This window comes from Barbatula barbatula (genome assembly GCF_947034865.1).
Source record: "Barbatula barbatula genome assembly, chromosome: 25".
In the NCBI taxonomy this organism is placed as follows: domain Eukaryota; kingdom Metazoa; phylum Chordata; class Actinopteri; order Cypriniformes; family Nemacheilidae; genus Barbatula; species Barbatula barbatula.
Genome location: NC_136788.1, coordinates 3,169,787 through 3,397,895, shown reverse-complemented (window position 1 = coordinate 3,397,895; position 228,109 = coordinate 3,169,787). Strand labels below are relative to the sequence as shown.

General features: G+C 40.8%; 14 protein-coding genes across 29 annotated transcripts; 3 read left to right on the top strand and 11 right to left on the bottom strand.

Annotated features, from left to right (window-relative positions):
- Window positions 1–900: 900 nt before the first annotated feature.
- Window positions 901–8,755, bottom strand: amfra (autocrine motility factor receptor a). Of its 3 annotated transcripts, none has more exons than XM_079449845.1 (14): window positions 8,689–8,755; window positions 7,856–8,243; window positions 7,681–7,773; window positions 5,961–6,125; window positions 5,558–5,710; window positions 5,404–5,444; window positions 5,188–5,320; window positions 4,753–4,886; window positions 4,466–4,576; window positions 4,147–4,337; window positions 3,896–3,999; window positions 3,670–3,804; window positions 3,247–3,434; window positions 901–3,167 (listed from the first exon to the last, which is right to left on the bottom strand). In XM_079449845.1, the coding sequence occupies exons 2-14, from the start codon at window positions 8,096–8,098 to the stop codon at window positions 2,996–2,998; spliced, it is 1,863 nt and encodes a 620-aa protein (XP_079305971.1). In that variant the 5' UTR covers window positions 8,099–8,243; window positions 8,689–8,755; the 3' UTR covers window positions 901–2,995. The 3 variants fall into 3 exon arrangements, with proteins under 3 accessions (XP_079305971.1, XP_079305973.1, XP_079305972.1); XM_079449847.1 differs by having other exon boundaries at window positions 8,477–8,697; XM_079449846.1 differs by having other exon boundaries at window positions 8,402–8,696.
- A 351-nt stretch (window positions 8,756–9,106) lies between these two features.
- nfatc3b (nuclear factor of activated T cells 3b) lies at window positions 9,107–23,185 on the bottom strand. Of its 4 annotated transcripts, none has more exons than XM_079450043.1 (11): window positions 22,838–23,172; window positions 19,949–21,065; window positions 19,667–19,829; window positions 17,922–18,121; window positions 17,252–17,424; window positions 15,591–15,731; window positions 15,425–15,480; window positions 15,169–15,295; window positions 13,405–14,208; window positions 10,870–10,936; window positions 9,107–9,694 (listed from the first exon to the last, which is right to left on the bottom strand). In XM_079450043.1, exons 1-11 carry the CDS (start codon window positions 22,920–22,922, stop codon window positions 9,688–9,690), a joined length of 2,940 nt encoding a protein of 979 aa, XP_079306169.1. In that variant the 5' UTR covers window positions 22,923–23,172; the 3' UTR covers window positions 9,107–9,687. The 4 variants fall into 4 exon arrangements, with proteins under 4 accessions (XP_079306169.1, XP_079306170.1, XP_079306172.1 ...); XM_079450044.1 differs by having other exon boundaries at window positions 13,405–14,205; XM_079450046.1 differs by lacking the exon at window positions 10,870–10,936 and having other exon boundaries at window positions 13,405–14,205; window positions 22,838–23,185.
- dus2 (dihydrouridine synthase 2) lies at window positions 23,183–38,271 on the bottom strand. Of its 4 annotated transcripts, none has more exons than XM_079450048.1 (16): window positions 37,951–38,271; window positions 37,611–37,741; window positions 37,366–37,411; window positions 37,185–37,276; window positions 36,744–36,787; window positions 36,577–36,637; window positions 36,400–36,447; window positions 36,192–36,257; window positions 35,770–35,840; window positions 35,601–35,687; window positions 32,504–32,672; window positions 32,251–32,372; window positions 30,710–30,853; window positions 30,522–30,609; window positions 24,086–24,159; window positions 23,183–23,993 (listed from the first exon to the last, which is right to left on the bottom strand). In XM_079450048.1, the coding sequence occupies exons 2-16, from the start codon at window positions 37,737–37,739 to the stop codon at window positions 23,732–23,734; spliced, it is 1,503 nt and encodes a 500-aa protein (XP_079306174.1). In that variant the 5' UTR covers window positions 37,740–37,741; window positions 37,951–38,271; the 3' UTR covers window positions 23,183–23,731. The 4 variants fall into 4 exon arrangements, with proteins under 4 accessions (XP_079306174.1, XP_079306176.1, XP_079306175.1 ...); XM_079450050.1 differs by having other exon boundaries at window positions 37,611–37,744; window positions 37,951–38,030; XM_079450049.1 differs by having other exon boundaries at window positions 23,306–23,993; window positions 37,980–38,228.
- LOC306890373 (carotenoid-cleaving dioxygenase, mitochondrial-like) lies at window positions 33,860–34,897 on the top strand. Its single transcript, XM_079450051.1, has one exon. It carries the CDS (start codon window positions 33,998–34,000, stop codon window positions 34,871–34,873), a length of 876 nt encoding a protein of 291 aa, XP_079306177.1. The 5' UTR covers window positions 33,860–33,997; the 3' UTR covers window positions 34,874–34,897.
- A 3,322-nt stretch (window positions 38,272–41,593) lies between the features above and the next one.
- slc7a10b (solute carrier family 7 member 10b) lies at window positions 41,594–52,575 on the bottom strand (the record flags this gene model as incomplete). Its single annotated transcript, XM_079450024.1, has 11 exons — window positions 41,594–41,795; window positions 42,735–42,912; window positions 43,778–43,927; window positions 44,053–44,149; window positions 44,270–44,373; window positions 44,458–44,581; window positions 45,043–45,196; window positions 46,133–46,258; window positions 51,018–51,169; window positions 51,257–51,461; window positions 52,434–52,575. The coding sequence occupies 11 exons, from the start codon at window positions 52,573–52,575 to the stop codon at window positions 41,671–41,673; spliced, it is 1,557 nt and encodes a 518-aa protein (XP_079306150.1). The 3' UTR covers window positions 41,594–41,670.
- faap24 (FA core complex associated protein 24) lies at window positions 52,063–57,112 on the bottom strand. 2 transcript variants are annotated; one of them, XM_079450022.1, is made up of 4 exons: window positions 56,782–57,112; window positions 54,849–54,988; window positions 54,555–54,710; window positions 52,063–54,398 (listed from the first exon to the last, which is right to left on the bottom strand). In XM_079450022.1, the coding sequence occupies exons 1-4, from the start codon at window positions 56,888–56,890 to the stop codon at window positions 54,156–54,158; spliced, it is 648 nt and encodes a 215-aa protein (XP_079306148.1). In that variant the 5' UTR covers window positions 56,891–57,112; the 3' UTR covers window positions 52,063–54,155. The 2 variants fall into 2 exon arrangements, with proteins under 2 accessions (XP_079306148.1, XP_079306149.1); XM_079450023.1 differs by having other exon boundaries at window positions 52,954–54,398; window positions 54,951–54,988; window positions 56,782–57,066.
- bmb (brambleberry) lies at window positions 57,095–63,563 on the top strand. Its single transcript, XM_079450021.1, has 13 exons — window positions 57,095–57,255; window positions 58,185–58,429; window positions 58,791–58,919; window positions 59,078–59,263; window positions 59,402–59,624; window positions 60,782–60,898; window positions 61,115–61,294; window positions 61,677–61,883; window positions 61,968–62,127; window positions 62,208–62,251; window positions 62,341–62,459; window positions 62,540–62,631; window positions 62,768–63,563. Exons 2-13 carry the CDS (start codon window positions 58,199–58,201, stop codon window positions 62,895–62,897), a joined length of 1,818 nt encoding a protein of 605 aa, XP_079306147.1. The 5' UTR covers window positions 57,095–57,255; window positions 58,185–58,198; the 3' UTR covers window positions 62,898–63,563.
- On the bottom strand, window positions 63,326–78,278 carry kif15 (kinesin family member 15). Its single transcript, XM_079450020.1, has 35 exons — window positions 78,134–78,278; window positions 77,875–77,902; window positions 77,173–77,356; window positions 77,016–77,092; window positions 76,896–76,933; window positions 76,495–76,592; window positions 75,934–76,113; window positions 75,525–75,734; window positions 74,804–74,929; window positions 74,602–74,724; window positions 74,338–74,470; window positions 74,171–74,253; window positions 73,899–74,096; window positions 73,594–73,780; window positions 73,219–73,360; window positions 72,410–72,551; window positions 71,953–72,129; window positions 71,633–71,761; window positions 71,446–71,551; window positions 71,209–71,374; window positions 70,491–70,641; window positions 70,278–70,363; window positions 69,676–69,754; window positions 69,505–69,591; window positions 68,218–68,322; window positions 68,011–68,133; window positions 67,782–67,928; window positions 66,464–66,559; window positions 66,212–66,376; window positions 65,767–65,870; window positions 65,617–65,680; window positions 65,507–65,544; window positions 65,059–65,191; window positions 64,368–64,499; window positions 63,326–64,281 (listed from the first exon to the last, which is right to left on the bottom strand). Exons 1-35 carry the CDS (start codon window positions 78,150–78,152, stop codon window positions 64,213–64,215), a joined length of 4,125 nt encoding a protein of 1,374 aa, XP_079306146.1. The 5' UTR covers window positions 78,153–78,278; the 3' UTR covers window positions 63,326–64,212.
- An 11,688-nt stretch (window positions 78,279–89,966) lies between these two features.
- On the bottom strand, window positions 89,967–108,764 carry flnca (filamin C, gamma a (actin binding protein 280); the record flags this gene model as incomplete). The annotated part of the gene is made up of 47 exons (XM_079449693.1): window positions 89,967–90,891; window positions 90,996–91,208; window positions 91,757–91,975; window positions 92,223–92,399; window positions 92,541–92,673; window positions 93,397–93,512; window positions 93,609–93,746; window positions 93,877–94,146; window positions 94,235–94,471; window positions 94,558–94,680; window positions 94,832–94,984; window positions 95,074–95,277; window positions 95,367–95,528; window positions 95,622–95,795; window positions 95,880–96,008; window positions 96,113–96,253; window positions 96,353–96,452; window positions 96,582–96,826; window positions 96,907–96,930; window positions 97,052–97,241; window positions 97,314–97,470; window positions 97,753–97,876; window positions 98,025–98,192; window positions 98,303–98,463; window positions 98,588–98,750; window positions 99,315–99,488; window positions 99,688–100,285; window positions 100,373–100,635; window positions 100,729–100,846; window positions 100,949–101,118; window positions 101,208–101,298; window positions 101,449–101,609; window positions 101,691–101,814; window positions 101,950–102,093; window positions 102,254–102,367; window positions 102,466–102,659; window positions 102,733–102,869; window positions 102,962–103,088; window positions 103,173–103,306; window positions 104,078–104,282; window positions 104,509–104,671; window positions 104,755–104,832; window positions 104,937–105,055; window positions 105,194–105,344; window positions 106,220–106,317; window positions 106,996–107,244; window positions 108,473–108,764. 47 exons carry the CDS (start codon window positions 108,762–108,764, stop codon window positions 90,704–90,706), a joined length of 8,013 nt encoding a protein of 2,670 aa, XP_079305819.1. The 3' UTR covers window positions 89,967–90,703.
- A 4,219-nt stretch (window positions 108,765–112,983) lies between these two features.
- ccdc136a (coiled-coil domain containing 136a) lies at window positions 112,984–128,474 on the bottom strand. Its single transcript, XM_079449742.1, has 10 exons — window positions 128,381–128,474; window positions 127,280–127,525; window positions 122,886–122,960; window positions 122,248–122,550; window positions 116,177–116,288; window positions 115,407–115,686; window positions 115,187–115,318; window positions 115,033–115,093; window positions 114,333–114,360; window positions 112,984–114,104 (listed from the first exon to the last, which is right to left on the bottom strand). The coding sequence occupies exons 2-10, from the start codon at window positions 127,494–127,496 to the stop codon at window positions 113,978–113,980; spliced, it is 1,335 nt and encodes a 444-aa protein (XP_079305868.1). The 5' UTR covers window positions 127,497–127,525; window positions 128,381–128,474; the 3' UTR covers window positions 112,984–113,977.
- Window positions 128,475–130,197: 1,723 nt separating this feature from the next.
- On the top strand, window positions 130,198–139,384 carry cdk10 (cyclin dependent kinase 10). 4 transcript variants are annotated; one of them, XM_079450402.1, is made up of 14 exons: window positions 130,227–130,386; window positions 131,085–131,323; window positions 132,632–132,704; window positions 133,529–133,600; window positions 134,678–134,780; window positions 134,858–134,939; window positions 135,056–135,123; window positions 135,341–135,393; window positions 135,569–135,638; window positions 135,732–135,791; window positions 135,936–136,059; window positions 136,215–136,354; window positions 138,239–138,291; window positions 138,369–139,383. In XM_079450402.1, exons 3-14 carry the CDS (start codon window positions 132,668–132,670, stop codon window positions 138,461–138,463), a joined length of 957 nt encoding a protein of 318 aa, XP_079306528.1. In that variant the 5' UTR covers window positions 130,227–130,386; window positions 131,085–131,323; window positions 132,632–132,667; the 3' UTR covers window positions 138,464–139,383. The 4 variants fall into 4 exon arrangements, with proteins under 4 accessions (XP_079306530.1, XP_079306528.1, XP_079306529.1 ...); XM_079450403.1 differs by lacking the exon at window positions 131,085–131,323 and having other exon boundaries at window positions 130,254–130,386; window positions 138,369–139,382; XM_079450401.1 differs by lacking the exons at window positions 130,227–130,386; window positions 131,085–131,323 and adding an exon at window positions 131,977–132,222.
- Window positions 139,385–146,378: 6,994 nt separating this feature from the next.
- On the bottom strand, window positions 146,379–156,081 carry vps4a (vacuolar protein sorting 4 homolog A). Its single transcript, XM_079449971.1, has 11 exons — window positions 155,864–156,081; window positions 154,726–154,837; window positions 153,054–153,198; window positions 152,887–152,948; window positions 152,670–152,789; window positions 152,423–152,579; window positions 152,199–152,347; window positions 151,986–152,067; window positions 148,682–148,901; window positions 148,399–148,539; window positions 146,379–147,405 (listed from the first exon to the last, which is right to left on the bottom strand). Exons 1-11 carry the CDS (start codon window positions 155,882–155,884, stop codon window positions 147,304–147,306), a joined length of 1,311 nt encoding a protein of 436 aa, XP_079306097.1. The 5' UTR covers window positions 155,885–156,081; the 3' UTR covers window positions 146,379–147,303.
- Window positions 156,082–157,118: 1,037 nt separating this feature from the next.
- sntb2 (syntrophin, beta 2) lies at window positions 157,119–163,947 on the bottom strand. 4 transcript variants are annotated; one of them, XR_013786291.1, is made up of 8 exons: window positions 163,305–163,947; window positions 161,489–161,690; window positions 161,188–161,389; window positions 160,925–161,064; window positions 160,567–160,763; window positions 160,284–160,462; window positions 158,804–159,007; window positions 157,119–157,956 (listed from the first exon to the last, which is right to left on the bottom strand). XR_013786291.1 is itself a non-coding variant. In XM_079450549.1 (7 exons), the coding sequence occupies exons 1-7, from the start codon at window positions 163,870–163,872 to the stop codon at window positions 158,915–158,917; spliced, it is 1,581 nt and encodes a 526-aa protein (XP_079306675.1). In that variant the 5' UTR covers window positions 163,873–163,941; the 3' UTR covers window positions 157,119–158,914. The 4 variants fall into 4 exon arrangements, 2 of the variants coding, with proteins under 2 accessions (XP_079306675.1, XP_079306674.1); XR_013786292.1 differs by having other exon boundaries at window positions 161,164–161,389; window positions 163,305–163,939; XM_079450549.1 differs by having other exon boundaries at window positions 157,119–159,007; window positions 163,305–163,941.
- A 3,633-nt stretch (window positions 163,948–167,580) lies between these two features.
- On the bottom strand, window positions 167,581–222,209 carry spire2 (spire-type actin nucleation factor 2). Its single transcript, XM_079449973.1, has 15 exons — window positions 221,672–222,209; window positions 218,013–218,047; window positions 217,550–217,927; window positions 211,089–211,169; window positions 210,160–210,324; window positions 209,854–209,940; window positions 199,615–199,735; window positions 199,370–199,536; window positions 191,521–191,734; window positions 176,106–176,224; window positions 171,788–171,925; window positions 171,636–171,703; window positions 171,526–171,553; window positions 171,336–171,427; window positions 167,581–168,306 (listed from the first exon to the last, which is right to left on the bottom strand). Exons 1-15 carry the CDS (start codon window positions 221,943–221,945, stop codon window positions 168,099–168,101), a joined length of 2,175 nt encoding a protein of 724 aa, XP_079306099.1. The 5' UTR covers window positions 221,946–222,209; the 3' UTR covers window positions 167,581–168,098.
- Window positions 222,210–228,109: the final 5,900 nt, after the last annotated feature.

Below are 228,109 nucleotides of genomic sequence, written 5' to 3'. Positions count from 1 at the left end.
TACAGGTATGTTGGCTTCACCAATCAAGAAAATAGCCATCAAAATATACAAAATTATAAATAATAATACATATTTTAATACGGCAGTTAATTATAAATAACTATTTGAAAAATGCAGTTTGGACCAAAGAATTTATTTTATGAGTGTCACTTGGGATCCTTTATTATAAGAAGCCACTGAAGCACTCTGCAAACGGGATGTTGAGTCTAAGGTCAAGTCAAGTCAAGTCAAGTCAGCTTTATTTATATAGCGCTTTTTACAATTTTCATTGTTACAAAGCAGCTGTACAAGAAAACATTGACTATAAGTAAAACATAAAAGGTTATGGAAGTCAAAACACAGTTCAAATATCAGACACACAATAAATTACTAATGCAGAGTTAATTAAATAAGACTATCGAATTCTAAGGGTCATAGATGAATCTATAGCGCCCTCTAGTGCAAATACACAAATACAACTTTTTCATTTATTTCTATACATAATAATTATTTTAATGGTAGAATTATGCATTTTTATTGATAAGAAAACTTCAATTTAAAAATAAGTCATTAATGTTTTTTTTCGTAACCAATATTTTTTGCAAGCACATTTTACTGAATTCCAGGCTACACTAGTACTAATAAATGATAATAATTTTGTATATAATCATTTATAAGTGAAATGTAATTGTTAACAAAGACTGGAAGTGCTTCATAAGAAGGCAGAACTCAAAGTCTAAACATTATACAGTATATCACTAATAAATGTATATATACAATATTCATAGTAGTTATTAGGAATTATGTGCTTTGGATTTGGTCAAATGTGCTCCGAAAAAAATATGATCAGATTATTATACCTGCATAATAATTTTGCACGTACTGTGAACAATTGCTTAATTCTAGAAAAAGTTCATTCACACCAAAAATAAAACAATCTGACAAATATGCTTAAAAGCCTCTAAAGCAGCTGTGACTTTTATTTTGTACAAGGTCATTTCACATGTATTATACAGTCTTAATTACAAAATTATTTACATCAATTAAACTTGTATTAAATCCACTGTTAGGCACAAATAATGAATTGTGTACAAAAAGCAATCCGATACTTCAACAAACAGTGAACATCAATCGACTGTATAATCATCTGAATAAATCCAGGAAGTATTTAATTTGTTATGTTTAGAAATACTGTTAAAGGTGCATCTGTGCAACCAAAACAAACAAGTTCTACATTGGCCAGCAGTCAACTTGACATGTTCCACAATGTCCACGTTTCGTGAAGAAAATGAACCAGAAAGATAAAGCTTTTTGGGAATAATTGATAGAAATGGGTTATAGACATAATCAACAGTCAATGAATCAATAATATAAGAAGTAATCCACATAAAATGGCATAAAATATTATATTCACAGTGTAAAACTAGAGACTAGAGACATTTCAAAGATTTTTTCTGAAATCCACAATAGGGCTACATAGTCATTCTCAATTAAATAAAGTTGACTGGCTAGTGATTCTGTTCCAACTTTATTTAACAAAAGGCTTTTTTAAGCAAGTCATTAAATGAACCTTTTAAAAAAAGCTCACATTTGTAAATTTCTGCAACACCAAATTATTCTGTTGCTTATTTGAGACAAGTTCTTCTGAATGTCAAGGGCCAGTATAGAAACAATCATTTATAGGCATTAGTACATTAGTACGGTGAATAATACATGTCTTCAAAACCATTTAAATAGAAGTGAACTGAATTGCTGACAAGAAAATGCTACAAAACTGACCTATTAACCATTTTTATGTATACACAGTCCAGAACATGCTTCTGAGTTCACATAGGGTCTTCTACATAAAACACGAGGTGAACCAATCGGTCATAAACCTGATAATTCATTCAATTAAACCCAATGTCAAACTACTTTTAAATGATTTAAACCAGGCAAGGAAACTTTTTCTAAACCGTGGTTTTTCTCTAAAAATATCCACAAAAAAAAACACATTTTCCACTTCAAACTACATACGGTAGGCAAAACTGTATGATACTAAAATGTGTATACATAAATAATTTGGATCTTAAATAAAATTCTACCACACTGGCAAATTGTGAGGAAAAATGTAATTTGCAATAAAGGATTATGAGTGCAAAAATGTATTCTGCTCGTGTTTTATGAATGACGCCAATGCACAAAATAAAGAACAACACATTGAGTTGACAGTTCAAAGACCACGCTGTCATCATACGACTATGGACACATCATGTGATTCGTCAATGCCAACATAAACCAGCTACCATGATCTACGCCAATTCTCTTTTTAACTATCATCAGGCTCTTAAAGCCATGATAGCATTATAGGAGCTCAATCTCTCAAAATCGTGTCCATAGTTTTGCAAGTCAACTACAGGCTGATCCAAACAATAACCAGCAACCAAATATAATGGCTCTTTCTTGGCCAAAGCAACAAAAACAAAACTCTCACACACAGCTCACTTTTCAACGCCTAATCTCTAATCCGAGCCAGGTCCAAAATTGAGTAGACACAATACTCAAAATTGTTGATTTTGCACAAATTTCTTCATTCTAAAATTAAACATCTGAACTAAACAGGTCAAAAGAAATGCAGAAAAGAAAATAATTCTAATTTATCTCACAAATGTTAATGCTGTCCAAAATACGTCAGCAGCTGTCAAACAATTGCTTTTAATTGTACGACTCAGATATCTAGCCTGTCATCTTCATTGTAAGTCAGCACTGTGAGACAACACCTAGTTATTTTTATGATGGAAAAAATATTGCAAATCATGGAGGCATAATTATCTCACAAATGGGCCAAAATTCTGTCTAGTTCTTTTTTTATTTTGGTAATCAGGCACGGCTGTATCACAGCACAGGCGCATCATGCATGTTTTTGCTTGGCTTCAGATGGGTGGGATAAGCAAGGCTACTTCCTATTCAATGATTTATCCCTGGGCAGGATTAGAGATGGCCGTTGCTGGATACATGCAGATGGGTGGAGCTCGTCTCACAGAGGTGGGTCTGTTTGCCTCTGCATGCGTCTCTCGGCTGCGGCCGCCAGCCTCCTGCGCCTCAGGATCATCGAGTCCGAGTCTTCATCCTCTACAAAAGCTTGTACCTCCTCGTGTTCGACAGCAGACGAGATATCTTCTTCATCAGGCTTCTTGTTTAAATAACGCCTGACGGAAAGAACTGAGTTTAGAGTAAATCAATTCATGCTGGTCAGCTCAGAGTGGGAGTGAAGATGAGAAATCTCACCTGCGAGCTCTCAGGAGTAACTCCTCCTTTCTCTGCAGCAGAATCTTTTGCCTCTCATCTGCAGATTTGGAAAAGCGGCTGCCCCGCACCTCGAAGCCTTGAGCCGCAGCAGTGACCTCTGAACTGCTGCTGGGACCCTCTAGCTCTTCTGGTGCAGGGTTTACTTGTATGAGTGAGCGCTCCACAGGCTGCAAGAGATTTCATGTAATGCAAGCTTTTAAACAGAAGCTTTTTTAACATAGACTTACCTTTCCTCAATTTGAGAACGTACATTTGTTATTAAAATGATTAAATCCAATGACAACATTTATATACTCTCATAGAATGTTAGCTATTCTTAAATACTGTCTTCTATGCTTGTTTAAAATACACATAAATACTTTGAAATGCCAGGTTATGTTGTTTTGCAGTTTTGTTGCTCACCTGTGTTTGAAAAGGCACCTGTATCCTTCCCTCCAGAATGTTATCGGTGGTGACTTCCACAGAGCGTGTAAGCTGTAAATCCTGCAGGATTAAATGATAAGGTACCTGTGGAAACATCTCCTGGATCTGATGGGCCTGTGAAAGCCACAAAAAAACAGACATAAGTTTTGTGAAGATCAGACCACACTTATTATACACCTGTCCAGTGTGACCTGTCAAGACTCACCATGGCGTTGAGCTGCGAGTTGTTAGCGTGCACGATCCCCAGGATGTTAGTGGTGTGCATGACCTCCACAGAGAAACTGGGCAGCCAGCTGGCAATACGGGACCCTAAGGGTGAAGGGGCAAAGCATACCAAATGTAACTGGGTCAGAGCACAACGGCACATTTCTACATGGCAACCAGCTCATGATATTATAAGCTCGGTTTAAATAAATGATCTGGGTGTTCTCGCGCATATATGTAAACAGATCTCACCATCAAAGTGGAAGAAGTGATTGTGTTGGTTGAGATGCTGTCGGGCATCCACTCCCGGCCCAGCGGCCATGTTCTCGTCCATCGTCTCTCGCTCACCCTCCCCCCTCTCCCTTGTGCCTTCATTGATGTTCAGTGACATACGGCATGTGGGACAGGAAGTGTCTTGCTCGAGCCAAGATCGCAGACAGGAACTGGATGTAAATAATTAAAAAATTTGATTCTTTGGATGCATATTTTGTAGTACGACTAAAAATGTAATCGGTGTAACTTCAGGATTTAAGATAACTTCAGTACTGACTGCGGCTGTATTTTTGCTCACTTGTGAAACAGGTGCCCACAGGGAAGCTTGCGTGCTGTAGTCATTGAATCCCAGCAGATGGCACAGTCATCATTATTGGCCACCAGCTCATCTGGCGTCGCCACGGCAAACCTGCGAATAAAGTGTGCATTTCACTGAATGTTCACATCACCCAAAAAGGAATATAATTCCCATGTAGAAAAACATTGTTTGTTTTTATAAATTCATCAAATTAATTCTGTACACAACCTACCTTTATGTATCAATTCTTAAATGTAAAAAAACAACAAATGCAATTGACTCCTCACCTGGACTCCATATTGTCAATAACACGCAAGTAATTCTTATGGCGGCGAATTCTCCTCTGGAACTCATGGAAGAGATAACGCAGCTGCATGAAGATCACCAGACTGGCCATGGACAACCAGATGTTGCCAAAGAGCTAAAAAGAGAGCGCGAGAGACAAGAATACATTAAATTATTCTTGATATTACTTCTGAGAAAGGCATTTCTGTCACTAGATCCTCCTAAATATCAAACAGAGCACCTTTAAGAACAGCAAGTATTCAAGTAAAAGGGCACAAATGCAATGTTTCCAGCAGTATGTAGTTTCTGTGATTTACACTTCAATGTTGAGCTGGATCAGATAAAAAAACATGTATCTTGATACCAATCCTTACACTTAAAAGCAAAACCTTTATTTTCCCTTTATGCGAGGACAAGATTTGTTTTAATTCTCTCACCAGCATGTGGATGTGATGCATCAGATCCAGACAGAGAATGGCCAACTCCATGATAAAGTCAGTGTAATAGATATATGAGCTCTTGTTCTCCCAGGTGCCCTCGTGGTTCAGGTCCCACAGGTGAATGGAGTACCTGTCAAACAGATCGACACCTTTAGATTTACATGTCTCACGACGTGCGCTGAGCAAAGACGACAAAACTGAAACCCAACAGACCTTATGATAACGTGGCCTGTGCGTACCGTCACCAGCAAACACTGAACAGCAGAAAACAAGTTTTGGGTTCAAGAATGTAGCTTTACTGGTGTGCTCTGGTATTTTCTCATTTCACACAAACACCACAGAAGGATTGGAAAAGAGACGAGTTTACCTCAGCTGCCATAAAAGCCACTGTGTGCATGCCGTTAAGATGCCCGACAAGCCCGCAGATCACTGCTAGAGAACCACAGCACGTGAGAATGGACACCAGCAGAGACAAGACACGTATGTGACTGCCCATCGGTGTGGTGGGGGAAAACGACAGCTGACAGAAATAATACAGATTTACAACTATGCATTGGACAGACACTTTTTATCTAAAGTGACGTACAGTGCATTCAAGCTTTACATCTTTATAGTAATACCTTGATATCAAGGTCTGTGTATTGAATGATTTCATGGGAATTGTAAATCACAACGTAAACGGACTTTAAAAACATTTCCAGTTGTCATAAAACATAATGCCATAAAGATTCTATCCCGTTGTTTAAGTGGTGAATATTAAGTTTGCTTACATATTCAAAGCGGTCTTTACAGAGCTGCACCATCAGATGGAGGAAGATGAGCAAGGAGAACCACAGACACCAGAGCACCACTTCCTCCACCCGCTGCACATTCAGCACACCAAAGATGAAGATGAACTTGTAGAAGATGAAGTTCCAGAACTTGTCTTTCAGATGCTGCTCAAGCATATGACAAAACATCACAGGGTAATGAAAAACAGATCGGGCCTTTGTATGTACATATCATTTTCTAATATACAACATACAGCCGAGGAAAAATTGAGAGACCACTCCAAATATTCATTTCATTAAGCATTTTTAGACGTATTGTTGTATTTCAGCTAAATCAATCCTGCCAGGAGTGACACAAAGTCATCCAACAGCAATTTGAAAGACTGACAGCTTGACAAAATCAAGGTTATCACATAGAAAATCTTTTTTGGACTTTTCCTAAAGAGAGAAATATTACTGTTTATTATCTAAAGGTGAATATGAACTTGTGTTCTTCGCAGTATTTGAGTTTCTGAATGTAGTGAAAGTCATAAATTGCAGGGTAGCCTATAACTTGCAACTTAAATGTAGATAAAAATGGGCACTTGATTGTATACTATGCATTTCTGCAGCATCCTGACACATTTGCATAGTATTTGCAAATGTACACACCCTTCTAAAGTAAAGTGTATCTAGTCTACATAAAGTATCAGATGGTGCTGTTCTGTAGATATAGGATTAGAAAAAGCTGGTAAAAACCCCAACAAAATGTCTGTCAAGCACACACATAGTTACTAATACTAAACCACTGAGCTTTTCGGGATGGTACATTTTTTTTTTTACAAATGATGCTGGACAAAAAGAAACTAAGACGTGTGCTCTTGTAAGATCACAGAAAACTGGTTACAACTAGCCCCCTAAATTATCATATCAGATTTCCTTGCTAGCTAACTGCTGGAATATACACAAGATTTTTATATATAAATATATTTATCCTAGTAACACACTGGATGCAGTCCTTGATCTGTGCATGTTATGGAGGAAAGCGCAGTGCATGCGGGGGTATTCAATAGAGGAATGCACTGTTAAACTGAATTTGTATTAAATCTGGTTGTTTTAACCAAGATTATTCTGCAAGACCTTCTTTTATTGGCTGACCTGCAATTTTCAGGTTCCCATATATTCCTAATCATTTCCATTTCTATAGAAATTTTTTATTCCAGGACATTTACAACCCTAAGCCTTTTCTGTACAAAAACTTTATTCAAGCTATTTCCATCTTTTTTGTTAAATCCGTTTCTTCGTTCAATCAACCTTGCATAACATCAAGTAAATATATATTACACAAAATGTGTTTTGTAGGCACAGTAGCAAAAAAATGAGTAATTTGGAATAGGGGTGTACACATATTTACATTGGAATAGGGGTGTACATATAACTCCTCGGCGAATACCTAACAGACAAATGAGAAAAGAATAAAAACGTACACTAACCCTCTTCTCTCAACAGGTAGTGGTCTAGCTTTTGTTGAAATTAGTAACTTTGTATTAGCACCTATTGTACTATTGCACTTTGTATGACATATCGCTTATTGCTCCCCGAACTCTTTGTAAGTCGCTTTGGATAAAAGTGTCTGCTAAATGACTAAATGTAAATATTTAGCAGAGGCGTCTATCCAAAACCATTAACAAATGACGAAGCATTTCACGTTTTCATCTGTGACATCTCAAAAGAATCTCACCTGTTTCTCGCTGACTCTCAATGGTCCAAACACAATACACTGGATCACTTTAGCTATCAACATGAGGATGCAGCATGCGGTGTTCACCATCACCTGTGCGACAATTGACATGACATACAATCAATTTACAATCAAACCCCAACAAATCTGTTCATTTACAGGTTTGTTCACGTACCCAGACAAACAGACTGTCTGTGATGAGATATAGCAGCACATTTGTGGCCAGGTTTCCAGTGGCCAGCTCGATCTCCTCATGATGGGATGGGCTTTGCGTGACCTCGCTCAGGGCAGTGTTGGACTGAGAGTCTCTGACTGTGGTGTAGGCACTTAAGATGGTCCCAGCCAGCAGGACTGAGCTCAAAGCTGTGTATGTCTTTAAACTGGGCCAAGGGAAGCGCTCCAGAAACAGCAGAGGCATCCTGGCTGCTTCTGAGGTTGTATGTCCGAATGAAAACAGGCCAATCCTTTTCTAATCCACCAGCTTCTTATGACTCCAAATAAAAGCGGATGTCCTTTACAGATGGCATTAACGAACTCCTCCTAACTCTGAATTCATCACAGGACTAAGACCAAGAGAAGGAAATGAGATATAATGTTCACAAAAAGATCAATGTCAGAAGATACTCAATACAGTCATTGCTATGTTGTGTTTACGTGTCCCATCTGTCAACATGCACAGTAGCATAACATGCGACCAAAGAATGCTTTAAAACGGTATTACCTGTTAAATGTGATTATCGCAAATGTTATATGTTTGTCATGCAAAAAATAAACCTTTTATTTTTCCGGAACCTACGTTTGTGTCACAATATTAGCAAACAAGCTAATCTGCTTCAGCAACGGTATAAAAACACGACATGCAGAGATAGATTAACTAAACTGTTGAGATCATAAAAATCCGCTGACACTCGACGGTCGCTGTGACACGTGCAACCTGTAAATAAAACAGGTTTATAACACGAATAGCGCGGTATCTAGCGCTGTTCTGGCAAATTCGATCTCTCATACCTGTTTCCGGCGCTTCTGACGTCACCCGCCGCAAATATCCGGTGTTATTACGCAACGTGAAAGGCGTGTCTTCTTGCACAAACGAGAACCTTATATAAATACGTGAAATGTAAATCCTTACAAAAACTATTTAAATGTGAATGTGAATGAAAATATAGTTATTTAGCATGACAATTTATCAATTAATGAAAACATTGCCTATTGTAAACAGAGAGGCGCCGGAAACAGTCCAATGTTTTAGAAACTCATCACGATTTAAAATGTGAATTGTATGTAGGCTACAATAAATGCAAAACATACATTTTAACACTTGTTATAGTTACATTTAGAATAAAATCAACAGTTGCAATTAAGTTGAAAATTAAATTTCTTAAAGTCCTTAAATATTTTTACTTCAAAGGAAAATCTCACACAAAATGTCATAAAATCTATTTTATGTTTATTAAAAATTCATAAATACAGTCATCAACCACCAAAAGGTATGAGGAAACAATGTATTGAGATGTATCACAGGTATCAAAATGCAATTAGGTGAAATTCAGCGGACTGAAACGTTGTGGGAGTGTGCCTCATATGCTACATGCACATATAGATTCTCTTTATAATTTATTCAGAATTTCTTTATCATGAATTGCAACTACAAATTTAAATGTGCTACTACATTTATACATTTCTGATTAAGAAAAGAGAAGAAAAGAAATATATTTCAACTGGATGAATGAAAGGTTAAGGCACTGAATCATAAACTGACTGGTCAAGATTTTACATTCACATTTGATATGACAAGTTTAAAATCTGTTCTAAACTAGAAAAATATACATGGCATTGCTCATAGAAAACAAGTTCTGTTTATCAGTTCACTGCTGTCCTGAAGACATACGGAAGGCGCATCATTTCCGGATCTCAAACAGAAAGACCCTTCATTCATGAGAGCGGAGCTACGGCATGCTGCTGGTGTTCTCTGAATCTGGAGTCTCGAACAAATCTCTGACAATAATCTCACTTACTGCCAAAAGAACACAAACATAAGAACATCAAAAACACGTCTGGGTCATAACAAATTCCCCAAAATCTCATTTCCAATAAACACACAAACAAACAAAACAATTGCATTTATAAAAGCATTGCGGAATTTGCTTTACTTTTGAATTATGTTTACTTACGTTTATATTCGCCTACATTTTTAAATGACTAAGAGAATATCCTTGCAATTCAATTATAATTTTTTTGCATAGTATGTAACAAAAACAAGCCCAAAATGTGATACACATTGACAGATGATTTAGGTTATATCTTAAACACTAATCGTATATACTAAAACATCAGCAACATTTCATTTTATGTGTATTACATCCATCCAAGGGCAGCACTGTACATCTCACAATCTTTTGAGCGCTTGAATTTAAAGCATGTTTAAAGGGATACTCCACTCAAAAATGAAAATCCTGTCATGAATTGCTCACCATCTAGCTATGTATATACATTTCTTTGTTCGGTTGAAAACAATGAGAGATATTTTGGAAAAATGTTAGCAACCAATAGTTCTGAAGCCCCATTGACTGCCATAGTAGGAAAAAAATCCAAAGAATGGTTCTGTTGAACACAAAAATATTTTGAGGAATGTAGGAAAACAATCAGTTCTGGGGCACTTTGGACAACCATTTACATTTTCCTACTATGGCAGTCAATGGTGCTTCAGAACTGTTGGCTGCTAACATTATTCCAAGATATCTCTCTTTGTGTTCAACCCAATAAAGAAATTTATAGATGTCTGGAACAACTAGAGGGTAAGTAATACATGACTGAACTTTCATTTTTGGGTGGAGTAAGTTTTTGCACAGAATCTTGTACACTTCACGGCATGCATGGCTGGTGTTAAACCACAAAGGCTGAAACTGGCTTAATACTTGTAGCCTGCTGTACTGCTTTCAATGTTCGAATTTAAACTAGTTCCTCAAATTTCTCTTTGACAAAGGCAAAAATAATGTAAAAAGCGACAAGCTATATAAAATAACCTGCATCACTGATATGAAACGTGCAAGAGCGTATATAGTGTGGGCTACAAATAACTAGAAAAGGTGGCTGTGTGCATTTGGAAAAGACTCTGTTTGAGTGTAGATGAAAGAAAACACACATATATTCTGGCAATGAATGTGCACGATAGCGGACAACAGCACTCACTCAACAGGGGTCTGCACCTGCCCTCTCCAACACGTACAAGTGCTGTTGAGACACAGTGACGGCGGGCCTGGAAAAACAGAGTCGTGGAGACAAAAATACACATATTCTGTCTTTGGGTTTATTTAATTATTATTTTTAAAAGTTATGTTTTTAGTGGTTTATTTAGTATAATATATTGCATGTTACACAGGCATACAAAGGGCTGACAACTTTTTGGGGGGAATTGTTGGGTGGTGGTGTTTGCATGGAGGTGGTAGAGGATTTGCGGTTGTAGAAACACAAAAACCTTGCATTAGAAGTGTATTGCACATGTCAAATCATATAATAACATAACTCACGCCTTCTTTAATTTGATTGGCCAGCTCACATCTTTTTGCATCGAGGAGTGCTGTTGTGTTGTGAAATGAATGCAGCCCCAAAGACCAATTACTTTTAGTTTGAATGAAGAGTGAATTTTAGTTTTAGTAACTTTTAGTTTTGAATGAGAAGCATATTTCAATAAAACCAGTGTAAAAGCTTTCGTTCTCCCAACATTTGCCATCCTTAAATGTAAAAATGATTGCATGATAAACTGATAAAAAATGATAAACTGCTTTGCATATATGACAAAAGAGCGCCAGTGTTTTGGGAGGAACAAAATGGAGACAAGAAAAAAAACAATAATATATAAATATTCAATTAATAATTTGTTAATTGTCCATAACCAATCATTTTTCAAGGATTTGCGTGTTAGTGACAAAAAACTTAAAGGAAATCATTTTCAGTTCACAAATAGTGATTTGTACACTGTCCCCAAAGTGTTACTTGAATTTTTTTTAGTTGGCCCAAACTGAACTCAAATATTAAAAATTATGGTTGCTCAACTAGTTTTTTAATTCATACAACTAAAGTTTTTTAATTAGTTTAATATTTAATAAATATTGTATCTGTACGCACTATGAAAAGGTATTTACCAAGAAAAATTGGCTAAAAAATGTATGCTAATTCTGACTTAATATATATTTAGTATATTCCATTTCAATTTAATTATTTTATTTAAATGACTTTTTATTGTTGAACTATATTTTTTCATTAAATTAGATGTATTATTTAAAACAAACTACATACTATTTACACTAATGATCTCATATTCTGCTATGAAAGTGGTTTTAATAGCTAATGTTTTTCTAGGAAACAAAAAGGAATAGACAGCTTTATGTAAAGGTCAAGGCCATATGCTAGAGGTTTTCTTCATAATACAGCTGCGTAACACTAGCGTAGGATTAGCCTCCATGGTATATTTAGCTCTTTCTGCGACTCAATGCAATGCCAGTACCCTGTTTCCCAATGCACTGCGGGACTGTACACTATAATTAAACACACACGGGGAGGCAGCTGCTAGCTTTACTCAAGAGTAAACAAAAAAGTCTGGCTAGCATATGGCACAAGCTAGCAAATATTTTGGTAATGCGGCTTGGGGTAAATTATTAACCCAGCATGAGATGCAAACAAAAATGTGTAATGTTACCTGAAAACAAATAATATCATAATAAACTAGTAGGGTCATTGTATTGAGTGGAAATCTGAATATCTGTGCTTGGGTTCACTAGCAGAGGACTTCGCCCCTAAACAATTTTAGAAATTTAAAGGTTCAATCTGTAACCTTTTATTGTTAAAAAATTATGTTTTTTTCTAACCTCAATCCACAATGCAAAACTTATAATACTGATTTATTATAACTTGAGCTGTCAGGAAATAGTTTTATGTAATTTGACCTTAACTGTAAAGTAACTTGTGATTATATGTTTCAAACAGAGATACTGATCGAGAGACAAAAAGTTACAAAATGACTGCACTTAATATGTTCTAGGTTAAAAAACGAATACATTTACACACTGTCACATACACAGACAAATCATTTTTGTCCTTTGGACTGTCTTTACAAATGTGTTCTAGAGAGTGTTATTTTGAGTAAAACTGTCTTATTCTTCATCACGATTTAAAATGTGAATTGTATGTACAATGTCTTATTCTTTCTATTACATGGGACTAGATGTTTACGTGGATGGGGTTTTGGCTTAAACGACAGCTGAAAGTGAATCTTTGTGACTACACAGTCCCTTGTGCAAAATAATAATTTTGCCACACCTGCAAATGGTATGTGAATTGATTAAATTAACCTGCCATAAAAAATCCCTACTGGCAATGAAACTGTATTTAGCAGACTATTGGTCTTCAGTGTAACATAATTTTACTCTTAAAATTGCAGTAAAATTGGAGTTTTATACAATCACAAAAGCCCAATGCCATTGCAAGTGGTAGTATTGTGGTAGTATTGCACGTCTCAAGCGTAAATTATCACACTCACTTGGTCATAACAGGAGTTGATAAATATGATCATATTCCATATAACGTTGTACTAGCACTATATGACCTGTAAATGCAAAACTATCCAAAATTCTAGGATAGTGGGGGATATCTACAGATTCCCAAAAAGTAGACTTAAGTAATTTTGAATCCATAACATCCTCTAAACAATTCACTTTAGAGCCTTACCATCATCAAGAGTGATGTCCTGTAGTCCAATAGTCTGAAAGGTTAGCTCGTTCTCTTCCTCTGGTTCTGGTTTAATGCTTTGGTTCACTTCATCATGTGAAGATCTGAAATTGGATGTGGCCACAATTTTGCCGGCTATCTTTGGTGATGTAAATTTATGGGGATCATGGTCCATCAAGCGTTCCTCAATAGACGATGAGTTAGAAGGCACTTTATTGAGATTATGCTGAGGAGACATCTCAGAAGAGGTGGACTCTGGAAATTGTACAGGGACTGCAGTGTGGAGACCAGACCTATGGACATTTGAGCTAGTTATCAGAGACTGGCTGCATGCTGAGGAGGGACCGAGGATTTGGAGATTATGACTGTGTTCTGAAGGCATGCCTTGGTGTCCTTTGCCTAGTTGAGGCCTTGGTTGCTCTGCAAACATTTGGGATGAACCATCTTCGATAGGAAGAAAAGGCTGTCCTTTGGAAGACAGGTTAGGTTGAGGTGAGTCGTATGAAGTTTTTGTAAAGTCCAATGTTGGGTTGTGAAACATGGAGTGGACGTCTGCATCAGCGCTAAGACTGTTGTTCGCCTGATGAGAATGGTTCAGATACAATGGATCCTGAGATGAGTAACTGAGATGAGCTGAAGAACAGACGGATTCTTTAGACAGCAGCCATTGCTCAAGGGGCTGAACCTGGTCAGATGGTATTTGGTCTTCACTTGTGATGAGTCCAGCTGGGGTGGTAAGATTGCATTCAAGATTATTGGTGACAAGGTGTGGCTCCACGCTAAACTCCTGCTTTATCTGCACTGCTTGAAGGAAGATGTTCAACACATTACTTAAGAAGCTTTCATTAAATTGAGGTCTCAGTTGGTAAAGATAATACAAGTATTAAGAAATGTTCAGACCAGTTCAACACTAGCAGGGTCATTCTCACGAAACCACAAAAAAATCATGGCAGTAAAGATTTTGATATTACTCGGTAACACAAACAATTATCATAATAAATATAACTGTGTTGGACAAGGAATTCCTTTAACATAGGAATGAATTATTGATGTATTTATTGCTTTTTCTGCTGAAATTCTCATGACCGTAACACGTCCTAATTTGTCTATGTGAATGGTAGCTGTAATTTAAACAGAGCAAAATGTATATATTCTGAATATAACAATAGTATGTTCTACCAGATGTTCTCCAATGACAAAAAAATGACAAAAAAATAATTGACAGAATATAAAAAAACATGTGTTCATGACTGTTTCAACAGATTTTAACATTAAGTTTGATTTTATGTGAAGAAACACACTAACCAGTACCTTTCAAATGGCTACTAGGTTAACAGATTACTTCATATTTTTCTAGTTAATATTAATATTAGCTTTCCTGTAGCTCAGTGGTAAGAGCATTGCATTAACAACGCAAGGTTTTGGGTTCGATTGCAGATACCTATGTATAACTGTATAGGATAATGCAATGTAAGTCGCTTTGGATGAAAGCGTCTGCCAAATGCCTAAATGTAATATTAATAACTTCTTTCATGCTTATTTACTGATACATTTAAAAAAAATTACATGTAGACATTTTTATTCAATTATATGTCTTGAATGTCTTATTAGGTTTGATTAATAAAAGCTTGTTTAGGCATCATGGCTTCTGTTTTATTAAACATGCATTGGGCTTGACAGTTTAAATGGTTACCGTAATGAGAATTTTAAGCTTGATTTTGTTAAACTGTCAGTAAAAGCTCTACTACACAGAATGAAATATACCTGGGAGATAAGTGAAGAAATGTGAGGCACTTCTCTTTCTCTTTCCATTGCTGACGTAAAACTGCACCTGGGTGGAAGAAGCTGTGGTTCTCTTGTAATATGGAGGAATCTTCACCACTATGCTTGTCTAATCAGGTACAGAGACACAGAAAAACCTCAGACATGTTGCACCTCTATGGGGAATGCTCTTAGCAAAACCATTGTATTTGTTGTTCAAATGAAACTTAGCCCAAAATTTAGAAACATAGTTACTTACATTATTGCTCTTTTCTTGTATAGCTTTCACATCCACCTCCCATTGTATTTTACCCTCTGCAATGGAAATGGCATGTTTGTAATTATATATCAAAACACCCATAGTGTATGATAGGACAACAGTTTTAAATATCTTGAGATCCTCAACATTTATGTGATTCACTTACCAGATCCCTTCTCTAGAAAGATGACTGTTGACTCGGGGTTGATGTTTGGGCCGGTGATGATCATTTCCTCTCCTCCATTAACAGAATCACAGGTGGGAGTAAAGCTGTCCAAGTGGGGAAGTTCCTGAGCTAAGCGTTGAGCTAATGAATTGAGAGAAACAATAAACAATGTATCAATATATTCCTCTTTGTATTGGCTACCCAGCATTACGAAAGTCAATGTGGTTGTCTCACAGTACTGCAAGTGATACCCATGAGCTGCATTACTGAAATGATTATGATGGCTGTGTAATGACGAACATACATAGTCACATTACTTAAAGGGATAGTTCACGCAAAAATTATAATTCTGTTTACTCACCCCATGTTGTTATAATACAATATCCACACAGATCTCATCCCCCTTTGACTCCTATAGTATTTATTTACCCTACCATGGCAGTGAATGGGGGATGAGATCGGTTTGGTTACTGACATTCTTTTAAATATCTACCTTTGTGTTCAGCAGAACAAAGAAATGTATACAGGTTTAGAACGATCTTTGGGTGAATAAATGATGACAGAATTTTCATTTTTGGTGAACTTCACATTTAAATAGTCGGCATACTATTTATAATTGACAATAACAGCTACTTTTGTTTTGCAGATCTAGTCTGTTTAATTGGACAGCTAACTTCCGTCTCTGTTTGTTTATCGGTCTGGCTGGTCATTATTAAATTTAACTACTTATATTTCAATCAATTTAGGTTAATATACAAGTGTATTGTTATTTTAATGTACAGAATTGTATTTTATAAACGATTTGTTGTTTTTTGTTTTATGTATGGTATGTATGGAAACTGTATGGTACATTAACATCTAGCGGTTGAGCTTGTGGTCGCAGTCTAAATTCAAAATATTGCAGAGACAAGTTAAGCCCAAGTAACATTTCTTCTCGGTTTCTTTTGCTTGTTATCGGAAATAAACTACAGAAACTCTATTGTTTGCGAATGTGTACCGGAAGTACTCCGGAAAAGTCTTCTTCTTGGACGAGAGCATTAAGACGCATGCGTATTAGGTTTGTGCGCCAAATGCCACATGGGGCTTGCCCCTATTGAACATGCGTTCTGACTCACAACACAGAAGCACAACTAAGAAGAAGACAAAGAAGAAGTGGTCTTGTGAACGTGCGCCCTACACTGACAAGACAGAAGAGAATATATCGATTAAAGTCTGTATTTTGGTTTGGTTTGGTTCGCACATAAAGCATTCTCGTTGCTTCAAAAAAATTCAACTGAGCCACTATGCGGAAATGGACCAATTTAATGATGTCTTTAGTACTTTGGCAAAAACTGATACCATGATGTCTATGAGGAGGCCTGGAAATCTCTTGGATGTCACCAAAATATCTTTATTTGTGCTCCGAAGACGCCGGAAGTTCTCTAAACATATTTAACGTCATGTGGGTGAGTAAAAAATCACACAGAGTTGATTTTGGGGTGAACTTCCCCTTTAAGGGCAGTCCACGAACATGGGCATGCGCAGTAACACTTGTTTATGTTGTTGCTTTAAAAAAAACATCTATACAAAATAATTATATTGAAATGCCTTCTAGAAAGATAATGTCTAAAACAAAGAAAAAGAAATGCGTTAAAAATGTATGAATGTCTAAATGGACTTACAGCACTCGATGGGTACAGATGCCACCTGCAGTGAGAGCACTTTTCCATTTTGCTGTGGGATGTGAACACGGAAGACTGCACGCACACGTGTGTTTTTACGTCCAATGTCCGTTTCTCCCTTCCGCAACTCGATGTCTGAGTTACGCAGCTTCAAGATTCCACCACAGTCAATGCTTTAAAAGGAAAAATGTATTTCATTAGACAAAAGAATTGTTAAATTACAATACACTGTAACACACACAAAGGCTCTAGACAGCGATGCCACAGAAGAACCATTTTGGGTTCCACAATGCACCGTTCAGTCAAAGGTTCTTTAAAGAACCATCTCTTTCTTACCTTTTAATAATCTGAATAACCTTTTTGTCACCTTTTGTGAAACAGAAACATTCTTTGGCTGTAAAAGGTTCTTTACAGAACCATTCAGACAAAAAGGTTCTTCTATGGCATCGTGAAGCACCTTTGCTTTTAAGAGTGACTTCTGTGAAAACTGCAGTTGGCAAAGGCTTAAAGATGAAGATATTCTTTTCATTTACTGCGGTGCATTCAGCCAGCCATCTTATTTAAGGCAAAACAGTAGGCCTGGTCAATACATCATTTATGCAAAAACACATTATCTCTCTGATTGGTTCAGGGCAGGTAAATGTAAATGAGTGGTGACTCAGACAGGTACCTGGCACACATGTTGTTTTCAGGCAGGACAGGTATTTCCAGAACTCTGGTGCCGGCAATCACTGTCTCCTGACTCGGTGTGGCAACAGCTTTTCCTGTAATCCTGTGCACCTGATAAAAGGCGTGTGGTCGTACATAACGCTCGTCTGCTGTCCCAATGAACATCTGCAGGCTGACTGCTTTCTCATTGTAGCCGATGAGCTGAAAACGAATGATACGAACATACCAAATGTGTCCATCCCAAACCTTTAATAGCGTTTAGCTTTCGAAGAACCTAAAGTTATTTTTCCATGTTCTTTAAGCCAGTGTGTCTTTCGTTCTCTAGTTTTGCATGTGATTGCTTTTGAAGCCTCAGCTCACCTGTTTCTCTGATGGCAGAGAATGGTTTGCCCATTTGTGTTGTGGGTAACTAGGGTAAACAAACTGCCCAACACTTGTAACATAAGCTTTTACCACAGAACCATGTTAAAAATACCACAGGCTGTCTGCATCCATCGCTCTGGACCAATGAAAATACTATAGAAATACATAACAATCACATTTGGGTCTTATTTCAAAGGTATATTAAACAAACGATAAACTCATATTAAAGCAATTACAATTTATCTCACACAATAATCTGGTCCAACTACGTACCAGAGCAGATGCGAGATGAGAAAAACTACCTGAGGTGTTCAATTTATCCGAACAATGAAAACAACGCCTGCGCGACCATTCAGTGAACAAACCCCTATGTGCACAATGCAGCCTGACAAACAAAAACAACACTAAAGAATCGCTAAAAATAGATGTTATGATTCAATAACGAACTATAATCAATAAATTACATTTAAATAATGTCTAATACTTTCATTACCTAGCAACGACGAGTTATTTCAATATACAAACCTTTATCACTTTTAATCACGTTTCAAATCTTTTACGGTTTCCATCTAAAATAGTCTAAAATGTTTAGCAAGACAATAACAAAGATTTAGGCTTTGCAAACTTGATTTCCAACAATGCTGAACATTTAGAGGCAAACGTTACGAACCGCATCTGTCTTTTACATTGTTTTCTTAAATTTGAAACTACTGTCATAGTGGAGAAATGCTTAGAGCAGAATCTTGCAGAGCAAGTTCATGTTACACTGTCAACATGTTTATAGCTGCCTGTATAATAACACGTCCAATTTAACTGCACAGACATACAAACTTATAGGGATACTTCAGCCAAGAAAAACACTTTCCCAATGTTTTACTCACCCTCAAGCTATCCTGACTGATTTCACAGGTTCACACGCAGCCGATGGATAACAGAAGTTATACATTATAGTCAATACACTCTCAATATGGATAATTCTCTTAAACAAACGCATGGATTTGCGTCAAAAGAGCATTATTAAGACCACAGAGCCGTGTCGAGCAGTTCAATCCCATTCTACTGATTTTGTTCCCTTTAATGCCACAGCACCAAAACGACAATGTTTAATTTCTTAGTCACTAGCGTCACCAAATGGAAAAGTCAAACACAATGACTTTCAAAAAGGGTCTCCCAAATATACCCCCATCACCCACTGTTTGGCAAACAATTGTCCTGTTCACAGAACCACATTGTTGACACTTATCAGGACATCACCCTATGAATGACGTACTTAACATAAACATTACAGTAGGAGGATAGGGTAAAGTACTGTAGTATTGGAAAAATATGCACTTATCGCCAAAGAACATTTATGGAAGGTGAATCTTAGGACTAAAGCCTGACCTTTACAACAGGGTGTCTTCCACATTCAGATTTAATGGCCCCTCGACTGCCTTCCGTCTCATAATGGGCTCTATGGCGAGGTTTAGGTTGGATCTCCATCTTTAGTTCACACTGACCAAACTGACTGGGCAGTGGACAATCCAATGAAGGTAAAGATGTGGACCTGAGTAGATAAGACAGACCAGCAGAAGCTGTAAGAAACGTGTTTTTTTACTGGAAAATGAAATAGAACGCATGCAACCTATTGTTCTAACATGGTTCAAATGTTTACCTTTACAGTACCTGTATAAAGGAGTGTTAACTTGCTTGGGTTTGGCCCAAGAGAATTGCCTTGGAACAGATAAGAAATGTTCCATTATCTCCTCTTTTCGTAAAGGGGGAAGGGACAGTGATAGACCTTGGTCTTGAAGACCAGAGTCCTGTTGTCCAAGCAGCAGAGACGCCTGATCCTGGTTGTGGTTGGTCAGATAAGTTCTTCTAGTTTTTAATGGGATGTCTACATCCAACGGAAGTGTCTGTTGAGCGCCTCCCAACCACGTGTCCTCAGTCACACTCCCCCGTGGAGAATGAGAGGGCGTGGCATTTGGCGAAAGGTGAGGAGACGGCAGACTGGGAATGACCTCTGAGCTGGAATGACGCCTTTTTCCACATGGTGAGTTTGGCCGAGAGGAAGGCCGTGAGGATGAGGACTGGGGATGGTTACTCAGCCACGTTTCCTCAGTGACGCTGGTGCGAGGTGACTGATAGGGCGACAGTGACTGGGCGTATTGAAATTGAAAAGACTGTTGTTGTTGTTGTTGGTAACGGTACCATGGGTCGTCTCCATATGCGCCCAAATAGCTGGGTGAACCGTAGGGGGAAACAAGTGGGGACACTTGAGGAGACGCTAGGGGAGAGGTGAGGGGGGATGGCAGCGGAGACGCCTGAGGTGACATTAGAGGAGAAGCTAGACGAACTCTAGAAGCTGCCTCATTCAACTCTGCCTCTACATCGTCATAGATGTGCGAGAACGATTCACAGGACGAGGCGTCGGACAACCAGCTGCGGGAGGACAAGCTGCTGCAGGGGCTGGGACACAGTGTGGACGTGTCCCGGTAGGACGGATCTAGGGGAAGGAAGAGCTGGTCCCTTGATAGAGAAGCAGCAGCGTCCTCACCACAAGCACCTGCTGACTGGTCCAACTGGTGGACACCTAGGTCCTGGTGGCAGCTGGCTGGGATAGAAGTGATCTGGATGCTTGGACAGTCAAAGACCCGGCTGGGAGACTCCATTGGTTGAATATAAGCAGGATGAGGTGTGGCATAAGGCTGGGTTGTACAGCTGTCCTGCTGTCCCGTGGGATAGCCGGGGTCACTGGCAAAAAGAGGGTAGCAGTTGGCGTCATCATCCAATTTGGATTCTAGGGTAACACACAAACAAGAAGGAGGTTTTAAAATTAGAGCACTGAAGATACTATAGCCTCGATAACAGTCGTGAAACAGACTTAACAACTCATTTTATAACATAACATTACGCATTCCAAAGTAAATAAGACTGACGTTAGGTGCAAAATGATTGTATTCATTAAAAGCTGATTGTGAAAAGTGGGCATTTAATAACAGAATGGAGCCAGATGTGAATTCACAGTTGCAGTACACTGAGGAAGAACCTATCCAGCACCAAGTCTCTACAAAGAATAGCCATGGCTTTATTTGACTATATGTGCAGTAATCATGTTTTTTTGGAAGATTGAATATTTGTTAACCCCCAATTTTACTACAAATACCATAGTTAACTAAGGTAAACTGTAGCATAGCAACATGATACAACTTGCTATTATTCCCATTACTGCTGGAAAGGCTATGTTACAAAAAATAATGAAATCAGAATAATAAATCAGACAAAACATGGTTACTATGTGTATAAATAAAATGGTGCTCATAAATATATATATATATTTTCCAAACAGTGAATATGCAGGCTAAATGATCATACAGGTTGATACCTAAATGTTTTACGTCAACTGGGAAATCGACACTGGGAAATCGATAAGCAGAATAGAAATTGGAATCGATCAAATTCACACGATTCCCAACTCTAATTGAACAATATAGCAATAATTATCATTCAGGCTTCCCCATGCTTTAGAGGTGGAAGAAATAAAATTTAAAGAAATTGTAAAATTGGTTAAAATAATGTAAGTTTGTTAGACATTAAATTAAATGTCTTATAAATTAGTTTAATCAGAATCAACTGGTACGGTCTTGGAAATAAGATGTGCAGAATCCTGTGTTTTGTAACTGTTCTTAACTGCCAAGTGGGTTATCTATATTTTGCCATAATCAACTACATTTTAAAGATGCTGCTCATTCAGACAAGCGAGCAAGCCGACAGCTGTCAAAAGTGCAACAGTAGCTGACCACAAATATCACACACACTGATCCACCAGCTACAGATGCTACCAAGCTGATAACACTCTACCTTCAGCAGACAGCTCACAATCCTTCAGACAATTATTATTTTTACATGTCTAGTACCACTAATGTACATCTTATGGACGTATATGTTTCCTTTACATCTTTCCTGTCTGTTTTAAATTTATTTTCTGTCCAGCTTATTTGTAACTATGCAGAGTGTTAAAAGTGCTATCGTAATCAAATGAATTTAAAATATCCAACAATAACGAATGTGACTTCCTGAATTAGTTATCAGCAAGAAATAAACGCAAAAGCAACCTACAGATAACTAAACGAATGACTGTATGAGTGTACAGTGTAGTTACAGTGTAACAACTACAACAGCTCGTATAGGAAGTATTAGTGTAGTGCAAGTGCGGTACCAGTGTTTTGTTTACAAAGAAATAAACAACAAGACATGTGAAAAACTGAAGGTATTGTTTGCCTAGTGTTTGAGGGAGCAAAAATGTTAAAGTGCGGTAAATGAAGCCATCGATGTTATTTTTAAGTTGTTTCGCACGGTTGAGTTTTGACCTTCCCTTGCGCGTCCACTGCACAAACTGACACATTGGATGCCGAAAGATAAGGAAGTAAAAACACCGTTCGTTTGCATATAATAACGCACAGATCCGAATGCGAACACTTCTTGAAAACATTCCAACCCATCCTCGACAGAACCACAACGCTTCCATTGCCATCGCGCATTTTGTTCGCGTCGCGCAATTACTGTACAAACCTGTAAGGGCCAGCGAGGGTTGATAGTGACTGGTCTCCCCAAAAATGAGTCTGAAGTCCAGTTCGTCACTGTAGTTAGAAGACATTTCCCCAGAGAGCTCTTGTTAAACTCCAAAACTACAGAACGCGTCCATGCGTGCGCTAGACGTGATCGTGCGATCCAACTTTCTAGGATCTGAAAAAACAGGAACACGCTTAAAAATATGGTTATTGTCCTCTGAAGTTGGTTAGATCGAGCCTTTGATGTCGTTTCGTTGGGTTAATGACGTTTTTTGTCGTGTTTTGTGCTCATCTAGAGTCCCGCGCGTACGTTGAAAGCTACAGTCAAGTTACATTGACACTCCGGCCTGACGTCACGACATCTGACAGACTACAAACACCCGAAAAGGAAACACTGACTTCATGCGCGCGCTGCGCAAACCGGTTGGCGTTTGACTTCCAGGTATCGCGATACGACACAACCGCTTTCGAATCGTTCTCTGTATGACTTCAATATAATAATAAAAAACATTATTTATAATTGTTAGCGAACAACTAAACATTTTATTCCAAATAATATTCATCAGGCTGGAAAACTTAAAATATTATGAAATAAAATAAGTTTATAACGCCATTGTATCTGTTTTTACTCTTCACATCAGCCGCTTCTAGTAAAGAGCTGAAAACCATTATACCATTTAAAAAAAGACAATACTTCTTTCCCCCACATAAAACAGTGGCATACAACAAATGACAATAAGATATTCAAGGCAACATTAATGTGCAGGGCAACAATGGGACCTTCCAATTGAAGCAGACAAAATGTGCTGTTACAATGCTTCCAAAATACTCCACTGTGCATTGATGGCATAAGAAGTAATTGTAGTGAGTTCATATAGTCAATGTCTAGCGAAGGTTAATGTGTGGTCTGACCGCAAAGACCATTCACAACTTTGGTCCTGCATATCATTTCCTCTTCGTCTTGTAGCGGTGGTTCACTAATGTGTCTCTTTCGGACGGCTGACTCATTGTCATCCAGTGCTGCACACTGTTGGTTGTCCCTCTTGCGTTTGCTCACCAGCCCGCTGTTTTCCTCTCCTACTCGACCCTCTGGAAGCCCCAGTGTGCGCAAGCAGACAATAGCCGCTGCTTGCTCTGCAGATTTCTTTGACTTTTCCCTAAAACAAGAATAAGAGAGATATATATATACATATATATAAATGACATGACACATGCAATGTACATGTGCGTGTTTGCACAGAAAACTCACCAGAGTGTAGACCGGTACTTCTTATCGGCCACAATAACCATGGATTGAAACGCTCTATCTTGAGTTCGCTGCTTCTATGAAGTTAAAAGTAACATATTACTTGTTTTTACCCAAACTTGCCTCAACAGCAACTGGCAAATCATGGTTCACCGCTGTAGAAAAGGAAGTTGTGCCTTCCTGTTTTAATAGATGTCAACACAGGCATTACTTGACTTGGTTTGATGCGCAACATATAGGACTTTCCACTTGTGATTGCCCTGGTCTATTTCATGAAAGGTTTTTTATCGAGTAAAAAGTAACATCTGATTATTATGGTTGTTACATTGTGACGCGTTGACCCAAACACTGCTTACCACTAATCAGATAATCTGCGATATCATTATCATCTAGGTTTCTTAAACGTCTCGGTTACGTATGTAACCTCTGTTCCCTGATGGAGGGAACAAGACGTTGTGTCGAAGCCGACAGATGGGGTTCGCCCTTGAGAACCAATCATCTCTGACTATTTTGAAAAGGCCAATGAAATTGGCGAATGAAATTTGCATGCCGGGCTCCGCCCCCGGATATCCGGGTATAAAAGGGGAGCCGGCGTGCTCATTCATTCACCTTTTGTGCTGAGGAGCCTGAGAGCATCTCGTGACTGCTGCAGCGGACGGCTATTGTCGTGGCAAGAAGGACACAACGTCTTGTTCCCTCCATCAGGGAACAGAGGTTACATACGTAACCGAGACGTTCCCTTTCTGTCGGTCTCTCGACGTTGTGTCGAAGCCGACAGATGGGGTTCCTATGGAAAACGCCACGGCACTAGCCGCGTCACAATCTCTAGCGAAGCGACGTTGACCGGCCTGGGCGAGCCACACGTGAGCGCTATCGCGAAATTTGTAACCTTCCAGTGGGCAGGCAGGGGCTCCCAGAGCTTTTGGCAAAGATGAGTAGCCCCTGCCCTCTGCCAACTCAGACGGCCCCATTGGCGAGGGCCATCCAGTCGTAGGGCTACTGGGTAAGCGCTGTTCCTTCAATGAGGACGTGCGCTACGGAGACCACTTCCCACCCTAGGGGGGAATACAGTGGAGACACCAACATGGTCTCACCAAATAGGGGAGAACTCATGGGAGGTATGTGCGGAATGCCGCAAGGTGGATGTCCACCTGGGGAGGTCATGGGTTGCCAAGCGGGGAACCATCTCATGACGACATCTCAGACGGAACCACCCTAGTGGGGGGTTACTACGTGTGGGGCACTAGGTCCGGTTAGAGCTATATGTAATAACTCAGCTTGATACCCGGCCATAGGCGGCAGGGCTGCTCCGCCGAGCCCGCCGCCCTGAGTGCTATTGATGGATGGACGGACTGCCTATTCTTCACCCTTGGGGAAAGAAGGGAGGCAGCCCATAGCGCACTGGTCCACCTCAGAAGGGGAATGGCGCTATGCGCAGGCGTACGCCCCACGACTGCTGGTCTCACCTGCTGGCAAGACTCGAGCTGCCGACTCCCCACGGAGGTTGCAAGCCTCTGCGAGGTATAGCGTAGCCCAACCCGCAGCTCTACAGATGTCTGCCAGAGAGGCGCACTAAGCCGATGCCCACGAGGAGGTCACACCCCGAGCGGAGTGTACCGTCACTCAATGGGCACGGGCTAGGATCGGCACGCCGTAGTGACGGCGTGTGCGACCCAGCGCTACAACTCTCCTCGGATACAGCACTCCCTTTGCTGACCTCCATAACAGACAAGAGCTGCTCAGGGCCTTGAAGCCCTCAGTGTGGTTCGAGTAGAGGCGCAATGCGCTTACTGGACACCCCACGTACAGGTTGGGTCTTTCTCCCGGTGTGGGAGCGCCTGCAAGTTCACCACCTAGTCCCAAAGGGGGGCGGCGGAACTTTGGGCACGTAAGTCGGCCGGGGTCTCAGGATCACGTGAGAGTCACCGGGCCTGAAATTTGGCAATCGGTGGACACGGAATGCTTGCAGGTGCCTCACCCTCTGGATGGACTCGAGCCCCAGCAGGAGAGCCAACCCCCCTCGCAGAACGAGGAAGGGGCTCTCGGCAGGGCCCGAAAAAAGGGGACCCACAGGTCCACCTTAAGGTCCCAAGAGGGTACGGGGCGCGGACGAGGCGTTAGCCCCTCGCGCCCTAGAGGAACCTAATAATCAGGTCATGCCGCCCCAGAGGCTCACCAGCAACTGGTACGTGATAGCCGCGACAGCGGGTACCCACGTTCCAATGTGGAAGGGGAGATTACTCCCCAGCCTCTCCTGCAATAGGACAGCACGTTCCTGAGCGAGCAATTCCGCGGGTCTTCTCCTCGAGAAGAGCACCAGGACGAGAAGGGGCGCCACTTAAAGGCATCCAGCCTTGTGGGCATGGCCCTTGCCTGAGTGACAGTCTCCACCACTGAGGGGGGTAGGTCATCCAGGAACTCCTCGTCCCATCCAGGAGCCAGACCCAGAGGTCCGGCTCGAACGCCACAACGTGTCCATCCCCTGCGAGTAGGCCCTTCGCCAGGGGATTTGGCCAGGGGGAGTTGTCGTCAGGAGTATTAGCTCCGAGGACCAAGTGTAGTTGGGCCCGTAAGGCGCAACTAGCAGCACTTGATACTCCCTTCCCAGACCTTGCACAGGACCTGCGCAATGAAGCTCACTGGGGGGAAGCGTAGTTCCGCTTGTCCCGCGGCCAGCTGCGCGCTAGGGCCTCCGTGTCGAGGGGGGAGCCTCGACCAGGGAGTGCCCAGCGGCACTGGGGGATGTTCAGGGAGGCAACAGGTCCACCTGTGCCCGCCCAAACCACACCCAAGCCGGCCGCAGTGGTGGAGTCGTCACTTCGCACGAGGTGTCAACTGATGAGAGCGCGCTTGGCTGTCTGGTTCAGGACACCCGGTGGTTATGTGACCTGCAGGGGCTTTGCCACCTGCTGTCTCCACTGGAGGCTGCGCGCTAGGGCCTCCGTGTCGAGGGGGTCCTCGTCCAAGGAATGCCCAGCGGTACTGGGTGGTGTTCAGGGAGGCGACAGGTCCCCCTGTGCCCGCCCAAACCACACCCAGGCCAGCCCGCAGGGGTGGAGTCATCACTTCCCACGGGGTGTCAACTGACGAGAGAGCGCTTGGCTGTCTGGTTCAGGACACCCGGTGGGCCTGTGATCTGCAGGGGCTTTGCCACCTGCTGTCTCCACGGGAGGAGGCGTTTTGGGCGAGTTGCGATGACTGCAGCGAGCGAGTGCCACCCTGAGGTTTAGTACGCTACGCCGGTCGTGCTGTCCGGGCCAGTATGCTGGCTCTGCACGAGAGGCCGGAGCCTCATCAGTGCAAGCAGGACAGCTAGCAACTTGAAGGCAGTGATCTGCCGACGCAGGCGGGGGCCCGTCCAGCGACCCGACACTGCGCGCCCATTGCACACCGCACCCGCACCCCGTAGGGAGGCGTCTGTCGTTCCACGACCGGCCTCAAGACCTGCTCGGGGTTAGGATGCGACGGCAGCAGGCGTAATGACGATACGCCTACTGCCAGTGCGCCACGCTCTCCAGGGAACTCATCTCTGTAGTCAGTGCTGTCGCGGTCCCATGTGCGTCAACCCGAGGGGGACAGGCCACCCCCGAGGACACCATGCCCAGGAGCCTCTGAAACTGATTTCAGGGGACCGCTGGCTGCTGCCTGAAAGTTCAAGCAGCTCAGCACTGACTGTGCGTGCTCGTGAGCGAGCACACCGTCATGGAGACAGTGTTGAGTTCTCTACCAGGAAAAGGGGGAGCTCCGCGCCAGGGAGAGCTGCTCTCTTTTTCCCGGCTGACCCGTTACTGACATGCCAGCCCCTCGACAGTGCCGAGGGAAACTGTACATGAGAGTATGCGGTCAGTTGTCATGAACCACTCCTGGCGTCTGACAGACACCAGGACGCGCTTCTGCGCCTCCCGAACGGCACCCTTGCAAGGTGCTGCTCAAGGTATGCAGCGACCCCTGGTTTTGGGGATGATGAAGTGCGGCTGTCGAAGCCACTGGACATCTCGGCCGAGGGGACGGTTCGATCGCCTTCGCCAGAGGGGTGGCAGCCCCGGCCTGGAGCACAGGAACATCCCTGCCTCTGCTGAGGTAAGAGGATGCCTGAAGTCCGGCGGAGGTCTGGCGAGCTGGATCGAATGCCGAGACGGACCACACTCCCAGCCACCGTGATGGTTTGAAATGCTAACCAAGCACCCAGAGACCTCACAGGGGGGGCTGCGATCTACTTCATCAACCCGCGGGGGTTGGTTCAATGACTAGCAGTGCTGTTCTCCCCGGGGGGAACGGCTCCGCTAAATCACCTGCCAGGCGATGGCGCAGCTCGACGCACCGTCGAAGCGAGAGTGCTGAGGGCTGCTTTATACTCGTCATTGCGTGCCGCCACGACGCAACGTCGAGTTGCCGAACACCATCTTTCAGAGGGTGAGAGCGGCTGCAAGTGGGACCCAGAGAGAGACCTCTCCTTGTGAGAAGGCGGGCACTAGGCCCCCGAAGGGGCCCAGAAGGTGTTTGGGACGCGGCAGGGACCGCCCCAGTCCGACCATCCAGCAACCCAGGCTGGGTCGGGCCCGATGGTGCAATCTCTCTAGGTGGTCCTCCTCTCAACGTCTTCCTCCGGGGGGCCACCTGCGGGGGCACCAGAACCGGAGTCGACGCTGGAGAAGGCCAGGGCTGCTGGGGGCAGACCACGTGCGAGACCTCGACGGCCGAAAGGCGGCCGGGTCACAGCAGGCCGGTCTGTTTCTACACTGTCAAAAGGCTGCTGGAGCAGTCCTTGACAGCGCCACCAATCAGCCGACCTTGCGAGAGGGGAGTCGGGAAAGTGGCCTTTCTCGACATCGCCCCCCTGCGCAAGATTGGGTCCGAGGCATCTTTCCGGGCCACTGATGTGGACATCGTCCGACCCAGCCTGCGCTGCCACCGCGGTCCCCGGAGGGCCAGTCGGCGGCGGCACTACTTGGGTCGGTCTTACCCCGTGGGGCTCTCTTTAGCGCCCTGGCCTGCAGGAAGGCCATGCGTAAGAGTGGAGGCAGCTTGGTCCACGGCACTGCCAGCCTCAACACCAGAGATGTTGAGACCTTACATGCCCTGGACGGTGAGTCTAGGTCAAGCCCCCCAGGTGGCCGCCGTCTGCGGATACCCGCGACTGCATGCTCCACCCAGGGTGCATTGACATAGTCCCTAGCTGCCTCCCCGCCCCGAGGGAAGAGAGGGCGATAGAGTCAGCTAGACGGAAGCGCGCCGAAAGGGACGCTCCAGGTCTTACTGAACTCCTTATGCAGCTCGGTAAAACTTGGCACTTGAGCCGGGCCCAATGTGCGAGTACCCAGCCGCGAGCACCAGGGCTGCACCGCAACCCGACGCTCACGGCGGTCCGAGCGAGCATGGCTGACATCTTGACGTCTGCTCTCACCTGTGCTCGACCTCCCGAGGGAGGGAGCTTCAGGGAATCGCCAGAGTCTGATGCCAGCAGGTCGCGCTCCGATGTTGCAAGAGACACCTCATCTCCACGGCTCGTGTCCGAGCGCGTGGCTGAGGAATAAGATGGCTTAGGACCATCCTTGGGGACCTGCTAAACAAGCGAGACGGGGCGCGAGCGGTCCGCGAGCCGACCGGCTGACGGATTAACGCTCACGATAATCCCCACATCACCCTCGCTGCTCGCCGCCGCTGACGGCAGGGCCGTAGCCGCTGCGGTCACAGAACGGGAAGCAAACGAGGTGGTGGCTTGCTCTTGACAGAACGTAGCCAACGTGACGCAACGTCTGAATAGCCGTCCGCCCGCAGTGACGCAACGTCTGACTAGCCATCCGCGCGCAGTGACGCAACGTCTGAATAGCCATCCGCGCGCCGTGCGGGCAGGACGAATCCACGAGGCTGCCACAGCGATCGGACCCCCGAACACTTGCGGCAACCACCGTGTCCGTCCCCGTCCTCGATGAGTGTACTGCACCCAAGAGATCAGCGGGCAATGCCACGCTGAGGAAATTGCTCTTTTAGAAAAATACCTCAGGAACTGCCAGGACGCCCAGGGGAATCTCCGCTGCACCGCGTCGTAGAAACCGGCAATTCGAAGAATGTCATCAGATGCGAAGGCTCCGAAGCACAAAAGGTGAATGAATGAGCACGCCGGCTCCCCTTTTATACCCGGATATCCGGGGGCGGAGCCCGGCATGCAAATTTCATTCGCCAATTTCATTGGCCTTTTCAAAATAGTCAGAGATGATTGGTTCTCAAGGGCGAACCCCATCTGTCGGCTTCGACACAACGTCGAGAGACCGACAGAAAGGGAACTGCGTCTACACTGGATGCGTGCAGTGCAATGCGACAACAGAACATCCAGTGCGGTCGCTGATTATAATGGCTTCTACTATCTCACTTCCTCTATCGACAGAGTGTTATACTCCTGAATCTTGATGAAATCAGTGTGATCTCTAGTAAAACTTACCGTCTCATAAACAGGCTGATCGAGCTTCTCCCTTCGACTCCATTCCAACAGGTACATCTTTGGAGTGATCTGAGGTGGGTAATCTCGCCTACACACACACACACACACACACAGACACACACACAAATGTCAATGCATATACGCTTGGGTCATTTTACTCGGATAAACTGTGCCACAATGAATTAAACCTCTCAAAGCGGATGGCCAATGTGATGACGTCGTCCTCTAGTGTAGGGTTAAATGGTTGATCAATGTTGACCTGTAGGGAAGATCTTCTAGCCCCCAGTTCAGCTGTGGTCTTAGTATAGTATTCAGTCATGCCAAACACCTCACTGAACAACACAAATACATTCCTAAGAATCTACAAGACAAGTGCATTATAATATTATATAATCAGTGATGATAAGATCGTAAATGTTGGGCCTTTTCTTATTTGAATATCAAACATTACATTAAAAACATTGCGATTAAATATTTTACAGTCTGTATATGGAGTACCTCAGAGATGACGTATTTATGTAGGCTAATGCTGCGTTCTGATTATGAGTGACTTAATCGCTTCAAGTCGCAAGTGGGTGTTCTCAACTAGAGGTTGCCTGAGTGACGACATCCATTGATCACGTTAGCTCTACCATCGTCCTATTGGCTATCACTTCTGAAAGTCGCTCTTCCTTTGCATGAAGTTGAAGATTTCTCAACTTTGTCGCATCGCTAGACATGCCCATCTGGTTGCCAACGTTTGCGACTGGTCATGTCGGCGGAGGTCACCAGATCTCCATTGAAATTACTGGGATCATGTCGCTTGTAATATGAACGAAGGCTATCCCGCCGTAAGCACCGCACTGATTCCCTCGGCCGAAAGCCTATGCATTTTTCCCATAGACTTTTGGAAGTCACATTATGAGCAACAAAGCGGCATGATCACATTCATTTCAATGGCGAGCAGGTGACTTCCCACGACACCAGCAGTCGCAGCCATTGGCGACTGGATGGGGAGTGTCCAGCGACGCGATCTTCAACTTCATGCAAATGAAGAGCGACTTTCGGAAGCGACAGCCAATAGGAAGATGGTAGAGCTGATGTGATCCTCTTCAGCTCTTGTATTTGTGACGTAAAGATGGAGAAGAGACTGGTCCTTGCTGTTAGCAATTTTCCACTAGTGACCTGAACCGCCACCCCTGCAACATGCAGCGACAAACTCGCTTATATTCTGAATACCGCTTCAGGAAGTAGTCGCTTTTAGCAACGGCAAACGTCATTTTAAAGACCCAGACACAAAAATCACAAGCGGGTTATAACTGGTGTGATTTATGTCATAGATTAAAACGTGAAAATATTTAGAGGTTTTTTATAGCCACAGACTTTATTTCAGGTGATTTAACGAAACCCCACTAAAAAAAAAACATAGACTTCGGGCGATGGAACCGGAAGTGTTAAAATGCTAACTCGCTTCTTGCGTTTCAAACAAAAATACGTCATCTCTGCGAACTCTATTGGGGTTCAAAATTAACGCATCAGGTACTAAATGAGAGTACAAAATAACACAAAAAAAGTATATTTCTCACAAATTTGCAAGGAAAGTGAAATTAATTCCATTCTCACAGAGACAAACACCAACCTTGAATACGAATAGTTATTTTACGATTGGTAAGAAATATTTATGGGTAATACAATGTACTGGCAGGGTGGCAAAAAGTTCATCCCTGTCATCAGACTGAAGATGAATTACCATATTTCGGCAATTGTTTGAGCTGCATGTAACTGTTTTCCAAACGGAGACTCAACTCTGTCTCGGAGCATCTGGCATAAGCAGTATTTGGTGTTAAATGGGTTATTGTCATAGCGAACGGCCTGTAAACCCACAGAAACAAATTCATGACTTCCATATGAAGTTCCAAAAAAAACAAATGAAGACATGAAGAAACTGTTTTTCACTGTTAATGACTGTAGGAATTTAACTATGCAACTTTTGTACCACTCACATATTTCATATATTCGTCCATTACAGTTTCTACAGACAGCGCACCCTGCTGTCGGAAGATTGATGGATTCCACATGGCCGCCCGAGCAAGCATTACAGATGATGCCCCTGTAGCAACCCGAAACTTCTCGATGTCATTGAATGTCTTCACTGAATCCAAAGAGCCACCACTACAGAGAAACAGAAACAAGACAATTTCAACTGCAATGTACAGTACGAAGGTCTCTACAGATTAACAGTGAGGAAAAAAAAGATTTGATCCCCTGCTGATTGTGTAAATTTGCCTACTTACAAAGAATTGAAGTTTATTTTAACTGATAGAAACAGAATTAAACCACAAAATCCAGAAAAACAAATGATATAAAAGTTATGATTGATTTGCATTTCATTGAGAAAAATAATTATTTGATTCCTGAGCAAAACATTACTTTGTACTTGGTGGAGAAACCCTTTTTGGCAAGCACACACTTCCGAGATTTTACGGTACATGGGCCCGTCCCTCAGCCCTATGCTGTGAAGTCATCCTGTACCCGTGGCAGAGAAAAAGCCCCAAAGCATAATGTTTCCAACACTGTGCTTGACTGTAGAGATATTGTTCTTGGGGTCAAAGTCACGATTTCTCCCCCTCCAAACATGGAGAGGCAATTTTGGTCCCATCCGACCACAGTACTTTCTCTAATGCCTTTTCTGAATCCTTTTGATGTTCATTGGCAAACTTCCTATCGCGTATCGGTTGGCCCATGAGTGGCTATACCTTTCGCCTTGCCGTGCTTCTCCGGGAGAATTGACCAATAAAAGGAATAGGATTCCTGATACGAAACAGCGTTCCAGACGTATAAAAAACCTTCTGAAACAAGTTGGAGTGCTAGGGGAGTGTATCAAGAAATATCACAGTGTATCACAGAAATACTACATCATACGTCCTACTTGTTTTTAACAAGTTGAACAGGCTAAGCATGAGAAGCCAGCACGCATAACCTTGTAAATAAGTCAGAATGCAGGAAAGGTCGTTAAATCACTGTGGTGAGGAAGGCGGGACGAGAGCCGTGACGCGGGGCCGGTGGCGTGAGTGCTAAGTGCAAGCAGCTGTGCGCGCACCGGTCCCGCATCTTATCACGGAGGAGATTGGGAGCTTAAAAGGATGTTCGGCAGGACTGTTGACGAGAGAGGACCGGGCCCGAAACTGTGTTTAGTTTGTGTATGTTTTATGGCCGGCAGTCTACCGTGAGGTGGCTGTCGGTTTGTTCAGTGTTTATTGTTTATTTAATTAAAGTTTTAAAGTTCAAATGTTCGCCGGTTCCCGCCTCCTTCCTTCCCTTCTTACGAACTTTATTACATAGGAAACTCATATGGTCGAAGAGGCTGTTACTACCATATCATCAGAGTTCCCCCAGGTGAGGAACGGAATGATGAAGCTGATCTGTCTGGTTCTGAGATCCTCTGCTCTATTCCTGCATCTGACCCCAGGAAACCATCTTACTACCACAGTTTTGCCATGTCTGAAAATTATATAGTCTTCATTGAACAGCCAATCAAACTGGAACTGCTCAAATTCATGCTGTATAGAGTTGCTGGAAAGAGTTTTCATAAAATCATGTCCTGGAACCCAGAACTAGAGACCATCTTCCATGTGGCAAACAGACACACCGGCCAGCTCCTCAAGACAAAATACTACACCAGCGCCATGTTCACAATGCACCAGATTAATGCATATGAAGATAATGGCTTCTTGATTTTGGACATGTGCTGTGGAGATGATGGCAGCGTGATTGGTGACTTCACAATGGAGAACATTAGTCAAGCATCTGGGGAGAAACTTGATAAGTTTTTCAATTCTATGTGTACCAACTTACCACGCCGCTACGTGCTGCCTCTGGAAGTAAAGGAAAATGACCCTAATGACCAGAACCTCATCAATTTACAGAACACTACTGCAACTGCTGTTAAGACTGAAACTGGGGTGTTCCTCACTCATGAGGACCTCTACAATGATGACCTGTTGGAGTATGGCGGTCTCGAATTCCCACAGATAAACTTCGGCCAATACAACGCTCGTCCGTATCGGTACTTCTACGCCTGTGGCTTTGGACATGTTTTTGGAGACTCTCTACTTAAAATGGATCTAGAAGGAAAGAAGCTAAAGGCGTGGCGCCATCCTGGCTTTTTCCCATCAGAACCAGTGTTTGTTCCAGCACCTGATGCTAAGGATGAGGATGATGGTGTGGTTATGTCTGTGATCATTACACCAAGAGAGAAAAATAGCAGTTTCCTCCTTGTCCTTGATGCTAAGACCTTCACAGAGCTCGGACGAGCAGAAGTTCCAGTGGACATTCCATATGGCACACATGGAGTCTACAATGAGATGCGCTAAACTAAACACAGTTTCGGGCCCGGTCCTCTCTCGTCAACAGTCCTGCCGAACATCCTTTTAAGCTCCCAATCTCCTCCGTGATAAGATGCGGGACCGGTGCGCGCACAGCTGCTTGCACTTAGCACTCACGCCACCGGCCCCGCGTCACGGCTCTCGTCCCGCCTTCCTCACCACAATCACCCTTTGAAAATTTTGTTCCAGATTTTCTTGTTGATATTCTGTTACAATAAACCTACCATTAAAATGATAGACTGATAATTTATTTGTCAGTGGGCAAACTTACGAAAGCAGCAGGGGATCAAATAATCTTTAACTATTCGAGAGGCTCATTGTGTAGAAATACTTGAAGGACTAGAAAACAACAGAAAAAACGTACTGGCATGAACATAATCAAATCCACGATCCAAGTCAATACTTCTTGGGATTCTATTTCACAAACATTTTAAAATAAAGAGTAACCAAGATAAGGACATTTAGTCTGTAAAATAACAACTTGGCACTCTTTTTGGATGAACTACCCCTCTTAGTATTTAAATGTGCATTGTGTACATTTGCAATGCCAATTTTTTAGATACCTATATATATATATATATATATATATATATATATATATAACCTATAAAAGAAATAACAAAATATCACAGCACTCAGCATCTGTATGCAAATGATCCTTCAGCTTTTCAGTACAGTCTGCATGAGACACAAGTGAAATAAACTGAGGACTGACTTGGCAATGACGGGAATAGACACACTTTCAGCTACAGCCTGGATATAGTCGCAGTGAACTGGATGCCGTTGTCTCTCCTCTTTCATCCTAAGAGCAAAACAACACAAGAAAAGAAAGATGATTTGTAATAAGAATATGTTCACAAATACAACTAAAGCAAACATCTTACCTGCCATGCACCGCTATGGCTGCCACTCCTGTTCTTTCGATTCTTTTCACTAAATTCACTGTGTCTTCAAGCTGAAAGGGGAGAAAATTTAAACAATTCGAAGATCTGAACACAGGGATCTAAATGTCAAATCCACAACCAAAAGTCTATCAGTTAACTTTATTTCTCCTATGGCTAAAGCAATCCTAATATAGACCGAATTTTGATGACATGATTTTATTCTTTTACAGATTAGGAAAATAGCTCCCAAACAGAATGACAGAAATATTTGTTTTTACACACAATCTATGTATTGTGATATCTGTAATGAGGGGTTCCCATGTCCTTTCACATTTGAACTTGTATTGTACAGTATTTTTACAGTAATCCTTTATTTTCCTTCCAAAGGCAGTGATAGTTCCCCAGATGGGGAAAAGGCGTACTGTTGGGAGAATCCTGATTTTGCACGTCACTGGTATTGAAATTCCATTCACAAGAGTGCTCAAGATCTGTTAAAGACAAGTGGTTAAAGAAAAATTTAATAAATTACTCAGCTTTACTGTCAAAAACTGTCAAGAACCAAAGTGTGTTGTGTTCAAGCAATACAGACAGAGCCTGGCTATGACTGAACCAAAATCTATTAAAACTTACAGCTTCTATTTTCTCTGGATCAGAAAGAAGTGCAGAACCCATTCCTCCCTACGAGAATGTATAATAATGAATTCTATTAGGACAGCACAAATGTTTACTCTAAAACTGTAAATAAAACTTTCAAAACATTATTTGAAATAAGCATTGGTATTTGCCAGACACAAAGGCAGAAATTACCTTAGTAGAGTATTCCTTTGGACAGCCCATATTCACATCAACAGCTGCCACATCATTTTCTCTATTCAGAATAGAAGTTTTAAAGTGTTATACTTCAGAGCAACAGCTTTGATCAACATTAGCTATAAATCTGGATCCAAGTGAAACAATGATATATAGCCATTTACATTAGTTTGGCCACAGCAAGAGCTCTGTCTGGATCAGCTGTTCCCTGCAACAGAGAAATAATTAAACTCATTTTCTATTACATTAGGCTAAAACACAATTCATTGGGTGGTAAAAAGGTATGCAAAACTATGAAAGCCAGTCCCTGCTTTATTTTGAAAAGATTTCCCACATAAAAGTAAAATAAAATGTGATACTAAGTAATGGTTATGAGAGCGTTTTAAGCAACTGTGGTGGAGACTGACTTGCATATAAAACACTAAATACAAAAAGAGTATTACTTCTCGGCGCATTAAATAAACGTGTGATTTCGACCCAAGAGTCAAGGCCAAAACACCCATTACAAAGACAGTGAAATATGCACCAGTCATGTACAAAATGTAAAGAAATGGGTGTTCTGGAAGGGCAAAAAAAGAAAGGTTTGAGGAATCTAAAGTACCAACCATTTGAAAGACAACACGGTCCTTCTCTTTACAGCAGGTGCGAAACATCACACGCTCATCTGGAGCAATGAAATCAACCGTCTCCAAAACATCTGAAGAAAAACAGAAGGCGTAACAACATGTAAGCTAGGCCAATACTCATATATATATATATACGATGACCAGCAGAAAACAGACCTACCGTTTACCACTCGCTTACATTGGGCCATTTTAATATCAATCAGCTCCTGAAATAACAAAGAGACAAATGTTTACATTCGGATTGCACAAAAACAACATTGCTTCAAGGTAATTCATTCATTTATTTTTATAACCTATTAAGAATATAGATCACATTGTTGTTGTTTACAGTGAACAAAGGAATAATGCAATAGGGCCTCAAAACTGAACAGATATGTCAGTGAGTGAATTTAAGTACAACTTCACCTCACAGTACACAATATCTGCTCCATAGTCCAGTGCCAGGAGTCTCATGGGAAGGGTGCCCACCCGCACCATGGGAGCCAGAATACACTTCTGACCAAAACACAACCTTCCAACACTGCTGGCCATCATCACTGCTGAGACACGATCACATCAAGTGAGCTTCAACACTGACATTATACAATATGTAACTATCACATTCAAGACAATAACATAGCATTAACTTTAGACTCGTTGCGTTCACAGCATCATATTAATGCCATGGCGAATATTTAAATACATTTGACGTTATTAAGGAGACTAATTAAGACATACAGAAACTGTAAGAAAATATCAAACTAACGTTAAACAGAAAATCTGTGGCGAACGCACAAGCATGAAGAGAAACTTCTGCGCACGACAACGTGCTTCCGGTCTGATGTCATAACTCTGCGCCTGTCAGCATACAGAAGTCAGCGAAATCTTTTCCACTTTGATTTTCTTGATTTGAAGTCTGAATTACACTACGGTTTAAGCGCCGGTATTTAAAGCGGTGTGACCAAACGACTATTATGTATGTATTATTATGTAATGTATTTTATTTAAGAATTGTTTTTTCCCGCCCGTGCGTACCGGCGCCGTGGCTTAGATGGTTAAAGCGCCTGTCTAGTAAACAGGAGATCCTGGGTTCGAATCCCAGCGGTGCCTTTTCTATCGTCTTAGTCAAGTTATCATTCTCAAAAGTACTCAACTATTTTACCTTTTATAAATTATATTTTTTTACAACAAAAATTGGACTAGTTCACATCTCGTTGCACTCGAGTATGTTGATTATATGCTATACATAATTACATGATATCTTTATGTCACCCCCCATGCGTACTTTATGGTGCATGCACCCTTTTAAAACAGTGATATGGTACATGTTAATTATCCTTATGAGCATATGGTTTATTTTATATAAAGATCTAATACTTCAGGGTTTTTAGGCTGATGCACAAGACACTGGGCGTTTTTCCGGACAGGGATTATCTTAAAACATAAAAAAGACAATCTCCTGAACTCCAAAGCATTTGTGAAGCCAAAACACGCACAACCTTGAGGCGGATGGGCTACAACAGCAGAAGACCCCACCGGGTACCACTCATCTCCACTACAAATAGGAAAAAGAGGCTACAATTTGCACGAGCTCACCAAAATTGGACGGTTGAAGACTGGAAAAATGTTGCCTGGTCTGATGAGTCTCGATTTCTGTTGAGACATTCAGATGGTAGAGTCAGAATTTGGCATAAACAGAATGAGAACATGGATCCATCATGCCTTGTTACCACTGTGCAGGCAGGTGGTGGTGTAATGGTGTGGGGGATGTTTTCTTGGCACACTTTAGGCCCCTTAGTGCCAATTGGGCATCGTTTAAATGCCACGGCCTACCTGAGCATTGTTTCTGACCATGTCCATCCCTTTATGACCACCATGTACCCATCCTCTGATGGCTATTACAGCAGGATAATGCACCATGTCACAAAGTTCGAATCATTTCAAATTGGTTTCTTGAACATGACAATGAATTCACTTTACTAAAATAGCCCCCACAGTCACCAGATCTCATAGAGCGTCTTTGGGATGTGGTGGAACGGGAGCTACGTGCCCTGGATGTGCATCCCACAAATCTCCATCAACTGCAAGAAGCTATCCTATCAATATGGGCCAACATTTCTAAAGAATGCTTTCAGCACCTTGTTGAATCAATGCCACGTAGAATTAAGGCAGGTCTGAAGGCGAAAGGGGGTCAAACACAGTATTAGTATGGTGTTCCTAATAATCCTTTTGTTGAGTTTTGTCATTAATATATTAATTGTTAAAATCTTCAGATAAATTGGTGTCCCTGAGATGAATCTCCCCCCGTAACTCTAACGTAATCCATCTGACCACGCCCCCTGGTTGCCCCTCTTGTCACATACAGTCATTCTCTGGAAATAGCATGCAGTTTGAGGTAAATCATTTACAAGAAGTGTCACTATTTGATCTGCTTTTCTTCAACATTTCAGTTCACTGATGAGGTACGTATCCTCTCTGTTATGCTTATTTATAGAGGAATCAATCATTTTGTTATCTTGAGAAATATTGTTAAGAGACATGTTAAAGTTTAGCATAAAATGTCACTCCTGTTATTGTCCAAGCTGTTACATGTGTCCACCCAGTTTCTCATATGTCCACCGAGTAGTTTTTATATTCATTAAATAAAATGTATTTATGTGACCCTCTCTCTCGCTCAACAGGTTTTGTTCTGGCATTTGTTGAAACTAGTAACTTGGTATTAGCACCTATTGTATTATTGCTCCTGTATGACAATATATCTTTTTTGCTCCCTGAACTCTAAGTCGCTTTCGATAAACGCATCTGCTAAATGTAAATAAAATGAACATGTCTTTCTGGTTACTTGCAGGGAATAAATTGGCAAAATGAAGTCACTAAAAGATTTGACTTTTTTAAGTCTCTTTTTATAGTACAGTACATGAAATGCATTACAATTACAATGTGTCATAAACATAACATGGCTTTTTTAGATAATACTTGTTTAGTAAATACTTTATTGAAATACAGTTACAGAGTAAAGTGAGGAAAATATTTGCCCTCACAAAATGAAAATATTACATTTACTATTAATAATAGTTTAAAAAGAGATGAGAATGTCTTGTAACAGAGAGGACATTTGGCTTGGTAAAAATGACTACACCATCAGTCATCCTGAGCTGGACCGGTATATTTTTCTTAAATGCCTACAAGTAGTTTAATAAGCTCTCCTTCAAAGACGATAAAATCATTACAATATTTTTATGGAGTTACTATTCTGAGGTGTCACAGAATAGAAGGAATGGCCCTTTAAGATTCCCAGGGAACCTTGAATCCGTATGTTGCATTGGATAAAGGTGTCTGCCGAATGCATGAATGTAAATGTATAATGTAAATTCCTATAGGAAACACCTTTTAAAAGAATACAAAACTCCCTATGAAGTGAAACTGAATAAAGAGGTCGTCCCAAAATCATGAACTCATGAGCATTCTGCCATACTCATCCTCATATAAGCCCAAAACTTTATGACTTTGCTGCTTCTGTGGGAAACAAAAACCAAAAGAATGGAGAATGTTTACGCTGCTCTTTTACAGAGACTAGTGCCTGTAAAAAAACAAACCAAAAAAGTATCAAAAATGTATTTCGTACAACTCGCGTGAACACTCTAAGTCTCTTAAGTCATATCATATCTACTAAAAATCTTGCCCTAAAACTCTTGATAGCTTTGGTCACCTCCATTGTATAAAAACAACTTGGAGAACCTGCTAAACGACTCATTTTGGAGGAAAACACACCAGGGAGGAAGGAAAGTCATTTTTAAAGACACAGTAGAAGTCTAATATAAATTACGACAGATTTATTTTCAAGTCAACTATTCCTTTAAATCTATATTATTCAGAGATCGAAAGGTGGTGTATTTAGTCCATATAATTTTCCTTGGTCCTCAGAAACGTACTAAATATATTTTATTTCTCATATTCATACCCAGCTCTTTAACTTGAAATAAAAGAAAAAACATTATCCTAATTCACTTGTCATCCCCATTTTGGGCAATGAATTTAGAAACCTCTTAATCTGTAAGAATATAAAACAAGAATTTATCGAGGTATAACAGCAGTATAATACCTCGATGTGACATTAAGCTCCAGACCAAAATTGTGAATAGTGAAAAGATTGTTAAAACATTTCACAAGTATTTACATTTGTGAGGTATGGTAAGTTCTTGACAAGACCTCATAGGTAAAGTATTATACAAAGGGGATATTGTACAGGTATCAGCATACACATCAAAAATTGCACAGGACCCATGTTCTGGTCCTAAAAGAAACCTATAAAAATGAAGCCATGTAAAGATACAACCCACAATAACGGAAACTGCACTAGGTCTACATAAACCTCCAAAAATTCACACTGAAATCACTGAGTCTGTTTTCATTTGAATTCATTTTTTACTATGCAGCTACAATGCCATATTAAGTGAACATACAGGCAAATTAAAATAACACAATTTCAAAAAGGTCCTGAAGTCTTGCTTGTGACGGAAGCTTTGTCAGTCCATTCTGGTGTGACTTCAATGGGATCGAATTGTGGAAAAACAACAAAAAATACTCTTTGACCCAGGTAAGTAGCCCATTCTGTAACACAAATGACATGTGTGATGATTTAGTTTGATAAACTGAATAAATAAAACTTTATACATTTCAACAATATGTTTATGATATATTAAAAACAATAGTTTCATCTTGCCCTCGTGTGGACATTTACTGTAGTGCTTGCAACTCTCCAATTAAATATATAATGTTCAAAAAATAATGTAGCTTGAGTTGTGCGGTCTATTATTAACATTAAAAGCTTTCTTTAAGATCCAAGTTTGGCACACTTGTGTCCTATGCTGCAATCCGTAACCTTTCCTCTCTGTTGCCATCTCTGTTTGAAACAAAATCGCAGATTACTTTAAAATCTTTAAAATTCCATCCAAATGATATTTGCCTAATGCATGTAAGTATGTATGTAGATTGGTGTAGTTTTCTTGCAATTATGTGCAAACAGTTTTTTCTATACATTTACTATCTATAGCCGCCTTTACATTTTCAAAACAAAGACCAAATTTAAAACTGCACTGTAAACGTGGCTGTAGTTGGCTGTAGTTATGCAGCTGGTTGCCAGTAATTTACTGTAGATTTATATGTATCTAATATATTGGCAGCAGTTTGTTCAAAGATACATGAATATATAACATTAACAAGTCTTTATCTTTACAGAAAAAAACGATAAAATAACAGCCTCATGCAAAGTATTCTGGGAACCAGAAATCCACATAAACCTTTTTCTGATTTTATTCTAATTTTGGTTCCCAGAATGCTTTGCATGAGGCTGTTATTTTATTGTTTCTTTCTGTAAGGATAAAGACTTACATAATAAATTACATAAATGTAAATCTACAGTAAGTGACTTTCAAACTGCTGCAGTAATACTGTCATTTCTACAGAACTTTTTACAGTGTGCCCAAATGCCACTTGCAAGCACTGGCATTTCAATCTAAGTGAATATAATTTTAATGGATAATCACTTACCAATGAAGTCATATATGCATTTTGGTTTGTCTTTCCAGTAAACCCCCAGGAAATAGACAGGGACTCCAGTAAGCATAATGACCAGCCCGACTCCACACACCAGCGGCTCCGAGTGTAGACTAAAGCCCAGCAACAGAGCCCAGAAGAGCAGGTAACACAGTGGAACTATCACACTCACCTGAAACAGCGAAACTTTACTGATCCCATATTAATGCTTTCCATGAAAGAAGGTATTTCATCCTCATACAAAGCTGTTTCTTTTGACAGACATATGAAAAAAAAAAAAAAATAAACCGTACACTAACCCTCTTCTCTCAACAGTTAGTGGTCTAGTAACTAGTAACTTTGTATTAGGACCTATTGTACTATTGCTCTCTGTATGACATATCGCTTATTGCTCCCCAAACTCTTTGTAAGTTGCTTTGGATAAAAGCATTTGCTAAATGACTAAATGTACATGTTTCTCTCAATGACAACAGGACATTTACAATTAGCTACTTACAACAGAGGTCAACAAATGAAGCAATCCATGCAATCAAAAGACAACAATACATAAGTGGGCTAACTAAGACTAGCTTCACAGATTGGTTTCAGTCGTTTATGACAAGGCTTGATCACTTTTCCAGCTTTCCATGTTTTCACTGTTGTACAGTAGGGGATGCTGTCGTATCTTTTAAAGGAGTATTCACAGATTCTATTTGACACCATGCATGGGTCCAAAAAAGCAAACTTCAAATCTGTTTCAATGATCATCATTTTGGATCCTAATTGGACAAAATCCGTTACGAATCTCTGCGTTTTGTTCAGAATGTAAGATTTTTGAAGAAACTTGCCAGAATTTGGAAAGACATAAAACATAACAAATGCAGATAAAATATGTTGGTTTGTTTGATCTCTGTAGTAATTGGTTCCAGTAGCTTAACTGGTAGAGCGTTGCGTTAGCTGTGCCAAGATCACATGTAGGATTCCAGAGAAAGGTATACCTTAAATCTGCCATGGTTAATCGTATTTGAAAGCCATAAGCAAATGGCATCATATAATACCTTGATGGGCCTGTATAGGTTTGGCTTCTTCCATCTGTAGTAGAGCAGGCCAGCAATAGTGACTCCATAAGAGAGGTAGTTGATGAAAGACACATAGTTTATAAGGTTGTGCGTTTCTCCAATGCACAAGATCACGATTGTGGCAGTGCACTGTAAGGTAAAGAGAAAGAGAGAGAGAGAGTACAGAACAATAGAGAGAGATGTGTGTTACTTTAGGAGAAACTCTCTGTTCTTATGATATGATGTGAAACCCTGTGCAAGTACATGTGACATACACAGACTAGAAGAGCAGGGATCGGTGTGCAGTGCTTAAAGTGGATCATAGCCAGAAGACTGGGTAAATGTCCTTCCCTTGCTCCAGAAAAACATAACCTGTACGTAGCCATGAAAAAAAAAACATTTTTAAAATGCATTACATTTCATCACAAGGTGCTGTCTTAGTCTGGTTTATAAAAGTAAATGATCACACACAAAAGCAGGTAATGTGCACACCTGGAGGAGGTGAAGAGGTAACCATTGATGCCCCCAAAAGTTGAGAGTGCCACAGAGATAGGCATGAGAGTTGAAAACACCCCAAGAAGTTTCTCACCGAAGGTCTGTGGCAAGCATCAACAGACTATGACATTACAGTAACATAAAATGACATGGAGACCCGATAAGACAAAGGCCCGTATACTCACAACAGCCACTGCATTGGAGGAGAGGAGCTCATCGGGAGACATAGACGAGAAGTATGCAATATTTGTGAGAGTGTACACAACGGTCACCAGCGGGATGGAGATGTATATGGCTCGTGGCAGATTCCTGATAAAAACATTTTGTGCAATAGCATGAATGGGGGGCTGCTAACAACATTCTTCAAAATATCGTCCTTTGTGTTTTGCAGAAGAAAGAAAGTCATACAGGTTTGAAATGACAAGAGGGCGTGTAAATGATGACAGAACTTTCACTCCGAAGGTGATTTACTCCTTTAATATATTATTTGTTTACATTTTTTAAGGAAAAAGTTATGGACTGCATTTTAAAGGCGGTCTCCACGGAGTGACTGGCCAATTATCGTCTAAAATGGACTTTGTTCTGTTGAACACAAAGAAAGATATTTGGAAAAATGTTAGCAACTTTTTTACCAGCAAAATACCAAAGACATTTATATCTGAAACAACTTGGGGGTACTATGAGCACAAGTGGCGTATCCTGACCGTAACCCAGTAATGTTGTTTCAGCTAAATGAGTTGACTTTTCTTGAATAGTGAAATGAAACTAACCTTCTTGGATCCACCAGTTCTTCTGTAACATAGTTTAGGAAGTTCCAGCCACTGAAGGCAAAAGAGGCGTGTAGAAAAGCCAGAGCGATCTGTCCTATAGACGGAGGTTTATCAAACTTAAAGGCTACCTGTGGAGTCAGGCTCTCATAGTTGCCTAAGCACATAGAAACAGGTTCCTCAATTGGACAGAGTAAAAAGAAAATGATTGTCAATGCAGAGGAGATGCGAAACACTCGACACGCACAATATACACACTAATTAACACACATAGACACACACTAAAAAATGCGCACACAGTGGGAAACAAAGACACACGTGCACACACAGACATGGACGCACACATAGCACACACACACACGCAGGGCAAAACAGGAGGAACCCAAAACTCAGAAGGATATATTAACTCGACTGATGATTTAACCACATTTGGCTGTTTTAAGATGACCAGCATCAGTCAGTGCCTGCTTAGTTAGGCCTAAACCGTACGTCAAAATCAAGATCAATCCACAGCTTTGTCAATTCTAATATAATTATTCTACTGTCCAAAATATTTCTTTAATGTGGTAAATGTAATATTATTTGAATGTTTATTTAGTTTGAGCAATTTTGTGAAGCCTATTTTTAAGGTTTGTTGTAATGCAATTGCAAAACTATTTTTTTCTGTATTGGATAATAACTGTACAAATTGTTGCAAATAAAAAAAGATTAAGGCTTAAGACTAGTCCCAGGCTTAAATGAATGTTTGAGCTGTTTTAACTGAATAATACTTGCCCTGACATTTCTTAAAATATGTCTATGCCATTGTTTTATCTCAAGATGCACACCGGTAATGTTTTTTTCAAAGGTGACTTAAATATCCTAATTGAACTTAGGCTAAGTGAAACTAGTCCAAGGAAATGCATATACATGTAATGCTTAAATATTGACCTATTACCGTGGCCTTGAGATATTGAGAACACCACCTTCCCACCCCAAAAAATAAGTGTTTAAATGTAATATATCTACAGTATATCAGTCCAGTGCAATTAGAAAACTCTAGACCATATTACATTCGTGGAGAATCAATGAATTCGTTTTCTGATGTTCTCACCTCCATAGATCTGCTTCAGACCAACAGTAATGATGAGACCGAGAGCCAGAAGCTTTCCAACAGTAAACACATCCTGTATGCGAGTAGCCAAACGCACGCTGTAGCAGTTCACCCAGGTCAAAAACACTACAAACATACACAGAGAGAAACTATGAAAATTGCTTCAGGTGTTCAGCAGTTTGATTTTATTTTTCAAATGATACTGTACATTTTTCAACTTTTATCATCTATCAGCTGAGCTACAGGAACACTGTCAAAAAACTTTGATTCTCTTACCATTTGAAGTTCAAATAATATTTTTTTAAGAGTGTGGATAATGTACATGGACACACGTAAAAAATAAGACTTGTTGCCATACCAAAAGGATTTACAATACAAAGCACTTGATGGAAATGTGGGAATGTTAATGGAAAAACAGGGTGCTTGTAATTCTTCTGGCTAATCCATCAATGTCACCGGCACTTTCTCTCTTTCTTTACACACTCTTTCATATTCACTTTGCTTCTCTACCAAAGAAAAATGTTGCCGGTGTTTATGCCCAATTGAACAAATAGCTTTCATTGAGACAAAGAGCAAAGGGCAGGTCTGTGAAGAGATGGAGCGCCTTGCGTTTTTCAAGAGCTCATTGTTGTTGGTGTTTTGGTTTGTGTGAATAACTCCTCAGGTTTCACAGGCTTGAATAATGAAAGCTAATGCGGTAATCACATGCTATTGCCTCTGCCGCCTCCATCACTGAGCAGTCAAGTGCTATTGGCACAATCTCAAGTGCGTCTCATTCATTCGGGTAAAATCATATACACTTGTATAGATATTATTATTCATTCATTTATTTGATCACAGAGTCATTAAGATGGTGATTTTGTAAAGTTGACAGTGAAGTGTCTCATTTCTGTGCCATTAGCGAATATTATTGTTCCCTCTCTGTCGGTCTCTCGACGTCCTGTCGAGACTGACAGAATGGGGTTTGACTTGAAAACCTCTCATCTCCGATTATACTTTTAAAAAAGCCAATGAACTTGGCGAATGGGACGGCATGCCCATTCATTCACCTTTTTGTTCTTCGGAACCTGCAAAGCTTATGCTGAGCGATCTTCGATTCTTCCTACTGGGTCTACGACGCAGAGCAGCGGAACACGTCCTGCCGTTTCAGTAGTTGGTCAGAGGTGTCTTCAGAGAGCATATTTCTAAAAGAGCAAATTCTCCTACACATGTCGCCAGGCATGTCTCGGCGCTGTAGTCTTCATCCTCGAGCTAGACAGGCATGATACCTGCATCACATGTCTGGGTCCCCAGCATGCGGAAGTAGCGTTCGTGGATACGACATGCCCACACATGTCGATCACGGTATTGCCGTCACAACATCGTCTGCTTCCTGCTCGACAGCGGAAGATTCATTCTAGGGGAACGGGCACAGCCTGAAATTCCAAGACCAGACCTCTGGAACCTCCACGTCTGGCCCCTGGATGAGGAGATCCTGAGTGACCTGTCTTCCACAGTCGTAAGCACAGTCACTCAGGCAAGAGCTTCCACAAGGCGACCTAAAGCTTGCGGACAACCATCATCGGGGTTAGACTCCAGCCTGGCTATGTGCCCGAAGCCTACTCCCTTCAGGGACCAGGTGGGGAACTTGCAGGTGCTACCCTCTAGGGAGGAAGCGTATCTAACCCTCACATATCCAGCACGCGCCTTGCACCTCTGTGGACCGGACGCTCTGAGTGGCTCTTTGACTGTGTTGAAGGACAGCGGGAAGGCGTTTTCAATACATCATTCTGTCAGTCTCGACACAATGTCGAGAGACAGACAAAAAGGGAACGTCTTGGTAACAGATGTAACCTCGGTTCCCTGATGGAGGGAACAAGACATTGTGTCCCACATGCCACAGGTGCGAACGAGAGTGCCTCCCAGTTTTCTCTGCCTAAACAGGTGAAGGAATGGGCATGAATTGCCGTCCCATTCGCCAAGTTCATTTTCAAAAGTATAATCGGAGATGATAGGTTCTCAAGCCAAACCCCATTCTGTCGGTTCCGACACACCAAAACGTTTCCAAACAATACAATAACTCGGAATCAATGTTGTAACGCTAAAAACAGGTATGTTGCAAGCAATTACCAGCAGGCAAAATTGCTTCGAAATATACAAAGAAAGCAGCTTGACATTTAACTAGATAAAGATTTGTAAACAGATAGAGTTGTCTGATCTGACAGACCACTGCATTCATAGTGTTATTAAGCAAGTGTGAGTCTATAGACCGTTTGAAGCAAACATAAACATTACTGCGCATGCATTCTTTTGTGTCCCGACTTAAAGGCGGGGTATCTGATTTCTCTTAGCAATTGTTGATGTTCAAATCACCAAACACAAACACCCCTGCCCCCATCTTTCACTTTCGTCAGGGTTCGGCTCGACTCATGTCCGTCCTGTTCACTGAGTACCTTACTGCTGATTGGCTACAATTTTATTTTGGTAATCGGCCCGACTTTGTCTAAACAAGTGTAATTCAGAAATCGGACACCTCGCCCTTAACTTCCGTTACACTTCCGCAAAGAATAAAGTAGTCCCTGTAGATTATTTCTGATAACATGCAAAAGAAACTAGTAAATTACATTAGCTAGCAAGTTAAAGTATGTCTAGCCAGGATTATTTTGGGTTACCAGTAGAAGAACTGTTACTTGGATATAAACCTAAATATAATAAAGAGATATAATAAAGCGACACGGAGTAAGCTTTCACTGTTATGCTGATGATACGCAACTTTATATTTCCTCGAAGCCTCATGAAACACAGCAATTCCATCGAATAGTGGAATGCATAGTCGATATAAAAAAGTGGATGAGTAGCAATTTTTTATTACTGAACTCGGACAAAACTGAAGTGTTACTTATCGGACCGAAAACCGCCCAACGTAACAACCAAGAATACTGCTTAACTATTGATGGATCTTCCATAAAACCCTCATCTTCAGCCGAGAATCTTGGCTTTATATTCGATAGTACTCTGTCATTTGAGAACCAGGTCGCCAACACCTGTAAAATTGCGTTTTTCCATCTTAAAAATATATCTAAACTACGTCATATGCTGTCACCATCAGATGCAGAGAAGCTTATACATGCCTTTATGACATCAAGACTAGATTACTGTAATGCGCTATTACAAAAACTCCAACTGGTCCAAAATGCGGCAGCTCGAGTTCTTACGCGTACAAAAAAGTATGAGCATATTAGCCCGGTTCTGTCAACCTTGCACTGGTTACCTGTAAAGCATCGCATTAACTTTAAAATCTTGCTTATTACCTATAAAGCCTTGCATGGTTTAGCTCCTCACTACTTGAGAGAACTTCTAACGTATTATAGTCCATCACGTGCACTACGCTCTCAGGTGTCAGGTCACTTGGTAATACCTAGAATTTCAAAATCAAGTGCAGGCGGCAGATCCTTTTCCTATCTAGTGCCTAAACTTTGGAATAGTCTTCCATGCACTGTCCGGGAGGCAGACACACTCTGTCAGTTTAAATCTAGACTAAAGACGCATCTTTTTACTCTTGCATACACTAGACTATCATAATATATATATTTCAAAGATCTAGGCTGCACTAGTTAGATCAACCGGAACCAGGGACACTTCCAATAACAACTGATGCATTTGTTGCATCAAAGAGTGCAGAACAGTACTCTACTCTCAGCCAGTCTTGTCTCATTGTTCCAAGGTTACCAGAGCGGGCAGGACGCAGTCCAAGGTTACCGGAGCGGGCAGGGCGCAATCCATTCCCAGACCTGACAAATGCTGGACGAAGGACGTGGCGACTCTACAAAACTTCAGTCGCTATTAGATTATTAATGATCATTTTAAATCTAACTTTGTTTTTTATTTTGTCTTGTTGTGCAAGCACTGTCGAGCTTGTGCAGAGGCTGCAGTTTTTGCCAGAGGGGAACTGGAATCCCCTGGTTAGGCCTGGTCTCCCTCTGAGGTTTTTTTTCTCCTCCAATGGAGTTTTGGGTTCCTCGCCACCGTTTGCATACTGTTTTGCACTGTTTGCCTGGCCGGGGGGGCTGCTAGAATTTGATAGTCTTATTTAATTAACACTGCATATAGGAATTTATTGTGTGTCTGATATTTGACCTGTGTTTTGACTTCCATAACCTTTTATGTTTTACTTATAGTCAATGTTTTCTAGTACAGCTGCTTTGTAACAATGAAAATTGTAAAAGGCGCTATATAAATAAAGCTGACTTGACTTGACTTGACTAAATGCGACAAAGTTACACGACCCATTCAACAAATAGTTTAATTAAAAAGATTTACTGTATATAATAAAATCCAACTAATTGTTTATGTAATACAATTATTATACAATAAAATATTAATATCAATTAAATGAAATAAAATAGTTATATTATAAGCAATTAGTCAGACCGATCAACAAACACGGGCCAGAAATTTTTTTCGGGCCAGACACGTGCGTCCGATGAAAGTCTATAAGAATAGTCAGACGGTCATCATATTAAACTAATATTATCAAATGTATTACCTGACCATAAGATATAATGTATTTATTTATGAATGTATTTAACAATAACATAATATTTTATTCTTTTGTTAATCATCCATCACAATATTCTATGGCATGCCTGACAGAAAACCTTCTGACTGACAAAGTGATCATTTCCAGTTAATTTTGTTTGGGGCAGTACTAGAGATTGATTATACCCCAATAATAGCCTTGTGTTATAGAAATAAATTAAGTGTACAACACTGACTAGATCTGCCTGTGTGCATGCTAATGAAACAAAAAATTACGTTTGCACCGAAAGAAAGATAAACGCACATTGAACAAATTGATCCTGAATATTTTTATTACACTAAGAAAAAAAAATGGTTAAGTACTCACATATGCAGATTGCGGAGAGCATGCGTGTAGCCATGTATGGAGGAACACAATGTGGGAAAACCGGCTGCAGCACGTAGTTGGAGAAAGTGAGAGCTATGACTGCCAGCGTGGTGGGATACATGATCAGAACTGCACTCCATAACAGCAAAAACCTTGAGAGCAGTTAGAGAACAAAATATATTCACGTTTTACCAAAAAATGACATTCATGTCTTTCAAAGAAATATGGACGTGTACTACCCCACAAGACCACCAAAAATCTCTGTGACATAGGAATAGTCTCCACCAGATTTAGGGATGGTGACCCCTAGTTCAGCGTAGCAGAGGGAACCCAGAGCCGCTACGCCCCCTCCTAACATCCAAACAACCAATGCCAATCCAACAGAACCCGAATGTTCCAGAACCCCCTTAGGAGAGATGAAGATTCCTGAGCCAATAATGTTGCCTGATGAAAAAAACATATAGGATTAAAATAGGGGTTAAGGATTAAAGGCAAAAAGATTATTTGTAATTAATCATAAATTGCAACCTTTTGGCATGTATATTCTTACAGTCATTTGCTTTAAATGCAGTCAGCACTACAATCTGGTAAATAGCTCCGAAATGAACATTCTAATTCTGTGGAAAAGTTTAATTGACATTAGGCAAACATTTTGAGTGGGTTTTGAAGGTTTTTTAACTACACATTCAGAAATTCACTTAAAAGAAAGAAAACCACCCTAAACACCATTTACTGACGTAGTTCTGACAAGTAGCCCTGATGTATAGGCAACAGCAGTAGAATGAAGCCCCCTCCCTCACTAAAGCCCAGTGTCTGGCAGCTTCTCTCAAGTACCCAAGTGTCTTACAACGACATTACGTAACAGCAGGCATAAATAATTTACTCCTGCCTGTTAAAGTGAAGGAACAATCTTTAGCTTTCATTCAGCCTGTTTCAAGAGGACAGTCTCATCTGAAAGACCCACATACTATTAAATGTTAAAAGAACTGTAGCGAGATTTTTTAATACTTAGTTCCACATAGTTGACACTCAAAAAGCAGATTTTGGGACATTTACGAATGCATTGATTTATTATTGAAAGAAACAAAGCCTTGTGTATATTTTAAAAGATACAGAACCTGTAATAAACATTGATTTTTCGTCACACTTGTTATGGCTAACAATATGAATAAACTATAATAAATTTGCATTAAAACAATGATAATGTTACTACTATATTGTAAACATAAACTCATAAAAAACACCATAATACATCATTATAATACAAAACCCTTTAACTTGTATTGTGCTATTTTGCACGATCCCAAACTTTAAAGAGGAAAATATTCGTCCATTGAAGTTTGGATGTGTTTTATTTCAAAAGAAAAAATACCCAACAGAGAGCAGCAACAGGTCTGAGTCGAAAACTTTTCTCACCGATGATGATTGTGCACGCGCTCAGCAGTCCGATCTCTTTCTTGAGGGTCACGCGCTCAGGGATGCGCACGTCTCCTGTAATGTTGCTATCTTTCATGATGCTCCTCTGAGCATCTGATCTTCTCCTCTCTTCTCCATCCATCTCAGTAACAGCGAACAGAGAGCTGCTCTGTCTCCCTTCAGCTCGCTCACGGGATAGAGACGGAGTGAAAAGAGCGCGCAGGCGCCGCAGCACGGGATAGAATGTTAACTAGCGCGCGGCAGTGTGCTGAACACCGATGTTTCCGCTACATTGAACGACTTTGCAGATCAAACCTACGTGTTTCCTCGAAAAATCCTACAGCGATCTGTGGAAATTGCGGTGACGCTCAAACACTTTTTCCACATTCGTTCCGAAGTCTGACAGACAATGTGTGAATATTGAGCGACTTTTCCTTTAAGACTTTGATTGATCATACTGAGCTACTGAATGGGCAACACTGATAAAACACTGTGTGCTATTAAACATAAGATTGCTTGTACGATTAGCATTTTAATGAAATACATTGTATTCATGTGTTTGGAAGGTTTGACAGAAATGGATATGACACACACCACATCACTATAGCCATGAGTTTCATTTGAAATAGTTTTAAGGGCAGCACATGTTTTTGCACAATACCAATTTGATACATTCGTTTGGTTCATATACCTGCAACCACCAGCATTCAAATACCAAGTAGTCCAATTACAAACTAAAACATAAACTTGCTTCAAATCACGAAATGTAGTTTAGGCTATGTTTACTAATGACATTCTAGCCGTAGGGAATCTATATGGCAACCCATAGAAATACAGTACAGGGTAAACCCCAAACCCACAGAGACGTGTTTTTACAATGAAGAGGTTTCCTCATGCTTCCATTCAGTGTGGAATTTAGGAAGTCAAGTTGTGAATTTGTGACTGCTGCTTTTATCTGACTAACAACAGTGCATGTGGAATAAAGGAGGCCAGGATTCAGCTGATCCCCCTTTAGGAAACCCTATGAGAGTTAGCTGCTTTGTAGTCTGGCAAGAAGTCTGAAACTCAGCCAGTAGTGTGTGACACTTTAAAGAGGAAGTCGAGCAGAAAACCAATAGATCACCGGAGCCACTAGGAGGAGAGGCAAAACTGTGGGACCCTTAGAGAAGCTGACAAAACTAAATACAGCAATATTGAAAGTGGCACAGTGCACATTTCCTTTTATGCAAAATGTGATTTTTTTGCTTTAATTTAAACTCAACTAAATTAAATAAAGCTTTATTCAATTCAAGCTGAACAAATCAAAAGCTAAAACTCGTATCGTATTATAAATCTGCACCTTCATTATAATCCCAGACACAAGTAGGGCATCTATCACAAAAGGTTTAATGAGACAATTATCCTTGTGGACCCAAAAACACTTATGAGTTTAACAACCAAAGTCAATTTCGGTGCAACTGGATCCATAGCGCCATTTTCTGTTCCTCTCTACAGTATTTAACATCAGCGAACATTACATGACAACTTGGCACTCAAATAATTAAAACAAACAAAAAACAATGTATTCATTTTATAGTAACAATATACGATTTAAAAAACTATGTGGCAAAAAATCCTTCAAAGTTAAAACTTTGATTCTACAATATGGTTGTGCTTTATAAATGTGATCGCGCTCTGAATGAATTCTTTGGGACTATCAGTCTGGGGTGACAGCCTGGTTTTCTATGTGAACTGGTTATGGAAGAATGCTGTGATTTGTTGGGCTGTACTCTGCCCCACTATAAGCTCTAGCTCATCGACTGAAGCGCCACTGAGCTGATGGATACTGGGAAATTTCTGAAGCAGTAACACAGCCTTCACCTTCCCGACCCCGGGAATCTGTTGAACTAGATTCAACACCACCGGCTCCAGCAATCTCGACAGACTTTTTCTGCAGAATGGGTTCTCTTTGTTCGCTCCAAGAACCTATGGAAGACAAAAGTGTTGGGATCTCCGAAAAGCATGAGCTACGAAAGCCTGTATTGGATGGATCAACACTCCTTTTACGACCTTGTGTACTAGATTCCTTGACTATATTTGAGGATGAGTATATGCAATGATGATAAGAGTTTATCCACTCACCAGTTGTCCAATGAGTTGAGCAGCTTCAGCAGGACTGGACACGGGCAGTAGAGTCAAACCCAACTCCAACACCACAAACTTCTGCAGGCCACTGAAATACTGCTCACTCAAATGGGTCTTCTCCACGATCACAATACCCTGCAGACCGCTGTTAGCCTTAAACAACATAAAACATGATATTAAAAACTACTGTGAGTTTTTAAACTTGCAGTTTTGTTGTGATGTGTTGTTTAGGGTCAGACTAAAGTATCACATTTTATATAATGTATTAAGAAATGCAAATGAGTATTTTACATTTCTGAATCGGGCAATTTTCCTCCTATGGCTATTTCCTGCAACCATATCACTCTCTGACACATACAGGATACACATCTTATTACTGAGACAGAAATCTACATCACCAAGCTCCTCTTCAAATATGGCCTTCACACTTCCTGAAAAAGAAGCAAAAGAAATGTTAAGATTAGGGTCTGATTAAATACATTGAATGACCAAAATTACTATGACTTATAGTCCATCACGTGCACTACGCTCTCAGGTGTCAGGTCAGTTGGTAATACCTAGAATTTCAAAATCAAGTGCAGGCGGCAGATCATTTTCCTATCTAGCGCCTAAACTTTGGAACAGTCTTCCCTGCACTGTCCGGGAGGCAGACACACTCTGTCAGTTTAAATCTAGACTAAAGACGCATCTTTTTAATCTTGCATACACTAGACTATCATAATATATATATTTCAAAGATCTAGGCTGCACTAGTAAGATCAACCGGAACCAGGACACTTCCAATAACAACTGATGCATTTGTTGCATCAAAGATTGCAGAACAGTACTCTACTCTCAGCCAGTCTTGTCTCATTGTTCCAAGGTTACTAGAGCGGGCAGGACACAGTCCAAGGTTACCGGAGCGGGCAGGGCGCAATCCATTCCCAGACCTGACAAATGCTGGACGAAGGACGTGGCGACTCTACAAAACTTCAGTCACTATTAGATTATTAATGATCATTTTAAATCTAACTTTTTTTATTTTGCCTTGATGTGCAAGCACTGTTTTTTCCAGAGGCAGCAGTTTTTTCCAGAGGGTAAATCTAACTTTGTTTTTTATTTTGCCTTGTTGTGCAAGCACTGTCGAGCTTGTGCAGAGGCAGCAGTTTTTGCCAGAGGGGAACTGGAATCCCCTGGTTAGGCCTGGTCTCCCTCTGAGGTTTTTTTTCTCCTCCAATGGAGTTTTGGGTTCCTCGCCACCGTTTGCATACTGTTTTGCACTGTTTGCCTGGCCGGGGGGCTGCTAGAATTTGATAGTCTTATTTAATTAACACTGCATATAGGAATTTATTGTGTGTCTGATATTTGAACTGTGTTTTGACTTCCATAACCTTTTATGTTTTACTTATAGTCAATGTTTTCTTGACTTGTACAGCTGCTTTGTAACAATGAAAATTGTAAAAAGCGCTATATAAATAAAGCTGACTTGACTTGACCAAAATAAATCATTTACATTTATTCATTTGGCAGACCCTTTTATCCAAAGCGACTTACAAGTACTTCATCAGACCTGTGGCTACAATCCACACACAAAATAAATATTTAAATAAAGACACATATATAATATACAAATCGTACATACAGAAGACATCTTACTTTATGTCATTACAATTAGTTAGTGGAACATTAATGCATTTAAACAATATGACAAAGATTTTGACAAACTCTTCGCATTATACATGCTACCAGTCTTGTCTCAATGTTCCAAGGTTACTGTAGCGGGCAGGACGTAGGCGATGCCCAGACCTGACAAATGCTGTGATGATAGAGCTGGACAAAGGACGTGGCGACTCTACAAAATTATTAATGATAATCTTAAATCTAATTATTTTTTATTTTGCCTTGTTGCGCAAGCACTGTCGAGCTTGTGCAGAGGCAGCAGCTTTTGCCAGAGGGGAACTGGAATCCCCTGGTTAAGCCTGGTTTCCCTCAGTTTTTATTTCTCCTCCAATGGAGTTTTGGGTGCAATGTTTTCTGGTGCAGCTGCTTTGTAACAATGAAAATGCTCAAAAGCGCTATATAAATAAAGCTGACTTGACAAGCTACTAATGAAGATAATCGAGAGATCCAGAATTCGCAGTTTCACTTGACAGTTAGAATAAGTGCAGCGTGTTGCGCAATGTATAAGGTTGAGCGATACTACTTGAGATGTAAAGGTTTTAAAGCAAACAATGAAAGTATTTACCTTTGAGGCACTGCACGAGGTTCGAGCCCCTCCACTTCTCATTAATGATCATGTGTCCATACGGAGGCGCAGCGTTCAGCAGTTTCGCGGAAAGCGGTTTTGATTCCATGACGAAAACAACACGTTACGGTTAATTCGACAATATTATATTCCTCCAAACAGCGTGTAGCCTACTTGAGAAGTCCGGCGGTGTTCGTTGCGCTGAATGTGCATCTTTACAACAGAAGAGCAAACTTACTACATGAACACCACAACATACACCCCTCCTCAAGAAATCGCGCGTGTAACTTGAGTCGTAAGTATCGCGATATTTGCGCTGCACGGCGCGGACACTGATTGGCTGCTGTGGGTCCATTTAAACAGTCGAATCCTCACAACAGCGTTTTATTGAGTGTTGTGCGCGCTCTTAATACCGCGGTTGCAATTGAACTGCTTTGGGTTTTGTATACATCGCTGTCCGTGCTGCGATTTAAGGTAAGTGTAGTGAAGTTTGCTTGTTTCGGACGGCGTCGTATATCGGCGTCAGGCAATTTACAATTCGCTATGTAATTAATTTAAACACATTAAACGTACACAATAAATTGGGAAAGTTTTAAAGTCTGTTTGCTAGTTGCATTGGTGATGTGGTGGGTTATGTGCAAATCGTGAATCTGATCATTCTGACTCTCTGTCTGTCTGTGATGCCCATCATCATCAGCTGCGAGGATCTTAGTCTGGACATGTTTCAGCCCCATGCAGTGGAGGAAACCGCTTGTGTCTTTTAAAGAGTCTTTATTTATAAAGCGCTTTTACCATTTGCATAGTTACAAAGCAGCTGTACATAAAACATATTGACTATAAGCAAAGCATTTAACGTTATACAAGTAAAAACAAAAAAAGTGAAAACACCGAATATACAGACACGCATACAAAAAACTTCACGCACACACTGTTGTGATAATCACTTATTGTAAATCTTTAAAATTCTACAATGGTGTGTATACTCTCTGTAATAAACAATGACGTGGGATAATTGTTTCTCTTTCCTTTTTTTCTGTAATATACACACTATTGGTTAGAGCCAAACAATGTTGTAATCCGCTTAAAGTAACCCCATATAATAAAATGTGGATTTTGATGCATAACACTTTCTAATGTGTAACCATCATCCCTTTATTTATATACACGAAATATTTTTATTCATGTGTAGTCGTGTGATTTTACGGTGTATTACTTTTGTGTGCGTTTCTGTCATACAGCATTCTCCTGTAATATCTTTGACATGTTTGTAGAATAACCATTAATAATAACATATTTGTAATATATGCCACAGCATATCACATCAAAACTGCGAAACTGACGTTACCTCTTGAGTTCAATAAGTCTGGTTAACAAACTAAGCGGTCTTTTGTCTTACCTTTCAGGGTCATAGGTCAGGATGGGGTTTTGGTTACTCATGCTATGGGTGTCAAGTATGCAGTATGGTCGGCTTGATGCTTTATTTGACTGGCTGAAGAAAGCAGAACCAGCTCCTGCCCCAAAGCAACCTGTCGCCCCCATCTTGCCACAAGGTGACGTGCCGGCCTTTGAGATGAGTGTTGCAGATGAGAAGTTTCTAGCTGAAGCAAAACAGATGGAACTGAGTCCTTTGGACAGCTGCCATTTCCGGGTATGGATGAAATGTGGTCTGTAGTACTCATTTCAACTTAAAAAGAAAAAACATTACACATTACCAAGTTCTCATTAGGCTCCATTAAGCCTGGTCTCCAATTTGATGGAGTCAAGTTATGGATGCCAAAAAGTGTCTATTAATACCATCAACTAAATGCCAATAAAAAACACCTGTGTCTAAAAACTCTCTTTAAAATGTATTTTAAGATTCAGTTATTGTTATTCTATGGGAACTTGCCTCATGTGACCCGCTTTATTTAGTGACCAGATGAGTTTACATAATGTTGTGTCTACTACAGCATTTTTATGATACCTATTATTTATTTAATTGTTTTGTTCATTTCTTCAATGAAAAACAGGTTGTTGCTCAACTTAAAGCCATTTGTAGTGGCCTGTCCGAGGAGCAGCTGGCCAAACTGGGCGTGGCCTTGTTTAACTGCCAATCAGAGGTGGAGGGACGTAGGACATACCCCTGCACTGAAGAAATGGTATGTTCAGTTACCAAAACTTCATCTAGTAGGTCCTAAATTTGCTGAACTTCAGAAAAATGACAATCTCAGCAATGACATGCGAAGACTGTCACTTACGATTCTGTATAGAGAGTTCATGTAGTGGAACTAACAATACTTGCTCTCCCTCGCTTCAGACTATTAAAGAGTGCACTGCCGATATGGACTCGGACACCTGGAACGCGTATCACATCGTCAGTAACCGCGCACGCTCCGTGTGTTACGCCACACGCCAGCAACACTTCCGCAGACGGGCTGAGCTCACAGTCAATGCCCTGATCTCCACAGCAACCAGTCAGCTGGACGCCATGAAAGATCTAAAGGTGAGGTACCAAACGTCTGAGCCATCTGGTAGCAAAAAAAATATTATTTTGATGAACTGCATGTTAACGTCAGGGCGACGGGAATGATGACAAACGTTTGAGTCTAATCGCTCCTGTGGTTTTATTGCTGGTGTGAAGGAGGGACAGAAAGAGTTGAGGGAGATGACCGCTGCGTCTCTGGACAAACTGCTGGAGGGTCACGGCACCCTTCAGCTCCAGCAGCATGTACTGAAGGAAGGTCAAGATCAGCTGGACTCCTCCATCTCTGAGAATCTACAGCGACTGGCGCAGGAGAAAGCTCTCATCAGCACCGGACAACAGCTGGTGGCACAGCTCATTCAGGGCATCGCACAGAGAATGGGTATGTTTACGCAAGAAGAAAGACTGAACGTGACATGCCATTTCGTGTGTTTTTTAAGATTCTTCCAAAATACCAAAGTGCTGCTATATTACATTTCTTTAAAGGGATAGTTCATCCAAAAAGAGTAAAATCTGTCATTTATTCATCCTCAGGCTGTTTCCAACCTGTCTAAATTTCGCTGTTCCAATGAACACAGAAGAAGATATTTGGAAGAATGTTAGCAATTTCCAGTTCTGGGACATCATCTACTACCATAGTAGGAAACAAAATATTGCATTTTAATCTTGAGGAATTTGGGAAAACTGTGTCTTTGGGCACCTTTGACTAGCATTTAATTCTTCCTACTATGGTAGTCAATTAAGCCCCAGAACGGAAAATTACTAACATTCTTTCAGATATCTTTCTCTGCATTCATCGGTAAACAAAGCAATTTATACAGGTATGAAATGACACGATTGTGAGTAAATGATAACAGGATTTTCATATTTGGGTGAAGTGTCCCTTTAAAGCCACAATATGGAAGAAGTTTATGAAATATCCACAAATCACGTGGACGGTGTAATATGTTTCATGTAGTTGTGTACTTGCAGTATCCCAAATGTTTTAAAAAAAAAAAAAGGCCTGTCCCTTGTATTTGTTGCATATCAGGGAGATATTATCCGCTGCTCCGCACGACCCTCAGTTTCTGGTTGTAGAAACTACGGCAACACTCAAATGATTAAACAGCATCTGGGACACAATATCTGTTCTTTTGTTATGGATCACGATTACTCTTTCGCGAGAAAAGGAAACCCAGAAAAGCGTACACGTAGTTTACTTTTTAAATGACGACTGTATGACCGTTTTAAACACGTACAACTGTGTAGCATTACGCTACCAAATCAACAAAGTCCAATATCATTCGCGGGCTAACGTAGCATTACATTCCACGTTTCTTGCAAGCTAATTCATTACGATGACATCAAATAAAATTCATTCATTACCATACGCCTCTGGATGGGGAAAACTCTCCTACATAACATCATTTAACCTAGCCTTTTGTTTTGAAAGTGCACCATGTAGCGGTCCAAATTTACATGTTGTGGCTTTAAAATGGCTGGCTTCAAGTTAACTGTATATTGATGCCATGTGAAATTTGCCGTTTCATCTGTTTATAGAGAATGTTAGCGGTCAGCTCAAGGATCAGGCCTCAGACGTGGATGAGGGGCATCAAGCTATTCTGAGTGACCTGGCTGTGGTACGAGGAAGTGCTCAAGATATCTTCCAAAAAATGGGTGAATCTTTCTGCATGATAATAAAAATACCCCATTGCACTTATGTTGTCTTTGCTTGTATCACTGGGCAGTGTTTAGTAAGTAGTTCTGGTTCAGAACACAGCCATTATGATGTTCTGACGCATAGAGTAAAATAGACAGTTCAGACAAAAATCATTAACGTTTCATGTAGAGGATGTTAAAGTGGTTATTATACATCTCTCGCCTGTGTTGCAGAGCTCAATCTGAAGGGTTTCCTGCAGCACCAGAATATAACGTCTCGGTTTTATTCCGAGCTCATCCATAAACTGGAGCGCATGAATGGGACTCTGGGATACATGCTGATGTATCTAGACAATATGCAGAACCGTCTGGAGGACCGGCTGCACATCATCCAGGGTTACCTTGGGTGGGCAGGTACAGTGTATACAGCATAAGAACACATGTTCCTCTTTCATATAAAAATGAAGGATTTCTTCATTTACTCACACTCATGTCATGAACATATTCTCAAGGCCGAACATATTACGACTCACTTTAATGCTCAATATTGCACAAGAATGTCAGCAAGTGTGTTTTCAAAGTGGTCCTATTCGCTTCCGTGAGGAAAATCACAACATCCAAGCAGTTTTAAAGTAAAATGGCTGCTGGGTAATTCTCTCAACTTTACCAAATTCACCAATATCAGCCATACTCAAGACAAACATTAGTCTTCATTCAAATTATTTAGCAGGAAATGATTTGTTTTCGACTGGTGTGAAGTAGCTGGAATAACTTGTTGCGTTTCATTTTGTCTTAGGCCTAAGTCTGCGTGCTCTGTGGACATGCACCATGCATGCTGGGTATTTCCTGTTGTCTGCGGTCCTGCTGTCATTCCTGCAGTGTGCTACGTTCTCTCGCATTTCTCTGCTTTTCACCGTGCCAATCAATGCAATCGCAGAGATCAACCAGCAGTCATCTCTGGACCTGTTGTCGCTCACTTTGCTGCTGTTCACACTTTCACTAGGTAGTGCATCTCTCTCTGCGTGTTAAAACACCATATCTCGTGTGTTTTTTGTTTGAGGGTTTACGCTCCTTTTATGTGTTCTAGGTCGTTGGGTTTTGTTGCAAGTGATGTGGTCTCTGTCTAAAATAAAGGGCCAGACTTGCAGCACTACCCCTTTGGCTATAGGACCCCCTGCAGAGAAGACCCCTGACAGAGGATGCCCATCAAACAAGCCCTATCCAGCTTCATCTTTTACCCCCGTACAGTAAGTCTGTGGTTGTGGTAAGACTTGTCACAGCCTCGTACGTGTCAGGTCTCATTTTTTTTGTCTTCCTCTTGCTGTAGAAACGATCTAGACTGTGATTTGGAGGTGGAGAGCTTCATGATGAGTATGCTGTTTTTGACACTCTGATTTGAAGGTTTTCAGAGTATCACCGTCTGGTTGGTTTAATGTGGTATTTATTTGTTTCTACTATAGCTGATCCCTGTATATTGGCCCTGCCCCTAGCTTGTAGCCCACCAAACTTAAGTCATCACAATCTTGGCACACCCAATCATTCAACCCCCCGACTAAAGAATCGCCACAGCATTGGAGGAGTGAGTAGAATGGAGAAATAATAAAGAAAATTTAACCCTTTGAATGAAATGGTAAACCGACATTTTTCTCTGATAACCAGGTGGTGCTGGAGAATGTTCCTCAAAGAAACTTGGGAAGTATCATGAGCCAGTCACGGCGCTCCAGCCCCAACCATTCACTTGCCAGCAACGGGTATGTTTTGTAAAAATCTCATATCATAGGGAGGTATCCACATCTGGATCATGTCAAACACTCCTGGTGTTATTCTAATGGTCTCTTACACGTCACCACCATAACATGGAGACTCATTCCTTGTCTTTGTTTTCAGTTCATTTTCTGGCCGTCCTCTGTGCAGTGGTACCACCCGTCTAGGTCAGCCGTGTAAGAAGAAGGCTCTTGTTGGTCAGGACTTCTGTAGGGTTCATGAAGGTGGCTACACGTCCTACAGCCGACTCTGAATGAATTTGTCTTTTTTCAAAGTGATTGGCTTGTAAAAGCATCAACTGTTGACGCACTTTGTTCTTAAGTATTTAATCTTGGAGATTTTATTGTAGTTTCATTTTGTGGGTCTTGTTTATTTCGGTGCTGTTTTAAATGTTTCAATCTCTTGTAGTGCACAATTTATTTATAATAAATTCAGACACTAATATAAATCACTCGACTGACACGATTATACATCAATCATTCTTAGAATATGCTCTTCTGCATGCAAATTGAGGGAACCGTGGCTTTTATCATTGTAAATAAAATCAATATTTGTAACATCAGCTTTAAAATCTCTCCAACCGGCAAGGTGAGGAAGTTACATTAAGTAGAATAAGCTAAAGGTGTTTTAATATAATGCTTATTAAAAAGTTCAGTCCACACGTGTTCTTTTCTGTATTTTATACCTGATGTTTATTTAATATATTTGTGCAAATGTCTTATTTGCTGTCAATAAATGAATGGAAAAGTTATTTTGCGGAGTTTACATTTTGCATTCAACCTTTTACTTTTATGGGAGTCATCATACACTCGGATTAGTTGTGCACATATCGTGCATTCATGACCTTAAAGCAAAAGATTAAGCTTCTGTTCTCTAAAAATCTATGAACGTTTATATGTCTATTAAAGGTCCAGTGTATATTTTTGGAGGATCTATTGACCCAAATGCCATAATACACAACTTCATCGTCAGATGTGTATAAAGGGCTTACATATACGTTATGTTTTATTACTTCGAATGGGTTCTTTTTATCAACATACACCCCTTGCATGGAATTCACCATGTTTCTACAGTATCCCTAAACGCAGATTTATTTTCACTGCTTTTTGGCTCCTACCAAGGGTGCCAATGTTTTTAGCCATGACTTATACACACAGGTCTAAGGTTAACTTTAGGTGTCACATAGGTCACACCAGGCTCTTACTGCCCCCCAAGAAATCTAAGGATAGCATTAGTCTTTTTGCAAAGGTCTTTCTAGACACTTCTACACACATACAGTTCACAATGCATTTCTAGTTTTAGTATTAAGTTTATGTAGGAAATGTTTACGGAGAGGTTGCTTTAATAGAAATTTCATAGAAAATAATTACAAGTCATTTGTTGTGTACAAATAGCTACCGTTCAGATTTATGAAAAAATGACAAATAAACAAAAGGTGAATAAGATGAAAACATTAACAGACATCAGAGGAATCCAAAAACAGCCCAGGAAGAGCCTTAAAACAAATGTAGTCATTAAAAAACAAGATCAAGTTTAGGTCTATGTTAACATGGTTTTCATCCAGCATGTCAAGGATTAACATGGCCTGCTGTAGGACTCTCTTCCATATGAAGACACTGTCTGAGTTTGCTGTTCTCCTAAAATCACACACACAAGTTTAGTAAGTTGGGTTGAGTTTAATAGCGTTTCAGCAGTTTTATGTCTGTTTATTTGTCTCTCGGACCTCCTGCAGTTTGGTGATTTCCTTCTTCAGTTTGACCAGATACTCAATTTTCTGCTTGGGGTTTTGATGACCCAACAGTTTCCCATTCTCTTCAGCCAGATGATCCACCTGTTTCCTTAAAACCTCAACTTCCTGCATGACATAATGAAGCGAAAAGAGAAGGAACAGAAATCAAGATTAATTTTTCAAACCTGTTTTCCCACAGAACTCAAAAATGTTTTTTTTATGCTTTAAAATGGTATGTACTGTTCAAGCATTGTACAATGTTTGACTCTAATGACATTGAATGTCACTGGTTGGCACACAAATGTTATTGTAAAGCTCGCATGCATTCATAATGTATATCATGGTACTCAAAACAGATTTTTTACATTTATTTATTTATTTATTTATTTAACAGATGCTTTGAAACAGAGTGACTTAGATAGAATAGATCATATTACCTATTTGTCAATGAGCTAACAGTAACTGTACTCGACGACAACAGTTGCGTGTTTGTGTGCGTGTTAAACAGTGGAAAGATAGGGGTACGTGTTTATTTGTCATCTTGATGATCGTGGTGTACTTTAACTACACTATTACTTTAATCTTGCTCAACGTCCTCAAATACTTCAAAGGCAAAAATCAATCACATGAAACTCCTGTCGAATGTGGGTTTGGAATGACATGAGCAATTCACTTGATCTCTGACCTGCTGCAAATTTTCATGTTGAAGCTCTTTCTGTCGCAGATCTCTAAGCTCCAAGCAGCGATTCCTGAGTTCAGTGGTCAGTTCCTGCACACACGTCTGAGACTGGACGAGAGTCACTTCATTACGCTGCAGCCTGAAACACACAAACAAAAATATAGTTTCAGTGACCTTAATATCAATTCCACATTAACCACTATAGGGGACACTAGTTGTTCATCCTATACACGGTCACCTCTTTTTTTAAATCTTGTTTTTGAATGCCCTAAAAAAGAAACACAGAGAAAACAAAGCGCGACTGATGTCATCATAATTCAAGCCTGAAAGGGTTAGGTTAGGTACCCAAAGGACAAGAAACCAAATGCTTCAAACAAATGCCAAATGTTGGAGTGGCTTTACTTGCCCAGCAAAAGAAAACAATTTAAATGTGGTGATGCAGAAATGTACTTACTCTGTTTGAGTATCAGTTAACTGCATCATCAAGGAGCTCTGAGAAAGAGACAGATTCAACTTTAGAGACTGGCGTTTTTTGAGTAAATTTGTGATGTTTTATTGGCATACTTTGTTTTTGCGCTCTTCCTGTAGTTCTCGCAGTACAGAGAGGTGTATGGCCTCCTGCAGGTCTCTTGAAGAAAGAAGGAAAAGAGAGATCACAGTGTGAACAGAACGGGTGAGTTAAGGTGTAAATGAATGAGTGAATGAAGTTCTTACTCGTGTGAATGGCTGTTTTTCTGAACCTGATTCTTGACGGTGTAAAACTTGTCCAAAAGTGTCTGAATTTCCATTCGAATGATCTCCTTTTCATTTAGCTGGGTCTACACACGCAAGAAACATTACAGTATTATTTATTTAATTAGTTAAGAAAAATATCAGTGTTTGGCTGGGTTATTCAAATATTATAGTTATAGAGAACAGTCAAATTTCAACGGCATTACTGAACTACAGATTGTTTTTTAATGTGACATCCTAAGTCTACACACTTTGCAATATTTTTGGTGTGGATTTATTCTTCTTAACGCTTATATTTTAAAATATATTTTATGACATTTGATTTGATTAATATATCAATAGGACCTATGTTTTGTGAGATTCATCCATACTTGTTTATCTGCCGTGTGAGGAAGTGTGACCAGGATGTTTGGTGGGTGAGCATTACCTTCAATCTGTCAATCTCTTGGTTCTTGGCTGTGCGTTCAGCATTGAGTTCCTCTAGCAGAATTTCCATTGTGATCATTGAGGAACGCCGGCTCTCCAGCTCTCTCTCCTGACACTCCATCACCTGAGACAGACTCGAGCTGAAGCCACATGGTGTGTGGGGCGTCTGAAACACAAGCACAGACATCAAACTGTGAAACAAGCTATTACTTAACTAGAACTATCAAGTGCTATCAAACACTCGCATACACACCTGTATTTTTCCTTTGGGGGTGGAGGAGACATTTGAAGGTTGATTGACAGATTCTCTTATTTTCAACAAGTGAATCTGTTCATTCAGCTGTTTTACCTGTAAAAACATGAATGCACATGAAAATCTGTTTATAACAGGCGGCATAATGTACCAGAGTTATTATATAGTCTTGTTTTTAGTTTTATAAAATAATTTGACTTTACATTAAACCAAGTTTAGCTTCATTTTTGGTTTTAAAGTTTTCATTTATTTTTGTTTAATTTTAGTGCCTCAACCTGAGCTCAATGAAAGTTTAAGTTTTTTTTCAAGATAATTTAAGCCGATATTCTTTATTTGACACTTTTAGTAAAATATTGTAGCTACAGTTGACTATAGAAATATGGTATTTTAGTCAACTATATAACTAAGTGTGCACCATGAATTTGAAACATATTTCAGAAATATAACTCTTCCATCTGTAATGTAAAGTCAGTTGGTAATACCTAGAATTTCAAAATCAAGTGCAGGCGGCAGATCCTTTTCCTATCTAGCGCCTAAACTTTGGAACAGTCTTCCCTGCACTGTCCGGGAGGCGGACACACTCTGTCAGTTTAAATCTAGACTAAAGACGCATCTTTTTAATCTTGCATACACTAAACTATCATAATATATATATTTCAAAGATCTAGGCTGCACTAGTTAGATCAACCGGAACCAGGGACACTTCCAATAACAACTGATGCATTTGTTGCATCAAAGAGTGCAGAACAGTACTCTACTCTCAGCCAGTCTTGTCTCATTGTTCCAAGGTTACAAGAGCGGAGCGGGCAGGGCGCAATCCATTCCTAGACCTGACAAATGCTGGACGAAGGAAGTGACGTCCCTACAAAACTTCAGCCACTATTAGATTATTAATGATAATTTTAAATCAAATTTTTTTATTTTCGCCTTGTTGTGCAAGCACTGTTGAGCTTGTGCAGAGGCTGCAGTTTTTGCCAGAGGGGAACTGGAATCCCCTGGTTAGGCCTGGTTTCCCTCCGAGGTTTTTTTTCTCCTCCAATGGAGTTTTGGGTTCCTCGCCACCGTTTGCATACTGTTTTGCACTGTTTTGCCTGGCCGGGGGGGCTGCTAGAATTTGATAGTCTTATTTATTTAACACTGCATATAGGAATTTATTGTGTGTCTGATATTGGACCTGTGTTTTGAATTCCATAACCTTTTATGTTTTACTTATAGTCATTTTTTCTTGTACAGCTGCTTTGTAACAATGAAAATTGTAAAAAGCGCTATATAAATAAAGCTGACTTGACTTGACTAAAGTGAAGGGGTAAAGCAGGACCTGTTCCTTCAGCGTGTCGACAGTCTTTTCTCTTTCGACGTTGAGGGTCTTTGAATTTTCCAGTACAGCTTCCTGTTCCTTCACCACTTTACTGAGTCTCTCCACCTCATCTGTAGCGTATCCCAAATCCTCCTGTATCAGCTCCAGCTGTAAAACCCACACACGGACATTTAATCTGGGCTCTTAAAAAGCCTGAGAAAAAGGAACAACCCACCCCAGAAACACACACCTCCACGCGGTCAGAGGCGAGGCGTCTGTCTGAAGCTTCGCGCAGCTCCTGTAGTTCGTTCTCCATGTGTAAGATCTTCTCCTTCATCTGCTCTTTCTCAGAGCACAGGGTGCTGTACTTCACCTGCAGGTACACGACTCACATTATCAACACAGCCTCTGCAAAGCATCATGGGTGTGTTGTGTGTGCGCAAGAGCAGAAACTCACACTGATGTCAGCGATCTCCCCACGTAGTGAACACACAGTCTGATCTTTATGAGCGACTTCGCTGCGAAGATCTCTGGTCTCCTGCATCAGCTCCAGCACCACATCCTACACACACACACACACACACACAGTTTTAGGGCTTAAGGACATTATTGCAAATTCTCATTTGACTTGTTGATAATATATCTCATCTAATGTAATCATTTTCATTTATTAACATTCACAGAATTGCATGTATGATCTGTGTATTTCTGGTTCTTTTACTGTATACAACTAAATTTGCCACGCTCTGCTCCAAATATACATTCAATTATGCGTTTCAAATTTAGTTCAGTTCAATTGCTTTGCTTTTTAAAACTATACAGAAAATGCTCCATAAAAATGACATTCAGACCCGTTTAAACTACATTCTCTTTCATTTTTAGTTGAATTTTAGTCACTTTTCTGGTGTTTGTGACTTTTCTGGTTTATTTGAAGCCTTTCATTATTTATTCTAGGTTTTGAAGATAAAACATGGAACGTGAGATGATACATCAGTAAGCAGGACTGTTTTTACAGATCAACTGATGAACATCTATATGTGTTTATTTTCAATATAATGCGTATTTAAGTCAATGAGATGATCATTTAACTTTTTATTTGTTGCTGCTGTCTTGAGTATATCACACAGGAAAGGAAATTGCTATTTCAAAGTAATAGTCATTTTTTGAAAACATTAAAAACTTGGATGCTTGTATTAGCTTTTCCCTGTGCCACCATGTATATGCCTGTTCATTGTAAATTAGTTGCAAAAGTCATGTTTTGAGTGGCAATAACACAAATAGAAATGTTATTCAACAAATAAAACTTGTCGAAACACTTTGTTTCTGACTTAAACAATGCCATCAATTAAGTGATGACTGTGAAATTTTATTCTAGAATTCAGACAGAATGTTTCGCTTTTTGGTAGCTTGTTTTATTCTTTGATCCAAGATGATGCAAGTACAATCTGTGCAGGAATTTCCCTCGACACTAACGCTAGATTTGCTGCAATGCCGCACCAAAATTCAAGCCATGCCTTCTCTATTTCATTTCACTTTTCGGGGTTTATCATAATCTGTGTGTATTCAAGAAAAGTTCTCTTTCTGGTTTCTGCTTTTTTTGGCGCTAAAGATATACATTTGAGTTGCCACATCAGGCTTCACTCAGTCCTAAATGGGTCATTTACAGCATGAATTCACCTGATGTATTCATTCTCAACAGGAGCTGCAGAGATACGAGAGACGTTGGGGTATTCTGTAAACTTACTTTGTCCTGTTCAATCTTCTGATTGAGGCCGTTGATGGTGATGTTGGCTGAACACACACTCTGTTGCAGAGCATCAATCTGCTCACACTACACAAGAAACATGCACAGCACCTTTAACGTGATTCAGACCTTTTTAGATCACAACATACATGAACTTAACAGCATACACACCTCTTGTTGGTTTTTGTTTGTCAGGTCAGTAATGTGTTTCTTGAGTGAGGCGTTCTCCTCTACAGACTGCACAAGCTCCCTGAAGCAAACACACTCTGTAAGCCTTTCTTGAATGACAATCCTCCAAAGATTTGTTATACATAATTTTTATGTATGTACGTTTATAACACTATACTTTGTATCACCGTTGCATCAAACTACAAACAAAATGGTTAACGCTTATGCATGGGTGTTTCTTATACGGCATCTATGGAAGTCATCATTCTCTCTTTTGACTGCCGTCATCTGTATATATTTTTTTATTTAGTTGAAAGTAGTGATAACACTATCTTAGTTTTTCTTGCGCTATTTCAGTAAATGAGAATGCAAAAAATATATTTGTGGTAGTCTCCCATTCACCGCTAAAGAAGTTTAGCAAACTATGACGACTTCCGCTTCTGAGAAACCCGGAAACGTGAAAAAGGTCCATTCACTCAGTAGAGTACACCCGTGTAGTCACATAAAACGTTAAAATTATTGTGAAAATCATGATTTGTGACACAAAATACCATATGAATTCATTAGGGTTAAGAGGGACGGTTGTTTGTTTGCGGCTCACTCACTTGGACATACTCTCCTTGTGTGCGGTCAGCTGGGATCTAACGCTGGTGTTCTGCTCTTTCTCTGCTTGCAGACTCTGCTCCAACTCCTGTAAACACAATCAGACCCTTCAATACATCTGTTTCAGGAGATCTGATCAATGAACACATTACAGTAATAAAGCACGGTCAACGAAAAGGGAGCTGAACGAACGAAAGCAAGTGAAAAGAACTGACATTGATCTGGGTTTGGTGTTCCGAACACTCGTGAATCTTGAGCTCCATCTGCTGTCGGTGCTGATCCAGCTCAAACTGAAACTCGGCCTGCAGCGTGTCAAACGCGTCCTGGAGGACACGCTGGTTTTCCAACATCTGCTCCCACTCCAACCTGAAAGAGACAGGTTACATCAATTATCGTTTTAAGCTATAAAGAGATGTCTTGTTTTGCATTTTCACAATCTAGAAACTCTACTGAATTCATTCCTTTTTAACAACACGCAGACCTGTACATTTAAAGGGATACTACATCCAAAAATCATCATTTACTCACCTTAGAGTTTTTCCAAATCTGTATAAATGACTTTGTTCTGATGAACACAAAGAAATTTGGAAGAATGCGTATAACTACACAGATTTTGCCCCCCATTGACTCCCATGGTAGGAAAAAATACAATGGTAATCAGAAGTGCATTCTTTAAAATGATAATAGTCAATGATAAAGTCATTTTTCCAACTATGGAAGTCAATGGGGGGCAAAATCTGTCTAGTTATGAGCATTCTCCCAAATATCTTTCTCGGTGTTTGTCAGAACAAAGAAACAACTCTAAGGTGAGTAACTAATGACAGATTTTTCATTTTTGGGTGAAGCATCAATTTAAGAGTCTGTCTACAACTGGAAATACACTTCTTCAAAAAGTGTCAAAACGCCTGTAGTGATGTGCGAGTGAGTCTGTACCTGACATTGTCCAGCTCCAGCTGTGTGCTGATCAGACTCTTTGACAGCTGTGTGTTCTCGCTCTCGTGTTCTGCTTTCTCCCTCTGCAGCTCTGTCCGGGTGTCCTCCAGTTGCTTATCAGAGGACTGCAGCACCACACGCAGATCTCGCACCTCCACGAGCACCACTGCCATCACAGAAAGATGTTATAGCGTCTTACATTTCTATTCAAAGATCTGAACCAGACAGAAGGCTCACCGTCCATCTCTGTTTTCTTCTCCTCCAGTTGCTGCTCCAGCATCCTGCTTCGTTCCTTAAGAAGTTCCTGTTCCTCCAGGAGGGAACACCGCTCAACGCTAAACATCTGTGGACAGAGAGGATATCAAACCACCGCATGCAGGACAACAGCCAGGGAAAAAACTAAACGCGTCACATAATCGTTCACCTCCTCGGTGCGACTGGTCTGCTCGGTTGCTGTGGTCAGCTGTTCTTCCAGCTTGCTGATTTGCTGAAGCAGTTTCCTGTTCTTGGCCTCCTCGTCATCTAACTGACCCTGAACACGAAGAGCCTGTTCCTAGAGCCAAACAAATACATGCAAAAATATTAAAACCGATGAACTTTCTTGGGATTAAAACTCCCCAAAGAGTAACGCAAAATGACACCATTTGTTAAGAAAGTGTCAACGTTGATTTTAAATTTTGATACTATTTTAAACTTTGTGAACCAGACGTTTAAAACAGATAAATGGTCAAAAATGAGCTGTACCTGCATTAGCTTGAGCTCTTCAGTGAGCGCTTCACAGGCCAGCTCGTTCATCTCAGGAGGCGGCTGTTCATTCTGGATGTCATCAACTTCTCCCACCTGTCCATTCAGATGGTCCGGGCTGGAGAGCGGCACGAGCCGGTTCCTCAGGTTATAGCCTTTAGTGGGTGTAGTTAAGATCTGAGGAGCAAAAAATGTGTCGCATATGCAAGGCATTTTAATCCATCACAATTCTGAAAAGTTGAACCCAAAATAAAACACTGTTATTTACCCACCTCACTAACCCTAACTTTCAAATGCTTCTACACCCATTTAATTATACTGAGTGATAGTCCATACAAAAATATCAAAGTCATGATTCACTTTCAATTCAGATGCCAAATCAATAATGATTGACCCATTAAAAACATGAACCTCATTAACATGTATTACTGCGTTAAACTGTGTGTTAACACTCTACCTTAATGGTCTCAGCGTGAATCTTGTTGAGTTGAGACACTTCCTGTTTGCTGTAGGCTTTAGTGGCCTCCAGAATGTTCTCCAGATGTTTGTTGGATTTCTCAAGATACCGTTGCTCAGATTCCAATGCGGCCAGCTGTTTTCTGAGGACCATAACACATACAGGTGATACATCTAGTCACTGAATATTTGATGTGTCTTACAGATACACAATGTAACAAATGTGTTTCGCTTAAATTTGTATTGTTTCTTTATGAAGTTTAACATGCGGAATAATAATAAATGTTTTTACCATCATTTAAAAACATTTTCAAACTCTTATACATTTCGGTATTATGACTCGTACGCAGAGATGACAAGCTATTGACATAACACTGAGCTCAAAACATTATGTAACATAACAGTTACTAAAAAGGAGTCTTCAGAAACTTCAGAAGTGTACATTTAATCGTTTTTGTCTTTTATGACTTATACTGTCCTCACGAACCAAACTCCCATCATCAAAGTCACCCATCATCGCTTCATCCCACCTTCCACGTGCTACAGACATTTCTAGAATTTCTGGAAAATCACTTCAATATGCGAAAATATTTGTACAGTTCTTTGCAATATACGGATATGTTGTAATGAATGATATAGGCTCAAAACTTACTTAAGCTAAATATACACTAAAACATTGATGCTACTTGAAAATAAATATTATCATAATAAAAAGCACCACAGAATTGTACAAGAATTATAAAAAGGTTTGGCGAAACAACAATTTGTTACACGGTGTTATGTGTGAGAAGTCTCGCGATGGTAACGTACTTGTTGACCTCTTTAAACTCTTCAAAGGCCTGAACTGTTGCAGTGAGCTCAGACTGTTTCTGCAGCAGCTGAACCTTCATCCTCTCCACAGAAATTGATGACAGTGTTTCCATGGTGACAGGTGTAGAGTAGGTAGGAGGAGCTACACAACAAAATAATGCGACCCGAGAAAGATAATTCACATATGATGTAGTTACAGATCAATAACTTGTTGTAGTCAAGTAGTCAACCAATACCAGTTAAAAAAGCTACAATTACACATTAAAACATATATGATGACGCAAGTCAAGTGTTAGAAGCTCGACAAAAAACACATTCAACATTTAAATCATATTGCAAAAAATAGATATAAGTTTGAGATGTAGTCCTCCTCACCTTCAGTGATGTCCTCGGTTCTCTGAGCCTCCAGCAGTTGTAGGAAGGTTTTCTCCAGAGCGGTCAAAGACTGAACTTCAATCTCGCCAGCAGATCTGACTGAATCCAGAGACCGCAGAGCTCTGATCTCCTCCCGCAGGCCGCAGTTTTCTGCTGCATAGCGCATAATCCTCGGGTTGTTCTGCACCTAAATAACAAATTTGACAGACAACATTTTATTCATGAATATATAATCACCCAATTACATTGCAGCAACATGCATTTAGGGTGATCCGTTGACGCTCAGAATGCAAGCGTGCGTTTACCTGATCTCGCAGCAGTCGTATCTCCTCCTGCAGCTGACGGATCTGCTCCTCAGGTTCTGATCTCTGGCCGCTCTGCAGCTCTTTCTTCAGCTGAGCAATGTGATCGTCTCTGAACTTCATGATCATACGGTTGGACTGAATGAACTTCTCCTTCTGAGCCCAGGCAGTCTGCAGCTGAGAAACCTTCTCCTGAAGCGCCTGTAGTCAAGACATCGACATTAAACCTTGTTTTCGGTCACATTGCAAAAGTGGAACATTTCCAAAATAGTCACTTTTTTCTCCACTTGTCCTTTCTTCCAGAAGTTCATGGCCTGAATGAACTGCCCCTTATAGGAAACCTCATGATTAGACTGGCCTGCAACATAAAGATCAAGAATAACTGGTTTTTATGATCATGTCTGTCTGGACACATGAATGAGTAAGTGAGCCGAGCGTGGACCTGTTTGTTGGTCTTCTGGCGTGATCTCTGTGATATGCGTTTGTGAAAGAGCATTTGCGAGCTGTTCCTTTAGTTTTCGGACTTCTGCCTGCAGTTGTCTGACGTTACCATGAGTGTCTTCATTAACCATAGCCTACAAAAAGACAAAGATGTGTGTTTTATCACACCCCACGGTTTAACAATGCTTATAATCTTCCAGGCCTGCCTCAAATGCAGAAGGTCTTTACACTCCTCACTACAGGCACAATAAATTTGCTACTGTACCTTATTTTTGATGAGTTTGGCTCTCTGTGCGAACTGCAGAGTGGACAGTGTCTCTCCAAAGCATCTGGAGCCAGGATGAACGTTAGCAATGATGTAAGTCTTAGCATTTCCACCCAGGGAGTCCTGATCACATGGACACCAGTCAGACATAACTTACTCATCTATCTCAACATTCAGAGAAATGTTCTTAAAGCATTCGCACCCTGAGCAGGAAGGTCAGTTTGGAGTCTCTGTAGCAGATATGACGGTTCTTTCCGTTGGACACATCCACCAGGGCCATGATCACCTGACCCAAACACATTAGTGACCGGTTTATGCTGCTCGCCTCCTAAACATACAGGAGTCAAAGGTTACAGGTAACTATAAAACAACAAACATGTCTTTGGAGCAGCGGTTCTCAAATGTTTAGGACTCTGAGTATCAACAGCTAAACAATAAACCGTCAATTTAGTAATTGCACAAATATCACTTTTATTTAGAGTAATTGTACAGCTTTAAAGAGACATGGGATGGGATGATGCGTTGATGTAATGTGTGCTCGTGCTGAAGTTCCGTCCCCTCTGCCTGCCTCCTGCAGCTCATGTTTTTCCGGAAATAAGAAAACAGCGGTTTTGATCAAACTAAATACTCTTTCGAAGATACGAAGTATGCAATACTACTGTATAGGTACTCAAGATGAATATGAGACTGGCAGGAACTGCATGTTGTACCCCATCTTTTAAAAGTAAAATCAACAAAGTGAACACAGACAAGCACACATATACCATTTAACTACCATTTAATTTTTTCTACTATGATTGTGAACGCTGTCTCAATGTTGAACATTCTTCCAAATAATTTATACAGGTATGAAATTACAGGAGGGTGAGTAAATGATGACAGAATTATTACTATCCTTTTAAGATATTTTGAGAGGTGAGCACCTTAAGTCGTGAACCCTCTGCATGTGTGTCTCGCTGTCTCTCTGACCCAGCGAGATCGACCAGGTTGAGCTGAGAAGTGCGGATGTTGACCACTTCCTGTTTATTCTCCTTTGATTCAAGCGTCATGGTGAACACGGCATGCGAGCGAGATGATTCTCGGTTCATTGATGTGGACGCCACTCGTCGGTTCCTCCACCCCATAGACAACACCTACAGAGAGATACACAAAGCTATAGCTATTACTTTGAGTTCAAACAACAGAACATACACAGAGACAGACTTAAAATTAGGCTACATCTAACAGTTCCAGAGTTTTCATTTTAGTGGAAAGTGATTTTACACTAGATGTATCTATGTCAAACCCACCTTTGTGCAACAATGCAATGCCAGTTGAGCTACAAGAGCATACCTGATAAGCCTCAGCCGCAGATGCTGCGTATTTCTCCACGGCTCCTTCTACAAACACACCCCGTTTGATGTCCTCTCGCAGAAACAGGCTGGTGGACACGCTGTCCAACAGGTCATATATCTGTTCATTATAGATCTCTATGAATGAACACTTGCACAGGAAACTTTTCATTCCACCAGACTGCAAAATAAACCGAAAACATACCAAAGCCCTGTCAGATGCGGTAGTTTTGTTCTTCAATTTCAATCCACACACACAGTTTTCTATTCAATGTGGGGTCTTTCCATGGGCGTAATGACTTTTATACTGGACAAACTGTTTATTCCATTGCCTTCGCTTAACCATCACAGAAAAATAAACATTGTTTAGTATGTTTAATAACCCATTTGAAATGTGGGGACCGGCCATCGGTCCTCACAGTGTAAGTGTGTTAGACTTGTACTTTCATTGTAGGGACCCCACACACACACAATCATACAATTTTTGTATTTGAATTTATTTCAGTATGATATTGCATTGAATGCGTCATATGAATTGATCATATTATGGAGTTCATCTCACGCTCTGCACTTCTCTGTTGATGAGGAAGAAAAGATACTCGAAACTACGAGGAATCACACCCCGCAGCTCATCCGAGAAGTTATCCACCTCTGATGGACCTGCACAAACAAACACAAACATTTAGCACGTACATGGAGATTCATCTTCTCACAGCACAGCAGGACAACATTCTTCATTCATAATAAACACTTCAAATCTGAATGCCTTTACAGCAGATGACTGGATTAAAAAAACACGATAGGTAAACATAAATAGGTCCAACGAAATGACATTAAAATCCACATACAGAGACAATAAAACAACGGTTTTCTGAAACCTAATGGGTTACCGGATTATCTTAAATGCAAGATCACAAAAGGCAGTGATACGTTTGCTTGAGTGCTAAAAATCAAAGCACTCACCCAGCATGGTGAAGGTCTTTCCTGAACCCGTCTGTCCACTGAAAAAAACACAAGCATGAATCATGAATCGAATTGTGGTCCAGCTTTACAAATACTGAGGGAAGAGACTTGGGAACTCACTAGGCAAAAATGGTGCCATTGTATCCGTTCATGCAGGACTGCACGATGTTTTTAGCCACGCTGGAGAAAACCTCCTCCTGAAAAAACACAGAACAGCAATGAGATCCTTTCACAAGTGATCTTCCCCCAAAAAAGACAAATGCAGAGATATTCCGACCTGGCTGGTGTTCATATCAGCTACATGGTCGTAGGTGAAGTTTCTTGGCTCAGGTTTGCTGTGCAGTCTGACAGTTTGAGGAGAGGTCACTGTCAGACACAAGCTGTGATCGCCATCTGTTGTTAACCCCGTGCCTTGAGTCAACGGTCGAACCCGAACAAACACCTTGATGGCATCTCCATCACTGAGGACGGAGAATGAATGTTAAAGGAGGAAATCGGTTCTGCTTCAGACAAATGAGATTAAACAGCCGATATGAAATGTATTAAATATTGTGTATGTTGTGTTTGAAGTGTACGATGGTTTAAAGGCATTGAAGAAGTTCGCCTCTCTTCTGAACTCTTATTGGCTGCTTTGTTGGCAAAATTATGTGTGTAAACATGTCGCCACACACATTCAATTCAAGATAATGAATATTCTGCCTTACTAGCCGTGATTTAGATTATTTTTGCATTTGTATAAGTTTAATGTAACAAAAACCAAACATTGTCAAATAAAGTGAAGTTTATTGATCCTCATGACGAACCTAGAAAGCTCCTGTCATACGAAACCAAAAATACATTAACAGGCCAAAAAAAGTGTAAACATGCCAAAAGCTTAGAACTGTGTCTCTTTTAAGCTTTTTTCAAGATAGCGGGGTGTTTGTTTGTTTTGGTGTGTATGTGTTTGTTTGTTTGTTTCGCTGTGTGTGTGTGACGTTACCTGTTGCTGCTGTTTGACTCCCCGGTTACTAGGCAAAAAAATTAAATAAAGATACAAATCAATTTTAAGCAAAAGGTTAACCTAAAAGAGCGATGTAAACAACAACAAAGGCAGCTAACGTATGTACCATAAGCTCGACTGTGATATAAAACTGATCGTCTATAAGATGTAACATTGACGTTAAACGTTTTACTGCAGTGTTTGGTGTCTGTCTGTCGGAGCCTGCGAAAGCCATCGGTAGTAAAAAACTAATTCTCACCTTTTCCTTTAAAATTCATTACTCATTCCGTTTCTTTCCTTCTTTTTGCCGGTGAGGGCAAATTTGGCGCCTCGATCTTCTTCCGGCTCGTGTGTTGACGTCAACGCCCAGCGTAACAGCGCCACACGCTGGCGCGAAACACAGAGCAGAGCAGAGCAGAGCGGTCTCTTTATTATACCATTTGCATCGTAGGCCTATAGCCTATTCAGGGAAGGTTTACTTAGATCAGGATTACGTCTTAGTTAAACTATGATATTTAAGTCGTTTTTAATAAACATCATTAAAAAATAAACATGAGTGTGCGTCTTGAGACTAAACAAATGCACTGATATATTTTAAGATTCCGGACTGTTGGCTTAAACCCAGTCCGGGAAACCCCCCTAAATGTTCGTATGCTTTTTATTTTGCTGATAAAAGAATCTGAAGCCATTTTTATGAAAATGTGTTGTCACGCAACTTAGGCTACTGCCCTGAAATATCTTAACATCAGTGCCATTGTTTTGTCTCAAGATGCACCAATAATGTTTTCTTTTAAGGCATTTTTATAAAAGCGACATAAATATCTAAATTTAAGGTAGAGTCCTGGCTTAAGCTAAACCGTGTCTGTGAATTTTGCCTTTGGTTTAAAATGTAAAATAGATGATATGGTGCGATTGTTCGTTACGAAGGTGTAACATGTGGCTGTAGGTGGGTCAGATTCTGGATCATTTTGTAGGATATATAAAATGAATTGCTTGAAGTCTAAGTTTAACATTCAAATAATTGAATACATACAGAACACTTTTGTCGGATGTCTAGTGTCTCTGTGTAATTCAGCCTGATGGGGGCGCTCGAATGTTTGTTGGCTCTGGCTGGCTCTACCATCATGTTGAAATGGAATCGTCTCGGTTACGTATGTAACCTCTGTTCCCTGATGGAGGGAACGAGACGTTGTGCGAACCGACAGATGGGGTTCGCCCTTGAGAACCAATCATCTTCTGACTATTTTGAAAAGGCCAATGAAATTGGCGAATGAAATTTGCATGCCGTGCTCATTCATTCACCTTTTAATGTTACAGTGGAAACATCAACATGGTCTTACCGGCAGGGAAGAGCTCATGGGAGGTATGTGCGGGATGCCGCAAGGTGGATGTCCACCTGGGGAAGGTCAAGGCTTCCAGGAGGGGAACAAACTCATGACGGAATCTCAGACGGAACCACCCTGCTGGGGGGGTTACTACGTCTGGAGCACTGAGGTCGGTTAGAGCTACATGAGGGTAACTCAGCTTGGGCCCGCCAAAGGTGGCTGCTCCACTCAGCCCGCTGCCTTGAGTGCTTAGTGATGGATGGACTGCCTATTCTTCGCCCGAGGGGAAAAAAGGGAGGCAGATGATAGCGCACTGACCCACCTAAAGAGGGGGATGGCGCTTTTCACAGGCGCACGCCCTACCGGCCGCCGGTCTCACCTGGTGTTACCCTGTAAGACTCGAGCTGACACCGGTTCCACACGGAGGTTGTAGAACCTCGCGAAGGTGTTGGCCGTAGCCCAACCCGCAGCTCTGCAAATGTCTGCCAGAGAGGCGCCCTGAGCCACTCCCCGACGAGGAGGCAACACCCCTAGTGGAGTGTGCCCTCACTGCCAGCGGGCACGGGCAGTCCTGAGATCGGTATGCCGTTGTGACGGCGTCCACGATCCAGTGCGCCAGTCTCTGTTTGGAGACAGCCCTCCCCTTCTGCTGACCTCCGAAACAAACAAAGAGCTGCTCAGAGCTTCTGAAGCTCTGCGTGCGGTCCACATAGAGGCGCAAGGCGCGTACTGGACACAACACGGATGGGGTTGGGTCTTCCTCCCCGGTGGGGAGCGCCTGCAAGTTCACCACCTGGTCTTGGAAGGGAGTGGTGGGAACTTTGGGCATGTAGCCCGCTGACTTAACTGCGTGGCGGTGGCGCAGCTCAACGCACAGTCGAGGTAAGAGTGCTGAGGGCTGCGCGATTTTATACTCAGCTTTGCGTGTCGCCACGACGCAACGTCGAGTTGCCAAACACCGTCCAGTGGAGAGTGAGTGCGGCTGAAAGAAAGACACAGAGAGAGAGACAGCTCTTTTTGTGAGGAAGTGGGCGCTAGGCCCCGAGAAGGGCCCAGCAGATGTTGGGACGGGGCAGGGACCGTCCCTTTCCGACCAGCCAGCGATGGAATCGGGTCCGATCTCCCCGGGTCCGGCTCGTCAGGAACACTTCTGCTTCCGCGGCAGCTGCTGACGAGACGGTGGTCGCTTCCTCGCCGTCCTCTTCCGGGGGGCCGCCTGGGGAGGGGGCACCGTGGCCGGGGCTGACAATGAGGAAGGCCGGGGCTGCTGGGAGGCAGACGACCTGCGGGACCTCGGCGTCCGGGTCATGGCGGGGCAGGATGTGCTTGATGGCCTCCATCTGCTTCTGCACTGCCGAAAACTGCAGAGAGAAGTCCTCGACAGCGTCACCGAACAGCCCTCCTTGGGAGATGGGAGCATCAAGAAAGCGAACCTTCTCGGCTTCCCTCATCTGTGCAAGGTTCAGCCAGAGGTGCCTCTCGTGGACCACTAGTGTGGACATCGTCCGACCCAAAGCCTGTGCCGTCACCTTAGTCGCCCGGAGGGCGAGGTCAGTGGCAGTGCGGAGCTCCTGCATAATCTTTGGGTCGGTCTTACCCTCGTGGAGCTCTTTCAGTGCCTTGGCCTAATGGACCTGCAGGATGGCCATGACATGAAGAGCTGAGGCAGCTTGTCCAGCGGCGTTGTAGGATTTCGACACCAGTGATGCCGAAACCCTACACGGCTTAGACGGGAGTCTAGGTCGAGATCTCCACGTGGCCGCCGTCTGCGGGCACAGGTGCACTGCGACTGCACGTTCCACCTGAGGGACATCGACATAGCCTCTAGCTGCCCCACCATCGAGGGAAGAGAGGGCGACAGAGTCAGCTTGACGGGAGCGAGCCGAAAAGGGGGCGCCCCAGGTCTTGCTGATCTCCTCATGGACCTAGGGAAAAATGCTACAGGGGCCGTGCGCGGCTTGGAGTCGCGCTCAGACCCGATGTACCAATTATCCAGCCGCGAGCGCTGGGGCGTGAGCAGTGTGGTGCACTGCAGCCCGATGCTCGCGGCGGCCCGAGAGAGCATGGCTGACATCTCGACGTCAGGGCCGTGGCCACTGCGGTCGCAAAGCGGGAAGCAGACGAGGTGGTGGCTGGCTCCCGTGACCGCAACGTCTGTATAGTCAGCTGCCGAAAGCTGCCTCAGCGTGTTGGATGCCCAAACAGCTGACGCAGACATCGTGTCCATCCCCCTCCTCGATGAGGGAGTCGCAACCACGAGAGCAGCGGGACATGCCACGCTGAAGAAATTTGCTCTTTTAGAAATTATCTCTTTCTCGAACACCTCTGGAACTGCTGAAACGCCGGGGGATATGATCACTGGAAGGGACAATCCGCTGCACCATGTCAAGATATCAGCTTCGTTAGTCATTCGATGCGAAGGCTCCGAAGAACAAAAGGTGAATGAATGAGCACGCCGGCTCCCCTTTTATACCCGGATATCCGGGGGCGGAGCCCGGCATGTAAATTTCATTCGTCAATTTCATTGGCCTTTTCAAAATAGTCAGAAGATGATTGGTTCTCAAGGGCGAACCCCATCTGTCGGTTCGACACAACATCGAGAGACCGACAGAAAGGGAACTTAAAATACACACAACTATGTTTTATTATTGTTTTTGGCACGTTAAAAAAAGTTATCAGAACTGGATTGGGGACTTTGGGTTAATAAAACACAAACATTTAATATACCATTTTTGGTTATGAAATATTTTATTGTTTATTTTGATTTAGCTTTCTAGAATGTAGACCTTCTGTATATTTACTGCAGGCTTGTCCATATATACCCCATCCTTCTGTATATTTACTGCAGGCATGTCCATATATACCCCATCCCTTGCCTTCGCGGCTTTGTACTCCCCATTTTGGGCAGTGTGGCGGAGGGTACAGATCCAGGATCAGCATCACCTGGGAAACAGCCTGACAGCTAATGCTGATCGCCCACACCTGATGCTGATTAGCTGCCGGGCATATAAACCACACTTACACATCACTTGAGGAGCTTGTACTCCTCACTGCTAATACTGTGTCTTCTCTTCCTATAGACTCCAGCGAGTAACGGAACCACAAAGGAATCATTTTTGCACGAGCACGGACTGGCAGGAAATTGGTTGAACACGAGCACCTCGGGTTGTCACCAGTGGATTGAGTTTTTCCCCATGTGTGTAAATAAATTCCCCTTCGGAGTTGTTTACACCGGCTGTCTTGTGTCCATAGTGTTTCTTACCCTGCCACAGCAGGCAGGTCTGGGACCAGCACCCAGAATGGCTGCATTACCTCCAATCCCCTTCCCCATTAAATCTTGCGTGTTCCCTTTGTAAAGTTGATTATGTGCTTTATGTCGCAGAGGTGTTTTTTTCCTGTCTCACTACTGAGCATAGTCTGGGGGTTGCCTTTTTTTTCTCCTCCCCTCTCATGTCATGCTGTATTTTTTCTTAAATTCACGGTCTTCCTGTCCATCCCCCTGTATAGGCTAATTCCGTTGTATTGTAAAGTACAATGACAATAAAGGCATTCATCATCATCATCATATGTGTATAATGTATATTGTTTTTTTTAATACTTTGCACTGTTTGTCTGCACTACATACTGTCAGTTAAAGGGGTCGTGTGACACAGCTTAAACAAGTATTATCGTTTCTTTTAGATGTAATGCAATGTGTATACACGTTTAAAAACACTGTATTTTCCTCATACCGGGAATGTTTGTATCTCCTCTTTGCCCCGCCTCTCTGAAACGTGCAGATTTTTAACAAAGCTCTTGCTCTTGAAAAGCGAGGCGTGCTATGATTTGCCAGTTCACCAGTGCGTAGTGATTGGTCGAGTACTGCAAGTGTGTGATGGAAATGTAACGCCTTTTATGATATTTGGAACATCAGGTTCCAAAGCAATTCTACTGAGAGGTACACCCATCTTACTTGAGTTGAGTTGTCTTTCAGACCAGGCTGCACTTCCATTTCTGGCAACAGATTTACCAAGTAGGGGTCCCCGCAGGTTTCAGAAATGGGCCTGCCGAAAGGTATCTTAGCTCAAATGTGCTCTTTTTGGCAACTGAGTTGACCAATCAGCGTTATCTCCACAAACATGTGATTTATTTTTAAACAGGATAGAAGGTCGCAGTAAGGTTTCTCTGAATGACCTACCCGAGAGGTAGGACTCAAACCATTGCAACACCATTCCAGAGACACCCATAGCACTGAGAGAAGCCAGGAGGATGTGATGATTCACAGTGTCAAAAGCAGCAGACAGATGCAATAGTATGAGCACAGATGACATGGATGATGCTTTTGCCAGTCTCAGGGCTTCGATGACTGAGAGCAGTGCAGTCTCTGTGGAATGACCGGTCTTGAAACCAGACTGATTGCTGTCCAAGAGGTTGTTTCGCATGAGAAAGGAGGAGAGCTGGTTGGACACAACTCGCTCCAGGGCTTTGGCAATGAAGGGAAGAAGGGAAACAGGCCTGAAGTTTTCTAGCAGTGTAGGGTCGAGGGTGGGTTTCTTCAGAAGCGGTGTGATGCGGGCCTCTTTGAACGCTGTGGGAAATGTCCCAGTGGTGAGCGAAGAGTTGATGATGTGGGTCAGAGCAGGCACAACCGTTGGAGAGATGGGCTGGAGGAGATGGGTGGGGATGGGATCCAGTGGGCAGGTGGTAGGGTGGTTGGAACCAATGACCTTGGAAACATCAGCTTCAGACAGAGGAGAAAAGGCGGGGAGCACACAAGTGTCAGGGATGTGGGCAGTTCCGACAGGTGGTGGCGTAGAAAACTGGTAACTTCTTAGGTACTTGCTAACTGCTAACTGCTGGACAGAGGAGAGAAGAGAAGGTTTTGAAGAGCGTGGGAGAGTCCGGAGAGTTGCAGATCTTCGAGTGGTAGTAATCTGTTTTTGAAGAGGTCACGTCAACAGAGAAAGTAGAGAGAAGAGATTGGTAGAGAGAGAGGTCAGCAGGGTCTTTTGACTTGCGCCATTTTCTCTCAGCTGACCGGAGGCTGGTGCGATGCTCACGCAGTACATCCGATAACCAGGGAGCCGACGGGGATGCACAGGCTGGTTCAGATGCAAGAGGGCATAGGTTGTCCAAGCAGGATGAAAGCATGGAACACAGAGTGTATGTGGCATTGTCTGTATTCAAAAGAGAGAGCTTATCAGCGGGGGGGGGAGTGCAGAGAAGACAGCAGAGGAAAAACAGGAGGGAGGGACCGCAGGTTGCGCTGGGAAGTGACCATCGGTAAGACATCTGCGATGTCCGGAGCAGTGAGGTCGAGGGTGACGAAGAAGTGATCAGACGTGTGCAGCGGGGGTTACCTGAGAGTGATGAGTGGAGCAGTACCTTGTGAAGATCATATCTAGATGGTTTCCAGACTTGTGGGTTGCTGATGTGGAAACCTGGTCGAGGAGAAATGATGCGGTCAGGTTGATGAAGTCGGATGAAGTTTTGTAGAGTCGCCACGTCCTTCGTCCAGCTCTATCATCACAGTATTTGTCAGGTCTGGGCATGGACTGCATCTTGCCCGCTCTGGTAACCTTGGACTGCGTCCTTCCCGCTCTAGTAACCCTGGAACAATGAGACAAGACTGGCTGAGAGTAGAGTACTGTTCTGCACTCTTTGAAAGCAACAAATGCATCAGTTGTTTTTGGAAGTGTTCCTGGTTCCGGTTGATCTAACTAGTGCAGCCTAAATCTTTGGAATATATATTATGATAGTGTAGTGTATGCAAGATTAAAAAGATGCGTCTTTAGTCTAGATTTAAACTGACAGAGTGTGTCTGCCTCCCGGACAGTGCAGGGTAGAATGTTCCAAAGTTTAGGCGCTAGATAGGAAAAGGATCTGCCCGCCTGCACTTGATTTAGAAATTCTAGGTATTACCAACTGACCTGACACCTGAGAGCGTAGTGCACGTGATGGACTGTAATACGTGAGAAGTTCACTCAAGTAGTGAGGAGCTAAACCATGCAAGGCTTTATAGGTAATAAGAAAGATTTTAAAGTTAATGCGATGCTTTATAGGTAATCAGCGCAAGGTTGACAGAACCGGGCTAAAATGCTCATACTTTTTTGTACGTGTAAGAACTCGAGCTGCTGCATTTTGGACCAGTTGGAGTTTTTGTAATAGGCCTGCAGGGCAACCACATAATAGTGCGTTACAGTAATCTAGTCTTGATGTCATAAAAGCATGAATAAGCTTTTCTGCATCTGATGGTGACAGCATATGGCGTAGTTTAGAAATATTTTTAAGATGGAAAAACGCAATTTTACAGGTGTTGGCGACCTGGTTCCTCAATGACAGAGTACTATAGAATAAAATGCCAAGATTCTTTGCTGTAGATGAGGGTTTTATGGAACATCCATCAATAGTTTATAGTACTATCAATAGCAGTATTCTTGGTTGTTACGTGTGGCGGTTTTCGGTCCAATAAGTAACACTTCAGTTTTGTCCGAGTTCCTTAATAAAAAATTGCTACTCATCCACTGTTTTATATCGACTATTATATCGGACTTGCGATTTGCGTGATACCTCATTGTTTATTGCTACATATTGAAAACGGTCGCATAAATACGATCTAAGCCATTTCAAAGCTATTTCCTTAATACCGACATAATTTTCGAGTCTATGTAGGAGCGTGCTGTGGTCAATGGTGTCGAATGCAGCACTAAGATCTAGCAGCACCAATAAGGAGATACAACCTCGGTCAGACGCCATAAGCAGATCATTTGTAACTCTAATCAGAGCAGTCTCTGTACTGTGATGTGCTCTAAATCCAGACTGGAAATCTTCATTAATCTCATTCCTTTGGAGGAAGGAGCATATTTCAATTGAGACTACTTTTTCCAGAATTTAAGATAAGAAAGGTAGATTCGAAATAGGTCTGTAGTTAACTAGTTCTCCAGGGTCGAGATGTTTTTTTCTACAAGGGGCCTTATAACAGCCACCTTAAATGCTTTAGGCACATGTCCTAATGTCAGAGAAAAGTTAATAATGCTAAGTAGATGATCTATAATTTCTGGGAGCATCTCTTTCAGTAGATTTGTAGGTATAGGGTCTAGCACGCATGCAGTTGATTTAGATGATCTGATGATTTTAGAGAGTTCATTGTGATCTATAGTAGAAAATAATCGCAAATTCTCCTTAGGGGCGCTGTAGTTAGTAGTTTGTTCAGAGGGTTTCACTTCTGGGTGCATAGTTAAAAAAATTCTCTAATATCTTGGATTTTATTTGTGAAATAGTTCATAAATTCATCACTGCTATGCTGGTATACAGAATCAGAAGTCTCTGAAGATTTATTTTTGGTTAATTTAGACACTGTATCAAATAAAAACCGAGGGTTATGCTGGTTTTCTTCTATTAGTGATGAAAGGTAGGCGGATCTAGATGTTTTTAGGGCTTTCCTGTATTTTCCATGCAGTACGAAATACCTCTAATTTCGTTTTCTTAAAGTTGCGCTCCATTTTTCATGCTGCTTTCTTTAGAGCCCTAGTGTGTTCATTATTCAACGGTGTGGGGCTGTCATTTTTAATGTAGTTTCCGAGATGGTGGCATTACAATTTTCAATGGTCAAGTCAAGATCTTCAACGTTATTACTTATGCTAGAGATTTGTGACAATTCAGGCAAATTATCAAGAAACGCACTTTTTGTAGTCGAACTTATTGTTCTACAATATTTGTAACTTGGAGTTTGATTTGCCACCATAGGGTAGTGAAGCAAGCATGATACCAGATAATGATCCGAAATGTCTTCACTCTGCTGAAGGATTTTTACGTCGTCCACATTTATACCGTAAGACAGTATTAAATCTAAAGTATGATTACGAAGGTGAGTGGGTCCTGACACATGTTGCCTAATGCCCATGGAGTTAAGAGTGTCTTTAAAAGCCATTCCTAAAGCATCTGTATCATTATCTACATAGATGTTAAAGTCACCAACAACAAGGACTCTGTCTGCAGCCAGAACTAGTTCTGATAAGAACCTACCAAATTCTTTAATAAAATCTGTGTGGTGCCCTGGAGGCCTATAGTGGCAGGAGAACCCTGTGGTACTGCATCCATGGACCTTCTTTTCCCTCAAACTTACACCGGCATAGAGGAACTATAAAATCAGGGACATAGAGCCATTCGCTATCAAACTTGTGCTAGACGAATGGAGGCATTGGCTGTGTCAATCACCCTATCCTCATCTACACAGACCGTAAGAACAGCCAATAACTCAGGGAGGCGAAATGGTTGAACCAGCGCCAGGCCCGCTGGGCTATGTTCTTCTCTCGGTTTCACTTCCAGATCTCCTACCATTCAGGTACCCAGGAAGAGAATTAGTCCCCTGAGCCTATGCTACCCTCTTTATCAATACAATTCAATCGACTTTCGATGATGAAATCACCTCCGCCAATGCCCCCATCGTTCGTTCGCCGGATGTCCACCCAACCGTGTGTATGTTCCGCTTCCCCAACGCATGGCAGCCTCTTGGGCTCTGTTTAGGGGAGTTTCACTGCAGGAAATTTGTGCTGCTGTAAGTTGGGCTTCTCCCATTCATTTGTCAAAGATACTACAGATGTATCAAAGACTGCTGGAATGAACAGAAAAGAGTCAACAGATGCCCTCAGTGCAGATGGACATTTAATTCAATTCAATTCAAATCAATTTTATTTATATAGCGCTTTTCACAATGTGCATTGTTCAAAAGCAGCTTTACAGGGGAAAATAGAAACCTTAAAACACAAAAAAGGTAAAACACACTACATGGTGTTTTAAATAATAAGTTAAATTATTCTAGTAAATAATATATTATAAATGCAGTCTCCCAGTCGTTTATTTAGCATATTTAGCATTTAAGTAAATGCTTTGCTGAAAAGATGTGTCTTTAATCTACATTTAAATTGGGCGAGTGTTTCTGATCCTCGAATAGTGTCGGGAAGGCTATTCCAGAGTTTAGGTGCTACGCATGTGATTGTATTTTCTGGACCTGGTAAGAACTCTGGCAGCTGCATTCTGAACTAACCTTAGTTTTTTTTATTGATGATGCAGGACAACCACTAAGTACTGCATTACAGTAGTCAAGTCTTGAGGTCACAAATGCATGAATAAGCTTCTCTGCGTCAGCAACATATCTAATATAATGCCTATATATTTTACTGTATTTGTTGTAACAGTACATCCTTCAACTTGCAGGTTATAATCCAAAATATTCGGTTTATGTGTCTTTGGTTAGGGTTTTATTAGAATTTAAAAGAAGGAAATTGCAAGTCATCCAATTTTTTATTTCTTTAATGCACTCTGCCCATTTGGATAGCTGGGAGGAATCATCTGGTCCTGATGAGATATATATCTGGGTCTCATCTGCATAGCAGTGGAAGCTAATTCCATGGTTTTTATCAATGTTTCCAAGGAGCAGCATGTAGTGTATATGGAGAATAGCAAGGGTCCTAGAACCGATCCCTGAGGTAATCCATAATTTACTTGCAGTAGATTTGATGATTCCCCATTTAAATGGACAAAGTGATGTCTGTCTGAAAAGTAAGATCTGAACCATTGTAATCCCTCAATACCGGTATAATTGTGCAAGCGATTTTTGTGTAGTATGTAGTATGTTATGGTCTACTACAGTATCGAACGCAGCACTAAGGTCAAGCAGGACAAGGAGTGAAATGTTACCTTTATCTGATGCTATAAGCAGGTCGTTTGTGGGTCGTTTGTTAATGAGTGCAGTTACAGTGCTATGATGCGGTTTAAAGCCTGACTGAAATTTTTCGTGTATGTCATTATTTTGTAAGAAAGCGGATAACTGAGTGGAAACTACTTTTTCTAGTATTTTTAACAGGTAAGGGAGATTTGAAATCGGTCTATAGTTTCCTAGTTCGTTGGGGTCCAAGTTTGGTTTCACACCAATGCCGTCTCTATTACACAAAAAAGCACAGCATAGACTATAACTCTTATTATAAAAACTAATTGCAACTTTTATAAATTAAAAAGAAAAACATAAAAATGTAATTAAATACTATTAAAATAAAGGCAAAATTTGCCTTTCCGGTTTGTTGATTTGGATTTAATCTTTCATCAAAATCTGAATTTTGCTCTGGTGAAGTGGAGATACTTCTCTGATAATGTCAGTTTAACGTCTAATACAGAACATTTTGTAACTTCTCTCCTCCAACTATCAGTCTGCTGTCTGTCAGCACTTTTTTTGAACGAGGCACTGATAATTTTTTTTTTTTAAATTATTTATTCTGCAAGAATGGTACAGTACACATTCAAACCAAAATTTATTCAGACAACTTCAACATTATCATGTTATTCACTATGTTTAGAAAAAGTACAGCTTTCCTATAGCTCAGTGGTAAGAGCATTGCGTTAACGACGCAAGGTTGTGGGTTTGATATCAGGGGATTGCAGATACCTATGTAAAATGTATAGGATAATGCAGTTGCTTTGGATAAAAGCGTCTGCCAAATGCCTAAATGAAAAAGAGTTCAACAGTGTGAGAACAAATTCATCATCTTGATCTTGTATCAGATAACGTTTATAGAAAGGTACTGGATTAGGTTGAATAGCTGTCCGCTGTTAAATTACACAGTTGGATAATACTAATTTTGGGCCATGCCTTATTTTTTTCAGGTTGCATTAGCAAATCTCAAGAAAAAAACACTTAACCAATACATGGTCAGGTAAAAGTTTCTGAATAATTTGGATCGAAATTTTCATCGATTTTACGGTTAGGCCACTGTATGAAGAATTTTTGGGAATAATATTTCACAGTTCACTTTATTTAGCAATCCTCACATACATAAATGAACTACATTGTCCTGCACACACTAGTAACAAATAAAAAAAATTATACAGTTATCTGGTGTCTGAATCATTTTTTGTTTCACTGTATGTGTGTGTATACAGTATATTATACTGTAGGGAATTCAAACCTTGTAGGAATTCAATAAGGAATTACATTGTTTGTAACATCTATTTTGGTTTAGTCTTTATTTAGGTTTTTAAAACACTTATCAAACATATGGTTAAGATAACAAAATTACATTCTATAAAGCATATAAAAGCGCTGGATACATCTGTACACAATACCATACAGTTATGATGTACCGTAACTAACAAACGTACCTTTAAGAAATAAACATTTCTCTGCATATTCTCACATCTCTTTTGGTCAAGCTTTCAGTGACAAGATAGCAATTTCATTTATGCAACTTTCAGGTTTAGTTACCTTATTTCATGTTTCAATCTTCACTCTTTAAATGATTAATAAAAGGTACATGGCATCCAGAAGAGCATTCAAATGCATTTGCGCCAAACAGGTCAGCATTAAGGGTAGAACAGCAGCTTCTAACAAGTGTATTTGTCAAAAAAAAAGCTTTTCTCGGAGTTAGAATATATATACTATAAATGTCTGGTTAAAGTCCACAACCCCTGCATTAAGTCAATTCTGTTCTATTATTTATTATTTTGATTAGGAAATCAGGAGGTTTGGGTTTTTAAGGAACGGTTACATGGAAAGGAGTTCCTGGTACAGTTTCATCCCCCCATTTAACAATCACTACATAGTTTCCTTTTTCTTTGATTGTGTAGGTCACATTGTAAAGCTTGTTTCCCATATGCTTAACAGACACATCTTCACATGGAGTTTTGGGACCGTGAACACCAACCATCAGCATATTTGTACCTGAAAACAAATAATTTACATATTGTAGTTATCCTCTAAAAACAAATTTTTTTTCTATGTAATTCTGTCTTTGGTGATTTTACATTAATGATGTTTTATTTTACCTGCAATACTACAATCAACGGTGAAGTTGTTCTTCTGACCCACAAATGCTTTGGAGAGGCCAGGGCCATGACACACAACCTTACTCGCATCTGATGTTGACTTGGAGCTAGACAAAGAGCTGTAAGCTCCGGCCATCTTAGAGGTTTTGGTAACAGTCTCCACAATGACTGATGAAGTTTCATGTAGACTGTGACCCCCGGACAGACGTATACCTAAAGCAGAAAACAGAAATATTAGATAACAGTTTTTTTCAGTGCAAAAAAACAGGGTTTAAGGCACATTCACACCAAGAACTATAACTATAAAGATATATAACAATTACGATAACTCAATAAATGATAAGTGTGGCAACACCAATTTATGATAATGACATGATATTCAAAGCTTGCACTTAAATGGATTTTTATTGGCTGTCAATGTTTTATTGTTCATAAAGAATTGCGGTGGCACTTAATTTTACAGTCCTGTTTTCCTCGTACATACTGTGTACTTGTTATAATTGTTATAACTGGGAAATAACTATGTACAAAAAACCTGAACCAATCCCTAAGCACTGCAAGTACACAACAACTTTTTAACTTCATGGTTATTGGCCTTGTTGTAAACATGCCTTTACTCTTATACACTCAATGCATCTCAATGCAAATATCAATCCTTTTTTTATCGAAATACATGTCCTAAACTTGAGGTTTTCATAATCTGACGTCTTTATTAAAATGAAAAAGAGCAAGCATGAAAAAATTATTTGTGTACATCTTACCTGTCACCTTTGCCTTAAACGGACTACCAACAATGTGCTGTGGTCCACCATACTTGATAGATATAAGATAGTTGCCTGGTGCATAAGGTGTATAAGAGACTCTGTAACCCTCTTGGCACTCTGTACAGTCCATTTTGGCCTTTGAGGGGCCATCTATAGTAACAGATAATGCCCCTGATCCAGCCTTGCATGTGTTGACAACAAACTCAGAGGCGATCCCTACAAAACAAAAAGAACACATGGATCCAGTGTTAAAGGCGGGGCTGGAAATAGGGGGAGAGGGACATTTTTATGCATCTATGGTTTAAAAATTTTAATTTAAAAGAGTATGGTCGAGGTGAATCTACTCCAATTCCAGCAATGACAATGATATACAAACAACTTTGAATTGAAATATTAATTTCATTACACTAATAATTACATCAGAAATTTCTATAATCATCACTATATTATAGTGGACCTATACCTGTGCGACCACCCTCAAGACCTGGACCATAGGCGGACACCATGCCAGGATCGCCAACATTTTCTGCTTCACCAACACGAACTCTGAACGGGCTACCTGGGATGTGGCTTCCATTGAACTTCACATCAATCGAATGAACACCATTCTCACGTGGAATGAATCGAATTGCATTCTTGTCTACAAAAACGAGGAGAAAATATGTGGTCTATCCCTAATTCCACTTCGCCCATCGCTCATTACATAGACAAATAACAAAGTACTTTTAAGTGAATTTCATTTAACATTTACTCTTATGTATTTAATTTGATAATAACTTACCACTGTCCAGTTCAGTGACATAACACTCCTCTCCCACACCAGAGGGGGCGTGAACTTTAGCATCTATAACACCTCTCGCCCCGTTCCTCTGAACAGCAAATGAGGCTTCCTGATTCACCTTCAAATCCTTCTCCTGATAGAGAAATGGGATTTATGAACTGATGCATTCAAGCATATAAAATCAGTCAAGCAAAATCAGCAATAATTCAGTCAAGACAGATGCGGTTGTCAAAAAAAGCTTCAATGGATTGTCTTCTTTTTGTTATCTGTTTATTGGAGTGGGAAAATGCTCTGATCTTAAATGATTGCAATTCAGACCATTTTGCTAACCTGACTGATTGATCCATTCAACAAATCTGAACTTAAAGATTAAGTTAACTAATATAAAATATTATATATACTAGTTCTGACTGCCTTGTTAGACTCATTAGTAAGAATTTATTGGAGGGGTGCAGGATTTACTTGTGCCCCAGTTAAAAGAATCTAGTGATGCCTTTGGCTCGTGTGCTCTAAAGAACACTAAATCCCTGCTCAGCACTATAAAAATATGACCCTGGACAAATGTACAACGATGGAGTCCAGTTACAGTTAAAAGGAAAACATAACTCAGTAAGCAATGACCAAAATTAGTGATGTTCTGGAAAGCCTTCATATGCTATATGATTTTAGCTGTCAAGTCTGTTTTTTGGATAAAACTTAGTTATATATGAAGCGGCTTCATGGCATAGCATTTCAAAGCTTTGGGTGAGCAAGCCAAAAGTGACTGCGGCAGGGAAGTAGACCTTTAAGATGTTTAGGTAGAGAATTGTTCCTGTCTGTATTTTCTTATTTAATTCTTTTGTAAGGCTATTCTCACCTGGAGACTTGTAACAGTAAGTCGACGTGCATCATCAGACAGTTTTGCCACTGGTACAATGAACGGGCTGTCTGGTATCTGTTCATTATTGAACTTGATGGAAACTTCATAGTCACCTGAGAGGAGAAATGGAGAGTGGGAATACAATGATTTTAACTATCTGAGTTATCTGAGAGTATATTAAAGCCATGCACTCTCATCTAGAACATTACCTGGCTCTTGCACTATGTAAATAACCCCGCAGGATCCATCTTTTCTGTCTTCAAAAGATATTTCAGCTTTGCTCGGACCCTCCACAGCAATGGACAAACCGCCAGCTCCGGCCTCTCTTGTCCAAATACTGAATTCAGCTGTGATATAATATTGAAGAAGTTACATTAATTCTCCTGAACTATTAGTTTACTTAACTACAGACTTCAGATATTATGATTTCTTGTACGGTACATGACTAAATGTAATTGTAAATGTATTTAAACGCACCAGGAACTCCAGCGACGGCTCTCTCAAGGCCTGTACCTCCAGCTCTGACCTTGTGGGCACCTCCTTCTCCAAGAGGCCCAACGGTAAACTGGAAGGGGCTTCCCGGAACATGCTCGCCCCTGTATTTCACATTAACGGTATGACGACCCATGTCAGCAGGTACGAAACGGACTCGGTAGGTACTGTCCCCACTGTCAACGATCTCTGCATCCGCTACATTGCCACTAGGGCTGGTAACCTGGGCTGTCATACCCTGAATCCCTGTGTCACCTAAAAAGGGTTATAGACTTCCAATGAAATAAAAGGTGATGAGGAGAAAAAATATATCGAAATGGTTTGAATAAAGCTTAATTTTTACCTTCCTGTCGCATTGCACCAAAACTACCAAGTCGCTCCCTTCCTAGAAACGTCTCAAAAACGTCTCTAAAGGGGTCTCTGCCGACCTGCGTGCTCTCCTCCACATGTACTTCTCGTTTCGTCTCACCTCCGTGAGACTTGCTGATTTCGGTACGTTCTGTACGCGTGTAAGTGTGGCTACTGCGTGTGAAGGTGCGTGTCAAGCGCTCCTGTGCAGACACCATCTGGAACCAATTTCCTATGTGAAAATGGAAGTCGTAATGAAAGTAGTATTTTTGACACTTTTCAAGCTTATAATATTTACAGGCCTTTCTTTTAATTCACCTGGAATTTTTAGGTTGAGGTCACATGTGCTGCCTACTGAAGCAATAGATGCAGCTAATCTTTTCCTTGTTATACTCTCTTTCATCCGTCCTTCTCCAGTTACCTTCACTGTGAAAGGACTTCCTATGGGGTGCACAAGCAAATAAAACAATTATAATATGTCATCGGTAAAGTGTTAACAGTGTTCGAGTCCAGGGAACACATACTAATAAAACTTAAAAAGAGCCCCGCAAATGCATAAATGTAAAAATAAAGGTAACACTGAGGAATTAACCTGGTATGTGTTTATCTGCAAACTTGATGTTGATTATGTAGTTTCCTGGTTCAGTAGGACAGTATGTCACTTTACACGTTCCATCTTCCACATCCTCACAGTTGATATCCACTTTACTTGGACCCTCAATTGACAAACCAAGCCCTCCATATCCTTAAAAAATTAAAATAAGGAAGATTGGATTTAGTCTACAAATTAAACCATGTGTATATATGATTCACAACTCTTACTTAAAAACTTACCAGCATTTCTAGTGTCCACGAAGAACTCTGCTAACTCAAATGTGTGAGCTTCTACAAGGCCTTTACCAAATGCCTTTACCCTGCTGGCCTCCCCGATCTCAGAAGACCTTACCATAATCTTAAAGGGACTGTTGGTCACATGTTTTCCACTTTTTCTCACACTGACCTCATGCTCTCCCACTTCTTTCGGGGTGAAGGAGAGACCTGTTGAGCCGGGGATAGAAAATATGTTAAGATTATTCAATAACAACATCTAACCTACAAACAATGCAATGCATGGCTTCATTGGTTACCGATGTGTTGATTGGGCAGTCTCTTCAGTAGACAGGGTTCCTCCTTTCCTGAAGGAGCTTTGATGCCTGCTGTCAGATAGCTCAGGTCCGTTTCTGTAATCTTAAGCGAAACGTCTGCTGCCGTGCCAACGTTCAGCTGAGATCTTCTGAGTGAATCATCACCTACGTAAGAAAGCAATTAACGGTGAGGTATGGTAAATATAGACAGTCACATTGAATAAAAGTTGAATTTGATGACACTGTTGCTTGTCATACCAGTGATCTTAGCAGTGAAGGGGCTGCCAGGAATGTGCCTGCTGTCAAATTTGACAATGATGTTGTAGTCACCCGGTGTGGTGGGCAAATAGGACACAGTACAGGTGCCATCTTTATTGTCTTTGCAGCTAATCTCAGCTTTAGATGGACCCTCTACAGCAAGGGACAAACCACCTGAAGAATACAAACTTTTTAGATGCACATTTAAATAGAATATAAATGTATTTACATTTGTTTTAAAGTTACACCCTTAAGTACCTTCTCCGGCATTCTTGGTAACAACAGTAAAACTGGCTAGTTTGTTCACTGTCCCATGGCACAGACCAGGTCCATAAGCTGTCACCATTCCGCTGTTCATTACATCGACAAAAAACTGCAAAGGACTTCCTGGGGATAGAATTACATTGGAATTGTGATCCTTGGAACTGCATTTGTATTGTCTGTCTTTAAGAGGCAACGTGTTGTGTACACCATGTGTAAAGCTTTCTAACCTGGGATGTGGTTGCCATCGTATTTTATATCCATTTCGTGGAGACCCTTCTCTGTGGGCTGATACTGTACTGTGACCGTTCCGTCTTTATTGTCTCTGATTAAGGGACGGGATATCTTACCTGAGGGCATATGTACCTCTCCTGCAAACAGAACAACCATAACATGAAACACTTTTTTGTTGTAAAAGAATTAGAAAAAAAAATGAATTAGAAATTAAATGAGATGATGCAATTTGTTACCACTAAGCTCTCCTTGCTGGACAGTAAAAGGAATAACTAAGTTTAGGGGCTGGAACATGGGCTTTGTGTCGTCCCTTGGTTGACCAGGCTGATCTGTAGCCTGAGACAAGATGAAAAAAATACAGAGACAATTCAGACAATACATTTAAAAAGCGGATGTTTTTAGTATGGTCAATATTAAAAGTATTATCATGGCTGTCATACACAGTTGTTCAATTATATCCCCTACCATGACTTGAAACGGGCTGTTGGGAATGTGTTGTCCTCCAAAGCGAATTGTAATGACATATTTGCCTGGCTCTGGTGCAGTGTAGTAGATGTCGAAGGTACCGTCAGGATTTTCTATTACGTCCATGTCCAGCTCCACACCATCAGGGGTCAGCACTGTACATGTTACCTTCCCTTTCCCAGCAGCTTTAGCATCTACAGTGATGACTGTCTCTTCTGCCATTGTGATGTTGGGCCCAAGGTTTTCTGCTCATAATAAATAATAGCAATGCTTAAAACTTAAGAAAAACTGAAAAAATGTGTGTTAAAGTTTCATGATGTCTTACCAACACCATGTCCTCCGATAGACACTGGAAATGAAAAAAGCAAAAGCAAACAAATTAGCTCATAAATATCGACTGCAACTACCAACTTGTTACAAACGAGCATGGGGACACGACAAAAGTGGCGTGCTGAAAATAGAGGCGATACCTGTGAGCAGACATTTGCTGGCATCACCCGTGGGAACAGCGTGGACATTGTAAGGCGAGTATGGGATGTTATCTCCACCATACTTAATGGTGATGGTGTAGCGGCCAGTCATGTCTGGCAAGTAAGATACAGTGTAGGTCCCATCTCGGTTGTCATGGATGCTGGCTTTTTTCGGCTTTCCCTCTGGATCCTTTATTGACAAAAGGTTAAATCTTCAGCAAACACGTAAAGATGTCTGCATAAAGAAGTGGTTAAAGCTTACCAGTATTTGGACGGTCAGAAGGCCTTTTCCTGCGTCTCGAGCATCAATAGTGAATTCCACTGGCATACTAGCAGCTACTCCTTTAGTGTCCAGACCAGGACCGCTGGCACGCACCTTACTGGCATCATGTGAGGGGGCTGAGTTTACTTTGAATGGACTGTGCACAACCACAAAGTTAAAGAGAATTTAAATGTCATATCACATTGAGTCTAAAATATCCACTTGTATAATTGGGGGCATATGAGTAATATGAAAAGTGAAGGGAACATATTATAAAATTACATCTTTTGCGCAGTAAAAGAGCGCTAGGCATAGGGATAGAGGTCGAAAGCTTTTTATCATATATTGATTTCCCAAAAAGGGTTGGTGAGACAAAATTTAACATTTCTATTTTTATATTATAAGTTGGTGTGAGCTCTGGCCCTGTCCATAATCTCACCTCCCAGGTACTTCTTGGTTGGCGTATTTGACCGACACAGTGTATGGTCCCTCCTGTGGAGGAGTGTAGTTGACAGTATGTGTTCCATCACGGTTGTTTTTAACAACAACAGGTTCCAGAGCCCCTGTAAGACAACATCAGAAAAATCACCACCAGCCAGAGGCCAGAAAAGCTAATCTTCAAGCAGTGTAAACGCTAACATTCAAAAGATTGACTGTTAGATTGTGTTAGATTGACTGAGATCATTTTCGTAGAGGACTGGGTGAGATCACCTGTTGGGCCATATAGCTGAACCTCTAATGGAGCCAGTCCTGCCTTGGTGCTGTCTACACTGAACGTCTGAGGAACATGTGCTGTCACCCTATTAGCAAGTCCAGGACCCGAGCACTTCACCTTACTGACGTCTACCACATCTTTCACCGGCACCCGGAACGGACTGCCTGAAAACAGCATCAAAACAATGCAGCTGTAGAACTATAGACTAGAGAGGATATGTTACCTAAAATAAACGGGTACTGTAATGAAGAAAAATATGTAAATTATGTTATACCTGGTATTGGCAGTCCACCATAAGTAATGTTGACATCATAGTCTCCAGGTGTGAAAGGAACATATTCAACGCTGCAACTACCATCTTTGTTGTCCTTACAGAACATTTTGGCTTCTGAGGCTCCTTCAATGGTCAAGCCTAAACCACCTGTTCCAGCACCCCTGAAAATGATGATGAATTGATGTACCATTAGATATACGCTACCCAAAACTCATGCAGCTTCAAACCAAACATGGCAGTTTCCATTCAGACACACAGACATATATATCAATAATGAGTTCATACTTTGTCTCCACTGTAAAGCAGTTGGGTTTGTTCACTAGGCCACCTTCCAGGCCTGGACCATAAGCACGAACTCGTGTCGGGTCACAGCCTTCTACAACTGACACCCTAAAGGGGCTCTTGGGAACAGCAACGTCATCATAAAAGACCTCGATCAGATGCAAACCTACGCAATGCAAAAATTTCAGTTCATATGAAGCATTCAGAAGCATCAAGTTGATCAGCTCTTTTTCAAGAAAGTGTTAGAGGCATTACATTTTACGATTTTGTTTGATTTAGAAAAACCTTTGAGTTTGATGGCTTACGGATTGTTTAGTTAGCATGTATGTTTTTGTAATAGGCTCATGTCTTAAAGGGAACTGCAGCTGTCGCTAATATTAACACAAGCTGTACGCATTGCCAACTGTGCAGAAGGTCCTAGTCAAACCTTTTCATTACTTTTTTTACATTGCATGTACTATTTATATGCTCCCTGGATCTGACACGTGCTCTCGTTTGGTATCTCTTCTAAGCCATGAAAACTATACAGCATCTATACAGCAAGAAGTAATAAGTAGTACCCACTTCATTACATAACACTTACGGTACATGAGTACATAGATCTTTCCAAAAATGTTTAGTCCTCTCCACCAAAAGTTTGCAGTATATAATTTTCTAACAACCTTCAAGGGGCAATTCACTTGCACTTATTGTCTAAACATATTCATTCAACAGTGTAGTCATGGCATACCGTCCTCAAAAGCAGTGTATTCCACTCTATAGGTGCCATCACCCTTATCGGTGATATGTGCGTCTGTGTTTGCTCCGGATGGATTGATGATGCGGATCTTGACTTGGTTTCCTTTGGTCTTAGTCTGGGCCCTGGCATCCACAATAAAGTGTGTAGTCACCTCTCTAAGGACCCCTTGATTTTCAAATAAAGCAAGAAAATTAAGTAGAATAGTTTGAAGTTAAAAAGCTAAGTTGAACATTTTATTTTTTAGGTGAGCACAATGTAAGCACGCCAAAGTTCATTCCCATGGAGCTCACATATTATAAAACATATACTTTGAATGTAACTTTTGACATAAGCATCTGCTAAATGAATAATTGTAAAATCTCACCTCTGGGCTCAACTCCTGGTCCGTACACTTTAATTCCACTTGTGTCCACAGATGGTTCCACCTGAACATGTATGGGGCTTTTGGGTACTTGTTGACCTCCATATTTAATGGTGATGGTGTGCATCCCATGAAAGAGTGGGGTGTAGGTGACAGAAAAGGTTCCATCATTGTTCTTTTGTACGCAAACTTCAGCTTGAGCACCTGAATCTGACACAATCTCTATAGTGAGTTCAGCCTCACCAGCCCTGCTGCAGTCCACTGTGAAGGTGGCTACTTCTCCGGCTTTAGCCCTCTCCAGTCCTGGACCGCTTACTATAACCTTACTTGCATCCAGAGCTGACTTGACAACAGCTTTGAAAGGAGAGGCAGTGATATGAGCTTCCCCAAACAAAATATTGATGTTGTAGTCACCGGCTTCTGTGGGCAGGTAGGTAACAGAGCAGGTGCCATCACCATTGTCTTGGCACTCGATCTTAGCCTCGCAGGGGCCTTCCAATGTCAGACCCAGTCCACCAGCACCTGCTCCCTTGGTGTCTATAGTAAACAGTGCAGGCTGACCCACAATACCACCCTTTAGTCCAGGCCCATATGCACGCACCTAGTGGAAAAACACAGTTACATTATTTTACAGAGTCCATATATTCATTTTACTAAATCAAGCATGGTCAGACAGCTGCAGTTTTACCTTTGTAGGGTCTGCAGGCATCATCCCCTCCACAGCAAAGGGACTTCCTGGAACAGGGTTCCCGTCATAGCTAATGTCCACCTTGTAAAGACCCTCTTCAGGTGGGATGTACTTTATGCAGGTGGACTCTTTGGTCTTGTCTGATTCTAATTTGCAAGGTATTACTCGACCAGAGGGTGAGGTTATGTTTACATTTAACTTCCCCTGTCCACCTGCTCCTTTAGAGTTGACGATAAACTCCTGGTCTTTCCCAACTTCTACTTCTGTAATACGTATATTTATGTTGAAGGCATAGAATTGGTTTATTAAGTGAATAGAAATATCACAAAGGTTAAACTGTGTGTTTAAATGCTTACTTTCATTGAGTCCTAGAACTTTGACTTTGCCCAGATCTAAAGGAGGTGCTACTGTGATATTGAATGGGCTTTTGGGAATAGGATCTCCTCCATGTGTGACCATGATGGCCATTTCACCCTTAATATGCACAGAATAGGCCAGAATTAACACTTTTTTTTACGATTTAATATATATTAATGGTAAATCCAATACTAAATGAAGGACAGTACAGATCCAGACCTGGTGGAGAGCAGTGTACTTCACAGTGTAGGAGTAGTCATGATTATCAATAATTTCAAAGTCTTTCACAGCATCTCCTTTGACAGAGGCTTTCAACTGCACCTCTGGTTTAGCCTTTCCGGCCCCCTTGGTGTAGATGGTGAAATGGGTTGGGATGTCCACTTGAACACCTGTAAGTCAATTACATACCTGACTCAGTTATAACTTAAAACTGGTTTCCCAGAAGTGTTTTTTTTTCAGGAACATGGCTTACACTTACCCATCTTGTTCAGCCCAGGTCCTTCAGCTCTGACTTTACCAGCATCATGACATGGATCCACTTTAACCCTGAACGGACTGCTTGGGATTTCCTGTCAAACAGCAAACATGATTAAGATTAACTGTTTTTTCTCTACAGCATTGTTAGCTTTAAAGGTGTTAATAGGTCTAAAAATAATGGAATGCATGCCTGATCTCAAAACAGGATATCTAGACATGCTTTTATGCATGTGATGTTCTACCTGATCTGCAAAGAGCACCATTATGGTGTATCGGCCAGGGCCAGGGGGTGTGTACTTGACAGTAAAGGTGTCATTGTCATTTTTAATGATGTCAAAATCTATATCTGCCTCTGCTGGACCCACTACACCCGGGGCACATTTGATTCCAATGCTGACATCACCTAGGACAGTGATTCGCAATGGTTAACCAGACAAAGGCTAAAGGATAGAAAAAAAACTTTAAGGGATCTCTGTTAACAAACCTTGGCCAGCTTTGATGCAGTCTACAGTGAAATAGGTGGGCTCATTAGACTTTAGGCCAGTTTTCTCGACCCCTGGTCCATAAACCTTCACTTGGTCAGGGTGACAGCCTTCACCAACAAGAACCTTGAAAGTTTTGATTTGAAGTGATCATTTACACAAATCAACAAATACATGCAAACTACAAGCCATAATCTTGAAGACAATGACAATGATAGCTTTAAGATGGCTTGCTGGAATGAGTGACACTGTGTTACTCACTCTGAAGGGGCTGTTGGATATGTTGACCTCCCCCCATGTAATTATGATGGTGTGTTTCACTGGCTTGGTTGGTACATACATACAAACAAAAGTTTCATCCCCTTTGTCAGTAATCTTGATGTCAATGACACAGCCTTCAGCATCCTGGAGGAAAGCAAACATTAGTAACCATATGAAGTTTGCAGAACAATAAGAACTTTATTTTACAGTCCTGTTGTACGTGTACAAAATGTGCATTTACTGTGTAATTACTTGACACCATCCTTAAACAAACATCCAACCCAAAAATAGCACATATACTCACCAGAGCATAGATCTTCAGACTACCCTTCCCGGCTTCTCTAGCATCAACTATGAATTGAGTTGGTCTGTTGACAATTACTCCAGAGGGCTCCAGGCCTGGCCCAAAGGCTTTGACCTTAACATAAGATCCCAAAAAATCAACAACACTGCCATTCACAGAAAAACTGTTAACTGTAAAGCTTTGCCTTAATAGTGTTTCTATGGGTTCATCACCTTCTCAGGAAAGACGTCATTGGCTGCTGGGAGTATGTGGGCAATGAATGGGCTGTGTTTGATATCTTCATCATCACAGATTACGTGCACTGCATAATCACCGGGTTCCGTGGGCCAGTATCGCACATCACAGGAGCCATCGCCCTTATCATCACACTCAATCTTAGCTTGAGAAGGGCCCTCAATAGAAAACCCTTGAGAAAAAGATAAAGAATGCTAATATCTTTCTTACATCTTTCATAAAAAATCCCTTCTAGAATGACCTACCTAAAGTTCCCACTTCTGTACCAATAGCCTCGACCACAAAATCAGCAGACTTGCCAACCATTCCGGTCTCCAAGCCGGGACCCCACGCCCGCACTTTCTGTGGTCCGGCCTCTTCACTAACCTCCACTTCAAATGGGCTTCATAAAACACATTTTAAAATTCTCATTGAGAATGAAACAATTACAGGTGTCATAACAGTAGTTTACCAGGTTGTACTACTAGCGTTTACCTGCGTGGGACAGGTTGGCCACCCCATGTGATGTTTACTTGATATTTTCCAGGGTGAACAGGACAATAGTCACATTTGTACTCCCCATCCTCGACATCACATACCTTGACAGGTATCTCGGCTCCACCTGAAAACATGCGTTGTATGTGCCGGCTGCATTTTTTAACAGAATCTTATTGATAAGTGTTCACAGAGCGGAAGACAGACTTACCTGGGCCTTTCACAGAGACCTTCAACTCTCCAGGTCCTGCTCCTTTGGTAAAAACAGTAAAGTCTGCCACCTCCTTAATCCGAACACCTTTAGGCTGCAGTCCTCGGCCTGTGGCCCGACAAGCATTGGCATTGCTGGCTGATAGGGGAATAAAAATAGAAATAAATGGATGCAATTAAATTAACCTAGTTCAAATACACATACCAAAGCGCTGTTAGTAACTATTGTGTAGGAAAAGGCAATATGCAGAGTTTTTTATGCAGAGTTTCTCATGAGCGGCGTTGCAGAGCAAAACCTGAAAATTTCACAGGACACAAGACATTACATTAAGCATATAATAAATAAAATAGTGACTGTGTTGCTATGGCAAACTTTGTAATTGTTATTTTACAATCTTTCAAGCCCAAGATGCTACATGAATTTACATGAATATCAAATTAAATATCAACAAATAAAAGGTCAAATAATGGAAAAAAATGTCATGTGTCTCATCAACATGACTGAATGTCAGTCACTCACTTAAAGTCAATCTCTGCCATTCTATGCTCCTCTTATACACACACATAACACACGCCGTAACTTTTGTTTACTGTAGCTTCTTTCATACTGTATTTCGTCTATGCAATAAGCTGTAACAAGCAAGCTCATGATAACAGAGAAAGGACCGGAGGCACGCACAAAACCTAATCTGAAGGACGGCGCACCTTTCATTTTAGGTGGAAGTATTTGAACCGGGGCCCCAGCAGAGGGTTTCAGGAGGGCTACAAAAATAAACAGGTGTGTTTTTGGGTGGGAGGAGTTTCTTTGACTGTTGCCCACTGTATCAATATGGGCGCCATATTTTAAAATAATTCATAGTGGAGACCGATAGAGACTTGAGTAAATAAAGAATGATGAACAGTTACTCACCCTCAGAGATGTTTACTTTAAAGGGGCTGTTGGGTATCTGCTGCTCTGCAAAGTTCACGTAGATAATGTGCGGTCCCTCCTGCACAGGTTTGTATGTGCAACGATAGATGTTATCACCTTTGTTTTCTAGAATAACTTCCACAGTGTTGTTTTTATTCTGAGGATCAACGATGACCACGCTAACGTCTCCAGCCCCAGCACCTAGAATTCAACAGAACTGTGAGTAGTCTGTCTTGACCCACGATCACTTCACCAACCCAAAACTCCAATGGACGAGAAAAAAAACCTCAGAGGGAAACCAGCCCTAACCAGGGGATTCCAGTTCCCCTCTGGCAAAGCTGCAGCCTCTGCACAAGCTCGACAGTGCTTGCACAACAAGGCAAAATAAAAAAAGAATTAGATTTTATTTTATTAATTTAATTCTCACCCGCTGTATAGATGTCAAAATAAGTAGGCTTATGAGCCACGTTCCCCACTGGCTCCAGACCGGGACCTCGTGCCTGTACCTTGCTAGAATCACCCATAGCTTTTGCCACATTTACTATGAAGGGGCTCTTATCAATGTCCTGGCCAACGAAGAGCACTTTCACCTGTGGTAAAAAAACATTTCAACTACAGGGACTCCTAACAAAAATAAACATTGTTCAACATGTATTGTTATTCAAGGCAGTACCTTGTGCTGACCCTCTACTTTGGGCACATATGTGACAGAGAACGTCCTTTTCTTGTCATTGTTGGCAACAACTTTAGCCTAACAAAGTTAAACGTGGATTTTAACAAGATATTCAACAAATCTTCCTATGTTTGCTTTATATGTACAAAATGTTACAGAAGCATTATCACCCTGCCCCTCACCTCCTCAGTGTGGCCCTCTGGGTCCTCTACATACACGATCACTTCACCAAGTCCTGCCTCCAGCGTTTCCACAGTGAACACAGCCGGCTTTAAAACCATGTTTCCCTGAGGCTCAATACCTGAAAACAAACAAAAAATATGTTATTTAAGGTCAATTGTTTTTGTGATGTATTAATGTTGACACTTGAATGTCAAATGTATTGAAACTAAATACACTTGGGGGGGGGGTCTTTGTGTCTGAACTCTAGTTTTCTCACCAGGTCCATAGGCCTTGGCCTTTTTGGGGTAGAGCTGCTTGGGCTTGAGAGGAGCTCCAGGCTTCAGTTTGGCTTTGGGAAACTGAGAGAGGTACGTCATCACAGAATGCTCATCCACATCTGGATCCACAATTTCCTCTGGAGCTATCACCTACAGATCAAAGATTTATTATACATAAATTAGATTAAAAGTTAAGTATTACCCTCTATTACCAATGTTAAAAAATACTTTTTTCAAAATAATTAGTTATGCATGCATTTTTTAAATGTAGACAAAAGCATAATAATAATAATGTTGAAAAGGTCAAAAGGAGGACAGTTTCTCTTGTCTTTTTTCTGTGTCTTCGACAACATCATTACCAGCAGGTGAAGTTAAACTGAGGTACATCGCATTTATCATTATCATCAGTGACTTTTAACATGAGCCATAATTATTACAAGCCTAACCAAAATTACAACTCATATAAAATAGTATAAGAATCATGTAAAAGAAATAAATGTGGTGTTTTAGTGATAATCACTGTGCATTTAACAACCTTTCATAGCTGATGTATGGCACATCGTAAATTTAGAATGTAACCTCTGTTAGAGGTTAACTCATATGGTTATTCCAGATATGGAAATAAAACATAAGATCTACAGATTGCAGAAGAACTTTCAGCTCCACCATTTTCTCTTCACCATCACATTTGCTCCACCATCACAGAGTGTTGGCGATTTATTCAGATGCTATATTTATCCACAGAGTGATGAGGTTTGAGGGTGGCTCTTAACTTACCAAGGACAGGATTTAATAGGAGCCCAACCCCTCCCACATACCTCTCAACATTCAGCCCCGACAGTTTATGACACACACACTACACCATCCGGGGAATGTCACACTTTACCCATGAGAATAATGGCCCAGTCTGTAATATTTTACACAAATCCACACCCAGACACAACCTTCTCAACTCGAGACTTAAGTAGGGGATGAAACTCTCATTCGGTGAAGAAGTGTGGTTTTAATGCTGAGTGGATATTCACCTGTGGTACACCGAGCCAGTCATCAGCCTGCTGCATGGCTTCACGGGCATTTTCAACAGGTTGGTTGGGGTCCCATGTTTGCCAGTCAGGGCAAAGACCTGAACACAACAAGATAATAATATCATAATATGATATGAGTGAATAATTCACTTCTTGAGAAGTCATCTTTGGCAAGGTTTTACTGCAGGCCACATTCAGTACACAATCTTACAGAAAAAGTAGGAAAGGAAATACAAATCGGTTTCAGTGAAACAACAAGGGCCTTATTCTATATATCAACTATGATTTCAGGCCTCTTATTAAACCGGTCTACTATTTAAAGATTGTGAACCTAAATTGTTTGAAAGCGGTACAATGTTACGTAAATAAAAATGAACACAGTGTATTTACGTATTGTTGCCAGTATAGGACCCTGTATGGTCACGACTGTCTCACAAGGACTGTTTCATATCAGCTGCACTGAAGTAAACACTTTAGGTCACTATCCCTCTCTTCACTATATATCCATGTTAGTCTCCCATTTGACAAGATGGCTATACTCAATTTATTCACAATTGAACCCCGTAAAAAACCTTGGGAATGGACATTTGACCCAGTACATGAATAACATTAATTGTTCGGACATCATTTAAAATATGATCTCTTGGTGACAATAAAAAAATACTTTTACAATGACATACTAATGGGTGGAGTTACATAGCAACTTCTCTACCCAACCACAACTGTCTGGAGTCAGATGACAACCAAGCTATCAGACACTCCGGATGTTTACTTACCAGGGGCACAGTTGTCCACCAGAGCACCAAGGGCTTTGCCATCCCGCCAGTCTTTGTTGAAATTGTGAATAGGAAGCTGTGGAACCTTATTCTGAATCCAGCCCAGCAGTCTTTGTTTGGGAGTGAGCTTCTTAACCTCTTCATCATCTTCATCATCCCACATGGGCATGGAGATCGAATAATGTAAAATGAGCGTCCAGATGAGACCCAGAATCAGCTTCAGATTCCCATCTACAATAGCTTTACTGTCTGTGTAGGACAAAGACAACCATTAAACTGACGTGGAGCATTGTTTTACAACTCTTTCAGTCCATACCTGGATTAGCCAGATCATCATTCTCTACACCACAACATTGTTTTACTTGTGACTTATAAACAACAGCTAAAGTTGTACTTTTGAACATCAATATAAAATGAAAATATAAAATTGATATCTTGATGGTTTAAATAAAACTTTGATGCTTGTTATGTCAAAAACTTTAGCCTGGTTTTCAAAAACATGTACATTTTCTTGGTTCATTTAAAAACTGGGATCTTTTGCAGTACAATGGTATAAACATGGTATCAGATGATATTACCATAACATTTTATGTAATACACTGTACTGAATAATCATAAAAGTATTTACATTGGTACCAGGTACTTCAAAAGTGGTGCATAATAATAATATTTATTTAGTTGATAAAACACTATTTATCTGTTGTCATTTACATGATCTGTAAATGAAAAGCTGTGAGACTGCTTTGAATGTCTGGGACATTCCTAAGAAGGATATTAATTTCAAAGCAGTTCTTATCACGGATAAGTAAACCTTAATTTCCCTGCACAAAGGGAGGCAAGAAGTCTGTGGGTATTCTCTAATACTCTCAATGACTAAAAATAGTGTGGCTGCATAGGCAGCAGATCTATAATAAACTTTCCCAGTTGTCTTCCAACAAGCATGCTGTAGGATTTATGACCTATTTTCCATTTTACTGAAGTCGGACTGGCTGTTCAAAGTGAATACATGCTGTTGAAATCGTCCTGCTAAACCTTAACTTGACACCTTAAAGGGATAGTTCACCCAAGAAAAAAATCTCTCTTATTTCAAACATGTTATAACTTTCTTATATCCGCAGAACACAAATAAAGATATTTTAAAGTTGGAAAACCGAACAGCACTGGCCCCCATTCACTTCTATTGTAAGGACACAAAAACAATGCAAGTGAATGGGGGGCAGTTAACAACATTCTTCAAAATATCTTGTTTTTTGTTCTGCGGAAGAGAGAAAGTCAAACAGGCTTAAAATGACACAAGGAGAGTTCTTATTATATTATTATATACTATACATTACATAGTCATAACACCGTGACATTTGTGTTACTTTAAACTTAAAGAAAATAGAGCTTCAAATTTTTTTATACTTAATAATAACTTTCTTTCATTTTACTTTTACTTTAGGTTGTAATATCTGAGATCACTTAAATCGTCTCTTACCAATAGACACTAGTTTGATGCGCTCTCTGTCCAGAAACTCCAGCGCCACAGACACGTTTTCCAGTTTCATTTGTCTGAAGTTTGGTCTGACGTGATGCTTTCTGTACATTTTCTTCTGACTGAGGACTTCCAGGAGCCCGACGAGTTTAAGCCCATCACTCAGGTCTTTCTGGAGGTCCGTGATGCTCTTATTCATGCATTTGAGATGTTCATTGCACCATCTGGTGAATGTGTTCTGCTGGATCTTCTTCCACGGCGCGTCCTCGGCCAGATCTTTCTCTGTGGCTGGCATCTCCTCCTCCTCTTCCTCCCCGAGGTCTGTGCCCTGGTAGTATTGGGGCGGCTGGTCGTCGAAATGTGCGTAATTGCTCATTATGGACCTTTGCTTTTATACTTCTAACGCTGACAGAGAGTGTCAAAGGCGGGCTCGCTGTTTAACAGATCAAAACACGGACGAAGTTTAGAAGAAACACACAGGCATTCACAGATACTTGTGAAAGAGGTTCAGTTGTCAAGACGGTGATAGATTATCCGATTTACGATTTACAAGCTGGCCGGTCCCCTTTTTTTAATTCTCAGTATCCTGGCAAATGTAGTACCTACTTCTTAATAGACACTTTGAGACTGAAGAATATCAATTCGTGAGAAAGTAAAGAAGAGTGCTGTCGTTTGAAATGGAGAGAGGGTGAATGAAGGGGCTTTTAAAGGAACCAGGACCCCCGGGATTACATCACACTGATGTCATGCTGAATACAGGAGTATGACGAACAGTTTTCTAATGCTGAAGGATAACTGAGACAGTCTGTGATTGGCCGGTTGAGACACATTTATTTTTGGCATGTTGGAGTAACAGGGAGGCTGTCCTCTCATTTGTAAACGGTGCGCTCATAAACCCTGCATGACAAAGTGGTAAAAATAGAGAGTGATGCCGGCAACAGTTTGCATTATAGCGTCCATGTCTCATAGGTTATATGACATGCTATTATAAATGATTAATATAAAACAAAGATTTGTCATTTCAAACAGCTCCATACCATACTTGCTGTTCATTGGAATTTGGTACTTACTTCAGTACACATTAACAGCAACACTGAAGTGTATGTTTATATTTGTATTATTTGAAGTGATGTATTTTATATTTTCCTGTTTTGACATCAGTTCTTTCCCTTTTTTATGTCTCTGCTGTTTGTGCTGAATATGATATCTGTAGAGCCGCTTTGCATCAAAACATAACTGTGTAAGGCGCTATAGAAACAAATGTGAACTGAATATATGAATAAAATGTGTTTATATAGTATCGTTTTATATAACATAGTATAAAGTAGTAAACAACAAAAGAAATTTACGTTACCCAGAAGATAAAATAATAGCAACTTAAACTCTCAAAACAATCAAAATATATAAAAAAGTCATAAACCATAAAACAGGTTCAAGTGTGGGTAAAGTGTATGTCAATTATAAACTTCATTACTGTGTGTTGTACACTATATTTAAACATCTGAATTTTAGAATAAATGTTCGAACTCTCAGATCTGCAGAAATTGTGTCAACATGAACTGTGGACTTATCAACATCTTGTGAAATCTATGACACAATGAGTCGAAGGTGCCCCATACACATAGTGTTCCTACAGTAATAATGTGTTCACAGAGTTAGCTGTGAATAAAAAAGAACACGTATATATAGTGGATGCAGCAAAATCGCAAACAAACATGTCTGAAAAAACGCTTACAAACATTGTTCGCTGCTGCCTGCTCTTTGAGAATTACCCCCTCTAGTTTGGTATCTATCTAAGCCTAGAACTTTCGGGTTCATCTACTCTCCACAATTCCATAACAGCGGCTAATAGAGAGTGTTAAAACAAACCTGTTTCTTCTTAGCAACGGCCTGCTACAGCCCTTCTGATGGACAACCCAAATTTTCTCAACATTTACATTTTTTGGCACCCTTAAGGCTTGTACACAACGGAACCATATTCGTGTGCGTTTATAGCCAGCATTTTTCAAGTGCGATTATCGTCCTGGTGTGGACAAGCCATTATATTTTCAAATAGTAGTATTGCTGCCAAAAATGGTCCTATGCTAACAACTCATACATCATCCATACATCAATGAAAAGCTTTTTATTCAGCTTTTAGGTGACGTAAAAATCTCAATTTAGAAAAATTGACCCTCATTTCTCGTTTGGTGGTCCAGGGTCCCATGTTAATCGGTGTCACTCACTGTTCAGGTTAATATGATCTAGAATGTTCTTTAAATAGAAATCCCCTGAGTTGAGTCACTGTCACACAGAGTTGCAGTAGTAACTGACACAGTTTCTGTTCAACCTTGTGTATTTTGGGCTACCCTCTCTGTGTTCAGAGCAATGAGCAGACAAACTGACTCAGCACAGCAGATTTAGACTTGAATTAATGTCTGTGATTTGAACTTCACTGACACACCAATGACACACCAAATGTTAGATCATAGTATTATATCAAATTGTTTGTGCGAGTTCCTGGGACATTTATTGTGTGCATGACAATTGTTTTATTCTTTATCTGTTAATGTTTCAAACTACATTTCACTGTGTTTCTTGAGTGATGGTCCTTTGAACTTTCTGTGGATCACTTCTTATCAACAGCACATTGTGGAGTTATAATATGTATGATCTGGTTTCACTGTATTTGTCCTCTGTCATTCATCTTAATCACTTTTGCAACAAACCTGACATGCATTCAAGTATTTATGAAAGCATCCGGCATTACATTCTAGGGAGTGACATTTTTTTATTTTTGTAAGAACAGTACTTTCTTAGAAATTTCATTAAAAAATCACATGTATGAAGCTGACAGGTTTAATCCACTTAACTGATGTTTTTAAACACTCTTTTTTTAAGGTTTGGGGTTGGGGTTAAAAAACACATAGATTAATGTCCATACAATGCTTTATATTCCACCTGACATCCTAACAGAAGTGTAAAAAAGAGGGTGATTCATAAGAGCTGGCAACTGTATAAATGTTTGGCTTTATGATGATATATGGCACTGGCTGACTTGCAGGCATAAAATTAGAGTCACGTAGTGAAGTGTGCGTGTCATCCAGGAACTTCTGTTTGTGTTGCAGGAACACATTCACAAAAGTAAACAAAGAACTTTTGAAATACAATTGAAGTTACAGTTCATTTACAGTATTACCATGTCAAAAAACACAGATGGTTTTCCTTTTTGTTATTGATGTCTTAAAGGGGTCATATGACACGGCAAAAATAAAAAACCATCGTTTGTTTTAGATGTAATGCAATGTGTTTACACGATTTAATGTTAAAAATGCTGTATTTTCCAAATACCGTGCATGTTTGTCAAGTCAGGTCAGCTTTATTTATATAGCGCTTTTACAATTTTCATTGTTACAAACAGCTGTACAAGAAAACATTGACTATAAGTAAAACAAAAAAGGTTATGGAAGTCAAAACACAGGTCAAATATCAGACACACAATAAATTCCTATATGCAGAGTTAATTAAATAAGACTATCAAATTCTAGCAGCCCCCCGGCCAGGCAAACAGTGCAAAACAGTATGCAAACGGTGGTGATACACGTTTGTATCAACTCTTTGCCCCGCCTCTGAAAAGCGACGTGTGCTATGATTGGCCAGTTAACCAGTGCGTAGTGATTGGTGAAAAACTGCAAGGGTGTGACGGAAATGTAACTTTTAGATTGAATACATCTTTTGTTCCGATACTTACATTTTTGCTATTTTAAGTGTCTAATACATGCATGAGTAACTTATAAACACACCAAAGTCACAGAAAAAACACGTATTTGCGCACTATGATCCCTTTAAGGTTTGTAAAGGAGTTACGAAACCTCAAATCCAATAAAAACATTTTTTACCAATGACAAAACATAGCACTCTGAGCCAGGTTTGATAAACAGGAGCATTTTCTTTCTTGTTTAGTATGGCGAGAAGGGCTGGACAAGAGCTGTGAGGGAAAGGTGCGAGGCCGGTGGTGTGAGTGATAACGTGTGTCAGCTGCGCGTACACCGGTCTCGCATCTCTCACGTAGGAGCTCCGGAAGCATAAGAGAGGAGCGACAACAGGGAAGGGCGAGAGAGGACCAGGCCTGGACTTGATGTGTTATTGTGTTTTCCACCTCTTTCCTTCCTTTTATTGAACCATGTTACATTTGTGCCGAAACCCAGGAGGAAGGAGGCGGGAACCGGGGAACGTAACACAAGTTTTTATAAAATAAACAAACAACAAAACAAAATTAAAATGCTGGCAGCTCCCTCACGATCGACTGCCAGCCACACAAACACAATAACACATTACATAAAGTCCTGGCCTGGTCCTCTCTCGTCCTTCCCTGTTTTCTCCTCTCTTGTGCTTCCGGAGCTCCTCCGTGGGAGATGCGAGACCGATGCACTTGTCCCGCCCTGCTAGCCACATTTAGTTTTTGGTTTATCTATCTACTCAACAATTTCTTATGTACTGGTATTCTTTGAATTCAGAGATTTCAAGACATTAGCCTCTTTCCCAAATACAGTGTTTACTGGTTAATTGCCAGCAAATTGCAGTTAACAGATCTTGTGTGAACAGGACCTTTCCCGTAAATCAGTACTCCCTATTTACCAGTAAGAGAAGCTGTAACATTACCGGTAAATTAAAAGTATGAGGCTCTGTGTGAAAAGGGCTATTGTTTCTATAATTCAGTGCAAGTGTAAAAACATCACTTTAACAGTTACAATTGCAATGACAGTATTAAAAATGTTATAATACAACTGTAGTTAAAACAAAAGTTGAATTCAACATTAGATTTAATTTAATGAAAAGCATTTCTATACAAACTAAAAGAGCCGTACTGCATGTTGATTCAAATAATTTAACATTAACCCTTATCTACATTATTCAAATTTCAGACATTTTCTAAGGATTCTATGCATTTATTTTTGGACCACTGCCACAGTAAAATACAGAATGTCACAAAAAAACATTTGAACATTCTATTGGTTTACAGCCTTAGCCAATCTCAGAGATGTCACGTATAAAACAACAGAAAGACCACCAGTTAAATAAGATCAGAAAACCTAATATAATCTCACACTCGTTCTTTCATGAAAGTATCATGATGAATAGAGATAATAGACAAAAGAAAGAGAGATGTTATCGTATCCTGAGGCTTAAGTGATCTGTTCTGTATAATGTTCATAATGATCAAAGAGGAGTCTACGCCTCATGCTGTAACATGCACCATAAATATGTAAAAACAAAAGCCATATTATTGCAGTCATTATCGCCCAATGGCATTGCGAAAAACAAAATATGCCATATACCTTAGCATGTATATTATAATTTTATATAATTTTATTTTAAACTTTAAATAAAACACTGATTCACACATTGCTTTGAGAATAACACAATAACATAAGTACATAAACATATTTAATAGTTTAAAGAATATAATGGTTTATTGATATTTTCTTTGCATTTTGACCTCTCCTGATAATTTTCTCAATACAACTTTCACAATATCAAAAATAAACCTGGCGACAACATGAGACAACCAGTGATTAATTGCCTATGAAGCAAAAAACAGCAGATGCAGAGTAAAGATTCTGTGAATGCAGGTATCATAGACTTATAAAAAAACCTGTGGAAGGACATTGTTTAAAAATGACTTCATCACAGGAGAACACAGGAGGTCATTTTTCTTTGATCATTGGTTATAATAAAGTCATGGCAAAATTATGATTCTAAGCAAATGTCAAAACAACTATGTTGCCCTAAAAATAAGCATAAAATATACAGTAAGATTTGATTATTATAAAGAACACCTAATATTCAGGATAGGTTCAACCAAAACACAAGAAAGAGGTACCTTGTTCTCTTGGATATTACAATTATGCCTAAAAAGACAAAAACAACAATTATAATTATTATGAATGCATATGAATAAAATACTTGATTCTTGAGAATTTAACTGCATGTTGTCCCTAAAAGCATTTACAAATAATGTCCAGTATCAATCAAACGACAATATTTATGTGGTTTAAAGACAAATATTTCTCAACACACATGCAATTATTTCCACATTTTGGTAGGCACATCATAATCATATTTAAATGGACATGTCTAAAATTCGATGCAAAGGTCAACCTTGCCGAGATTTTGGCAAGCTCAGATAGCTCAGATGTCAATATTTGGTGGTTTACATATCCATGTAAGGTCTCAAAAGTTTTAAAGCATCTTAAAAGCATGATTATCTGTAGTCAGGAAAGTGCCGCTTTCAGAATTGTCACATACCATCCATAATCTTCATAATAGACAACATGAAAATGAAATTATATTAATGATGATATCTGTTTTATGAAGAGCCATCCGCTCTCTAGTTTGTGCCTTTAAATGTACATAGGTTTTTGTAAATGTGTAGTCCTTAACTTCTACATATGAATACAAAACATTAATGCTTGCTTATCCAATGATGCACTGATATTTACAGATCAATATTTAGGAATACATTCATAATATCTAAATGAGTAAGTCACTGGATCGAATAGTTTTAAATGAAAAACACTCACCACAATGCTGCTGGGACAAACAATACCAGACCAAGACACATGACAGGTTAAATAATCGAAACTAGAAACGGCAGGACACAGTCAGGACAGGGAAACAGGAATAAAGCCCCACTTCAAAAACGTTTAACAACTACAATAATGTATTCACATTTACCTGTTTTCCGTCAGCGTGATTCTCCAGCTCCTCCCTGCAGCGTAACAACTCCAACTCCAGCTCGGCTCGCTCTTTCTGACTGCTTTCGCACATTTCCCCCAGCTTCTGTAGTTCATCCTTTAGTCCATCACACTAACAGACAAAATGATGATGATATAATGTCAGAACAGAACATCAATGAAGTTCATTGGAATCACACGTTTAGTGGTGTGGAGTTTACCTCTCTCTGCATGTGTGCAGCCTTCTCCTCAGTCTGTTTGAGTTGATCTCTCAGTGACAAGATCTCTGAAAATCCTCCTGTCCAGCTGGTGGGAGTGATGGGTTTGCCTTCAAATGAAATATTCTTCTGGATTCCTGCATCCACCAGCCTGCAGTTGGAGCTCATCTGGTTCATGCGTGTGTAGGATCCTGCACCGTCAGTCTCTGTGCCACAGTCCATGTCTTTTGCCTCCTCTTTGTCCTCCTGTTCCTCTTTAAGAGTGACATATGCACCGCTTGAACTGTGATGTTACAGATAAAATAACACACACAACACAAGACAGAAACATTAAAAATATGTCAGCACTATGGTTTCAAGGTTTGCTGGTTAGTCAACCTACTGCCATCAGCCAACCAGTTCCGTTGTGTTTTTTATTTATTGCTAAATGGTTCAAAAAGCGAATGAATGTGTAGACCAGTATAGACCACATTGGAAAACATAAACAATGCTGCTCCATTTGCTTGCTTCAGTTCTTTAACACTACACAAACGTTTCAACACAATATAACCAACAGAACATTTATAAACGAATCAAAATGTTTCATGTGTTGTCAAAATGTGTTGTCTTTAGTGAAAAAACAGTTTTCATGTTTACATCTTGTGAAGTGGTCGATATCTATTATTTAATTTAAAAAATTCCATATGATGTGAGAATATCATATAGTACATAGGCACTACTGTATCACAAATTTCTCATAAAAATCTCAGTGTCTGGAGTAAAGAGACGCTCACCTTCTCTTCTGCAGCAGCTGCAGTCTGTTAGTCAGTCTTGTGTTTTCTTCTTGTAGTAATTGACATTGCTCCTTCAGATTATAGCATGTATCCTTCAATTCACCCACATCACCTTACCAAACAATGCACACAAACAGAGACCCGTGACCTTCCCATGTACATGAACAATATGTGTACTTATGCCACGATGAACAAACACCATTGAGAAAATGATTATTTAAACAAATCAAATTAATTTTAGATACTTAAAAAAGCTGTTATTTTCTGAATTATTCTGACAGAACGTGAATGTGATGGATACAGGACCAGGATGATAAAAAATACACTATACTTCATTTGTTGCGGATGTTTATTCAATACGTTTGTGTTAGGACTTACTGAAAGTGCGCAGAGGAATAAGTTCCCTTGCTTTGCTGGATAAGGTGAATAACGCATGTGTGTCTGTGTCTCTGTCTCTCTGTGTGTCTCTGTCCCTGTCTCTGTCTCTCTGTGTGTCTCTGTCCCTGTCTCTGTCTCTCTGTGTGTGTGTGTGTGTGTGCGTGCGTGCGTGCGTGCGTGCGTGCGTGTGTGTGTGTCCGTGTGTGCGTGCGGCGTGTGGCATGTGTGTAAACGTGATGAAATGTGAATTTAAGTGCGAGTTGTTCTGTAAGCGATTGTCAGCTTCTTGCACCGATGAGGACCAGAAGTCTCTGAAATGTAATGTGTATCCATGGTGGAAATGGTATCCATGGTGGCGCCGCGAATGGCTGCCTCGGTGTGGAGCTCTCCAGTAGTCTTGCTGTTTTTGTTAGTTTGTCCTGTTTTATGTCTGTCAAACACTATCAGTTTTACAAGGAACGAACTGCTGAACATTCGGCAGTGGATACCAACTAATCTGCAACCAGTTTTTGATTTTTCTGACGTTTTGCTGGATATTTTAGTCAGTACAGTCGCGTGGAGAGGACGCCGGAAGAAACGCAAGCGCGGGAAGCGAGCCGGCGCGCTCGTCAAGCTCAGACAGCGCGGTCTAAGAACGCCGTTGCCAAGCATTCATCTTGCGAATCTCCGCTCTCTACCTAACAAAATGGACGAACTTCGCCTGCTTTCAAGCAAAAACGAGGTTTTTACAAACTCTGCTGCTCTGTGTTTTACGGAAACCTGGCTGAACGAAACCATTCCGGACAGCGCGTTACATCTGCCGGACTTTCAGCTGTTCAGAGCGGATCGCGATACGGAGACAACGGGGAAAACGCGCGGTGGTGGGACATGCTTTTACATCAACAGAAGGTGGTGTACGGATGTAACTTTGTTAAAGAAGATGTGCTGTCCTGATGTGGAAGCGCTTTTCATTAACTGTAAACCGTTCTACTCGCCGCGGGAGTTTTCATCAGTCATCCTCGTAAGTGTTTACATTCCACCACAAGCACACGTGCGGACTGCGCTGCAACAGCTGGCTGATCTGATCACAGACACAGAACAACAACACCCGGATTCTGTCTTTATCATTCTAGGAGACTTTAATCAGGCAAAACTCACACGTGAGCTGCCTAAATTTAAACAACATATCACATGCCCCACAAGAGACAATAATATTTTAGACCATTGCTACACTACTATAAAAGGTGCATATCGCTCTGTCGCCCGAGCAGCTCTAGGACTCTCTGATCACTGCCTGGTTCATCTGCTACCAACTTACAGACAAAAACTTAAAACTGCTAAGCCAGAAGTAAGGACTGTAAAGAGATGGACCAACGACTCAGAGCAGGTCTTACAAGCCTGTTTTGAATGCACTGACTGGAGTGTTTTTGAAGCTGCTGCCACCGATTTGGACGAGCTCACAGAAACTGTTACATCATACATCAGTTTCTGTGAGGATTTATGCATCCCTACAAAGACTTATTTATCATTCAACAATGATAAACCATGGTTCACACCAAAACTCAGACAGCTGCGTCAGGCCAAAGAGGATGCCTACAGGAGCGGGGACAGGATCTGGTATAATCAGGCCAGAAACACTCTGACAAAGGAGATTGGGGTGGCAAAAAAGAGCTACGCCAAAAAGCTGGAAAACCAGTTTTCTGCCAACGACCCTGCATCAGTGTGGAAAGGCCTGAAAGACATTACCAACTACAAGACACCATCCCCTAGCATCGAGAGCAATAAACAGCTTGTTGAAGATTTAAATCACTTCTATTGTAGATTTGAGACCCTAGACCAGACACTTCACACCCACCCTGACCATCTCTATACACAGCCATCAACACCTCCAGCCATCCCCCTCTCCTCCCACCCTGCACTTCAGATCAGTGAGGATAACGTACGCCAGATCTTTAGAAAACAAAAGAGAAGGAAAGCACCAGGCCCAGACGGTGTTTCACCAGCCTGTCTGAAGACCTGCGCTGACCAGCTGGCCTCCATCTTCTCACTGATCTTCAACAGATCACTGGAGCTGTGCAAAGTCCCTTCGTGCTTTAAACGCTCCATCATCATCCCAATCCCAAAGAAACCAAAGATCACTGGACTAAATGACTACAGACCTGTGGCTTTAACATCTGTTGCCATGAAGTCATTTGAAAGACTGGTGTTGGCTTATTTGAAGGTCATCACTGACCCTTTGCTGGACCCCCTGCAGTTTGCCTACAGAGCAAACCGGTCTGTGGATGATGCAGTTAACATGGGACTGCATTACACCCTACAACATCTGGACAAACCAGGGACTTATGCGAGGATCTTGTTCGTGGACTTCAGTTCTGCCTTCAATACAATCATCCCATCACTGCTCCAGACCAAACTGACCCAGCTCTCTGTCCCTAGCTCTGTCTGTCAATGGATCACCAGCTTTCTGACAGCCAGACAACAGTTAGTCAGAATGGGCAAAATCATGTCAGACAGTCGCGCCATCAGCACTGGTGCCCCACAGGGATGTGTTCTCTCCCCACTGCTCTTCTCCCTGTACACCAACGACTGCACCTCTAAAGACCCCTCCGTCAAGCTCCTGAAGTTTGCAGATGACACTACTGTTATCGGTCTCATCCGGAACGGTGACGAGTCTGCGTACAGACAGGAGGTGGAGCAGCTGGCTCTATGGTGCAGGTACAACAACCTGGAGCTGAACACGCTCAAAACAGTGGAGATGATAGTGGACTTTAGGAGAAACCCCCCTGCACTTCCCCCACTCACCATCATGAACAGCACTGTGATTGCAGTAGAGTCATTCAGGTTCCTGGGCACCACCATCTCTCAGGATCTGAAGTGGGACGCCCACATCGACTCTATTGTAAAAAAAGCCCAGCAGAGACTTTACTTCCTCCGGCAGCTGAGGAAGTTCAACCTGCCACAGGAGCTGCTCGTACAGTTCTACTCAGCTGTCATCGAATCCATCATCTGCACCTCCATCACCGTCTGGTTCGGCTCAGCCTCCAAAACTGACCTCGGAAGACTACAGCGGATAGTCCGGACTGCAGAGCGAATCATCTGCACTACTCTTCCCACACTTAAAGAACTGTACTCATCCAGAGTGGGTAAAAGGGCTCACAAAATTACCCTGGACCCCTCACACCCAGCACACTCTCTGTTTGAACTCTTACCATCTGGTCGACGCTACAGAGCACCGAGCACTAAAACATCCAGACACAGGAAGAGCTTCTTTCCTCAGGCCATCTACCTCATGAACAGTTAAATGTTCACCTTTTGCAATAAATGTGTGCAATATTTTTTTGTGCCAGATTCTTCGTATATAGCACCTTAAAATGTGTATATTTTAAACACCTGTAGATATCTCATATAATCTGTATATACATATCATACACCCTACAGTGCAATAAATGTGTGCAATATTTTCCCTCGGACATTTCACATATATAAACTCATGTATATAAACTTATAACTTGTATATTCTAAACAAAAATTCTGGAGCTCTTCTGTCACACTGCACTTTCACCTTTGTGTGCTTAACTTTTATTTTTATTCTGTACTTTCGTTGCCTTTGTTGATTGTTACTTGTCTTGTAACCTTACTCGTGTACTGGAAGCTTCTCTAACCAAGACAAATTCCTCGTGTGTGTAAGCACACCTGGCAATAAAGCTTGTTCTGATTCTGATTCTGATTCTGATGTCAACTAATAGACATACGTAACAGGTGACCAGACAGACTTACACTGTATATTGTCTTCAGTCTTTTACCCTGTAATTGACTGAAACAATAGCATGTGATGGCATGCATGTAGTCATACAGGCTTCAGAGTTTTTCTCGTCGTCTTCACATACCATTGAGAATGACCATCACCATCTGCTATTCTGCAAAGAGCTCTAGGCCTCGGCACACTGTGTGATGCAGGCGTTTCTGAAATGCTTCAGGGTCCGGCCCGTTATTAAAACTGTGATTTATGGTCATGACTGCAGGACGCTAAGCAGTTTAAGAGAATGAGTGATATAATCAGCCATTGATTACATGGATAAAGACGTCAGTGGATGCTTAGTCTACATGACTGTATGTCACGTTGCTGTCATCATTGTAGATGTTTTTTCCGGTCTCTTGTCACAGGGCTGTGTTCTGAGCTGAGCATGATGTTAAGGTCCTTAAAGTCTTGTTCTAGCCTGGGTTCTTGTGTATTGTAACAGGATCTTTAACGCTGTACCTGTTTATTTTTTGTGATCTTTGTTGGGGCGTATGGCTCATGATCTTTGTTTGCCATGTGCTCACTGCTCTTCAGCTCTGTGAGTGGAAGCACATGGCTCTTGTTTATTTGTGGTGTGCCATGTGCTCTCCAGTCTTGTCCCGCCCCCTGGTTTCATGGTAAATTACATCATTATTGCTTTGTGCTCCACACCTGTTGCTCTAGTTGTCCATTTTCAGATTCTTTTTGATTGAACGTGTTCGATGTTTTGTGCTGGTTTCTTGTCTATTGTGTGTATAGGTCGCTGCAGGTCGGAGTAATGGGCGGTGCAAAATGTGGGGTGTTCTGAAATATTCGGTGCCTGAGATTTTCTGTGACCTTGGGCGGAGCACAAATTAATATTTATGAGCTTAGTTATACATGTATAATATTCTGCGCCCAAGGTCACAGAAAACATCAGGCCAAAAGTGCCAATCAGTTTATCCATGCAAAAACATAATTTAGTTTAAACCAGAAATGTATTAACATGAGTTCTTGATAACTAATAACTAAATAAACAGAAATGCTTTTGCTAAATTGCTTTGTCATAAATACAACAAAAAGTGTTTACTGTACTTGCAGTGAAATCAGTACATACCGGTATTTACAAAGATATGAAATGTGGAATAAAAAGCAACCTTTTACTATGGAACAATTACATCATAAGCAGTCTATTATTGGCTTTGTCTTTATTGCCTTTAGTTTAGGTTTATTCAGCCCTGTTTCTTGGCTGTGGACGAAGCCTTTTGTTCCTGTCCTGTTTGCATTTATGCAAAAGGATTTGTTTATGCTGTCTGAGGAGCACTGTATGGAACTGTATGGTTGTCTTTTAGATTTTTAACAATTTGAATCAATTAAATGAATTGTTTTTAGTAAATTGGAACAGACAAAGTTAATAAGATCAATCTAGGATTCATTCAGTGAAACGGTAATTCATTATTTATCAATTATTTATTGTAATTGGTAATGCAGCTTAAACAACTTAAATGCTTAAACAAAACAATAAAATGCAAATAAGACGTTCCTCTGGTTTACTAAATTGTTATTATTTACTATGTATTATTTATCATTCATTTGAGGATATATTTTGTATGTTCGTTGTATGTATTGTTTGTTGTGTTTTTACCCCAAATTACAAAATCATCTCAATGTTAGGAATATCTTTGTATCGCTCCAATTGGGTTTGGTTTCAATCTTTTACTGTTCATGAATTGTGAAAAATTCCATGTGATACCAGTGTTGACTGTGTTTTTAATGTAAGGGGAATCATTCAACCATTTTACAGCACTGAAGTGGGAGCGGTTAAACAATAAAGTTATGATATTACCAATAATACTGCTGTAAAACTGAAAAATGACATTTTGTTACAGTATAAAAAAATAAGAGCAAAGTATTGGCGACCTGACATAAGGACTCAAACTCTTTGAGCTGATCTCACCCTCTGTCCTCTGCTGTTGACGGATTTTACTCTTCATCTCTATCTCCGCTCTTAGTGTGACGATCTCCAGCTCGTACTCCTGTCCCGTGTACTCAAGTTGTGAGATTTCAGCCCTTAAGCGGCAGAGTTCCTCCTGCAGACTGGCGATGTCATTCTCGCTTTCAGCCGCAGCATCCTCTGCTGCCTGCTGCAGGATCAGCACCTCCTCCTGCGCTGCACGCAGCTCCTCCCGTGCCTCCTGCAGCTCAATCTCTTTCTCCTCTTCCAGGCTGACCATCTCCTCCTGAACAGAGCGAAGCTGAGCTGCAGGGGTTGGCAAATAATACACCTCAGCTTTTGACTTTTGACAATTCTTCAACCAGACAAGTATTTTACCTTCACTGCAAACTTCTGTTTTCTACTCATCAGAATTCTTTACTAGTTTCAACTTCCTTAGCCATCTACTTCTCATCAGCTTCATCATGCAAAGCGACTGGTACAGCATACTTTCAGGAACAGTATACAAGCACCAAACCACTTGGAAATGCTTGTCTGGTTGTTTCACCACATAAGTAAAACACGTTCACAAAACTATTTCTCAATGCCCCATTACATCTTGGGTTTGGAAACTTGGTTTGTGTATTGAGGGTATGTGTGACCTTGCAGACGCTGGATCTGTCTTGTGAAGGCCTCAGCCTGATGTGCACTAGCCAATCGCTCGTCCTCCAGAAGTCCTGATCAGAAATACAGAAAGACACACTTTCAGAGACAATTTCTTTTGGTGGGACATTTTTACAACACAATGTTATTTTTGATGTTCTGACATTCAGTTATGGCATGATACAGGTTTTATACAACCTATTTATGTGTGCCACCTATACAGTATTTCAGACACAGTTGGGTCAGTTATTTTATCTTCTTTTGTTTCGCCATAAAAATCCTTTTAGAAGCATAGTCAGGGTCAGCCGTGGAGCAATGCACCATTTTCCCTCGAAACCAAACATGAGCTTTCTAGGCCTTTCTGTTTTAGACATAAAAATATAACCATGCAGTACTCCCCTTTATACTTGAAAGCTGAGTATGAACGTGTGGCAGATCTAGAGGGTAATGTTGATATTACTCCAGGCCTGTGATCATGACTAGAGTCCAGGGGTGGCAGAGCATGATCACTAAAGAGATGATCCAGGGATGATCATATCCCTGCTGCTGGTCAGGACAACCTGTCTGGATTCTTTCCTTTGCATGCAGCTGTCCTTTCACATGCCTGTCACGTTACACACACAAAGTAGCGTCCATTTACTGGCCATGGGACCATTACCAGAATCCCTGTAGTCAGTGTCTGCTACATATCAGGTGATTCATTAAAGAGCCATGGAGTGTTATTTATAGAGGCCTTTTCCTTGGTCTGTCATTCAGTTAAACAAGTCATGGTGGTCAAAACAAGGAAATACCACATTTAAGTGCATCTCGAGCAAATAATTGTTAATATTGTATATGGGTCACTCTTTAAAAGATGTACAAACAATGTATTCATGCTTTCTGTTTTTTTCCTGAATATATAACCATGTGCTCAAATGAACTCGCTGCAAAGTATTACCAGTCTACTGAGTGCCATTACGATTTTCATCGCTTTATTGATGACCATAATGTCAATGAATTTCACGTTTACTGATGCATTTTTGGGCCATCTATATTGTTTATCGATTGCTGCCGGTATTTTTTACTATTCTTTTTCCAATTTTATATATGTTATGTATGTTTTGATTTGTTCAAATCTCATCAAACTTCTGCCAAACGTATACAAAATCAATTTCATGAAGAAATGTCCTGTTTATGTTTTCCCAAAGATAAAAACACAAAAACACTCAATTATATTTGTTTGACAGAGACCATTCAAAAGAGATGAAACAGGAAAGCCCTTGTTGTAAAGACGTCTGAATATTACTGTACACAAATAATCAGCATATTCAGAAATAACTAAAGCCATTAGTGTTCTTCTCCTTGTTCTTTTAGACAATAATAATGTTGTGATGTGTGCATTTTACTTGATCAGAAAAATCTGACTCTTCCTTTCTGTACAGCTCAGTAGGCAAGTCTTACTAGCATCTGTAATAGATCTGATGTAAATGTAGCTCATATGATGCATATGGTCTTTAACCAAAGGATTACAGCTCTCTTCAGCTGTATTTATTTACTGCAGCTGCCGTTCACATTTCTACTTTGCAATAAGTGGGATGCAATGATCAAAGTTGATTTATATCTAGCATTATACAGCACAAGTAGGGATGCACGATAAATTATCGGCCACATCGGTGTCTGCCGAAAAATTGTCATCTTTGATTTTATCTGTGAATAATTAAATTAGGGCGATAAATTATGAATCATTGTTTCTGAAAAACTGCAAATGCATACTGCTAACTGTACAAAATACTGTACAGTACTGTCTTCCTGTCGACTTAATTCACTTACTGCTATTAGCAAAACATTGTTAATGTAGGTACAGTATGTAGATATTTATCAATGTGTACATTATAGGAACAAAAGCATGTTGTTTTAAGCCAATTGCTGTCTGAATGCTTTCTGTCTTGAGACCTGCTAGACTCGTGGTTATTAAGAACACTTCTCTGGGTTGCTCTGGAAGAACATCTATAATTTGTTTATTAAATAAGCATACCAGAAAAGTTTAAAAGTTAAAGAGTCTTTTTATCTAGTGTAAAGTAGGCTTGGTACATGATTTTCAGGAGGGGGGAAGCTTTCTGTTTTCTGCAGTCAATATTTTCTTGCTTTTTTGCCTTTTGTTTCAGTCCTCAGAAAATCTAAGATTATTATTTAGATACTGTATATTTTTTTCTCGATTGATAACACACAATTTATGAATCAATTCACCAACTAAAAACACACGCTTGAACACACTTGAACCCACACAAAAATATAATGAACTGAAGTGGCAATATGTAAACTCAAATAGCACACATTTATCCATCATCCAAACATTCAGCAGCAAAACTAATGACACACCCATCAGAATCACAGGATAATATCAATAGGAGCACAGGTGCATCCTAGAATCATCTACAGGGCTACTTACAGTAAACATACAGTATAATTACAGTACACACTTTATATGAGAGAAATGTCACTATTGTGTATCCAGTAAACTGTAGCATGTGTACACCCTCAAATTTGTGTTTGTGGCCTGATTTAAACTGTTCCGTATTTTTGCAGAACTCAGGGACGACAAATTAAAGAAAATCTATTATATTATACTTTTACCAAATTGGGCCAAAGGTGCAGAGGATGCCATATTTTTCAATTGCCTCCTATTGACAAATCACTTAGCTTTTCTGTAAGTCACTTTGGATAAAAGCATCTGCTAAATGCCTGAATGCTGGTTTTGGAACTTTTCTTGTCTTGTAAGATTTTTGTAAGACTTTCATCTAAGATTACTTTACAGAAGTGTGACGTTTTTGTATCTGCACTCTTTTATGTTATATAGTCGAATAAACACTAAGCTGTCAAATAATTCTTGAATCCCAGTGAGAGGTATTAGTAACAGTGTTTTGAATTGGTCTCACCAGTCTCTAAGACAATGTTGTAGTGCGAGTGTTTTCGAGGGCTTGTGTGTCTGGGGGAAAAGTGTTGTTAAAATGGTTTTGAGATGAGAGCTTCATTTTGAACTGAAAATAGGATGTTGAGGGAATTGGCTGAGAAGTAACGGATTTGTGTTTAGAGTTTCAAGTAAAGAAGACAAAAGTTCAAGAAATGTGTTCAAGCAATCAAGAAAAACTGTAACACATAAAAAAACAGAAACTGAAATTGTAAATGTAAGAATGTCAGTAAAAATATGTCCCTTTTATTCCCTACTATGGCAATAAATGGGGGATGAGATCTGAAAATAGTTTTGGTAAATTCATATTTTTGGTTTATAATTTTGAGTGAAATAGGTCATATTTACTTGTCACTTTTTTCTGTGGCACTTTGTTGACATATTAAAAAACTGTAGGAATCCTGAATGCACACATGTGTATGTCCAACCGAAAATCATAAAAGTAATCCAGAGTTTATTTGGGGAAATTAAAATGTCAAGCCGAGCAAAGTGCTAGATTTTATTGATAACATGTAACAAAACAGGCATATTTAAGTCTTTAAGCAACTCAAGAACCTTTTGAATTTTAGTCTAGCGCCCACATCTGTTTGTTTACATTTTAACTTTGCTAAATATATCGCTTATTGCTTCCCGAACTCTTTGTAAGTCGCTTTGGATAAAAGCGTCCGCTAATTGACTAAAAGTAAATAATCTTGTTAAAAGTAATCCTTTTCTTTCACAAAAATATTGTTTCACTTCAGAAGATAGAGTCATTTGGATTACTTCAATGATGGATGGATGTGCTTTTTGGAGCTTCAACATGTTGATTCACGTATAAAACGATGACATAAAAAGTATTTCAATATAAATGTATTTATTTGAAAAAATAAAGGAAGAAATATACATCCGGGACGGTATGACAGTGAGTCAATTTCATGTATGGGTTTTACATGAAAAATACAGCTGTGATGCATCAGTAAGGACAGCGTGGAAAGTTATCTACACACTCTACGTTTGTTTTTTATTGGTGCTGCTTGTCGGACTACATTATATATATAATAACAGCCAGATTTTCAGGTCAAGCTATGATACAATGTGCAATGACTTTTGTGTCAGACTGTATGATACACATTGGTCCTAATGTACTGTAGCAGCAGCATTGACAGTCATCATAAAAATGTACGCTGCCTAAACTTAGTTTGAGGTTAAGATTTGTTGCACTGCTAAACATGTAATCTGCTAAACATGTCAACCATCAAAAACTGCTATAAAGAACAAAAAATGTACACAATGATCTGCCTTAAAATGGAGACAATTTAAGACCTGTTTACACCCAGAATGACACATAATTGGATAATATGGACTACTAACTGAATAGCCTAAATGAATTCTGATGAGCCAAGTTAAGCTACTAAAGTTTACCCGTGCTTTCAGATCATTCCCACACCCCTGGTGAGAGCATCTCACCTTGCAGCTCCAGGAAGCTCTCCTCATGTTTCTGAGACATGTCTCGAGCTTCTTCCAGCTCAATCAGAAGCTGCAGCATTTGTGCCCTCAGCTCCTCCATCTCCTGCTCCTCAGACAGTTCCTTCTTTACACGGCGCTTCTCATCCGTTCCCTCCTTCTCTTCTTCACTGTCATGCAGAATGTCACATTCCTTATCCGAGATCTCAGTGCCCATCATGCTCGAGTCTACTCTTAGATATCTGTCACCTGAGCAAGAGATGTTCATTACACACTAAATACTCAGATTGTGATGTTTTCAATAAAATTCGAATGATCTTATGTATTGATCTGTTTGGATATTTGTTCAAAGGGTATTCAAAAAGCATTAGTCTTCAGTGTCTGTAGATAAGGGAGAAGTTCAAGGCATCTCTGGTCTCTTGCATTGGTGTGCATCACTGTTAGTATGAATGTGTGAGTTTGTGTGTGTGGGAAGGGGGGTGTTCACAGCATTTGTGCATTAGCGGTCTTAGTGGGCGACAGTATTTGTGTGTGTGGGGGGGGGAGTGTTTCGTGCTCAGGGTGCATTAGCGGTCTTAGTGGGCGACAGTATGTGTGGGTGCAGTGAATTGGCAAGTGCTACAATATACAATGTGGGCGAAAAAGGGAAAAGAGCTTTGAAAATGGAACAAAAGAGGTGAAGGAAATTAGTGAATGTGCAGAATGATCAAAGGACCGAGTTTGAAAGTTTTTATTATTTTCATTATTCTTTATCTTTATTTCTGTATCTGTAATGTAAATCTTTTTGATGCTTCTATGCCTTTATGAAAAACAACATTCAATTATGCTGTGCAAACATTATCATGCATGCAGTATGAATATATTTATCATTTTAGGTCAACAGCTCCTGCATTTGAGAAGCAACAAACAACAAATGCAAATATGGCAAAAACTCAATAATGCTCACGAAGAAGTTTTGATGACATTTTTAAGCATAAGTTGAAACACAGCAAAACATAAATAATGGAGGCTTCACAAAAAGTGACCACAAAGATGCTATCTACAAACCAAAACATCTATTACGAGCATATAACCAGCAATAAAACAGAAGAACAGACTTTTTACCTGGTTACAGGATGCCTCCATGTCCATGATAACCACAGTAGAAGAACTCACAGAATGAGCGTAGAGACAGTCACCCACTCCAGCTCTCTGTCTCTCTCTCTCTATCTCTCAACCCATTATGTAAGGGGTGATACAAAAAAATATAAAATAAATTCCAGAGAGAAATGCAGCAGAGGGCTGTTTAATACATGATACATGAATAGATCTCTCTTTTAGACATTTGATATTTAACAGACTTAAGCCTCTGTAGTACCTGTAAAGCATATCAGTGTGCTTTACAGACATAAACATAAAATATTCCCTGCTCGTGTGGTGTGTGGGGGTGGTTGGGTGCAAAAGAGCACACATGCCACAAAAACACAATGCACATCCTCATGTCTTTACAGTACATGAAGTGCTTTAGGATTTAGATTTCACACTGACCTTTTGTTCCAGTATGTGGGAGTTCAGAATGAAAGTCCCGAAATGCAGCAAAAATGCAGCAGAGAATAAAGGAACATAAACGGTGAAATTTTAAACAAATGAATAGTGCTGAAGTGAAACAAAATGTTATAATGGAATGATATTGTGATGTAACAGACCAGTAACTATGCTTCTACTGTATAGTGTATCTCCAAAATGTAGAGAGCCAGCCATAGAAAATAACTGATCACGACTGTTGCTTTCTACTGTAAAATATCTTGTTGTGTTGAGGCATAAGGCGGTTTCAAAATAAACAAACTGCTTTTGAATCAAGCTATGTATCAAAGCTGCATGGTGCCATTAATGTTATTTGAAAGGTGAAAAACAGAGCAGTATTTCGTACCTTCACACTTTCCTCTGGCAGTGGATTGTTGCTAAGCAACTAAATGTAAAATGAATGACATAGGGCTGTTTGAAATTATAACACACACGGAGATAACACAGGTCAGTGTCACATGTGATGAATTAACAGTACACCTTTTTAATTTTTGTTTAACTTCTTCAAGACAAATATCTTAGAATGAGAGTTCTGTTAAGGTTTTCTGTTAAATAACACCGCCATGACATTACAAATACTTATTTTTAAATTAGAAATGACAAGCCATTCTAGAAGCAAACATCATTCATTAAAAACATTCTAAGAGTTTTAAACCTAGTTATTATGATTGATATTTAATGTTTTTCTACTGTACCACAGGTCCTGACATGCGGCTGCTGCAATGTAGTTGAGTAACTCGTGTGAAAATTAAGAAAATGAGGACATTTAGAATGTGGTAAGTGGAGAAGATGATGCAGTGAACCACTGCGGTGGTCCCAAACGCACACATTTCAGACAGTAATGCCCTGCAGCCTCATAGCTTTTACTTCAAATTTGGAATGTGATTCCGTAAATCCTAATATTGAGTTTAAGTGTGAGTTATTACTTTAAATTTAGATTTATAATCATGTTATATGAAACGTTCTTAGGATTTCATAATCATGAGCCACTTTGTTGCATTTGTAAATACTATAATAACAGAATAGAATAGAATAGAATAAAATATACTTTATTGTCCCATTTCTGGGAAATTTGTCTAAGACATCATGGCACAGCCAATATACAGTCCGCACAACACAATACACACAATAAATAAAATACATCAGCACCTCATGACACATCATGGCCGAGCCAATACACAACGCCACACAACCCAACAAACAATAGATAAAATAGGTACAATCACATCTGGATAGTACAAATTATTATGTCCTATTTCTATTTAAAATTTCTACTGCGATTTGAAAACGATTATACAGGGAAGGGAAAGGACTCAAGGATTTACATTCTCCCAAGTCTAGAATAAACGGTTCACGTCAGAGAGCAGGTGACATGGCCTCTAGCGGTGAGACGGGAAAGTGCCGCTCTTGTGTCACATATGGAATCGACGCTTTCCTGATCATCAATAAGCTATTCAATATGCAGACACGACAGAGATCAAGAAGATACATTCATATCATTGAGTGATGGGGAATGGGCTCTGCACCGAGAAAGCAGGTGAATCAAGGTAAAACCACAGTTATTTTCTCGGCTTGTTTGAAAGAAACAAACATATTAACCTTAAAGGTTCATTCTTGTAAGGCACCCATTTGCAGCCATTCATTTAAAGGCATTGTGCCTTTAGAAATAATAATGAAAGATAAGCCGTATAAATGATAATGCTGAATGTTCCCGCCGTGCTGTAATAAATTAGGTTGTAGGTTAATCCGTATTGTTTTCTGACGTAAAACTCAATGCAATCCAATTTAAAAAGGATTTAAATGTTTTTAGAAAAAGATATACAATTAAAAATAAATAGCCTACCACACAGTTTACATACGAAAGCTGTTCCCACGTACAAGATCTCCTGGTAGAATGACATTCATAGAGACGTTCACGTGTTCCTGGGGTTGACTTTATCTAAAAAAAAGTTGAATGTTTTTTAAGTATTTAACATGTATGTACCCCTTTCCAGTAATATACTTTGAAATTGTCTTAAGAAAAGGGAGGTGAAAGAAAGTCATTTGGACACCTGAATGTTTTTGTTGCCACACATTTATCATAGGCCAACGTTATTTATTGTTTATTTTGCATTATGGTGAATAAGTGACGTTAGTTGCTAAAAGGGAGCAAAACCAATGATACATTCATAGTTTATTATGATTAAAACACGGATCTCTGTATTTCATTCACGAAGATGTTTTTCCATCACTTTTTCATTGCCAGTAAAGGAAGAGTCTCTCAGCAGTGTCACGTCAACTTCATCCTCATCATCCTCGTCACCTTCATCGTCAAATAATGCTTCTGTACCGCTCGTCATCATCACAGCTCCATCTCGAGAAAACCTCTTAGAAAGACCCGTTGGTCTTAATATAGGAGATATAAGTAAAGAGCCGAGACCAAGAGGAAGTCCTGTGTTTGTAGGTCGAGGTCGTTTCACACAGAGAACAACATGATTTGTCGAGGTATGACATGAAAAAGTTAACAGTAAAGTTAAAGCCTTCTACAGTTATCATTAGGGTGGTAATTGTTACTGGTTGCTACTGTAGCACTGTGCTTTCGTTATTTTCCTCCAGGGGGCGCTTGATCGCAAAAAAATAATCCGTCAAATGACCTAAAGCCAATGTATGTCAGACTATCGTGAGGTCATTCAATCTTACTACTGTACTCACATATTATTTATTCCTGACCCGATCGTATATGCTAATGAAAACCTATAGTTTAAAAACTAATGGAAACAGATCCTAAATATGATGTGAACATTTAGTGAGTGAGTGAGTTCAGCGGGTTCGAAATTGCAGTCAAAACTATGGCTGTGTATGAAATCGCCACAATTTACCCAAATGACGCTCCTGCGTCAAATCTTGGCATCGTTTGCCTTATTGCAGACATTTGAGCAATCAAACATTACATTTACAAATGTTGTCATGTCCAAGTGACAGCGTTTGGTTTATTAACGCTGTACAACTTGAATATGCATTGAAATGAAAACACATAGTAAATAATTAAAATAGAAAAAAGGGGGATATTCGAAATGAAAAAGTAGCTCACTGTACCGTCTGAAAACTGCTGCGCATTAAATATAACTCCGTGAAAGCAAACAGTCGTACATAGGACCGTCAAAATGAACGAATGTTATCTTTCACGGAGTTATTTTCTCACCCTTGTGATCAAGCAGCCTGTTTTAACGTGTAATATTAAGGTGTTGCGCGATTCACACTGCTATCGTACGATTCCTTCACCAATTCTGTGAACGGACCCGGAATGACAGGCGATGGAAAGCACAACAGACACCGATCTAGAGTGCTTAAAGCTGAAATCTTTAAAAACCGACAAGACGTTTGTAGTACCGCAGAGTGAACGGGTGAGAAGAGTGTTGTTACTCACAGAGCAGTTGCCATTAAATACTTTCATCGTCGCCTTGCTTGGTATTATAAGGTTCTATCTGTATTCTGAGCACCTTTGAGATGTTGCGACCGGCGCGACGCGACAAACCCAGAACAAGCAGGTTGTCGTCGTGTCGCCTGCCAAACGGCTATAACGTTTTTACACTCCATTTGACACAAGACGGAACCTTTTCGATTTCTAAAACTTATATAAGAATAACAATATTCTCGGAGATGTTAACAACTCTTTAAGAATAGAAAAAGGCAGATAGAAGCTTGTGATTCCATGGCGACGAAGTGTGCCCTGTTTAATAGCACAGATGAACGTATGAAACCGTGTTGTGTGAATTGAGATTGTGACATTAACTGCAGCATTTGTGTGTGTAGTTGGGAAAATGCAGGAGTGTGAAAGAATTTGAGAAGATGAATCGCATTGGAGAGGGAACATATGGCATCGTGTGTGAGTTTCACCTACTTCTGTATAACTATATGCATCAATACGGTTAGCCCACGCTTCAGTATACCAAGTGACCATGACCATCCATGGCACTGTTTTAGGTTAAATGGCCTTTATTAACAGATGGCTATATTCACAACATATAACTCGTTTATAGATTTTGTGTGTAAAGCCATCTGTTATAAATACCTGAAAGAGTGCCAATGGTCATCCAAAGTTTTTTTAAGGCATACACATTTTTCTCTATAAAGGTTTGTACTTGTTATTTCGTGGTCAATAAATGTGGCAATCCATGTTATAAACGGGATAATGTCCATCCAGTCGAGTCTGTTGTCACAATGTTCTTAGATCCACGAAACATGTAAAAAGGCTTTATTATGCATGCCAAGCCAGTTGCCGCTGTCACAGAAATACTACACGCATAAAAATATCAAAGTGTTTTTTACTCCCCATTGTCAGTGTATATGTGTGTGTTTAGAATTGGGCAAAATGTAAATAATGTGTCTCCGCTATAGGACTGTAAAATTTGGATAAACTTAATGGAACAGACAACCCGAGCCAGTTCCAATAGAAATCAAACCCACGGAAATGATTCAAGCAGAAAACAAAAAAAACGGGTATTGAACCATAAATGTCACACCCAATAGTTCAATATTAAGCTGTGGCATCCCTGATATGCAGCATGTACTGTATCTTCAGGTCATCATTATCAAACAGATACTGTATGTCTTTTTTTGGATTCGATTGACTCCCTGAGATTGATTTCGATAAAGATTTTGTTTTAGTAATATACTAACATAGATTTTGTTTTATTTGTGATTTTACAGACAGAGCACGTGATTCAAGAACAAATGAAATAGTGGCGCTAAAGAAAGTGCGAATGGACAAGGAGAAAGATGGTTAGTATACCACCTTTAACATTTAACTACCTTCAATAGTGTTATTCAAGTGTGAAAATAGCAATTGAAATAGCTACATTCTGGATTTAGAGAATTGTATTAATACATCTATTAAGTGCCCAGACAGGTATCCCTTCACAAAAGACATGGGAGTCGTAGTCATTTTTCTGATCATGTGTACGCTGGTTTTTAATAGAAATTAGCTTGACGATAGCATAAAATACAGCTGTACTGTACAGTATATACTTGAGCCAGACACTGAAACATTTGGACTATAATCGAAGATACATTTTAATAACCTACAGTAGAAGTCATGAGAGTCAATATTTCATATTTGAATTCTGCAGGTTGTAATCCCTTTAAAGGATAGTTCACCAAAAATGAAGATTCTATCACCATTTACTCACCCTCATGTCATTTCAAACCTGTATGACTTTCTTCTGCAGAACACCTATGCAGATAGTTTGAAGGAACGTTGGTAACAGAACAACATTGGCCTTCAATTGACTTCCATTATAGGGACACAAAACCACTAAGATTTCTTTAAATATCTTCTTTTGTGTTCAACAGAAAAGAGTCATAAACCGGCTTCGAATAACATGATGGTTTGTAACTGATAACAGAATTTTTATGCTATGTTTACTATACTTCCATAAAGTCATTATGAATTCGAAATTAAGCGTTCTTACTTCTTATAATATCTTGCAGTGTTTATTTTTTATAATTTATTTGTGTTTGCATGCGTGTTTTATTAAATGAATGTGCCCTCATAATCTTTTTTATCAAAACAATAAAATTGCCAATTTCTTCTCTGCATGTCTCGCCCTGAGGCGCTATACTTGTGGCCAGGCTTTCAGACTTCCAACAATCCATTAAATTCCCAATTGTTGAAATCAAGCCCCTCCCTATTTCTTATTCATGCCAACATTAAAAATCTAATTATATCTATTAGCCTGGATAATTTAAATGATGTGAACCTGGGCCTGAGTACTTAAAAATGCAGCCTAGTGGCTGAGGCTGTACATTTTATGAGTACATAAGTTATGTATTCGTCTTTTGTTCTGTGCATGTGTTTAGGCATTCCCATCAGCAGTTTACGGGAAATCAACCTTCTTCTACGACTGAGACACCCAAACATTGTGGAGCTAAAGGAAGTGGTGGTTGGAAGCCATTTGGAAAGGTTAAACATGAAAACCAAATTTATTTTCTATGTTTGAAAGTTTTGTATTGCATTGACTTTGCGTGTTTTCCCATCAGCCTGTTTCTGGTGATGAGTTACTGTGAGCAGGATTTGGCCAGTCTGCTGGAGAACATGCAGTCGCCATTTTCTGAAGCTCAGGTAGGAATTGTGGCGCACATCTTGTCTCATTTCTCAACGAGACAAAATGTTTGTCATAATGCAGTACCTTAAAATAATGCATATATGACTTTACTCTTTTACTTTTCTTTCTCTAGGTAAAATGTATAGTTCTTCAGCTGCTTAAAGGACTGGAATATTTACATCAAAACTTCATTCTTCACAGGTCAGTTTGCGTTTTCCACATTGCTCCTTTAATATATGATGCCTCGGATGGTTTCAGGGCTTGTTTTTGTCCCAAAAATAATTTCTTCGATAGCACATACTGTAAATGAATTCTATATTATGTTGGTCTCTTGTCCAAAGTAATGAATGTATGAATCATTTTAAATATGAAGCATCTATTTCATGATTTTATTTCACATCTTCACATCTTTCTTCAGGGATTTGAAAGTTTCCAATCTGTTGATGACAGACAAGGGCTGTGTTAAGATAGGTGAGTGAGGAGTTTATTTGTATTTCTTGTGGATGCTTAGTGGGAGCAATGTCCAAATGTTACAACTTGCTAGGCTTATTTTTGGTATAAAATATGAAGAAAGGTTCATCAGAAAGTTTAGTGAGAAACATTACAATAAACCGTGTATCGACAGCATGTCTGATGTTTTTTCTAGCTGATTTCGGTCTTGCACGTGTTTATGGAATTCCATTACAGCCGATGACTCCTCGAGTAGTCACGCTGTGGTAAGCAAACAGACTTAATACTAATCAAGCTCTTTCATCTGGTTTAATCCACCAAATCCCTCTTGTCTATCACTGACACTGGTGTCCTTACAGGTATCGGGCACCAGAGCTCCTCCTAGGGACCAAGACACAAACCGCTGCTCTGGATATGTGGTGAGAACTGAACAGTGGTAGAATAAATGATCCTGGGCTTTTCTAAGACCACAATGTTCCGCACATTATATAGGTCCTTTGAGGATTAAGTCAGTGAGATCTCCGGTTGTTTTGTAGTAATGTTCGTTGAATTTTGAATCGTAGGGCAGTTGGGTGCATCTTTGCAGAGCTTCTTGCCCATAAGCCTCTTCTGCCGGGAGCATCAGAGATCCAACAGGTGGATTTGACCGTACAGCTCCTGGGAACACCCAGTGAGAACATCTGGCCGGTAATTTGTCTTGAATATCAAAAATGGCAAAAGGATTTGTTGTTTTCAGTCAGAACATATACCAGAGAAAACAAAATGTGACAGTTACTGAACTGGTATTGACGTCGCTGTTGTTTGATAAATGGAATAACAGTGGGATTTCTTGGGATTTGTAGGGCTTCTCACGACTGCCGTTGGTCGGGCAGTACAGTCTAAGGAAGCAACCCTACAATAACTTAAAGAACAAGTTCATGTGGTTATCAGAAGCTGGTCTGAGACTGCTCAATTTTCTGTTCATGTACAACCCACAACGCAGGTTAGTCTACAGCTGGCTTACTGTACGTTTATATGAGCCCCTTAAATTTCACTCTTTGTTACATTGCAGCCATTTGCTAAAATCATTTAAGGTACATTTTTCTCATTAAATGTTCACACAGCACCCCATATTGACAGAAAAACAAAGAATTGTTGACATTTTTGCAGATTTATTAAAAAAGAAAAACTTAAATATCACATGGTCCTAATTATTCAGACCCTTTGCGCAGTATTTAGTAGAAGCACCCTTTTGATCTAATACAGCCATGAAGATGAAACAAGTTTTTCACACCTGGATTTTGGGATCCTCTGCCATTCCTCCTTGCAGATCCTCTCCAGTTCTGTCAGGTTGGATGGTAAACGTTTGTGGACAGACATTTTCAGGTCTCTCCAGAGATGCTCAATTGGGTTAAAGTCAGCGCTCTGGCTGGGCCATTCAAGAACAGTCACAGAGTTGTTGTGAAGCCACGCCATTATTTTAGCTGTGTGCTTAGGGTCATTGTCTTGTTGGAAGGTGAACCTTCGGCCCAGTCTAAGGTCTTGAGCACTCTAAAGAAGGTTATCTTCTTGGTCCAGGATATCCCTGTACTTTGCCGCATTCATCTTTCCCTCGATTGCAACCAGTCCCTGCAGCTGAAAAACCCCCCCACAGCATGCTGCCACCACCATGCTTCACTGTTGGGACTGTATTGGACAGGTGATGAGCAGTGCCTGGTTCTCCACACATACCGCTTAGAATTAAGGCCAAAATTTTTTATCTTGGTCTCATCAGACCAGAGAATCTTATTTCTCACCATCCTTCAGGTATTTTTTTAGCAAACTCCATGCGGGCTTTCATGTATCTTGCACTTAGGAGAGGCTTCTGTCGGGCCACTCTGCCATAAAGCCCCGACTGGTGGAGAGCTGCAGTGATGGTTGACTTTCTACAACTTTCTCCCATCTCCCGACTGCATCTCTAGAGCTCAGCTACAGTGATCTTTGGGTTCTTCTTTACCTCTCTCACCAACTCTCTTCTCCCCCAATAACTCAGTTTGGCCGGACGGCAAGCTCTAGGAAGGGTTCTGGTCGTCCCAAACGTCTTCCATTTAAGGATTATGGAGGCCACTGTGCTTTTAGGAACCTTAAGTGCAGCAGAAATGTTTTTGTAACCTTGGCCAGATCTGTGCCTTGCCACAATTCCGTCTCTGATCTTGTCAGGCAGTTCCTTTGACCTCATGATTCTCATTTGCTCTGACATGCACTGTGAGCTGTAAGGTCTTATATAGACAGGTCTGTGGCTTTCCTAATCAAGTCCAATCAGTATAACCAAACACAGCTGGACTCAAATGAAGGTTTGAATGAATGGCTGCAATATAACAAAGAGGGAAAAATTTAAGGGGGTCTGAATACTTTCCGTACCCACTGTATGTACACACTTATGTATATAGGCACTGTATACATTGTACAACTCTCATGTTATTACAGATGAGGTACAGATACTTTAGATATATCTTCAACAGGTCAAAGAGAATTTCCGATTATATCATAGATTGCAACAGCATTCATGGGGAAAATAGTTATGTCTACGATTTAGTCTGACTAATATGTTAAAAGAAATATTCAAGTATAAAGCCCTAAACCAGGCTCTCAGTGAGCGGCAGGAACCAAAACTCCAATGATGAGAGAAACCAGACTCCACGAGGAGAGTCAGTTCTCCGCTGGCTTCCCAACACAACACCGCTGCATCTTGACAGGCTAAACTTGTATAAGCTAACTAAACTTTGGATAAAACAATCTTAAGAATGGACAAAATAGAAAATAAGACAAATAGACACAATGTTTTGTGAATTCTTTATTTGTTTTTGGGCCAAAGGAAATATAGTATTTATCTCTTTGTTTCTTATAGAGCCACAGCTAAAGAATGTTTAGAAAGCTCCTACTTCAAGGAAAAGCCTTTGCGTAAGTAAACATGCTTTATTTAGCTTTAAAGTTTGAGAGACTTTTAAGCAGCTTTGTTCTCTTGTTTTACTCTGCAGCATGTGAACCGGACCTGATGCCGACATTCCCTCATCACAGAAACAAACGTGCTGGACCTGCATCTGAAAGCCAGTCTAAACGGAGCAAAATATGAAACCATTCTGCTACCTGATAAATGTGTTTATCATGTGTTTATACTGTATGTTTTTGTTACAAATGAAATGTGACTCACATGTTACATGGATGCAAAAAGTGTGTCAAGATTTATTTTAGTTTTCACAAAATAAATCAAAAGTTAATCACAATAATAAAGTATATTTTGGGTTACAGATGATTCCTTAGCAATTATTTGACAATATTAAGGATCATTTTACCATCTCTATCGTAGCTAAAGGATCAATAACATGAAAACATATTGCCTCTTTGTACCATTAAAAATAAGCAAATAGCAGTATTTGTATAAATATTACCCATTTTTGTTCCCAGGACATGTCATGCTTTGCCAGCTACAGGAACGCAAGAGCAACAGTACCTGCTTTTTTACAACGATCCAATCGTAAATATAATTTTGGGTAAAAGCATTCGTAAGATGCTCTATTTACTGTTCAGGCTTTTCCAAAGAAACAAAGTGTGGAAAACTTGACATTACATGTTTCAGTTTTGTGTCGTACATCTGGGATATTTTACATGCATGTCTTTTTAAAGACCTTTAATGATTTTGAAAGTTAGTGTACTATTGCTCTTTTATGACATATCACTTATTGCTCCCCGGACTCTTTGTAAGTCGCTTTGGATAAAAGCGTCTGCTAAATGTAAATATCATATTTTCTTTAGTCTTTTACGTATGAAGAATATTGAAAGTAAAGATGGTGGTTATTATCCTCACTAGAGGGTCACCATGTACACTTTTCTTTAAAGTGTTTTGTTCATTCAAATGTTACCAATATCAGAAGGTGTTATGTTCATTATATGTTGACCATATAAGACCAATGTTTCCATCTCTGCACTGGCTGCCTATTTATGTGTCAACTTCAAAACCTGCTAAAAACGTATAAAGCATAAAAAAGGTCTAGTGACTCAGTAGCTTTGTGAATTATTGTCAGATTACAAACCATTGGGCACACTGAAGTCGCAAAACTCTGGTCTGATTATAGTTCCTAAAATATCATTTTTTCATACCCTGTCCTCCGGTTCACAAGGACACCAGAGGCTGTCGGTGATCTACAGACAACCAGAACTTCAGAGACTGTAGAGACTTCGGCCTGACATATAAGTCCTTTTCCTCTGCCCACAAGTTATCTTTCCAGTTATCAGACCAGCTACTTACGTCCATAGCACCTTACAGCTTAAAAGCAGTATTAATTCTCTCTGTAGCAGAAGCTTTACGTTAACATGCCAAATAAGAACTGGCCCAGTGGAGCCTGCTCTCTCCCATGGTTTTTACTCCACTTTGTGTTCAAAATGATAGCAGTGTGTTTAAAGAAAGTGAGTCAAGCTCAAAATCCTTACAATAACTTTTATTTAAAATACACAACTGCACTGGGAACACTGCACATTCTATTCTTAATCATGAAGAAAAAAGTATCAAATTTAAAATTACACTATAAAAAGTGAAGAAACAGGAATGTTAGAATGTTAAAAAATAGCAGTGTCTGCATTTTTCTTTACAAAGTCAAACATTTACTGTATAAAATGACAAATGCTTGAAGATTTAGCGTTCTTGTGAATCACTGAACTAATATTTAGTTGTATAGCCACAGTTTCTGCTTCACATCTGTGTTGCCTGGAGTCGACAGGTATTCCAGCCCAGGACGATTGCACTATAGACCACAATTCCTCTGCATTTCTTGGTTTCGCCTCAGAAACAGTGTTTCTGATGTCACCCCACAAGTTTTCTATTGGATAAAGGTCTGGAGATTGGGCTGGGCACTTCGTAAAGTTAATCTTGTTTGTCTGGAACCAAGATGCTGCTCCCTTACTGGTGTGTTTGAGGTCGTTGTCTTGTTGAATCACCAATTTCAAGGGCATTTCCTCTTTGGCATAAGGCAACATGACCTCTTTAGGTATTGTAATGTACTCAATCTGATCCATGATCCACGGAATCCGATAAAAAATCCCAATAGCATAGTGTGAGAAACATTCCCATATCATGATGCTTGTCTGTCTTCACAGTTCACTGTGGCTGAATTCAGTGTTTGGGGATCGTCTGACAAGCTGTCTGCGACCCCTAGACCCAAAAAGAACACTCTTGCTTTCATCAGTCCACAAAATATTGCGCCATTTCTCTTTAGGCCAGTCAATGTGTTCTTCGGCTAATTGTAACCTCTTCAGCACATGTTGTTTTTTCAATAATGGGACGTTGTGGGGCTTCTTGCTAATAGCTTGGCTTCATCGGAGTAAAATGGGTCGTTCCAGACATTGTTCAGAAGAACAGCGTACTTTGATTCAAAAAATTATTAGAGAGGGAACAACATATAAAGAAGTGCAGAAAATGAAAGGCTCGGCTGCTCAGCTAAAATGATATCAAATGCTTAAAATTGACAACGAAGAAGTGAAAGAAAATGGAAAAGTACCAATCGAATGAAATGGAATCGGCCAATGATCTAAGAAAGTCTGATGTTACCTGTGAGTACTGCAACAATGACAAGACGCCTGTATTCCTTTTCTTTCTATATTTCTATATATATATATATATATAAATCCAGTATTGGACACAAAAGTTTGTTAATGTTAACCTAAGGTTGTTTGTGTAAAAAGATAGTATAAGACAGCTGAATCGACAAAACAAATGTTTGGGTTTCTATGAAAAAGATTGCAGATGGATTATTTTGTGAGCACGCCAAAGGCAAAGACCAGGAATGAAAACTTCCTATGATTATCATAAGGGAAGAAATATTAGGAGGAATCAATACTTATGGGGTAGTCATTTTACATTTTGCACCAAAAACAAAACATTTAAACAGACGACTAAATAACCCGACAGCCCAGTATTTATTATTTAAAATCACAAAGGTCTCATTTATCATATTTTTATTATTAATTGAATTGGTATTTTCCTTTAAAATCAACAATTTCTTCCCCGCGTCAGAACTACTGTTGAGATATAAATGTGTGCTGTCCCGTCATGGCTGTTGTTCGTTTGCAGTTATATGAACAATGAAAACAAACAGAGATGCACAGCTTTATGTAGACCGATGACACCAGTTCTAGAATTCTCCCCCGAATAAAAAAGCGCCATTCAAACTTTATAATCTGCCTTTTACAGTCCATAAAGACATTGTAACCAAAAGTGTTACAGATGGTGTAAGCATTTAGGTTATAGATACATACCCCATTACATTGCTCATTTACATTCATATGTTGCACTGGGAACCAGTCAAAAAAGTATGCAGCTATTTTAAACAAGTGTACAACTCTATACTGCCTTTTATTTTATTGCTTAGACTTGAAAGAAACGATGTGTTTTGCTTCTTATCTTGGGAGTAGATGAGAATGTCATCGATGTAGGCCATCACACATGTTCAGGAGGTCTCTGAATATTTAGTTCATAAATGAATGGAATTCAGCTGGTCCCTTCTAGCAACAACCTCCCTGTATTTTGGTGGATGGATTATCTCGGCAAAGGAGAAGTGCTCACTAACACAGATTAAGACAGATTTGTGAACAATATGTGAGAGAAATAGGCCTTTTGTGCACGTAGAAAAAGTCTTGGATCTTTGAGTGCAGCTCATCAAAAATGAGGGCAAAACAAAAGTGTTGCGTTTATAATTTTGTTCAGTGAACCTCCTAAAACAGCCATGACGTTAACTGTATGTTCAATGAACCCTGTATGCCGGTAACTGTGATAATCATGCATCTACGTATTCTTGATGCACAGAATCATAGTGTTTGATACCTCTATAATCACAAAAACGCGACTGTATCGAATCTCGTTTAGAAATTACCACACGATGCATTATTACAAAAGTACCAGATTTCTGAGGGTAAATGCATCTTTTCGCTACCCTCATTAAATTAGCCAAGAGGATGGACCCCGCAAAACAAAGAGAATTCTTCCCGCCTCGATCTCTTATATCTGATTGGGCCATCGTAAAAGAGAGGTGGCAGCCGATCTTATCTATAAAAATAGATGCCGAACGTCAATCGTGGCATTCCGCCAAAAGAGAAAACAGCTCCAACTTCCGAGAACATCTCCAGAAGACCTCTACGACCAGACCTTTTCTTCAAGAATTTTTCGTTGCTTTTCTGTAACTTTCGTTTCGTTTATAACTTCCTTTATTTGGTCATCTAAGTTCGAGTAGAAGTTCTGTATAGCCGCGAGCAAGAACGGACTCCCGTCTAATTATCGCTTAGCAACCGCGACCTTGCTTTACGCAGCCTGGAGCCACACCCCACAGGCCCCGGAAAGGACTATTGAACGCCGCGGAACATTTGAACCCCGATACACACACATACGAAGCAGAACAAAGCAAGTATCTTCTTTTACAATCAAATTGCATTTAAAGGTCGTCTAATTGCTCCCTTTCGGGGATAATTTAAACTGTTTGAGGTCTCTTGTAAAGAACGGAGTGAAATGTTGTGTCTCTCTCTTTTTCTCTCTCTTTCCTGTTACTATTTCGTTTAGTGCCTTATTTGTTTGTTTTACTATACATATATGTCTGTGCATATTTACTCTGTGTGAAATCGTAGTGTTATACCCTCTAGTTGTGTTTATTAAAATCCCAAAAAGTACATTTGAACTGAATCTGTTATTTGCACCACATACTCGAAGTCAATGAAACTAAGATATTAACGTTACCTACGCTTTAGTATATTACTATTTCAGTAATATAAACTGTACGAACCTAGGAAGTATTAATTTGTCCTGATCAGACAATTAAGGCTACTTAGACGTTCGTAAGGCAGTAATCCCTTATTGAGAATTGAGTGGGAAGTCTATAACTATAGTTTGCAGGACAAACGAAGTAGTCAGATAACTTAAAGCAATTCTATAGAGGTTACTTGTACTTAATGAAAACATTTTTCCTTATCGGGAAAATTGAGATTTAGTATGAACGACAAGCAAATTATATTCATAAATCAATGAATATTTAATCCATTTGAGTTGATCTTTCCCCAAGACTCATTGTCGCTCCATTTGACACAAAATAAAAACTGAGGGTTAATTGAAATCAATTAGAGCTTCACAACAAACTATACCTTAAACCGGTGCAAATGAAAATAACTTTTTGTGAATGATATGATGGCCAAAAATATGTGCAATATTTCTTTGTTGTTGGGTTGGGATGCGTATCATTCCACAGTGTCTGTGATCCCTCAAGTCTGTGGACTGCTGTTCAGCGGCATATATTTACAACCACCAACTTAAATTTGTTTGAAAAGTTTAGAGAAAAACAGACAAGCACACGCAAAAATATACAGTGGATGTGATGTGGACCAGTTCACATTAATATGCATATAAAGGCATTTTAATAAGTTAAAATCAATACTAAATCACTACCAATGCCACAATAAGTCCCTACTGTTCTTAATTATAGATCTGTAGTATTAATAAAACTTTTAGCAGGTGTAATGCAATTTATGTAAGTTATTGAATATAAAATGAATAAATAAACGGCATCAACAGAATGAACCCTTTACGAGATCAAGAAGTAAAATAAGCATCAAGATTTTTATTTTATAGGTTATAGATACATGCATGTACATCCTTATTTAATCAGGCCAGTAAAAATAATTGACATTGTTTAGTTTTTAAATTTGATTTCTGTAATAAATAGTTTTTATTAATATTATAGTATCACCTGTTTCATTGAGGGTCTAGATTATAAAACTATACGTCTATTAACCCCTTAAGACATAATAACGCAGTGGTTCCCAAAGGTTTCTCTCTTTTGTTGAGAAACATGTTTTCGAGCCCCACCATCTACTGTGCATACATCCACATACAGACACTCTCACGAAACGTCCTTTACCTGCAAACTCATATAACATTTATTGAATTATATTGGTTTGATTTAAATATATTATGACTACATTTGTACATGCAGAGGAAGGACAAGTGAATATGTTTTTTATGCACGCTCTTAACAGTAAGCAATAGGAAGATAAGAAACTAAATTTATAAAATACTATTTTAAAAGAATGTCATAATAATAATTATTAGGAAAGAACTATCAGGGCAGTATTTGAAAATGTGTAATAACAGTGCTGAAATTTGTGTGACATACTGAAAAACCTAAATGAGGAACTGGTAGCTTTATGCTTGTAAGTCACCGATTCGACAAATGCCAATAAACCTTGCCCCATAAGCAAAATTACATGTTCTTCCTCTATTAATAAAAAAAATATTTAAAATGATTGCGGTTGATTCAATTCTATAATCAAATTTCAACATCAATTGCGATACTACATATAGGCCTACCCCAGATAGCATTATTGATAGCAAAATATTTTAAAAAGAGTGTTTCCACAAGTCAGGTCCGGGCCCAAATGCAGGAACCTGACGGGCCCTCTCCGTCATCCGTTCACGACCACATAGCGCATTACTGGAAAACCGACTGTTTACTCAGGTCATTATTTAAATGTTGACGCGAATCAATCACACTCTGATAGTTATGGCAGGCCCTAAGAGAGCGCAAAATGTCAAGCGCAAGATAGAGGGAGAAAGTGTTTTACGCTTGTTTTTAGACACAACGTGTGAACGGCCCTGACATTTCTATAATAAAACAGTTGCCAAACATTAAACATTTAGCTACCCATCTTCCTTAATTTTATTGGCCACCTCAATCAGATTGACAACAACAAACAGTTTAGACAGCTGAGGTAGACCAGAGATCGAAAATGAGGGGCAATTATGACCCTCAGTGAAACAAACACATCGACCTAGAGTGAATTTTTTATTAATATGTATTACTGAAATACATCTTACAAACATGGGTTAAAGAAACAAATCGATCAACCTTGAGTGAAATATATTCCTGCGTTCTACTGAAATATTTCTTATAAACAATACGGAAGTCTTTTACAAAGACTAGCTAAAATCATTCACATGTACAGTATTACTGAGAAGTCTTTGACAAACACCAGTGAAAATAATTCATGTATATTGCTGAACAAATAACATGTTGAAATTCATTCATACGAAAAAGCCTCTTACAAAAATTAGTGCACCATTCATGTGCACTATTGAGATGATATATTTCAGGTGTAATTGTCCAACAAGAAACTGGTCCAAGAGTGCATCTGGTAGTCAAAACACAGTACTACAAAAAACTATGGGTTTTTTGTAGTCCATAAAGGGTGATGAAAAATATGAAAAAGTGGATTCTTGCCCAAAATTCAGGAGTTGGCCTGTCCATTCAGTCTTAATAGTTTATGAAAAAAAACGTAGTTTGCTGTCCACGAAGCGAGCTAAAACAGAGGAAGAATTGGAGCAAAGAAGGAGATGGGGCGGAGATAGCATTACAAATTCTTATTTAATAAGCATTTCTAGATGTATTTTGGCCATTCCAGTCCAGTGTCTGTTGAATTTCAACCAAATCAAACCTCAGGAGTGACACAAAGTCATCTAACAGAAATGTGAAAGACTGACAGCGTGACAAGACGCATGAAAATCCAGATTACCACATCAGCGAATGAATGAATTTCACTAGTGTCATTTTATTAAGGCCTAAACGGCTCATTAAAATCTGAGATTAGTCATCTAGGCATTTTCTATTGTACGGCCATGAAGAAAACTTGAATGCGGGTCACCGATCCCCATTTGCACCTGCATACCCAGACGCTATGCCACAGTTTTAACTGGTTATCAGTTTAATCTCAAAACCCTTTGAATTTGATACATTTAAATAATTGACCAAATTAAGATAAAATCTTTGGTTCTAACTGTGGCCTTATATCTGTTTATATGAATATACTGGGATAGATGAATTGAATCACTCACATCATCACTCTACATGTGTAGTCAACATGGGTAGTTGATGAATAAATCGTACATGTGTCCTACGTGTGAGATTTTGGAAAATAAACATTTTGGAAAATAAACTGATAATGTTACAATGTTTTATATTATAAATTTATTATTTATTATTTAATAGCACAAGAGACATTTATCTTCATTGTTAGTTTTTTCTTTCTTCCAAAATGATCGCCATAACACCACAGGACAAATTTGCATATTAGTCAACTAATCGCATATCAACGGTAAGCACATAGAAATACAGTACAGAATTAACTTCACACAAATAAGCTTTATCAGTTCAGAACAATGGTGTTCTTCAAAGCAATTGACAGCCAATGGTTAACATGAAGACATGAGTTGAGAAAACTGTCATACAGAACCTTAACCTCCAGATTTACAGAGTTTAATAGATTAACAGAGACAAATCATGCTGTGCTGCACAGTTACCTTCATGTGAACAAATCGGCTTCAGCAGGACTCTTAAATAAATCTTCATGTGAATCGTAGACACATAAATCTAAATAACACTGTCAATAAATAAGAAAAATGTCAATTTATGTCTAACCCCCCTGGGGAAACGATTTACTCAGACCAAGTATGTCTGATAAAGTGCTGGACAAAATAGATATAAATTAAGCTCAATGTGATCTGTCACTATTATGAACACGTCCCCATACTATCCAAAGAAATACGAATAATTAAAATAAATACGGATGTGATTATTTTGAGCTGTAATTCACCGGACTGTCAATTAACTTTTTCAATTCACGTCTGGATACATGGGAAAACCGACAAAACAATACTACATACAGAACGTATGCTTCAACAAATCTGATCATGTAAACACAATTTAGCAAGCTCAAACACACCCATCTTTCCAGACAGTTAAAACTCTGAAATGTTCTGTATTGTTGGGCTATTAGATCAGATAACATGCGGATGTTCACAGCTGCAAGTTTGAAAGCAGGTCGTCCTGGTTTGGTTGAGACAGCTATATATGAATGAATATTTAGAGTGCCAGCATGTATTGTGGTTCAGCCTTCCTGTCCGAAATCCTCTGTGAACTTCTTGACCTTCAGCAGGTCTTCTGTGTTGACGGTGGGTCGTGTGGTCGCCACTGAACGCAGCATATCAGACTGCGCACACAGAGAGAGCCATTTAAGCACACAGATGCAAATATAATGTCACAATCGAGTTTCTAGTTTTGTAAACGGTAAAACAGATGTGGTCAGTTGTTTTACATATCCAGCGTATACATATCGTTCTGACAATTATTGGAAAGCAAACACCGTTTTTTTGTTTATGTGGGCACGTCTGACAGCGTAATAGTAAAAGTTTCTAGAATCATGCAGTTGATGAAGAAATGGCAAAATGAAAAACTATTCTTGCATTTGCGGGTACTGTGGACATGAAGAGATAAAAATACAGCTTCGGACCAATTCCCCGCTTCCTTCTTAAATTCCTAGCCGGACCCACATAAGCTTATTATGTAAAGAAATGCACAGAACATGAATGCAAAGCACTCCTGTGATCCTTTTTAATGCGCTTTCCATTCACATTCTAGGCTCTGCGGGATTTCTTTACATAATACGCTTTGTATATACTTTATTTCATTATAACGGATTAAGCCACATTCAGCATTTTAGTATGTCGCAGGAACCCGAGTTTGTCCACAATGTTGGGAAAACTGAGCTCTGTGTCCCACACACAATGAAGCCGATGTGGCTGCCTTTAGGAAGAAGCGCACAGATGGCGGAGACATGGAAGGGATGGGGCAGATCTGGCAAATGTAAGATTACATACTTCATTTATAGCCACCATTTTCCTCTTACACCATTGGAATTTTTTTTATATTAGTTTGTAATAGCATGCCTTTCTCCTTTATATTTAATTTATATCTTTACCATTCCATTAACGGTAATGTTAGTGCGAATGGCTATGTAATGTGACTAACAAAGTGCGAACACGTTTGAAATGACAAGCTGTGACAATCGACTACTAAAAATGTGTTTGTCTTCTAATGGAATAACGAATAGTCGGCAATAAGGGGGCAGCTTAACAATCGAATGCTTGGCTATGCATAAATGGTGTTAACAGGTGTGTTAAAGTGTGCGATAGAAAGATCTCACCATGCACACTATGGGCTCCAGTAGTTTGTCACCCGGTACATTCATCCAGGTCATCTCTATAGCGTCAGGGTCACCAGGAGAACATGGGGTCAGGAGGTCATCCACCATCACCGTACTGTTACTGCGAGAGGGTCCTCGCACCTGAAGAGCGGATAAACTTCATAAACATTCAATTCTATTTAAGGAACATTTGTGAAAACCCAGTTAGTCATATTTATTTGAATTGGAGCGCAAATAGCATATTCTAGTGTAAAATGGCAAGTTCTATAAAAAGTGTTGTTACCTTTTTAAAATGTGTAGCAGACTGCACTTTCCTGACTGGCTGCATGAGTGCGTCTCGCACTATGACACTGATGTCAGCTCCAGAGTACCCATCTGTTTTGCGGGCCAGCTGTCGCAGGTCCGCCTCTGTCAGACTGTGAGGTGTGTTACCCAAATGCAGGCGGAAAATGGCGGCCCGTGCCGGCTCCTCGGGCAGAGGGATGTAGATGCGCTTCTCAAACCTGCGGAGATAAAATACTGTGCAGATCTTATCTAGAGGTTCCTTGCCACGGTCATCTTTGGCTTGTTCACTGGGAAATTATTTATTTTGAGACACATCAACCTTAAAATGGCTAAAAGTTTGATTTCGATCGTAGATACTTGATCTCTTTTTAAATGGAATATTGTAGTGCAATACATCATTTTATAATACAATATGACACAAACATACTAACAATACAGCCACTTTAAGACATGTGGGATTGCTTTGCAGATATATTAATCCATTTGTATAATGTTGCTTAAATGGAAATCTACACTGCAGACTAGAGCTGCACGATTCTGGATAAATTGAGAAACACGATTCTTTTGTTTCAAATAGAGATTGCGATTCTTTTACGATTCTGAATGACGACTAAAAATAAAACATCATTTACATATTTCATGGTTAACCAACAGTAACTATAGTGAGAATTGTTTTACAACAATTACCAAAGGTAAACTAAAGTCGGTATTTTTTAAAGTTTTACTTTAAATGCATTGAATTAACTTGTATCTGAAATATTTCTACAGTTAAACAAATTCATAAGGTGACACTTGCAATTAAAGGTCTTTAGAAAGATTTATACATTTGTCTGACATCTACAGACTGCTTGAAGAGGTCTTTAAAGAAAGACACAAGTGATAAACATGACAACACAGTGTTATCACCAGTAAAGAGTTTAAAATAACCTGAAAACATACTGGGCAACTTGATAAGCGTTAATACAGTGATTAAGCGCTACGCACTCTCATGACGTGTTTTTACCGTGATGACAGATATAAGCAAACTCGGATTTGTCAGAGCTGCAAACTGCAACTGTTTCGAGTTTTGTTTCACACCTGTCCAGTTAAGATGTGTAAAGCATAATCTGAAACGTGTAACACAATCCTGAAAGAGCAGTTTTGTTGCTAGGCTGTATCTACTTTATATTGGGTTGTTATTTGGTGTGAGATTAATTTGGGCAGATTGAGAACTTGTAAACGCATGTCTCATGCGTGCCAGTTAGGGTGGCCATTTCCATCACCAAAAAGGAGGACACTTTGCGGCATTTAGTGAGGCAAGAATAACTGCATCTGGTGTACTCGCAAATACAATACAATTTTGTCTATCATATCGATGGTATCATGATACAGTGATTCTGAAATAGCCTACTCTATTAATTGCCAGACAATTTGATCAACAACATATCTTGATGAAGACCTATGTGTAACAGAAGAGGCAAAAAAGTGTTTGTTCACAGTATTTGTATTTATTAAAGACACTCCTGTATGACTGGTGATGCTTATCTGCATGACAGACTTTACAAAACTCTGTAGCTGAGATTTTGTCATCCTGAGGTGATGTTGCCTCCCAAATATAAGACCTAAGGGAAGACGTACCAGCAGCTCGTCGGTTACCTTTATGTTTTTCAGTGCTGGCATGTCGGTCAATGGCGGCTTTCCCTTTACATCTAACGTCCACTTCACAGCGACATAGTGTGCAAAATCCATGGAAAGCATCATGGAAAACTGCTTTTTGATATGAATTCGTACTCTTTTGTCCATTCCGGATTAAATGATGTCTGACGTTTCGGCATATTAACGTTATGATGTGACGTAGCCAGTACGTGGACTCCACTTCCACATCGTGGAGGCTTGTTTACGTTTTTAACCAATTATATATCAGATATTTATTTGACACCTCTTTCAGCCAATCGTTTGTTTGACCAGAGATCTTACGGCGTCAGACGCTATGCTGCTGCGTCCCAATAAAGGTTTTACAGCACGTTTTTTAAGGCCGATTCAGCGCAACTCCGAAAACGAGGACAAATGAGTGTCCGGCTTGAGGCTGCGCCGGACAGGGAGCTTAAAAGCCGGACTGTCCGGCCAAAAATGAAACATCATCATTATAAATATATTTAGTTTATTGTCATGTAAATACGATAGAAGCCATAGAATGAGGCCCAAAGGTTCCGGGAACTATGGTACATATTCTGCGGTGTATATTTTGAGTTTCTGTGCGAGAGCCCCCTCTGGCTTTCAGATGCAGCATCATTGAACCGTATTTCACTGAGAAGCTGCGCAAAAAAACAATGCAGATAACCGCCAAATAGTGTGCGGTTTCTTTTGATTTAACGTGCAGTCCTTCTGAAAATAGCCGTTTAATTAAACTGACTTCAGGGCTGTATGTTAACTTTTCTTGCAATTAGCACCGGTGCTACAGAGTTTCAAAGTTTTGTAGCATAGGCCAGTTGTAGTACAGGTATAAGTCTGTTATCATCTTTAAAAAAACACAAGTGCAGGTCATCACATAAATAGACAGGTAACTGAAAAAGGACATTAATGTTATATGGATGGATAAATTTAATCTTAACCAAATTACAAATACTTCCTTAGTTCCGTATTTTTCAATGCTTTTCTATACAGTAGTAAATACATTTGTCCATAAAAATACTGGCAACTATAGTATTAACTACAGTAAACTGCAGTCAAAATTTTTGAGTACTATAGTATATTTTAACCTAACCATAAAACATATGAAAGTATACTTGAGTGTTTAAATATAATACAATAAATTGAATACAAGTTAATTATTTTATCATCTGGTTCAAATTAAGCAGACCTTTATTTTGGCGGGATGTCACGCAGACGCTTGAGTTTCAGTGTAGTTGACAGTAGCTTCACTCGAAGCTGAAATACTTGTAAAATAAACTTAGAACACTCTGTGGATGAAGTTCATGTCCTCGTATACTAAGATACAGACAACTCCACGAGTGTCATGATCGTAACATGCCGGAAATGCAGCCGGAAAACAAGATTAAATTGCAAAAACGAAAATAAATAGTGGTGCGCCATTAGTTAACCTCGAACAAGCACAACAACAAACCCACTTGACACAAACAAGCAGCTCTGCCGAATGCACCTGCCAAACTGTATTGCACATGCGTGCTACACGTTCAAATTTATTCGTAGCACAGAACGATTTTTCGTAGCATGTGCGACAAATATGTCACACTGTAAAGCCCCGGACTTTAGAAAGGAAGCAAATTTACAGTAGAATTTACAGCTGGAAATATCCGTTTTACCTTCTGCGGATAGCAGCATCAAGAACCCAGGGAATGTTGGTAGCACCCAGAACCAAGACTCCATCAATATTATTACCAACACCTGCCAATGAGAAAAGAGCTTTCAAACACTTTCAGTAGCCAAATGCATTTTGCTCTGTTTTGGAGATTGCATTGCACAGTACCAAAGAGTAACCAAGTTTTTTTTTACTGCCGCAGAAGAGTGTTTCTTACCCTGCATTTGCACTAGAAACTCTGTTTTGATTCTCCTTGCAGCTTCGCTTTCGTTATCATTCCTGGATCCACAAAGAGAATCCACCTCATCTATGAAGATAATGGAGGGCTTATGCTGGCGAGCCAGATCGAAGAGATTCTTCACCAGTCTGCAAGACCAAATCAATCATTCAGAGAGTCCTCAACTTCATGCAGATGTTTAGAACAAGAAGCAAAACTCTTACTTTTCACTCTCGCCCAGCCATTTCGACACGAGGTCAGAAGATGATACAGAGAAGAAGGTGGAATTATTGGCCTCGGTGGCCACCGCTTTGGCCAGGTAAGACTTTCCTGTGCCAGGGGGCCCAAACAGAAGAATGCCCCTCCATGGAGTGCGCTTTCCTGCATTACAATATATATGAAATCATGAGAATCTTTTGAACGATCATGTGCACTTTTTAGGTAGTAAGCTAAAAACACTTTTCAACTGACCTGTGAATAGATGGGGGAATTTTATAGGCAGAATTACAGCTTCCTTCAGGGCTTCTTTCGCCCCCTCAAGTCCAGCTACATCACTCCAACTCACATTGGGTTTCTCCATCACAATAGCACCTGAACACACAAACAAACATCTTCATCATCATCATCATCATAAAAAGCTGCTAGTGAGCACTGATGAGTGCGATAACTAAAGACTAATGACACTCACCCATCAGATGCTCTTGAAGTTTCTTCTTCTCTGGATTTTCTCCCTCACTGTCACTGTCACTTCTACACAACACAAACAGTTCTAAATCCTTTAGAACAATAACAGGCAATTCAAACAATTTATCACAATTCAACATCATTTAGGACAAATAACAAATCAAACTGTACTTGTCATTGCTTTGGGTCTCCTTTACTGGTTTTTTGCACTGTCTTTCCTTGTTCTTTAGATAGTCTTTGAGCTTTTCTGCTCTGTCGAGATACTGCATGCACTTCCCACGGATGCTTTCCTTTGCCTTGTCACTATGGGCTTCATCTGAGATACAAAATCAAGTCATTTAAAAAAAACATCCTTTTTAAAATGCCTTTTACTTGTATAAGTTAAGCTTATGTTGACTGATTTGTCAACATGAAACGCTTAAGGAGATCTCAGCCAAAGTAGAAGTGATTTATTAACCCTTTCATGCATACAGGTCATATAGTGGACATCTACACGATCGCTTCCAACTAAATAAAAACGTATACAGTCTACTAAACACATGATAGCTTTCCTGTAGCTCAGTGGTAAGAGCATTGCGTTAACAATGCAAGGTTGTGGGTTGGATCCCAGGGGATTGCAGATACCTATGTAAAATGTATAGGATAATGCTATGTAAGCCACTTTGGATAAAAGCGTCTGCCAAATGCATAAATGTAATGTAAATGTACTAATGTTATGTTTGACATTCTCTTTGAAAAATGTGTAGAAAAACAAAAGTAATAAAAACAAATCCTGAGATTGGAAGGGTTCAAGTCAAAATAAAAGTTAAAACATTTCATTTTCAACAACACCACATATTAATGAATCGTTTAAAAATAAGATTACAGGTAATAAAGATATCTCATCATATTGACCTTAAAGGGATACTTCACCCAAAAATTGCAATTTCATAATTTACTCACCTTCGAGTCCGTATACATTTATTGGTGTTGATGAACACAGAGAAATATATTTGGAAGAATCCTTATACCCAAACAGATCTTGCCCGCACTGACTCCCATAGTAGGAAAAATTACTTTATCAGCAAATAGTTCTGGGGCTATTTTGACTACCTTTAATTTTTTCCTACTATGGAAGTCAATGGGGGGCAAAATCTGTTTGGTTACAAGCATTCTTCCAAATATCTCATAAAATATCTCATACAATAATATATATATTCATACTGATTTGGAACAACTTGAAGGCGAGTAAATGATTCATTCAAATTATAAGTTTTGGGTGAAGTATACCTTTTAAGTGGTCATATGGCACGAATACGTGTTTTTCTGTGTCTTTGGTATGTTATAAGTTGCCCATGCATGTAAAATTGCAAAAATTTAAGTGTCGGAAACAAAAGATGCATTCAATCTAAAAGCGAAACTCTAACTCAGACCTGCCTGAAATGCCCCGTGTAACCACACCCCCACAGATCTACATCAGTTCATGGTATGACTTGACTAAGACCGCCCAAATGTATACGCAAGTAAGGTGGGCGTACCTGTCAGTAGAATTGCTTTGGAACCTGATGTTCCAAATATGGTAAGAGGCGTTACATTTCCGTCACACGCTTTCAGTATTCGACCGATCACTACGCACTGGTTAACTGGCCAATCATAGCACACATCGCTTTTCAGCGGTGGGGCAAAGAGGAGATACAAACATGCACGATATGTAAAAATACAGCCATTTTTTTAACCTTAAATCTTGTATACACATTGCATTACATCTAAAACACACATAATACTAATTTTAGCCGTGTCATATGACCCCTTTAATGACATCCAGTATGTGTAGTTCACTAACAGAATATTGAGATGCACTCACACTTAATTGCGTGAAGGAAATACTCCACAGCATGCTGGTACAGTCTCAAAGCCTCTTCGTAGTTCTTGGCTTTGTCCTCCTCTGTGGCTTTAGTCACCAGCTCGATCGCTTTCTGAAAGTCAGAGAGTATAAAGATTGTGTGATCTACAGTATACTGAGAAGTCTGATTCAACCAGACTGAGGATCTGTGTCATCTAGACTACGTTAGCAGATATTTCATCATATTGTGGGCATTATATTGCAAAAACGTACAATTGCTTTATTTGACCAACTGATCCCTTTTTTATTAAAAGTGTCATCTTGGCTGATGGTAAAGTGTGTCAGTATCAAACAACCAGCATCTTTGTCAAATGTATCATATATTTCCATTATATGAATTTCTGTGATTATTAGGGTTGTGTATCAATAAACTTCTATCAATTCCGATTCCACTTATTGACTCCGATTCTCGATCGAAATGAAGTAAAGAAATACTTTAGCCTGCTTATTTTCTGGTTTGCCAAAAAGATGTATATGTATTTATGAGCACTGTTATCACAATTTGTATCATCATAATTCAACTACAAATATCACTGTGAAACTGTAGTTAATGAAACTATGGTAACTTTACTACAAATACCATAGCTTAACTATGGTTACTATAGTAAAAGTATGTTAGATTTTTTATTGAGCGCTTTTATTGAGATATCAGACTATAGTTAACACATGCACATTCCTGAGGATGTGTGACAGGAATAAATCATTAAATCGACATTTTAATCGTTTATCAATTCCTTCGATACCGATTACAGAATTCGAATTGATTTTCGAATCCCAACCTCAGTGATAACCATGATAAATCAGGCGTTGAATCACCCATTAAAACAGCAGAATCTATCAAACTTTAAGCTAAATGTATTTTAAAGCACCTTAAGATTTGAACGTTCATTTTGCTTGTCATTTTATATCCGATACATGAAAAATAAATAATGGTGTTTACAACATCAGCAACTAGTAGAAAAATATTCACACAAAGTCTTGACAGCTGTTCAGACCCTGTGACGTGTCACACGAATTAAGGTTCAGTAATAAATGTGCACTAAAATAGTTTGAAATGCATTACTCATTAACTGGCGATCGAGCTAATGCTAATGCTAACCTGCAGTGTTGACGTTGTCATTTCATCTCACGCGCTTGACGTTTCCCTCCAGTGTCTTGATATTTTTTATTATTGATATTAAAACACCTCGTTAATTAACGAACAAACACGCATAATTTAATAAAGATGTACATGAGACATAACTAAAGCACAGTTACAGTTCTTAGAGGAGACGGAAGATGTTAATGTTTAACGTTGCATGTATACTGTCCCGTGGAAACAAACGCTGGAGGTCAGTTCCGTTACTTTTTAGTTTTCAATGCCTAGATATTAGGCCTACATACACCATAAGCGGTCCCAAAAATAATCAAATAGTTAAATAATGTAAATAATCACATAACAGCCTCCAAACAATTATGGCTCAATGCAAAGTTTTAAAGGGTCCACTTAAGTTATTAATTATTTGTACATACCTCTAAAGATACAGTGCATTGCTTGCTTACTTTTCATCCGCTGCTTTTCATATTGAGGCTTTTATCACTGCTGATGTTGGCATTGCTTCTGTACAAATATTTTTAGAATGATACATTTGAGCCGGTGATCTCTTGTTGAGTTGAAACGGAATTACACTATTGTATATTGATATTATTAACATATTCTTATAGGCTTTAATAGCAGAACTAAACATTTCAAACATTTTCTTAGAAATAAGTTGATCATCCGATAAGAACCAAATATTTAGACATTCATTATACCGAAAAATTATAAAATCGAACAATTTCTATACAACCAAAGAGCAAAAATTAAATAGTAACTATCTGTAACAGTCTATGTCATTCTGACTCATTCATGTTAACTTTTCATTAATGACCTTTAAAAATATAAAAATAAAATAAAGATTAAAAATATTAAATAAAGTAATAAGAATTTATCATTTCACTTGCAAACATTTTTTAATTATTTCATTTCTAGACTACAGTAGCATTCACTCTTAAATATAGATGGCTTGCGTAGTGTTAAAGGTGGATCTAGTAATGGTGATAAAACGAATTTACAAGATTTTTTACAGGATGTAAATATGATGATTGACTGATTATGAAAATGTGTTGCATGCATCAGTTACAGTGCACTTGTGTAATACATATTCATGCAAATATTGTTTCTGTAGGATATCATGGGGTATGATGCAAATTCGCTCTTTTATTTCTTTTGAGCTCTTGTAGCAGGTTGTCATAGTTGCCATTTATGGCTATTTGCCTTCAGGATTTTTCTTGCATTTTTAATCATGAAAAATAATCATCACATAAAACAAATCTCATAGCTTTACGGCATTTAATAAACATATGCTTTTATTTTTAAGTGATATTCACATACAGACATACTGCATAGCTTCAGGTTAAAGAATGTGAGAGTAATCACCCAAATATTTGCAAGATATGATTGTGTATCGCAAGCTGCCAAAAATAAACTTTGGTTTAAACTATTAGACTTGATCTTCAAAAGTAAGAATTAAGCTAATAATAAAGACAAAGTGATGATAATAATTACAATATTCATGAAATGAGGCATGTATCTATAAAGTACATTCATAATCTGAAGCATTGATCATATCAGACATCAGGCTGACATATTCGAACATCTCTCTTATGTAAGTGCAATTAATCTGTTTTTGCCTTTAGAAAATAAGTTTCTGAAACACTTAAACACAACACAAGGGGTCTTCAGGAAGAAAATGTGTCCTTATATGAGAAATAAATGTAACATGGGGACTGAGATATCAGCATAACAGTGTAAAAGAAATATCAATAATATGATATGCCAAAGCATTACATAATTCATTCTAATGAAGACCTTAAACACTGACAGCATCCATGCATAAAAAAACGATATGCAGGTTCGTATATACAATACAATACAAATGTTTAAGTGCGCTTGAAGTTTGTAAGTAAAATGTATACTTGTACACATACAGTACATTTTTTGAATGGTATTTAACTAGCCATATTGTGTAGTTACATATTCTTCTTATTCTTAATATTGCTGATGAAATTGTCGTTGTGCAGTGCTCACACTCAAGAGGGAATGCTGTGTGTATCATCTCCCATTTGTTTTTACAAAACCTTCTTTTCTGCCTTCACTGTGCATGAGGAGACCTACAAAGGAATGACTTCAGTTGTGCCACAATGGTTAAACAAGCTAAACAAACAGGTACTCACACAGACGGTAGAAAAAACAATACACCATCTCCACATGACCACAACAATCCCATTCAAGACGTAACTATGACAAATGATAGTGAATGTGATACCTACTACTCTTCAAAAACTGTATTGTGTAATCGCACTGCATGCAATAAATAAAATGCTGTATTACTGATGAAGTACTGTGTATATATAGTTACATTCTAATTGATATACATGATACTGTAACAGAGCAGATCCTGTATCAGTGCTTACACAAACTAATCTAATACTGAAAAACAGGCTAAATATTCATGTGAACTAAATCAAGGCCTGAAGCTGGTCTGGACATAAACCTCTTGCGTGTAGTAACAGATATACAACATTCCTATAGTTTATAAGGTTATAAATATTGATTATAAAAATTAAAATAACTCTTAACAAAGAAGACTGGATGTTTAACTTTGGGAAGCTTATACATTTTTGGTCATTTATGAGGGAATGTTTTCTGTAAGCTTCATTCACTCCATGTGTGCTTCTCTCTGTTACGGCTATAATCCAACGATGCATATAAAGTCATATTATGACATAACAGTCTTTGCCATGCAAATCATACAATATGTAAATACGCAGGTGTGCAACATATGTGTAAAACTGCCCTTTCATAGATAATATAAGAATCATATTTTGATTTGGATTACTCTGCAAAGCTTTACAGTGGCTTTAAGCCTTGAAAATGTAAGTAAATGTTTGTTTACTATATATGAGAAGGCACAACATGGTGATCCTGATCTGAGGATGATGGGATATGCTTACATACCTCTCAATAATTGTGTTTAGCTATTCAGCTGACACCGAAGCAGAACTATATAATACTGCTTGAGGAAATGTGTGAATGGCTCCTTAAAAATCAACAGGAAATGTTGTCGTCTTATGTGAGTAGACCCAAACGGGCCAGTTTGGACGACAGAAACGAATGAAGCACGAAGACCACTGGCTTTGGCCCTGAGTGAAGCTCAAACACCTACCAGAAAGAAGAAAAAAATATTATTATCAAAAGTGAAAGTCTGTAAAGATCATATGAAGGTCTAGCATTTTAAAGTAATTCAACCTGAAGGTGGCGCTCTAATGTGGATTGGCAGGATCTACAACCATACAATGTAATCTTAGAATACATGTAATAATGTTTTATTGTTGTGTTCAAGCTTGATTTAGAATGTTACAAGTTGTGGACGATTTCGGTAAAACACATTTCTCAGAACAATTAACTGTAAATGACTCCTAACTGACAGGGTTATTCAATAAAACAAACAATTCACAGGTAGTTACAGTAACATTTACAATATATTTTTAATTTTTATATTTTTCAATATTTTGTAATGATCTTTAATTGTTTGTTCTTTTGCAATGTTTTTGCTTTCTGCAATGTAAAACTTTTGTATATTCCTATTTATTTATAAGCTTTTCACAAAAGCACATTTAAACTACCGTATTTACACTCTCTGTAAAGTGATGCAGATATATTTATATACGAATTTGGCTGTTGGTTCATGTTAGTAATTTTTTGCATTTAGTGATCTTGTGTGTTAAAGGCGAAGTGTCCGACTTCCGAATTACGCTTGTTAAGACAAGGTCGGGCCGAGTACCAAAATAAACTTGTAGCCAATCAGTGCACAGAACGGACATGAGTCGAGCACTGACGAAAGCGAAAGATGGTGGCAGGGGTGTGTTTGTTTCGGTGATTTGAACATCAACAATGGGTAAGAGAAATCGGACACCTCGCGTAAAACACTTTATTGCAAAACCTTGTAAATGCATTAAGCCAATCCTTGGACTTTCTCGGAACCATAATTTTACTACAAATGAAACCATAAAAACATGCTTACTACAGTTACCACAATTTAACCATGGTTTTGCTACGGTAAGCACCGTTTAAACATGGTATGGTCGTAGTTAAACTGTGGATTTTACAGTAGTTAAATCGTACCCACACTTTATATTTCATCACATATTTGCATTGGAAAAACATGGTGGTGTTGAGCTCAGGTGCATCCGGCCCTTTTGCAGTTTATTACATAGCGAACCTATCTGCTGAAGCCAAGTGCCTCATTTACGCATTTATTCTTCTGACTTTCAGACTTAAAAATCTCAAATTATTTAGTACTTAATGTATTATGAATTTGCCGTGAAATGCAGACTGTATACATGTTTGTCCTTTATTTTGTGTGAGAAACAGATCTCTGTGAAAAATAAATAAATAAATGCCTCCTGAACTTCATAAACTCGAACTTTGATCGTACCATCTCCCCCTCTGGTGTACCGAAGTCCAGGTAGAGATTTCTGACTCCATCATCTGCAGACATCTTTAGTCTCTCATAGGGAAAGTGAAACAACACTGATTCGCCAGACTCACGCGTGACAGTGAAACCTCTGTCATAATGCAGGATCAGACACACGTTCTGTCTGTTTAACACACAGCCTGACCAATGAAACAAAAGAGAGATAAAAAAAGATTAACATTGCCGAACATTTCTTTGTCAAGCACTTTAAACTCAGAAAGGGTATAAATACACAGACACACACCTATAGAGACCTCTTTAATAAGCTCGGCAGCTGAATGTCCACCCTGCACCAGCGCACGCGTCCACGTGGACAAATCCCAGTGCGTTTCCACACGAAACACATGCGACTCAACCCCTCGACCTGTGCCTGTGCGTGTGGCAAAAAACAAATCTCCACCCAGAGCCGGAGAGCTGCGGACGCTGCCGGAGTGAACCAGCCTACAGACACAAACAGATACTTTTAAAAAAAAGAACAGTGTGATGACGAAAGCAGTTCCTTTGAAAGGGTTTGAGAGAGGGCAAATGGACACAAAAACAACTTGCCCAGAGGATAAGAGCAAAAATGAAACCATAGAAATGTTGACTGTGAGGATTTTTACCGTGTTGCAAGAAGTGGGTGTGTGAGGACAGGGGTGGCCCAGAGCTCATACGTCCACGGCACTGAATGGAAGAGCAGAATATCTTTCTCTGTTAGTGCCATTACCACTCGTCTGTACTGATGCCGCCCGCCGTCATCAAGCTAAACAAAACACACACAACAAACATAAAGAGTGTCTATATGACACACAGTTCACTGCAGACAAATGTTAAACTATGTAAATCTCTGAATGTTCTTTACCAGACAAGGCTTAAGTGTGTATACCTGCTCCGCCAGCCAGCCGATGTGTTTGAGCGTGCAGTGGGAGTTAGAGTTACTCAGAAAGGAATTAATGTGGATGAGCGTTTGTGGCAGCAGCGCGGCGATGTTTGTGTGAATGGCTGTGAACCAGGAGTGAGCACTGGCCCCGTCTTTACACCTCAACACCACAGTGTGCTGACCGTCTGGAGAGTGAAGCTCCAACAACCTGTACAACACATGCAAAAAAGCGTTACATTTACAGTCACATACTCGCTTCCCGAGCATGCTTTCTTCAGACATTTTAACATTGTCACACAGAAAACACCTGTTTTCCAGGTCAGGCATCGTAAGGTTTCGGCTGATGTAGCTCATTTTGAGAGAAATTATCTTCCGCTCACGGGTCACGACACTCTTGGGAGACTCATCGCTGCTGCTGTGTTTTGGAGACTGTTGTTGGCCATCCCAGGGCGGTTCGGGGCTCACGGAGGACTTCTTAAAGAGCGGCGAAACCTCTCTGATGTACTTCACTGCACACAACACAAACAAACAGACTCGATTTACACATCTTTCAGTGCCAAACAAATTAAACTAATCTCAGTGCAATAACACTACATTATTTGAAGCGTTAGTGTGGCGTTAATGTGGGTCAGAACACATCTGCGTCACAGGTCATCCTATGTCTAACAAGACCTGTGAAAATGTAAATGCACGTAGGCTATATATTGTATTCTGGAGACCAGACGAGTTTGATGGTTCAGAACAAGGGTCTTGTGAACAGTTATCACATAACACAAAAACATCCAGTATATCATCCTGTTGTAAACTTGTAATTGGTTATTTTTGTTGATTATTGGTTATTTATCTGGTGGCTTTGGAGCTTTGGAAATGATCAAATCAGAAAGATTCTGAAGTTGCATTAATGTTATGCATTCTCTGGGGCCCATATATTGTTCATATAGAACAATTGGTAGGTTAACATTTGTAATAGACAAACAAATCTGAATAGAAAACTGTGTTTCCCTGTAATCTTTTACTTTTATTAAACATAATCATTGTTTTCAATTAAACATAATGAATGCAATGGTGATTATAGCTAGTATATACTATTCTATTACATTTACATTTAGTCATTTAGCAGACGCTTTTATCCAAAGCGACTTACAGATGAGGAAACATTGGAAGCAATTATAACAACATAGGCCACAAAATACATAAGTGCATCAAACTAGTCCATTAAAGTCCAGCACAGTATAAAAAGCTAAGAATAGTGAGGTTAGAAGTTTTTTTTTTATAAATAAGGAAAGGGAAGAGAATTAGGAAAAATCAATCGGCGACGTGTTGACGGAAGAGATGCGTTTTTTAAAGATGGCAACCAAGTCTGCTGATCTTGTAGCAGCTGGTAGATCATTCCACCAATGTGGAACAGATCCAGAGAAGGTACGGGAGAGTTACTTTTCTCCTTTTTGGGATGGTACAACTAGTCGTTGTTCCTTTGCAGACCGCAGTGATCTGGCAGGAACATAGATCTGCATTAGCGAGTGGAGATACGATGATGCAGATCAGGTGTTGGTCTTGTAGGAGCATAGCTTTGAACTTTATGCGGGCGGCAACAGGGAGCCAGTGTGACCTGATGAAGAGCGGAGTTACATGCGCTCTCTTCGGTTCATTGAAGACCACTCTTGCCGCTGCATTTGTAACGTAATATTATATATTACGTTACAAAATGTCATGTTAGGTATTATACATTTTGTATGTTATTCATGTGACTGTTATGATCTGTTACATGGCTTGGTTGGTAAGATGAAAACATGCATTCTGGAAATAATTTTGAGAAATTGCTCAAGAATTGTCTCCATAACAATGTCTAAACGCATAATTCTAGACTACACCAGACCAAAGGCAATAATTCCAAGAATTAAGAACCATTACTATGCAGTTGTACCTTAATGTTAAATAAACTCATGTTAACTAACTGCAAGTCTAAAATAACTACATTTTAAAAGCTTATAAATCTTAATTTATTATTTTGGACATACACACGGTGATGTTTGTGTCATTATTAATAAACATTTTGAGAGTGTAAACATTTCAGAGCTCTGGGCGGGCCCGCTGAATCCCCGCGGCTCGCGTGATCGTCTTACCCTCCAGCGTCACCTCTTTTCCGGCTTTCTTTAGCGCCTGCACCGCCGCATCGTGCGTGGCTTCGCGGAGGTCGCTACCGTTGACGGACAGGATGGCGTCACCGACGCGCAATGCTCGACTCTGATCCGCCGCTAAACCGGGGAAGATCTTCGAAATGAGAATGGGCATACGGTTCTCCCGTCCACCTTTGATGCTGATTCCCAGTCCACCCGACTCCTGTTTGACTATCCGAACCCTCCTAACCCCCTCCGATTCGCAATAACCCGGGAAGCTGGATTCCGAGTCCGTCCCGTTGACCCGGTCCTGGCTGTCGTGCTGTCCGCGGCTCCGGTCCTGGCTGTCGTGCTGTCCGCGGCTCGGATAAATCTCTCGGTTCTGTTCGTTGCCATTGGAAACGCCGTTTTTCAAGTGAAAGCTGTGCGCGGGATAGCCCGCGGGTCCGCTCGATTCGCTCTCCGCCGTGAGCGTGAGTGTGTCCCGGGTGAGTTCGGTGGAGACTCGAACCCAGCGGTCGCTTAGCAGCAGGTCCAGATGACCCTGTTTGTCCGCGCGGGTCCACACAGCCATGATCAAACTTTAACTCATCGTAAAGTTTAAAGTCACGCGACACACCCACTCACACGCGCGTTTCCCTAGAGGAAGGAAGGGGAAGAGATCATTTTTCTCTATAATTGAAAACAGATACGTATTTCTTTTCGGTGTTAATATGTCACAGCATACTTAGATTTGTACAAAACCTTCACAAGTGGTCTTAAGACTCCCTCCCCGCACTAAAAAAACTCTGTAAAAACTGGATGTAACCATAGGTGGGGTTGTTTGTAATACTACTTCAAAACATGAGCGGTTTACTTTATTTTCATTTGAATGTGATGAGAATCATTGAATCATTCATTTGAAATATTTTAGTCAAAGTCTTTAACTTGTTTCACTTTTAGGTAAACTTAAAATGAATTACAACACCAAATGCAAAATACTTGGGGCTATGGGCTATGGAAAATGAATATATATAAATGTATTAACTTTCTTCATAAAGCGTTTTTATTTGACTCTTTTTATTGTTACAACGCAGCTGTACATGAAAGATATAGCCTTTAAGCTAAACATTAAGTTGAAGGGTGGTTATCACAGAGAAGCACACACCCCAATTTACATTTTGTCATTCAGCAGACTCTTTCATCCAAAACGATTTACAGAGAGTTCATGCAATAAAGCCATATGATATACAGGATCAATGATACAATAGGTGCTTATACCAAGTTACCAATTTCCACAAAAGCCAAAACAAAACCTGTGGAGAGAAAGAGAGTTAGTGTTTTTATTTTTCATTTGTCTGTCAAGTATTCTCAGAAGAGATGGGGTTTAACCACCAGCTAGAGTGGTTTGATAGCCTTTGCAGGAAGACCATTAAGGAGACCACTGCAGTAGTCCACCAGGGACAACACACTCAGTGAGATAGGGTCTTATCTCTCTGATGTTATAAGGCATATCAGCATGACCGCATTGTCTTTGCCATGTGATCATTGAAGGACAGTTCTTCATCAAATATAACTCCAAACTTCCTGGCTGTTTTGGAAGAAGTGATTTCCAAGTTGGATGGTGAGATCGTGGTGCACCGTGGGGTGTGCCGGAAAACATGAGTAGTTCTGCCATTAAGCATGTGGGATAGTTTGGTTATATTTTAAAAAGTAATCATGAATTAAAGTATTGCACAGTTTTGCAGTGATTATTATAAATTATTTATCGTGAACACCATTTTTTAAAATGAATTTGCACTTGTAATCTTTTCTGCTCGCTCTCAACTCTTCACCACGTGACGTAAGCAACAAAAAAAGGTAGGACTACTCACAGTCCGATGGTCATGCATTTTTAGACAAATACAACAGGATAAATAAAAGTATATAATTTAAAAATGTAAGTTCATGTTATGTGTCTCTTAAAAAAGTATTTAGCCCCTGTGTTTTTCTATATAGGAGCAAATGGCTCCTTAATTGATTTTTTTGTCTGGAGCCCTGGGTAATCAAAGTTGGCCTAGAACTGTTTGCTTTTTCTAAACTCTTCAAAATATCTAATTTCGTGTTCAACAGAACAAAAAAGATACAATAATTTTCCTTCTATGGTGGTCAATATTGTGGGTCAAATTGGTTCTTATAAAGATTTATAAAGTAAGGCACCAATTAAACTGCATACAGAATATTCAAAATAATTTGTGCACGGCTGTCAGTCAACAGCATTTTTAATCCTGAAAATCATCAACTGTTTTTCTCAGTGATGTAACACACTCCACACTGACCAGGAAGATTATAGAGGATTATTAAAAAAACATTATTTTATATTTATTTCGTCAGGTTAACAATAAGTCCAATGATTAAATAAAAGGTGTTTCTAGACTTTTATCATAACTGGGGCATAGGCCTCCCAAAAACTGTACATACATTTGGGCATTCAGTTATGATTACACCATTTATATCATTATATGCACACACGTGTTAAAAACAAGCTAAATAGGCCTGTAGTACTGCTAATAGCTGGTGTCAGTAAGCACACTAATTAGGGCGCACTTGCAGCCGAGCTAACCCAAATAGACCAGAACAATGTGAGTGATTGCTTCCATTGGTGTAAAAAACTCTGATCATAGCACTTATGTCATTATTTCGGTGTCTGTGACATGATTAAACAAACAGTTAAAACTTCAGGTTGGTAGTCCAAACCATTGTAGTCTATCTGTCCTTCCGTTTTTTCCCCACCTCTTCCTCATTTTCGATTTCAACATGGTGGCGGCGTGAAGTCAGTCTATTGCAGGGAGGGAAAACTACGGGCAGCGGGCTGACACTTTCATTTTGCCCGTAAGGGAGTTTTTAATACATATTAAATATAAAATTTCAATATCAGTTTTGGTTCTGAATTACAATTTTGATGAAATACAAACGAATGCCAAAAGGTGGCAGCATAAATGTATGCAGTACAGTTAGAGGCTTTTGTAGAATTAGAATGCACCCTTAATAACTCGGATGTCAATGACTGTGGTGAAATAAGAAAAGTGGACTCTGAATGCTGTGTGGTCAACGAAGAATGGACAACAAAGTATTCACCAGTTTCAGACAGAAGGGAGAATATCTTAAGTTAGATACACACCAAAACGACGTGACGAAGTACCGCAGGCAAAAAGCAGATTGTGTAATAATAACAAACCAAATAACATGCCATCAATTCAGCTACCAGAACACCAGATGGACCGCAAGGCTGCTGGATGAGGTGGGATGGCATTGAATGGCACTAAATCATTTGGAGTGAAAACAAACAAAGTTTTATTGTCAGAGCCACAGCATGATGTGCTGCCCTTACCAACAAATTTGCATTTATGGTGTTGACAAGATCCACACCTCTGTGCAGCTCCAGCAAACCTTAAACATATTCTAGTGAGTTGTAAGAAGAGCTTGACACAGTGGAGAGACACACAGTGCCACAATCAAGTACTTAGGTGCTTGTCTACAGAACTAGAGACCAAAAGAGTGGCAGCATTTGCCATCCCGCAAAACGTCCAGACTAAGTTACTGTCCTTTATTCGGGATGGGCAGAAAAGGGGTCCAGGTCGTTATCCCCAGACTCAGGCCTGCTGAATATAGTCAGGGATTGGGAAATGCGAGTTGAAATAATTTACGGCCCCGGATTGGGAAGGATACTGCCCGAAGGAAAGATCCCGGGTGACCCGGCACAATATTCTGGATGCCAACCTGTTGACAGAATTCCATACCTCACACCTAGAGTGTCCAGATCATCTGTGATGCGGCTGCCCACCAATTTGTCCCAGGTCCTTAGGAGCAGGCCATGGAGGGGGAGTTCTGTCACAAACACGCCAGGCTCTAATGAGTCACATCCATTACACCATCAGTGCCAGCTATTCTAAAAGAGTGAAATATCTGTTGATGATCAGTTGTTTTGCCCCTAATATGTAAGTACAGTTTATCGGCCATTGGCTTGGGGCGAAAATAATCTACCTTAACTCCCTGAGTTGTTATTAAGTTCAAAGTCTGCGAACCAGACCTTGATGTCCCTCATGTCATGTGAAAGGTGAATCAATCAAGGGTACTGTATGGGTCCCCAGACACAGGCCAAAGAATGCAAAGCTGTGTCAAACCTAAACATGTTCATGACACAATAGATGTACCCAACTGTAAGCCATCAAAAAAGTCACAATATCAAGCAACACACAGACACACAGGCCAGTGTATGTCCCATGCGAGTACTGATTTTAGGTACGGACAGACACATTAAACTGGTGGTCTTGATACATGTTTTATTGCAAGCTCGCAGTCCTTAAAAAATAAAAGTGAATCAGACATGAGCTGTGGATCAGTAGCTTTAAAATTGAGAAAAAGATATCCTATCTGCTCATTTCTGGCCCCCACTTTCATAAATCAGCCAAACTCCTTTAATACATCACATTTTTAAGCTAAATACTGTATGTCAATCTTGAAAATACAATTAATATTAGATATAATAGACAGTTTAGGTCAAATTTAAAGTAAAATCAACATACAGATTGTCTTTACTTTTTTTAAGCATTGTCTCCATTAGTCAATGGATGTTATGGTTACATGTATATAATAGAGGGGCAAGGTGATATGCTTCATCGTAACTAATATTTCATCAAAAGAGAAAGTTTGTTGAATGATTGTACATTTTGTGTCAAGACATTGTAGATGGATTGTAAGGTCTTCCTGCCAAAAAGCCTCCTGTGTAGCGTAAGCCTTTACATTCACACAATTCAGTTAATACATTCATTTGTTCATCCTTTAGGAAACGTGCTGTTGTGATGTGTTGTGTGACGTTTTGGTGTGTTTTGGTGTGTTGTTGATGATGTCAAGGCTTCTGCGACTGGAGGAAATGACATCGGCCACAAACTTTGTGCAGTCAGAACACACATCCCTCAGATTGCAGCCTGCAGAGTACAGGTGAGGAAACTCCTCTTCTACTGAGTGTCTGCACAGAAAATGAAGAGACCTGCAGACAGACAGATAAAAGGTTTAAACAATTAAATAGTATGGTACTCTGCTTAATCAACAACATTTACACATGTATTTGAGATGCCTTTTTAAAGCAATTTATAGTTTGTTCAAGGTAAGGTTTTCTCAGTATGCTTATCCCCCGGGACTGAATCCAGACCCTTGCACAAGTCTTCTCTGCCGAATGCACCATCGCGTGGAGAGTGCGGAGGGCTGCGGAATTGGCATGCACAACGTCGAATTGAGGCTGTTGCATGCTGTGGGCACCCAGGGAGAAGGAAGCTCTCCTGGAGACCAAGTGAGGACTAGGCCCTGAGAAGGGCCCGGCTTGATGTGGAACGTGGCAAGGATCATCCCATGCGACTCGACAGCAAGTCGCATGGCCGGAGCTGCGCCCGATGTCCTGGGTCTCCCAGGGTGGACATCGTCAGACCCAGTGTGCGTGACGTCACTTCGGTCGCCCAGTGATTGAGGTCTGTTGTGGTGCGCAGGCCCTGCATAACCACTGGGTCCTGCTTTCCCTCGTCTAACCACTCCAACACCTTGGCCTGGTGGATCATGGTGTAATGGGCGAAGGCAGCCGACCCACCGCAGTGTAAAGCCTCGACATTAGTGATGGCGAGGACAAACACGCTTTGGAAGGGAGCCTTGGTTGGTGCCTCCAGGTGGCACGTCTGTGGAAACAAGTGCACTTGTGCCGCGAGAACATGCTCTACCGGGGACACCGACATAACCCTTAGCTGCTCCACTGTCGAGGGAAGTCACGGCGACTGAGCCCGTCTGCCGGGAAACTTCCCCCGTGTTCCGTGTCCAGGTACCACTAATCCGACCGTGAACTGCAGGGAAGGCAGTGCAGTGCACCGATTCTCATGTTGGCCCGGGCAAGCACGCCTGACATCTCCATGTCAGGCTTTTCCTGGGCTCGACCGGCCGTAGCCGGGAGCTGCAGGAAGTCTGCAGTGTCTGAGGTCAAGAAATCGGCACTCAATGTTGCAGCCGAAATCTCATCCTCTGCACGCCCTGGCATAGATCTGCTATGGGACTGTCTGGCGACGCCCATAGGAAACAGGTTCGGTGAGCGTGACGGGGCCTGGGCTGTCCGCGGCAATTCTGCGACAGAGTTACGCCCACCGGGACTCCCATATCACCACCGCCACTCGTTGCCGCAGCCGGCTTCTTAGCCACTGTCAGGCAGGAAGCAAATGGTGTTGTGGCCGTGTCCAACGAACACAGCCAGCCGTGACTGCAATACCGTTACCACGAACGCTACTTCAGCATGCCGGAGCATGTGAGGTAGGTATCGTGCCTGTCTGTCTCGAGGATGGTGCGGTCACACCCAAGACTACAGCGGCGAGACATGCCTGGCGACATGTGCACGCTGTAGGAGAATTTGCTTTTTTAGAAATATGCTCTTTAAGAAATATGCTCTTTTAAGACACCTCCGACCAGCTACTGAAACGCCCAGGGGAATCGCAAATATAACCCTCTGTGGTCATGAAAAATCCCAGAAAATTTGCCCATTTTCCTATATACATCATGGCCTCCTAATCATCCCCATATGTAGCAATTGGCTTTATGACTCTGTCTACTCTCCACCAATAAGCTGGTGTGTGGTCGGCGTTCTGGCGCACTATATCTGCCGTCGCATCATCCAGGTGGATGCTGTACATTGGAGGTGGTTGAGGAGATTCCCCTCTACAATGTAAAGCGCATGAGCGCCCAAAAAAGTGCAATATAAATGTAATGAAATATAATTATTATTACACCATCTGGAATGTTGTTCTTAAATGCTTTAGCCAAAGTCTGACATGAAAGTGGTTCAGTATTACCTCCCATAACAATCTTAAACAGCTGCCTTCCTAAAGAGCAGGCAATAGATAATGCTCATGAATCACACCCTCTTTATGGTGAATATGGGTTGTTACCATCTGGTCGAAGATATAGGGTACCGTTGCTACGGACTGCCCTTGCACAAATATATTTTCCAGTATAGCTGTGTTAAATAAATCCCTGTGATGCCACAGGTGTCTCTGTTCTCCAGTGTGATTTTGCTGTTGGGAATGGGATGTTTGGTGTGTAATGTTGGTTGTATTTGTAATAGATGTTATATGTTTGCCTGTAGTTGGCAATTGCTGTCGTTGTTGATGACTGGAGGGTGCCACAGATACAAGGAGATTTTCCGAAAGGACAATGAACAGCACAATCACAATCAATTCATCTCTGAAAGCCACACGTTTGTGTTCTATTTCTGCACTCTGAGCAGCAAAACACTTTTATGAACCCTATTTATGAAAAAAAGCCTACACAGCCTATTTATGAAATAAGAAACTTACATTTTCCATAGTGATATTGGGCGCCAGATTATAAAGAAGGTTTGTGTTTGTTCTTTTTATACTTACTGGATGGAAACAGTGCTTATTTGCAAAATGTATTAATTTCTATAAAAAGCATTATTCCTATATTGACTATATTACGATTTCTTTTGCCAATAAAGATTGGTTTATGTGGTAGAATTTAACCTCTTAAGTTTTTCTGTACTAACACGCAATTTCCACGTTATTACTAAACAGATAAATGCACCTTTGCAGTCCAGGGTGAAGTTGCCATTTACAATAACGAAGATTTTGAACAAATATCATATTTGTTAAAAATGTGAATGGCTCTCTGGCGAGACGGGTCAAAGCAGAGCGCTGCACAGAATACACTGCACTTGAGTGGGGTTTTAGTGGGTGTATAAGTAATGGCGTCATGATGTGATGACATAATTCCAAAGGATGTAAACAAAATGGCCCTGCTTTAACAGATGTAAACAGTTCAAAACTAAATTCACGTGTAACAGTATGCTGGATCTGTGTATTAGCTCTTAAGGTGAAAGTAGGATTAATGTATATTTAATTGATGCAGTGTTGTTGTACATTTGATTATTTTATACAATTTCTATATGAAAAGTGTAGCAATTTCGTTTACCATTAAAACATAAAAGATGATAATTTAACCACTGAATGTCCTTGTAGACACTGAACTCACTTGTAGACATCACTCTTGTGACTCTTCACGTTGCTGTGAAATCCCACCGTGTACACTGGAATGTGTGCCAGCTTTTTGTAGGGAATCTTCATCTAAAATAGGAATGAAAATCAGATGATTTTATTAGCTGCAATGATACATTACTCATAAAAATGAATCCAAGAGATAAAAAAGAATAAAACAGAAATACCTTTGCACTACAAGAGCTACAGACAGACCTAAAAGACAAAGAATATAATTTGCTAATATAATTGACTGGATCAGGAAAAAAATATTTTAGTATTTAAGTGAAATGGAAACCTTTTACAGAGGAGGCACGTGGATGGCCAGGAAAACAGTGGAAATTTAACTTGACAACAGCAGCATATCTGAAAAACAGACATCAAGATTTTTCATTTGGATTGGACAGATTAACAGATCATATTGTCCGTGAATCAAATAAATGCTTGCACCTTTCCCTTCTTCAGATTATTATAAAGATCCTTGTTCTGCATGTATTTTTCCATCTCAGCTTTGACAAGTATCCGCCGCACATTGATAACCTCATCCACCGTTAAGGCCAAACTGTCCACCGGATGACTGAACTCCTCCTATGCATGAGAAGATGAATAAGATTTTCGCTCTGACGTTTTTCTTGTTCTTTACAGTATTAAGGACTGTCAGAGAACAGCATCTATTGCACTGATCTATTTCACTGATTTCAAAATAAATTTCTACTTTATTTCTGTGCATCAATGGCATGCTGTTGATGTTTTACCACAAACAATAGATTCACGCCCACTTTGGTTGGGATCCATGTGCGGTTTATTCATTAAATATGCACATAATGCTTGCAAACAGCAAGATAATCCTAAAGTAATATCCAGAAACGCTCAGTAATGCAGCTAGGCTTGAGTACGATTTAACAGTCCTGTTAATGCGATTAAGGTGGAACCGCAATCAGTTTGGTGAAAATGCTTATGGAAAATACTTACATTTACATGTTACGTTTAATAATTTAGCAGATGCTTTTATCCAGAGCGACTTACAAATGAGGTAAACAATGGAAGCAATTGGAACAACATAAAGACAACATAAAGCGTAAGCGCAGCAAAACTGGTCTCATGTAGCCTCTGGGCTTTTATAAGGATCGAAAGAGTAGAAAAGAGATAGAAGTCATAATTAATCGGTCAGGTGCTGATGGAAGAGATATGTTTTCAGCTGATTCTTAAAGATGGCTACAGAATCTGCTGATCGTGTAGCAGCGTGCAGATCATTCCACAAATGTGGAACAGATCCAGAGAAGAAAGACTAGAACCATTGTAGCACCATTCCAGAGACACCCATAGCTTTGAGGGTCGACAGGAGGATGTGATGGTTAATGGTGTCAAAGGCAGCAGACAGATCTAATAGGATGAATCAAGTCAAGTCAAGTTTATTTCAAGTCAAGCGTATAGATGAGTTAGAGGCGCAGTCTCGGTGGAATGACTGAGAGTGTTTGGACCAGAATGTGGCCAGTGGGAAAGCATGTGTCTGGAGAAGTTAGGTCAAGGTCAAGAGTGATGAGGAAACGATCAGACGTGTGAAGCGGGGTGACCTGAGAGTAATGAGTGGATTTTTTCAAGGTGGAAGTCTCCAAGTACCACCAGAAGAGTACCATCTTCATTGGAAGAATGACAGTAATGCATCTAACTCCTTCAAGAAATATCCAAGTTGACCTAGGGGACGACCGAAAACTGCAACATGAGTTTTAACAGGGTGGATGACAGTAACAGCATGAAGGAGATGTTGTCACATGAGGGTGCTAGCTGTTTGAATTTCCAGTCGTGAAGGGATAAGTAGACCGGTTCCTCCACCCTTCCTTTGGGAGAAAGTGAAGATATTGGAGATTGATCCCGGTGTGGCACTGTCCTCTATCTTGATCCAGGTTTCAGTAAGTGCTTAAAGAGAAAGACCAGAATGTTTAGCAATAGCTGTGAAGAAATCTGCTTTGTTTACAGCAAATTGGCAGTTCCATAAACCAATAGGAAATGTAATTGAGATAGTTGTGGATATTGAAAGAGTGAGCAGATTTTTAGCATTGCGTTGCCTTCTATGTGATACAGGTGATTGATGAGTTGTAATCAGGGTTCTAAATTAACACCCGCCAACCCGCCAAATGCGGGTAAAAATTCATTTTGGCGGGTGTTAATAAAAACTTACTAGCCAGTTTGGCCGGTGATGCATGAGGCATTACATGCATGATACATAAGGCTCTGTTCTCGGTCATTTATCCTATGCATTTATCCACCTGACAGTACTTCCTACATTTCCCAAGAACACTGTTTCGTAATGCTACGTGGTGACGTTTCATACGCCCATTGGCTGCGCGCAGTTTGTAGTGAAACCAGCGCGAGAAACCATGGAAACGAACAGAGCCAGAGCAGGGAGCAGACTGAAATACGACGGAGTTTAGCTATATAGCTAGCTAGCTAGCTAGCTAGCAAGTAAAGTATAAAGTTAAGATTAGCTAAACTAAATGAGGCGGTGGTTGGGACAGACTTCTGGGGGCGAGAAGAGGAACGAGGCAGGGGATGAGGATATCAACAGAGAAACGAAGAAAAGAAAATTTAATGCCAAATGGCTGACGGGTCGTGAATGGCTTGTGTTTGATCACGAAAATGTCGTCATGTTTTGTCAGGATTGCCGCATGTACGCGAAAGAAAAAAACAAAACGAACCATTTCGTGGTAAGAACTACTAATTTTAAAGTCGAGGCAGTAAAGGACCATGAGAGTGCCCGAAGTCATCAGGAGAGCCTAAGGATTAAAACTGCAGATATATATAAAGACAGATAGAAAGATAGATAGAAAGATAGATAGAAAGATATAAAGATAGATACTGTAGATAGATATAAAGACAGATATAAAGACAGATAGAAAGATATAAAGATAGATACTGTAGATAGATATAAAGACAGATAGAAAGATAGATAGAAAGATATAAAGATAGATACTGTAGATAGATATAAAGACAGATATAAAGACAGATAGAAAGATATAAAGATAGATACTGTAGATAGATATAAAGACAGATAGAAAGATAGATAGAAAGATATAAAGATAGATACTGTAGATAGATATAGACAGATATAAAGACAGAAAGATAGATAGAAAGATATAAAGATAGATACTGTAGATAGATATAAAGACAGATAGAAAGATAGATACTGTAGATAGATATAAAGATAGATACTGTAGATAAATCCCAAACTTGAAATGTATGCACTTTCTGTGTATATTTTGTTGTATGTATTGTACTTTATATGTATTTTTCATGCCAAAATTGTTAATAAAATGATCAAATGCATTCAGTGTTACTCATATTTTCACCCGAAAAAATTGGCTAGTGGAAATTCTGATTGGCTGGTAACTTTAGAAAGTTACCAGCCACATTGGCTGGTGATCAAAAAAGTTAATTTAGAACCCTGGTTGTAATGACGGTAGGGATTTGAAAAGACATAGTCAAAATCGGACAAAATAAAAAGAAGAGAATAGTTAGAAGGGCAAAAAGTGAATACTGAAGTCGGTGTCCTTGCTCGGTGGAGTCGCTCAGGTCGATGGTCATAACACTCTTCGCTCTTCACGCGATGAGGCTACCGAGGTGTGCATCACACTTATATACCCGTCTGAATCACGAAATTGAATTCAGCAGGACACTTTACTTGTTACCTTACAATATCCCACAAATATTAATCTTAGAATTCCAGATAATAAGATCGCCGGTAGCCCAGAGGGTCCTCTGCAGTGTTTGTGACACGCAAGTTGTACAGCAGGCATAATAATGGAAGCTTAATAGAAGGCACACATGAAAAAATCCAGGGTACCAGAAGGTACATGAGAGTGATTGTTTTCCTTTTTGGGATGGCACTACAAGACGTCGTTCATTTGCAGAGCCTAGGGATCTGGCAGGTACATACTGTATGTCTGTATTGGCGAGTGAAGATATGGGGTGCCGAACCACTGGTGGTCTTGTAGGCCAAGAGCAGAGCTTTGAATTTGATGCGAGCGACTATAGGGAGCCAATGTAATTTAATGAAGAGAGGAGTGACCCGTTATATTTCAAGGTAAGAATAAAGCTACAACGATTATATGTCTTAAGAGAAATAAATGTTACTTTTGTAATGATTTCTAAATCAAATATGAGAATCTCAATGATGGTGGACAAATACGACCTCAGGAGGATGCACCCTGGCCAGGTCGTGTCCCTAATAAATTACAGGTATGGTCACCCTATTGTAGTAATAAGTGCCTTTATGTGATACTTCAGAGCACAGATTGTGATTGCCATCTGTGAGTTCAAATCTAAATTTTCAGCATTTTTGCTTTACAAGTTGTTTCATTTGGTTGAGTGGGTTAGGATTTATTGAAAAAGTTATTAGATTTCATAATAAAAACTATTGCGTTTTGCTAGTCCTTTACCTGCATAAATACCTGACATTAAACAGATACACGGATAGTGTCCATTTCTTTAGCTGTTTTGAAGTCAAGAGTGCATTATTTGTCAATACGATAATGGTTAGTTTAATTAAAAATAGTTCCATATATAGTAAAACTACCATATATTTAAATGTTACCACCCGTAGAAATAATTCCGCAATTAATACAATGAATTAAAAAAAAATTACATGTAAAGTTGATCATATCTGTAGAAAGATGTTGGGTTTCCAAAAAAAGGCACAGACTGATGCAATGTACAATCATCCCCGAAAGCAATGTAAATCACTTTGGATTACAGGTAAAAGTCCACTGACCATCCACTGATGTCTGGACATTTCACAAGATGTTGAGACATTTTCCTCACGGCTTCTATCTTCTGAGCTGAAAGAGTGACAGGTCGATGGGGGCATTCTGTCAAACACAGGGAATGAGGCTAGATACAAAAAAAAGAGTGAAGAAGAGAGAAACAGCCTGTTTTACAAGGTTCTGGGTTTTATCAACTTGCACCTTTAAGGAATAAATAATCAGTGTACCTGTGAACATTTACATTTAGTCATTTAGCAGACGCTTTTATCCAAAGCAACTTAAAAAGAGTTCAGGGAGCAATAAGTGATATGTCATGCAGGAGCAATAATACAAACGGTGCTAATACAAAGTTACTAGTTTCAACAAAAGCTAGACCACTACCAGAAAGAGAGTAGGTTAGTGTAAATTTAATTTTACATTTGTCTGTCAAGTATTCACAGAAGAGATGGGTTTTAAGTAGTTTTTAACGAGTTCCAACAGACTCACGACTCCAGTATCGCCACAGCGACTGCCCCGCAAGGGCCTGTGCTTCTTCCCTTACACTGCCGCAGCAGACCCACTTATAGCCCCACGAAGCCAGTATCGCCGCAGCGAACATCCCTGCAGGGGGATGTGTCTCCATCCTGCGCTCTCCTGCAGCAGAACCAACCTCCAGAATCTAAGGATCACCACAGCAATGCCACCCATCACAGGGGCATGCACCTCTACATTCCACAGCTCACCAGCCATCTTTTAACATGACTTCCACTTAAGCGGGAATTCACACCACCACCCAATCAGCGACATTCACTCTGCAAGAGCTCGCACCAAGTCTCCATCCCCACACTCCAAATAGATCCTACATCACCAACCTAACAGCATCAGCCGCCATGCAAGGCCAGTCCTCAACCTATGACCGCAACAGGTTTCCCACTCGCAGGAGCCCCACTCATCCTGACCCCTCAGGAGTCTGCATGACCACCAAGCCCAACGCAAGTCATCATCCAGGAAGCCTCAAGTTTCGCGTTTATGGGGGGAGAATGCGCTACACGGCTGCAGTCCAGTGTTTATTCTGCGCTTTTGGGGTGAGCTCTGGGTTCGGGCCGTTTCCGAGCATGGTGCACTCACCCCTATCAGGGGAGAGTGTTCCAGGTTCGGAAGGAACCAGCGAGCTCGGAGCCCGCTCCCTGGACAGCACGGCAAATACGCATATCTTACCTACCCCTGCTATCATCATTACCCCTGCATTCATTATTATTTACATAGGCGAACTTGTGAAATGGGAGGAGAGAGACAGGTCTGTAACTGTCGGTAGTAGAGGGGTCCAATGTGGGTTTCTTAAGTAGGGGTGTGAACTGGGCCTGTTTGAATGTGGATGGAAAAGTGCCTGGTATCAGGGAGGTGTTGAAGATGTGTGTGAGTGCAAGTGTGAGGGTGCTGGAAATGACCTGAAGGAGATGGGAGGGGATTGGGTCAAGGGGACAGGTGGTGGGGTGGCTGTGTTCAGTGGGGCGAAAGAGGAGGGTTTAATGTTTGAAGTGAGGCTGGTGTGTACTAAGGTCTGAGGTGCTAAGAACAATACAGTGAAGTCCTCTGCAGTCAAAGATGAAGTGGGCACAGGAGGAGGGGGCAAAGAAGAGAGTTAAAGGTCTTGAAAAGCTGCCGAGTGTTAGGTGACTTGGAGGTGTAGAAGTGGTGTAGAAGTGGAGGCGTGAATGGGACGGGCGTCAGAGTGAACGCGACGTGCCTTGTGTCTTGGGCAGGCGCTGTCATGATCCTGCCTCTCCTTGTCGTGGTTTTCGAGTCTTGTGGCAGGATCATGTCAGTCCCATGTGTTTTGTGTGGAGAAAGAGCATTATTTTGGTTTGAGAAGCCATGCTCTCTCTCCGGTGTCACGTCCTTTAGCCCCGCCCCTTGTTTCCCTGTTAGCAGTCCATTAGTGTTAGTCTTGTCTCCAGCCCTGATCCATCCTTCCCTTAGTGTTTCAGTCCCCTCACCTGCCTCGTGCAATCCTCCTGTTAGCTTTCCCTTAGTGTTTCATCCTTGTCACCTGTGGCCACTCTCCCTGTGTCATCAGTCCTTGTTAGTGTTTTCCCTTTATCAAGCCCCAGTTTTCCCTCTGTCCCTTGTCGGTTCATTGTCATTTTCGTACCTCCTCACGTCACCTTGTTGGATTATTCCTGTCTATGGATTATCGTGTTTGTTCCTGTTCTAAGTTTGTGGATTTTGTTGATTTATTATTCAAAGGACTTTGTTTGTTTGTTTTGTTCCCCATGTGGGAAGTTTTAGTTTACACTTTTGTCTTGTTTTAGATCATGTTCTCCCCATCGAGGGTCTTTTGTTTAAATAAAGTGTTTGTTATTTAACTCTGCTGCCTGCGTTTGGGTTCTGTCCTCACACCGTGACAGAATGAACCGACCAACTTCGAACCCAGCAGGCAAGATGGAGGCAAGACGAGCGACCCAGGCTCATCGCCTCCTCCGTTTACGCCAGGGGCACTGTGATGTATTGGAGTTCACGGACCGCTTCTTTGAGGTAGCAGGGGAGATGGTCCACAGTGAGCAGGAACAGATGGTCCTGTTCAATGGCGGCCTCAACCAACCACTAGCGGGGTGGGAGATGCAGATGCTGAGACCGCTGGGCTTCACAGACCTGATCAGGTATGCCATGAATCGGCCGGAGCCCAGTGTCTCAGTCCAGCCCAGTTTTTCCACCCCGCTGGCCGCCATTCCTGAGGGCCATACCCTGCAAATCGGGGCCGTGGGCCTCTCCTCACCCTCTGCTCCACCACCAGCTAGCCTCCGTGGTAGGCGTGGACGGAGGGAGTCGTGGGACTCCCCGTCCGACTCATCCAGCACAGAGATAGTGGGGTCCCCCACCGCTACTCTGCAGCCGGCCACACGTCCTGTGAGCCGGTCAAAGAGGAAGAAGCAGAGGAGAGCTGCACCATCCTGCCCTGCCCAGCACCCGGTATCCAGCCCTGCCCAGGCGTCAAGTCCGGTGGTCCCGTCAAGTCCGGTGGTCCCGTCAAGTCCGGTGGTCCCAAGTCCGGTGGTCCCAAGTCCGGTGGTCCCAAGTCCGGTGGTCCCAAGTCCGGTGGTCCCAAGTCCGGTGGTCCCTCCTGCACCCAGTCCGTCTCAGCCGGCCCTCCAACCTACAACCCAGTCAGCCTTGCCCCAGCCGTTCCCAACTACGGCCGTCCTGTCATGCCCTACCCCTTCTAGTTCCTCCCACTCCAAGAGAGGTATCCCTTCCAGGCCCAGACCTTCCTACCCCACCCCTCCGCCCAGCTCTAGGAAGCAGGGTCCTGTCCCGCCTAAGTCCCCACCCAGTTATGTTCCCAAGTTTTTCCCACCAATTCCGCCTCCCCCCTTCCCATTGATGTTTATTTTATTGTCCAACCCCAATCCCTTTCTAGTCATGTCAGCCCTGCCCCTAGTGTGTTCTGTTCTGTGTTTATGGTGTCTGTCCTCCTGTCTGTCAGTCTTGTCATGTTTAGTGTGATCTTGAAGAACTCCTGGAGGAGTTCTTTAAGGCGGGCGCTCTGTCATGATCCTGCCTCTCCTTGTCGTGGTTTTCGAGTCTTGTGGCAGGATCATGTCAGTCCCATGTGTTTTGTGTGGAGAAAGAGCATTGTTTTGGTTTGAGAAGCCATGCTCTCTCTCCGGTGTCACGTCCTTTAGCCCCGCCCCCTTGTTTCCCTGTTAGCAGTCCATTAGTGTTAGTCTTGTCTCCAGCCCTGATCCATCCTTCCCTTAGTGTTTCAGTCCCCTCACCTGCCTCGTGCAATCCTCCTGTTAGCTTTCCCTTAGTGTTTCATCCTTGTCACCTGTGGCCACTCTCCCTGTGTCATCAGTCCTTGTTAGTGTTTTCCCTTTATCAAGCCCCAGTTTTCCCTCTGTCCCTTGTCGGTTCATTGTCATTTTGTCATTTTCGTACCTCCTCACGTCAACCTTGTTGGATTATTCCTGTCTATGGATTATCGTGTTTGTTCCTGTTCTAAGTTTGTGGATTTTGTTGATTTATTATTCAAAGGACTTTGTTTGTTTTGTTCCCCATGTGGGAAGTTTTAGTTTACACTTTTGTCTTGTTTTAGATCATGTTCTCCCCATCGAGGGTCTTTTGTTTAAATAAAGTGTTTGTTATTTAACTCTGCTGCCTGCGTTTGGGTTCTGTCCTCACACCGTGACAGGCGCACTGTCTGCAGTGGAGTACAGGAATAAACTGAAAACACATAATGTTAGTATACAATTAAATAAAAACAAAGGTATGTTAAATATACTGATGTGCCTTGCCTGTGAATCTGCTCGGTGGAGTTGGGCAGGTAGAGTAGCAAGTCTTTACTCTCGTCGGTCTTCACACAAGGAAGCTGAACATGAGGGATGATGCTACCGCTGACACTTACCATAGTAGCCAACAGATTAGTGGCATCTTTAAATCTTTGAAAGATACTTTAAAGATCTTAAAAGTCAGTTAATAGGGTAATCGTTGATTAAAACTTTTAAATATTTTTGTTCATTGACATCAAGTTGCCTTTAAATTGAGGCATTGAAATTAATAACTGGAAATCATAAAAGTTCAAACAAAAATGATCAAATAAATGAAACCTAAATAGCAATATTTCAATATGAATAACAAAATAATCACATGATAAAAGCACAACTAAAAATACCAAAAATGAAAGCTCAAAATATTAATAACTACAAATAATAACTAATAACCAGATTCAAATATAAAATTAAAGCTGCGAGCAGCGATGTGCGGGCCCTCGTGCATGCACCGCAACCATGTGCCATCACCACCCGTCGGCATCAGGAACGGTGAACGGTGGGCAACGTGCATACAGGGAGTTACATTAGAGGTTTTTCTGTGCCATATTTCCCATTGCCAGCTGGTGGCGCTATGACTATTGGTGAACACTGACATGGGTATGCGTTCAGGCAAGGACTTTCATCAAACACGTGAAGTTTGAAGCCGGTCGGATATCGTGTGCCTGAGTTACTGTAGCTTCATGTTTCATGGCGAAACATCAAACTTTATCAGGCCACCACGGACACGCCCCTCAAAGAAAGTCAATGTACAATGTAGATTTCAATGTACCATCACAAAGGTCTGAAGATCACACTGGCTATACTGTTCAAATATGAGGCTGACCTGTTTGAATCTGTATGAGCAGTTAAAAACATGCCATTTCCTGTTTCCTGCAGGTGGCGCTATAACTGTATCTGGATATTGCCATGTAGAGAAAAACAGAAAATGATGGTGATACAATTAATGATGGCGAATTACAGTAGTATTCATTATTTATTTTTACGTGTCATATTTCGTGTTGCCAGCTGGTGGCGCTATAACTGTATTGGAATATTACCATGTAGATCTATTCAGGCCAGGACTTTGAACAAATGTATGAAGTCTGTGGCCTGTAGGACATTGAATGCCTGAGTTACATCAACTTCCTGTTTGAATCTCTATGAGCATTTAAAAACTGTATAAAACGTGCCATTTCCTGATTCCTGCAGGTGGCGCTATAACTGTATCTGAATGTAGATGTAGATGCCATGTAGATGTATTCAGGCCAGGACTTTGAACAAATGTGTGAAGTCTGTGCCCTGTAGGACATTGAATGCCTGAGTTAAATCAACTTCCTGTTCATGGCGAAACGCCAAACTTTGGGAGGCCGCCAGGGTCACGATTCCCCATGAAAACTCTAGATCTCCGCAATTTAGCGTCGCAAAGGCCTTAAGATGAGAATGACACGAATATGATGTCGATCGGATAAAAACTTCTGCAACGTCTGATGCGCGCGCAACATATTGTGAGTTTTAGAGCATGTTTAGGCCCTCAAATTAGCGATGAAAGCGGATTCGGAAGAAGAATAATAATAAACAACACAGAAACAATAGGGCTCTGCACTGCAGAGCAAGCCGGTGGCTTGCTCTTTCGTGCTAGGGCCCTAATAACCAGATAAATCATCAAACTTGGAAACCTAGGCATTAACAACTTTACCTGCAACTGGATTATGGATATCTTGACGAACGGGCCTCAGCTTGTTAGGTTAGGCCACATCTGCCCCACCACCATCACCCTCAACACTTGTGTACCACAGGGCTGCTTACTGAGCCCCTTTCTCCACTCCCTTTTCACACTCGACTGCAGGCCTGTGAACGGATCTAACTCCTTCATCAAGTTTGTAGACGATACAACGGTGATTGGTCTCATCAGCAACAACGATTGACTGCATACAGGGAGGAGGTCCGGCACCTGGCCACATGGTGCTCAGACAACACCTTAACACCTCCAAGACAAAGGAGATCATCATGGACTTCAGGAAGGCGAAAGGAGGCACACACGACCCCATCCACATTAATGGAATGGCTGTTGAACGTGTTTCCAGTTTTAAGTTCCTGGGGACTCATATTTCGGAGAACATGTCCTGGACCACCAACACCTCATGCCTGGTCAAGAAGGCTCACCAGCGTCTCTTCTTTCTGAGGACACTGAAGAAGAACTAACTGTCTTCAACTATCCTGGTGAACTTCAATCGCTGCACGATAGAGAGCATTCTGACCAACTGTGTCACAGTCTGATACGGGAACTATTCTGTTGCTGAGCACAAGGCACTGCAGCAGGTCGTGAAAACAGCCCAGCGCATCACAGGGACTACACTTTCTCCCATTGAGGACATCCAGAAGAAATGCTGTCTGCGTCAAGCTTGCAGCTTTCTCAAGGACTCCTCTCACCCCGCTCATAGACTGTTTACTCTCCTGCCTTCCGGTAGGCACTTCCGGTGCCTCCGGAAAAGAACCAGCAGCTGTTTCATTATTGAACTCTGCCCCCCACTGATTCCACTACCCCTCATACCTTTAACTTTAATGCTGCTATAACATTGTTTACATTGCACTACAGGGCTGCCATGCATGACTGAACTGTACACATCAGTACTTCATGTTATCTGTTCTACCGGACTGTTTACACACACACAACTTAATTTGCACTCTATACTGCTCACTTGCACACCAGAAATATTATACTGAATGCTCATTTGCACTAATGGACCACTTTCATTACTGCATTAACTCATCTACTGCACTGTTACTTCAATAACTGCACTAACTTATCTACTGCACTGTAACTTCTATAACTGCATTAACTAATCTACTGCAATGTAACTGTCACCCGGTGACAGGGCCGAGGGTTATTTACCACACTCCGGAGGAGCAGACACCAGAGAACACCAAGAGGCGGACAACAAGGATGAGTTTAAAAGGTAAGTTTCTTTATTAATCTAAAAAGGGATAAAAGCAGGGTTGGGGATGCTCGTGGCTGTAGCGTGGACGCAATGAAGAAGCAGGGGCTGGTAGGTACTTCTCCGTCCTTCAGGTAAGGATATTCCTCTCTTGGTGGGCCTGTGGCTGTAGCGTGGACGCAATGAAGAAGCGGGGGCTGGTAGGTACTTCTCCGTCCTTCAGGTAAGGATATTCCTCTCTTGGTGGGCCTGTGGCGGTAGCGTTGATGAATGTGAGGAAGGGGGGGTGCCGGTAGGTACTTTTCCGTTCTCCAGGTGAGTATACTCCTCTCTAAGCAGGCTCGTGGGACCGATCGGGACTTTCCTCGTCGTCAGACTCGTGGAATTACTCGTGGGGCAGGCAGCTTCTGGACTTGGATTCGTCAACGTGCTCACAAAGCCACCATCCAACTCGTCACAGTAGCTCCCTCTTTACTCCCTGTAAGGGACGGACAATTCGATAGTAAGGCAGGCAGTAGTAGGTGAGACAAAAACCGGGTACTTTACCAGCCTCCACTCTCGTTCTGGATATACTGGAAAGGCATCATCGGAAGAATTGGCAAGGCTGGGCTTTCGCTGAGGCGGGATACAGTGCTCGTGATCTGTGGCAACAACAGAGCATTGAGTTCTCCTTCCTCCTCTACGCCATGTGCACGATCGTTAGGGACCTGGAAACAACTACGGGGACAGTTCAATTCGAATACATCTTCAAGGTTATAGACCAGTTTCATCCATCAGAGACTCAGAGAAAACAGTTGTTCGATCTCACCACACTCGTGCATAAATCACTCTGGTAAATCCTCACACGTGTTGGTTTCACTCTATCAGACACTGCAAACTCACTCTCTCTTTACAGCGATTAATCAACTCGTTTCTCTCCTCTTCATAGGGCGAATGATCCAAAGGTTAGTAGTTCCAAACGATAAAACCCGTACTCGATGGTCTCCCCAGCTGGTACAGTTTCTGTTCCTCACTCACCACTCACTGCCACTACGATGATCCTCTAGTATTCCTACAGCGCTTCACAACTGCACGAACACTCTCTTCCCCCTTCCTCTTCTCTCCCTACCATGCTTTCAACCTCTCTCTTTATACTGGAGCACATGCTTCAATGAAGCGCTAATCATTAGCTTCAGCTGGCGCTCGTTATGGTGTCGCACCGGCATTTCTTCCCCCTAACAACGAGTCGCAGTCTCTCTTCGGTTCCTGGTTCGTTCACCCGGTGACATCCTCCCCCACCGGATCCGTTCTAGTCCCGAGAACGGGGTCTAGACTCCTATTCTCTATACCTGATAGGAGGTACTCCTCGGGTCTCCCGCTGGGAGCGTCGAGCTGGAGCAGCGGGTTCTTCCTCCCTGAGTTCAGGAGTAGGGGCTCTAGGGAACATAGCCCAACCCACCCAAGGTGGTGCAGGGGCCACAGGCGCCGGCGGCTCCTCAGTCTCTTGCCGCGGATAGTTAGGGCAGGGGCGAAGCAAGTTTCGGTGCAGAATTCTCACAGGGCCAGCCTTCCCCTCTGGCCGGATGGTGTAGACGGGCTGGTCAGGTCTCTGTCGTTGCTCTACCACATATGGCACGGTTTCCCACCGGTCGCTGAGCTTCCCCTTCCCCTGGCGCCGGTTGTCTCGCACCAGCACCCGTTCTCCGGGTAACAAGGGGGCTTCTCTGGCAGTACGGTCATACAGACGCTTGTTCTTCTGGGCGGCCACGTCGAGATGTTTGGACACTTTCTCATACGCAGAGTGGAGTTGGCGGTGGTGTCGGTGTACCCATTCGGTGGTGGTGGCGGGGGCCTCGACCACTGCTGCTCCGAGGAGCAGATCCATGGGTAAACGCACATGTCTCCCAAACATCAGGTAAGCAGGGGCATAACCCGTAGTGCTGTGGACGCTGTTGTTATAGGCCTGCACCAGGGCCGGGAGGCTATCCGTCCAATAACCCTGGTGGTCCGCATCCAGAGTCCCCAGTAAACTCAGAAGCATCTGATTGAAACGTTCGCATCCCCCGTTTCCCTGTGGGTGGTATGGAGTGGTGTGGGTCTTCCTGCATCCGTACAGTTGGCATAGTTCTTGGATGACACGGGACTCGAAGTTCGGCCCTTGGTCCGAGTGGAGTGTTTCGGGACATCCAAAGGGCTGGAAGACATGTCTCCACAGAGCGTTGGCAGTGGTGGTGGCGGTCTGATCTAAGGTCGGTATGGCCCAGGCATACTTGGTGAACAAATCCGTAACGACCAAGATGTTCTGATAACGATCTGTTGGACGACTCAAGGTCAAGAAATCCATAGCCACCATATGCAATGGGGCTCTGGGCCTCACCGGAACCATGGGGGCCCTCACGTTTCGTCGGGACTTAAACAACACACAGCGGGGGCATCCTTGTACGTGCCTCCCCACTGATTCTTCCATCCCGCTCCAGAAAAAGTGCCGGCGCAGCAGTGATACCGTCCGTTCTTGACCCTGATGTCCTAGCCGATCGTGGTAGGCCTGGAGCAATGGCTGAATTTGGGCTTCAGGCACCACCACCTGGTATACCATCTCGTGGGTCCTCGAGTCCAAGACAGACCTACAGATCACTCCTTCCTGCAACTTCAGTCGCTTCCAGTGCCCCAGAAGCTTCTTTAATCCCACGGGCTGTCCCCGTCGTTCATCCATCCCCGGGAGTTTGTTCCGCTCCAGGTAGGTCCGCAGGGTAGCCAACCCTTCATCCTGTTCCTGCCTCTCCTTCCATCGGTGGGGGTCCCATCCCCAACTTGCCGGTACTCCCTCCGATCGTGTTCCAGGTACCTCCACTATCCCTACCATCAGCCCTTCCTCTGATTCTGGGGTTCCTCCTTCCCCTGACGGTGGTAATCGTGACAGAACATCAGCATTTATGTGTTCACGGCCTGGCCGATACTGCAGCCGATAGTTGAAATTGGCGAGCTGAGCCACCCACCTCTGCTCCACCGCCCCTAGCTTTGCGGTTTGGAGGTGGACCAATGGGCTGTTGTCGGTCACCACCAACACTTCAGCTCCCCACAAGTAGTCCTTAAACTTCTCACACAAAGCCCACTTCAGGGCCAGCAGCTCGATTTTAAAAGAGCTGTAGTTGGCGTCGTTCCGCTCTGCTGGGTGAAGACTCCGACTGGCGTAGGCGATGACCCTTTCTGTTCCGTCCTGTCGCTGGGCCAGTACGGCTCCCAGTCCGCTGTTGCTAGCGTCGGTGTAAAGTACAAAGGGTCGGGTGAAATCAGCGTAAGCCAGAATGGGGGCCTGCAGCAACTCCTGTTTTAGCCTCTGAAAGGCGGTCTCACACTCTGGGCTCCAAGTAATCGTGGGGGAACTCCGGCTCCGTGAAGAACCGGATCCGAACAGCAGCTGATTCAGGGGCTTCGCAATTTTTGAAAAGTCTTTTATGAAGCGTCTGTAGTAGCCGACAAATCCCAGAAAAGACCGCACCTGCCTGACGGTCTTTGGTGGAACCCAGCCCTGTACTGCGGACACCTTCTCCGGGTCAACAGCCACTCCTGCAGCGCTCACTCGATGCCCCAAGAACTGGACCTCCCTCTTAAGGAGCTGGCATTTCCCTGGCTGGAGCTTCAGTCCATACCGTTCCATAGCTCGGAAGACTTGCTCCAGATGTAACAGGTGAGAGTCAAAGTCGGGGGAATAGACGATCACGTCATCTAAGTATACCAGGGTGGAATCCATCAGCTGTCCCCCCAGACATCGCTGCATCAGCCTCTGGAAGGTCGCAGGGGCGTTGCAGAGTCCGAAGGGCATGCGATCCCACTCAAACAGGCCAAAAGGGGTGGTGAAGGCGGTCTTCTCTCGGTCTTGCTCCTCTACCTGTACCTGCCAGTAGCCACTCGCCAAGTCAAGGGTGGAATACCAGGCGGCATTGGTCAGTCCTGTAAGGGAATCCTCGATCCGGGGCAGGGGGAAAGCATCCTTCTTGGTGACCAAGTTCAGTTTGCGATAATCCACGCAAAATCTCCAAGAGCCCGTTTTCTTTCGTACCAGGACAATTGGGGCGGCCCATTGACTGCTGCTCTCCCGAATAACTCCACGTCCCAGCATCCCCTTTAGTAAGGCACGAACCTCGGAGTATAAAGTCGGGGGTACCGGACGGTACCGCTCTCGACTGGGTGGAGCGTCTCCGGTAGGTATAACGTGTTTGACGATGTCGGTGCACCCATAGTCCTCATCGTGGGTGGAGAAGACGTGTTGCCACTTGGCCAACAAGCTCTGAAGTTGGTGGGTCTGCTCTTCTTGTAGGCCCTCCCCCTGCAGGGACTCACTCCGCAAATGGGTCGGCATGCTGTCGGTAGCGGGTCCATGACCAGATTCCTCCCTTGCCAAACCGACCTCGACCACCGTTGCGCTTACTTGGCAGAAGCGAACCTCCTGCTCCTCCCTCACCTGATGGGAACTCACTGGCGTGATACGGGTCAACCGTTGGTGACGATAGAGTTGGACAGGGTAAGTGTTCGTGTTTCTCACTTTAACTGCAATTCGGCCCCGACGGGCTACCGTTAACCCCCGAGCAACTTCGACGGCCTGACATTCCCAGTGGGGCTCGACAAGGACACACTCCTCAGGACCATCGGCCCGCTCAGGAAGACGGACCCAGACCACAGCCTCGCTCCGGGCAGGAATGGAGACAGCGTATCGACATGCCACTCGGCCAACGTCTTCCCAATCCTGTTGGGAGCTGGCGACCTGTACTCGTCGACAGTCGGTGATGACACGTTCCCACTCTCGCTTCTCGGCTACAGAAGTGGAACGAAGGGGACCCACGCGAAACAGCTCTTCCCAACAGTCCATGATTACGTTCATCCCCAACAAGGCTCGATGTTCCCCCAGACAGGAGTCCCGCACAATCACCACTCCCTTCTGTGGGATCGTGGTGCCCTGGATCTCAAAGTCGGTCACCTGATATCCGATATAGGGGATGTTCAGGCCATTTGCTCCTCGCAGGGTGAGCCAGGGGACTTCAGCTTCAAGTAAGTGATGGGCATCGAACAGATCTTTAGACAGACTCTCGGCAAACATGGTGACCTGGGATCCTGTGTCTACCAGGCACCGAACAGTAACTCCATTGACTTTAATCTCCACGAGGGGGCAACGTCCCACCAGGCCGTCTCGTGGAGCTGAGCTTAAAAAGGGGTCCATACGGGGGTTTCCGACCACTTGACCCACAGTGGCCGGTCGTCCTAAAAACCCCCCTGTGAGTTACGTCGGGGGCCGCATTGGCGGCTGTAGTGTCCTGGCTCTCCGCAGTTGTTACAGATCGGGCGCCCTTGCCCATCCCACTGGAACCTGGAACTGAATGGTCGGCCGGTACGTCTCCCCGGATCCCTCCCCCCGTCAGAATACGACCGGTCTCGGAGCAAAGGCGGGGGCTCTGGCCGTCCACGACGGATCTCTCCCAGAAGAGTCTTCGAGAACTCAGCCATTTCTTCTCGAACATCCTTCATCAACTCTGCACGTAAGGCCTGTTTCCAATCCGTCGGTTCAGGCAGTACTGGGGCACTAGTACCACTTGCAGCCATACACACCGGCGACTCCACGGTCTGGTGGTGATCCTGTTCCAGGGCTAGGGCCTCTTTACGTAGGTCTTCGAAAGTCAGTGCTGCGTCCCGTCGAAGCTGCAATCTCAGACTCTGTCGCACTGGACCTTCTCGTAACCCCAACAGGAACTGGTCTCTTAATAATGTCTCTTCATCTCCTAGACCATGGTGCTCCCGACTCTTCAACCTGGCGAACTGTTCTCGTAATCGCAGAGCGAATGCTCGCAGGGTCTGCCCAGGTCCCTGCTTACAGTTAAAGAACTGAGCCCGCAACACTGCCACGGGAGTGGAATCGCCATACTGTCTGGACAAGAACTCAAAGATCGCTTGTGTAGTGGCTCGGACGGCTTCAGGTGCTGCTCGAACTTCTCTCTTTGCCTCCCCCTCGAGCGAACTCAGCACAAACTGTATCCTCTGGGTTTCTCTGAGCCCTTGCAGTCCGGCCAGGTACTCGACTTGCGCTCTCCAGTCTGTCAAGCTCAACTCTGAGCCGGGCCCACCGTACTTCTGAGCCCACGGGGCTCCCATAAATATAGATGCCATCGGCTGCCGGGCGGCTGGCAAATCCTCATCCGCCATCCTGGGTCCTCTGGCCGCTCAACCCCGAGTGGTAACCCTGCCGACTACGCCAAAAGTTATGTCACCCGGTGACAGGGCCGAGGGTTATTTACCACACTCCGGAGGAGCAGACACCAGAGAACACCAAGAGGCGGACAACAAGGATGAGTTTAAAAGGTAAGTTTCTTTATTAATCTAAAAAGGGATAAAAGCAGGGGTGGGGATGCTCGTGGCTGTAGCGTGGACGCAATGAAGAAGCAGGGGCTGGTAGGTACTTCTCCGTCCTTCAGGTAAGGATATTCCTCTCTTGGTGGGCCTGTGGCTGTAGCGTGGACGCAATGAAGAAGCGGGGGCTGGTAGGTACTTCTCCGTCCTTCAGGTAAGGATATTCCTCTCTTGGTGGGCCTGTGGCTGTAGCGTTGATGAATGTGAGGAAGGGGGGGTGCCGGTAGGTACTTTTCCGTTCTCCAGGTGAGTATACTCCTCTCTAAGCAGGCTCGTGGGACCGATCGGGACTTTCCTCGTCGTCAGACTCGTGGAATTACTCGTGGGGCAGGCAGCTTCTGGACTTGGATTCGTCAACGTGCTCACAAAGCCACCATCCAACTCGTCACAGTAGCTCCCTCTTTACTCCCTGTAAGGGACGGACAATTCGATAGTAAGGCAGGCAGTAGTAGGTGAGACAAAAACCGGGTACTTTACCAGCCTCCACTCTCGTTCTGGATATACTGGAAAGGCATCATCGGAAGAATTGGCAAGGCTGGGCTTTCGCTGAGGCGGGATACAGTGCTCGTGATCTGTGGCAACAACAGAGCATTGAGTTCTCCTTCCTCCTCTACGCCATGTGCACGATCGTTAGGGACCTGGAAACAACTACGGGGACAGTTCAATTCGAATACATCTTCAAGGTTATAGACCAGTTTCATCCATCAGAGACTCAGAGAAAACAGTTGTTCGATCTCACCACACTCGTGCATAAATCACTCTGGTAAATCCTCACACGTGTTGGTTTCACTCTATCAGACACTGCAAACTCACTCTCTCTTTACAGCGATTAATCAACTCGTTTCTCTCCTCTTCATAGGGCGAATGATCCAAAGGTTAGTAGTTCCAAACGATAAAACCCGTACTCGATGGTCTCCCCAGCTGGTACAGTTTCTGTTCCTCACTCACCACTCACTGCCACTACGATGATCCTCGAGTATTCCTACAGCGCTTCACAACTGCACGAACACTCTCTTCCCCCTTCCTCTTCTCTCCCTACCATGCTTTCAACCTCTCTCTTTATACTGGAGCACATGCTTCAATGAAGCGCTAATCATTAGCTTCAGCTGGCGCTCGTTATGGTGTCGCACCGGCATTTCTTCCCCCTAACAACGAGTCGCAGTCTCTCTTCGGTTCCTGGTTCGTTCACCCGGTGACATAACCTTATTAACTGCATTTACTCATCTTCTGGACTGCAACTTATTAACTGCATTAACTCATATACTACACCGTACCTTTAATAGCTGCATAACTCATCCACTGCACTGTAACTTCAACAACTGCATTAACTTATTGCACTGCAACTTTAATAGCTAATGTCTATAATTTATGCACACTTAAGTCACTTGCACTATTGTTTAGTCTAAATTATTATCTGTTCATAGCCACCTGTACATTAATGTTCATAGTATATAGCTATCTGTATATATTATTCATAGTACATACCTACTGTCATATTTTCATAGAACATACCTACTGTAAAATATCTTCATAGTCCATGCCCACTGTATAATATTTTCCTAATATTGTTTTCTGTATTTATTCACTGTATATACTGCACTTGCTAATTGCACTTCTGGTTAGACCTAAACTACATTTCGTTACACTGTACTTGTATATGTGTAATGACAATAAAATTGAATCTAATCTAATCTAAGCTATGGGAACTGTTATAAAAATACACAACAAAACAAATAAATCTTCCTGTCTAATTGGTTAATGACCAGAATCCTGGCAACATTAAACATAATTTGTTAAAATATTTATTAACTGAAGGTCCTGACCATGATACATGTGTCCAACCCCTGTCAGCGTGTGTGATCGGGGTCTCTCTCCTCTAAGGGGACCAAAACCTGTAAACTCAGGTATTTCTGAGAGCGATGATGTCACTTCCCCTCGCAGCTCATCCAGGTCACGTTCTGAGAACGAGCGATCTCGCTTCAGAGGTGTAGGGGAGCTCTCCACTCGCCTGATGTCAACATCTGGAGATTCCTCATCCTGCACCAAAACGGGGCAATTGGTTACAAAAACTAAGAATTGTCTTTGCACTGTATTTGGAGCAAGAACAATAAGACAAAATAATATAATATTCAATATTTCTTTTCTTTTCTGCTTTTTGTCATTGGTTCAAACACATTGTTAGAGCAAAGTTAATATGATGAAATATTGTACAAACTGATGAAAATAAAACCCACAAGGCGGCTGTCACAAGACAGCCACAGAGAAGGGATGCAGAGAGTTGCAAACACGTAGTGTAAAACTTTGCTGTAGTTTTGCAGAAAGTTTGCCAGTAACCTACTGTGGATATAATTACTTTTCTATTAGAACTGTTTTCAATTTGAGTTCAACTTTACTTTAACCAAAATTAAAACACTTTGACTTTTGAGATTCAAAATGAGCAAGTTTGAAAACAGTGTGATGTGATTCTGGTGTCGAACTGGTGGCAGAAAGCATCAAGGGTCAGCCTTCCAACATAGGATTATGGATTGTCTGAACGCCTTCTCAAATTATTTTAGTTGTCAAGGAGACAACCGATTGTCTTACATTACATTTACATTTACATTTAGTCATTTAGCAGACGCTTTTATCCAAAGCGCCTTACAGATGAGGAAACATTGGAAGCAATTATAACAATAGGCTTAAGGGTTAAATCTAACTCTTAGCAACAAGGTGAGGTTTCCTGACCAGTAGTTACTCTCAGATCAATGGTCGAAGTTCATGTACGTTGTTCCTTCAGACTCTGCAACTTTATATTAGTGATCATCTTATCTGTGCCATTATCTCTACAGTTTGTGGTTGTATTAGCAGTCAATGTTGTTCCTAATATCTATAGATTATGCTTGATATACTACATTTTTTAAAACAAATTTTAAAACACTTAATACTAGACAATGTCCAGTATACTTTATATTAATTTATTACATTTCCATCCTAAATGTTGTGTTTGTTTAACAAAATGGCTATTTTGATTTGTGACAAACATTGAATTGTGTTCATTTTAAATTTGTCTACATGAAGTCATTAAATTCACTGTTAAAGTAACTTAAACAGTAAGGCCGTATTTGGAGTATTTAAAGTCAAAGTAAGTTTTATGTCACAATATTTAAAGAGTAGGTTCAACTATTACAGTATGGAGACAGATCAGTCTCAAAAATAATAAATTTACAAAACAAATCATAAATTCCAAACACAATTCGTGTTTCACCACTTGCGACAGTACTACTACTACAACTAATAATAAAAAATAACAACAACAATAGAACATATTACATAATTGTTGTTTTCGGAACTGCCATAATTATATTTGGCATTGATTCAACAAGGTGCTGAAAGCATTCTTTAGAAATGTTGGCCCATATTGATAGGATAGCATCTTGCAGTTGATGGAGATTTGTGGGATGCACATCAAGGGCACGAAGCTCCCGTTCCACCATTTGGGTTGAGATCTGGTGACTGTGGGGGCTATTTTAGTACAGTTAACTCATTGTTATGTTCAAGAACCCAATTTTAAATGATTCAAGCTTTGTGACATGGTGCATTATCCTGCTGGAAATAGCCATCAGAGGATGGGTTCATGGTGGTCATAAAGGGATGAACATGGTCAGAAACAATGCTCAGGTAGGCCCTGGCATTTAAACGATGCCCAATTGGCACTAAGGGGCCTAAAGTGTGCCAAGAAAACATCCCCCACACCATTACACCACCACCACCAGCCTGTACAGTGGTAACAAGACATGATGGATCCATGTTCTCATTCTGTTTATGCCAAATTCTGACTCTACCATCTGAATGTCTCAACAGACATCGAGACTCATCAGACCAGGCAACATTTTGCCAGTCTTCAACTGTCCAAATTTGGTGAGCTCGTGCAAATTGTAGCCTCTTTTTCCTATTTGTAGTGGAGATGAGTGGTACCCGGTGGGGTCTTCTGCTTTTGTAGCCCATCCGCCTCAAGGTTGTGCGTGTTGTGGCTTCACAAATGCTTTGCTGCATACCTCGGTTGTAACGAATGGATATTTCAGTCAAAGTTGCTCTTCTATCAGATTGTCTTGACCAGGACCACACCCCTAAATGCATTGAAGCAACTGCCATGTGATTGGTTGATTAGATAATTGCATTAATGAGAAATTGAACAGGTGTTCCTAATAATCCTTTAGGTGAGTGTATATCATAATGTGATTTAGTAAAAATTGTATTAGGGCGCTAAAATAGTCCCCATTAGACGTAATTTATTTATTGCACAAATTGAACATATTATACACGAATGACAAATAACACAAACATAAAACAATAATTAAAAAAATAACAAATAATAATCGGGACAGAATTAAACAAACAAATAAGCGGTATAAATTAAAATGATTATATATAGGGTTATAATTTCAATATAATATTTCCAAGAATTTTAGAAGGCTTCATAGCTTTGGCATTCGTCCATTAACCGGTCTTTACATAAATGACCTAATGAACAATGCACAGTACAAGCGCAGCGTTAAATTTTAGTAGGGAGCATTTGATTGGTGGATCAAATGCTCAACGCGATTGGCTGAACAGGTCATCATTAAAAAAAGTTATGCTTGAAACTCAGCATGGCAGGACAGTCTTAAAAATACCACAAACAAATTCAAAGCAATCCACACACATGTGACAATTTGGAAATGCTGATTCACCAAACCATAAATACATGTTACAACATTCACAAATGTTAACTGGAAAGTAATTCAAGAGCATGATATACATATTTGTGAAAACATTCTGAATTTATTTCTGCAAGATATATTTGTGTGAGCATTTGGGGAAAATGTTTGTGAATTTATGAATTGTGTTTTGAAATTACGAATCTGATTTTTGTGAATTGTGCAAAGAATTTATGAATTGTGTTTTGTAAATGTCATGAATTGTATTTTTGAGACTGATCTGTCTCCATATTACAGCAATGTGGTAATAAGAACAGACACAATCATGAACATTGTGTCTGTTCTTATTACCACATTGCTGTAAAATATTTTCATTATATATTCATACATCATGAAATAGACAGTAAAAAACAGAAAGCCAGTTTAGAAAACACACAGTAAAGAAAAGTAACTGTTAAGGATTGTTTCTGATTGCCTCCTTCGGCTCCTCATTCTCCTCTTTGAGTGTGTTGAATTTTATGTAAGTTGTTACACTCTGTCAGAAGCTGGTCTTCGAGTCCACTATGGCTTGAGGGATCACAGCATCTTCCAACAGAGAAAGCCAGCTGAGTAATTGCATCTAAAATATCGTTCTTAACTACATCATTTATTTTAGCATTGGTGTGTGATAAACAGTGGAGAAAACCTTACCTGAAATTAAAATAAACAGAGGAACGAGAACTCCGGATGATTTTGTCGGTCCATCCTGTTCGTTTAATGGCTGGTTTAGCATAAAATTGTGTCATCAACAACTGATTCTATAGGAATTACCATTATTTTTGCCATTCCTATTCTGACATTCAACAACAAAAAACACATTTTTGAAGGAATTGTCTCTGTTTCACTCATTGCTTCTTTTTCCACTGTTTTTCTGCCACCAGTATGTGCGTGCAGCTGGCAGTGGCGTAACTGAGTCTAATTTGTTTTTACTGAGCTCAAGTGGCAGTGCTTCATACTGAATCGTATCTCTCTTTGCTCATGCACAGGTCAAGTCTAATAGCAACAATGTCATACATGACCCGGAATGTCATTGGGATCCACCCCTATTTAATCCTGTGATATCTTGTGAATCTTCTCGCATACGTGCAAAATATTTAGGTCGAAAGAGAAAAATGAAAACTCTCATTCACAAAAATACCCCTAAGGAGAAATTGCTATGATTTTCTACCGTAGATCACGGAGAACTATCTAAAATCATTAGATAAAATCATCAACATGCCTGCTAAAACCATACCTACAAATCTACTGAAAGGGATGCTCCCAGAAATTATAGATCCTCTTCTTAGCATTATTAACTCATCTCTGACACTAGGACATGTGCCTAAAGCATTTAAGGTGGCTGTTCTAAGGCCCCTTGTCAAAAAAACTCTAGAGAACTAGTTAACTACAGACCTATATCATATCTAAAGTTCTGGAAAAAGTAGTCTCAACTCAGTTATGTTCCTTCCTACAAAGGAATAACATCAATGTAGATTTCGAGTCTGGATTTAGAGCACATCACAGTTCACAGACTACTTTGATCAGAGTTTCAAATTATCAGCTTTTTTACGCGTCTGACTGAGGTTGTATCTCCTTATTGGTGCTGCTAGACCTTAGTGCTGCATTCAACACCATTGACCACAGCACACTCCTACATAGACTCGGAAATTATGTTGGCATTAAGGGAATAGCTTTGAAATGGCTTAGATCGTATTGATCCAACCGTTTTCAATATGTAGCAATAAACAATGAGGTGTCACGCAAATCGCAAGTACAGTACAGTGTACCACAGGCATCAGTCTTAGGGCCTATGCTCTTCGCATTATACATGCTACCTCTAGGAGATATAATAAAGCGACAACTTTATATTTCCTTGAAGCCTCATGAAAAACAGCAATTCCATCGAATAGTGGAATGAAAAGTTGATATAAAAAACTGGATGAGTAGCAATGTTTTATTACTGAACTCGGACCAAACAGAAGTGTTCCTTATTGGACCGTAAGAACCAAGAATACTGCTAAATTATTGACAGATGTTCCATAAAACCCGGGTTGTCAGCAAAGAATGACGAATTCTCAAATTCTCATTTGAGAACCATGTCGCCAACATCTGTAAAATTGTGTTTTTCGATCTTAAAAATATATCTAAACTACGTCATATGTTGTCACCATCAGATGCAGAGAAGTCAATTCATGCATTCATGACATCAAGACTAGATTACTGTAATGCAGGATGATCATCTTGTTCATGCATATAATTCAGCAGCATGCATGGGTCATATAGGGAACTCGCTTTTTCCATCTCATGCTGGCACTTTTTTCAATCGCTCCAGGCTATTGAGGGAGATTCTTCAATGCTAAGCTTAAGTGATGCTTAGCTACAGGCATGGGAGTGACAGGGGTCTAAATCAGTTCCTCGAAGCTCTATCCTTGCACATGTTCCGCATAACAGATGTCCTGCAGGCAATTACAACACATCATTGGTGCATCCACGATTGACCTGAAGGATGCATATTTTCACATTCTGATGGCAACACAGGATAGCCAGAGGGAACTGGAAACCAAAACAAACCCTGAACAACATCTCTCCACAGGATTCTTCATGGACATCCCAGAGTGCTTTTGGTGGCATCGAATTGGCTGGGGAGACCATGGTTCCCGATGTTATACAGACTCGTCAAGGGGGAACCTTGGCAACTGCCCAGGAGACAATATCTCCTTCTTTAGCTGCAATGGCAGATCTGGCATCCGGATCCAGATCGACTTCAGCTGTGGTCCTGGCCGCTGGAGAGCCAGAATTAATGTTCAGGGCTTGCAATGTCAGGGTGCAACCTACAATCCTAAATTCAAGAGCACCTTCCACCAGAAGTGTCTACGCGTGTAGGTGGAAACTTTTCACTGCTTGGTGAACACAGCAAGGAGATGGTTCAGAGATTCCAGCTCTGCACAACATGTCAGGGTAGATGGACTCCCATTGGGGTCTCATGTCCTAATCACCCGCTTTCTTAAAGGAACTCAGTGATTGCACACCACACGAACCGTTAGGGTACCATCATGGGACCTCAGTTTGGTCTTGTGTTCGCTCACTAGACACCCTTTTGAACCCATGGAACATTCTGAATTGAAATGTCTGTCATTGAAGACAGCATTCCTCTTAGCAATAACATCTGCAAAACGTGTTGGTGAGCTCCATGCGTTATAATCAGAAAATCCTGCATGCGTTGGTACCTGGTCAACACTATGGTGTCATTGTGGACTAATCCTTCATTCTTTCCCAAAAGGCTTGGACTTTGATGGTTCCATCGAACGAAGCTTCAAAAATATTTAAAACTTTTGACTATTTTGGTTGTTTAAATTTAGCTACAAAACGGAGAATGACATCACACGTGCTCTTACGAACATTTATGTAATTTATCTTTTGCCGCTATATCTTTATCTAGTGCCAAACAAGCTTCATTTGAACCCTTTCCGCACTGCCAAAGACACTGCTTCTCTCCCGCCAAAGACACACTGCATGAGGAGTAGCAGATTTGTGTTCATTATTACAACACTAGCATGCAGATACGCAGAGCAGGTAAATGGACAGAGAGTAAGCAAAATGCAGGAAATATTAAAGCATTTGTATCTGTCAGTCTGTTTATTGTTTGCTATATGTCGCCAACGTTTCAACCAGATTTGTGATATTTTATGAACCATAACATTTTTATCTACATTGAGCATTAGCATTATTGATCAGCATTCAAACATTTGTGACCCTGTGAAAACCCAGGCTAAAGGAAATACTAATTTAGCAAGTAACTTTGTTTTCTGTTTATGATGAGAGCATTTTATTGATACATTACATTTGCTTTTGTGTGTTGTCAGTAGTTTCTTTTTTTACAAATATTAATTATCAGACTTCGATTAAGAGGGCATTCCCCTAAAGCCACAGAGCCTACAATACATACATACTGTGGATATCAAAATATAAAATAAATGGACTGATAAAAAATCATATCTTTTATACAGTTTTTACAGTTTTTCCAACAGGGCTAAATTGATTAAATATTTATTTATTTTCAAACAACATATTGTCCGGACCTCTGTTTGGAAGAAAATATAAAAACAGGACCTCTTGGAACTGGAATTGAATACCCCGGATAGCAAACAATCTATGGTATGGGTACAAATTATAGATTTTTCTTATATGCCAAAAGTCATTGGGATATTAAGTAAATATTGTGCTCTATTAAGATATTTTGTACATTTCTTAAAATATTTCTTTCTTTCGTAAATAATTCAAAACGTTATTTTTGTGAGTGGATGCAGCAAAATCATGAACAAAAATGGCCAAAAACACACCTTCAAACTTCGCTCGCTGCTGCCGGGCTCTTTGGGAATGACCCCCTCAAGTTTGGTATCTATGTAAAGCTTAGAATTTCAGCTTTCGGCTTCACTCTCGACAATTTCATTATAGTGCTATGCCAATAGAGAGCATTAAAACAAACTTGTTCTTTTTAGCAACAGCTTGCTAGAGCGCTTCTGATGGACAACTTCAAAGGCGATTTTCTCATTTTCTCAATATTTGATGATTAAAATCACGCTGGAAAAAAGCCTAAATAGGTTAAATTTGTTAGTCTTGTGGGGCAATTTTTTTAATTTAATTTCAAATTAAATTGAAATGAAATGTATTCCATGACCCCTTTAAAATAAAAAAAAACTTGGACTTCACAGGGATCTAACTTGGCCTTGAATGGGATCCTTCAACTAATTAAATTGTCATTGGTCATTAAGTAACATTTAACCAGCACTTTTTAATACTTTTTATTGGTTAGATATTTGCAACTCAGTGACAAACATTAATCTTTGTGATAGTAGATACTATTTTTTAATAAAAAAAAAAATTGAAACCACTAAAGACAAATGCTTCCAAATCTTTCCAAAGAGCATTATTTCTATAAAGCATGAACACAGAAGTGATGACAGCACTGAGATCTCACCTCAAATATATTCATTTCCTCCATTTCTGCCAGTGTTGGAGCTTTTAGGAGCACACGTATACGAGATTGTGGCCGGCACCCTGCTTCAGTGACTGATAGGTCAATGCAGGACGTCGATTTGATGTCCCACTGGCAGGTTTTTGCCAGACATGGTAAAGAGCCAAAAGCTGAGAAGACAAAAACACACTGCTGTGAGTAAACTTTTTTTTTAATTATTGTTAGCAAGGATGTAGATGTTGACATACATCTCTTGGGAGTAGGTGGCTCCACAGGTCTCAGTTTATGATCTTGTCTAATCTCAGCCAAAACCTGATCATGGAGTGAATGCTCCTGCTGTGGAGGAGGAGGCAAGCTGCGCTCAGAAACCTACACACATTGCGAATAAGAAAACTTTGGAATTTGGAAATTTAATAAAATAAAACATTTGACTGAAACACAGTTGTATCTTTATGTAAGGTTAGGGTGAAGTATGTGGACATAAACAACATATCCAAACATGCTTGTTGAAGGTTTAGCTTCAAATTGTTTACCAATCGTTTAGTTTCGGACGTTTCACATAAAGTGCTATCCGAAAATGCGTAGACAAATTCAATACGTACATTGTATTAAATGCTTTTTATGTAAGTACTGTATATAGCAGTTGAAAATATAAAGTTAGACCACAATGTGAAACCACATTGGGTGCTTCAAGGCACCGTTTTACAGTAAACCCCTTTTTTTGTTTACCCTGTAGTGTGTTGTTCTGCTGTATTGCCATCCATAATATTATATTAAGCAGACAGTTACACAGCAAAAAGTTTATTGATATGAACAACAACAATTACAATGAATAAATATTCACTGAATAGTCAATATTGTGCATTACATTCTAAATTCATAAAAACACATGTGTAATTAACATTGTGTTGGTAATATTATTATGTTATGAATTACAGGTTTTCATCTTACAAAACTGTAACAAATTATTTGACTTAACTTTAAATATAAATATAGAACCATTTCAGCTACTTTGCACCTTTTTTTACAATTGTACATTTTCTATTCAAATTTACCACAATATACAATGCAAGCAGCAACATTTTCACTGGACATCGATAATATTAACATGGGAAATGTCATAACTGATAAGACTCAAGACAGCTGACGATAACTTGATGCTCTGCTTCTGAAAGTTCACCAAAGAAGTAGTCTCTAGTAGCAAGGCCTACACCCATGGTAATGTTGTAATGTGCCAGCAAGCAAATCCTTCCTAAGAAAAAATACACAAAGCACAGTGCACACAATGGGTTTCCTGCTATTAACAAGGGGTATAAAGATCTATGTAGTCAAAGTCAAAATGATTTCTATAGAACATTTCACATTTTTGCACTGTTGCAAAGCCGCTTCACACACTCACACACACACACACACACACACACACACACACACACACACACACACACACACACACACACACACACACACACACACACACACACACACACACACACACACACACACACACACACACACACACACACACACACACACACACACACACACACACACACACACACACACACACACACACACACACACACACACACACACACACACACACACACACACACACACACACACACACACACACACACACACACACACACACACACACACACACACACACACACACACACACACACACACACACACACACACACACACACACACACACACACACACACACACACACACACACACACACACACACACACACACACACACACACACACACACACACACACACACACACACACACACACACACACACACACACACACACACACACACACACACACACACACACACACACACACACACACACACACACACACACACACACACACACAAATTAGATATTTATTTATGACAAAAAGAGAACGGGAGCTGTTGAAAAGAGCCTGTTGACCTTAGGTGTCCCAAGCAGTGCAAGGATGAGCATCAGTGGTGGAACTCATCCCCGTGAATAAGACAAGGAGACAAAAAAGAGGGATTTAGATAACATTACATTTATTTAGCACATCACACATAGGTTTACAATGGTAAAAATAAACAAAATATTATAGTGCCTGGTATTTTATTCACTGCTTTGGGATGAGTTTCCCAAAAGATTCGTATCTACCATGGTTCTTAAGAATATATCGCTACCACTCTTAAGGTATAATTTAAGGATGACTTAGCATTAAGAAAGGTTTCGGGAAACCACTGATATAATCTCATTTGTAACTTTATTACGAATTTATTATTGTCAATGAGTATTTTTACTTGTGCAAATATAACAAATAATAAGAAAAAAAGAGGAAAGTTTGAGATTATAAACGTCAGATCAAGAGCCTGTAGGCTTCACTATAACCTTTCTGTTATTTAAACTTGGTGAAGTGATATGGAACTGTAATGCTGTCGGCAAACCCAGAACACCCATAGAACGTTTGTCAACCAATCAGATGGAAGCATTCAACAGCCCGGTGTAAATGTATATCAATAGTATATTGTTAATATATTATATATTTTTACTTCACTCACCTATAAGGGGACAGTCATACAGAGAGGATGTTGTGTTGAGGAAAGATCCGTTATTTTGAAACCATTCCCGTTTGTCGCGCAAGCACTCGTACTGCAGCCACATCGTACGACAGACAGATGTTTGATCCAGACCGATCGGCGTATGACATCAAAGGACAGTGAGAGCTATTTTGAACTGCTCTTTGTGCTTTAGCAAAGCTTTTCTAATGCTGTATGCTTTATTTTGTCATACGGCAATAAATTCTACTTTTAGAATAAAAATGTTTTGTCTCCAAATATTATAATCTATTGTAAGAAATATGAAATACAGTGTCCTCCACTATTATTGGCACCCTTGGTAAACATGAGCAAAGAAGGCTGAAAAAATGAATCTGCATTTTTTCTTGTTTTGATCTTTTATTTAGAAATATACCATCAGATCTTCATTGTTGTGGACCTCCTTTTATACAAGAGGTTCTGGATATCTCGATCAGATACATGGCATCTGTAACGACGCTGGATTCCCCCTCACCAACCACACCCCTGCATCATCACTCACTCAGGGACCATCCCGCTTGCACTCCCCTGATTATTGATCATTACTGGACTCTAAGTATACCCCGCTTTTTGCTTCAGTTCAGTGTTGTTGTTGTTAGTTGTAACCTGTTTTCGGTTATTTGGTTATAGTTCTGCTTTCGATACCCGATGTCTCGTTTTGGATTACTCTTTTGTGGATTTATGTGTTGTGGAGTTTTGCCTTTTATTTGATCTACCATCTTTTGCCTGTTTTTTGACTGTTCATTTAGACCCCTTTTTTCCACTGGTACTCCGAAGTGTGCTCTTCTGCCCGGACCAAAAGCGTGACAGCATCATGTATTATATCAAATACCAACAGATATAAAAAGCAAAACCTGACTTGCCCTGCTAGAAATATTATAATGGGTCGTGGTTAGATCTGCACATTGGTTCAAAACAAACATCCAAAGCTACAAAAAATTGGTCACTGAACACAAAATCAAGATCCTGTCAAAGCCATCCTAGTTCCCTGACCTGAACCCTATAGAAAATGAGTGGGATGAACTGAAGAAGAGGCAGCACCAAGAAGGATCTGGAGAAATTCTTTATGGAGGAATGGACAAGGATGACTCTCAATATCTAAAACCTAATCAGACTCTTTTCCTATAAATTGAGGTTGCGGAGTATATTAAATACAAGGGTGCCAATAATTCTGGCCAACATGTATGGAAGACATTTTTAATAGTTCTAGGATTTAGAACTTAAAATAGTTCTAGAATTTGAGTTCCTTCAATAACCCACAAAGCACTTTGAGGTCCCAGTGTAGTGAAAAGGTGACTCCAGAACGTCAGAAATTGATATGTGGTTATACAAGGCAAGGCAAGGCAAGGCAAGTTTATTTGTATAGCACATTTCATACACAATGGCAATTCAAAGTGCTTTACATAGAAGAAATTAAAAATATCCATTTGATAAAACAGTTAAGAAATAAGAAAAATAAAAGTAACCAGTTAAGAATAAAAAATAAAATTACAAAGTTTAGAACAAATAAGAAAAATAAAAATTAACCAGTTAAGAATAAAAATAAAATAAAATATAGTTTAGAAGAGATAATAAATAAAATAAAGTACAGCACAAACAGTCGGACGGTCAGAGGCACAGTGGCACATTAATCAAATGCAAAGTTAAACAGATGTGTTTTGAGTCTGGATTTGAATGTGGCTACTGTGGGAGCACATCTGATCTCTTCTGGAAGCTGGTTCCAGCTGCGGCTCGCATAATAGCTAAATGCAGACTCTCCTTGCTTGGAGAGAACCCTTGGTATTTCTAGCTGATACGATCCTAATGACCTGAGTGTGTCATGAATCTGCCTTCATGTCATGTCTATTCTTGGTCTTGAGGCAGATTCATGACAAAGTCTTATGTTTTATGTGAGAGAGAGATGTTGGTTCGATCTGCTTTCTTGCTCTCTCTCTGGTCCGTGTCTTTGTTCCCGCCATCTCGTTTCCTCGTTAACCTTCCCTGAGTGTCTCATTACCTTCACCTGCCCCTTGTTAATTTTCCTGTGTTTGTTCCCCTATAAAACCTTCTCGTGTCTATTGTCCTGTGCTCGTTCATTGTATTTGGTACTCTCTGCGTGTATGCTGTTTCAAGTCTGTGTTAAGTATCTAGTTCTTGTTTATTGTATTTAGAGGAGTCAGTCTAGTCTTGTCCTTAGTGTTTATGTTCCTAGTTTAGTTAGTCCGTGTCCTGTTTGTAACCATTGTTTACCTTGCCCAGTTTTACCCCCTTGTGGGTTTTGTGTTTAGTTATTAATAAATCTTTGTTAACCCCGTCATCGCCGTGTCTGCCTGCAATTGGGTTCTTCTCCTCACACTTCTGACAGAGTGTTCTTTTGGGTCTGTATTCAATGAGCATATCTGCAATGTATTGAGGTCCTAAGCCATTGAACGATTTATATACCAGTAATAAAACTTTAAAATCTATCCTATATGTAACTGGTAGCCAGTGTAAAGACCTGAGGACTGGTGTGATATGATCATATTTTCTGGTTCTGCTCAGAATCCTTGCCGCAGCGTTCTGTATGAGCTGCATCTGTCTTATGGTCTTTTTGGGGAGGCCAGTAAGGAGTCCATTACAATAATCCACCCTGCTGGTGATGAAAGCATGCACTAGTTTCTCTAAGTCTTGACTGGAAACAAAGCATCTAATTCTTGCAATATTTTTCAGATGATAGTATGCTGATTTAGTTATTGCTTTGACATGACTACTGAAGCTAAGATCTGACTCTAGAGACACACCGAGATTCCTGACTTGATTTTTTGTTGTTTGACCTTTAGAGTGAAGGTACGCGTTCACCTTGAGAACTTCATCTTTATTTCCAAATGCAATGACTTCAGTTTTGTCTTTGTTTAACTGAAGAAAGTTTGGCACATCCAACTATTTATTTCATCAATGCATTTGAGCAGGGAGTCAATGGGGCTGTAATCGTTAGGCGATAGGGCTAAGTATATCTGTGTGTCGTCTGCATAGCTGTGGTAAGCAATTTGGTTATTTCTCATTATTTGGCTCATTGGGAGCATGTACAGGTTGAATAGGAGAGGCGCAAGAATTGAGCCTTGAGGGACTCCGCATGTCATGGATGTCCACTCAGACTTATGGTCACCTATACTCACATAATAACCTCTTGCTTCTAGGTATGACCTGAACCATTTTAGGACTATCCCAGAAAGCCCCACCCAGTTTTCCAGCCTGTCTATAAGTATGTTGTGATCGACCGTGTCAAATGCAGCACTGAGGTAGAGTAGGACCAGCACGGATAATTTGCCTGAATCAGTACTTAAGCGAATGTCGTTTATCTTAATGAGCGCTGTCTCTGTGCTGTGATGCGGGCGGAACCCAGATTGAAAATTGTCAAAGTATCCGTTTGAGCTTAAGAATTTGTTCAGCTGGTTGAAGACAACTTTTTCAATTATCTTACCTATGAAGGGAAGATTTGAGATCGGTCTATAGTTGTTTAATATGGTCTTATCCAGATTGCTCTTTTTCAGGAGGGGTTTGACAACAGCAGTTTTCAGGGAGTTTGGGAAACTTCCAGAGAGAAGTGAGGCATTTACCACATCTAGGAGATCTGCTTCTAAACCGTTTAACACACTTTTGAAAAAAGATGTGGGAAGTGCGTCAAGGGCGCAGGTTGATGTTTTAAGGTGTTGAACGGTTTCTTCCAAATTTTTGCCATCAATTTCTTCAAAATCAGACATTGTAACTACTTTCTCAGGTTGTGGTGTGATCTGCCCGACCCCAGCGCTACTCAAGGATGTGCTGATCACCTTTCTAATATTATTGATTTTATCAGAGAAGATGCAAACTCACTGCACTTGCTGTCTGAGAGCATTTCACTGGGAATCTGGCTTGGGGGGTTTGTCAGTCTGTCTACAGTAGCGAAAAGAGTCCTGGTGTTGTTTAAGTTGCTGTTTATAATATTTGAGAAGAAAGTCTGTCTAGCTTTGCCTAGTTCCATATTGAAAGCATGGATGGTGTCTTTGTAGATGTTATAATGGACAACAAGTTTTGTCTTCCGCCACAAGCGCTCTGCTTTTCTGCATTGTCTTTTCATATTTTGCACCGCTGTTGAGTTTCTCCAAGGTGCTTTTTGTCTACCACTCTTCCTGACTTTCACAGGGGCAATATCATCAATTACACTTTTAACCTTCGAGTTAAAAGAATCAAGGAGAGAATCAACAGAGTCAGCAGATATGCTTGGTGTTAAAGATATGGCCTTCATAAATAGTACACTAGTGTTCTCATTTAAGCATCTCTTCTTGACAGACACAGATCTAACTTCAATGGCAGGAGAGATCAATATATCAAAAAAAAATACAGAAATGATCAGATAGTGCTACATCCTTAATAACAATAGATGAAATGTTTAGACCCTTACTGATAAGTAAATCTAGAGTGTGTCCACGATTGTGTGTGGGTCCATGTACATGCTGAGTCAGGTCAAATATTTTTAAAACAGTTTTGATTTCTTTTGCCATATTGTTTTCTGCATTATCTATGTGAATGTTAAAATCTCCGGCAATAGAGAAACAGTCAAACTCTGAGGAAATTGTTGATGACAGTTCTATAAAGTCCTCAGCAAAGGATGAAGAGTATTTTGGAGGTCTGTAAATAGTGATTAGTAAAATGCGAGGAGCACCTTTTAACACAATACCCAGATATTCAAAAGACGTGTAATTTCCAAATGATATTTGCTTACATTGATAGACATCTTTAAAAAGAGCAGCTACTCCCCCACCTCTCCTAACTGATCTGCAGACACTCATAAAAGTAAAGTTAGGAGGTGATGCTTCATTGAGGACTGTTGCACTGCAGCTGTCTTCTAGCCAGGTTTCATTTAGAAACATAAAATCCAGGTTGTATGTGGTTATTAAGTCGTTGACTAGAAGTGATTTGTTTTTAAGTGAGCAGATGTTTAAAAGTGCTAACTTAACAGTCTTGCTTTTTGCCCCCATAGCAATCTTGGTTTGACGTGCAATGGGCACCAGATTAGTCTGGTTTGATCTACGACTATTGAAGGCCTTAGACTTTCTGTCGTGTGATAGCACAGCAATAGAAAAAGATACAGGCACACTGGATTCCCGCTTGTTCTGTAAACATTTGATAAAGTTACTGCTATCATAGCGGGGACCCGACACATATCACTTAGAGCTGGTATTAGTTGTTTTTGGTTGACCTCGAGCAGACGGAGGAGGGTGTGGGCCCTGGCGTTGTGGTAGAGGCCGAAGAGCTCTCACAGGAGGAGGGCGAAGGCGAGCTGGGCCTGCAGGCTCTGGTGGCCGTGGGGCTTGTCGTTTTTTGGTCGATATTTCGGGGCTTCCAGCAAGTTTGGTTCCAGCATACACCAGTTTTTCCATTTTCTCTGAGAAGCACAGAAGTGGAGATGCTGGGGAGAGAGATAACGTGTCTGGTGAGAGGGGCTGTATCTCTGGTGTTATCAGAGGCTGTAATACGCTGTCCTGGTTTCCCTGGCTGTTTTCCAGGAAGTCGTCCTTGGGTGCTGAATCTTGGAGCAGTTCTAATATGTCACAGTCTGTCTGTGTTGAGCTCGGTGGGCAGGGCTCAGCTGAGATGGTGTCCATGAACTGAGTGGTGTTATCATTGTGTGACGTGTCAACAGCATGTCCAACCAGGTGCTGAGGTGAAGACATGTGGTCATTCACACTGTGTTTGGGTGTGTGTGTGTGCCATTCTGGTTGAGTGGATTGGCAGAAGGATGACTGAGGGAGAAGATATTGTCCTTAAGCACTCTTGAACCCAGTTTGTTTAGCTGGTGGCCATTTTGTTGAAACAGTTGCCTCTGACTCCAGAAAATATTGAAGTTGTCAATGAAGTTCACTCCTTTTATATTGCAGGTTTTTTGCAGCCATGTATTAAGCCCAAGCAAACGTGAAAACCTGTTTGTTCCTCTTGCTGGGAGTGGTCCACTGATGAATGCTTGAACATTCAGTGTTTTTAGTGTTTCAATGAGTTCATTGAAGTCCTTCTTAAGAAGTTCTGACTGTTCTTTATGAATATCATTTTTCCCCACATGAATGATGAGTCGATTTACAGTCTTATGTTTCATCAGAATGTTCTGAAGTTCCCTGTTTACATCAGAAGTTGTTGCTTGTGGACGGCAGCACGTAGTTGTATCCCTGCTACTAATTTTTCTGATTATGGAGTCACCCACTATCAGAGTCCTGGGCTCAGCTGCGCTTTGAGCTGAGTGCCGCTGTCTGTTCGACCTTGAGCGCCTGTTAAAATCAGAGTTAGCTGCTGGCTGATTTAGTTTGTGTTCAGACACATTCATCAAATTTGGGGATTCCTCATTGAATAATACTTCAAATCTGTTCTCAAGATGTATGGGCGGTGTTCGGAGACCAGTGTTTGCAATCCTTGTAGCCATATTTGGGGTAGAGGATGCTGCTGCGGCAATATGTGATACTCGTGACAGTCTGATGTCTCGAGTGCCTTTAGGTCTCGCTCCCTGTTTATGCCATCTATTTGTAAGTCGATCGGCTTGTTTCTCTACACTCAGAAAGGCCGGTCGAGGAGTACTAGATTTATGGGACTCACCGGCTGTGTGCTGAGGGCGTCCATGACGGAGCTCTGATTTGTGTTCCGTCTGGATTGGTGGTCCCACAAGTAACTTTGTTTCAAGAACTGCAATGCTTTGTAAAAGTTTGTGGCAGTTTATGCAGAAAGTAGATTCCACAGAAGGCATTTTCTCTTATCCTTATGAGTGTAGACAGTTGTGTTTTCTCTTCCCCGGAATGTAAGCTTTCAGTTGGAGGCTGGTCAAATAAGATAATTCGGATTTTTGTAGTAATACAAGAATCTTATACAAGAATCCAAGAATCTTATCAATACATGAATCTTATCAGTTCTATCAGTTTGTGTAAGACCCACTAAGACTATAGATGGTTCCACCCATAATCCAATTATGAAAAATACAGTTTAAGATTCTTTGAGTACACTTACCCCTCAATATAAAGGGCTGATCTTATGCCGTGTTGGATCCATGTAGACAGCCTTAACTTTGTTGTTGTCATGATAGAACATACATTTCTTAATGTAAAAAAATATGGGTCGGTTTCACATTTAGTTCGATTGCTTGGTCCGAATCCTAGTTCGATTGCTCCCCCTGCACCCACTGTACTGTATTCATATTATAATTTTTTCTCGTCAAAAAAGTGAGTGAAACACACACAGCACACATTTTTACCAAAGAGTAGGTCATTAATAGCGGTTCACTTCCAAGATTTGGTACAATTGCGTTCACATGAGTTCATATGAACCGCACCCCAGACCTCCCTTTTTATGCAGACTCGGGTACAGTTCGCGGGTGCGCACCCAGGTTGGAAAGACAGCGTTCACATCACCCAAAAGAACCGAACTCTGACCGAATTTATCTAACCCGGGTGCGCACCAAAAGTGCCAGTGTGAAACCGCGCTTAGACTCATACTTACAATTGTATACATTAATCATTAAATGATTACTGTAACAACATTCTTATTTATTATTCAGGTATATTATATAATATATCTTAAAGTAAACTTGGTTTTAACTATGCATTGTATTCATATTTTTTCTTTCTGAAGAAGATTATTCAAACAAACATCAGGTGGGGGTTAAGCATAAGAGGTTTTGGTGATAAATTGAAGAAAAAATATGGAAAAAATTAAAATAGATAAAAAATCTTTGGAGATATAGTACACATTCTACTATCACTACTAGGATTATAATTTGTTACTTTATCACACATAAACATTTTTTTTTAAAGGAATTAATAATGGTATTGTGTATCACTTGTCATTTGATCGTGTTGCATGTGGTTAGCGTTCAGTGTAACAGCACACTAGTGATAAGATCAGAAACTTACTGGTTTAAGAGGGGGTCTTGATCTGATGAAGTCCAAAATCAACTCGTGAGCATTTTGTTTAACACGTGTGGGAATATTTATATCTACCTGCAAAAAAAAGAAAGATTTGATATTACGGTCAGTATCAAATTTACGCTGCATCAGCTACAGCCACAACCACAAAGAAAGATTTGATATTACTGACATTATCAAATGAACAATGCATCAGCTAAAGCCACAATGTCCTGCTGGTATAAGGTTAAAGAACATCTGATGCAGCAGAAATTGTGCCCCCAGCATGAGAATGTATAGTTAAAATGAACACACCAAAACTTTACGTAGATTATATTTGCGCGAGCGAATGTCTTGCATAAGCATCTCAAAGGGCGTTAGGCTGAACTCTGTGGGCAGAGGGTTAAACGGCTGTTCCTCCACCTTCTTCAGCTTCACACCCTGTCTCAACTCCTTCATCAGCTGAACCCACAACCGAGCCTAAACCACACACACACAAACTATGTTACATAGAGGAAAAAAACATCAGCTAAATGAATGAATTTAGATGATTGTAGGTACCTATCTTACACAAAAAATTTGAAAGAAGTAGCCTATGCAGTAGTTTATATTGTAAGCAGAAAGCTTGTTTTCAATTGCTACAGTATGACGTGTGCAATGAGTGCTGTTTCAAGTTTAATTTGTGTAATATGTTACAACCTTCTGTTTTCCCTCAAGACCCGGTCTCCATAATCTGACAGCTCATACTAAATTACTGATATTGTATGTTTTTATTTGACAAATTGAATAGGTGCTTGAATTTGTTTATCCTTGGTGAACATACTCCTGGGTTATACTTTACAATAAGCTTGTATTTGCTAACATTAGTAAATGCATTAGACAATGTGAAATAACAATGAACAGTTAGCTAAACATTTTCAGCATCGATTAATCTTTGTTACTTTTAGTTAGTGTCAATACAATTGTTTATGTCCATGATGTTAACAGATGCAAATGTTTATTTTAAAATCTTATTATTTGACTTGTTGCTAGCTCATGTTAACTAATGCATTACCTAATGAACAAACAAATTCAACTTTACTTTAAGTGTTACCTTTTGTTTAAGCTTAAATCGAATTTATCCAGTCAGATTAAAAAAAACATACATTCTGTGGGGCTCACGTGTTCTTTCAAAACAACACATAAAGCTAAAAAAAAGTGTATCATTGAGTTTTGTGTAAAATCATGACAAAATAATATTTTACCCAGTCAGTGTGTTGTAGAGCATTAAGCTCAACAGCTGAATTTTCCTCGTGAGATTCCTCGACTCTGATCTTCTTTAACATCTACAAGAAAATATCCGAAAATATGACAGGGATCAAATGTCATTGGCACACAAAAACAGCTTTAAGATAACCCCAAACTTGTAGGAGCGTAGAAGAAGAGGAAATATTTTTGCAATGTTTCACAAGAGAACAATTATATGGCATTCACAGATAACATGCAATACTCAAAGCAATGCTGAGTGTCTGTGTAATATACTGTAAATATAAGAAAAATTGCATGTTTTATATGTGAAGTATTCTTGAGATTTTATTGAAGTATTATGTGTTGCATGGTTGTTATTTCCATGATTCCAAAATATGTTTTATATTAAAAGTCTCCATGAGTATCTTCTTCGTTGTGCGCTTTACTACAACCAGCTCACCGTAACAGAACACCAAACCTGTTCAAGATTACAACTGGATTTTCTCCACTTCCACCTACATCAAGACGGTCATCATCTGATGCAATATGTGAATTCATTTCTGGGTTGTATCTATCAGGTGAGCTAGAGCGATACTATGCTCAACGTGTGTTCCCAGATAGGACTGGATGATGATTATTTATTTATGCCTATCAGTGCAGGAAACACCATCCTGGAAATTTCCCTTCCTGCATCACCGCCTCCAATCCTATGTCAGCCTCCGGGACAGACACCCCTGCAGTACTTTTACAGTTTTAATTTGTTTTATTCTGTTTTTTTTCAGTTTGTTTGTTATTTGTTATCTGTCCGTAATTGATTCCGTTCTCGTCCATGTTTGTATCCTTGGTTACCAATTGACTTTCTATTAAGTTCAGGTTCGTCTTGTTTAGGTAGTTTATTATTTAGGCCCAGTCCCATTTTTACACCTTACCCCTACACTTTACAATGTCTTGATTCTCTTTTGGATGGAGGGGTAGGGGTTAGGGCCATATAGCCCTTCAAATTAAGATTTTTCGGGACCTCACTTCAAACGAAGGGGTATGAAATTTCATTGAAAAGGGCTTGCATAACAAGGGGATTGCCATCAAGCTAATTGAGAAAAAGCAAATATGCACACAAACACACACAAATGAGATGGAAAGTGGTACTGAGCAGTAGCTACAGTGGTTCTATGATCTGTCTGGAAGTGGAGGACTTCTCCCCACCAAAACTTTTGTCAGGTCTCCAGTCTAACCACCTGTCTGCTTTTCTTTCTCTCTGTGTGTGTGCTTGTTGTTAAGCATGTGGCTTTGTATTGATGGCTGCAACGCACTCATTGTCCATGTGTGTTCATCTCTTCATTAATTCCCATTATTAGCGCTCATTCCCCTCACTTGGTGCTCTCAATATTTAGTTTCCTTGTTCTGCATGCGATCGTCATTTGATGTTTCATACCCACCAGCATTTTTGCCACTCTAGTCTAGCAGTTTGTTTCTATCTAGCCTAGTTTTTTTTCTCTTGTTGTGTCGTGTGGAGGTATTCTCTGCTCTGTTGGATTACTTTGAATATTTTTTCCTGTTCGTATTGTTGGATGGTTGACTTCCCCGTTCTTGGATTTATTAACTCTCTCTCGTTTTTGTGTCTGCCCAAGCTCCAGCTTTTTGGTTGTTTTTTGCCCCTCTTGCTTCTTCATTTTCCCCCTGGCTTCCCCTCTGCCCACCCAAGCGATCAGCTGCCACTACCCCCTCTGCCTCCCAGCTCAGACTCCACCTTCGGGCACAAGCGTCCGTACTGGACTGTTTCCCTTGCCAGTGGGAGTTCACTTTAGAGGCGTTACGGCTGCCGACACAGGAATTGGTCCCTCTCATGTGAAAAGTCTCTTTCACTCGGGGATTACCTCTCTTTGAGTTCAACATTTGTATCGCCAATTCCTTTTGTCTCCAGAAGTGCTCACATTCTCCCGTCAAGTTTGTTTTTCATAGATCACAACCGCATGGAAAGTGGCGTATGCAAAGTTTATAAATGAGATCCCTGGACTGGTTACGGACCTCGGAACAATGAGAAAAGACAACTGAGAGCAGAATACCGTTCTACAAGTGCATCAGTTGCTATAGGAAGTGTTTCTGGTTAAACATAAATAATGCAGCCTTAAGTGTTGTGAGTGCAAGGTTGAAGAGATGTGTCTTTAATCTAGATCTAAAGTGACAGTGTGTCTGCCTGCCGCACATTACTCAAAAGACTGTTCCAGAGTTTGGAAGCTATGTAGAAAAAGGATCTAACACCTGCACTTGTTCGTGTAAGAACACTAGCTGCCGCGTTTTGAACTTTTTTTTTTAATAGTTAATAGTTTAATAATAATTTTTTTAAAAAATTTTTTAATTTTTTAATGAAGTTTTTGTAATAAACCCACAGACTAACTGCCTAACAGTGCATTACAATAATCTAGTCTTGATGTCATTAATTTGTGAATTAACTTTTCTGGGTTTAATAGTTACAGCATATGAAGTAATGTAGATAAATTCTTAAAATGAAAAAACATCCTTTTGCATGTGTTGCCAAGATAGTTTTCGAATGACAGATTACTATAGGATAAAATGCCCTGATTCCTAGCTGACGATAAGGGTTTTATTGCATCCGTCAATAGCCAAGGAGTAATCTTGGTAGTTACATATGGCAGTTTTCAGTCCAATAAGTAACACTTCTGTTTTGTCCGAGTTTAACAATAAATCCATTATTCTGGTGAACTGCTGTCTTTCATGAGACCTTGAGGAAATTTATAATGAAGTATCATCAGCATAGCAGTGAAAACTTAATTATACCTGATAGAGGTAGCATTTACAGTGCAAATAGCAGAGGCCCTAAGACTGAGCCTGTGGCAAGCTTACAACCATAAATAGCTGGTACACAATCTCCAGTAAAACAAACATAACATTATTGTGCTCAGCAAACCCAGATCCCACCAGTCCAAAATTAAAAAAGCCTTCTGGTTTACAACATTCCTGACGTAAGGTTAACGCAAAATTTTCTGTTATTTACGTTTTTCACAGTGACAGAAAATCTGACAAGAGAGAGAACTTCTGATCAGTTCCCTGTGAGAAATGTAGAAATGCAATCATGATTGGCCGGTGAAGGATTTCCCCAGAAACACAACTGAGAACGGCCGGATGGGGACCCTGTAACATGGAGTCAGAGACGTCCGTTGATCAGGGGATATCCAAAATCAAAAACAGTGACAAGCAGAGGTCGGGGCAGGCAGCAGAGAATCACAGTCGGTATAATCAATCCAAGATAAAACAAGAAGGAACAAACACAGGGAACCGCTCGGAAATATAAGACTAGGCTAAACAAGACTTCGCAATCATTCAGAGTCCAAACACAGTATAAATAGGGGAGTGGTAATGGGGAACACCTGGTGGTGATTAGTATGGGATTATGGGAAATGGAGTTGGAAGTGGGAATGGACACAAATGCCAGAGTCCTGAGGGGAGTTCATAAGCACTCCAGCTGATGATCGTGACAGACCCCATGGACTGGTAAGACAGAATGGCCAGAGGTTAAGACAGCAAATTATGGTGAGTTTTTTGCAAATGACGCACAAAGAAAAAGTAAAACCCAATCTGATTTGAAGACCACAGCATACCAAGTGCCTGCCCCAAAATTATGAATCTGGTCACGTTGCTGGGAAACACAAACATCTCGGTTACGTATGTAACCTCCGTTCCCTGATGGAGGGAACGAGACGTTGTGTCGACAGAATGGGGTTTGACTTGAGAACCTATCATCTCTGACTGACTTGAACAGCTATCACAACTCGCCCGACGCCTCCTCCTGTGGAGTCAACTGGTGACGAAGTCCCTGAGTGCCACACACATCCCGGGCGACCTCAACCAGACAGCCGATGCGTTCTCTCGTCAGTCGACGCCTCGGAGAGAGTGGCGACTCCACCCCCGCGCAGTTCAGCTCATTTGGGTGCAGTTCGGGCAGGCGCAGGTGGACTTGTTTGCCTCCCTGGACACCACCCATTGCCCGCTTTGGTACTCCCTGACCGAGGGCCCCCTCGGCACGGATACCCTAGCGCACAGCTGGCCGCGGGACTAGCGGAAGTATGCCTTCCCCCCCAGTGAGCCTCATTGCACAGGTCCTGTGCAAGGTCAGGGAAGAGGAGCATCAAGTCTGAGTAGTTGCGCCTTACTGGCCACACCGGACTTGGTTCTCGGAGCTAATGCTCTTGACAACAAAAGATGGGGTTTGCCTTGAGAACCTATCATTTTCAACTAGTTTTGAAAACATCAATGAAATTGGCGAATGAAATTTGCATGCCGGACTCCGCCCCCGGATATCCGGTTATAAAAGGGAGACGGCGTGCTCATTCATTCACCTTTTGTGCTGAGGAGCCTGAGCGCATCTCACCACTGCTGCAGCGGATGGCAAATATTGTGGCATGAAGGACACAACGTCTCGTTCCCTCCATCAGGGAACAGAGGTTACATATGTAACTGAGACGTTCCCTTTCTGTCGGTCTCTTGACGTTGTGTCGAACAGACAATCTCTAGCGAAGCGACGGTGACTGACCTGGGCATGTCAGACGTGAGCGCAATCGCGAAATTGTAATTTAAATTGTCCCAGAACTTTGGCAAAGATGAGAAGCCCCTGCCCACGGCCACCACAGACGGAGGCCTTGTTTCTCTAATGGCGAGAAGCCGTCCGATACCGCAGGGCCACTGGGTAAGCACTGTTCCTTTAATGGGGATGTACGCTACGGAGACCACTTCCTGCCGTAGGGGGGATTACACTGGAGGTACCAACATGGTCTTACTGGTAGGGGAGAACTCATGGGAGGTATGTGCGGAAATGCCGCAAGGTGGATGTCATGGGGTGGAGGTCATGGGTTGCCACAAGGGGAACCATCTAATGAGGATATCTCAGACGGAACCACCCTGTTAGGGGGTTACTACATGTGGAGCACTAGGTTCGGTTAGAGCTATATGTGGATAACTCGGCTTGATACCCGGCCATAGGCGACATGGCTGCTACGCCCAAGCCCGTTGCTCTGAGTGCTTGGACTGCGTATTCTTCACCCGTGGGGAAAAAAGGGAGGTAGCCAATAGCGCACTGACCCACCTAAGAAGGGTGATGGCGCTTTTCGCAGGCATACGCTCTACCGGCCGGCGGTCTCACCTGTTGGTACCAGGCAAGACTCGACCTGACACCGGTTCAACACGGAGGTTGTAAACCCTCGCGAGGTGTCGGAATAGCACAACCAGCAACTCTGCAAATGTCTGCCAGAGAGGCACTCTGAGCCAGCGGACCGGAACGCCGTAGTGATGGCGTCCACGATCCAGCACGCCAACTCTGTTGGGAGACAGCACTCCCCGTTGCTGACCTCCGAAACAGATAGAGAGCTGCTCAGAGGGGGGAACTATCCCTTTAACAACCTCTGTGCGGTTCAAGTAGAGGCGCAGTAAGCTTACTGGACACCCCACGTTTGGGGTTTGTTCTTTCTCCCGGTCGGGGAGCGCCTGCAAGTTCAACACCTGGTTCCCGAATGGGAGTGGCGGGAACTTTGGGCACGTAAGCCGGCCGGGGTCTCAGGATCACGTGAGAGTCACCGGGCCAGAATTTTGCAGGTACCTCACCCTCTGGATGGACGCGCGCAATGGCGGCTACACACCCTCCAGTGTGGAAGGGGGAGATTACTTCCCAGCTGCTCCTTCAGTAAGGACAGCACGTTCCAGAGCGGTTCTGCAGGGGAATCTCTGCTGCACCGCGTCGTAGATCCTATACATTTGTTTCTAAGTATGTGCAATCCCCTGGGATCGAACCCACAATCTTGGTGTTGTCATTAGAGAAACCACTGAGCTACAGGAAAGCATGAACCTGCATGATTCTACATGGGCTAAGGTAATCATCATTCATCACACCAGGGATGTTCTCATTGCTTCAGATACTAACACAGCATCTCATTCCCATTTTCCCAGTTCCACCCATTCAGCCTCTTTTCCTCTTAACACAAAACCAAATGTTAGTAACCAAACAACACAGAAGACTTCTATTGTATGAACACAAATCCATCTTTTCACAAAAAAAACTTCCACAGATTTAGAATGACATTAAGGGTGGATTCTTTTGGGGGAACTATCCCTTTACAATATTAAAGGTATATTTACATTAGATGTTAAAGTACCTTGTTACTGATTTGCCAACTATGAATAACCAATTTTAATTAAGTGTCCACTACAACTGTACAGTGTGCGAATAGAACCGTTGTTATTTTTTTCTTGTGGATGTATTCTGTCACCACTGGAATATTTGCCATTAGTGCCATTGTCAATGTGCAGCAACCTTCATTCCTCCAACTAAACTGACCCTTTCTGACCTCTATTCAGGCATAAATGGAAGTATGCCTACACAAACCTTTATTCGTCTAGTCAAAAAAGACACAGATTTGATGAAAATGGGCCTGTCTGGCATTTTAACTCTATAATGATTTATTTTCCTCACCTCTTTGGCATCTCGTATCTTGCTTAGGAAGGTCTGTAGTTCAAGAGTCTCCAGGAATAGTGCGCGACACACTGCCTGGTAATGCTCTGGTGCTAACACTGGATTGGCCAGTCTGCTGACACAAAGCATCATCACCTGGTGGACAGTATGAATGCCGTGGACCATGCCCTCTTCCTCCTCTTCATCCTCCTCCTCATGGCCACTGTAGCCTTCGTCTTTAGCTGAATTACTAGCACAATGTTTTGCCTCACTGCTACCTTTACTGCCAACCATAAACTCAATCAGATTCTCAAGCTGTGGACTTAATTCCCGCTCTTCACTGTCATCCAGTCCCCAGTCCAGAGCATGATAGATGGCCACACCGATGGACTGAACCAGCTGTACACATGTATGATGAAAGAATTGGGTGTTAGTTGCATAAGACTGAAGTAATGAAAACAGTCGTCAGTAAGAGTAGTCTCACCTTATTTTCAGACACAGGGTTAGCATCACTGTCATCTAGACAAAGAAGGGTAAGATCATCAGTAAAACACTGGGGAATAATTTTCGTACATACACATAAACCCTTATTAAGTAATTGGCCGAAGTGAAAAAAATGTATAGGTAACTAATGCAAAAAATGAGAAAAGTACATTTGACTAACAATATTTTGAGGTGACAGAAATGCCAGGGGACCCCCTATATCTAAAACCCTACTATATTAATTTGAAGAAATTTTCAGTATTGTTTTTTTACAGCCGTTTCATATCTATTTTTGAATTTTTCACTGCATTACATTGTATTTAACAATTACCTTAAATGTCTATAAAATGAATGGATATTGTCCTGGCAGAAAATTACCAGTAACCTACATTTTCTGTTTTTTCTCCGTTCTTTTCTTTTTTTAGAAACTTTGACTATGAAACTTGCATATCAGAGGCTATTACGTGGACAATGTATGTTAAAATCCACTACATTTCGAACTGGAACTCATTTGCATTTCACGCCCCTATTTCTAACCTAAGGAGAAGTTAACTAGAGGAGAACATTTCCTACCCGACGCATGATGTTCTGAACTCTTAATAAGCTTAACATATTAATGATTTTCTCTTGAAAACGTGTTGTTTTGCTTCAGAAGATACTTTTTAATTCTGTGGAGTTGTTTTATTGCACTTGACCATTTTAAGGCCTGTTCAAGTAAAAAACTGCATTTTAATATAAAATACAGAATATACTTTTATATGGGTTGGTATATTATAATTTTTTTTGTAAAATATTCCTTTAAGGTACAAAGCTGTGTGTTTTTGCTCTTGGCAGTGAACTGAAAATCGACCCTTGTCAACTATCCCTCTTCCTGAACCAGCAGCTTTGCGAGTGGACTGCAGAGCACTGCAGCATTGCTTGAAAGAGATCTGCATGATTCTACGGAACTACTCTGAAAATCAGCTACTACTCAAGTCATGTCACCTCAGGGCCGTTTCTAGCCTATTTGGCACGCTAGGCGAGATTCCCTGTGTCACCCCCCAATGGCTCTGCCCTCGTACCACTTTGATCCACCTCTACACCATACAAATCATTTGCAACCTTCCATAAGAAAGAAAAAGAAACATTTGGTAAAGCACATTTAATAATTATTGCAAAATTGTCTGAATTCAAATATTTAAACATGGACTATATATTAAACTTCAGCAGAAAAACACTTTCTTTTACTTGAATTAACACAACAACATATTATGTTATCAGCTATTAAGTATTATTAACAGATCCACACACCTACAACAATGCCAGTCTGTTTGTAACTATATTAACACTACAGCCTAAAAAATCATTAATTTGTTATGTTTTTAAATGATTATTGTCTTGATATTCAATAAATTCATATAAAACTAATTTTTGACATTGTTTTTTATATTGAATTCCATTTCTGGTCAAGTTTATTTTAATTCTACTTTACTATGCTAATAAATCTCGTTGCTGAAAGGTTCACGTGCTACAGTGCTAATATGAAGTGTCATTATGTTGGTACTGATGATATACCAGCGACCAACTAACAAAACAATTACTTATTTTTAGCATACCTCTATACATACTTTCTTTGCCTCAAACCTTTTTTTACGATACTGTGCCCCTGATGGCTTTGACCGTTTCAATGATGATTATTTAAACACGCTTTTATACAGGTAGGCAAGCTTGCGGCTGCCTAGTTTTTGTCTACGCCTAAAAAAGGGTTCTGTCACCTCATGGACCGCGGAACGCATCTGAACAAGGGGGGGCCATAGTTTCAAGTCATGCGGAGGGGTGGGGGCGCATATGCATTGAAACACCACACAGTTACATCTACAGTACACACATGATGAACACGCACACATGCTGCCTCAGATTAACCCCTCTGATCCCACTCTAACATTTACACACAACAGGCCTATTTACACATAAACGCACAGATGAAACTATAGCAAACACATAAAGTACACCCAGTCCACAAACAAAACTCATCTTGCTGCCTTGAATCTAAATCAACATTATAGTCATTATCATCGCAAGTCAAGAGATTATTATTAGATTGATGTGCAGAGCCGCACAGACACACACACACCTACAAAACAAGTAAAGTTTTCCGCTCGTGTCACAAAATGTCAGCCAGTTAAAATCTTTGAACCACTGATATTGAACTGATCTCGCTCGTTTTTAAGACCCAGTCCCCTGTACCTTTTTGATCTTCATAAGAACAGCAGGGTTTTGTGAGATCCCCTCGCAGCACTCACTTGTACAGTGACTGTCGGTAGCTTGGCTTGAAGCCGGAGGAGAGCAGCTAGCCAGGGCTCGTCGGAGTCCGTGGTGGAGATGGACGCTCCGGGTCTGTTGTTGAGGCCACCGTGTAAGCTGGAGTAGTTTGCTAATTTTGTTTTGCCAGTTTATTTGTAAAAAATCTGACATTGACTTCTGTCCCTTCATTGTCGCAGCTGGTAATGCCGCCAGCAGTGAAACAGGTGCCCGCCGTTAGCTCGCGATGACGCTCACACATGACAGACCTTGTAACTATGTCGACGTAGTTGATAAACTATGCACACTAATTTCAAATCAAAATGCAGCAGTCAGTGTGAGTTTTTTTTTTTCGGCAGCAGTTGGTGAGAGTGAGTGAAGCTGTGTGGTGACTAGTATTGTTTGGCTCGTAAAAAAAACACAGATTACAGGCTTTTATTCATATAAGATAGTTTGTCAGAGTACAAAAGTTGCCCGGGCCGTGGCCCCCCTGGCCCCCCCAGTTCCGCGGTCTATGTGTCACCTTATATATTAGGGCTTTATACAATACATATTGTTTAAAAACAGCTAAAGATTTGTTAACGATGAAAGTGCCTTTTAAAACCAATGGCCCCATTAAAAACACAAAGCTAGGAAGAGCCAGTACATGAATTTATATAACTCAAGAAAGTAAGTCATGTACACCTACAATAGCATGAAGGAGGACTATTCCTTTCAGAGAATCACATGAGTTAAACCGAATTTTTTCCATTTTGATTAGCACATTTCAGGTCAACATTTTGGAATGTCCTACATTGGAATAATATGTACAAAAGAAACGTTCTGAAGCAGAGTACAATTACTCAATATGTGAAAATGATCAAATATTCGAATCAGAATGTTCTGTTTTTCTTTTTATCAAGTTCAGTAGGACAACAGCGTCATCTGCTTGTATTGTGATTTCAGATAGGGGTAAAACACTCAGATATTAGCCCAAACAAACAAATGAACTTATCACAAAAGCTGCATCATAGCAACATGAGGCATTCGTGAATATTGCCAAGCCATAATGCATCAAATGGGAAGCGAATGGAACTACTTTACAAATCAATAGGCCTACACAAAATAGCCTGCCATTAGCCTATAAATATCGAAACGATAATGTTAAATCATTCAGATAACACAGAGACGCCTAAACGCTTTAGTATTGGATTATTAAAACGTTTTGTTATTTAGCTGTATAGTGAAGCGAAAATATTTTAAGGCCTTTAGCAAAATGCGTGTTTACTTACTTAAAAACTATTACACAGACAACTTTTCGTCGGTTCAAAAGAAATACTTTTACATTTTTAAATATAAATAAACACACTTTAAAGTTTTTCAGAAATGTTTAGGTCTCACCAGTGCGCTTTCGACGCGCGGTAACAGTGCCGTCTCTGTGCAGGATTATTGCGGACAGGTCTGGGATCAGGAACTGAACAGCAGCGTTCGGGCGCGGCGGCTTCAGCTCCCTGCAGCACTGGTAACACACAGCCCATGCCTGCTCCTCATTGATGGGCTGCTCATAACATTTCAGCACCTCCTCCAGAGACAGCTCCCTCATCTCCCCTCTTTCTGAAGGAGCAGAGACCCCGGAGTCTCCGTCCTCCCCGTTTCTGTTGGCTGATCTGGCCATGAAGAGGCCTGTCCTAAAATCAGATGATGATGCTGCTGTTTATACGCTCATAGCGCGAGTGAAGCGTCTGTGGTCAGTGATGGGCAGTGGAGCGGGGGCGGACCGGCGTCTTTGATGGCTCCATTGTAGCGCAAGATTGGGGGAAAATACACAAACTTCATAGCAACTGCGTTGGCTAAATGTGTGTGACATCCCCCATGTGTGTTTAGCTGCGGTCAAGTTTCCTGCATCGTGTCTGTACACAATCATATCCAGCAGCATCCTCCGCAAGGGATCTGCGAGCTCCTCCCACGTCCTGGACCAATAAAAACATGTAAGCGAAACTAAAATAACCTAACCATGACATGCAAAAAATACGCGTATTGTTGTTTCAACCGTCTTCTTATTAATTGCAATGTGAGAATGCACATAGTTTTTGTTAGTACCGCTGCACATCGTATGATGAATTTGCAATAATTCCCGGGATAGTTAGCCGAAAATCTTTGCTTTTACAACCCCCCATGTCTTCCCAAACTATGTATGACTGCAGATATTTTGAAGATCTTCTTTTGTGTTCCACAGAACAGTCATATGCAAGTTTCGAAGGTCATTAGGGGTCATTAAATGATGACTGAATGTGTATTTTTTGGTAAACTAATATTATTTTATAATGTATATGAATTAATATTATATTTTGCTCTCATTTATTTTATCTCAACGTCTAGTTCTGGTTTGTCTGAAAATGCAGAAGATTCTAAATGTCATAGGAATGATAACCAGAAGTGTCATATCCCCTTAGGAATAAAGGCAATAAAAGATCTCTACTACAGAAGTGGCACTGTAGAGCGAGCCCCTAAACAGCAGGATTCCACCATCCTCACTAACTCCTCCCACTCGTTCGACTTCCTCTGAATATTAATCACCATCACCTGCACCTCATCAGTCCACCACCTTTAAATTCAGCACTCAGTCATCATCTCATCATCTGAGATGACTCCCAGACTCTCTACCTACTCATCCAAGTACCCTGCAATCCTCATCTAAAGCCTTCATCTGCCATCTGCAACCAAGAGACTTTATCACCCTGCTCTTCAGTCCCAGTCTGGTTATCCGTTGTTCATTTACTCACCATTTCTCTACTGCATCTGTGTTCCTGCAATAAACGTATATTTCACTTACCACCTGTCTGACTCCGGTTCCATCCATGAAAACAACATTCACAACTTGTCAACATATTAGCTTTTATATAAGACAATTAAATCACAATATTTTACATGATAAACGATATTTTGGAAATATGAGAACATAGTGAATAAATTCATTGTAAAAATAAATGTCAGTAGGAAACACTTCCAATTTATTAAGCATATTAACTTTATTCAATTCACGTTTATTTGTATAGTGCTTTTCACAGTTTACACTGTTGCAAAGCAGCTTTACACAAGGGCATGCACAATACGGTATACAATCACATAAAACAATAAAATTGTATAAAAAATAAATTAAGTTTGAAATCTTTTGTATAGTCTGGAACTGGCATCATCTAAAATCCTTGCAAGGGACTTTGAAGCTGACTTAGTAGTTAACTCGGGATGAGCATCCCGATGTGAAAACTAAGCAGAGAATAGTTAGCATAGCGGCTGTTCTTAGCCAATTAATTATAATAATTATAAGGAATCATTATTCCTCATTTATGTATGCTAGGCTAAAGAGATGTGTTTTCAGTCTAGATTTAAATTAATAATTAAATGTCTGAGCCCCCAACCGTGTCAGTAAGGCTGTTCCACTTAGTTACAATTAGAATTTAAGGGTTTTCTTAGCCTTAGGGGTTTCGCGATCTTAAGGAGTGTGATGGATTGTAGCGTATTAGTTCTGTTCAATATGCAGGAGCTAAACTATTTAAGGTTAAGTGAGTGGCAGTATTTTATAATCAACCAGTGTAAAGGTGCTACAATTGGGGTTATATGGTCAATGTAATGTGTCATGTGTGACCAAGGGCAGATTGCATAACTGCTTAGACTAGTCTTAGACATTAGTCATCTCATTTTTACCTTTAAGACTAGTCAGTGAGACCAGTTGTGAGAACTCAAGCAGCTGCATGTTACTGTAATGACAGTCAAAGCAAAGCAAGTTTAAAGGGGTCATATGACACATCTAAAACAAATATTACAGTTTCTTTTAGATGTAATGTGTATACGCGATTCAAGGTAAAAAAATAACTCTGTATTTTACACATACGTTGCATGTTTGTCGCTTTTCCTTGCCCCGTCTGTCTAATCAGCATCTTGATATGCCATACCTGTGAGGTGGAGTGATTATCTTGGCAAAGAAGTACCAGATTTCGACAGATTTGTGAACAATATTTGAGAGAAATAGGACTTTTGTGTACATAGAAAAAGTCTTAGATCTTTGAGTTCAGCTAATTTTGGTCAGTGTATATTAATCGAAATAATGCGAATGCTAACAGTTATGAATAAAACTCATGTCACAAGTGTCTTACATGAAGTGTCAGAGGTGGGGCTAGAACCTGGGTCTCCTGGTAAGAAAAATCTATTAGTCTACCGGTGGTCTACTGAGGAAGACAGTCTTTTAGAAGACCCATGTGCAAATAGGATTTACCCATGCTCAAATAAGCAGCAGTTAGACCCCTCAGTAGTTAGACCCCACCCCCACTTATCTTGTTGGACTACCAATTAATTTGCCGATAATGCAACACTAGCCAAGGATACCCAAGAATCAGAGGGAATTCAGGTGAATTGATTAAAAAAAATATTATCACTTATCTATGAGAAACCACTTGAAAGTGGAGGAATGTGGTGCACTGGCTAACCTGGCCAGAAGGGTCTCCCATCCAATACAGTAACAGTCAGAGGATCATGGAGTGATGGGCTGAATCTTTAACTGTGAGGCCAGTGTAAAGTCCTTGAAATTCACTGCAGCACCGGAGTCTATGAAAGCGTTGAGCTCATGAAGTTCATTGCCCCAGGAGAGTGAGACATCAATGGAAAGACCCGAAACTGCTGGTCGGGGGTAAGTTATTACTCTTGTCATGAGAGCTTCTTGGGTGAGAGCTGCCTTTTCCCACCAGTTCAGGGCAGTTGGCTCGGAAGTGACCTGGCTCACTGCAATACAGGCAGCACATATCTCTCATCCGTCTCTCCCTCTCTGCCTGTGTCATTCAGGTTCTCCCCGCTGCATAGGCTCCTCAGACCATCCGATTAGTGAGGACGGCTCCTTGGAACCAGTAAAGGTGTTAAACTCGGGCAGTCGAGTCTTACGACAACGTTCACCTTGTCGATCCCGGATGCGGTTGTCCAGTCTGATGGCAACATCTATCAGAGACTCCAAATCAGGGGCTGGGTCTCTGTATGCCGACTCATCTTTTAATTTGTGTGAAAGAGCACGATGGAACGCAGATTTCAGAGCTCGCTGATCCCATTCACTCTCTGCAGCTAGGGTGTGGAACTCGATAGCAAACTCTGTAACACGAAGGAAGACGCATCTTCCTTGGGCAAGTTGAAGCAATCGATGATCAACATCTACTCCACTAACACGGTGGTGAAAAACCTTCCTCATCTCTGCTGGTCGTGAGAGGAGACTGCTGCTCCTAGAGAGCTGTAGCCCAATCTAACGCTTTTCCAGTGAGAAGGGTTGTCATATACGCCACTCTGCTGCTCCCTGTTAGGTTGTAATTGGAAAGCACGAGTACACTGTTATAAATCCTCGATACCTCTCAGGGACTGGAAGTCTAGGCTCGAGTAGAAGACCTGCTGTTGGACCTGGCTGAGAGGTACCTTGAGACTGGGCTGGTAGGACTGGACCAGCTCGAGATATGAACTGGGTTGGCAGAGCTGGAGAAGCTTGAGATGTAGATTGATGTCTTAGATGTTGGAGAATCTCAATTAGAATCTGTTCATGCTTGTTAATGGCTGAAGCTTGGCCAGAAAGCTCAGAGGATGCGCTCCACATTGGAGGGAGGACCATGTTCTTCTACTGGGTCTACTTCCATGGTTCAGTCTTGCTGTCGCAAGTGTCTGACATAAAGTGTCAGAGGTGGGGCTGGAACCCAGGTCTCCTGCTCAGAGAAAGCTATTAGTCTACCGCCGGTCTACTGAGGAGGACAATCTTTTAGAAGACCCATGTGCACAAGCCAAAGCAAACTAGGAAGCTCAGATAACTCAAAAGCGTGTAGTCTTTACTTGATCTCAGTTCTCAAATACAAACAAAAGAGCAGTCATAGCTTTACAAAAACAAAGTAAGCCAACTGGCAGCAGCAAAACATCACTCAACGCTTCTCGGACTCAGGAATTCCCCAGATGGTAAGCTCAAGACTGAATGAAAGCTCAATGAAAACTGAAAACTTAAATAGGGCAAAATACAGGTGGAACACATTAACTTGATGAGCAGTAATAACTAAAGAGTTCACAGCAGGTGGTGCCGCCCAGTGGCTGGGAGAGTAGTTGCAAGAGGGATCAGACAGTGCCTCCTAGTGGCTTGGAGAATCATTGCAGGAGGATTCTTACAACTCATGATGCAACAGTCCTTCTCAGTGTGCTAGTAGCATTCTCTGGGGCTGTGCAGTCTCATGTAAAGCTCTGAAAGGCCTATAAATAAAATACAATTATAATTGTGCAATAATAATAATGCATCAATATATAAACATACGCAAAAGTCTAATTCAAACTACATTTAAATAATCATAATCCAATTAAATTATAAATAGTGCACCTGCAAACATACAAAACCAAAACCTTTGAAAACGTGTAAAAAAATTTCCAGATTCATAGTCAGATCGATTTAAGATCACCAAAGCCCCACCTTTATTGGCACTTTGGATAACTATAGTCAAATCTTTTTTGAGAGATTCCAATTCAGACAATTGTAAATCTGTAAGATTATGCGCAAGTTTATATTGCCTTTTTCCCTTTAACCTAGACACAACATCACTTTCAACAATCCTATAGGTTTCCAATGATGCATTTCTGTTTTAAAAAGGAACAAAAGCAGATATACCTCTTAACATAGCACAATGTTGTACAGTGGAGTTAGTGTCCTTTTTAGAAGTATCGGGATCCGTACTCTGTGAATGTAAATTAGGGATGCACGAAAGATTATCGGCTATATCGGTATCGGCTGAATGGTAATTTTTAATTACGGTCGATAATACAATTTAGGCCGATATATTAAAACCGATAAATCGACAAAAATTCCTTCTTCAGCTGCATGTTGCTCACAGTTTAAGTACAGAACAGTACAGTATCGTTCTGTCGCGATCATTCACCATCTGCTATTAGCCATCCCTGTTGCTTCGACTGCGGAGGTAGAAAGGGGTAAGTGGCGATCTTTTATGTTCCATGTTGGGAGGTGATTGGTTAGGTGTTGATTGGTAGTGGATGATGCAAGATTGAGTGTTCCTGGCAGAACTTGCGCTGAAGCAAAATTTACCTTGTGTTTGCAGTCAATGTTTTTAAATAAACTTTTTTTGCCTTTTGTTTCAGTCTTAGGAAACGTAATATTAATATTTAGAAACTTTATATCTGCAATGTATCAGTTATCGGCTTCCAATGTTAAATAATTATCGGTTATGGTTATAGGCAAAACATTTACATATCGGTGCATCCCTAATGTAATCTCACGTCAGCCATAGAATTTCCAGTGTTCAATGAGTCATGCTTGATGTATCCCCACATGATTCCCATTAAAAAACTCTTAAGAGTCTCAAACGACTGAGCAGACGAGAATCTGGATGGATTATACCTAGAAGACATAATCAGAAGCATCTCTTTCAAATTTACTCTTCTTAGAGGCAATAGTCTATTTTTTAGTTCCACAATCCGTTGGTTTAAATGAAGAAATACTGAGTCTAGTTGTTCCTTCTCCGGGTATTCCTCCGATAATTTAGTTTTCACTTCATCCATTTCCTTACGAATGTCCACCAACTGTGTCGTAATGTCCTGAACAGAGATCAAAGGCAAACTTGTTCAAAACAGAAGCTCGGGTTGTCCTTGCTGACAAAAGGAATAGGAATCCTCAAGCCGCACGGTATTCTCTTAACTCTCCAATAGTCACTCAATGTCTCACCATGAAGATGAAGTTTTTCCAAAGTTTTAATTGAAGGTCTAACATGATCCTTTGAAGAATCTTCGTTGAATAATGAGTCTTTTATAAGTATTTGAGCTCTATAT

Coding starts and splice junctions, on each gene's coding strand:
- amfra (XM_079449845.1), bottom strand. CDS start 8,098: ATGCCTCTGCTGTTTCTGGAGCGCTTCCCTTGGCCCAGTTTAAAGACA. Junction 5,321..5,403: donor ACAGGCCACGTTATCATAAG/GTCTGTTGGGTT, acceptor TCTGTTTGACAG/GTACTCCATTCACCTGTGGG. Junction 3,435..3,669: donor AGGTGCCTTTTCAAACACAG/GTGAGCAACAAA, acceptor AATCTCTTGCAG/CCTGTGGAGCGCTCACTCAT.
- nfatc3b (XM_079450043.1), bottom strand. CDS start 22,922: ATGTCTTCTAACTACAGTGACGAACTGGACTTCAGACTCATTTTTGGG. Junction 15,732..17,251: donor ATCTGTACCCATCGAGTGCT/GTAAGTCCATTT, acceptor TCAATTCATTAG/CTCAACGCTTAGCTCAGGAA. Junction 10,937..13,404: donor GGACATCACTCTTGATGATG/GTAAGGCTCTAA, acceptor CTGTTTTTCCAG/GCCCGCCGTCACTGTGTCTC.
- LOC306890373 (XM_079450051.1), top strand. CDS start 33,998: ATGTCTGAAAATTATATAGTCTTCATTGAACAGCCAATCAAACTGGAA.
- dus2 (XM_079450048.1), bottom strand. CDS start 37,739: ATGATGGCCAGCAGTGTTGGAAGGTTGTGTTTTGGTCAGAAGTGTATT. Junction 36,788..37,184: donor ACCGTGTTGTCTTTCAAATG/GTTGGTACTTTA, acceptor TCTCTGTTGCAG/GGAACAGCTGATCCAGACAG. Junction 24,160..30,521: donor ATCAGCCTGTTTATGAGACG/GTAAGTTTTACT, acceptor TTAACTTCATAG/AAGCAGCGAACTCAAGATAG.
- faap24 (XM_079450022.1), bottom strand. CDS start 56,890: ATGGAATCAAAACCGCTTTCCGCGAAACTGCTGAACGCTGCGCCTCCG. Junction 54,989..56,781: donor CCTCGTGCAGTGCCTCAAAG/GTAAATACTTTC, acceptor CTTCTTTTTCAG/GAAGTGTGAAGGCCATATTT. Junction 54,711..54,848: donor AAATTGCCCGATTCAGAAAT/GTAAAATACTCA, acceptor ATGTTGTTTAAG/GCTAACAGCGGTCTGCAGGG.
- bmb (XM_079450021.1), top strand. CDS start 58,199: ATGGGGTTTTGGTTACTCATGCTATGGGTGTCAAGTATGCAGTATGGT. Junction 61,295..61,676: donor GGGTTACCTTGGGTGGGCAG/GTACAGTGTATA, acceptor ATTTTGTCTTAG/GCCTAAGTCTGCGTGCTCTG. Junction 62,460..62,539: donor ATCGCCACAGCATTGGAGGA/GTGAGTAGAATG, acceptor TCTGATAACCAG/GTGGTGCTGGAGAATGTTCC.
- kif15 (XM_079450020.1), bottom strand. Junction 76,593..76,895: donor AAAGACCTTCACCATGCTGG/GTGAGTGCTTTG, acceptor TTGTTTGTGCAG/GTCCATCAGAGGTGGATAAC. Junction 74,471..74,601: donor CCAAACTCATCAAAAATAAG/GTACAGTAGCAA, acceptor GTCTTTTTGTAG/GCTATGGTTAATGAAGACAC.
- ccdc136a (XM_079449742.1), bottom strand. CDS start 127,496: ATGATGGGCACTGAGATCTCGGATAAGGAATGTGACATTCTGCATGAC. Junction 115,687..116,176: donor CAGCTGCTGCAGAAGAGAAG/GTGAGCGTCTCT, acceptor GTAACATCACAG/TTCAAGCGGTGCATATGTCA. Junction 114,361..115,032: donor TTTGTCCCAGCAGCATTGTG/GTGAGTGTTTTT, acceptor TTGTCTTTTTAG/GCATAATTGTAATATCCAAG.
- cdk10 (XM_079450401.1), top strand. CDS start 132,133: ATGGAAAGCACAACAGACACCGATCTAGAGTGCTTAAAGCTGAAATCT. Junction 134,940..135,055: donor CGCCATTTTCTGAAGCTCAG/GTAGGAATTGTG, acceptor TTCTTTCTCTAG/GTAAAATGTATAGTTCTTCA. Junction 135,639..135,731: donor CCTCGAGTAGTCACGCTGTG/GTAAGCAAACAG, acceptor GTGTCCTTACAG/GTATCGGGCACCAGAGCTCC.
- vps4a (XM_079449971.1), bottom strand. CDS start 155,884: ATGACAACGTCAACACTGCAG. Junction 152,790..152,886: donor ACTTCAAGAGCATCTGATGG/GTGAGTGTCATT, acceptor TTGTGTGTTCAG/GTGCTATTGTGATGGAGAAA. Junction 152,580..152,669: donor ATTCCCCCATCTATTCACAG/GTCAGTTGAAAA, acceptor ATTGTAATGCAG/GAAAGCGCACTCCATGGAGG.
- sntb2 (XM_079450548.1), bottom strand. CDS start 163,872: ATGGCTGTGTGGACCCGCGCGGACAAACAGGGTCATCTGGACCTGCTG. Junction 161,691..163,304: donor AAAAGAGGTGACGCTGGAGG/GTAAGACGATCA, acceptor TGTTGTGTGCAG/TGAAGTACATCAGAGAGGTT. Junction 161,065..161,163: donor ACACACTTAAGCCTTGTCTG/GTAAAGAACATT, acceptor TGTTTTGTTTAG/CTTGATGACGGCGGGCGGCA.
- spire2 (XM_079449973.1), bottom strand. CDS start 221,945: ATGGCCAGATCAGCCAACAGAAACGGGGAGGACGGAGACTCCGGGGTC. Junction 199,736..209,853: donor CAAGACCCCCTCTTAAACCA/GTAAGTTTCTGA, acceptor CAATGTGTGTAG/GTTTCTGAGCGCAGCTTGCC. Junction 171,704..171,787: donor ATAATCTGAAGAAGGGAAAG/GTGCAAGCATTT, acceptor TCTGTTTTTCAG/ATATGCTGCTGTTGTCAAGT.